The sequence below is a fragment of the Sciurus carolinensis genome, chromosome 17, assembly GCF_902686445.1.
Source record: "Sciurus carolinensis chromosome 17, mSciCar1.2, whole genome shotgun sequence".
Lineage (NCBI taxonomy): Eukaryota > Metazoa > Chordata > Mammalia > Rodentia > Sciuridae > Sciurus > Sciurus carolinensis.
Genome location: NC_062229.1, coordinates 22,144,932 through 22,421,087, shown reverse-complemented (window position 1 = coordinate 22,421,087; position 276,156 = coordinate 22,144,932). Strand labels below are relative to the sequence as shown.

At 55.8% G+C, this 276,156-nt stretch overlaps 12 protein-coding genes and 1 non-coding gene across 29 annotated transcripts in view; 6 read left to right on the top strand and 7 right to left on the bottom strand.

The window, feature by feature from the left end:
- Cers1 (ceramide synthase 1) overlaps positions 1-10,170 on the top strand; it is a 20,146-nt gene extending 9,976 nt beyond the window's left edge. The window contains exons 4-8 of one of the 2 annotated variants that reach the window (XM_047532677.1): positions 405-566; positions 961-1,108; positions 1,308-1,417; positions 8,836-9,004; positions 10,032-10,166. In XM_047532677.1, coding sequence (XP_047388633.1) covers positions 405-566; positions 961-1,108; positions 1,308-1,417; positions 8,836-8,971 — 556 coding nt within the window. In that variant the 3' untranslated portion in view covers positions 8,972-9,004; positions 10,032-10,166. Of the gene's footprint in view, positions 1-404; positions 567-960; positions 1,109-1,307; positions 1,418-8,835; positions 9,005-10,031 lie in introns of both variants that reach the window. The other variant, XM_047532678.1, reaches the window with a different exon arrangement.
- A 260-nt stretch (positions 10,171-10,430) lies between these two features.
- On the top strand, positions 10,431-12,712 carry Gdf1 (growth differentiation factor 1). Its single transcript, XM_047532679.1, has 2 exons — positions 10,431-10,764; positions 11,347-12,712. Exons 1-2 carry the CDS (start codon positions 10,443-10,445, stop codon positions 12,144-12,146), a joined length of 1,122 nt encoding a protein of 373 aa, XP_047388635.1. The 5' UTR covers positions 10,431-10,442; the 3' UTR covers positions 12,147-12,712.
- Upf1 (UPF1 RNA helicase and ATPase) lies at positions 12,507-46,973 on the bottom strand. Of its 2 annotated transcripts, none has more exons than XM_047532675.1 (24): positions 46,457-46,973; positions 35,838-35,977; positions 34,165-34,254; positions 31,862-32,029; positions 31,288-31,468; positions 29,622-29,783; positions 28,848-28,965; positions 28,597-28,695; positions 27,932-28,040; positions 27,609-27,768; positions 27,407-27,525; positions 26,685-26,849; positions 26,467-26,581; positions 25,738-25,881; positions 25,133-25,346; positions 21,837-21,954; positions 21,067-21,223; positions 19,799-19,941; positions 18,663-18,837; positions 17,927-18,008; positions 15,703-15,864; positions 15,320-15,537; positions 14,865-14,987; positions 12,507-14,313 (listed from the first exon to the last, which is right to left on the bottom strand). In XM_047532675.1, exons 1-23 carry the CDS (start codon positions 46,685-46,687, stop codon positions 14,868-14,870), a joined length of 3,390 nt encoding a protein of 1,129 aa, XP_047388631.1. In that variant the 5' UTR covers positions 46,688-46,973; the 3' UTR covers positions 12,507-14,313; positions 14,865-14,867. The 2 variants fall into 2 exon arrangements, with proteins under 2 accessions (XP_047388631.1, XP_047388632.1); XM_047532676.1 differs by having other exon boundaries at positions 28,881-28,965.
- A 41,128-nt stretch (positions 46,974-88,101) lies between these two features.
- On the top strand, positions 88,102-95,165 carry Comp (cartilage oligomeric matrix protein). The gene is made up of 19 exons (XM_047531438.1): positions 88,102-88,199; positions 88,440-88,525; positions 88,892-88,943; positions 89,325-89,494; positions 90,145-90,282; positions 90,534-90,608; positions 90,708-90,866; positions 90,946-91,050; positions 91,144-91,251; positions 91,438-91,597; positions 92,046-92,164; positions 92,404-92,456; positions 92,549-92,730; positions 92,844-93,022; positions 93,149-93,197; positions 93,468-93,664; positions 94,219-94,391; positions 94,791-94,930; positions 95,015-95,165. The coding sequence occupies exons 1-19, from the start codon at positions 88,121-88,123 to the stop codon at positions 95,059-95,061; spliced, it is 2,271 nt and encodes a 756-aa protein (XP_047387394.1). The 5' UTR covers positions 88,102-88,120; the 3' UTR covers positions 95,062-95,165.
- A 400-nt stretch (positions 95,166-95,565) lies between these two features.
- Positions 95,566-166,212, bottom strand: Crtc1 (CREB regulated transcription coactivator 1). Of its 8 annotated transcripts, XM_047531193.1 has the most exons (16): positions 166,070-166,212; positions 124,554-124,670; positions 123,362-123,409; positions 121,697-121,834; positions 120,681-120,742; positions 118,981-119,075; positions 116,897-116,982; positions 114,452-114,492; positions 113,786-114,006; positions 109,442-109,575; positions 107,551-107,703; positions 107,392-107,442; positions 105,209-105,313; positions 102,041-102,127; positions 101,310-101,490; positions 95,566-100,246 (listed from the first exon to the last, which is right to left on the bottom strand). In XM_047531193.1, exons 1-16 carry the CDS (start codon positions 166,193-166,195, stop codon positions 100,035-100,037), a joined length of 1,857 nt encoding a protein of 618 aa, XP_047387149.1. In that variant the 5' UTR covers positions 166,196-166,212; the 3' UTR covers positions 95,566-100,034. The 8 variants fall into 8 exon arrangements, with proteins under 8 accessions (XP_047387149.1, XP_047387146.1, XP_047387151.1 ...); XM_047531190.1 differs by having other exon boundaries at positions 107,392-107,703; XM_047531195.1 differs by lacking the exon at positions 123,362-123,409.
- A 7,231-nt stretch (positions 166,213-173,443) lies between these two features.
- On the bottom strand, positions 173,444-201,867 carry Klhl26 (kelch like family member 26). Its single transcript, XM_047532301.1, has 3 exons — positions 201,674-201,867; positions 179,502-179,684; positions 173,444-177,311 (listed from the first exon to the last, which is right to left on the bottom strand). Exons 1-3 carry the CDS (start codon positions 201,754-201,756, stop codon positions 175,730-175,732), a joined length of 1,848 nt encoding a protein of 615 aa, XP_047388257.1. The 5' UTR covers positions 201,757-201,867; the 3' UTR covers positions 173,444-175,729.
- A 14,582-nt stretch (positions 201,868-216,449) lies between these two features.
- On the top strand, positions 216,450-216,523 carry Trnaa-ugc (transfer RNA alanine (anticodon UGC)). Its single transcript has one exon. It is a non-coding gene; the product is annotated as a tRNA-Ala (tRNA).
- A 2,102-nt stretch (positions 216,524-218,625) lies between these two features.
- On the bottom strand, positions 218,626-228,543 carry Tmem59l (transmembrane protein 59 like). Its single transcript, XM_047531961.1, has 9 exons — positions 228,202-228,543; positions 223,068-223,341; positions 222,157-222,301; positions 221,966-222,069; positions 220,619-220,771; positions 219,943-220,045; positions 219,540-219,657; positions 219,330-219,447; positions 218,626-219,206 (listed from the first exon to the last, which is right to left on the bottom strand). The coding sequence occupies exons 2-9, from the start codon at positions 223,233-223,235 to the stop codon at positions 219,078-219,080; spliced, it is 1,038 nt and encodes a 345-aa protein (XP_047387917.1). The 5' UTR covers positions 223,236-223,341; positions 228,202-228,543; the 3' UTR covers positions 218,626-219,077.
- Positions 228,544-229,146: 603 nt separating this feature from the next.
- Positions 229,147-240,330, top strand: Crlf1 (cytokine receptor like factor 1). Of its 3 annotated transcripts, none has more exons than XM_047531959.1 (9): positions 229,147-229,395; positions 234,538-234,819; positions 235,208-235,337; positions 235,508-235,677; positions 237,018-237,175; positions 237,245-237,413; positions 239,234-239,421; positions 239,560-239,602; positions 240,009-240,330. In XM_047531959.1, exons 1-9 carry the CDS (start codon positions 229,281-229,283, stop codon positions 240,020-240,022), a joined length of 1,269 nt encoding a protein of 422 aa, XP_047387915.1. In that variant the 5' UTR covers positions 229,147-229,280; the 3' UTR covers positions 240,023-240,330. The 3 variants fall into 3 exon arrangements, with proteins under 3 accessions (XP_047387915.1, XP_047387914.1, XP_047387916.1); XM_047531958.1 differs by having other exon boundaries at positions 239,555-239,602; XM_047531960.1 differs by lacking the exon at positions 229,147-229,395 and adding an exon at positions 232,299-232,331 and having other exon boundaries at positions 234,519-234,819; positions 239,555-239,602.
- A 453-nt stretch (positions 240,331-240,783) lies between these two features.
- On the bottom strand, positions 240,784-244,024 carry Rex1bd (required for excision 1-B domain containing). Its single transcript, XM_047531580.1, has 5 exons — positions 243,891-244,024; positions 243,716-243,798; positions 243,133-243,337; positions 241,804-241,883; positions 240,784-241,017 (listed from the first exon to the last, which is right to left on the bottom strand). The coding sequence occupies exons 1-5, from the start codon at positions 243,990-243,992 to the stop codon at positions 240,945-240,947; spliced, it is 543 nt and encodes a 180-aa protein (XP_047387536.1). The 5' UTR covers positions 243,993-244,024; the 3' UTR covers positions 240,784-240,944.
- Positions 244,025-245,323: 1,299 nt separating this feature from the next.
- Uba52 (ubiquitin A-52 residue ribosomal protein fusion product 1) lies at positions 245,324-248,304 on the bottom strand. The gene is made up of 5 exons (XM_047530858.1): positions 248,202-248,304; positions 246,935-247,048; positions 246,619-246,705; positions 245,605-245,707; positions 245,324-245,521 (listed from the first exon to the last, which is right to left on the bottom strand). Exons 2-5 carry the CDS (start codon positions 247,035-247,037, stop codon positions 245,428-245,430), a joined length of 387 nt encoding a protein of 128 aa, XP_047386814.1. The 5' UTR covers positions 247,038-247,048; positions 248,202-248,304; the 3' UTR covers positions 245,324-245,427.
- Positions 248,305-249,393: 1,089 nt separating this feature from the next.
- On the bottom strand, positions 249,394-259,064 carry Kxd1 (KxDL motif containing 1). Of its 4 annotated transcripts, none has more exons than XM_047530853.1 (5): positions 258,932-259,064; positions 254,687-254,808; positions 253,197-253,349; positions 251,453-251,499; positions 249,394-250,570 (listed from the first exon to the last, which is right to left on the bottom strand). In XM_047530853.1, exons 2-5 carry the CDS (start codon positions 254,785-254,787, stop codon positions 250,341-250,343), a joined length of 531 nt encoding a protein of 176 aa, XP_047386809.1. In that variant the 5' UTR covers positions 254,788-254,808; positions 258,932-259,064; the 3' UTR covers positions 249,394-250,340. The 4 variants fall into 4 exon arrangements, with proteins under 4 accessions (XP_047386809.1, XP_047386810.1, XP_047386811.1 ...); XM_047530854.1 differs by having other exon boundaries at positions 258,897-259,022; XM_047530855.1 differs by lacking the exon at positions 258,932-259,064 and adding an exon at positions 258,138-258,158.
- A 6,602-nt stretch (positions 259,065-265,666) lies between these two features.
- On the top strand, positions 265,667-275,129 carry Fkbp8 (FKBP prolyl isomerase 8). Of its 3 annotated transcripts, none has more exons than XM_047532421.1 (9): positions 265,667-265,794; positions 267,684-267,994; positions 270,640-270,809; positions 270,897-270,985; positions 271,282-271,502; positions 271,856-272,028; positions 273,689-273,766; positions 274,225-274,356; positions 274,650-275,129. In XM_047532421.1, exons 2-9 carry the CDS (start codon positions 267,709-267,711, stop codon positions 274,734-274,736), a joined length of 1,236 nt encoding a protein of 411 aa, XP_047388377.1. In that variant the 5' UTR covers positions 265,667-265,794; positions 267,684-267,708; the 3' UTR covers positions 274,737-275,129. The 3 variants fall into 3 exon arrangements, with proteins under 3 accessions (XP_047388377.1, XP_047388378.1, XP_047388376.1); XM_047532422.1 differs by lacking the exon at positions 265,667-265,794 and adding an exon at positions 266,063-266,180 and having other exon boundaries at positions 271,285-271,502; XM_047532420.1 differs by lacking the exon at positions 265,667-265,794 and adding an exon at positions 266,063-266,180.
- The last annotated feature ends 1,027 nt before the right edge of the window (positions 275,130-276,156 follow it).

Here is a 276,156-nt window from a genome sequence, read left to right as displayed (position 1 = left end):
TCCAGTCCTCAGCACCACATATAAATAAATAAATGTCCACTGACGACTAGAACATTAAAAAAAAAAAAAAAAGGAATGTGAAAAATACCTGTCAGTCTTTTTGTTATCTTGGCTCACATACTGAGATGGCAGTATTATGGATGTACTGAGTTCATCTCTCTCCCCAAATATATGATACCTTATATTATACATATGGTTTATTTGTGTGTGTGTGTGTGTGTGTGTGTGTGCGCGCGCGCGCGTGGATCTGGGGATGGAACCCAGGGCCTCCCACAAGACACCACTGGGCTACACCCCCAGCCTTTGTCTAGTTATTAAAGTTGACTTTGCCTGATAAGCTCAGTCCGCGGGGCCCAGTGCGAGTTGCCCTGTTGCCCCCACCCGCCCCGTCTTGTCAACTCCAGGTACCACAACGTGGGCATCCTTGTGCTCTTCCTGCACGACATCAGCGATGTGCAGCTCGAGTTCACCAAGCTCAACATCTACTTCAAGGCCCGCGGTGGCTCCTACCGCCGACTCCACGCCGTGCTCGCAGACCTGGGCTGCCTCAGTTTCTGCTTCAGCTGGTGAGTGGGCGGGCTGAGGGGCGGAGCGTGGCGGGGAGGGGCGGGGCCTGGCGGGGTGGGCGGGCACTGCAGGAAGGGCCGGGTCAGGCTGCCAGAAACTGCTGGGCACGAGGAGGAAGAGCCGAACTGTGCAGGGCCTGGCGTGGGAGGGGACAGCAGGCCAGGAGGAAGGGCAAAGGAAGGGGAGAGGGCCAGCGAGAAAGGGGCGGGGCCTAGCGGCCTGAGGGCGGGGCTGAGCAGAGAAAGCGCGGGAATAGAGGTGGAAATGGGGACCTGGCAAGGGAGGAGCAGGAGAACTGGATGGGTAGGGCGATGAGGGGGCAGGACAGGGCCTGGGTGGGGCCACGGTCCCCTGCTCCCCAACAGCTGTTCTGACGCACCTCTCTGCTCGCAGGTTCTGGTTCCGCCTCTACTGGTTCCCACTCAAAGTCCTGTATGCCACGTGCCACTCCAGCCTGCTCTCTGTGCCCGACATCCCCTTCTATTTCTTCTTCAACGCGCTTCTGCTGTTGCTCACTGCCATGAACCTCTACTGGTTCCTGGTGAGTCCGCCCACCCACTCCTCTCCCACAGTCCCATTCTTGTCCCTGTCACCACGTAGCAGCCCAGTGGCAGACCTGTCTCAGGCGGGCTGGGGAGAGGCATGTTGGGCAATGGGAACAGCACATGCAAAGGTCCTGTGGCAGCAGTGCACAGCGGAGAAAGGGATTTCCATCTCACCAGCACCTTCCCCTCCCACAGTACATCGTGGCCTTCGCTGCCAAGGTGCTGACCGGCCAGATGCGTGAGTTGAGAGACCTGCGGGAGTATGACATGGCAGATGCCCAGAGCCCCAAGCCCAGCAAAGCTGAGTGAGTGTGGAGGGGTGGCCACCCCGAAATTCCTTCCTTTCGTGACATCCGTCTAAATGGGCTCTGTGGGCAGGCCTCGGAGCTGCGGTGGATGCAGCAATGCCAATGCTGTCCTCGGAGCCTACGTCCAAAACAGAGACTGCAATAAAGGCGTGGATGATGTAGCTACAGACTTAACTGCTGTGACGGACAGAACAGCAAAGAAGGGGAAAGAGAGGTCTTGGGGGTGCAGAGGAGAGGGGCAGGGTCTCCTCCCTGGGAGCAGAGGCTCAGGTCCAGCAACCGGCCAGAGTGGGTAAATCAAGGCCCCAGGGTCACGAGGACTCTGAGGAGCAGCTGTTGACCAGGCCAGACTGCAGCCTCCCGCCCAGGTCCTAACCAGAGCCAAGGGCGGCAGAGAGGGTCCAGCTTTGTCCTGGCCAAGGCTCCCGGGCCTCAGAGTCGGGCAGGCCAAGACTGGTCCTGGTGACCTGGACCCAGTCCTGCCCAGGAGGGAGTCCTAGGGAAGAAGAAATAATGGGGTCTCAGTGAACCCCTGACACACAGAGACCATGAGCGTCACCACCCTCAGAAAGTCGGCTGGCATCTGAAGGCCCCGTGTAGGGCGAGATCCGGGGTCTCAGGTGTGAACCAAGCAGGTTTGGATGTCGGGCGGGATGCATTCTGGGTGTGCAGCAGCCCTGAGGCTACATGAGGAGTGTATGAGCAAGGACAGGAGGCTGTGGAAGGTTCTAGAAGGTGCTGACCAGCCAGGTCCTCTGCTTTGGTCAGAGGGGGTCATGGTTGCAGGAAAGCAGTGGACTCAGACCTGATTCTGTCGATCTGATGGGAGGTAAAGAGTAAGCAGTGAAGAGATTTAAAAATCTCCTCAAAGGACCCGGAAAGGGCAGCCGAGACCTGGCCAGAGTGGAGCTGGGAGTCAGGGCCGGCTCCGAGACACTGAGGAAGCAGGAGCATTTCGGCACGCGCCCAGCCCAGGGCTACAGACGTGATGCGCCAAGGCCAAGAGTTAGCGCCGGGGTGGAGAGGGTTCCGGGAAGGCTGCTGGGGCAGGATCGCTCACAGTCAGGCTGGGCCACCCCTGAAATCAAGGGGGTGCTGCTTGGCCACTGGAGGCTGTCACCGTCGTCCAGGCACATGGGCAAGGGGGCTGTGGCCTGGAGGTGGATTGTGGTCAGGTGGTGACTCTGAGAGAACCAATCAGATGTGGACGCAGGTGAAATAGAAATAAAAGAATCAAAGATGAATTCAGACTTTCGCCTCTAGCTGCTGTTTACTGAGAAGGGACTTGTGGCAGGGTTGTGTGCATCTGCGGATGGGGGCTTTGAGGGTCTAGTTTGGGATGTGTCGTCTTCTAGCTATCCATTGAATATACATCAAGAGTTCTGCAGAGGGATCGGTGAGGTGTAACTGAGGAATCTTCCAGAAGATTCCAGAGGCTTCCAGTGGCTTCCAGGGGAAGTGGCAGCTAAAGAGAATAGGGTAGGGGGAAACTGCTTGGCCAAACCTAAAAACCAGAAAGGTTTTCTTGTTGTAGAACAGTGAACTCATGGTGGAGATGCCCTTGTAAATGAAGAACCCTAACCAAGCAGAAGCCAGACCCCCCAGTCCCACCAGGGCCCACTCTTTCTCCTGAGCACGTCAAGCCTGAATGTGGGGTGGTGGTCAGCACCCTCCAGCCTCACCAGAGAGCATTTCCGTTAGAATGACAAAACAAGAACTGTGCACAGAAGCAACAGGGTCCCAGGGAACACACTGTCATGGTAGACCCCATAGCACCACCCGCAGAATGGGACTCTCCAGCTGAGGCTAGAGTTAGCACAGCCGGGTATAAAACAGAATGGGATAAAGAGGGTTAAACCAAGGGATATCTTATAAAAAGCTGGTTAGGAGCCTCAAAATTGACTGTATTGGTGGCTGGTGGGCGAGACTCCGTGATAGAGGACTTGCCTGGCATGCACAAGGCCCTCCCTGGGTTCCACCCCAGCACAAAAATAAATAAGGCACCCTGTCAAGATCACCGGAAACACGGGTATGCGGAGATCCAGGAAACGTGATAACTAAATGCAACGTGGGCTTCTGGACCAGCGAAAGATATTATCAAAGAAATTGGTGAAATTCAAATAGTATGTAGGATCTGGTTAATAACAATGTAGCAATAATGGTGGCTTCTTAGTTGTAGATACCTGGTGCTTTGGAATTGTAAGGTGGAACAAGAGCGAAGCTGGAAGACAGGCGTATGGGAGCTCTCCGTGTTGCCTTTGGAACATTTCTGCAAATTTAAAATCATTCTAAATTTAAAAAGTTATTTTAAGAAGGCATGAGAGATCATCCAAAGTGGCATTGGGTGTTATATGACTTTCCCAGGGCTACTGTAACAAAGAGCCACAACTGGTTGGCTTAAAACAGCAATCAGCTGGGAGCGGTGGCCCACGCCTATAATCCTAGGGACTCAGGAGGTGGAATGAGAATCACGAGTTCAAGGCCAGCCTGAGGAATTTAGTGAGGGGTGAGACCCTGTCTCAAACTAAGAAACAAAAACAGAATCGGGGCCGTGGCTCAGTGGGTAAGCCCCCTCCTGCCTCTTGTAGCTTCTGGGGGCTCCGTGTGCTCCTTGGCTTGTGGCCATGTCCCTTCAGCCTCTTCCTCTGTCTCCGTATAGCCGTCTTCTGTGTTGTCCATCTTTTCTCTTTATGTGGACACTTGTCAGCCTAAACTCAGGATGCTGTCATCTGAAAGTCTTCACTTAACTGCTTCTGCAAAGACCCTTTTTCAAATAGGTCCATACATACGGATTCTAGAGATCAGGAGGCGGACATGTCTGTGGGGACCCCCGTTCACCTCATGGCCATGGCTCAATCTTGAACAATTAGATATGGCTGAAGAGACGATCGGTAAATGGGAAGCTGTGGGGAAGAAATACCCAGAACCCAGAATCCAGCATAAGTAGATGGATAACATGAAAACCAGAATTATAACACTTGTCCAGTCTAGCTGAGTCCTACTAAGAGACAGGGAGAGGAAAGACAATGAGAAGACGGAAGGCTGAGAATTATCCCAGAAGTGACAGGACATAAATCATAAGCAGAATAAATAAAAAGGATGAAAAGGCATGTCCCCAACCCCTCAAAGAGAGAATGGAAAGCAGCCATGAGAAAGCAGAGATGACCTGAAAACCAGCTCAGAGAGACTAGAGACGAGAAGGAAAGTCACTTCAAAGGTGGAAAGAAGTAACAACCAGCCCAGAACTTTGTACACGATTTAAAAGCACTCAGGAGAGAGGACACCCACAGGAAAAACAAAGACCAAACCAAGAAAGTACTGCCAGCACATCCAGTCCCAGCATGGGAAGTCTGAGGCAGGAGGACCCTTTGTGCCCACGAGTTCCAGACCGTATCTCAAAAACCAGAACCAGCCGGCCCGTGGCACAGGCCTGTCATCCCAGCAGCTCAGGAGGCTGAGGCAGGAGGATGGAGAGTTCAAGCCAGCCTCAGCAAAAGCGAGGCGCTAAGCAACTCGGTGAGAACCTGTCTCTAAATAAAATACAAAATAGGGCTGGGGATGTGGCGCAGTGGTCGAGTTCTCTGAGTTCAATCCCAGGTACAAAAGAACAAAAACAAAAAAATTTAAAGGCTTAATTTGAGAAATTTTAGTTTTAATTTTGGTTTAAGTTTCTTTTTTCAACATTTCTCTCTCTCTCTCTCTCTCTCTGTCGCTGTTACTGAGGATTTAACCCAGGGCACCTCAGTCACTGAGCCACGTCCTCATACTTTTTTACTCTTCAAGGCAGGGTCTCACCGTGTTGCCTGGGCTGGCCTCAAACTTGTTCTCTTCCTGCCTCCGCCTGCTGAGTCGCTGGAATTACAGTCGTGTGCCACCACGCCTGGCACAGCATGGAGGGATTGCTGCTGTTGTTGTTATTATTATTATTTTGGTACTGGAGATTGAACCCAGGGGTGCTTAACCATTGAGCCACATCCCCACTGCTTTTTTTTTTTTTTAATGGACTTTTGTTTTATTTGTTTGTTTATTTATTTATATGCGGTGTGAGAATCGAACCCAGGGCCTCACACATGCCAGGCAAGCACTCTACCACTGAGCCACAACCCTGCCCTTTTAATCTTTTATTTAGAGACAGGGTCTCACTGAGTTGCTTAGGGCCTCACTAAGCTGCTGAGGCTGGCTTTGAACTTGCGATCCTCCTCTCTCAGCCTCCAGAGCTGTGGGATTACAGGCACACATACAACTTTTAAAAATAGGTTTTATTGAGACATAAACCAAGTATCATACCCTTTATCCAGTTACAGCATAGAAGCCAGTGGCTTTTAGTGCATTCACAGGTTTGTCACACTCCAGAACATTCCCGTCACACCACAAATCCATACTCATCAGCAGACTCCGCCACTGCTCTTCCTCAGCTGGGGCAGCGGCCATCCTGTTTTCCGCACATACTTCTTGGGTCCCTTTCTTTCTGTGTTCCCTTTTCTCCCTATTTCCTGGTACATTCTTGCTCAGTCTCTCTGGCTGCCGCGCTGCCCGCCTGCCCTCCCAGGGCCCTTTCTGCTGGCATTTAAACTGCACTGACTTCCTCGTCTCTTCTCACGCTGCCCCTCCGAGCGCTGTTCTCTGTCTCCAGCTTGACGTGCCTAACTTTTAAAGAAATATCCCAAATCAATCCATTCCCACCTCAGACGCCCTCTCCAGAACATTTTTCCATTGCAGTCGATGGCAATCCATAAAAGTCTTGCAAAGCCCCAGGATGTCCCTGCAAGCCACCCAGGTTGTCCATCCTGCTTTCTCTTGTCACCACAGTGGTGGGCTGGAGCTGCCAGGCACTAATCTTATGTGGAAGAGAGGCCACCACCCTCACACTGGGGGCGTCCCACTCCCCAAAAGGGGAATGCTGGCAGCTGCGTCTGAATGTTGATGGGGGAGGGGCACTTTGACATTTGTGGAAAAAAAAAAAAAAAAAAACCAGCAAGAGTTAGCAGGACTCTGATAAAGTGGTGTGGGGCAGGGATGCCGGTCCTCGAAGGTTCCAAACCTACTGTAAAAGTATAGGCATCAAGAACCAGGCACAGTCTCAGCTCTTCAGGAGGCTGAGGCAAAGGATTCCTGGAGCCCAGGAAAAAAGAGAGAGAGAGGAAGAAAAGGGAAGGGAGGGAGGGAGGGAGGGAGCAGAAAGAAACTCTGCAGTTCAAGAACAGAGTTGAGTCCATGAAAACTTTCACAACTAGGGATCACCCAGAGGGAGGGAAGGCCTGTCACCATGGTGGTGGGTCACGTAGGGAACCAGCCAGAGAAATGAGTGAGGATGCATCTCTCTCTCTCTCCAGTTCCCAGTTTCAAACCCCGCCCCCCCCCCCATGTGTTAGTCAGCTTTTATGTTGCTGTGACCAAATGGTCTGACAAGGACAGTGTAGAGGAGGGAGAGTTGATTTTGGCTGGTGGTTGCACTGCCCCTCTATGCAAGCAGGGTGCCCCATGGTCTTCTCTCAAAGAAGTCTTTAATTTTACCCCCTTGAGCCTGAGATGGGTGTAGTTTTGCCAGTGGCTGAGAGGCCCTCAAGCCATCTGTCCCATTATCTCTGTGCAAAGTACTTAGCATCTCTTTAGTGATGATAATGTCTTTAACAACCACAACTTCCTTGGCCCCAATTTTATTTGCACTTTTCTTACTTTTCTGGCCAAACTGCAAGTTTTTCAGATCTCTGTTTTGCTTTCTGTTCCTGATCATCACAGTAAACTTGACTGAAAGCCACCAGCAATATTCATGCCACCACCTGAATTTTGTGCTGCCTTGAAATTTTCTCTTGTCATATAGTACCTTACCTTTAAATTCAACGTGCTAAAAAGTCTCAGGACTTGGTCAAAATGTAGACACCTTCTTTGCTAGAACATAACAGAATGGCCTCTAGTCCAGTTTCCAATAGCATTCTCCTCCTCTGAAACTTCACTCTCCCAGTCTACGCTCCACAGTCCTGTTGGCATCTGACCTTCTGAGTTCCCAACCAGAACTGCCCACTAAGCTCTGAAAACAACATTCTAAAGCTTTTCCAGTTTGCAGCTTTTTTAAAATATTATTTTGTAGTTGTAGGTGGACACAATAACAATACCTTTATTTTATTGATTTATACGTGGTGCTGAAGATCGAAGCCAGGGCCTCACGCACGTGAGGCGTGTGCTCTACCGCTGAGCCCCAGCCCCGGCCCCAGCCCAGTGTGCACCTCTTAACCTTTCCAAATCCCTTTGCACACCAGCTCCAAAGGTTTCTGAACCACGGGGTCAGGGTAGCCACGGCAACACCCCCACTTCAGGTGCTAATTTCCGTTTTAGTCAGCTTTTGCATTACTGTCCCAAAAGACCTGCAAGAACAACATAGAGGAGGAAAAGTTTATTTGGTTTACAGTTTCAGAGATTCAGTCCACGGTCGGCTGACTCCATAGCTGTGGGTCCAAGATGAGGCAGAGCATCATGGCAGAAGGGCGTGGCGGAGGAAAGCCACTCAGGACATGGCAACCAAGAAAGCAGACAGAGTCCATTCACCAAAGACAAAATAGAACCCCCAAAGGCACGCCTGCAGGACCTCATCCCTCCACCCATGTTCAGCGTGCCTAGTTAGTGTCCAGTTAATCCGTCAGTGGCTTAATCCATTGATTAGGTCCAGGGTCATGATTGAATCATTTTGCCTCTGAAAATTCTTACATTGTCTCACACATGAGCTTTTGGGGGACACCTCATGTCTAAAACATAACACCCCATGTATCAAAGAAGTCAACATAACATAAAAAACTTTGAAATCGGCCCTGAACCAAGGTGGGAGATTGTGTCATCAAGGAATGGAGCTTACTTACCTGTGGGACAAAGTGAGAAGCCAGAACAGGTGGTGAATGTGACCACACACACCCCAACCCTCCAGGCCCAAAGGGTCGCTGCAAAGTTAGACAGTCAACAGATGAGGTCCAAGTGTGGCTCATTTCCCCAAAGCAAGAGCAGAGCACAGGATGGTGAGCTGCAGGAGGGGACATTCTGTTGCCTCCGAAACACACAGAGGCTGAGTTTTAGTCCAAGGGGAGGAGTGAACTAAAGTGACCAAGCCAGGTGTGGTGGTGGACACCCGGAGTCCCTGCTACTCGGAGAGCTGAGGCAGGATTGCTTGAGCCCAGAAGTTTAGGACCAGCCTGGCAACAGAGTGAAACCTCGTCTCCAAAATAAATAAAGCAGGGACTGGGGTTGTGGCTCAGTGGTACAGCCCCCGCCAGGCACGTGGGAGGCCCTGGGTTCGATAGTCAGCACCACATAAAACTAAAGAAAGAAAGGTATTGTGTCCATCTACAACTAAAAAATATTAAATAAAACAAAGTGACCAAGACCTTTTCCCCCAGGACAGCCCTTTTTTTTTTTTTTTTTCATGGAAGGGTCTCTGAGATGGAATGCTCCACAAAGCTGAAAGTGCAGAGGGGACAGCCATGCACACGTGTGTTTGCATCTGTGACAATACCCAAATGCAAGACACCAGGGGTGACCTACAGGAGTGGCTCCAGAGAACTGTGACCTTTCTTCTCTTTCTGACCTCCGGCCCATGAGGTTGTTGGCCCCGCCCCCAACCTCAGTATATTTGTATGTGAACTTGACCGCACAAGTCAAGTCCATGAAGCAACCAAAAAAATCAAGTGCGAGGCCATAAGCGGTGCCCACAAATGAAAACCACAATGACTAATGACCTTGACCATCACTCCAAGAATTGGCAGTGAGAGGCCAAATCAATTCAACAAGGTGCCACTAGGAAGCAGGGGCAGAAACTTCGGGATTCCTTCCCTTTGAGAACCTCCGGGTCCTGCTACAAATGCTCACTGGGAAAAGGGGATTTCTGGAGAGTGGCCGCGGGAACCAGGAGGAATCTCCAAGCAGTACTGGGTTTGGGGACCGGATGCATGGTTTTGCATAGAGAAGACATCGCTTCTTTGCAAGAGAAAACGTTTTTTACAAGCCACGCCCATTGTTTAGCGGTTAGGTATCCTTCCCTGGGTCCGCAGGTGTCCCTCATATGGGGTAGTTTTACAGCTTAACTGGAGCTGGGCACGTGACTCAGTGGTAGAGACGTCGCACAGCATGTGCGAGGCCCTGGGTTCCAACCGCAGCACCGCAAAACAAACTTGTTCTAAGAACATAGAAAGTGCGGGGAGGGGCTGATGTGGGTGGAGGGCGCGGATGCAGAGATGCGAGGCCCAGAGTGGCGGGGGCTCTGGCCAGTTCCACCACCCCGGAGGGAATTACAATCAAGGGCCCGGTCTGTGAGGAGGAAGCGGTGGAGTCAGGCCCGGGCTTGGACGTGGCTTTTCTTCCCCGCGGGAGGAGGAGAGGGGTTGGACTGGGAATTGGGAAGGGGAGAGCGGGGACGAGGTACGGAGACGTGCCCCCCGGGCGGACCTGGAGGTCCCTATGGGCAGGAGGAGCGGACGGCCAAGTAGGCAGCAGGCAGGCGGGGCCTGGGCCAGGGCTGGTAAAGGGAAGTCGTGGGGAGACGGTGGGGTCATCAGAGATCGGGAGAGCGCGGGAGGAACTGGGGCGACGTTGGGGTTTCCAAGCTAACCTGCACTGGTCTGGCCTCCAGGAAGCCGCTGAGGAACGGACTGGTGAAGGACAAGCTCTTCTGAACCCCTCGAGCCCCGCTCCCCGCCTCCCAGATCTAGCCCCGCCCCCAGGACACCGACCACGCCCCTCGAGACCCGGGTCCGCCCCATGGCCAGCCGTCTCCCGAGACCCGGGTCCGCCCCCAGGACCCTCCACACCACACCTCCCGGGACCTTGGCCCCATCCAGACCCGCCCTTCCAGGGCCCGGGGCTCTCCCGACCACCCACCCAGGGACCCCCGCCCCGCCCCCTCAGATCCCGCCTTTGGGATCTGTCCCATGTGGACACGCCCCCAGGACCCGGGTCCCTCCGGGCACTCCAGCCCCGCCTCCAGCCCATAGGTCCAGGGCCACCTCGGACCCTGCCACTCTGGTCATCGCCTGGGAACAAGATGCAACCACCGCGCCGCCGTTGCGGCCACTACCACCTCCTCCTCTTCCTGGTCCTACTGCTGCCCTCGCCGTCCCTGGCCCACGCCCCGGCGCCCCCGGGCCCTGCTGCCGCCCTACTCCAAGCTCTTGGGCTGCGCGAAGAGCCCAGGGGCGCTCCCACGTTCCGGCCGGTGCCTCCGGTCATGTGGCGCCTGTTTCGCCACCGCGACCCTCAGATCAGGGCAGGCTGGCGACGGACGCCCTCGGGGGCTACCCTGCGACCGTGCCACGTGGAGGAGCTGGGGGTCGCCGGAAACATCGTGCGCCACATCCCGAATCGTGGTGAGTGGGGCCTGCGCGGGAAGCATGGGTCCGGGAGGCCGAGACTTCCCCGGGCGAGCCTTGAGAGCGGCAGGGCGAGGTCGGAGTGACCGCGAAGGCCCCCGCGCACCCGGTCCGGCCCTCTACAACTGGGCCTCCGCACCCCATCCCTCCTAGTCCTCTGCGCGCCGGAGACACCGGCTCTGGCTTTCGCAAGGCCAGGCCCCCTTGCATCGGGCAGCCCTGACTTGCAGCTGAAGCCCTGCCCCCACTCCACCATTTGATGCCGCCTGCAGACCCCCCGCCCGCGTCCCAGCATCACTTCCCCAGGGGCCCCGGGCGCTTGCTCATCTCTCTCTGCCAGTGTCCCCAAGTGTAGGCAGCCTGCCTGCACCCTGCAGGGCCTCTTCCTTGTAGTTAATGCCCTGCCCCCACTGTCACCCCCACCCCGCCGCGTCGCACCCTGTAAAGCCTTCCAACAGATGGTGCGCCCCCAGCCCTAGGTTCTCACCTCCCTGCCTGTCCCCAACTGAGATCCGATGTGCGGCAGGCCGGGCACCAGGCGGGGGTCGCCGTGTAAGCCGAGCTCTCTCGTCTCTCCAGGTGCGCCCACACGGATCCCAGAGCAGGTCTCGGCCTCAGGGATGTGCCCCGAGTGGACCGTTGTCTTCGACCTGTCGGCAGTGGAACCCGCCGAGCGCCCGACGCTCGCCCGCCTGGAGCTGCGCTTCGCGGAGGTGGGGACAGGGACGACAGGCCCCGCAGACCGCTGGGAGCTGAGCGTGGCGCTGGCGGGTGAGGAGGCTGGCGCAGGTCCCGGGCCGGTGCTGCTCCGCCAGGAGGTGCCCGCCCTAGAGCTGCCAGTGCGCGCCGAGCTGCTGGGCATCGCCTGGGCTCCTAATGCCTCGGCGCCGCACAGCCTCCGCCTGGCGCTGGCACTGCGTCCCCCGGCGCCAGCTACCTGCGTGCGCCTGGCAGAGGCCTCCCTGCTGCTGGTGACTCTTGACCCGCGCCTGTGCCACCCTCTAGCCCGGCCGCGGCGCGAGGCCGAACCCACGTCGGGCGATGGCCTTGGGGGCGTGTGCCGCGCGCGGCGGCTCTACGTGAGCTTCCGCGAGGTGGGCTGGCACCGCTGGGTCATCGCACCGCGTGGCTTCCTGGCCAACTACTGTCAGGGCCAGTGCACTCTCCCCGCCGCATTGCCGGGACCCGGCGGGCCGCCCGCCCTGAACCATGCGGTGCTGCGCGCGCTCATGCACGCGGCCGCCCCGGGTGCCGCCAGCCTGCCCTGCTGCGTGCCCGCACGCCTGTCGCCCATCTCTGTGCTCTTCTTCGACAACAGCGACAACGTGGTTCTACGGCACTACGAAGACATGGTGGTGGACGAGTGTGGCTGTCGCTGACCAGGGGCAGGCGGGCAGGGGGAGCTGTGGCGTGGGTCCAACAATAAACTCCTGGTGGTCTGCTCTGCTGGTCTTGTCACCTGACTGGGGAGGGATGCGACCTCTGCTGCCTACGTGCACTAGGCAAGAGTCCCATGGTGGCGCCATCAGCCCAGTCCTCCTCCGTCCCAACTGCCCCCAATCTCCAGGTGATCCACAGGCCGGATGCTATCCAGAGGAGGGGCAGAAGCAGGGCCTCCCCTGGGGAACCCTCTGCCCACAGCTGGGCCCTCAAACCCCTCCCATCCAGCCAGCTCCCCAGTCCAGCGGCGCCCTCCCACCACGGCCCTGCAGCTCACCAGGCCCCACGTGAAAGCAAGAGCGGTTTATTAATGTTTTATTGGTGACAAAAGAGCTTAAAACAAATTGACCAAAAATCAAGTTACATCGCCTTGGTACAGATGCTCTTCAGTTTGTGAAACTCAGAATGCTGCTAGAAGGTGGAGGACAAAGCAAAGGGCGCGCGGCAGAGGCAAGGCGTTCCAGCCGAGGCGGGACGCGAGGGTCATGGGGAACCTACCCAGATCTACGCCTCTACGCGGCCGACCAAAACAAGGGGCCCAAAAGCCCTAAGCAATGGGAATAAATAAGTCCTTGCCAGAAGGAAGGTGGCCTGTGCATTCCTGCCGGTCCCACTTCAGCCAGAATGTGGAGGCTTTGGGATCAGGGTCTTTGATGCCGCGTGGGGAGGGGATGGCTGGGTGGGGTCACCAGGGCCTGGGCAGGCAGGACATGGTCTTCAACTGGGCGGTCACCAGGCAGATAGCCACCCCAACCCACGTGCCAGGAGCTGGGTGGGGGCAGTCCTCCCAACGTCTTCTGGCATCATAAACCTGAACCCAGACAGAGGCCCCCTCTACCACCTGAGGTGACACGCTCCTTGAGCCCCTTTAGCACAGCCGACTTACTTCTAAGAAACTTCATTCTTCCACAAAAGCAGAAGTAGCCCATGTCAGTGAGCTGTGCCAGCAGGTAGAGGGGCTCCAAATTGGGTGGGTACTGGCATGTTAACCAGCACAGGGCCTGTGTGCCTCCCCAGTGACAGGGACAGACCTGCTTGGCTGTTGCCTTCCACCACAAGCTTGGGAAGGACCCTGGGGAAGCAGCTGCTGGACCAGGAACAGCCACCTTTCTGGCCCCTGGACTCACGGCCAGTCCTGGCTGAGGCCCCCTGGTGGGGCCACGCTCATCCCCCTCACGGGGCAGCTACAGCCCTGCGCCAAGTCCACCGCGCAGGAAGCAGCTGGGCTTCTCAGAGTCCAGTGGAGCAGGCGGGGCCTCCAGGCCAGGCGAGGCCACTGCTGCACCAACCTGCCACCTGCAGCGAGAAGCCTCTGGAAGCTAAAACTTAAAACAAAAATCCTCCTCGAGACCGTGGCACAGGTGTTGATCCCAGTCTCCAGTTGCGCTGGCTCGTATAAACTTCGTTTCTGGAAGCTTCTTGCATCTCCCAGGTCCACCACTAAGATCTTAGAGACAAACTTAGGAAAGTGTTTTTCAGTACTCCTTTGAAAGAATCTTTAAAAAACAAACAGAAAAACCCAAAACCATATTTTCTTTAAATGAAACCCCTCTTAGAACACAGGCCGCATGACCTGGGCGGTCTGGGAGCCAGTGTGGACAGAACCCACACTCCTCCGGCCCTGCCTGGCCGGCAGCCACCCACAGGAGTCTGCTCGGGCACAGAAACGTGAAGTTTTTTCCTGCTAAAACGTAGTCCCCTTTCAATAAAAGAGAAAAAAGAAAGAAAAAAAGAACAGAGGAAAGGGCTACTCTGTGATGAGGGTCTTCCTCCCTCCGCCCTGGTCGCAGACCCAGGTGTGGACGCAGCGAGCTGGGCCTCCTCGGCAGCGGGGCTGGACAGGGACTGGCCAGGCGGCTCCTGCGCGGCCGGCCCACCTCCCGCTCTCCCTTCTCCTTCTCCTCGCCGCCGCCGCGTGCCAGCAGGGGGCGCTCGCTCTGTCTCGGCTCCTCTCTCCCTCGGTTGCTCCTCTCCCTCTCCTGTTGCTCACACAGTGGTGCTTCAGTTTTAGCAGTGGAAAACAGGTATCCATTTATTTTTATTTTTTATTACCCAGAATAAGATGCTGATGGACTAAGCCACGTAGCTTAGCTCTTCCGCTGCCACCTGTGGGAGGGACAGGTGAGAGACCGTTAGGGGAAGCATGGGGAGCCAGGATCCCGTGCTGCTGCCCAGATTCCACAGATACCTGGGTGCTACACAGGTGCCCGGGGACAGTGGCTTATAAGGAGTGAGCAAAGCTGAGGACTAAGGCCAGCAAACCCTGAGCTTTGGCAGCACAGCCTGTGCCCAGCAGCACCCCACTTGCCCAGCTCACACTCACCCCTCTAGTCCTACGTTACAGATGAGGAAACTGAAGCCCTCTTGAGGCAGGGCTGCCGGCAGGGTGGTGCCCACTGTCTTCCCTTCCCAGGCAACTGTGGGCCCCATATCCCTTTCCCTCCTGGGTTCTAGGTTTCTTCTTTCAATGGTGGGTATATGTGGTGCCACCTTGACCCACAGTGGTGATCACAGGACAACTTGGTCCCTTGGGGACCAGCAAACATTTCCAGAATTTCCTCAAAGTCAGATCCCCAGTGAAGACCCTATTCAGTGGCTCCAGAAACTTTTTCAGGGGAGGGGATAGGACTAAAGTCTGCTCAGGGTGGCTTGCTTGCCTTCTAGTACTGGGACAGCCCCGTCACCCCGCCATGTTGGTACGCCCGTTCTCCCTGGTATGTGGAGTCTTGAGATAGCGCCACATCAATCTGTGATTTAAACTCATCACCAAGGTAACTGTCCTGAAAGACAAAATCAGGGAGTCAGGGAAGTGAGCAAAGCTGGGGAAGCCCAAGGGCATTCACATCCACCTAGCCCCACCAGCCCCAGAAAAGAGCCCCAAAACTCCATCCTCAAGCCTGAGAGGCAGAATGACCCATTCAATTATTACAGCACAGGGACAAGTAACTCAGATGGGGACTGCCAGTCCAGTTACTTGGGACTCTTCAGAAAAGCAGTGCCTGAATGGAATGTTCTAGACTTATGACCCCAGTGCTACGTGCCTCATGTCACGAAGGAGCCACCTCTGTTCTGCGACAGTGCTCAGTCCTAGGGACAGGTGTCACAAACTCACCTGGGACAGCTCGGGCTGGGAGAGGCCAGGTTGGCTCATCTGGGAGGGCTGGCTCATGGAGATGTAGCCCTGCGTCAGGGCGCCCTGTGAGAAGGGCTGTGACGCCACATCCTGGCTGGCCTGGCTGTTGGGAAGGTTGGTCTGGCTGGGCCCAGGAAGCCCAAAGCGGTTCTTCTGGCGTCCCCCACGACCAGTCTTGCTCTTGGGGGCACCCCGGCCTGAAAGACAACACTTCAGGTGACCTGAAGGAGGACTAGGCCTCAAGACAAGCATAACTCAGCCAAGGCCACAGCCTCCACAGGGACCACAGGGATTGAGGTTTGGCACTGTTCCAATCCTGATGCCAGCGTGCTCCCCCCAGCACACGGCTGCCGGGTGCTCACCTGCAGCCGGCCCGTTAGCTTGTCCAAAGTAGCCGGGCGGCGGCATGGGTGGCATAACCAGGTTGAAGGGAATGGGAATGTTCATGGCGGCCACGTGGCTGGGGCCAGCACTGATCATGCCGATCTGGTCATGGGTCTGGAAGTACATGTTCGAAGGCCGACCTGTGAGACAGAAAGTGGACAGCAGGTGTCTCTCCCTTGTCTATGTCCCCAGCAGGCCAGTATGCCTGTCAGTCAGGACCTTTGTCCTGTGGTTTCCTTGCCTGCCCTGGCCTTACTGAAGCAAAAAAATGCAGGTTCTTAATCCCTAATCCTGACTGCCCAACTGCTGAGCACTGGCACCTGGAGTGCGCCTGCTCTCCCAGAGGATTCTGGTAAGAGTCACCTAGTGAGGTTCTGAAAATGGGAAAACCACACTACAGGACTGGGGCGGGGCTCACAGGAAGAGTGCTTGCCCAGCATGTGCAAGGCCCTACGTTCCATCCCAGCACTGGAAGAAATAATCCCTTTAATAGCAAATCTCATATTCCTACTCCTTGCAAAAAGCAAGAAAACACCTGTGCGCCACTGTAGGAGAAACTCAGACCTGCTTGCTCTGGCTAGAGGCAAATAAAGGCCCTGGGGCACCTCAGGGACTAGGGAGGCCACAGGTAGGAGGTCTCGCCCTCCAGAGGAAGAGAGGAACTGCAGGGCTGATTCAAGGCTCAGCACTGATCCAGTGTGAGTCTGAGCTAGGTCCATGGTCCATGGAACTCTATGATGACTGAATCCCTGGATACCCTCAGCTACAATGGTGACTTTCCCATGAAGGGAAAAAAGGTTTTTGTTGTTAAAGAACACAGTCCATAGTTTGAGCCTCATGCTTCAGGCAAGGAAAGGGCTGGCTGCTTTCAAGGGCATCTGAGGTTGGTGAGGAGTCACCTCAGGGTCCAGTTCTACAAGGCAGATGAGGGCAAAGCCAGATATCTGAAGGCCCCAGCCTCAATCTATGGTGCCAACTAGCACAGGGGAGGAGCCTCAGGAGGCAGCCCCTAGGACAAGGCTTTGGGTGATGGGGTAGAACCTTTTGGGCAGTTAGGACTGTTCCCAGGCAGCAGAGGCAAGCCTGACCTTAACGTGTACAGAGACTCTGCTTAGGAAAGAACCCCAGAGCACACTCATACATTGCTGATGGAGTTACAAATTGGTGCAGCCACTCTGGAAAGCAGTATGGAGATTCCTCAGAAAACCTGGAAATGGACTCACCATCTGACCCAGCTATCCCACTCCTCAGTTTATACTCAAGGGACTTAAAATCAGCATACTACAGTGATGCAGCCACATCAATGTTCACAGCAGCTCAATTCACAATAGCTAGATTGTGGAACCAACCAAGATGCCCTTTCATTGACGAATGGATAAAGAAACTGTGGTATATATACACAATGGAATATTACTCGGCCATAAAGAAGAGTAAAATTATGGCATTTGCTGGTAAATGGATGAAGCTGAAAAAGATCATGCTAAGTGAAATAGGCCAAGCCCAAAAAACCAAAGGCCAAATGTTTTCTCTGTTAAGTGGATGACAATATATAATGAGGTGGGGTGGCAGGGGGAAGAGAAGAATGAGGGAACTTTGGATGGTGTAGAGGAAAATGGCATGGGAGGGGGTGGGGGACGGAAAGAGAGTAGAATAAAACAGACAGTATTACCCTATATACGTGTATGATTACATGAATGGTGTGAATCTATACTGTGTACAAACATAGACATGAAAAGTTGTACCCCATGTGTACAATGAATCAAAATGCAGTCTGTAAAAATAAAAAATATTTTAATTAAAAAAAAAAGAAAGAAAGGACCCCAGAGAGGCCACCAGCTTCCCCAACAATAGAGCACAGGGAGGTTCGGGAAGACAGCAAACCCCATTAACTGCAGGCCACTGAAGGGAGCCGTGGTATACCCACTGAGGCAGGAGGTGCAGGCCAGAGCACCGGCGCCTAGGGGAGCGAGGCTGAGGGACACTGAAAAAAGTAGAGCAGCATGTCTAAGACACGTTTTGCTTTTAGAAGCCCACAAAGAACAACTATTCAATTTCTGACCAGGGTCACTAAAAAGTGCCCCTCATTGTCAGGACTGAGGCTTGTGAAGACCACCCAAGGAGCAAGAGCCAATGCTGAGACTTGGGAATGTCAACATCCTGGCATGGGGACGTGGGTTAGACTGGTCTCTGCAGGAGACTCACCCTGGCTGCTCCGGTCATAGACGGATCCTGGGATGATGGCCTCACGGGCATCATACATGGCTGTTGTCATGAAGCGGGCCCCCTGCAAAGTTGTGGACAGATGAGGAATTTATCATGTCAACAGAATGAAGAACTCTCCACAGATGTGGTGGCCTCGGGTAACAGGTGCTTGAGCTCTGAGGGTTTGCTGACCTCGGTGCCCCAGCTCAGTTTCTTAACTGTAGTGCTTGCTTCTTTGCCCGCTGCAGGCCAAGTGTGACTCCCAAGACCACCCAGGACTGAACAGCCCACGAATCCCAGAGCCAGACATGCCACAGCAGGCTCAGGAGACCATGCGGGAGTTCAGCTGGAGTTCCGCGTTTCCCCGGGGAGGCGCTCTGGGCGGAGTCCCTCCTGTCAGCGGGGGCACAGCCCCAGCCTGTGCTTGCCTGATGCGCCATCTCCACCACCCACAGCTGCCTTCCCGGAACAGGATCCTGGGAGAAGGAATCCCCAGTCCAACCTCTGCCCTCACCCTGCCCTGAGACCCTCTAGGTCTGTGATGTGGCCCAGAGAGCTGGGCTCACACGCCCGGAGGTGGTGAAGCCAGGGGACCCTAACTCCCAAATCCTGGGTTTCGTGTCCCCTGCCCCTCTGCAGGGTTCTGGTGCCACTAAAACAAGAGACAGGCCAAGCAGACCCCTAAACAAGTGAGAAGCTGGCCCTCTCCCCAGCCCGCCCGCCTCTGGCTGCTCACCGGGTTGATGGTGTTGACAAGCTTCCGGGGCTTGCTGAACTGCATGAGGCTCTCACGCAGGTTGTTCAGCGGCCCCTCTACCAGCACCTTCTGCTCCTTGTAGTAGTTGAGCAGGTGGTTCCACAGTGGCTGCTTTGACAGAGCCTTCGGGTTGCCCACGATGATGACACCATACCTGCAACAAGAACCTGGTGCTGAGGACCTGAGTGCCAGGGAGCTGGTGCTCGTCTGCAAAGCACGCCAAGGGAGACCGAACACACTCAAAATCAAGACCCAAAGGGACACAGGGCAGCTCTCGTCACCTAATGTGCAGCTCCCTCCTTCACATGCGTGCAGCGAGCAGGAGCCCAGGGTGGAGGGCAGCAGGCTCAAGCCAGGTCAGGCAAGCCCTGGAGCCTGGCACCCACGCTGCCCACCCTGCACACAAGTTTATTCTGTGGCAAACTCCAAGCAGCCCAATGTCAAAAACCTGCCAGGCACAGGAGCTTGGAGATCAAGTGTCTGCAGTCAACAGTCATTTCCCAGGCACTGGGGCATGAGCCACCGAGGGACACCTTACATGGCCAGCTCCTCTAGCTCACCCAAATGAAGCTGTGTGTCAAGAACCCCACCTAATACTGGGCACGAAACAAGGCAGCACCCTAGAAAGTAAGGTGCCAAATTAAGACCAACAAGACCCAAGTAGGGAAGGAGCCAATGTAAATTGAACCAGGAGGTGCGAGCAACCAGCTCCTGTTATTGGCAAGCCATAGGCTAGATGCCTGCATTTCTGGTTGACAAGTGGGCAGTTGCTGCTTGATAGTTGCTGCAGGGACAGATACACTGGCCACCTTGGTCTCGGGTCCTTTTTACTATTAACTCAGAACAATTACATTCTAGAACCTTAAGAAGTACTCAGGATTAAAGGGCACAACAAAGTCACCCACAAACAAACCCAAGCCGTAGGGTTTGAACCTCAGACTTGAATCCCCAACACATAATTATGACTGGACTGAGACACATGGGCCCCAGACAACCAACTAGGACACAGAAACAAAGATAACCCATGATGAGACATGGAGCCCAATGACCTCTAGTACGGGCCAGGCCCTGTCAGGCCAACCTAAGCTGGGCCTATGCTGCAAGGGGGAGCATACCTAGCTCTGGTCAGGGCCACATTAAGACGTCTGGGGTCATTTAAAAAACCAATTCCTTGGTGTTCATTTGCGCGTACACAGGAGAGTATGATGAAGTCCTTCTCACGTCCCTGGAAGGCATCCACGCTAGCGATCTCCACCTCCTGAAAGGGTTGGCATTGTCCTGTCAGTCAGCAGGCTGCCCCAGGGATCCCCAAAACCACATGGAACATGTCAAGACACACCATCAAATGCCACTGGTAAGCTAAGACCTGGCATTGCTCACTGTGCCTACTCCCATCACTCTCCTGACTCTTATTTGGGGGGTGGGGTGGGGGGTGCTGGGAACTGAACTCAGGGGTGCTGAGCAACATTCCCAGTCTTATTTTTTTTTCCTGAGATAAGAGACAAGGCCTAAGCTGCGGAGTCAGCCTAGAACTTAGGAACCTTGTGCTTCAGCCTCCAAGTCCCTGGGATTACCGGGATGCACCACCACGCCCAGCTCTCCTGGCCTTTCCTACTTTTTGTTTTCTTTCTTCTTTTGTGTGGTGCTGGGGACTGAACCCAGGGCTAGGGAAGCACTCGACCACTGAGCTACACCCTCGTCCTTTTTATTTTGTTCCCCAATAATAAAAGCACACATGTGCTCCTGGAAGACCTAAGGAAGAGGACAGAAACCAGCTGCAACGTCATCTCCCAGATGTTGCATTTGGGATCACTTGCACATGGAGCTGTACTGGGATGTTAATAAAGGTGGGAATGCTGTCTCCACCACACGGGGGCACCCACTGTTCCCTACTGTTCCAATCTTAGAGTCGTTTCTCAGTTTACTCTGAAAAATGCCCCAAGAAACACATTTTCATGCACACACGGTTCTGATCCTTGAAATATATGGGTCTTCTGAGGTATGACAGTAAAACCTCTAGAAGGAAACAGAACATCTTTGAGATCCTGGTATAGGCACATGTCTTCAGTGAACTTCAAGGAAGCACTGACAACGAGGACATGCCCGATTAGTGCCAGCATGTTAGTGACATGCCTCAGCCTAGTGCCTGACACCAGGACGCTGGCAAGGACACTGGCAATGTGCTATCATATGCCCTTCCCGCGAGGCTAGAGAGACTCGTGCTTCTGGGCATGTTCTGAGCTCTGCATGTGACAGGCGCCCCTCATGTTGGCAAACTTAAAGGTCAAAAGTCAACATTTATAGTGTGACCCAGAGGCCAGGCCTGAAACAAACCTCTACCGAGCGTGTGGCACACGGAAGGGCATCCTGCAGTGTGACATACCTGATAGAGCTTCGTGTGCAGAGAGCCGCTGAACTGCATGTACTGCACCAGGTAGGAGCGCTGGCCCTCGTAGGGTGTGATAATGCCAATCTGGTCAGGCTTGGCACCCGCCTTCAGCAGCTTTGTGGTGATCTTCTCCACATTGGCAGCTTCCGTCCTACAGAAATCAGGCTCTCAGTGACAGGGCTCCCCTTCAAGATCCCCAGCCCCAGGTGGAGGCAGCTCCACCTCCAGTGTAACATGGACCTTCAGCAACTCGGAGCAATGGGTGACACGCTGACAGCTGAGAGTGTGACACTGAAAGCCAAGCTGGCATCACCTGCCCCAAACCCAGCATGACCATAGCTGGGCTCCCTCATCCTTTACTAGGAAGTCAAGAGAACTGGAAAAAACTCACACTGCAGGCTTAGAAAGTGCCCAACATAAAAATAAATACAGTCATGAGCAGTCGCGTGGCTGTGACCCCAGTGACTTGGAAGGCTCAAGCAGGAAGATCCTAAGTTCAAGGGCAGCCTGGGAAATTTAGTGAAATCTATGTCTCAAAAAGTAAAATGGGTTGGGGATAGAGCTCAGAAGAGGAGCACCAATGGGGGTTCAACCCTCAGTACTGCAACAAACAAACAAGCAAGCAAGCAAATACACTGGAAAACAAGGTGGAAATAAAATGCTATTGGTAGAGTCTGCAGAGATGGGGGAAAAGAAAGAAAGAAAAATACCACTCCATAGGTGGCCTCAAAGCCTATGGGTGCTGGGAGATATGTCCGGCTTACCTGTTCAGGTAGGATGTGCCTGAGCTGGCAATCTCCTCCTGGCCCTGGGTCACGTAGAAGAACATGGGCTTGTCAGGCTGGGGCCATTGGAAGTCAAACCCCTTTTTCACACGGTCCGCTGACATTAGAAGGAAAGAAAAGAGATATGTCATGTCAGAGAAGAAAAGTCACAGTTGTCTCAAGTGAGCCCAGGGGGCAATGGGCACTGGCTCCAGGGCAAGGTAACCAGGTTTGGGGTCTATGACACCTAGGACTGAGCAAGGCCATGCGGGGGCAGAGCTGGCACCAACCGGGCATGTCCTCGTTGTGCTTCCTCACATCCACTGAAGACATGTGCCTACACCAGGATCTCAAAAGTGTTCTGTTTCCTTCTAGAGGTTTTACTGTCATACTTCAGAGGACCCATAAATCCATGACCGACTTCTGTGACTGCTGAGCTTCATCTGTCACTGATTTGGGCCTGTGGACAGGCACCTCTGCCTCTGGATCCATTCCTGAGTCTGATATTGCCCTGGTGCCTACAGCAGCAGTGCTCCAATACCTCACAGTGGGAACTGCCACTGTCCTTGAATTCAAGATGCTATGACTGTCCCTAGCCCTGAGCATTTCCTTACTTTTAACATCAGTCAGTTAAAAGTCAGTCAGTCTCCCATGCACCCAACTTGCTTGTTCCCAACTCCCTTGGGAACCTTCATCAGCATGAGAAAAGCAACGTTGCTACCACAGCTACACTGACAGTGACTAAGGCCACCAAGGACATACCATAAAAGTACCTTTATGTTGAGGTGAAAAAAGCACAGTCCATCCACCTAGTCAAAGTGAGGGCAGGGGCCAGCTGGTGAGTCTAGGGGCCCAAGAACCCAGGGACTACTGGCAGATGCTCAGCCCACACAGCTACTGCCAGGAGCTTGCACATGAGACCACAGCCCTCAGCAGCTGGTAAGGACTCCCTCCAGTCCTGCCCCGAATGGTGGCCACTCAGGGATGCAGGCAGCTTCTAAGAGCCGGCAAGGTTCTGTTTCAGGTTTGGGTACTGGTTATGCAGGTGTGTTCACTTAATGAACCTCACTGAGCTGGGCTCTTACGTGGGCACATGCTTACAGTTCAATAAATTTAAGAAAAGCAGCTTTTCCCCCTTTTCTATTTTGTTGAATTGTTGGGATGGAACCCAGGGTCTTGCATATACTGGGCAACTGCTCTACTACTGAGGTCCACCCCAACCCCAAGAAAAAAGAATTTCTTAAAATGTAACTCACTGGGGCTGGGGTTGTGGCTCAGTGGTTAAAGCACTTGCCTACTCAGCACCACGTAAACATAAATAAATAAAATAAAGGTATTTGTCTACCTACAACTAAAAAAAAAAAAAGAAAAGAAAAAGAAAACAAAAAACATGACTCACTGGATAAGAACTAGTAGGGAACAACAACAAATAGTGTCTAACCAAGTTGCTAATGACCTGGAGGACAGTCATGGTGGTGAGAGCAGGACTGGCAAGGGGTCTGGGCCAGCTCTGAGCCATCAGTGCTCAGACACCTCAGAAGGCCACAGGTAGAAGGCCTCACATCTGCTAGCCTGGCCATGTGATGGGATGGCAGCATCCTAAGAGTCTCTGTGGTATGAACAGTGGCAACAACTGCCAGGACCCACGCCCTTTGAGAGCAGCCTGGCATAAGCTTGGGCTTGTGTCCCCGTGTCTAAGTGGCTAGACACACTGACACCGCAGGTGGCAAGGCTCTCGAATGCTGCTCTTAACAGGACCCCTTGGAGTTCTTAAAAGTTGAGAGGCTTTTGTTTATGTGGGTTACTGTGTTTTAAAACTTACAAATTTAAAACATGCATTAATTCCTTTTAAAATAAACCCAATATGTGCCACATGAAGTTTTTAATGAAAATCTACGTTTTAAAATGAGTTGAGTGAGGAGAATGGTCCTGCTCTCCATTTTCGTACGTCGCTGCTGCGCGGTGGCTTAACGGGAGGCCCCCGACCTGCTTTTGGACCAACTTTTGCACCAGACTCCTGTGATATGCTCAAGGACACAAAGAAAGCCAGGCTCACAGGCACAGAGGGAAGAAGGAGGGCAAAGTTTTTATAACCTAAAACTTTCTGGATAACCATGGCTGTCCAGCCCTGAAACCACACCACAGTTGGAAGAGGTGGTTCCTGCAGGCCAGTCATGCCCATCCCTGGTTGTCCTCACACTACAGGTCTCTGGCCTCTGCATGACTGTTTGGTATCTGGGAAATACCTCCTCAGTCCATGCTAATTATCTAGGAAATAACTACCCCTGAGTGGTTAAGAGTCCCGACGTTCACACATTTCATGACAAGGCAGGGGCATTCCATTTGTCACCACCACAGATTTCATCAGAAAAGTACTCTAGGCACTGGGACAACCACAAGCCCACGTGACAAGACTCCAAAATTCTCACTTTCACTTGAATCCTTGGATTTTATCACTGGTGACAAGCACTGCCAGTTTTTTTCCCTTGAAACCATAATGGATTTTCTTGGACCATTTTCAGGAAAATATCTGTCCAGTGCCCCAGTGTGAACAATCAGCACGTATCTACCTGCAAGTGCTTCCCCTTTACTGCCTCCCACACCGCCAGGCCTCACAAACACTTCCATTTTGTCACACCGAAGAGAAAAGGTTATGCGCTCAGGGGTTAGTAGGATGAATCCTCTCCTCTTCTTTCAAGGCATTCTTAACTAACAGTGTGTGGCAGTGACAACACCAAGGGTCTGGCATAATTGGTCAGTCACATCCCGGTCAATCACCAAGAGTGTGAGTGTCAGGACAAGTGCTGCCTCTGTGCTAATATCAGAGTAGTTCTGACCTCAGGGAAGCCTGCAGAAGGTCTCATGGACTCTACTGCCGGGGGCTCTTTGGGGTTCTGGCCTTTGAGAACCATTCACTCTGGCTCCAGTGATCTCCATAAAGCACTTAACGTGCCACCCAGCATAAAGCAAGGTTAGTACCCAAATTCCTGTCCCTGCTGCTGAGTATGAGGCTGTGTGAGCCTTGGTCTGAATTCCAAGAAGGTGACTTTGAATTTCACGGAGGACAGAGGCTCCCCTGCCCACACCCTGGGGAAGCCTCACCCTCTAGGGCAACTGCTCAGTCCCTCTGACCATCACACTGCCCACATGAGGAGCCCTGCCAAGACCTCATACAAAGTGCCCTGTTGTCACCAGTTGCTACGCAAAGCCCCTGAGGGAGAAGCTGACAGGCAGGATCCTTCTCCCCAGGTTACCACATTCCCTTATACCCACTTCTCTCCCAAAGCCCCTGCTACCTGCAGTGACGCCGTTTTGGAGAGAGCCCTCGTAAAAGATGTTGGATGGGAAGGCACTGAGGGCGGGGTGCATCCGGTACTGGACCTGCAGGCGGATGGGACGAATTCCCAGCACCACCAGGCGCTCAAAGAGTGACTGCGACAGTCCAGCCTTGGCCGCCTTCTTGCACATCACCACTGGGCCCAGCTGGCAGTGGTCACCCACGAGGATCAGCTGCAGTAAGAGAGACCACACAAGTTGAAACCTCAACCATGAAATGGCCTAAACACCATTAGCAGAGGACTAGGGGGCTCTGAGACCATTTAACACCACCTGGCCTTTCAAATTCAAAAGGAAGAACATGGGATAGGAAAACTGCTCAGCACATGGTATGCCACCAACAGCACAAGGTTACAATGCTAGACCTGCACTCAGGACCTGGCACATAGAGGCTCTGAGCACAGTTGCACAGGCTACTCTTCAAATATGCTCAAAGGGGCCTCTGTGTATTCTATGCTGCTCTGCCAGGGCACCACCCAGCACATTTTGTTTTTAAAAAACAAACCTTGGGCCTTAGAAAACATGCATTTCAGATAAGACTGGCAGTGGAGGGGAGGTATCCCACCTGCTTGGCTCCGAGGACCACGGGAACCATGCACTCTGGCTCAGTGGCTTGGGTACTCTCATCGATTAAGATGGAGCGGAACTGCATCTTGGCGAGCCTTGGGTCACCAGCGCCCACACAGGTGCAGCAGATGACATCTGCATTCTGAGAAAAGGGTACAGAGGCAACAGGAAAACGACATGGTCAACGCTAGAGACCTGGGAAAGAGAGCAGGCAGGATGCGGGGTGCCAAGGGTGTTGCTCCATGCCCTCTCTGACAATTATTTAAATAAGCTGCCCCTCCCACAATATCTCCTGTCCAGATTGCCATGACCAGCAACTTAATGACCCAAATGGTTGTGCCTTTTTAGAGGCAACCTTCCACAGCTCCAGGTCTCACGACAGCCTCTAAGGGGCAGTGCTGAGCTGCTGAAACCCCCACACTAGGGCTGAGATCATACTTTTGGTGGGTTCATTCGTTGTAAGAGTGTGTTAGAGTACTCCAGACCCACTCCCCCAAGCAGCGGACCAGATTCCCAAGGTCCCAACAACAGAGTCTGGCAGGGAGTGAAAACCACCAGGAAATCATGTGTTTTGGGCAAGAAGGCAGACAAAGGGGTATCTAAAATTCTCTTTTCAAAAGTAAAACAACAAACAGGTGCCATCACAGGCTTCACAGACTGGCCTTTTGGTCCAAAGGAACAAAACATAAGCCCACTGCTCACAGGCTGTGCCCAGCCAGAAGCTCACCATGAGTAGCTCTCTCTCAGCCGTGCGCTTCAGGGCCCGGTACCGCTTCTCATCCGCAGAAGAGAGCTCCCCTGTCTCATCCTTCAGCTGCTGCAGCTTCTGCAGCTCTGGCATGCTGCAATCACACATCAAGTCAGAGGGCACGCGGGTGGTCTGTATGCACCAGCAGTACATGCAAGGGTCCAGTGAGGCGCCCACAGGGCCAGCCTGACACCCACCTGTCCATGTTCCTGATTTGGTTGTGCAGAGCCAAGAAGGACACTGGGGAGTCAATGGCCTCGCGACTCTTGGCACAGAGGCGCACAACTTTCAGCCCTGTCTGGTGGATCTTCTCCGTCAGCTGATCCACAGCTATGTTACTCGGAGCACAGACAAGTACAGGCCTGGAACAAGATGTGAACATCTCAGTTTTTGCCCAGAGGAAATTCAGTGAATGTTAATGAGCCAAGACCATTGCTTTTAACAGGCAGTGCAGCCAGCTTTGGATCTAAGGCTCTGGGCTGGAACGACACATCGGGAAGGAGCTACAACCCCGCAGTCGGAGCTTCTTGCTTCCCACCCAGCCTTCAGAGTTCTGACTCACGAGAAGTAAAGCGCTCGTGCCTGAATGCAGAATCCTCACCTCCTGTCCATATATACATCTGGGACCTTCAGAGTGCTCAGAAGCACAAAGGCACAACAGAGTCCATGACACACTGACGAGCAGTGTATTTAAAACGGCAGCGGGTTTGGTTACTCAAAAGGAATTGTGAAGATCAGATCTAGCACGACTCACATAAAGGGCAGAATGCCAAGCTACGCAGGGTCACTGCCTGCTGCTCTTCTCATATTATCTGGGCCTGAGGACACAACTGCATCCAAAGTTCTCAGCAGACAAAACTCCCCATTTCCACCACCCAAACCCTCCATGTCTCACCCACAAGCTGTGCAGACAGCCTACCCATTGCCTTGCCGAGCCAGGTGGTAAACAATAGTGGCCGATGTCACTGTCTTCCCTGTGCCTGGAGGGCCCTGGATCAGACTCAGAGGTCTCTGAAGTACAGTCTTCACAGCATAAACCTTCAAGTAAGGCACCAGCAGTTAGGAACAGCAGTTACCCAGCAGCCCTCCCAACAGGCCATGCAGGGTGGACCTGCAAGAACCTGAGAGTGGTTGAGGTCAGGGAGTCCTTGTGCTGTGAAGCGCTTCGGCAGCTGGCACTTGATGATCACATCCTCTACCTCATGACCAAGCAACTTGTGGTAAATGTAGCCCGACACAGAGGTCTCATCCACAGCAAATGTTTTCAGTGCACTCTGCATCCTGTAGGGAAAGCATGCAGTCAACAAAATTCAGTTGTGAACCACATTCCTGGCCATGGTGACAATTTACAGAGATACTGGAGGTGGCAGACGGTGACCCTAACAACAGCGGGCGTCTGCAAATCAGACAACAGCAGCAGCAACCGGTAGGAGGGTGGACGTACCTATCAAATGAGGTTGACTTCCACACAAAATCCACCTGGAAATTATGAGTCACCTCCACGGGTGCCCCCACACTGCTACGGAGTTCAATGGCGATCTCATCGCCATAATCTGGGTGCTGAGTTAAGTTTGCTTTCTTGTCCAAAGTCGGGTTTCCCCCTCCTAGGCAATCTCAGCTGTTGGTCTTTAACACTTATTTGGTTATTTAGGAGAACCCCCCTCTGTACCACATGCTGAAAACATGCAGAGCCAACACACAATCAGAGAGATCAGAGTTCTCATTCACAACGTTTGCTGTGAACCCAAGATACTTCCCACTGAGAGCCCATGATCACTTGCTGGCGCAGGTTGTGCACATGCTGTGTGTGTTCTCTCGTTCTCTCTCTCTCTCTCTCACACACACACACACCCACGAACAGGTGGGGAGGGGCCAGCTTTAGGCCAAGGCACATGTGGTAACACCACTGTGGATGCCCTATTTGAGCAGAAGGGAAGCAGCTGCATCCGCCCTACCCAGCCAAGGTTAAGGGACTATGGCTTTCCTAAAGGCAACAGAGTTCTATCAACCAGTTCCTACCATTCTGCACAGCTGTGCCCATCAAACCCATGACCCCACAACCATCTTTTCCCAGCTGAAACGGCCCAGCCCTCAGTACATGAAGGATACTATCGGGGACCTTGATGACGTGGCCAATCCCTTTCCAAAGGGGCGCAAGGTCCCCTTTGTACCGCAGACATATCTCATCCCCCTGCATGAGTCGCATGTCTTGCGGTGAAAGAGACAGCAAGAGAGTTAGCGTTTTTAACATATGTCGTGGCTTCCACCATGAAGAGTTCAAATCAAGGGACACTTTACAAGGGTGAAACTAGGAATTTTATGCTACTTATGGTCACAAATATTTTAAAACTTAAAATCACCTCTTAACCAAATTATGACTAAATCCTCATTACCAGAGTCAGTCTTGGGTAAAGTGAAGTAGGCGATTCTCTTCTTGTTAAGGCCCAGGTCCCACCTGACCGTGATGTTATCTTGAGTCTGAACACATGGAAAATAAAAGCCCGGTTAGCCTGCACACAGACATGGGCCTGGACACCATGTGTCTGGCTTGCCCTGAGGCTGTGAACCTCCAGAAAGGTCGTGCCAGTGGCTGCACACTGTAACTTCTGGGTGCAAAGTGACACCCACAGCCTGAAACTCCATCAAAAGCACGTCTGGGAGAGAAGCAATCAGGAAGCCCCAGAACCCATATAATAAAGTGACCCATCGGCAGACTGCAGCGAGCAATAGGAGGGCCCCAACACAACGTTCACTCCAGAGGAGGCTTCTTCCTGGACCGTGGGCTGTGAGAATTGGCTGCAGGAGGGAGAGAAGAGAGGTTGACTGCCATGCAGTGGGGTTCCCATTTTGCGGGCACATTCTTTGTAGTGACCTGGCATAAGGTCTAACTCTTGTAGCTGTAAGCAAAGCTGTAAACCAGACTGCAAGGGATTTTTGCTGGATATTAAAACAAAACACAGGTTGGTGTTTACTCCGATGACTGGGGCACTAGTTCTTCATCACTTGCATGTGACCGGGATCTGCGTTTCTGTCCAGCTCTGCAGCCTAGAGAGGAAAGCACCCTCCCCACCTTAGGAGAGATGCTTTGTTAAAGGAGAACCAGAGACCTCGAGCCCTTGCACACACCACATCACCTGTGACTCTTTCAGTTTCTTATCATAGTCAGCCTCCAGCTTGACCAGGGGGCCAAAGATGTTCTGGTACTGGTAAGCATCTTCGTACCGCAGGAGGACATGCTGTGGCTCCTCGTCCACTCCTGGCTTCTCCAGGTCCTCCAAGGTGGCTGAAGGGTTTTCCTACAGGATGAGAAGAGCAAGTGCTTGCCCCATTTCCACCCACATGCAAATAAGCAAGAGTTCAGAAGGCACCCAAGGAACAGAGCACGAGTCCCACTCCTCGGAATGGGTCCAGGTAGAGAGGCGACCAAAGTTCACTTCAGGTAGTGAGTGGTGCCCACACCACAAGGAGCAAGGAGTCCTGGTAGCAAGAACTCCATGCTGCTATCCCCTGCCAGCTTGTAATGTGCCTGTGCCTCAGCTGCCACTCCTAACCCCCCTCGTGAATATGCTACAGAGCTCCAGGTGCACAGCCTGACACAGAACTACAATAAAGGGGTCTTTTGGATCTGGCTGCCTTCTCCAAGAATGGCCAGCATCAAAGGTCTCTTCCAGCCTGCGTGAAGCCCACTGGTTTCTCTCTGTGGTCCACAGCAGGAGAGGCCTGTCTCCCATATCTTGCTGCCTCTGAGCTGAACCAATGTGGTCCTGCAGCTCTTCCCCAAGAGCTCTTAGGGAGCTCTGCACTGGTAGACAGAATGGTATCTGAGAACAGTGAAGTACTTCAGCAATCTGAAAACTGAAAGGGAAAGGTGCTGTGCTAGACAATGATTGAAAAAAATAGGATCCTACTGCTGGGTGAACTAGAGAAGCCAAGGTATAAGAATCACCAGTCTTGGTAATTTAGCATGACTTCTCAAAATAAGAACTAACGAGGGCTGGGGATGTAGCTCAGAGGTAAAGCTCTTGCCTAGCCTGTGCGAGGCTCTGGGTTCTATCCCTAGAACCTTACGAAAATGTCCCTATTTAAGGTTTCTGGTTGAATGGGTGTTGAATTAAAATTTCTAACCCAGTTAGAAATAACTTTATCACAAAGTCCTAAACAGCCAGAACAAAAGAAGGGTTTCCTTGGAGAAACAAGGGGTGGTGTGTACCATGAGTCTGCAATCAGAGCAGGAACCCGATTATCTGGCTTCTCCCCTTTACATCCTCCTGTGCTAACCTTGGCTGACCTCCTCCCTACAGCTGCTCCCTTGGTTTTAAGTAGCATCCACAGTCTTCCTGACTGCTCAGGACTGGTAAGTCTGCCAAGGCTGGTTCCCAAACTTCTTCCCATCCCCCACCAAAAACTTGCCTAAACAGTACCTGGGCTGCACTCTGCTTCACACTAAGCCAGCCACACATGGGGACTCACTGGCCTCAACCACAGCCAGCAAGAAAACAAATTCCAACAGTCAGAGCTTCCCCTCCCAGAGCTAGGCTCTCCTGGGTCAGGCAAGTCAGGGAAACCTGCTGATGAAAAGTGGTCCTGAACATTGTGAGTTGCCCAACAGGAACGTACAGGGGTTAAAAGGAACCCCTGTGGCCTGCAGGTACCCCCCAGGCCACTGTAGCTCCATTCCTTCTAGAATCTCAGGTGGTCTCATTTGGTCAGGCTATTTGTGAAGACACTTCTTCCACCCTCCTGTCCAACCAGAAGCTGGTAGTGCAGGTCAGAGGGTTAGCTTTACATTCAGGCGCTCACCTTCCAAAGTTCTTCTAGCTTGTTGATCTGCTGGGCCGTGATCTGCCGGGCCCGCAGCTGTTCCTGTTCAGAGGGGATCTTGACCAGCCAGGAAAGGAAGCATCGGTCCTGGATCAGGGGTTGCCACTGTGAGCTGTCCCAGTTGATGTCCTTGAGGCTGCTCTGGCTTGCACAGGGTTGCCTGCAGAAGCCCCCAGGGGGTGGGGGGAGAGAGAAGAGCCCACCTTTCAGATCAACACCCCTCAGGGATGACCTTTCACCTAAAGAGGCACTTCCCTGCTGTCTACTACGTGATCACATTACCTTTAAATTGTTAGTAATAAATTGCATCTCCCTGTGCACTTGAGCTCTGAACTCTTAAAACTCAGAACAGACTTTGTTTCACAGAATTGTTTTTATGATTTAACCAGAACACACCCCAAAAGAGTTACTCAACATTCCCAATTCTCTAACCAGCCCCAGCCCCCCAAAGTTCTCATACCCTGCCAGTCAGGAAAAAAAATTTTTTTAAAGCACAGTACCATTGGGTCAGAGCCCTGGCTGTGGTGGAGGGCCAACCACAGTGGCCCCTCACCTGCACAGCAGCACGACAACTGAGTCAGCCTTGGCGGGAATGAAGCCGAGGAGGAAGACATTGCGACAGCCGCAGTTGTAACACTCCAGGACCGTCTCCCCCAGGGGCCCGTCCTTGTGCAGAGTCACCTCTTTGCATTTTGCCCTCACGAGGTGATTTACAATGTGGCTGAAACCAGGAAATGATAAACAGTTAACACCCAAAGTTTGACTTTTCACCACTTCCAATTTTCAGGCCCCTGCTAAAAGTTCCGGTACCGTTCACGGTCCATTAGCAGAGGCGGTCACACCTCATCCATCTGGCGTCCCCTGGGAGCAGCCCTCCCCTGATCTGGCTCCCACTGAGCACAAAAATCATCCCCGACTTCAACCACTTTTAAGGAAAACTTCCATAACACATTTCACATAGTTCCTGCATTCTTCAACCCAACTCCTCAGGCCTAACCGAACCAATGCTGGGGCAGAGGCTACTGTCAGGACAGAGGACGGGCCTCCAGGAGGTGCCACTGCTCCAGCCTCACTTCTGTCTTCTGCCAAAAGTCGCTTCTCGTAGTCCCTGTCACTACTTCCAGGAGCAACGGCCCCTAAATTTGTTGCAAGTCAGGAAATGTGATAAGTGAACATATTAGAAGCTAGAGTATAGTTTAAACAAAACACATACAAAAAACCCCAAAACCTGAGTGGGGCTCAGGATAGCCCTCCCAGTTCACCTAAACGGGGCCTGTGCTCCACTGGGCTCCAAGCCAAGTGAGCCACATACAGAGACACGCTGGCCTCATCTAACTGCAGGAGGCCCCCAGTGTGCCAGTGCACTGCTCTGCCTCAGGCTCTCCCAGGGTCTCCCCTGCTCTGAGCCTTCCTGCTGCCTGTCACAGGCAGGTTATACGGCCTGGGCATGTCAGCCAGCCTCCACGGCTTCCTTGCTATGTGCTCTCTCTGGAACCCTGCCCTACTTTCCCCACTCCATCACACGCTTTAACTCAAATGCCAACTTCTTACCCCTCTCTGGCTGCCACCAAGCCCTTGAGGTTATCCTACCAACTTCATGCACTCTTGGCATCCCAGAAGTCCCGACTCCTCCCTGGAGCAGCAACCACTGGACAATGAACCAGAAGCATGGATGTCCGGTGGCCTTTCCTATGCCTGCTTCACCTGATGGCATTCAAAGTTCCCTGAAAGCAAGTGGCTACCCCATTACTCCTGGCCAAGACTCGCACAGAACACGCAATGGTGGTTGGCTTGTTTTTTTCCTTAGAGGCCCTTTGCTTGCTTCCCTGTTCTTGGCTGTGCTGACTGGAAGCAGGGGTTGCCAGCTAAGAAAAAGTTTTATTTAATTGCTTTTCCTGCATGAGAGGAACTCATGCCAACAGAGCAACACTTGAATTATTCACAATACTCTGAAAATGGAACATGAATGTCTTGGTTAATCTGAAGACCCTCTCTCGCCATACTCAGAACACCACGTTGTGAGTCATTAACTCAGTGAGAACATGACATCTGTCCTTTCTGTCCACGTCCCTGCTGCTGACATGAGAAGTCTGAGGACTCTGCAAATGCGCTCACCTATGAGCTTTGACCACTTCCTCCACAATGGGATACTCAGAAAAAGACCCTGCCGCCTAGCTGGCTCCGGGAGCACTGCCTCCCCAGGTCTTTGCTCCATTTCTTGACAACAGTGGAGTGAGCCCTGGGCTGCCAACCCCACCAGCAAGGAGGCCCAAAGCATGGACAAGATCTTAAGACACTGCTGAAACTCGGCACCAGGAGGATGCTCATCTTATCCCAAACACAAAACAAGGGACCCAGTCACAGCTGCTGCTGATCAACAGCAGGAAGGGAAGCCCAGCACTGACGGTCAAATGAACTTGATTTAATCCGATGATTCAGGATCTGGCCCGAATTAGCCTCAGGACTGCTCAGATGAGCCAGGGCCAGAATGAGCCTTCTCAGGAACCGGCTCCTCTGGATGCCCAAGACCGCCCTGGGAACAGCCTCCCAATAAGGAAGACCAACAGACGTGCCAGCGGCTCATCTTGCAGAAAAAGAGAAATAAAAACTAGGAATGAGAATTAAGCCAACCCTACTTGCATAATAAAAAGAACCACAAAGAATAAATCAAGGGTAAATACATTAAGGCATTCACACACTACCATCTGTTTCAAGTTAAACCAGTCACAGAGGAGGGAAAAAAACCAGGTTTGTTAGTGTGATTTTATATTGCGCTTCGCTTCAACATTTCCATAATTTACACACAAATCTGAGCACATCACTGATTAAAGACACATGCACGGTTTGATTATCTACCTGCCAGAAGTATTTCCACGGCCGTTACAGAACCACTTCTTGCTGGTATTACAGTAAACCACGCAAGCAGGATCGTGTATTCCACAGTAACTAAAAAAGTCCAAACATCAACAGTTAAAGCTGGAAGGGTACTCTCTGGTTTTAATTTGGCAGGATGTAAAATTCCTTCCTCTTACAACATTTTTAAGTTTTTCATTAAGCACATATTCAAAGCCAGCCCAGTAAGAAAGTCACGCAGGTTAATTGTTGGCTTCCCAAAGTTGGTAACACAGGGAAGAACCAGGTGAGCCTTGGCCACTCTGGGGTGGGGGGAGGGGCCACCCAGACCAGTTGCAGAGCCCCTTCCAGGGGAGGAGAAAGTGACACCCAAGGCCATTCTAGACCCTCCCCTTTGTCCTGAAGTTTCAGGAATCCCAATTAGTGCAACACTGTGGGCAGTGAGCTCCAGGCCCCAGCAGAGGGCACTGTGCTCCCAGGGAACTGGGCACCAACCCTGAGGTGGAAGGCCTTCCTGTGCCTGGCCACAGATGGAAACTCAAGTGTGGGGCACTTGGAAGGATCCAGCCCTCTACTCTACCCCTGGCTTGGGTTTTCTGAAAATCAACACATCCAAAACACTGGCTCTTGCTGGATGTGGTGGCACACGACTGTAATCCTAGTGACTTGGCAGGCTGAGGCAGGAGGATCACAAGTTCAAGGCCAGCCTCAGCCACGTAACAAGAACCTGTTTCAAAATTTAAAAACGGGGGGGGGGGGTGGTGGCGGGGGGCCTGGGGATGTGGCTCAGTTATTAAGTGGGTGGAACCCCCAGATCCTCAATACCAAAAAAACAAAACACCAACCAAAAAAACCCAGAACACTGGCTCTCCACAGAGTTCTGCTTCTGTACAAAGTCAAGAGTCAATTTCAAAATAGAATGCATTCAGGCTAGGAAGCTTTCTTTCCCTTATCCTCACCTCTCCTGTTACTAAAAGAGCAGGAGAGGAACACCCCCCATCTCACACCATGGAAACAGCAGGAAGGGTGAGAGGACTGTGCAGCTTACTCCCCTGCTACTTGCAGGACAATTTTCCAGCATCACTGTACACAGCAATAACACTATGTTCATAAAAATTTTATGAATTATAACAGCCAAAATAAAGTGTAAGTCACTAAGTGGAGATAAGAGCCACCCTCTGTTCAAGAAAGCTGACCTGCGTGCAGCCAAAAAGGCTACAGCAGTGGGCACAGATCGCTTGCTGATGGGCAATGTGGCCCAGGGTCAGGCAGGTTGAACTTGGCCCAGGCCCACATGTGAACTGACTGGCCAGGTGTAGTACACAAAATTATTTTCTCTCTTATGGTCTCAATTCCCTCACGTTTGTGTGTGTGAAACAAAAAGCAAGATAAGTCCAAATATAAGGGATGGCCCTACCCAAGATAAGAATTCCAAATTTGGTCAGCATACAGGTCTATCCACTGAAAATTCACTTCCAATTTTCCTGGAATCATGAACTTCAGGGAAGCAGAACTTTTAAAGGAACTTATGAGTAACTTCCTTACTCCCAAGGACAACATTAACAGTGCTACAGGCCACAATCACAGTACAAGGGCTCCCATGCCTGGGAGGTGAACATCCCAGGCCCCAAATGGAGGCACCTGCCCGCCCACCAAGTCCCAGTGCCAGCGCCCACCTGCAGGCATGGATGGGGAGGTCCTTTGTGTAATAGGTATCTTCTTCATCTTCTTCAAAGTTCAACTCGGCCAAGAGCTGGCTGGTCTTAGCCACACTGTCGTCCACAGCCCCATTCTGCAGGATGCCCTCAGGTCCAACCTACAGCAGAATGGCAGTGTCACCTAAGGGAGGCCACAGATGCCAGGACTTGGCCCAGGCCATGCCCGCTCCCAAAATAAGTAGTCACAGTGACTCTTCAGGAGGTGGTTTGCTCTCTGCTGAGTATGGTTGTGCTGAACCAGTCGGTTTTCCACATGTTATTCTTCCCTGTCAAACCCACCCAATAAAAGATGGTTCTGGTGCATCCTCCCTACTCACTTCACTGCACACTCAGTCTGACCCCTGCCTGGCCACAGAGCCATGCCCATGGCACTACAACCAGGAGGCTGACACTTGGTTCCCATCACTGAAGGTCACAAGAAGCAAGATGACATTTACAAACTCAATCTGGCCCACCCTGGGAACAGGTGCACAATGTGAGACCAGAAGGCCCGGAGTCCCATCACAGTAAAGGCTCTTCTAGCAAGAGGAATGCGGGTTGTCATGCCAGGAGATGCAGAAAAACTTCAACTACACCCACTGCCACCTCCCTTTTCCCACAAAGAGGTTTTGATGTGGAGCAGAAAGGGAATGCTAATGGAATCCTTTTCATCCAGGATATAACTTTATACTTTTATTCATTATAGTAGCAAAGGACAACAGAGGATGATTTTAAGTAACTAACCCATGAACTGCACAGGACCTGGGCACTGAGGTCACACCATTTGACAACACACTGACTCCGCTGGCAGAGCGAAGCAAGAGCTCCTAATGTGGCCCCCAGGAACCACCACCTCAAACCACAGATCAACAATCCCTGCCATCAACCTCCCAGGTCACTTAACCCCACGCAAGGCTGGATGAGACAACAGGAGTCTCATTGTAGAGATGGAAAACAATGGTGGTACTAAATTCAGGACTAGGGAAGACTGACTGGAATCTTCAGGGCAGGTGCCAGGTTTCTGATCTCTAAGATGGGAGCAGACACCCCCTATCCCTGGATGCCTCCTCCAGCAGGGAACAAGACAGCTGAGTGAAGAAGGGGCCTCATTCAGTACCTCCCCAAGTTCCCTCCCTCCAGCCACACCCCCTTCCCCAGTATTTCCACCTCAGAAATGTATTAATCTGTCAAAACCCAAAGCCAAGGCTGTGGTGGCACAGACCATGCAGGACCCAAACAGGCTCTAGAAACTATCAATGAGTTAAAAGAGATGCATAGGCAAAAAGTGCCTGGAGCACAGGCAGGTGACACAATGGGTGAGAAAGAGGATCACTGCCCTGCCACTCTGTGAACTGAAAGCCTCTGACTTCATCAAGCCCTCCTACTACTAGGGAGACTCAGGACCTCCCTGCAGCCCGCCTCACTCCCCACCCTCCAGGCACCGTGTGACTGGCCAAGAAGTCCAGAAAGCAGTCCCCATTTTCATCTCTGCTCCAGATATAGTATCTAAAGGCATACTCTAGAAGTTCCAGCTACCTGGCCCCATACAAGAACCCCAGGACTAGGGCCCCTAAGTTCTTCAGTTCTGCTCCACATGTGAACCCAGTCACAACTAAGCCCACATTCAAAGTTTACCTAAGAGCTGTTATGCTATTGATGGCCTGCAGGAACTTTTCTACCCAGAGTCAGTTACTTTATAAAGATGCTACAGAACTCAGACAGTTCATGTAGTGGTGCATGCCTGTCAGGAGGCTGAGATAGGAGGATTGCAAGTTCCAGGCCAGTCTCATCAACTTAGTGGGATCCTGTCTCAAAATAAAAAATTAGGGTGAGAGGGAAGAGCCAGGGATATAGCTCAGCAGTAAAGTGCCCCTGGGTTTAATCTCCACTACCCACCCCCCAAAAAATAAACTCACACTGTTCACTGCAGCATCACAAAAATCATGTCATTCCCACAGAGAAAAAGCTCAGAAATCAATAAATTACACCATAATGTGCTAGTATAAACTCTCAAACCAGACTTCTACTCCACACCTCATGCTGCTCAGTCTCTGCACTTACCAGCACCCAGGCCCTTTGCACTTTCTGCCCCTCAACGTAGCACGGCTGGCTTGAAGTTCTTCAAGGTCTTGGTCTACAGGACTCCTCCCACGCACGTCTTCTGACACCACCTGGAGACTTGGTGGGGCCAGTTTCTGTCCCTGCTATTAGCACATCACCGAGTATGGAGACAAACTGTGGCCCTTCCTGTGAGCCGGGGGAATTTACTGTGCTTCTGACATTGTGGTCTTGATACACAGTTGCATTTCCCAATGTCCTAATCATGTCATTTTTTTTAAATCCAAGACTCAGTTAACAGTGGATATGATCCGTGATATGTCTTTAGCCTCCTTTAATTTATTAGTCTGAACCACACAAATACACTGGAATTTGGCCATTTCTGACCTATAAAGAAGGTGACTTCACATAGTCCTGCCCAACAAGTGGTGGTTCCTGAGTCCAGTTTTCCATGTTCCTTCTTGACAAAAAAAAGAAGCCCCTCCCTCCTCTCCCTTACCATTGGGCACCTATGAGGCACAAGGATCCTTGAACTACACAGGATTCTGGAGCCTACCCTGATTCACAGGGCCCTCCATATGGCCAGCAGTGACTAAAGTATCCCCAGATCACCTTGAGTTAACTCTGCCTGCCTAGAACTGGGATCAGCCACTCTCTGAGATGAATCCCACCTCACCTCTGGGGAGAAGCTAGGGTGTAATGAGGAGACCCAGTCTAGAAGGTGGACACGTCACAGGATGACTCAGACTGGACCCCAGTTCAGAAGCATGAAAAGAAGGCAGAGGGACTGCTTTGGAGAGTGGAACCTAGAACAGAGATCATCTCAAGACTGGACCTCCACAGAATCCAAGGGAAGAAGTGGATGGTGGAGAATGGGAAGCCCTACGTATTAGATGATCCTGGAAAACACACTGTTGATGCTGTTTGTCTGACAACAGCAGTGCAGCTATGAAGGCAGATGCCCTTTTCTACTTCCAGAAATGCATCTTAAACATTATAGGTCAAAAGAGTTGAGTATCGCCAATTCAGATGGCTTGACCTTAGAAGTAAGGGTGCAATGACACTTGGGACTTCAGTGAAAAAAAGAGGGAGAAGAAAATCTTCCCAACTGTTAGATGGAAAAGGTACATAAGCTGAACTTTCATCCTCTCCTATGTTAGAAAATGGGCCTTCAGTGTTTTTATATGGAGAATAAGGCAGCAGACTCTGTGAATCCAGTGCTCAAAAGCAGGCAACAACTGCTAGAAGGTTAAGTACAACTAAAACCCGATGCCCTGGCCTCTACCCAGGACCAGGAGCCACCTCCCTGTGTTGCTGTGGCCCATCTCCTGTGCCCCTAAGCTGCTGATGCTTGAGAGGAGTGCTACCCGGGGTCAGGGCAAGGGTTACCCAGAGCCTAGCAGTCAACCCAAAATCACCTGAATGATGACATGCTGGCCTGGCAACAGTCAAAGGGATCCTGAAAAGCTCAGCTCAGACATCCAGTTCCCAAGCTGCTATTTGACCAACACATACACAAAGACACAAGAACCTGTTGTTAGTCATGGGATCCTAGGACCCAGTAGTCCCCTACCTATGGAAGGAAGCCAAATGTTGCTCTCAAAAGAAAGCTCTCTGCTCAACAAGAGTTTAAGGCCGCCAGGAGCAGTGGCATACTTCTGTAATCCCAGGTACTCAGGAGGTTGAGGCAGAAGATTGCAAGTTCAAAGTCAGTCTCAGCAATTTACCAAAGCCCTAAGCAACTTAAAAGAAACCTGTCTCAAAATAAAAAATAAATAAATAAAAAGGGCTGCAGATAGGTGCTATGGCACACAACGGTAATCCTAACAACTCAGGAGGCTGAGGCAGGAGGATCAAGAGTTCAAAGCCAGCCTCAGTAAAAAGCAAGGCACTAAGCAACTCAGTGAGACCCTGTCTCTAAATAAAATACAAAACAGGGCTGGGGATGTGGCTCAATGGTGGAGTGCCCCTGGGTTCAATCCCCCAGTTTAAAAAAAAGGGGGGGGGGGCTGAAGAAGTAGCTCAGTGGTAAAGTAACCACCCCCCCAACCCCCCACCCACACAAAAAATTCAAGGCTGTGAACTATATGAGAGCAGAGCTGCAGACAGCACTGGGAACTGGCCCAGAGTCATCACCTGGCTTCCCTGGCCAGAACAGCCTCTTGGCTCCGGGCTCTACAGAGCACAATCACACATCATGGCCCTCTCTGCCAGTCTTGACAGTCCCAACAAAATGAGAGCATTCCACCACAGTAACAACCACAAACTTCCCCTGGCTTGAACCACTGATCTGAATATGGCCCCTGCTGCCTCCGTACTCTCTGCCCTGGGGAGCCCTCTCAGGGTCTCCTCTGCCAAAGGGGAGACAGCAGCCCAGATGTAACTGTGAACAGGAGCTCAGGTCTGCTCTATTCGGTAGCCTCTCACAGAGATGGCCCCAATGCTGAGCATATGCACCAAGAAGGGACACCTGGTGACCTGGTAAGCCCCCTCCCCCACACACGTTCACTCGTGTATACGTGTTCACACATGTATACATATAACTTGTATACACAGCCCTGACTGAGCAGCCTCTTCTGTCTCAGCTACACTTCCAGCTCCCCCATGTTTGTTAGGCTGGCCAAACTGCCTGACCTCTTTGCCACAGTCCTTTCCCAGGCCCCCAGAGTCTTAAGGGTCCTTCCTCTCAGTTTCGTTCGTGTCTCCCTCAGCAGCTTGAGGCTTAGGATACCACCTAACTCCCTCAACCCAGCACACCAGCCTTGTACCCCTGCTAGCTCCACACCCAACCGTCCTCCATGCCAAGCCCCATGCACACTCCATGCCCACCTCCCCACCTGGTGAGTTCACCTTCTGAACAACTCCAGGACCACTGCACACCTGCCTTCAGAGCAGACCACTCCTGTTCTAGGGCCTTCTCAGTTTCAAAGCTCACTCCCTGAGCAGGGCAGCACATGCAGTTTTCTAACAAAGAAATAGCAGTTGGCCAAGATCTTATTCTCTATCAGTTGGTGTCATTGCCCTTAGCCTTCCAAGCATAGCAGGGGGCTGGAGTCCAGGGTCAGAAGGGAGAGGTTGGCCTGGCAGCTGGATGGAGAGTATGAAAGTAAACATGAACAGATGTGCAAGGTCTCAGAGGCAGGTTCCCGCCCCTCAAGTGGGCACATCTCCCTCACATATGACCAATGACCAGCGAGCACAGATCTAATAAGGCAGTCAGACCATGAAACCATGCACAGACACTGGAGCTGTGGAAGTGCGGCTACAGAGACCAGCAGGACAAAACAGGGGAAGGAAGGAGAGGTGGAGTGAAATCAGTCGGTGAGCAACTTCGTGATGGTTGCACAACTCCGTAGATTATGGCATACCATTAACTTCTCCCCTAATCATCCTAAATGTGGAGGAAGATATTAATTGGAAGAAAAAAGGAGTTGTTTCACACATTCCCACTAACTGCACTGTTGGCTCCCTTTCTTGGGAAAGTCCTAAGTATTTGACCAAGCACCTGCCGAGCCTCTCCAGGTGAGCAGCACCTTGTCTCCCTTGCTTTCATGGCCCAGTGAATCAACTATAACTGAGACAACTATAACTGAGAGTTTGCAAAGCCCCAAGGGACAAAGTCACCTGTGCATTTAAATACACAACTCTTAAGAAACCTAGGACTATGGGGAATGATCATAAGCTACGGGATCAGCAGGCAGAAAAGGGTCTATTTACTGACCTTGGGGACAGATCCAGACAGCCATCCAGGAACTCTGAAGGTAGTTAGGACCACAGTTGTGAATATGAGGCAACTTTTATCCTAAGTTTTCTGCCATGTGAAGAGGAAAAGAAAACCCTATTTTATGCCCTCAAGACTAGAACTAGAAAGGAAGTGCATGTGAAGAGCTTAGCAGGTGGGAAGGAAAGCGAGTTCTACTGGACCACAAGCCAGCTGGGAGCTTTTGCTAGATGATATCCCTCATGCAACGAAGAAAGATGGTGTGTTTTTTAAATATAAGTGGTTCTTGCACTTAAAAGTAAAATCTGAGTGTGGGATGATGGTTGAAGCTGTGAGTAAAAAGGGAGCACCTGCCGCAGGCCTAATATGAGGATGAGGGAACAAGTTCCCCACATCTCAAGCAGTACCTTCAGGGTTACCTGGAGCACATGCTCCAAAACACTGTGGTCCTCTCTGAAAGGAATGCACCTTCCCACAAATCTTAATATTTCCAGGAGATTTTTTTTTTCTTTTTTTTTTTTTGTGGTGCTGGGGATTGAACCCAGGGACTTGTGCATGCGAGGCAAGTACTCTACCAACTGAGCTATCTCCCCAGCCCTCTAGGAGATTTAAGGTGAAGAAAAGTCAGCCAAGCCAACAGGCAGGCTTGTCCCCAGCTGACTGTACATACTTTATCTCTTCACCTGTTGATGGTCATTTGGGGCTTTTTCCACTTAGGACCTCTTCACAAAAAAAGCTGCTGCTATCAAATTCCAACCACCCTATGTGGACAGACACCTTCATTTCTCTGCTGGGTCACAGGGAGGTGAGTGGGGAACTGTCCCACCAGAAGTGCAGCCACTTGAACACTGGAAAAGGCACATACTGGTATCTCTATGGGATTTTTCTTTTAATGGTTCCACTAAAGTAAAACTGACACACAATAAATGGCATGTTGAAAGTGTATAATTTTAGAAACTGACATATACCAACATATGTAAACACAAAACTGTCACTACAATCAACGTAATGAACACAGCTATCACCCCAAGTCTCCTAGTGCCCTTTGCCATTCCCTGTCCCTACCCTACCCTCTTTCCATCCTCCCCACCACTGGTATGCTATCACTGTAGGTTAGATGGTACTTTCTAGAATTTCACATGAGTGAAATCACAAGCGTATACCCTTGTCTGACCGCTTCTTCCACTCAAGAGTGATTATTCCGAGATGCATCATGTTGTCAGGTGCATCAGTAGTAGTTTATTCCTCTTTATTACTGGGTAGTGTTTCCAACTCTTACATTTTTACTGTAATTCCACTGTTTGGAGGAAACCTGATATCACCCACAGTTGAGAGGAAATATTCCAACTGTGCAGACCAAAAAGTTTGTTACCCCAGCTATCATGCAAACAACTTCAGGAATTACCTTTCAGTGGGGGAAGGGCCCAGGAAAGGACCGGATACTCAAAGAAGAAAACTGTCCCTTTATCTTCTGGATGTTTGGCAGAATGTGTGAGCACTCTTCATCCCTGGATCTCAGGGGCTTTGACAACCATCAAAACGAAAGTTATTTGAACAAGCTCCCATTTCAACAGGAGCTACCCTGCTGCTGCTCTCCACCCCTGACTGGGAAGCATACTGCAACTTTATGGAGAATTTAAGGTAAAATCCACTGTGCAAAAATGGCACAAGCAGATCTGCCATCAAGAGTAGCAGCACAGAGGCAAGCAGTGTGACTCCTCAAAAGGTTAGATGCAGAAGTACCACAGGACCAGTGATCTCACCAAAAATGCATCCACACAGAAACTTGTAGTACTCCCACATTCACAGCAGAACTATCCACAATAGCCGAAGGTAAACAGTCTCAAGAGTCATCAACAGACAAACGGATAAACAAAATGTGGTCCATCCATACAATGGAATATTACCCAGTCATAATGTGGAATGAATAAATGAAGCATTAATTTATGCCATAATGTGAACGAACTTTGAAAACATTATACCAAGTCAAAGAAGCGAGATACAAGGCAGGGGCTGTAACACAGCAGTAAGGTACTTGCCTTAGTATGCTGGAGGCCCTGGGCTCTAGCCTCAACACCAAGCAAAAAGAAAAAACATGAAGCCAGATATAAAACACCACATATTTTATGATCACATTAATATGAAATGTCCAGAAAAGGCAAATCTACAGGGACAGAAAGTTAAAAATAAATGGTTGCCTGGGATTAGGGAAGGGAGGATTGTGGAACTAAGGGATGAGACACCAATTTCTTTTTGGGATGATAAAATGTTCTAAAATTGATTTGGGTGATGGTTGCACAGCTTTGAATATGCTAAAATTCACTGAACTGTAAATGTACAACAGGTGAATTGTAGGGTATATGAACTCTGTTCTAACACAGCTATGTCACAAAAGTGCCTGCCCTTGACAGTTGACAGTCACTCATCCAGTAAGAAAAAAAATCAGAATCTGAGTCTTCTGGTGGCCCCTGGTGAATGGGTGGTTACACAGTCACCTCATGAGGACAAATCAAGAATATCTTCTCAAATGTTTTAGGCAGCTGATGCTACCAAGCTGGCACAGGGACAATCAACTTTCTCTTGCTTTACAATTATATTTAGATTTTCCTGCCCCAGAATTAAGGTCCTCCAGTGATATAAACAGATGGAAGGTACTCCCCTTCATCAAATATGAATCCCAGGGTCGAGGATATAGCTCAGTTGGTATAGTGCCTCCTCGCATGCACAAGGCCCTGGGTTCAATCCCCAGCACCGCAAAAAAAAAAGTAAGGTTATAGGTAGGTGGGTCACCAAGTTTAATTAAAAGTAAGGAAAGACGTAATCTTTGATGTCTTCAGAACTCCAATGAGTTCAACTGCAATGTTTACCTCTGATGGAGCATTTTAATGGTCTGATTTTGTATAGTTCAGTATGCCAGTGCAGGAAAGTGAATCGATCACTTCAAATCAAAGAGGACACGCCCCATGACTGACTGCCAACAGAGGGCAGAACTCAAAGCTGTTGCAGGTTTGTTGTTTTATGTTAGCTACAGTTATAAGAATTCCTAATAAAATGACTACCCCCCCTGTGCACACCGACCCCAGCTGCCCCACCACTGTTTACTGCTGGACCAAGAGATCTTTATCCTCAGCCTTCTTGACACATGGACACAATTTACAGAGACAACTGTCTGGCCAATTTACACATGGATCCAGATGCCCTTATATGTAAAAGGAATAAAAATAAAACTGCCACCCCCTGATTTTACAGCTGAGAAAGCAGAGATCCACAAAGGAGGGAAACTACAAGGAGGTGGGGTTTACCCAGTTCAGCTCACTTCTCCATGCACACTCTCCCCTCTCCCTACCTCCCTTCACTAAATGTAAACAAAACTGAAAAAGAAAAAAAAAAAAAAAAAAAAAAAAACTCTATACATGCACACCTGCTCTTCCTGATGCCCCAAGCCAGCAAGCTTTCTATTTTAAGGAATCTGGGGTTAGAATGAGTCAAATGTTTTTGCCTCTTATTAGGGGACTAAAAGAACTCCCAAGTGGGTGGTCTACCCACAAGGGTGACTCAATCGTTAGCACATAGCCCCCCCACCCAACCCAAGAACAGTCTGAGCTCACTCCAGCTGATTGGGTGGTTCCCCAAACCTGGAGTACAAGGATGTGCCCAGGTACACCTGTGACAAGCTGAGCTCTGTAGCTCCTCCCTGGTGAAGAATTCAGGAAAATAAACCTGAGGGAAGTGCCAAGCACAAAGCAAGCAGTGGGTGAAGGCAATCTGAGATCCAGAGGGTGGTACCACATTTTCAGGACCCGGCCCAAGACACCAATCACCCCCCCCCCCCCCCCCGCAAATCCCAAGCAGGTCCCCAGGCCCAGGAAGTGCACACTTGTTATTTTCACATTCTAAACCCCAATTTAAAACACCTAAGAAGACTTCGTTCAACTTCCACTTCGTTAAAAATGAATTTCCGACGTGGCACACTCTTTATGTAAAAACCGCTCTCACTGCCCACTGGAGAAACAAAACTCAAACCCAACTTTTCCAAGGCAGGGCTGTGGAGTTATGTAACAGGTCAGTTTCAGCAACAAGCAATGCAAGGAGGAAAAACAAAACGCAACCGGCCTCTTGAATAATCTCAAGAGTCAGTGAGTGTGTGGTTCTTCCACGCGAGTCACAAAGTCTGTCTCTGTTCCGGGAGCCTCGACCCTCCGCTAGCCAGGGTCCCTGAACCCCGGGAAATTTAAACGTGGGCAGCTTAGTGTGCCTGAATGGCCGGGCGGGAAATGCGCGGGGGCGGTCTTCTGAGACCGCTGCGACCACAGATACCGGGACCTGGAGGCTGGTCCTGCCAGACGGAGGCCCGCGAAGAACCCTCCCAACCTGGCTTGCGCAGGCCACGGTCCCAGCGCAAGGAACTTGGGTTATGCCAGGGGCAGACCTAGGACAGGTCATCCTAGACGCACCCGGAAGGGGACTAAGGGCAGGTCACCTAAGATCTGATATGAGCAAGAACCAGACGCAGCCGTTCGGGGGGACCTGAGGCAGATCACGGAACAGGCGGGCGAGGGACCCACGGCAGGTCAGCCCTGGTCCGGCTGCAGTGGAAGAAACGGGGGCGCGTCAGCTGGGATCCAGCCGAAGCGGGGGACGCCGGGCAGGTTACTCCAGCCCTGGCCGGTGTGAGGGACACCAGGCACGTCAGGCCGGCCCGGCCAGAGCTGGGGACCCGGGGCGGGTCAGGTCGGGTCCGGCGGGAGTGGGGGAGCTGAGGCAGGTCCCGGACGCCGACGCCCGACCCGGGCTTCCGGCGCCGCCATGTGCCGCTCACCTGCGCGTCGAGCTGTCCGGCCGCAGCGCCCGCGCCCGCGCCGCCCGGGCCTCCCGCGCCGCCTCCTCCGGGGCCGCCGGGGCCACCGGGGGGCGTCTGCGTCTGGCTGGGGAGGGTGAAGTCGGTGAACTCGAACTCGGAGCCCTGCGTGTCGGCGCCAAGCAGCTCAGCCTCCTCTGTGTCCAGGAAGGTGAGCGTCTGCGAGCTGGGCCCGTACGCCTCCACGCTCATGGTGCCGCCGGGTAGGGCCCTCAGGCCGGCTGAGCGGCGTACTTGAGCCCGCTGCCGCGCTGAGGCCTAGGCCGCAGGCTTCGGGTTGCCGCCGCCGCCGCCGCCCCCGCGCGCCCGGTTCGGACCGAATCGCCCGCCTTGAAGCAAGCTGGGCAGAGAGCCACGAGCGCCAAGCCGCCGCCGCCGCCGCCGACTCCCTCAGAGCCGCAGCTCCCCTCAAAGCTGCCCGCCGCTCTGAGCCCCCGGCAGGAACCGCCGCCACCGCCGCCACCGCCGTGCGCGTGCGCGAGCTCGACGCCGGCGCAGGTGCGCGTGCGCGAGCCCGACGCCAGCGCAAGCGCGCGCGCTCCTCTCGGACGCTGCCAACCGCGCCCCGACGCCGGAGCCGAGCGGGACGACGGGACGCGCAACGCGCACGCGCAAAGGGGAGGAGCTCCCAACCGCCGCGGCGAGGGCTGCTCGAGGACTTGGCCCCGCCCCAACCGGTGCTTAGTGACGCTCCGGCGGCGGGCGGTGCGGATGCAGTGTTCTGAGCAAGTGCAGAGTCGGGCTGGTTGAGCGCCGAGTGCCCTCCACAGGTGGTCCTGCTGGGGAGGTTGCGGGGGCAGTGCGCACCCAATTCTTTTTAAAATTCTGTTTTTAAAATTTGTTCTTTTTAGGTATACACGACTGTAGAGTGCATTTTGACATATCGTACATACATGGAGTAGAACTTCCCATTCTTGTGGCGAAGTCACTGGTCGCGTATTCATCTGTGAACACGGGACAGTTACCTCCCATTCATTCCACTGTCTTTCCCATCCTCATCCCCCTTTCCCTTCGTCCCCCTTTGTCTGATCCAGTGAACCTCTATTCTTCCCTCCCCCTCCCCTTATTGTGAGTTAGCATCCGCACATCAGAGAGAACATTCGGCCTTTGGTTTTTTGGGATTGTCTTATTTCACTTAGCATGATAGTCTGGGAGAAGCTTCTTTTTTTTTTGGGCGGGGGGAGAAGCTTCTTGAGCCTCAGTTTCCGCACCTGAAATAGAGGTTACCTGGCACACAGTAGATGCTTGGTGTGCATTTGTTGAATAGATGAGCGGGGAGTGGGACAGTCTTAGCACTGAGTCCTTGAACACCAAGATGGTGGTTACCGCTACTCCTGGTGACCCTGAGACTTACTACCTTTTTTTTTTTATTATTGCTACGATGATTATTGAGAGGCAGTATAGAGTAAAGTGATTGGGCACATATGTCTGGGATGAAATCCAGACCTGACCAGCTACTGGTTCTGTGACCCTGTACAAGTGACTTCACCTCTTTGAGCCTCGGGTTTCCTTGACTGAGACTGGGAAATAATGACCTTTAAGGTGGGATAAGGAACAAATGAGCTAATATTCACTCCTATAATCATTACTTATTTGAAAAGGTTCATTAAGACCAGGAGTCTACCTTTTTCATTACAGGTCTTCTCCCTAGGGAGAACAATACTACACAAAATAGGTGCTCAATTAAAGGTTTTCAGATCATTTAAATCCAGGGTCAGCCTCTGGTCTGTGGGCCTTTATCTCCCAACTCCAGGACTCAGCTTCCTCTTTTGCAAAGTGACATGGAGAACTTATCCACTTCCCTTTCTGTCCCAAGATTCTGGAACTCTGTAAATACTTGGAGCCAGCCCATGGGGCTCCTGGCATACGCAGCTGAGTTAAAAGTTCCCAATCTCACCATGGTTCCTCATGTTCCCATTTTCCTATTTATCATGGCAGGAAAAGAGGCTTCATTTTCCTTCATATTTTTAAAAATATGAGTTGTAGATGAACACAATACCTTTATTTTATATTTATTTTTATGTGGTGCTGAGGATTGAACCCAGTGCCTCACATATGGTAGGCAAGATCAATCTGGTGACACCTATTGGGGTTCTCCCACTCTGACCCAGCAACTCCACTTGTCAGGATATTCATTTATTTTCTACAAATACTCTCATTTACAAAATGACATTTTTAGGGCACACTAGAATGTAAATATATATATATATATTTATATATATGTATATATATTTATATACACATATATATATGTGTATGTGGGTGGGTATACGTGTGTGTATGTATATTTAAAACAAAAGAAGTCAGTAATGGAATAATTGGACAAAAAACAATGTGCATGGAGAAATAGAAAAACAACATAAATAAATCCTCATCAGTAATTATATTAAATGAAAATGGATTAAACTCTCTACTTAAAATGCAGAGACCATCAGAATGGGTTTTAAAATAATCCACCTGTACGCTATTTAAAAGAGACCCATTTTAGCTTCAAAAACAATAGGTTAAAAGTAAATGGATGGAGGGGCTGGGGCTGTAACTCAGTGGTAGAGCACTTGCCCCGCACGTGCAAGGCACTGGGTTTGATCCTCAGCACCACATAAAAATAAATAAAGATACTATGTCCATATGCAACTAAAATATTTTTAATAAAGTAAATGGATAGAAAAGATATTCTATGCAAATACTAATACCAGAGAAAATAGATTTTAAAACTAAAATTGTTATTTGAGACAAAGAAGAGCATTATAGCCAGTTGCAGTGGCACATGCCTATAATCCCGGCAGCTCAGGATGCTGAAACAGGAGGATCAAGAGTTCAAAGCCAGCCTCAGTAAAAGTGAGACACTAAGCAACTCAGTAGGACCCTGTTTCTAAACAAAATACAAAATAGGGCCAGGGATGTGACTCAGTGATTGAGTACCCCTGAGTTCAATCTCTGGTACCAAGAAAAAAAGAGCATCATATAATGACAAGAGTTTCGATCCATCAGGTAGATACTATTACAAACATACATGCACCTAACAACAGAGCCCCAAGATATATGAAGGAAAAAGTGAAAATTCAAAGGAGACATAAACAACAATAATTGTAAGAGACTTCAGCCTTCACTTTCTTTTTCTTCTCCTCCCCCTCCATACCCCACCATTGTACTGGGTGTTGAACCCAGGGACACTCTACCACTGAGACACACCTCCCCACAACTCTTTTTAAGTTTTATTCTGAGAAAGGGTCTCACCAAGCTGCCCAGACTGGCCTCAAACTTGTGATCCTTCTGCCCTAACCTTCTAAATTGCTGTGGTTACAGGCATGTGCCACCACACCCAACTTCAGTAAAAAAATTTGGGGGGGGGTATTAGGGATTGAACTCAGGGGCATTGACCACTGAGCCACATCCCCAGCCCTATTTCGTATTTTATTTAGAGACAGGGTCTCACTGAGTTGCTTAGTGCTTCGCTTTTGCTGAGGCTGGCTTTGAACCTGCGATCCTCCTGCCTCAGCCTCCAGAACCACTGGGATTACAGGCATGCATACTGTGCTCGGCAGCTTCAGCAAATTTTAAAGCTTGAAATCCTAGTAAATATATTATCTGACCACAAAAGCATGAAATTAGAAATGAATAACAAACATATTTTAGAAAATCCATATATGTGTAGTAAACAATATATTCCTAAATGTCCAAAGGATTTAAGAAAAACTTTGCAAAGGAAATGAGAAAGTGCTTTGAAAATAAAAGCAAACCATACCAAAATTTATGGTATGCAGCATAAGAAGTATTTAGAGGAAACTTCATAGTTGTAAACACCTACCTTAAAACAGAAGAGCCAGATGCATTGCACATGCCTGTAATCCTAGAATCCAAGTTTGAGGCCAGCGTGGTCAACTTAGCAAGCCCTTGTCTCAAAATAAAATGCGGAAGTACATAAAAAGGGCTGGGGATATAGCTCAGTGGTAGAGCATCCCTGGGTTCAATCCCCAGAGTTGAAAAAGAAAACAGCCAGGGCAGTGGCACACACCTGCAATCTCAGCAGCTCGGGAGGCTGAGGTAGGAGGATCTAGAGTTCAAAGCCAGCCTCACCAAAGGTTGAGGCACCAAGCAACTCAGTGAGATCCTGTCTCTGAGTCAAATATGAAATAGGGCCAGGGATGTGGCTCAGTAGTTAAGCACCCCTGGTTTCAGTCTCTGATACCAAAAAAGAAAAGGAAAAAAGAAAACCTGAGTAGATCTATAACAAAATTCAGCAAAGGGAAGCCCGGGAACAAATGGCTTCACCCATTTGTTTTACCAACATTTAAAGAATTAACACCTATTCACAAACTCTCCAAACCAGCAAACGAAAAGTAGAAGAGGAAGGGTCACTTACTAACTCATCTTATGCGTACATTATCATCCAATACATCACAAGGAAAGAAAACTCTAGACTAATATTCTCTTTTTCTGCTTATATCATTTGTTTATACATACAGATATTTTTCAGTTTTCAAACACCCTATATCCAAAGCACTATTGTTTACATATGCTCAAAGATAGAAACAAGCTGTGATCTCGCTGTGATAGATAAACTTGGGTTGAGTACATCTGGTGTTAAGATTTGGCTTTAGGATTTCTTTCTAAGATGTTATAGAATCCTAAAAACCAATAAACAGTTAATCCCTTTATGAAGATCACCGTCATCTATGATTTTTGAGAAAACCTGCATTGCCTTCCACTTGACAACTATAGTTTTTTAAAATTTTTATTCTAATTAGTTATATTAGTTATATTAGTTTTATTTTGTTCTAATTAATTGTACATGATATTAGAATTCATTTGTACATTTTGATAGATCATACATAAATGGAGTGTAATCTCTCATTTTTCTGATTATACATATTATAGGATCACATCGGTCATGCACAGACTAATATTCTTGATAAATACAGATGAAAAAACTCCCATAAAATACTGTAAAATAAAATTCAGCATCATATAAAAATATAAAACTATGATCAATTGAGATTTATCCCAGGAATGTAAAGTTGGTTGAGAATATAAAATCAAACAAAATAACAAATCATGTTAATAAAATAAAGGGGAAAAATGATTGTCTCAATAAACCTAGAAAAAGAATTTGACAAAGTCCCAACATCCTATCATGATAAAAACAATAAATGAGGAATAAATAGAAAGGAACTTCTCAGCCTGATAAAAGCGTGTATGAAAATCCCACAACTGGGCTGGGGTGCGGCTGAGTGGCAGAGTACTCTCCTGGCACGTAGGAGGTCCTGGGTTCCACCCCAGCACCACAGAAAAACCAGCTAACCAACCTACCAACCCACGGCTAATGTCGCACTTAATGGTTGAAGACTGAAAACCTTTTTCTAAGATCAAGAACAAATCAAGGATATCACTCTTGCCATTTCTACTCCGCATTGTGTTCGTGGTTCTAGCCAGAACATTTGGATGGAAGGGAAGGAAGGGAGGGGAGGAGAAAAGGAAAGGGAAGAAAAAAGAAAAGAGAAAAAGAAAGGAAGGAAAGAAAGGGAAAGACAGAAGAGGGTCATTTACATTAGTTAAGAAGTGAAGCAACTCAATTCGCCGATGACATGATCTTATATATTAAAAAAAAAAAAAAAAAAAAAAAAAAAAGGCCTGGCGCAGTGGCACATACCTGTAATCCCAGCAGCTTGGGAGGCTGAGGCAGGAGGATTGGGAGTTCAGAGGCAGCCTCAGCAAAAGCGAGGCCCTAAGCAACTCAGTGAGACCCTGTCTCTAAATAAAATACAAAACAGGGCTGGGGATGTGGCTCAGTGGTTGAGTGCCCCTGGGTTCAACCTCTGGTACCCACCCCTCCCCCCCCAAAAAAAAAAAAAACTAAGGAGTACACACAGACAAAAAATTTGGAGCTAATAAAGAATTCTTCAAAGTTGTAGGATGTACGAGTAATGTACAAAAGTCTGGCATTTCTTTTTTTTTGCGGTGCTGGGGATTGAACCCAGGGCCTTGTGCTTGCAAGGCAAGCACTCTGCCAACTGAGCTATACCCGCAACCCAAAAGTCTGGTATTTCTATGCACTGTAATGAAAATCTTAAAATGAAATTAAAAAGTGATTCCATTTGCAATAATAGTAACAAGAGCACAGTGCTTAGGAATAAGTTTAAAAATATCTAAGATTAGTACATTGAAAATTATAAAACATTTTCGAAGCCAATTAAAGAAGACTTAAATAAATCGAAAGACCTCTATTATTCCTAGATTGAAGAACATAATTTTGCTAAGATGGCAATACTATTCCCAATTTGATCCACAGATTCAACTCAATCCCTACCAATAATTCCAACTGTTTTTTTGTGTGTCGGTAAAGGACAACTTGATCCTAAAATTCACACGGAAATGCAAAAGACCCTGAATACCCAAGTTACTTATTTATTTATTTATTTGGTACTGGGGATTGAACTCAGGGATACATTAATTCTCAAATCTCTTCTTTATCTATTTTTAATTTGAGACAAGTCCTCACTAAGATGTTGAGACTAACCTTGAATTTGCAATCCTCCTGCCTCGGCCTCCTGAATCTCTGGGATTACAGGCAGGAGCCATCACACCTGGTACTATACAAGAAATCTTTAAGAACAAATATCCACACTCCCTAACTTTATCACTTACTACAAAGCTACAGTAATCAAAGAAGTGTGGAACTGGCCTAAGGATAGACATGCTGACCAACAGAAAAGAACTAAGTGTCCATAATAAAAGCCTAACATTAATGGTCAATTGATTTTTGCCAAGAGCTTGTGATGGTTAATTTTATATGTCAATTTAGCTACACCTTAGTACCCAGAGATTTGGTCAAACATCATTCTAGATGTTTCTATGAAGTTATTTTTTTTATGAGACTCATATTGAAATCAGTAGACATTGAGAAAAGCAAATTACTCTCCATAATGTGAGTGGGCTTCATCCAATAAGTTGAAAGCTTTACAAAGACATTGACCTCCCCAAACAAGAAGGAATTCTGCCAGTAGACTGCCTTTGAACTTGAACTGCAACTCTTGCCTGGGTCTCTCTACCTGTTGGCCTACTACCCTGCAGGTTTGGGATGTGCCGATCTTCCATAGTCACGTGAGCCAACTCCTTCAAACCTCCCTCCACGCGGTCTCCATATGTGGAGTGTGTGTGTGTGTATGTGTGTACACATATCCTGGTTCAATCCTGGTTCTATCTGGTCCCTGGAGAACCCTCACTGATAGATCTGGGTACTGAAAATGGTTCTAGAGGAACAGAATCTTAAGTATGAGTCTTCTGAATTAGAATTTCTGGAATTGGTTTTCTCTTGCTCTCTTTCTTTCTTTCTTTCTTTTTCTTTTTTTTCTCTCTCTCTCTCTTTTTTTTTTTTTTTTTTTTTTGTTACCAGGGATTGAACTCAGGGGTACTCAACCACTGAACCACATCCCCAGCCCTATTTTGTATTTTATTTAGAGACAGGGTCTCATCAAGTTGCCTAGTACCTCAATTTTGCTGAGGCTGGCTTTGAACTCACCATCCTCCTGCCTCAACCTCCTCAGTTGCTAGGATTACAGGCATGTGCCATGCCACCATGCCAGGCTGGAATTGGTTCTCTAGTCTGATTACATTTAAAGATACTAGTCACTATACTTTCAGCAATAAAAAAAAAAAAAATCACTGATAATTTATGGCACGATGTGACAATAGAAGCAGGCAGATATCACCATTAGATACGCCTAAAGAAATTCCTGAAAGGAATAAGATTACAGGTCACCATGTATATGGTACTTTCAAGTATTTCTGTCCAACTAATGAGATAATGAGATTGTCTGTTGTTCCTAATGTTAAAGGACAAAGTAAGAAGTTATAAGAATGAGCTCAGGGATTCCAATTCCCAGCTCAATTACCACATAGATAACCTAAAAATTTATATGTCTGCCTTGAAAAATGCCCTTATTTCTTTTAGCTACAGAGCTGAGATTGCTGAAAATCAAACCCAGAGTCTCATTCTGCTAGCGACTGAATTACAATGCAAACTGAACTCCCAAGTTTATGAGCTGTCTTACTGTTAAAGTGAGGGCATTGATTGGGGAAGAAATGGGATCCTTAAAATAGGAATTGGGACATAGAGAAAGACTGATGAAGTGGGATAAAAGTCAAGGTATTGAGTCCCTAAATTCCGCCATCCCCCCACTTCTATTTATTTATTTATTTTTGGTACCAGGAATTGGACCCAGGGTCACTGAACAACTGAGTCACATCCCCAGCCCTTATTTTTATACTTTATTTTGAGACAGGGTCTCAGTAAATTGCTCGGGGCCTCACCAAGTTACCGAGTCTGGCTTTGAGCTTACAATCCTCCTGCCTCAACCTCCGGAGTCGCTAGAATTACAGGTGTGCACCACCACGCGGGCAAGAGACCCTAAATTCTGAGGAGTCCTCTTTGCCAGTAAAAGCAAACTCTCCACCACACCTGCGGGGTCAACCTTACATTGCCTAACAAAACTGTCATGGTCTCCTTAGAGACAGTGGTCTTTTAAGGTTCCTCAGAACCCAGCTCCTCCACCACTCTGCTTCTGCAATCTGGGGTATGTCAAGATATCCCTTCTGAGGTGAAGAAAGAGTTGCTGCATCTGCCCCCTCCTACAACCAAGATAAGAGGGGCAGTGCCCAGGGAACCTCTTTGGGTTTTGGAGACAACATAGTCCTTAACTGGGTGTGTTACTCTGACCTACTTACCAAACCACCAAAAAAGCTACCAGCTTTCTGTGAGTGGGACCCGGAACTAGAGAAGTCTCCAACCCAGGTCCAGCTGCTGTGTGAGCCACCCTGGCAGCCAGGCCATGAGGGTCCAGCAGACCCAACGGAGCTCGAAGGACACGGAGAGAGGAGCTGTTTGGGAATTCTCAGACCCGTTAAGTGAATCCCACTGCAGGCCCAAGGGAACCGGGACAAAGCCCCGCTGTGCCCCATGGTGACTACTCTCCTTTGAGGAAATGGCCGCATCCTGCTACTGGATTTTAATTGAGACTGCATGCTTAATCATGGGACACCACGTCAGCATGCAATCTGAACTGCCCATTGTGAACTGAGTGTCTCATGACTCACTAACCCGTAAAACCGGGCGTACACAACTGCACTCTGTCGACAACGAATGTGGCACAGACGCTTGGCTCTCCGTATCTACCGGTTCTGCATCTGCAGATTCAACCCACCAGGAATCAGAAATATTTTTTATTTATTTTATTTTATTTGTTCTAATTAGTTGTACATGACAGTAGAATGCATTGATACATTTTGATAGATCATACATAAATGGAGTGTAATCTCTCATTTTCTGATTATACATATTGCAGGGTCACATGGGTCATGCAGTCATACATGGACCTAAGGTAATGTCTGTTTCACTCCACTATCGTTCCTTCCCCCATACGCCTCCCCCTCCCTTCACTCCCCTCTACCTAATATAAAGTAACTCTATTCTTCCCTACATGTCCCCCACCCACCACCACCAATTGTGAATTAGCTCCGCACATCAGAGAAAACATTCAACCTTTGGTGTTTTGGGATTGGCTTATTTCACTTAACATAATATTCTCCAACTCCATCCATTTGCAGCAAATGCCATAATTTCATTCTTTAAGACTGAGTAATATTCCATTATATATATATACCAGAGCTCCTTTATCCATTCATCTGTTGAAGGACACCTACGTTGGTTCCACAGTTTAGCTATTGTGAATTGGGCTGCTATAAACATTGATGTGGCAGCATCACTGTAGTATGTGTAGGATATATAAAGAACTCAAAAAACTTAACACCAAAAAAAACAATAACCTGAACAATAAATGGGCTAAGGAGCTGAACAGACACTTCACAGAAGAAGATCTACAACTGATCAATAAATATATGAAAAAGTGCTCATCATCTCTAGCAATTAGAGATGCAAATCAAAACTACCCAAAGATTTCATCTCACATCAATCAGAATGGCAATTATCAAGAATACAAGGAACAATAAATGTTGGCAAGGATGTGGGAAAAAGGTACACTCATACATTGCTGGTGGACTTGCAAATTGGTGCAGCCACTCTGGAAAGCAGTGTGTAGATTCCTCAGAAAACTTGGAATGGACCCACCATTTGACCCAGCTACCCCACTCCTCGGCTTATACCCAAAGGACTTAAAATCAACATACTGCAGAATTTTTTTTTTATAAAAAATTGCTTCCGTACTGAATAGGTAGATTTTTCTTGATATTATTCCCTGAACAATAGAATATAACAACTATTAACATGGCATTTTACACCGTATTTGTATTGTGAATTATAAATTCCTCAGAAATGATTTAAAGTCTGGGGGAGGATGCCTATAGGTTCAAAGCGAATATTAATTCGCATTTATGTAAGAAACTTGATAGATATTGGTATCTCTGGGGAGTGCCCTGGAACCCTGGCTACTAACGGGGCGGATACCTGATGCGTCTAAGTAAACCTGAGGACACAAGGAGATTATGTGAAGTGACTCGACTACTCCTGGTCCCCATCCCAGCTACGCTGCCTTCCCTCTCCCAGCCAGCAACGCGGCCTGTGGGAGTTCCGTGTGATCCGTTCACAGAGGACTTGGCCTGGTTCGCAGATGGATCTGCCTGATGTGCAGGCACCACCCAAAAGCAGACAACCGCGGCGAGCGGCCCCTTTCTGGGAAACCCCTGAAGGACAGCGGTGAAGGGAGATCCTCCCAGTGGGACGGCCCGCGGCCGGTGCACCGGTTCCGCCTTTGTTTAGGTGCAGAAATGACCAGATACCTAACTAGATACTGATTCACGGACCATGGCCATGGGTTTGGCTGGAACATCAGGGATTTGGAAAGAACAGGACTAGAAAATTGGTAACCAGAAATCTGGGGCTGAGAAATGCAGACAGAGCTCTCTGAAGGGGGAAACGTGGAGATGTCAGTGTCCCACATGAATGCCCACCCAAGGTGACCTCTGCAGAGGAGGATCTTAATAATCAAGTCACTAAGCTCACCTGCTCTGTGGACAGCGCCAGCTCTTTCCCGGCCACCCCTGTCACTGCCGTAGGGGCGCATGATCAAAGTGGCCGTGGTGGAAGGGGTGGAGCTGATGCCTGGGCTCGCAACCTTGACTCCCCTTCATCAAGGCTGGGCCGGCTATGGCTGCCGCCAAGTGCCCGATCCGTCAGCAGGAAGACGCCCCAAGATGGACCGTTCATGGAAGCAGCAATGCTTTATCCGAACTGGAATAGATGCTTGTTCTAGGCGTGGATGCTTCTGCCAGCACTACCACAATCTTTTTTTTTTTTTTTTTTTTGGTGGTACTGGGGATCGAACTCAGGGCCTTGTGCTCAAGCACACTACCAGCTGAGCTATCTCCCCAGCCCTCGCCAGCACTACCATCCCCTGTCTTAGAGAGCGCCTTGTCCGCAGTATGGTACTGCACAGAGCATTGAGGTATTGAGTTACAGGGTCTGTGTTAGTCAGCTTTCTGTTACTGTAACAAAATGCACAAGATAGTCAACTTCTAAGGAGAAAGTCTTCTTTAGGCGCATAGCTTTGGTCAGTTGTCCTGTGAGGAGGCAGCACACCACAGTGGGCAGCATATGGCAAAAGGAACTCATTCACTTCATAACTGGGACATGAAAGAAAGAGAAGAGGACAAGATCAGGGTCCCCAAATTCCTTTCAAGGGTACACCCCCAAAGACTTAAAACCTCCCACTAGGCCCCACCTCTTAAAAGTTCCCCCAACTCTTAGTAGTGCCATGAGCCAGAGTCCAAATATTCAACATATGTGCCCTTTGGGGACTTTTATCCAAAGCCTGGCTGATACCAAGAAGACTAAACATCCCCTAAGAACTCCAGCTCCTCTTCTGGGGAACAGGTGGGGCCTTTTTGGTACTATTCAGGACAGCTGTGTCATTTTGGATGGAAGTATGATATTTTTGTTATTATCTTTATTTGGGGTATTCTTAAGAATGGCATAAGAACATATGTATGAGTGAGGATTGTTAATTTTATAAGTCAGCTTGGCTAGACCATGGTGTCCAGAGGTATGGAATTTGATCAAACATGCTAGATGTTTTTGTGAAGGGTTTTTATTTGTTTTGTCTTGTTTGGGTACAAAGAATAAAGAATTAAACCCAGTGGTACTTTACCACGATGCTACATCCCCAATCCTTTTTCTTTTGTATTTTGAGGCAGGGTCTCACTGAGTTACCAGGACTGGCCTTGAACTTGTGATTCTCCTACCCCAGCTTCCCAGGTCACTGGAGTTACAGGCTTGAGCCAGCATGCCCCATAACCACGCCCCCGCCCCCAGTGCTAGGGACTGAATGAAGGACCCTTGCATGCTAGGTGCATGCTCTCCTACTGAGCTAAGGCCCCAGCCCTGGGAGGTATTTGTCACATGAGAGGAACATTTAAATTACCCCACTTTAAGTCAGGCGGATGACCTCTATATCGTGGTGAGCCTCATCCAATCCATGGAAGGCCTGAGTAGCAGAACCCTAACTTCCCCTAGGAAGAAGTGATCTGCTACCAGACTGCCTTTGAACTTGAACTGTGACTCTTTTCTGTTTCCAGCCTCCCAACCTACTGTGAAAATTTTGGACTTGCCCAGCCTTCATGATCATGTGAGACAATTCTGTAAAATATATCTCTCTGTCGTGCTCTATCTTCACACACACACACACACACACACACACACAGTGCACACACAGAGAGTGGCTGGTTCTGCTTCTCTGTAGAATCCTAACAAACCCTTAATTTAAAAGAAAAAAAAAATTCCCTTGACAAATGGTCCAGGGCATCTGGATACAGACAAGCAAAAGAATGAGTCTGGAGACACCATAGTGCCCATGCACAGAAAGAGGCCATGGGTGAACGTGGAGAGGAGGTGGTCATCTAAGCCCAGGAGAGGGCCCTCAGAATGTAACCACACCCGTGGACACTGTGACCTGGGACGTCTGGCCCCTAGAACTGTGAGAACATAAATTAGCTCTTTAGGCCGCTCCACCTTAAAAAAAAATCTGGACCCCTTCCTCACACCATATACAAAAATTAGCTCAAAATGAATCAAGTATCTGACTATATGAATGAAAATCATAAAACCCTTAAAAGAAGACATGGAGGTTAATCTTCATGACCTTGGGTTAGGCAATAGTTTCATAGATATAAAACGAGTACAAGCAAAGAAAAAATAGATATAGATATATTATCTAAAATGCTTGATAAAAATTTAAAGCTTGTATGTCAAGGTGCACCATCAAAAAAATGAGAAGACAACTCACAGAGTGGGGGAAATGGTTGCAGACTACATATCTGAAAAGGGACTGATATCCGTAATATAAAAAGGACATTGAAACTTAAAAGGGCAAAGGATTTGAATACATACTTTTCCCCAAGAGTTATATGAATGGCCAACACATACATGAAAAGATGCTGAACATCACTTGCCATTAGGAAGAAGCAAATCAAAATCCCAATGAGGTGGAGAATAGTGGTCATGCCTGTAATCCCTGTGACTTGGGAGGCTGAGGCAGGAGGATCACAAGTTCGAGGCCAGCCTAGGCAATGTAGCAAGACCCCCACCTTAAAATAAAAATAAAAAAGGGTGATGGTTGTAACTCAGTGGTAGAGCACCCCTGGGTTCAATCCCGGCACCACAGAAACAGCAACAACAAAACCCACAGTGAGATGACACCTATCAGGATGGCTATAATAAATATTTTTAAAAGAAAAAGCAGAAAATAACAAATGTCAGTGAGGATGTGGAGAAAGTGGAAGACGGTGCGCTCCTGGTAGGACTGTAAGATGGTGCACCAGCTGGAGGAAAGAGTGCAGCAGTTCTTCAGAAAGCTAAGCATGGTGGTAGGGTTGGCATCTTGAATGCCCCCCAAAGGCCCGGTGTGGAAGGCTTGGCGCCGTCTGTAGTGCTTCTGGGAGTTGGTGGAATGGCTGAATCATACAGAGATTCTGTGCATTTGTCAGTTTTCCATCACTGTGACAAAATACCTGAGCATATGTTTTTCTATCTCCTTAATAAAGAAAAAAGGTTTTCTTTGACTCATGATTTTAGGTTTTGGCCTAAAACCATGCTGGGTCTGTGGCAACACAGTACAATTTAGCCGGAGCCTGTGGTGGAGGAGGCTGCTTACCTACGGCTGCCAGGAAGTGAGACAGAAAGGGGGAGAAAGGGCCAGCCTCCCAATATCCCCTTCAAGGGACACTTCCAATGACCTCACGTCCTCCCCTGGGCCCACTTCCGGAAGGTTCCAGCACCTCCCAATAGCACCCTGCCCAAGAGTCACTTGGAAGTGGATCCCTGAGCTTCAGCAGTGCCCCCTATGGCCAACCTCTTCCCACAACTTCACTAAGAGACCCTGGGCCAGACCCCCGGGGTCAAGTGGCTGCTGAATTCCTGACCCACAGACAGTGTGAGAAAGTAAGCCAGCATTTGTTATTTGAAACTACAGAATTCCTGACTTAGGATGGTTTGACTTACTAATTTTTGTCTTTATGATGTGCAAAAGCCATATGCGTTCAATAGAAACCATACTTGGAATCAGGGAATTGTGTCTTTCCTTGGCTGGGGAGGTATGGTCCCATACTCTGTGGTGAGGCCCGGAAGTGGCAGTGAGCACAGCTCCCAGTTAGCCCAGGGATCATGAGGGACACCAACGTTCTGGTGTGCGCATGGCAAAGTCACCATGCTGGGAAGGCGGATTCAATGCATTTTTTGACAAAATACTTTCAATTTGCAAAGAATTTACACTTTAGATCACCAACTTTGCCCCTGTGACATGGTGACATGGTAGCCAGGATTCCACACTGATTTCTTCTCTTATTTTTGGTACTGGGGATTGAACTCAGAGGCACTTGACCACTGAGCCACTTCCCCAGCCCTATTTTCTATTTTATTTAGAGACAGGGTCTCACTGAGTTGCTTAGCACCTCACTTTTGCTGAGGCTGGCTTGAACTCCCGATCCTCCTGCCTCAGCCTCCTGAGCCATTGGGATCACAGATGTGCGCCACCACGCTGGGCTCAGCACCGATTCTAACCCTCCCTCCCCAAGACCTTCACTTCCCATCCTCTGATGGAAGCACACCCCACTCTCCCACCTCTTCTTTTCTTCTTCTTCTTTTTTGAGGCAGCGTCTCACTGTGCTGCCCAGGCTGGTCTCTCTCTCTTTTTTTTTTTTTTTTTGCGGTGCTGGGGATCGAACCCAGGGACTTGTGCTTGTGAAGCGAGCACTCTACCAACTGAGCTATCTTCCCAGCCCACCCAGGCTGGTCTCGACCTCATGAGCTCAAGCGATCCTCCTGCTCAGCCCCAGGAGCTCGGGCTACCGACACACGCCACTCCATCTGACTCGGCCCCTTCCCTTAAAAGCTCACCACCACCTGTGAGCACCAAGCTGGGGCCAGACCTTCGGCACACGGGCCTTTGGGGGAGTTTCAAGATTCACGCCATGGCACGAGGGAGTGCAGACGTCAGGGTCTGAGTGTAGGGACGGTGTCCATCTTGTCTGCTGCTCTCTGTCCAAGGCTTGGTACCATGCTGGGCAAACAGTTGGCGCTCAGCAGGCTGGGGTTGTGGCTCAGTGGCAGAGCGCTCACCAGGCACCTATGAGGCACTGGGTTCGAGCCTCAGCACCACATGAAAATAAGTAAAGGTATCGTGTCCACCTACCACTTAAAATTACTTTAAAAAACAGTAGGTGCTCAATAAGTGTTTTGATGGATGACGCCATGTTACTGCTTGGGGAGAACAAGGAAGGGGTTCTCGTCCCCATGCTGCCAAGCCCTACAGGTTGAAGGGACGCCTAGAAGGACAGTGGTGTGTTGTCCGAGTCATCGCTGGACAACAGTCCAGTTTTCTTCCCGCAGAACTGAGATTCATCCACAGCTTCCCGCCTTGGGCCTGTGGGACTCCATGCGGGTCCCCGAGAGGAACGGAGACAGGCGCACGCAGGTAAAGAAGCGGGTCGGGGGCTGAGGTGTAGCTCGGTGACAGAGCAGTGTCTAGCACGTGGAGGCTGCGGAGTCCCACAGTTTGCAAGCTGGAGAACCAGGAGAGCCAGCAGCGCCTGGGAGTCCCCGTGTCTGCGCTCCACGTGTCTGTGGGTTCCACCGATCAGGACCACAGCTCTCTTTAAAAACGGGCGTCTGTACCGCACACGCAGAGCCTTCGCCGTGGGCACAGCCCCGGAACAGGCAGCGGACGCCGATCCGCTGGGTACCGCGTGTGACTTAGAGGAGAGCTGCAGTCTGCCGGAGAGCGGGGGCGGGAGGAGCCTGGGCATCCTGGAGGGGGTCCTGGACACAGCACCCTGCGCACGCCGAGGGACCAGTCTCTTGTGCTGGTCCCACTGTCTGGATTACTGAGGCTCGAGGGTGATTTGGGAACTGGAGAAACCTGATTCTCCAACTTTGTTCTTTCCAGTGCTGGGAACGGAATCCAGGGCCTCGTGGATACTAAGGCAGGCGCTCCACCCCTGCGCTGTACCCCCAGCTCAAACTGTGCTCTTTTAAAGTTTCTTTTCTGGGGGCAAAATGTCCGCGCAAGTCTTCTGCTTCTTCTGATGGGTTGTCTTTCTCGTCCTGAGTTGTGAGAGTTCAAAGGATCCAAGTCCTTTGTCAGAATGTGATTTGTTAATGTCTTCTCTCACGCGCTAGGGTTTCTTTTTCACTTTCTTGACGGAATAATGCTCAACACGAAAGCTTTGAGCACTGATGAAGTCTCGTCCATCTGTTCTTTCTTCGGATGCCTGTGCATTGGTTTCATATCCAAGTAACCACTGCCTAACCCAGGGTCATGGAGATTCCTTCCTGTACACAGTAGGGATCCATTTAATTGTTTCTCATGCGGACATTCAGTTGTCCCAGCACGTTTGTTGATAAGACATTTTTTCACACTGCATGATCTTGGTACCTTTGTCAAATGCTTTTTTACTTTTTTTTTTTTTTTTTAATTTTGGTGCTAGGAATTGAATGTAGGAGCTCACCCTGTGTTAGTTAGCTTTCCATTGCTGTGACAAAATACCTGGGAAAATCAACTTAAATGAGATGAAGGTTATTTTGGCTCACAGTTTTAGAGGTTTCAGTCTGTGACTGGTTGGCTCCATTGCTTTGGGCCTGTGACGAAGCAGCACGTCATAGCAGGAGCGTATGGTGGAGCAAAGCTTCTTATCTCGTGGGAGCTGGAAACAATGACAGGAAGGGGTCAGGGTCACAGTGCTCTCTTCAGGGCCACATCCCCAAGGACCTAAGTTCCTTCCACTAGGCCCCACCCCTTAAATGTTCCGCCTCCTCCCAATAACACCATAGACTGGCAACCGTGCCTTTAGCATACGGACCTTTGGAGGAGGACATCTGAGATCCAAACTGGAACACACACTCGACCACTGAGCTACACCGCCAACCCTCAGATGCCTTTTTAAATATAAGTAAAATTTGGGACATAGGGTTGGCTAAAAAAATATTATTTGTTGATCTGAAATTATCAAATTGACCTGGGCATCCCATACTGACATTTGCTGAATCCAGCAACTCTATACTGGCATCTAGTGGGTAGAGGCCAGGGATGCGCTGATCATCCTGCAGAGCAGGCAACGTCCTTACTCAAACACGCGCCCTCGACCGAAACGTAAATGTCAATGTGGCAGTTGAACAATGTCGAAAATACTCAAAAATCACAAATAACATTCAGGAAGAAATTTCCTCTGTTCAGAACATATACAGACGTTCTGCGGTTCCCTTGGTGATACAGGATAACAGCTTCACACCGCCTTTACTTTGTATTGGATGTTATACGTCGTCCAGAGATTAAAGCATATGGGCGGGTGTGCATGGTTCTGCGTGAATTCTGTGCAGTTTTATAGACGAGACTTGAGCCGCCGGGGAGGTTAGATGAGGTGTTTTTATTTGTTTGTTTGTGGCACTGAGGATGGAACCCAGGGCCTCACACCTGCTGGACAAGCGCTCCCCGCTGAGGTGGAGTTTGGGATGTGAGGGGTCCTGGAGCCCATTCCCCAAGGGATGGCTATATTTTTATGACCCTTCAGTGAAATACTAGGAGGATATGAGCTCATTTATTATTAAAAGGACCTTGTGCTATTTGTAGTCTTGGGGCTCTGACATGGTGTGGATGTGACTTCAGTGGGAATCCCCAGGGTTCGTGTATGAGAAACCTGGTCCCCAGTGTGGCAGTGTGGAGGTGGCGCCTGGTGGGAGGACGTTAGGCCAGGAGGGGTTCTTCCCTGGGAAGGATTGAGTACTTCTTGTGCAAACTTGGTTCGTTCTTGCCAGAGTGGATTGTTATACAAGAGCATGTCTGGACCCTCCCTCAGCCTCTGTCTTTCTGTCCGGCCATTTCATTCTTTTTCTCTTTCTCTACTTGTGTTCTTGCCCTGATGCCGTCTGCCAACCTCATCAGAGGCCAAACAGAGGAGGCCTGGTCTTGGGTTTTTCAACCTCCAAAATTTTGAGCTAAAGAAACCACTTTTCTTCATAAAGTACCTGGCCTCAGGCATTTTGTTGCAGCAAGGAAAAATGAATGGAGACAGATTCACTCTTTTTCATGTGGTAATTCATTTTCTTTTTTTAAAACATTTTTTAGTTGTTGATGGACCTTTATTTATTTACTTATTGTGGTGCTGAGAATCACACCCAGGGCCTCACACATGCTAGGTGAGTGCTCTGCCACTGAGCCACGACCTCAGCCCTGGTGATTCATGTTCTAAACTATGATCATATGACTGCTTATTCCTTCAGCACATATTTTACTGTTTCTCCAATTGCAGGAATTGAACCCAGGGGTGCTGTACCACTGAAGTCCATCCCAGCCCTTTTTAGTTTTTATTTTGAGGCAGTGTCTCACTAAGTTGTTAAGTCTGGCCTCAAACTTGTGATCCTCCTGCCTCAGCCTCCTGAGTAGCAGGGATTACAGGCATGGATCGCAGCACCCAGCCAGACAACCAGTGATTTATTCAATTGTGTCTGTGTAATGAAGACTCCATAAAAGTCAGAAGGACAGGCTTCAGAGAGCCTGGATAGCTGGACATGTGGAGCCTTCTGGAGGGTGAACAAGAACAGGTGGGTATGCTGGGAATTTGACACACTCCGACTCACAGGGACAGAAGCTCCTGTGCTTGAGACCCTTTCAGACCTCACTCTATTTATCTCTTTGCCATCTATTTGTATCCTTTTAAAATATCCTTTATACAAACCGAACGTGGAAGCAAGTGTTTCCCTGAGTTCCGAGAGCAGCTTTAGCAAAACTAACCGAAGACAGGGAAGGGGTCACAGGAACCCCATTTAGCCGTCAGTCAGAAGCACAGGGAAGGTGGCGATGGGCGTCCGAAGGGAAGGACGGTCTTGGGAAGTGAGCCCTCCAGGTAGAGAGTGTAGGACTGCTTGCTGGTGAGGAGGAGCCCCTGCCTCTTGAGGTCACAGACGTCTCTTAACTGCTGTGGCGCCTGAGTGGAGGAAGGAAACATTGTCTTGTTTTTGTTGTTTTGTTGTTATATTTTCCCATTTCAGAAAGTGACAGTTGCTCTCTACCAACAGGACAGATCAAACGTTGTCCCAGGAGGTGGAAGTAAGCAGGATAAAGGGACAAGGGGCAGATGGAACCATTTGGGGCTGCGGACGTGTGCATCCTCTTGATCGTACCGACGGTTTCATGGGTGCAGATGTGTCAAATGTGTCTGTTCACGTGTTTTGAATATCCAGTTCATAGTGCAGTTGTCCACCCTCATCCGTGGGGACACATCCCAAGACCCCCAGTGGACGACCGAAACCATGGATAGGACCACATCCTACACATACTGATTTTAAAAGTAAATCTATTTTGCTAGGCCTGGTGGTGCACGCTGGTAATCCCAGCAGCTCAGGAGGCTGAGGCAGGAGGATCGCAAGTTCAAGGCCAGTCTCAGCAACTTGGCAAGGCTCTAAGCAACTCAGGAAAACCCTGTCTCTAAATAAAATACAAAAAAGGCTGGGGATGTGACTCAGTGGTGAAGCACCCTGGGTTCAATCCCTGGTACCAAATAATTAATCACTATTTTTATTTGATACATAAACCCACCAAATTGCATCCAATAATCAGATACCAGGTGATGTTTCAATACAACTGTCTTTTCATATATGTATTATTTATATAATTCATAAATTGAACTTTATCACAGGAGTATATATACACACACATATGTATATATACCTGTATGTGTGTATATGTGCCCACGAGAAAGTTTAATTTGTAAATTAGGCAGAATGATACCATGAAACAGTTATACCATAACAAAAATTAAAAATTTTTAAAAGGGCCGGGGATGTGGCTCACTGGTTGAGAGTCCCGGGTTCAACCTGCAGTACCAAAAAATAATAATAGTGGTTTAAAGGAGGGACCCAGAGATGCTTGCACGAGTCCGTAGAAGTGTCATTCACAAGTTAAAAGGTGAAAGAACCCGAGAAACCGAGTTTTTGGGTCCCCCTCAAACTCCTAGTGGAAATCACAACCCTGAAGTTTCCAGTATTTGGCGGGTGAAGTCCTCACGTGGACAGCCAGTGCCCTAAGAAGAGACCACAGAGTCAGCTAGCCCCTTCTGTCACCTGAGGACACAGGAAGCGCCACCTGCAAGTGAGGAAGGGTGACCCCGACCCCAAGCCTGCCAGCGCCTTGATCCGAGAATCCCCGGCCTCAGAAGTGTGAGCAAGGAACTTCTGAGGTGTTCAGAGCCACCCAGTCTGTGCTGTTCTGTGACAGCACCCAAAGGGACCTAGTCACAACCCGAATGTCCACGTGCTGATGACCGGACACACAAAACGTGGTCCGTCCCCGCGGAGGAACATCAAGCAGCCATAAAACGGAAGGAAGCATGGACAGGAGGCCTCGTGGATGAACCTCGTGGATGAACCTCGTGGGCACCTTGCCGAGCCAGAGAAACCAAACAGCAAGAGGGACAGGCTGTATGATTCCAGCCGGCATCCGGTGTCCGGAGGAGGTGGGTCCTCAGAGGCAGAAAGCAGATGGAGGCCGCCAGGGGCTGGCAGGGGGCCACAGGCAGTTAGAACTTAAGGGACACAAGATTTCTGTTTGGGGCGATGAAAAGTTTTGGAAGGAGATCATAATGAGAGTTGCACAATATTTCGAAAGGACTGACTGTCACCAAACAGCGCGGTTAAAATGGTTAGCCGGGCACGGGAGTGCACACCTGCAGTCCCAGGGACTCAGGAGGCTGAGGCAGGAGGATTGTAAGTTCAAGGCCAGCCTCAGCAACTTAGCAAGATTCTGTCTCAAAATAAAAAATAAGGGGCTGGGGAGATAGCTCAGTCGGTAGAGTGCTTGCCTTGCAAGCCCAAAGCCCTGGGTTCGAACCCCAGCACCACAAAAATAAATAAATAAATAAATAAATAAATAAATAAATAAATAAATAAATAATAAAAAGGGCTGGGGATGTGGCTCAGTGGTAAAGCGCCCCTGGGTTCAGTCCTCAGTACCAAAAAAAAAAAAAAAAAAAAAAAAAAAAAAAAAAGGCCAAATGGAAATTCTTATGATATATATATTTTACCACAATAAAAATTTCTAAAATCTAGTTAAAAAGGAAAATATGACACACAGCTTTGTTCTAGTCACAGAAGGTCAATGGTTGCTTATCCCTGTTAACTAGAGCAGATCTGAATTCCAGAGTCCGCCCAGCCATCTGCTTGCTGTGTGACCTCTCTCAAATGTCTTGCTCTCTCTGTGCCCATTTGTTATATGTGATGGGTATAGGGCTACGACTGGTACTTGGCTGCCCCTGTGGAGTACCAGCTATTTATGAATGTTTGGGCATCTTTGCTTGGTCTCCATTTTAAAAGTTCATTATTAAGGAAGACTTTCAGACTAGGCTGAAGTTCCCTGGGCCTCCACTGCAGGCCTCTCTCTCTCTCCAAGTCCAGGCTGAATTCCAGGTAGGAGGCCAGCCCCAAGCCCGCCCCTCTCAATGACCTAATCCAACTGGACACATCCCAGAGCCTCGAGTCTTGAATTCACAGCCCTGTCCCACATCCTGGCTATTCTGGACATTTCCTGGCCCCTCCTGGAGCTGCATGCCAGCCTCCCTGGTCCAGGAAAACAGAATTTTTCTCTCGTACCAAGAGAGGTCCCTCGAGGGTAAGCAGCCGCCCTGGCTGCTGCAGGGAAATTCCACAGCTTCGAGAAAAAGACGTGCTGCCCCCAAGGCCGCCTCCCTCACCCGTCCGGGTTCTCTCTGAAATCCCCATGTCGGGCTCTGGCATCTGGATAGAGTCCCCCGCCCCCAGCAGGGCCCTTGCTGCCATGGGGCCAGCCTGGGTAGACCCTGGAGGCGCTGTTGGCTGTCCCCATCCCTGGGAACAGTGGACACTGTGGGTTCCTGGGCTCTGCCTCTTTAACTCCTGTTCTTGCTTCAAAGCAGCCCCTTGTGGGACGTGGGTGCCTGGCCAGGGCCCTGGGCACACCCAGGCAGCTGCAGGGGCAAAGACAACTAGGAGAACACGTGTGTGCGCGTTTCAAGCCCTCCCCTCCTCTCCTCTCTGTGAACGGCCTCTTTGAAGATGACCGTGGGTCTCAGGAAGCCTCAGTGGGGGAAAGCCAGCGCCCACCTCAACTCTCAAACCACAAGTTGCTTTTTTGGGGATGTTGTGGGGTGTCGGAAGGTGGGTTTAGGCTCGACCTCAAAGCCCCTGGTTCCTACAGAAGCTCAAGGCTGCTATTGAGGACGGCAGACGACGCCTGCCTCCCTGGCGAGGCCTGGGTCCCTGCCAGGCTCTGGCCTGGGATGTATTCTGGGTGGAATTTCACTGCGGCTGTTTTACAAGGTGCAAGTTAGAGCAGCGGAATCACACCTCCCCCTGGGGCCCAGGTCCCCGCTCTGCACCCGCCTGAGGTGGGCATCCCGTTTCCAGGTCACCGCTGGCATCCACGTGGGGAGATGGACAAGAAGCACAGTCATTAGAAATAACAAGTTGAAATAAGTCAGCGGCGCGCGTGGTAGAGGGTGACAAAGGGACCAAAGGGGAGCCGGACCAGGTCACACACACCACGAGGTGGCCTCACCCCAGAAGGAGCAGAAGGGTGTTGGCGGGGCGGGGACTGGGGCCTCGCGTGGCCGTGGCGGGTGTGGTGGACACAGGGGTGTGTGGGACCCCACAGCGCCGCCCCAGGCGTGGAGCCCGAATCCGACCACAGGGTCTCAGATCCTCGCGCGGCGCCCTCGGGGCAGCACCCTGCACGGCACGGGTGGGCGCCGTCGGCCAGGGGCCAGCAAGAGACAAGGGTCAGCAGAATCATCCCTGTAACAGTGTCCCAGCACCGTGTCTGAACCTCGAAGGCGACGCTGAGTGACAGAGCCACGGCGAAGGCCACATGGTGCAGGATCCCTTGACAGGAAAGGTCCAGAACAGGCGGATCCACAGAAGGCAGCGCGGGCTGCGAGGGCGGGGCAGGACAGGGGGCGGGGCGAGGTGGGGACGAGGGCGGGGCAGGGGCGGGGCGAGGTGGGAACGAGGGCGGGGCAGGGGCGGGGCGAGGTGGGAACGAGGGCGGGGCAGGGGTGGGGCGAGGTGGGGACGAGGGCGGGGCAGGGCAGGGGGCGGGGCAAGGTGGGAACGAGGGCGGGGCAGGGGTGGGGCGAGGTGGGGACGAGGGCGGGGCAGGGGTGGGGCGAGGTGGGGACGAGGGCGGGGCAGGGGTGGGGCGAGGTGGGGTCGAGGGCTGCTGGGATGGGGTGGGGCGGGGCGGGGCAGGGGTGGGGCTGGGATGGGCGGGGCGAGGGTGGGGCGGGGCTGGAGTGGATGGGGTGGGGGTGGGGGTGGGGGTGGGGGTGGGGGTGGGGGTGGGGGTGGGGGTGGGGGTGGGGTGGGGGGGGGGGGGGGGGGGGGCGGCAGGACAGAGCAGGGGTTGTGGTGTCCTCTGCGGGGCGGAATGTTCTGGAACTAGGTAGCAGTAATGGCCACACAGCACTGTGTGTGGAGGACACACTGAGCTGCTCGCTTCAAAATAGGTAATGATGAATTTTATGTGCTTTTTATAAAAAATTTTTATACAATTTTTGGTACTAGGGATTGAACTCAGGGGCTCTAACCACTGAGCCACATCCCCAGCTTTTTTATATTTGATTTAGAGACAGGGTCTCATTGAGTTGCTTAGGGCATTGCTAAGTGGCTGAAGCTGGCTTTGAACTGAGATCCTCCTGCCTCAGGTCTTCCTGCCTCCGCCTCACGAGCTGCTGGGATTATAGGCATGTGCCACCGCTCCTGGCTGTACCCCAGTTTTGTTTTTAACAAGTTGCTTTGAAACCAACCAAGAACCTCAGTGAGCTACCTCTTTGTACCCAGTGGGTTGGCACAAATTCCCGAGGGAGACCACACACACAGCACTGAGGAGTCTGACTAGGCTTGAGGTGGGCGTATTATGGGGGTCATGTCAGCACCAGCCTGGCTCCTCCCACCCAAGTGGAATAGTCACATACCGCAGGGGTTTGGATGTGGTTCAGTCCCCTAAAGATCTGTTTGCTGGAAGCTTGGTCCCCAAAGTCATAGAATTGAGAGGTGGGGGGACCTTTAAGATGAGGAACCGAGTGGGAGGCGGGTAGGTCAGGGTCACATGCAATTAGGCCTCTCTAGACTGGGTTAGTTGCCTTGAGAGGGGTCTGTTGCAAATCAAATTTATCCCTGTTGTTTTGTCCTCTTCCATGTATATCTGTTCTTCTCTCGACCACATTCCCTCCATGTGATGCCATCCGCTATAACCCAGCATGAGGACTGTACCAGATACTGCCACCCAATTTTGAACTTCCTAGCCTCCAGAACTGTGTGAACTAGAGAAACCTTTTCACTTTATAACCTACCAAACCTCAAGTGTTTTATTATAGCAACACAAAATGGACTAAGATACATGCCTTCAGACATGCCAAGAGACCCCTGCTAGAAATGTTCAGTGGCATCCATAGCAGGACAAAGTTGTAAAGTACCTGAATAATGAATGGAAATGGAAGAATAGTATACAGCCATTAAAAGCGTGGATGAGAAGGATGGGCAGCACATGACCACAACTTAGAAAGAGCATCAGCACGTGAAAAAGAGTAAGTCCTCCGGATCATACAAACAGCATGAGGCCTTTTTTTCAGTCAGTTAGTCTTTCATTTTTTGGCAATACTGGGCACTGAACCCAGGGGTCCTCTACCACTGAGCTACATGCACAGTCCCTTTTATTTTTTATTTCGGGACAGGGTCTTGCTAAGTTGCTGAGGCTGTCCTTGAACTTGTGATTCTCCGTCCTCTGCCTCCTGAGTTGTTGGGGTGATAGGCATGCACCACCATGCCTGGCCAGCATGCTAGCTTTTTAATACTAAATATGCACATGTTCTAGTAATGCCTAGAAGTACCACAAAAATATAGAGAAAGAAATAAAAAGGATGAGCAGGGACTGGAGCGAGGGGCTCCCTGGCGTGCCGGGTCTTGTGGCTGCTGTGAGTTACCACAACCTGGGGTCCTAACACCACAGCTATTTATTCTCTCACAGTTCTGGAGGCCAGAAATCCAAAATCGGGTGGTCAGCAGTGTGGTTCCTTCCAAGGGCCACGAGAATCTGTTGCAGACCTCTCTCCTTTGCTGGTCAGTGGCTGGCTTCTCCACGTGTGTCTGTGTGTGCAGTATAGGGTGGAACCCAGGGCCTCGTGCTCGCTAAGCCCTCACCCTCTTCTAAGGACGGTAGTTATGTTGAGTAGGGCCTGCCCTCGTCCAGGGTGGCTACACCTCAAGGTCCTTACCTTATACTGCAATCCCAGCTACGTGGGAGGCCAAGGATCACAAGTTCAAGGCCAGCCTGGGTCAGACTGACCCTGGTGATGTTTAATTTTAACTTGTGAACTTGACTGGTCTAAGGGATGCCCAGATAGCCAGTAAAGCATTATTCAGTGCCCCAAAGAAAGGGTGTGAAGTTGCCCCTAACACTGAATTTGGGAAAGTAGCCTGGAAGTAAAGATGTCCAAGCCGTTCAACTAGAGGTTCTTGCATTCAGCAATTTGCTTCAATAAACTCATGCAAGTATCTAAAAAGTGAGATACTAGGAGTTCTAGGGCCACTTGGAAAACCCTGGGAGCTACTTGTCTATGAGGTTAAGTCAGAGACAGGCTACTTACATGGAATATAAGGCAACTTTTTTTTTTTTTTTTTTTTTTTTTTTTGAGTTAAGTTCTCACTATGTTGTCCGGTTGGCCATGAACTTGTGGACTCAAGTGACCCTTCTGTCTCAGCCTCCCAAATAGCTGGGACTCTAGGTACACACCACTACACATAGCCATTTGCAATTTTAAAAGGTGAAACATGGAGATACCGTACTACCCAGGAATTGCACTCCTAGACCCAAAGACTTGCAAGCAGAAGTTTAAATGAATCTTTTTTTTTTTTCTTTTTCTTTTTGGTACTGGGGATTGAATTCAGGGGCACTCAACCCCTAAACCACATACTCAGCCCTTTTTTGTATTTTATTTAGAGACAAGGTCTCACTGAGTTGTTTAGGATCTCTCTAAGTTGCTGAGACTGACTTTGACTCGAGATCCTCCTGCCTCAGCCTTCAGAGCTGCTGGGATTATAGGTATGGGCTACTTAAATGAATCCTTATACAGGACTGTCCACAGCAAACCTGTTCGCCACAGGTGGAAACAATCCAAAAGCTCATCAGCTGATGAATGGATAAACAAATTGCAGTCCATCCATGTGGTGGAATATTACTCAGTCATGAAAACAACAGAGCACCAACATAGGCTATAACGTGGACAAACCTCAGAAGCCTGATGCGGAGTGGCGAAGCCACATGGCATGTGACTCCATTGACATAAAATGTCCAGAACGAGAACATCCATAGAGACAGGATCAGTGGTTGCCAGGAACTGGGGAGGGAAGTCAGGAGTGACTGCTGATGGGGACGGGGTCTCCTCTGGGATGGTGAACGTGTTCTAGAACGAGTCAGGGGACAGTGGCACGTTAGGCCCCTTTATTGTTCTTTGCCATGGTGAAGCGTGTGCCCTTTGACTCCTCCCCTGTCCTGGAGGACGAGGGCTGGCTCCTGCTCCCGGGTTGGCTCTCTGCTTTGCCCCGAGCCCCGTCCTCTTTGGCAACCTCCTGACTTGAGGGTAACTTTGAGCTTCCCCCTCCCCCTCCCACAGACGCCCCAAGGGCAAAGGTGGGTCCTGCTCCTTGTCCCGGGTCCAGCACCAACCTGGAGAGGCGCTCCCTACAGGAGCCGAGCAGATATGGGCCGGGGGAACAAAGGGCGGGAGAGACCCCGCTCAGGCTTCAGCTCGGACCCCTGCTTTTCCAGTGGATTGCTCCCCAGGCAGGGGAAGCGGGTGCTTAGCTGGAAAAACTCAGTAGAACCCAAGTCCCGGAGAAGGGCGCCTCCGGGGAGCCTCGCGTGACGCGGCCTTTCCACCCTGTGGTCTGAGTCCGGCCGACAGTCATGGAAGAGCCGGGCTGAGGCTGGAAACTACTCCCTTCATACGTTCCTGCAGCTGCTGGCAGAGCCCGGGAGGAAAATTCCAGGGTAACGAGGAGAGAGGTCTTTGGCGTCCGCCAAGGCCAGGAGCCCGTGGCCAGGCCGGGGCTTGGGGGACAGGCGGCCATGCTGAGGGCTCCCGGGGGCTCCGCAGGACAGGCAGCTGTCGCGCAGTCTGGTCGGGAGGCTCCTGCCCTGGCCGGGCCCCCAGGGAGGCTGCTGGGTGGTCTGGCCTTCCTGAGATGGCTGGCCACAGGAATTTGCATAAAACTGCTTTGAGATGTGCCCGCCTCACGTCAGGTCCACCAAGGGCCCAGGTCCGGGAAGGAGCCTCCTGCTGCCTGTCACGGGGTGCAGAGCTGGTGTCTCCCTGGGCTGCCACACCATCCCCGGCTCCCCACTGCCCTGGGATGGAATCCAGTGTCCGTCATCCCAGGCCCTGCAGTGTTCCCTCACGCCCTGTGACCCCGCCACACCCCACTGCAGGGACACTACCTTGTTCCCCATCTCCTCCAGGCCTTCCCCACACTGGGCCTCCCTCCTGACCAGCGTGTGGCCTCTTACCTGGCTGCTGCTTTTCTTTTTGTTTTTTTCAATCCCGGTACCAGGGATTGAACCCAGGGGTGCTTCACCACTGAGCCACATCCCAGCCCTTTTTAAATTTTATTTAGAGACAGGGTCTTAGGGCCTTGCTAAGTTGCTGAGGCTGACTTTGAACTTGCTATCCTCCTGCCTCAGCCTCCAGAGCGGCTGGGATGACAGGCATGCGCCACCACGGCCCAGCGCTTGGCTGATTCTTATCCCTCCTTCAATCACAGCTAGGAGGTCCCTCGTGACTCCCCACCAGCTGCTTGTGGACCCTCATCACGCCGCCAAGCTCCCTGGCATTTACTGAGCCCAAAGCTCTGGGTTCTAAATCCGGGGTGTGGCTGGGAGACTTGGAGGGTAGCCGTTTCTCAGCCGTTGCTGTCGGAGCAGGCACGTCCCTTCATCCTGGAGAAGACCCCAACCCTAGCTCCTGCGGGCCAGGCATGACGGTACCTCTCAGAGTGAACGACTGTCCCACGCTCATGAAGACACAGCAAAGAAGATACTTTCAAAGAGTGAAGAGCATGCGAAGAGATTCTTGGGTGAAGGTGCTTTCACTGGGTTCTTTCTTATTTACTTATGTACTGAATCAGAGTCTCACCGTGTTGTCAGGCTGGACTTAAACTCCTAGGTTCAAGCGATTCCCCTGCCTCAGCCTCTTGAGTAGCTGGGTTGACAGGTATGTGCCCATACCTGACAAGTGAAGGTATTTTTGCTCAGGGGTCAAGGGAAGCCTCCTGAAGTCATGACATTTAAGCCACAACCTGACCGCCGATGGAGGAAGAACCATACAAATAGGGCAGAAGAGCATTCCAGACAGAGAGGTCAGCTTGTGCAAAGGCCCTGGGGTAGGAAAGTGCTTGGTTACTGATGGAAAAATGAGGAGGCTGATGTGGCTGGAGCAGAGTGAGGAAGGAGAAAGGAGATGGGCTGGAGGTTTGAGCCAGTCAGATCACATGAATCCTTGCAGGTCACCATGAGGAGGTGGGTTTTATTCTAAAAGCAATAGGGAGCCATGGAATGTGTGTGAGCGGGGAGGGACACGGCCTGATTTATCATTCTGAGGCATCCCCATGGCTGACGGGCAGTGTCTGGTCAGGAGGTGGTGGAGCCAGGACCTGGGCCAGGCTGGGGGAGGGGAACGGCGGTTGGACTGGTGTGAGGCTGAGGAGACAAGATGGGCTGTTGGACTTGGAAGGAGGAGGGGCAGAGCCTCAGGAGTCGCTCAGGTCTCCGACCGGACTGCGAGGAGGAGGTGGTGGGGTTGCGGACTGAGACGGCCGGCTTGGAGAGGGGATGCTGGGTCCGCTCGTCGGGCTGGGCTGGCTGGGCTCCAGATGGAACTAGGGGCCTTGCGGGTGAAGAACGGCCTGCAGTGACCAGGCCTGGACAGCACCCACGGGGGGAGGAGGGCAGGGGGCTCCCGCCAAGCCTTGACCCCAACCTCTGTGCAACCGGCAGGGGCCTGTGTTTTCCCCACCCCGGATCCGCCCACGGCAGCTGGAAGCCAGAACCAAGCGGTGCGGCTGGATGGCTGGATGCAGCGGGCCTGCGGTTTGGGGGCGGCCCGGCCTCCACGTGGCCCCGCTGGCCCCGGGGCGGCTGGGTGTGGGGAGGACAGCTTTGGTTTTGAGTCTCTGGCTGAAAACGCAAAGGTTAAAAAAATACTCACCAGCAGGGCCAAGGCGTCATCTCCAGACACCAGCCCAGCGCCGGCCGGGACACAGGCTGGGACCCGCCAGCCGGGAGGCCAGGGGTCGGGAGGGCCAAGGCTGAGCCCCGGCTGTGAGAGGGGACACAGTGTCCCCCTGGAACCCGGGGCATCTGCTCTGGATGCATCCACGTGCCGGGCGGGGCCGGGAGCAGCCCTGTTCCCGCCGCAAGGTTGGCCGGCACCCCGTGGCCAGTGGGCTAGTGGGGTGGGAGGGCGTGGACAGGGGCTGTCGCGACCTCGTGCTCAGGGCTGCTTCTGTCAGTGGACAGCAGAATATCAGCACCCGCTGCAGGGGCCCCCACCTCTCCTCCTTCCTCCAGCGCCCGGGGAGCTCGGGCCTCACAGCCAGGCAGGCGCCCCACGGTTGGACTGCACCCCAGCCCCGCCGTCGTTGTTATTATCATTATTATTATTATTATTATTATTATTATTATTGGTACCGGGCATTGAACCCAGGGGCCCTTACCCACTGAGCCACACCCCCAGCCCTTTTTATATTTTATTGAGACAGGGTCTCGCTGAGTTACTCAGGGGGCTGGGGCGGTGGCTCAGTGGCAGAGCACTTGCCTGGCACGTGTGAGGCCTCAGGTTCGATCCTCAGCACCCCATAGAAATAAATAAACAAAGTAAAGGTATTGTGTCCCTCTAACTAAAAAAATACATTTCAAAACTTGCTCAGGGCCTTGATAAGTTGCTGAGGCTGACCTCGAACTTGGGATCCTCCTCCCTCAGCCTCCAGAGCCGCTGGGATCACAGGCGTGCCCCACCGCGCCCAGCTCTGGTCATTATTCTTATGACAATGTCCTTGTGCCCCACCACTGGGGACCCTGCTGGAAGCCCAGGCGAGACCGCGATGTTCCCAAGTCTGCTGATCCAGGTGATGCACTGGCTGCTTGAAGTTGGGGTGGATGACAGCTGGGGTGGGTCACACTCAGGTCCCCGGACACCAGGTGCGGGGAGGCTGTTCAGTCCGTGGTTTGGGAAGGCGCGTCCAGGGCAGGGACGCGGGTCACTCGTGCGTCCTTGCCCCGCCTGCCGGGCCCCTCGGTCCCCATCACCCCAAAACAAAAGAACAGAAAAGGAGAGGGTGGTTCCGAGGACTGGGGGGAACGGAGGTGGGAGTGGGTTTGTTTTGGGGTTTGGGTTTTTGTTTGTTTTGTTTTTTTGCCTTTAGAGTCAGGGTCTCGGGGTCTCACTCCGCGGCCCAGGCTGGCCCCAAACTCCCAGCTCGAGCCATCCTCCTGCCTCAGCTCCCAGGAGGTGGGGGCTGCGGGGCCTGGGGTGGACGCCTGCGATGGTGGCCCCAGGGGGACGTCCTGAATGCGCACAAAGTTCCCCAACAAATGGTTGGCACAGTGACTTCTTGTTTGTTTTTTTTTTTCTAAACTACAAAAAAAACCAAAAAACGTCATTTTTGAAGAAAGCAAAAAACAAGAAGGTGGAGACTGGAACCTCTGCCTGGCATGTACTCGTGGCCCTGGGCAAACGTGTCCCCTCTCGTGCTTCTGCTTGTCACCCGCCTTCCTTCCTCCCAGGCTCCGAGTCACGGGTGTCACCTGGATGGGGTGGTGGCCCCTGTGATCCCTCACGTGCCCACTCCAGCCCTGCAGGGCCCGGCCGAGGGAGGTGACCTCTCTTGAACGGCGTCTGAACTGGTGACGGATGAGCAGGCCACGGGTGCCAGCTGCTGGCACCGCTGCTGCCCACCAGCCACTTGGGAGGAACGGGCGGTGGTGGCCGTCGGAGCTGAGTGTTTCCGTGTGACGCTCCAGTTCTGGTTCCCGGGAGGTCAAGAGGCCAGCAGAGCAGGGAAGGCGCGGGGCAGCCTGGAGCCGCCCGCGGCCGCCGTGCCTCAGGCCGGACTGTGGCCCTTCCTGTGAGCCGGGGCCGCAAGGGGACCACAGGGCTGCTGGAGGTGGAGGCGGGCGAGGGGCTTGGCATCTGCGGGTCGCGCCCTCGAAGCTGGCCAGCCCGTGGCCCGCGAGGCAGGGTCTGGGTGGGGTGCCAGCCCCCCGGCTGCCCGCCCCGCGTCCGTCTGCACCGAGCCCCCCTTCACCACGCGGGGATGGGTTGGGATGGCCGGGGACCGAGCCGGGCCGCTGGAGCCTGAGGCCCGGCTGGGCCCTCGGCTGGGCCCGTGTCTGCCCCGCGCCCCAGGAGTTGGGGGGTGTCTGGGACCTAAGATGCGCCTGACGGCAGCCGAGCCACAGGCCAGGGAGGTGAGACGGAGCCACGCTGGAGCGTGGAGCGCGCAGGCTGCTGGAGGAGAGGGGAGAGCGGCCACCGCGGGAGGACAGGCGGTGTGGCATCCTTAGGAACATCACCACAGGGCTGCCCCGTGGGCGGGCAGTTGCCCTTCTGGGCCTGGACTCAGAAAATCGAAAACAAGTGTTCAGACAGGTCTGTGTGCGTGTGGGCGTGGCGGGGGTGCGGGGTTGAGCCCAGGGCGCCTCACCAACCCTTTTTTTAGGGGGGCAGGGTCTTGCTAAGTTGCCGAGTCTGGCCTCAGACTTGCCATCCTCCTGCCACAGCCTCCCGGGTCGCTGGGATTACAGGTGTGTGCCCCTGCCCCTGGCTCACACGAGTCTCTGTGCATGGATATTTGTGGCAGCATTACTGGTAACGGTTAAAAGGTGGAAATAACCCACGTGGCCGTCAGGAGATGAGTGGAGAAGCAAAATGGCGTCCATCCACATCATGGAATATCAGTCAGCCTAAAAGGGGCGAAGCCTGATGCAGGCTACGCGAAAGAGCCTCGAAGACAGGATGAGAGGAGCCACACAAACAGCCACATCGTGTCTGATTCCATGCACAGAAGGGTCCAGAACAGGCAGATGCAGAGACAGGAAACAGATCTGCCTGTGCCAGGGGCTGGGAGTGCGGATTGGGAGCGACTGCTCATGGACACTGGCTTTCTTTGGTGGAGATGAAAATGTTCAGAAATTAGATAGAGATGATGACTGCATGACATCAGAAATACACCAAAAAAATTGAATCATCCACAAAATTGTTGAAATGGTTATTTTTCATGCATATTCTATTCATCATAATCAAAATAAAAGGAAGAAGAGGACAGCCGAAAAGGAGTCATAGATCCTTCAGACAGCAGTTGGGGTCCTGGATCCAGCCGTGCCTGAAGGCAACGCTTGCTGCTGGTCTTTCAATACATTCCCTCACTGGGTCAAGCCAGTGCCCAGTAGGCTTTCTCCCTGCGACTGGTGTTTCAGAGTCAGCTGGGTCTGTCTTTGCCCACGTTCCTGTTATGCTGCAGATAGAAGCAGCCCTCGGGGCACCAGGGAAGTCCCAGAAGGACCAGGACCCCTGTCCCCAGCAGACTGCGTTCCCGTTGATAATGTGGGAGGAACACAGGTGAGGGCAAGGTCCCTTAACACTGGGGATGGCATTGCCTCTCAGCATAATCCGTGGATACTAAAACTGCAGATGCTGAAGTCCCCAGTGTAAAGTGGCATAGTATTTGCATAGAACCCGGGCACGTCTCTCCATAGGCTTCTCTGGTTTTTGTTTGTTGGCGATACTGGGGCTCAAACCCAGGGCCTCACGTGTGCGCGGCCAGCGCTCCACCACCGAGCTATTCCCCAGCCCCGCTTTTGAAATCTGGAGACGGAGTCTTACCTAGTGGACCAGGCTGGTCCCTCAGGCTCCGGAGTCACCAGGATCTCAGGCATGCCACCGCACCCGTCCTCATCTCCTGGTGACGTGGAACACCTAACCAGGACAACGGCGAGCACGCCGGGCTTAGGCTGTACTTTTAGGGAATAATCAGCAAGAAAATCTCTACGTGTTCCGTGCGGATAGTTTCCTTCTGCACATTTTCCCTTCATGGTCCGTTGGATCTGCAGCTGTGGAACCCACGGCGACCGAGCGCTGGCTGTCCCAGGTCCCCCCCACGTCCCCGTGGCAGCCCCTGAGAAGGACAGCCTGTGCTCAGCGAGCGGGGGAGCGGCTGCCGCCCACTCCCCTGGCTCCCACACTAGCACATCTGGAGGTGGACATCTGGGCCCAGCAACAGAGGGATCGGGTCCCAGAGGGGCCGCTGGCCGCGGGCAGGCGGGCCTGGGTGTCCTGGGCCGTCTCCGTCCCGGCCTGGGTTTGCACTCTGAAGGGGCCTGGTCACTGCAGGCGCGGGGTCCGAAGGGCCTCGGGAGCTGTCCCGGGGGAACTGTTCACAGGTGCACCTGGAGGGACGCCAGCCGGGCCTGCTGGAGCGGGGGACGCTGCCCGCCCGGCGCCCGCCCCCACGCTGCCGCTGGTGCTGGCCGGCGGGTGGCGAAGGAGCTCACTGGTGCTTTCCCGGCCGGGGCTGAGCACTCGGTCCTGGTGGCCTCGTTGGCACCTGGACAGCCGCACTGGGCCCTGGACTCGAGGCGTCCAGCCGGGCAGCAGCCCTGGCCTGGTCCTGCCCTCCCCACCTGCCCCCGAGGTCAGGGACCAGACCTCCCGGGACAGCACACCTATGCGTGGCCCTCAATGGGCCCACCTGGCCAACCTGAGCCCCTGACCAGGTGGCATCGCGTACCCCATGTTCTCATGCTGGTCACCTTCTCTCTCTATGCCCCGGGGTCCTGTGGCTTCCACGGCCCTGTGGCTCTGTGGGTCCCTAACGCTGCAGCCCGCTGAGGCCACCGCTGCTCGGCTCCTGCCGTCTGTGGCTCCATCGCCCGGGTCGCGTGTCCTCACTCGCGAGGCCCAGGCCACCTTGTCCCGTGGGCTTGGGGCTCCGATCCCCAGGACCTCCCGGCTACAGAGAAGGGCATTATTCAGCCCTGGCAAAAACAGCCAGGAAGCACGTGGGGCCGGGCTCCAGTGACTGCCTAGCCCTGTCCACAGCAGCAGCGCCGCCCCGGCCCCTGCCCGCGCCTCCACATGCCTGTCATTGCCGCGAGCTCCCTCCCTGGCTTCCCGTGGCTGCAGTTGGCCTCTTCCTGGAGGGATGGGATTTATCGTGTGTCCCTCTTAAGATGAGAGGACACATATGCGGACAGATAAGCCTGCTCCAGCCTCAGGAAGGAACTTCCAAGTCGGAGGGAGTAGGCGCCAGCCAGGCGGGGAGCGGGAGGAAGACTGCTCCAGGCAACTGACAGCCTGTGCAAAGGCCCTGAGGTGGAGAGGAGCCTCAGTGCAGGAGGGCCAGAGAGGAGGCCAGAGCAGTTGGCATGGGCCCTGCCTGTTCCTCTCAGCTCAGCAAAGAAGACAGAGAATGTCTGAAAAGCACCTACTATGTGCTTCACCTTCATTCTTTCATTGGCTCTTTAAAATTTTGTTTATTTATATGTGGTGCCGAGGATCAAACCCAGAGCCTCACACAGGCTAGGCAAGCGCTTGGCCACTGAGCCACAGCCGCAGCCCCTGACTCTAGTGACCTCTGAATGGGGTTGTCACACAGCGAACCTCCCAGGTGGGTCTGTCCTCCCGCCCACCCACGCATCCCCTTCCATTCATTCACTATTTGTTTATTCTACTCTGCGGGCATGTGGCCGGAGGCACCGGGGGGGGGGGACAGCTGGTGTGGGGTGGAGGTAGCCACATGACCCCATAGTGCGCCAACGCCGGGCAGGAGGGTCAGGCTCTGATGGCACCCACTCAGGTCCCCGTGGGGGCCAGAAGAGGGCAGCTGAGCGAGGAGCCACACTGGACGGAGCCGAGGGGCCATCGTGGGCCAGGCTGGAGCCAGGCTTGCGAGGGAGGTGGGCTGGCACGCGCTGCCCGGGGCCGGCTGTGCCCGGTGAGGCTGGGCGGCCTCCACCTCACCTCCCAGCTGAGCGGCCTCCTGCCGGCCCTCCCTTCCTGCAGCCTGCGCCCGTCCACCTTCAAGGCCACCCTGTGCACGGCCAGCGGCAGAGGGTCAGGGTCTGCCCAGTGGGCGAAGCTGTTCCATTTCATGCCGCCATCAGGAGAGAGTTGTTTGGCACCTTGCTGAGCACCGGGCTGGGGTGGGCTCCTCCCTGCCGGGCAGCGTCCCTCCCTCGCGGCCTGAGCTGCCCTGGGCCCCTGCCCGGCAGGCAAACACTCCTGTCCTGTTCCACCCACCACCCGCCTGAACAAGGGCCTCCTGTGAACAGCCGGCCGGGTGGGGACGGCCGAGGTGCGGAGAGGGCTGGCGGGAGGCGGGCGGGCAGACCACGCGCCCCACCCTCCTGGGGGCCCTTCCCGCGCTCCCCTCTGAGCACCCGGGTCCAGAGAGACAGCTCAGGCCAGGCCAGGCCCGCTGAGCCTCAGTGACCACCTGTGAAGCCGGGCCTAGCGGCCAACAGCGACTGCCCGGCACTTTCTCCACATCGCCCTGTGTATCCACGGGCGGTGGTTCCAGGACCCCGGGATGCCAGAGCCCCAGATGCCAGTCCCGTCCATGAAGCGCTGCGGTGCCTGTGGCTTTAAATGATCTCCAAGTGACTTAGAATCCCCACGCAGTGTAAATGCTAAAGAACGGTTGCTACGGTTGCTACGGCGTGTCGTTTAGGCCTCTGTGCCTGTCAATATGGCCACGATTTTGGGCGAGGGTACCGGGGGATTGAACCCAGGGGCACTCGACCACTGAGCCACATCCCAGCCCTATTTTTGTATTTTATTTACAGACAGGGTCTCACTGAGTCGCTTAGCCTCACTTTTGCCGAGGCTGGCTTTGAACTCCCGATCCTCCTCCCTCAGCCTCCCGAGCCACTGGGATTACAGGGTGTGCCACTGCACCCGTGGGACACAGTTATTTTTCTGCATATTTTCTACCAGTGTTTGGTCGCATCTGCAGATCCACAGCTCTCAGGTACAGAGAGCTGCTGTGTGAACTTGGTCAGTTTTCACGGTGACCCTAAGAGGTGAAGGTGCTTCTTGTACTCATTTTTACCTTGTCTGTCTGTCTGTCTATACTTTTTTTTTTTTTTTTTTTTCCCTCTCCTGTGCTGAGGATGGAACTCGGGCCTCACGCATGCTGGGCACTGGGTCCGAGGCCCAGCCCCTGCACCTTGGCTTTTACTGTGGCTGTAAGTAGCATAGAGCTTCAGGTGATTCCACTTTTACTTCACTGGACAGAGATCGACTCCAGCAGTTATCCCCCAAGGCCGTCTCCTCTCCCAGGGAGACAATTGCACGTTTGTGTCGGCCTCACGTACACAACCCTCACGCAATGTGGGGGGGGGGGGGCGGAGAGAAGGGCAGGATGCCCCTTTGTCCTACCACACTTATCCCTGGAAAACAAGGAAGGGAACCCAGCATGGGGGTGCGCGCCTGTCCTCCCAGAGACTCAGGAGGCCGAGGCAGGAGGATTGCAAATTTGAGGCCAGCTTCAGCAACTTATTGAGATTCTGTCTTAAAATAAAAAGTAAAAAAGGGCAGGGGATGTGGCTCAGTGGTCGAGTGCTTGCCTAGCACGTTGAGGCATGGGGTTTAGTCCTTAGCAGCACATAAAAATAAATAAATAAAATAAAGTATTGTGTCCATTTACAACTAAAGATTTTTTTTTTTTTTAAAGGAGTGAGCTGGGGATGTGGTTCAGTGGGTAAGTGGATCTGGGTTCAACCCCCAGGACCAAAACAAAACAAAAAACTCAGCATCCCCAAATACCACCTCCTCACATTCCAGTCAATTCCCAGTGAAGCTCCTTCTTCTTCAATCAACTCTTTAGAAGCATAAGCTTGAATAGTAAAATGTACAGTAGAAAAAACTTTGGAAGATGGCAAAAAAAAAAAAAAAAAAAGAAAAGAAAAGAAAAAAATGAAGAAACTGAGCACAGAGTGGTTAAGCAGCTTTCTTCAGGCCACACAGCAGAACCAGGGTGTGAAGCTCAAGCCCTGAATACCAGAGTTGGCATTGCTGCACCCGGATTGCCGCCCTGTGCCCTCTGGGCTCCCATAATGATGAATTCTTGACTTCTGGGGTTCTGGCGAGAACAGAGAAGGAAAACTCAGGGAGGCCTCATGACAGGGTTTCGGCACTTGGCACTTGCTCAATAAAATTGAGCCACCATATTTATTGTTATCTTCTGTCTTTATTATCACTCAGAGGGGAGCCAGAGATGGGAGGGCAGCAAGGTCAAAGCAGAAGGAGACCAGGAGGAGGCGGAGCCGGCTCCACAGAAGCCAGGGTGGGTCTGCCGGCTCCTGTTCTGGACCCCTCACCCTGCCCTGGCCTGCGGTCCTTCCCGAGAGCAAACTTCAGTGTGGCCAGCCAAGGCAGAGTGCGTCTGGGCTCTTGGGCTTGGACGCAGAGGTGGCCAGGGGCCCTTCGGTGCCGCCTTGATGGATTCCCCAGACCCGGGGCCTGTGGCCGGCCCGCCGAGCAGGGTGGCTGCCTCCCAACATACTTTCCTCTGGATTCACCGGGGCGGGCACTGGGCAGGAGAGCGAGCCGGGCGCCCACACGTCTCCTGCCCAGCAGGCGTCTGCCAGGAAGGGCCCCTGGGCCCCCTCAGGCAGGCACCAGCCCCTCTGCCCCAGCCTGGCCAGGCTCCCGGAATCCCTGCGTCTGGCGAGGTGGGAAGGGGGACTGGCCCCGGGCGCCAGCCAGAGGCCCAGTCAGGAGGTGCTGGCCGCAGAGCATCGCAGCTAACGAGGGGGTCGGGCCAGCATTTTTAGCCTGGATTCTGTGACTAAGGGCGGGGAGGGCGTGTGTGTGAAGGACTTGGGGTTCTTGTCTTCTCTGGTTTGAATTCTGGCTGTGTGATCTCAGGCCCTCTAGTCTCCTCTCTGAGTGAAATAAGAGAAATGATCTGAGAGGTGCCGCCATGTTCAGATTCCATATTATACATTACAAAGCTGGAGCTGGGCACTGGGCGCAAGGATGCCCGCAAGGCAGTTCAGTCCACCCCCGCAACATTGACTACACCCGTTTTACAGGTGAGGAAACCGAGGCACAGAGAGGGTAAGCGACTTGATCTTAGTCACACAGCAAGGCCGTTCGGACAACATTTGGAACCAGGCTATGCAGTCTGCAAATTGATCTTCACTACTGTGTCAAGTACTGTGGGATCAGGGGTTACTATTTTCTTCCATGTTTTTTTAATTGCTGCATTCTAGATGTCTATAGTAGTGGGATTTGTTGTTACGTATCTGTACATGCGTGCAACAGGGGTTGCTATTATTAATAGTAAAGTGTGACATTATTATAAGGAATACTAAGTACTTGCAGGGCTGCTCCCCTGGCTCACCAGAGCTTTTGGCCTGTCACCTCTGCACCCGCCCAGCCCCCTGGGAGCAGCGGGGTGGGAGGGGCAGAGCAAACCACAGACCTTCCCCCGCAGGGTCAGGACTGGGCTGCAGGGTCACCCGCCCCAATCTTTCCAGCCAGGACTATCTGCCTGGGGTCTGAGGGTGCTGCCAGGAAAGGGGGCTTCCCTGGGGGAGGGGCTGTCACAGCTGGGCTTGCAAGCAGGTGGCAGGCGGTGGCAGAAACAGCAGGTCCGAGGCCCACAAAGACACCCACGGTGAGCATCTCTGAGGCACGAGGCTGGTGCCCCGTGTGCCGGAGGAAGGGCCGCCGCCCGGAAGGGGGCCCGGGCTGACGGGAGGGATCCAGGAGCGTGGACTGGCCGCCCCTTGGGCTTCTGCCGTCTGCCCTGTGAACCGGCCCCTCCTGCAGACCTCCGGTTCTGCGGTTCCTTCTGCTTGAAGTGCCCTTCCCGGCATCTTCGCGTGGCCGAGCCATGGCTAAGGCCACGTGTGTCCAAGCCCCAGCCCCGTGCCTGGCTTGTGGCCAGGACCTGGCTTCCATGTGCGCCTGTCCCAGCGGCAGGAGGCACACGCAAGCCCACAGGCCCTGCCGGAGTCGTGGTTTTCCTGAGAATTCCAGGGCTGGCTGGGAGTGGCCCCCAGGTGTGCTGATGCCAAGGAAAACAGGAGGTGAGCTCATGGCCCGTGGCAGCAGCGGGCGGCCGGGAGGTCTGTGGGGCGTGGGCTTCACCGAGGATGCCTGGCTGGGCTGGCTGCCCCCAGCAACGGCCCCCCAGATGCCTTCCCTCATTCACCTTCTGTGGCTCCCTATTGCCTCCGGAACAAATCCCGAGTCCCATGCCACTGGCACCGCCCTCCTGAAGCCTCATCTCTGGCTCCTCCCTGAGCCCCGAGATCTGAGGACCCTGAGATCAGTATGTCCAACAGCCAGGCTCACTCCTGTCTCAGGGCCGCTGCCTCTGCCGTTCCCTCCTCCTGCAACGCCTTTCCACCATCTCTCTCTGGTGCTGTCGTCTTCATCTGTGTCCCAGCCCGGGTGTCCCCCGACCCCCCTCCCTTCTCCCCTGGGTCACCTCCTGGGTGTTTCCCGTCAAAGCCCTGGCCCCTGGGCTCCCTAGGAGGGAGGAGCTGCATCTGACCTGTCGGTCCTGCGTCCCCCGTGTCTAGCACAGGACGTGACCTATGATAACTGCTCCCTGCACATTTGTGCCATACATAGATGTGCCCAGAAATGTCCCCACCTCCCAGCTCCCCGAGCTTCTCCCGCTACAGCTGTCCTCCTCTCCCCTCTGCTGATCTGAGTCCTCTTTTTTTCCTTCTTGAGAGAGGGTCTCGCTAAGTTGCAGTCTGGCCTTGAACTTGTGATCCTCCAGCCTCAGCCTCCTGAGTAGGAAGGATTACAGAAGAGCACCACTGCCCGACCTCCTTTTCCTTTGTCTCCTCGCCTCCACCTCCAGGAAGCCCTCGGAGACTAAGCCTCCCATGAGAACAGATCTGGCTACGACCGCTTCACCTCTGCTCCCATGCGGTGGCCTTGGGCCAGGCACTTCTTCCTGGGCCTCGGTTTCCCTGTCTACAGACTACAGGCTGTGAGTGCTGGAAGGCAGGGAGGGACAGGGTTAACTGACTCCAGGAGGTCAAGGTGATTTATAGCTCAAGAGTGTAGCTGGACACCGAGGAGAGATTTTCCCCATTAGCAGGAACTTTTATTTTTATTATGGACTGTTCCCACAGCGACTAGAGGGAAACTTGGAAGGCATGGCACAGCCTCAACACACAGAGGCCCAGGCTCCCCCTCGGACCTCCTCTAGCAGGAGCCCTTGATCGCACCCCACCCATGAAGGGTAGTTCACACCCTGGCTGGGGATGGCCACACGCACCCCGCAAGGTACAGACTGACAAACCGAACCCTGTCCTGGGCTCTCAGGCTGCCCCCCACCAACAGCCAAGAACCGCAGGGAGAGGTACACCTTGCAACCCTCCGGGGTGGGCGCCAGCGGCTGCCCACCTCCCCTGCTCCTCCCGCGTTTCCCAGTGATGAGGGTCGCCATGAAAGATGGTGCACATTGCCTCCTTTGTACCAGGAAGGAATGCACAGAGACCTCATTTGTCTGCGGTTCTCTTTTTTTTTTCTTTCACTGCCGGGGATGGAACCCAGGGCCTCACTGGACTGAGCTCCACCCCGCGCCCTGTGCGAGTGGGGGACCAGTCGAATCCAAAGTGGGTTGTCCTAACCTTTTCAACCCCTCAGGGCAGCCTCGGAGACGGGTCCTAGCTGTGCCCCCGGCTTGTCCGCAGTAGGCACTCAATAAACAGTGAAAGGGATGCCGGGGCGGGGGGGGGGAGGCGCGGGTGGTCACACCTGACTCCGCCACGTCACCCCTCTCCACAGACCTCCGATTTCCCCCACCGTGTCCTGATTCGGCCGCCAGCAACTCTGCTGGGCGATTCGGGTGAGGCCTTGAACGCAGAGCCCAGCGCCGTCTGTTTACCTTGCGGCTGGAGCTGGGCAGGGCCGCAGTGGGCCGTCCCCGAGGCCGGTCGCGCCGCTGGGATAAATAGGCCCCACGGGCCTCGTGGGCGGCAGAGAGTGAACAGCCGTCCAGCATCCCGCCACGCCATGGCCCCTTCCACCGCCTGTGTTCTCCTACTCACTCTGTCGGCCCTCGGCGTGTCCGGCCAGGGCCAGATTCCACTAGGTAAGCCACGCTGGCCCCAGTGCCATCCCCCCCCATCGAAGGGGGACCTTTGAGAGGCTGGCGGTTCCTGCTCCCTGGGGCGCGGCGGCTGTTCGCAGGGCCGTGCACGACAGAGAAAGCAGGCTGTGGTGCCCAGGCTCGAGAAACCGAGCGGGATCGTGGATCCCCGCGGCTGCGGTGCGGGATGGGGTGGCGGGGTCCCCAGATCCCGACACCCACCAGCACCCCGCGTCAACACAGGCGGAGACCTGGCCCCGCAGATGCTGCGCGAGCTGCAGGAGACCAACGCAGCGCTGCAGGACGTGCGGGAGCTGTTGCGGCAGCAGGTGCGGGACCCCGGGCTGCGCGCGCGCGGAGAGAGCGGGCCGGGAAGCGGGTGGGAGGGGGGCTCGAGGGAAGGAGAGCGTGGGGGGAGGGGGGAGAGGCGAAGGGAGTCCTGAGGAAGTTTATGGAAAGGAAGAGGGAAAGGGGGGGTCATGAAGACTGGGGCTCCGAGGGAGGAGGAGGGCGCCTCGGGGAAGGAGGAGGGAGTTGGGGAGTGTAGGGGCCCTGGGGGTCGGGAGCCCCAGAAGACAGCATCTAGTCTAGGGGAGTGGGAAGGTCTGTGGACAGAGTCTGGGGGATGGAGAGCGGAGGCCCAAGAGACGGGATGCGGCCCCACTGACCGTCCCTCCCGGTCCCACGCCCCGCAGGTCAAGGAGATCACATTCCTGAAAAACACCGTGATGGAGTGCGACGCGTGCGGTGAGCGCGGCTGGGGCGGCAGGGACGCGGCGGGCGGGAGAGAGGAGAGACGGGGAGCCCGAGAATGAGAGAAAGCCGGAGAGGGAAAGATCCAGGGAGGGGACGCCGGGAGAACGGGGAGACTGGAAGAGACGCAGAGAGACCCAGGGGGAGGAGCGGCAGAGGGAGAGACAGGCGGTGCTGCAGAGCTGCAGGGAGCTGGAGGGACGCGAAGCCGAGAGGCCGAAAAGAGCACAGCGCAGAGCGGGACAGAGGAAAGATGCCGCCGGCCCCGCGCGGCCCAGGGCGGGATCCCGGGGCGTGCGGGACCTCGCCCCGCCTCCAGCGCCCGCCTCAGCCCCGGGGCGGGACCCTGACCCGCCCCACCCCCTCCCCCAGCAGGGATGCAGCCGGCGCGCACTCCCGGCTTGAGCGTGCGGCCTCTGTCCTACTGCGCGTCCGGCTCCTGCTTCCCAGGCGTGGCCTGCACCGAGACGGCGAGTGGCGCGCGCTGTGGCCCCTGCCCCGCGGGCTTCACAGGCAACGGCTCGCACTGTACCGACGTTAATGAGGTGCGCCGGCTCCCGACCCCCACCGCCCGGACGATCCCTCCACCACCCACCCAACACTCTCCCTCCGCCCAGCCACCCCCTCCTCCACGGGAGGTACTCTTCCAGACGATCCCCTCACAGCCGAGGGAGCCAGCCCCGACGACCTCCCCACGGTTCAGGGACCCCCAACCAGAGCACCCTCGTTATCACCCGAGACGCCCGCCTTGACCACCCCCTCCATCGCTAGTGACGCCCACCTGGACGACTCCTTCACCGCCGGGCGTGGTCCTCCCCAACAAGCCTCCTCACCACCTGGGGTCGACCGCCCCAACCACCTTTCTACGGCAGAGGGGCGCCGGCTTCAACGACCCCACCATCGTCGGGCACGCACGTCCCGGCGACCACTCCCTCCCTCTGCTGGGGATGCCCGTCCCCAAAACTCCTTTCCTCGTCCATGAGGGAACAGACCCCTTCCTTCCTGGTCGCGTTTCCCCATCAAGGCCAAGACGCGTGTGACTCCTGGAATGTTTGCCTTCGTCCCACGTGGCACCCTGCTCTAAGGGCTGGCTGTCGGTTCTTAAATTTTCCAAATCCGGGAAACCCTGAGGTGTGGTTCTCAGGGTCCAGCTCCACATTCATTTTCTGACCCCCGGTGGCTCCTTCTCCCTCAGTGCAACGCCCACCCCTGCTTTCCCCGCGTCCGCTGCATCAACACCAGCCCGGGGTTCCGCTGCGAGGCTTGTCCGCCCGGGTACAGCGGCCCCGCCCACGAGGGCGTGGGACTGGCCTTCGCCAAGGCCAACAAGCAGGTGAGGGGCGTAGGGGCTCCACTTTGGTAACAGAAAAGAAGTGGGGGAGCATTTTGTTCAGTGAACTCGTGCTCCGGCCTCGCTGTAGCTGGAGGATTGGTTAAGAAGGGTCTCTCTGCGTCAGAGCTGATTCGGATTGCAGGGTAGGAGCAATGGAAGGAGTGGTCAGCTGGGTGTGGAAGCGGCGAGGATCGGGTGGGAATGGTGGGGGGATCTGAGTGGGACGGTTACCTGAGTGCCCCCTTCCCTAGGTGTGCACGGATATTAATGAGTGTGAGACCGGGCAGCACAACTGCGTTCCCAACTCTGTGTGCATCAACACCAGGGTAAGGCCGGCGGGGGAAAGGCGTCGGGATTGCGCTAAGGGAAGCGGGGCGGGGGCGGAGGCCCACAGCCGGCGCGGATTGACCCGGGCCTGGGCGCAGGGCTCCTTCCAGTGTGGCCCGTGCCAGCCCGGCTTCGTAGGCGATCAGGCATCTGGCTGCCAGCGGCGCGCGCAACGCTTCTGCCCCGACGGATCGCCCAGCCCATGCCACGAGAAGGCTGACTGTGTCCTGGAGCGCGACGGCTCACGGTCCTGCGTGGTGAGTGCAGGCGCGCAGGGCCTGGAAGAGGGGTCGAGGGTACGGTTCCATCAGGGCACCCACCAACTCCCCTCTGCAGTGCGCGGTCGGCTGGGCTGGCAATGGACTCCTCTGTGGCCGGGACACTGACCTGGACGGCTTCCCTGACGAAAAACTGCGCTGCTCCGAGCGCCAATGCCGCAAGGTGGGCGGGGGCGGGGAGGGGCGTGGCTGAGCGGAGTGTGGGCTGGGCCGGGCGACGTGGTCAAGCCACTCATGCCGCCGTGAACACCCTCAGGACAACTGCGTGACCGTGCCCAACTCAGGGCAGGAGGACGTGGACCGCGATGGCATCGGAGACGCCTGCGACCCTGATGCCGATGGGGACGGGGTCCCCAACGAGGAGGTGAGGCCCTGGGCCGGACCCAGGCAAGGCTGGACGGGGCGTGGTTTTGTTCGGAGGTGTGGCCTTAGCGTTCCGCCGGGGGTGAGGGGTACCCTGAAGAGGAGGCGGGACCTCGAAGAAGAGCCAGAATGAGAAGGGATCTTCACCCCTCCCAGCCGACTCTCCTTAACTGACCCTGTCCCTCAGGACAACTGCCCGCTGGTGCGGAACGCAGACCAACGCAACGCGGACAGTGACAAGTGGGGCGATGCATGCGACAACTGCCGGTCCCAGAAGAATGACGACCAGAAGGACACAGACCGGGACGGTCGGGGCGACGCCTGCGACGACGACATCGACGGAGACCGTGAGCAGGCTGGGGAGAGGAGCGGCGGGACCTGAGGGCTGGACTCAGTCCGGGGCGGGGCTTGATGGGTCTTGGAAGCTGGACGGTGTGAGCTCACCTAGGTCGCCCTAGACCAATCCCCATGCTCCCGCGGGCAGCAAAATGCAAGCCAGACCGCGAGGCAGGACTGGAGGAACGTTCACAGGAGGGGGTGGCAGACTCAGTGTTAGATACTGCCAATGCGGGAGATGTCATTTTTACAGACAGGAACATAGAGGCTCAGGGTGGCATTCACAAGGTCCCCAGTTTGGCTGGGAGGGAGAACCAGGTTTCATGACAAGCCATCCATTATTTTAAGTCTCCATGAAGCTGGGGCTGTGTTCCAGGCTAGCGTCAGCCTTGGTCTCTGTCCTAATGAAGTCATCCTGACCCAGCCCCAATCATGGGACTTGCCCCTGGATTCTTGCAGGGATCCGAAACTCAGCAGACAACTGTCCCAGGGTGCCCAACTCAGACCAAAAGGACAGTGATGGTGACGGTGTAGGGGATGCCTGTGATAACTGCCCTCAGAAGGACAACCCAGACCAGGTGAGAGCAGGCCAGATCCCAGCTGGGTCAGTACCCTGGGGTGGAGCCCCAGCCTGGGTCACGAAGACCACAGTTTAGAGCATTCCACCCTCCAGATAAATGGCCTCTCCATGTGCAAGCAGCCTGGTGCGGGGGTTTCCTTGGGGTCAAGAGGAGTTTGGCTGTGGAGCGGGGTGCTGTGGGAGGCTTCTGCGTTCCTCTGCCCTGATTGTGGACCTTGATCCTTACCCTCTCCCCAGAGTGATGTGGATCACGATTTTGTAGGAGATGCTTGTGATAGCGACCAAGACCAGTAAGGAGGTTACCTGGGGGTGGATCTGTGGGATGCCCCAACAAATCCTCCTGAGTTTCCCATGGTCTCTTCGTTGCACCTGTCCACTTTAGGGATGGGGATGGACACCAAGACTCCCGGGACAACTGCCCCACAGTACCCAACAGTGCCCAGCAAGACTCAGACCACGACGGTCAGGGTGATGCCTGTGATGATGATGACGACAATGATAGAGTTCCTGATAGTAGGGACAACTGTCGCCTAGTACCTAACCCAGGCCAGGAGGACGCAGACAGTACGACAGGGGCGGGCGGGTAGTTGTTGTCTGGAATGGGCGTGTCCCTGACCTGAGGCGGAGCCTGAAGCTGAACCCACCGCGAGCGGTTGTCTTTTCCTATCTCTTCTCAGGGGACGGTGTGGGTGACGCGTGCCAGGGTGATTTTGACGCGGACAAGGTGGTAGACAAGATTGATGTGTGTCCGGAGAACGCCGAGGTCACCCTCACCGACTTCCGCGCCTTCCAGACTGTCGTGCTGGACCCCGAGGGAGATGCGCAAATTGACCCCAACTGGGTAGTGCTCAATCAGGTGAGGGAAGGCGCAGGTGGCGGTTTGGGGGAGCCCAGGACCCCCACAGCAGGGCCTAAGCGGGGGACGGGAAGCCTAGAGGCCCTGGTGGCCCACCTGAGGCCCTTTTTCCTTTAACCTCACCAGGGGATGGAGATCGTGCAGACAATGAACAGCGACCCAGGCCTGGCTGTGGGTGAGAGGCCGGGAGCCCAGGGGCTGTGCCGGGAGCCGGCTCAGAGGCGGGCCGGGGGCGGGGCCGGACCGGGTCTGAGCCGCGGTCGGGAAGGGCGGGGCCGTGAGCGGTCTGCGCGCTGGAGGGGCGTGACCAGTGGTAGCTTGGGGCGTGGTCCGGGCTCAGGGGGTGGGTTTGGACTTTGCAGGGGTAGGTTCCGTGGGGCGGCGTGGGCTCGGGTGGCACGGAGACTAGTGTTAGGAAACCCTTTTCCTCTCTTCCCTTGCGCAGGATACACGGCCTTCAACGGCGTGGACTTCGAGGGCACGTTCCACGTGAACACAGCCACCGATGACGATTACGCGGGTTTCATCTTCGGTTACCAGGACAGCTCGAGTTTCTACGTGGTCATGTGGAAACAGATGGAACAAACATACTGGCAGGCGAACCCCTTCCGTGCTGTGGCCGAGCCAGGCATCCAGCTCAAGGTCCTGCGCTCCCACAGACCCCACGAAAGCCTTTCCAGACCCTGACCCCGAGCACCACTCTACAGATGCAAAGCGCTCACCCACCGGCTTGCCAAAGGCTCCAGTCTTCTCGGTTGGGCCCGCAAGTCCTCAAACTCTGCCCCATAGTCTTTCATAGAACCCCAAATTTTCCAAATCTCCCAAATTTTCTGCAGACCTCTTAGACCCCAATATATAGCTGAAACCCTCCAGCAAATCCCCCAAATTCTGTAGATTCCAATTTATCCCATAAGCACCCCAAACCTACAGGTGGTCAGATCCTCCCCAAATCCTCCCAGATCTCCAATCTGTCCAAGATTCACAAATCCTCTCCCGAGACCCCAGACCACCACTGTTCCCCCATGATCTATCCATGAGCCCCCCCCCACTTGGCCCCAAGAAAACTTCCCTGTGAGTCTCCCATCCAACAAGGGCCCCCTACCATGACACAGCTCCCTACCTGTCCTTTCAGGCAGGGTTCTGGAGTTTCCCATTCCCTGTGAAGCCTCTGAACCCCTTTCTTTGGACAATGGCAGGCTGTGAAGTCTTCCACAGGCCCCGGGGAGCAGTTACGGAATGCATTGTGGCACACAGGGGACACTGAGTCACAGGTGCGGCTGCTGTGGAAGGACCCCCGTAACGTGGGCTGGAAGGACAAGACATCCTACCGCTGGTTCCTGCAGCACCGACCTCAAGTGGGCTACATCAGGTGGGGACCTCACCTCTACCAATGAGCTGGACCAGGGACGCTCAGGCCCAGCTGGGAGTCCCTCATTCATGTGAGCTCCAGGATGTCCCCCTGGCGGGCTCCTGGGCCTGTGTCCCCTTATCTGTAAAATGGGAATATGAGCCAGTTAGAAGTAGCCCACGGCAGGTCTCCAGTTAGAGGAGCTCTGTCTGCCCCTCATTCCATGCTGCCAGGACGCCCAGGTACTTTGCTTAGTACGGGCTGCGTGCAGGGCCCTTCCTGTCCGTCCTTACACAGGCACGTGGGTTCCCATCAGGGGCCTGACCAGTCCTGAGTGGAGCCGAAAGAGGGACAAAGAAGTGGGGGCCTCTCCCAGGGGCGGGCCCGGCACCAGACCTGCCTCACTGCCTCCACCCATAGGGTGAGGTTCTACGAGGGACCCGAGCTGGTGGCTGACAGCAACGTGGTCCTGGACACAACCATGAGGGGCGGTCGCCTGGGGGTCTTCTGCTTCTCCCAGGAGAACATCATCTGGGCCAACCTGCGCTACCGCTGCAACGGTGAGCGGAGCGCCGGCCGGGCAGGGTCGGGTGTGCTGGAGGCCTGCCTGCGGGAGCCTCTCACGGCTGGCCCTCTCTCCGCAGACACCATCCCCGAGGACTACGAGGCACAGCGGCTGCGGCGGGCCTAGGGAGCAGGAACCCGCCCTCGGACGATGGCTGCCCTCACCATGGCTGGACGGGGGTCCAGCACCCAGCCCCTAGGGGCGCCGGCCTGGTGGGGAAGGGAGAGGGGCCAGAGGTGAATAAAGTTTGTGTGCGGGGAGTGGCTGGATGTGGTCTCTGCTGCATGGGGACAGTGTGAATGGGCCTCAGAGGGGGACTGTCCAGTCCTGATCTGGGGAGGGTCCTAGGTCTGTCAATGAGTCACAGCCACCCACACTCACCGGCCTGGATCCAGCCATGGATGAAACTGGGACCCTTCCACTGGAGTGTCCGCGCTAGGATTCTAGGGGGCTGGCCTGTCACCTGCAAGCCTGAGGATCCCTCCCCAGGCCCGGACAGGGTTGTGGGGGGCACTCGGGCCTGTGTTTCTGTGTGTGCATGTGGCCTTCCATGGAGATGGTCAGGTGCCCCTGTCATCCCTGAGGGAGGGAGACAGGGTAGGAAAGTAGGGGAAGAGACAGAGACGAAAACATTGGATTTTTATTACATTTCATTACAAAGGATGCAAAGGTACAAAGACAAAAGCGTCCGCGCCAGAGGGGGGGCAGGGGCGGCCGCGTGTGCCCTGAGCCGCCCGCCCCCGCCTGCCTGCCACAGCGCCCACGCACACAGTCCACAGGACATCCGCAGTGGAGTGTACATGCTGGGGGGACAGAGCCAGCCTGGCAGAGGGACACGGGCGGGGCAGGGCTTGGGCCAGCAGGTTTGCATATATCAGTGGGGTTGCCCAGCCCCTGGGGGCAGTTCCTACTGGAGGGCAAAGCAAGGCCTGTGGACCTGGGCTGCCAAAGCCCAGCTCTGGGTCTGGTGCGAGGCCATGGCTATGTCCCCATGTTCCCAGTGGACAGGAGGCCAGAAACGCTTGGCCAGCAGGGCTGGGCAAGGCCGAACGTGGACTGCCCCCAAATTCCAGAACTCTGTGAGACAGGGGCAACCCCACCCCCAACACATGCCCTATGTCCCTGCTTCTGGGGAAGGGGTGTGGAGGCCAGGTGGAGAGTGGCTGGAGCCAGCTGGAGCCAGCACCATCCCAAGGCCCAGCCTCTGCCCCCGACCCTAGCCAGGGAGCCCGGGGCCCTGAGACCTTCAGGTTTAGAAAATGACAGGAGGGAAACTGAGGCTCAGGTCCCATGGGACTCCCTCCTGACCCTATGCCCTTGGGAGCAGCCTAGCACCCAGGCCAGAGTACAGATCACTCACGTCCCATCCCTGGGACACTCACACCACACTGAGGGATCTGAGTGGTGGCTGACCCCCGGCTGGCCAGGACTCCTTGGAAGGAACCCAAGGACATGGTTCGCTCAGGCCAAGCTGACTGGGCATGGCCTGAGGGGGGATGTCCCAGGGGCCTCAAGTCAGATGCCAGGAGACCCCTGTAGGAAATGGGGGCTCGGGGGCCAAGGAGAATGTGGCTTAAAGGGACCCTGCTGCCTCTGCATCCCAAGCAGCCTCAGGGTTATGAGAGAGACCAAGTCCCCCCAAGCTCTGCAGGTCGCATGGAAGGGCTCCAGCAGCCACGGTCCCCTCACCTGGAGTATCACCTGCAGGGACAATGCACCAGGCCCAGGTACCTTCTGTCATTGGCATTGGGGCCACTGGTGCTGAGGGCCCTGACCTCGACTGCCAGCTGCATCAGGAACCAGTGGGGGCAACGGGGGCTTCTGTTTCCCGGAAGGCCCAGTGCCCTGGGCCGCCCCACACCCAGCTCACATCCGGTGCTCAAGGTCTTCTTTGGAAATACAGAAAACTGGGAATCCAGGTTGGGGTGGGAGTTTGGAAGAATGTTTGGTTTGAACCAGCTGAAGGCCTGCCAAGATGAGGACGGTGGGCACCGGAGCCCCTCCAGGGACAGGCACTGACCAGGGTGACTGTCCCTGCTGTCTGACCCTGCCCAGCCTCCCGGGGCCTTTCACCTGAATGCTGTAGGGAGCTTCTGGCAGACAGCACCAGCTTCACACCCATGCCCCCCACCCCACATGCCGGGCCTTCTGGCTGCGCTCTCCAGGGAGCTGGGCCACCTGGAGAGATCAAGCTGAACACAGCGTCAGAACCTTCCTCCACATCGCTGGGAACCACAAGAAGGTGGCACCAGAGAGCAGGGTCCAAGGTGGGGCCCGTGGAGCACAAGCCCGGAACGGAGGGGCTGCTCCTGGCTCCAGCCTCTGCCTGTGGGGAGACAAACAGCACCCCATTGACTGGAGGGCACTGAGGCAGGGGCACAGAAATGCCCTGTCTTGCTCTGCCCTGGAGGAGGGTCTGCAAAGCCGAGGGTATTGGCCAAAGCCAGGAGCACAGGGGTGGGGTTGGGGGAACGGCCCTGCCTGGACCCACCTCGGACCTGGCAAAGGCTGAGCATCCAAGCCTGTCCCCAACAAGGACATGGTCTACATATTGTCCCCAACAAGGCAGGTCTATATACAAGCTGCAGGGGCCCCTGGCCCGCCCCTCCTGGTGCCGCTCACCCAAAATCACAGTATTTTCATGTCACAAAGCAAAGGGCTGATTCCCTTAAAATGTCTTATCTTAGAAAGTCTTGGCAATACAGGAAAACTCAGTAGAGAAGTGACGTCTAAAAAACAAACCCCCCACAAAATCCCGTTACAGACCCCAGGTGGCCTGCTCAGGCACAGAAGGGGTATGAATGTTTCTAGAACACAGGGACGCCTGGCCGCTGGCTCCCAGCTTGGCCTCGGGAATGCACAAGACCCCACACCTTCCAAGCTTGACCTTGATCCATCTCGCTCCAACTGGAAAAGAAACTTGGTGAAAAGCCAAGGTCACTGCATTAATATTAACACAATGTCGCCTGTGCTCCCGGCGGTGGGTGCCGGAGACAGCCGCAAGCCTGAGAGGGTGAAGGGCAAGGTCCCTCCTCTCCTGCCTGTCTGCACCAAGAGCCTGAAAGAGCAGTGGCCGTGGCACCAGCCAGTGGCTGGACGGACAGGAAGTAGGGCTCCCTCGTGGGGTCCCTGGTGCCTTATTTGAAAACTGCATCCAGGCAGGTTGCGTGATTTTATTAAGGCCATTTTTTAAAAGTTCTACATACAAGTCTAATGGCAATCAAAGTCTCCTATGTACATAGTTTAAAAAAAAAAAAAAAAAAAGGTCCCTACTTTTTGCTTCCAGTTGCCACCACAGCAACAGGACAGGCTGTAATCCAGACACGGTCTAATGCCATGTCCCCTAAGCCCAGAGTGACGGACAGCAGCAGGTGCACCAGGAGGACAGCCTCCTCATGCCAGCGGCCACCTGGCTGCCAGGACACGTGCTGTGTTGGGGAAGGGGAGGGAGGGGCAGCACTGGCCTCAGATCCGGCTCTGGAGGGCAGAGTGAGGGTTCCTGTGACCTGGTGGAGGTGGCAGCTGTGATACCACAAAGAAACACACCCAGCAGGAGGTGCCAGCCTGGCAGGCGGGGCACAGGCCTCACATCCCAGAGCGGGAGGCAGAAACAAAGCCGTGCCACCACCCGTCTCAGGGCCTGTGGTGGCAGTCTGAGGTCACCCTGGGTGCCCCCACGGCCATCCTGGCCTCCAGAGGCACTTCTCAAAGCACCTGGAAACCTGCCACTAAAACACACTCTGCCCTTTGCCTCCAAGGCCACTCGGCCCTGGCTGAGGTACCAAAGAGGGGTGGCGGGAGCCAGGGAGGGTCGGGTGGAGGAGACGAAACGTCAGCTCTGCCCGGGACTCGGGTCCACTCTTCTCCGCCGGCCCTGACGCCCTCAGCGCAGATGCCCCAGGTGCGGGGTCTTCACTCTGAGGCTTGGGGAGCAGCAGGTGGACCTGGGTCTTCCAGAGACCCTCCAAGAAAACTGGGGCTGTGTCCCAAGAGTCAGTTTCATGCACCACCAGAGGTCCCTGCAGCCCCCACAAGCTTCTGACAGGCCTGGCCTGGCCGGCCCGAGGCCGCCCTTCCGTTTGAGATAAGCTGGGGGCGAAACTAAGTAAGTCCGTGGCCCCGGAGTGCGCCTGCGGGTGGCCCGCTGCTCCCGGGCTCATCAGCCCACATTTCCAGTTAGCGTAAAAAACGGGTAACGGGGATTCTGGGATTATAAAACCATGCTCTCAGGCAAGTGTTGGCTGGAAAGATTCAGCAACTCGTCTACAACCAAAATGTAAATACAAATCAAAGGAGGAAAAGAACTCACGACACAGATCCCTGGCCACCTACCCACCCTCGCCCGCACGCCCTGATAACATGAGTATCTCTAGCGATAACCACAGGTCAGAGAAAGACAGACACCCGGCTCGCCCCTGCGCGCCACCAGCCGCCAGCCTCTTCAGCCTGCGGGGCATCTGGGACCGAGGCCCTGGCTGGGCTGAAGGGCGGGAGTGGGGTGAGGGGCGTCGCCGGGCGGCAGGCTGGGTCCACGCCTGCGTTCCGCCCCACAGCGTCCAGTGCTCAGAGCGTGCTCAGAAATATCGAAGACAGCCATGGAAACAGCATTTATTTCACTCGGCCCGCCCCTCTGGCACCCTCGCCCCCGCAGGGGGCCGCTGTCTGCCTGACCAGGGCGGGGCGGCGGAGGGCGGCCGGGATGAGGAGAGGCAGTGAGAGCTCGTCAACAGTCGAAAGCGCACCTCGCCACGGACGCCCCGCTCCGAGCCTGCCCGACACCCCACTTTCGGCATCTCGGAGGCCGAGGGCTCACGCCCGGCCTGGGGGGCAGAGCAGGAGCGAACAGGGGAGGATCTGCGGGAGTGAGTACTCACAGCCTCTGACCCCCGCCCGGCCCAGGCGGACGGACGGACGGAGGAACCAGCTCGGAGCCTCGCCGGGCTTCAGCGGGAGGCGGACAACCGGGGGCGGGCTGGTGGGGGGCGCTGGGCGGCATTGCAAGCTCAGAATCACAAGCTCGGCCGTTTGCGAGGGACGGAGTGTGGCCGCCCCCAGGCTTGGAGGGACGCCGACGGCGGCACTGTGCCGGGCATGGCCGCTCACAGACGGTCCATCCGGAAGGTGTCCTCAGTGGCGGGGTCAGCCAGGACCATGTCAGGGTCATTGAGCATGTGCAGTCCGTCGAGGGTCAGGGGGTCGATCTTGAGTTCATCCAGGGGGAACTGGTTGTCAGCGTCGAAGCTGACATCGCTGACCCCGGCCAGAGTGCTGGTCAGTTCTTTAGAGAGGCTAGGAGGAGACTCTCCTGTCACTAGGAAGGACAATTGGTACAGCTTAGCCTGGCTTCACCTGGCTACCCATCTTCCACCACTATGTCAGACCTGGGTGTTCAATCTTGCAATTCTGCCCTCCAGGGGGCACTGGCAAGGTCTGGGGACATTCTGGTTGTCACAATTGGGGAAGGGATGCTACTGGCATCTGGTGGGTGGAGGCACAGGACAGTGCCCGCCTTGGAGAATGACTGGACACTAGATGTCAGCAGTGCCAAAGAGCTGAAGCCCTGCGGTCCTGGAGAGGTAGGCTGCGCAGGGTGCCGGCACAGGGCGCCTCCCCCACGGGGCCCAGCCACGGCTCAGCTTGGAAGCCTGGCTCCCCACAGACACCCAGGTGGGGACCTGGCTCCTTCCTCTGCCATCTGGGGAGGCGCTTTGCCTGTGGAAGCTGGGAAAAGGGCTGAAGTGCCGACCTCCCTGGCTGCCTTGGCAACAGAGCAGCACCGTCCATCTCCACCTGCTGCCTGACCCACGGGTGGGAGGTGTGGATTCCCACAGGGGACACCAGGGGCTCTGAATGTGACCTCCTCTACCCTGGAGGTGCCAGAGGGGACTGCCAGGAGTGCCGGGAGCATCCCCAGCAGCCCTGCCTTACAAGGAAAACCCAGCATCTTTCAGGGGAAGACGGGCAGCGCCACTGGATGGTCTGGGTCCTGTGCTGGATGCAGCGCATCCCCTGTGCCACGCAGGATGGGGCTGGCCTGCTCCCTGGGCACCCGGGTAGTGCGAGCGTGACTGGCTTTGCTGTGGGCACTGAGTGCTGGATACCTGTCCCACGGTCTAGGTGTGTCTCCCTGGCCCGCCCTGCCTAGGAGTGAGTCGAGTGCACAGTGCGGGGAGGGAGATGGGTCTCCTGGGGCCCTCCTGAATGAGGGACTCTGCCTAAGCCTCGCACTGAGGGCAAGGAGCTCAGCCGAGCTGGTCCCCTGCTGGAGCTGAGCCCTCTCCTAGCTGCAGGGCTCCCACGGTGCCCAAGGCCCCACCCAGGATGCCTGTGCACCGGCAGCCCCGGGGGGTGGCACCGGCTGCAGGCTGCCTCACCTGTGAGAATGATGTTGGGGATGCCACTGTGGCTGGAGTAGCCGAGCGGCTGTGTGTCCTGCAGGCTCCCGTGGCTGCTGGTGAGGCCCATCATGGCTGCCTGCGAGTAGCTGAGGGTGGAGCCGGAGCTGTAGAGGGGGCCGGGGCTGACGGCGTTCTCCATCATGTTGAACTGCTCCAGCTGGGAAGAGGCACAGCTGTGAGGGCCACGGAGGGCTCCCGCGCGGCCCTACGATGCCCCTGCAGGGGCCTGGTGTCCAAAGCGGCTCAGCACGAGCACCCAGCCCCGGGCCTCCCCCAGCACTCAAGGCTTGATGGATGGGTGAACAATGAACGAGCGAGGGAGTGCTCAGGCCGCGCCAGACGGCCTATGCCCAGATGCCCGTCCCTGGCCTCCAGGCAAAGCCAGTGCAACCTCCCGGCAAACCCACGTGCACGGCCCACGCCAAGGCACTGCTCCAATAGCCGCTGACCTGTCCCTGCCTGCCCTTCCTCCCCCTCTGCTTTGGAACTCCATTCTGCCAGCCAGGCACAGAAGCCCAGGGAGGCCGGGCCGAGCCTCCCAGACTGCTGGGGCCTTGGTCACCGTAGCCCAAAGACAGGACAGGGACTGAGGAGCGAAGCCAAGGGGCGGCAGAGTCCCTTGAGTGCGTGCAGCCCTGCACCACAAGGTCTGGGTCCTGGCGAGCATTTGCTGTGGGCACCAGCCGGTGGCCTGGGTACCCACTCACCTGGTGGGACAGAGCATTGGCCTGCCTGGCTGCCATCTGCTGCTCATAGAATGCGTCCCCAAACACGCTGCCCAGGGTGGAAGAATGCTGCAGACAGAAGAGAGGCCTGCTGTGGTCACAGCCCCTGAGACTGGGCAGGGTGGGAGCAGGGCCGGTCAGGAAGCTGGGGCCTCCCACGGCCCAGCTGGACAAGGAGAGAGGCCCCTGGAACTCCGGGAGGATGCTGGGGACGTGGAAGGCTGATGACGGCGTTTATCTTGGGGTTCGTGGTGTGCCCCAATCCTGGGATGACTGCTTTCCACTTGGGGGGGTCTCTGCACCCTGATACTCTCCAAAGCAACATCCCCATCTCCCCTGAGCCAGGTGTGGGAGGCCCCACTTCCATCCTAGAGGAGGTGGGGCTGCCACAGGAGCCCAGAGGAGGGGCCGCGACGGAAGGTGCCTGGGCGTTACACTCAAGACAGAACGTGTGCGGGGGGACGCGACGGGCCCCTGGGAAGACAGGAGACAGGCCACACACACTTGGACAGGACGACGCACGGAGCTGGCCACAGGCCAAGCAAGCAGGGACAGGAGCAGAGAGAGGCCCGAGGCCCAGGCGGGGAGGCCGCCCTGCCGCTCCATTTTAGCCAGCTGCGCTGTCAGAGGCAAGGGGCGGGGACTGTCCCTGGGAGAGGACTCATGGGTGGAGGCGATGCTGGAAAGGGGCACTTGGAGCCCACACCAAGGACAGGAGACAGCCTGGCTGGGACGTAGAAGAAGGATGGCCATGCAAGTGGCCAAGTCACAGCCATGGCACCTGACTGACAGGCCTCAGGAAACAGCCCAGACTCACCCTGCGGCCACGGGAGGCCTGCAGCACACCAGGCTGGGAACTCCTGCCTGCGCCTAGCTCTGTACGACAGGGACCCAAGGAATGTGGACTGTGTCCCCAACACACGATGTCCCAGAGACCATCTCCACTGACCAGAGGCCTGAAGCCCTTGCCCTGGGGCTCCCAGTCTGAGCTCTGTCCGGGGGAGATTCCCCATGTGCTAGGACAACCCGTAGCTTGAATCTGGGGCCTTGGTCCCAGAGAGGGGTTGACTGCAAACCCCCAGCCCCCAGGTGTCAGTGGCCAAAAGCAGGAGACAGACGCCTCTCTGACAGGGCATGGTAGGTCACCATGATGGAAGAGTCACCCAAATGCCAGTCAAGAGTCAGAAAGGGGAATCAAAGCCAAGGAACAAAGTCCTAGAGTCCACGGCTGCGGCACTGGGGTGAACTCGAGGTGAGTGCTTGCCCGGCACACCGAAGGCCCTGGCTCCGAGCCCAGCATGGCCCCAAACCAAACCAGCCTGGGCTTCCAAGAGGATGCCCGATCCTGCCCCCGACCCTGGACTCAGGCCTGATGCACGCTGAAGGTCAAGGTTCCTCTTGTGAGGCTGCCCAGCAGGGTGTGCTGGACATCAGCTCAGAAGGCAGAGGCCAAGTCCCAGCTGCCTGGGGCCAGCGCCTGGCAGGGACAGACACGATGCCTGACTGAGGATGGAAGAGGCAGGTGTGGGCACAGCAGGTGTGGCAGGCTGGGGTGGCCCAGCTGCAGCCAGAAGCCAGGTGTGGTCTCTGCCTAGCCCCTTCCGCTCCTGGGGAGTCCCTGACTTGCTTGTCTTTGGCTAGTCCTGTCCTTACCCGCCAGACAGACACCTGTGTCCCAAATCAGTATATACCAGACACCAGACAGGCCTGACAAGCCACCCCCTGACACCCCCTGCCCAGTGGGACCAGCTTTGGTCATCAAAGATGAACTGACCACTGAGGCGACTCCCTCCAGGGAGAAACCTGTGGACCCCTGCGGCCTCTCCTGTCCTGCCCCGCACACAGGTAGGGGGCAGCCCACCTGCCTGGAATGGCATCTCTAGTCCCTTCCCACAGCAACGCCACATGACGAGACCAGACGTGTTTCCAGAGCTCAGAGCAGTGTGGGTGGAATGGAGGAGTGTGGTCACCAGGCTGACCCGATGGAATTCAAGGCCACCACTACCCTCCCACTGCCTGTGGAGCAGGACCCCTGGCTGAGGGGAGGATGACCCTACTCCTGATACATGGGGACAGAGCCAGAAGGGCCTGGCCTGCCACCTTACGGCATATTCCCGGGGGACAGGGAGTCTGACCTCCTTCCTGCAGGGTCCCCTCAGAAGTCAACTCTCCAAGCCTTAGCAGGAAGGAGGGCCTATCATCCCCTCTACCAGGGACGAGGGAATGATTTCAGGGCTGTGAGCACTGCAGTGGCTTCTAGGATATTTTAGGGACGAGGTGGTCTCCACCCAGGGAGGGTCCTCTGATGGAAGTTCTGAATGGAATATGGGATCTGCTGGAGCCAAGACCACACCTCGAACCAGAGCTAAGCATCACAGAACCACCTGAGCAGGCAGCCTGGGCGGGAGAGGCAGCTGGCCACCCCACAGGGACTCTAAGAATCCTAGACCTGGGGGGCACGGCACAGATCTCTACTGCCCGCGGCTGGCGGGAAAGCCTGCCTCTGAAGATGAAGCCACACCTATCCTGTCACCTGGAGCCTGGACTTGGCCTCAGTCTGCTCGTCCATGGGATGGGAACAGAGGTGCTCAGTGAACTGACCTGGGCTTGGGGGCCTAGCAGCCAAGGGACATGCCTTCCTGAAGGGTGTGGGGAGAGACAGGCTTGGAAGCCAGAGCTTCCACAGTGGGAGGGAGGTCAACTGGGCCCTATGAGGGGGTCCCTGCCACCTTCAGGAGCTTGAGCCTCGAGGACACCGAGTGGCTCTCAGCCGCACCCTGAGCGAGTCCTGAGGGCCTAAGGATGAGAGTCACCACTGAGTCCCTTGGTGGGGTGGCCACTGCAGCCCCTGCTAATGCGACAGATTTGAACAAAGAGCCCCCGTCACCCCAGCAGGCTTGCCAGAGATGTGGAGGTGCAAAGCGGCGGCTCTCAGGAAGGCCTGTGGCCTGGCAGCACATCCTCCCCACCTTGGCCCAGGGTGGCTGTCTGTCCCTGGGTCCCGCCTGGTGCAGCCTGGTGAGCGCACAGCTTGGGGCTCGTGGAGGGAGATGTGATGGCTGAGCAGTGACGCACAGACGATGGGGAGGCACGCGGGGACACGAAGCGAGGCTGGAGCGTGGGGCCAGGTGGGGAGGCGGCATCCCTTACTTGTGGGGAGCTCCCAGGGGAGAAGCCTTGATTGGAGACAGGCGAGGTGGGAGACTGGTTGGCCGGGGAGCCCGCGCTAGTGCGGTACTGCTGCAGAGCTGGCGCCTGCGATGACAGACGGGTCAGGACTGCGGCCCATCCCTGAGCACGGGTCCCATCCTGGCTTCCTGGGAGTGGCTTGTCCCATGAGCTGCCAGCAGGCCCCCACCCGGATGCCTGGATGACGGGTGCCAACACACAGGCAGCCAGAGGACCCTAGGCATCCGAGCTGCGCCGAGGTCTGTGGGGACCTATCTCCAAGCCCAGCTTCCCCGCGTGGAGAAGAGCAGGCTGCAAGGGCCCAGCGCGGTTGGCCCTCCCTCCTTCCCAGGGCCACGGGAGGGGCTGGAGGGGCGACCTTAGCACGGGGCACAAGGTGCACCCCCCACGTGCAATAGCCACGCATGCACACCCACACACCTACACAAATGTGTACACACGTGCTTATAGGGATATGCACGCATGACCACGTGCACACTCAGATACAAGTCTGCACTCACGCACGCACACACGCACGCGCGCATACCTACGCACGCTTGCGCCCATTGCTTGTACCCGGCCGTACACGAGTACGGGTCTCTCTATGTGCAGCACCCACCCATGCTCACACTCACGTGTGCGCCTTCTGAGCACACACCCCCCCACACGCACGGGGCGGGCAGAGCACCAACCTCTGCTCCTAACAGCCTTCTGCTGTGTCCCCCAAGTCGGCAGGGGTGAGTCTGGCCCCCCTCTTCACGGGGACTGACAGGAAGGCTGTCCCTGGGTGTGTCACAGGCTCCCAGCACCGTGTGGTCACCTCTGCAGACCCTCCGTGGATCAAGCCTGCCCGGGCTATGCCATTTGAGAGGCAGCCACTTCCTTCAGCAAAACTACTGCCATGGCCCAGACCCAGTGACGGTAGCGCAGGCCAGGCTAGGACCTAGGTTTGGACCCCGCTCTAGTCCTAATCCAACCTAGCCATGCTGTGTGCCTCCAGCCTAACTTCTCTGCGCCTGGGGTTCAATGAGGTCCAATTCAACTGGCCCACAACTGCTTCATCTGTTTTCTCAGTGCCCCTTTTTAAGCAGTCTCAGGTAGGAGGCTGCGTCCTGGTGGGACAGGTATGAGCAATGGAGAAGCCAGCATGGTCACTTGGGATGACCCACTTGGGCCTCCTCAGAGTTGGCCAGGAGAAAACAACCATGAAGAAGTGATTCTCACCACTGAGTCTGCTCAGAAACGCAGAGGTCACCTGAGCCTGTCCCCAGGGGAAACCCACAGACCCTGGAGTGGGGAACCCGTCTTTCTCTGGTGGGTCCTGGGTGGTCAAAGTCCTGACCCAAGAGCCCCAGGACACTCTGCACTTTCAGTGACTGCCCGGCTCCAGAGTAAGACCCCGGCACCTGCTGTGATTCCAGAGGAAAAGCCTGGGCTCTCTGGAGGTCCCGGCAGAGCAGCTTGGGAAGGCGGGGGTCCCTACAGCCGGGTTGCCTGCTTCATGCCCGCACTTTGCAGAGCACAAGGTTCTAGCGACATTCAGCCTGGGTACAGCAGCCAGGGCTTGAGTGGGGAGGGCTCACTGTGTCCCAAACACGTCCTTAATGGAGCTGGACCCACCGTTAGCAGGAAGGTCTGGGGTTACAGGGGTCAAAACAAGCCCCGTCCGAGCACTCGTTAGCTTCAGCCTGGCCTGGGCCGCTTCCTGCCCCGGTCTGTGCTGCCTGAGCCACCACCTCACAGGGCCAACTTCAACCTGCCTTCATCAGAGCGCAGCTTCCAGAACTCTGTTCCCAGGCCATGGGAAGCGCGTGCTCTGGCACCTCCCAGGAGGCCCAGTGTGGGGATTGGGACAAGCGGGAATACTGAGAGTCAAACCCAAGGTGGTCCAGCTGGAGAGGAGTCGGGACCAGTGACCCTGCTCAGCCTCGGTTTCCCCACAGTGCTCGTGGTGACCACCTCAGCCTGAAGAGCCTGTGCAGGAACCCCTGCGGCGTGCCCGGCGTGGGCCAGGCCCCGGGCAGTGTCCACCTCTATCCTGACCTCTGCAGGTACCGTCAGGTGGCCCCACCGTCCTGCCCAGCCCAGTAGCGTGGCCTGCTGCAGCCCCCAGGCTCTCCTCCCCGAGCCCCCAGCCAGGCCCCGCAGGGCCATCCCGGGCTTACCGAGGTGATGTCAATCCCCATCGATGGCTGGCCCGGGTTCTCTGGGGGGGACTGGGGGAGAGAGGACGGTACCGTGACCGCGAGTGGGGGCAGCTGTGGCCCCCGCGACAGACTGGAGCTTGGCATCAGGGGGCCGCCCGGGGGTAGGCCGACGGGCACCTGAGGCGGGGGCGGGGGCGGCTGCTGCTGGGACGCGGGCGGTGGAGGTGGTGGGGGCTGGGGCTGCGGCGGGGGCGGCTGCTGGGAGCCGGCCTGGGTGAAGAAGGCGTAGGGCAGCTGCTGCTCCAGAGACAGGGCGTCCATGGCCACGGCCTGGGGAGGAGAGGACGTCAGGTGGAGGCACAGGAACCTCGTGCCTGATGGCCCCCAGAAACGGGCATGCTCAACAAGAATGGGGGGACAAACCCTGGGGGTCTGGCCCCTGGACTGGGCGCTCCCAACAATGAGGAAGCTGGGGCCTGGGGGGGCAGGCCTCACCCAGGGCCTGTCCTACCCTAAAGCCCTGTCCACTCTGGGGACCCTGGAAAAGGTGGGAGTTTTGGAGACAATGGAGCCATCACTGGGGCCAAGGCTGGCTCAGGTCACTGTCAGAATTGGCAAGAGGAAAAGAGGTAGAGGGAAATGGTGGCATCTGGAAAGTCTGTGCAGAAACACACAGCCCTGGGGCCACTGCGGGGAAGGCCCAGGGTGAGGCAGGCCGGGTCCCCAATCCTCTGAGAGAGGCTGGCTGCCCAGGAGCTGCAGGACCCGAGCACTCGCTGCCCCGTCTCCAACAAGCAGTCAGGGCTCAAGAATCAAAACAACGTTCCAGAAAGGAAAGGGGCAGCAGGCCCGGGCCAAGACCAGCCAGTCCACGGACACAGCTGCAGGAGCTGGCCAGGGCCGTGCGGATCCTGACCGAGCGGGACCCCTGATAGGCAGGCAGGCAGGCAGTGGGAACCCGGCCCAGGCCAGGAGCAGGAGGGGATCCCTGGGAACTCTGTTAAAGGTGGACGATGCCACTGTGGTCACGTTAAAAACGAAACCCAGGGCTGGGGCTGGGGCTCAGCGCAGCACGCTCGCCTAGCTCGCGCGAGGCCCTGGGTTTGATCCTTAGCACCGCATAAAATAATAGAATAAAGGCATTGTGTCCACCTACAACTAAAAAATAATTTTAAAAAAGAAATGAATAAAATCAAAGTCCATTATCCACTAAAAAAATATTAAAAATAAAATAAGTTCTGTACAAGGGAATTTTTAAAAGATGGGGGTTGGGGGTATAGCTCCATGGAGGAGTGCTAGCCTAGCACTTGGGGTCCATCCCTGGGACTTCCAAACCAGAACAAACCCAAACAAAAAGATGAAATGGACAAATTCCTAGAAAGACAAACTACCAAAAACAAATTGAGATGAAACAGGCAATAGGAAAAACCTTGTAACAAGTAAGGAGACCCAACCAGTCATTAAAAACCTCCCACAGAAGACAAAGAGCCAAGTGGTTTCAGCAGCAAGATGCACTGGATTTTACCAGAGATTTTGAACAGAATTGAAATGCTTCTTAAACTCTTCCAAACAAAACCAAACAAAGGAGGAAATAATTCCTAACTCACTCTACGAGGGTGGATTTATCACGTCAGTGAGGTGACCAAAAATACTAAAATCAGAAGTGAAAATGGAACGTCCCTACTGACTCCACAGGAATAAAAAGGATCCTAAGAATGTCACGAAAATTGACCACAGCAAGTTGGACAACCGGGATGGACAGATGTGCACCAACCACGAGAAACTGAGTAGATGGAGCTGTGTGCAAACTGAAAACTAAAACCACACTGCTAACCAGTTTATTACGGGACGTTCAAGGAGACCTAAAAAAGCACAGGGCTTCATGAAGGCTCCTCGTCACACCTGGCGTGAGCTCCACTCAGCGGATCTGCCTGCGACAGGCACAGGGGACTCCTGACCACCGAGTTTGGCATTTTTCATGTTTGCAAAGGACAAGGCATCTCCTGACTCCGAATGCCCTGGGAGGGGGAGTCAGCCCTCACCTTCCCCACCCACCTCACCCTCGCACCTGAGTGATGGGTGACAGTGGGGACAAGGTAGGCGACACCTGCTGGGCCTGCTGCCTCCTCGCCTCTGTGCTGAGGGACAGGGGGCTGACACCAGCAGGTCGGTGCTGTGGAGAGGAGCCTGGTGTGCTCATCCCTAGAAAGGAAGAAGAGGCAGGGAGGACGGTGTGAGGGAGGCCAAGGCCACCCACACACCCCAGGTCACGCTGCAGAGGGACAGCCCAGGTGCTCAGACAGAAGCCAGTCGGCCCGTTCCAATGGCCAAACCTGGGGTGTCCCCCCTCAGTCCCATCTCTGATGACTCTGGGGTCCCTCGGCCCAGCATGGGTGATCTTGCCCTCCCAGTGAACCCCAGCATCCCTCCAGAAGTGGGGTGACCCAGAGGCCCAATCAGCATTTCCCCACTCCTGGAGCATGTGACTGGTCCCCAGATGGGCATGTGACCAGGCTGATCCAGAAAGAGCCTGCCTTGGGATTCTGGACGGAAATTCCTTTGTGGGGGGCACATCCCTACACCAAGCTGAAGAGCTGAGGGGCAGAAGCAGGACCTGGGTCCCTCTCCGGCCCCATGGAGTTCCTGGCCCCAACCATTCCCCTTTTCCACTGGCTGGGCTCAGGTTGGAGTTAGCTTTAACAAGCCCATGCTGCCCAGGGCTGCGCCAGTTCCTGCTCCCTAGCTGTCCCTCATGGCTCTGCCATGTCCCACTTCCACGCCATCCTGTACCTTGTACATTCCCCATGCCAGAGTGCTCCCCACGGGCTGCCCCCACTAAGACCCAACTCCTTCATATTCTCCCCGTCCCTGCAGGAGCCCCTGCCAGGAGCCTGCACGCTGCCCCTTCCTTCACCCCAGCCTCCATGGCCTTCACCCTGAGCAACGTGATCCCTGGATACCACTGTGGTGAAAGAACAGGTGAGACCGAGTACAAGGTGGCAGCCGTTTGGGCCTGCTGGGCTACCCTGGGCACCAGGCCAAGCACACAGCAGGCTCCGGATGAGAGGGGAACCCTGGGGCCCAGCATGACCCACATCCACCCCGACACGGGTTCCTTGTCAGTGAGATGAAGACGATAATAGCTGCACTCAGATTCACCGTGAAGCCCCAGCGAGGTCACCAGCAGGCTCTCAAGAGTCTGGCCTGCAGCCAAGGTCGGGTGAAACTGCCTGAGTCACCCTGGGAGATCCGGGCCCATCCTGCCCAGGGCACCAAATCAACCGTGTTCTGGCAGATGGGGCGGCGGGTTTACAGGTCTGTGGGGACACACCCAGCACATGCCAGGAGATGACAGGCAGTCTTCTCCATGCCCAGGGCAGCTGCTAGCTGGGGCAAGCTTGGTCAGGCCTGGACTTCCCCTTGGAGGCCTGGTGGCTCTGCTCAACCTAGCACAGGGAGGGGGCAGGGCTGATGTCTGCACATATCCTGGGCACCGGGGTCAATGATGTCAAGGGGACATCAATGAAAGCCCAGGCAGGAGTCTGGGATGCACCTGCTCAGAGCAAACCAGGAGTCGGGACCCTAGGTCCCCCTTTGTCTCTGAGCACCAACCATCTTGTACTTTGTAGGGGCCAAGAGACACTTGGTGCTCAGGTCAGGAGCAGATGTCAGGGCTCAGTAAGGGGCAGAAGCATATGCTAAGAGCTTGCAGGAGGTGACATGGGGACTGTGGCTCATCCTCAGTGCAGAACACTGACCTGATATCACTCGCCGTCTGACTTCAAGAGAAGCTGGAAATCAACATTTCCACACCAGCTGCCTGATTTTTAAACGTCAATTTGAAGTCACACACACACGCACACAAGTCACGTGCCACACAAAATACACCAGCAGCTGGTTTGGTCTTGGGCTGCCCACCTCCAACATCTGTCCTGAATGCGACTCTTTAATTCTCTGCTGAGCTGTCAGGAGAGAGCCTGGCCTCACACAGGGTGGCCCCTACCCCTGGAAAGGCCAGTCGGGCCAGCAGGGCAGATGGGGCATCTTGCTCTTGTATCCCTTTCAGAACCTGGCTCACCTCTGGGCACACAGCCAGCTGGAGGGGAACTCTGGGGCGGGCAGGCAGGGAGAGCCGCCAGAAGGGCGGGCTGTGTGGGCCAAGTGGCAGGGGCCCGCCCTGTGGCACGCAAGCCCTGCTGGCAGGGGTAGCCAGCCTCGGAGCTGTGCCAGGAAGGACCCCCAGGGCCTGCCCCTTCCCAAGACCTGGCAAGCAGCCAGCACACAGCTTCAGCAAATGTGAGATGCGGGGCTGCCCTGTCGCCCCCACGGGGCTGGCGATCAGGGCAAGGAGGGGGTCAACACACATGTGCGCCTATGGTTGACAGGCAGCTGGATTTAAAAGGCACCCAGAAAGCAAAGTCCCTGCTAGGGGAGCTGCTGGAGCGGCAGGTCTACAAACAGCCGCAGGCGTGCTGGCTGCTCCTGGCCCAGGCCGCAGGGCCGCGGTCTGGGGTCTCCCGTGTGCTGGGTCTTCCTGTGCTTGTGTAGACTGGGCGCAGGCTGGGGTGTGCGGCTCCCAGGCAGGCTCTGGTGGACTGCCAAGGACCTTCAGGCGGCGGAGGGGGCTCTGGTGTGGGGAGAACGGGTGTGGGAGGGTGGTGGCTTCTGCGGCTTCTGCGGGGTGCTGGCGGCCCCAGAGCTGACCTTTGGATCTTACTTTGCACAGGCCCATGCAGACAGATGCCACCGTCTGGCCAGGCCTCTCGGGTGGGGGTGGCGCGCTCAGGGGCAGGGAGCTTGCCTGGCACAGGAGGCCTTGGGTCAGGCCCAGCGACACCCGCACACACACACAGGAGCACTGGCATCGTCTTGCCCACCCCCTGCCCTGTTGGCGCCTGCCAGGAGCAAGCTGGGGCTTCCTGCTCGCCTCCCCTCCTCGCATCACCCTGGCTCCCAGGCTGGTCGGTGGCACCCTGACATCTCTGCAAAGCACCCAGTGAGATTCCAATCCTCTGGGCCCCGCAGCCCCTCCTGAGCCCCTTCTCCCAGGGAAGACAGAGGAACTCTGCCAAGGGTGCGTTTTAGCATGTGAGGCTTCCATGGCAGAGCCCGCTGAAGCTGCCTGCTGAGCCTGGGGCGGAGGCAGGACGGGTTTTTCGAGGAGAGTTGGGACAGAGCCTGTAGCACCCACACCCCAATGTGCCCCCCAGAAGCCCTCCTGCCTGTCCTACCACCTGGGGCATCTCCTCTCTAGAAGTCAGATGCCTGCCCCTTGGATGCAAACCCACACCCAGACAGCAAAGAGTACAGGTGTCATGGCAGGGACTTGGGAGATTGAGACCCAGGCCAAGGGACAGTTGAAGACCATGTGGCAATGCTGGGCAAGAACAAATAGAGAAGCAGTACAGCATGAGGTCAGGGGACAGGTGAGGAGGACAAGGTAGGTAAGGCAGGAGAAGCACAGATCAGGGCAGCACATGCAAGGGCCCTGAGGCGAGTTCATCCAGCTGTGGGGCAAGGCAGGGAGATGAGCAGGAGGGTGGACGGTGGCCCTCACTCCAAAGGTCTTGGGCTTTTATGGGGAGGGAGGTGGGGACTGTGCCAGGTTCCAAGCAGAGGTGGGTCATGGGCTGATGGTGTTCTGGGTTGGAGAAGAGACTGGCGGGGAGGCAAGCAAGCAGGAGAAAGGATCTGAGTTGGGTCAGGTCTTAATGGTAGGGCTGACAGGTCATGCATTCAACAAGGAGGGGTGTGTGTTGTGTGACAAAGAGAGGGACAGAAGAGTTAAGAGGGATAACTCCACGGTCCTCAGTGCAGCCCCTAGTGGACAATCCCCACAAGGAACAGGGACAGAGCAAAGCTGGAAGCTCCCGGGACAGGCAGGGACCCATGGACCATCCCATGGACCAGGCCAGGGAACAAATGGGTGTAAAGTTCAGGGAGGGCCCAGGATGAGATGTCACAAAGCAGGCAGTTCAATGTAGCAAGGAGGCGCAGTTCAGACCCATTTCTATGTGATGTGCTATATCGCCAGCACCAGACCCATTTCTGTCCCCAGTGAGGGGCTGGGACAGGAGGGATGGGGGCAGCATGGCACCCCAGGGCTCCGCTCCCAGGCTCCCCAGCCTCTCCCCAGCCTGAGCACCACTCGGCACCCCTGAAGCTACGTCCGACCCCTGCCCTGGAGGCAATGTGCACCCCCTCAGGCTTCGCCCAGGCAGTCTGGGGTTGTGCCCTGAGCCCCCTGAGCCCTGCAGCAGGCCTGTCACCCGTCTCCGCCCTCCAGGTGCCTGGCACTGTGGACGCAACCGTCAGCCCTCATCTGATGCACATGCCATCTTCAGTGGACAGTCCACCAGGGAGCGAAGCGCCCGGGGGGCCTCGCGCTTGGGGCCATGCCGCGGGCCCTTACCCTGGCCGGCGCCGCCGATGCCCAGGTGCGTCAGGTTGGCGGCGAGGTTGCCAGTGCTGCTGGAGCTGCTCAGCGCGGGGAAGGTGGGCTCCTCGGGGTCCAGAGGGGTCGGGAGGGGGGAGGGGAAGTGGATGTTGGTCAGGTCGGGTAGGGAGCCCCCTGTGTTGTGGGTGGCAGGGATCAGGGCTGTAGTGTTTTCCTGGTCGGCGGATGGGAAGATGCTGGGGGAAGGCCAGACAGGGGCAGGAGGTGAGGCCTGGGGACAGCGGCCAGCCGACCGGCTGGCTTGCCCCCAGAAACTGTGGCAGGGGCAGGAAGGGGCCGTGAGGAGAAAACTAGCAAGTGCCAAGTGAAAACTCCTCAGCCAGGGGCCGCCACGCGCGAGGCGACGATCAGGCACCTCCAGCGGGACCTGAGGGAGCACCTGCCACCAGGTCAGGGAAGGGGGACAACACTTTCTGTGGCCCCAGGGACTCCAGGGACAGGGTGTCTGAGCAGGCTCTGTCAACTTGGGCAGCAAGGGGCCGGAACTGGCCCAGGACAGGGCTTGCTGGGCGGCCACCGCGGTCCCTCACCAGGATGCGCAGGCTGATGGCGGGTGGGTGCCCTGGGGAGTCCACAGCCCCAGTGGCCGTGGGCGTGTGGGCAGGCGCTGTGGAGACTTACTTGATTCCGGGGACCTCACAGGACTTGGGCCTGGATCCCGTCTGAAAGAGAAGACAGCAGAGGCTGAGCCAGCACCCACTGCGCCTCCTCGGGGCACGGCTGACCTGCCCCCGGGTGTCGAAGCTGCTCCATGAGAACCAAGCTTATGCGGGACCAGGATGACGTCAGTGGCCCCAAGGGCAGAGTGCCACCCACGGGGGAAGCCAGGACCAGTCGAGGGTCGTGGGGACAGGGTCTTTCCGCAGGTCCCTACCCCAGTTCTTCCCTTGGCAGGGAGAGCGCACAGTTCCACTCTGGCTGCTTGGTTGGTGGGGACCCAAAGGGTGACATGGTGCCTTGTGAGCAGGCATTTGGGCAGAACGTGTGCCAGCTCCTCTGCCCCCTGGGGTTTCCATGGCAGCTGGTGGGTCAGCCCAGCCGAGGAGTCACTGGAGGCCGGAGTGCCTGAGGTCAGGTGCTCACAGAGCTCCCCACCCTCTACGCTGTCCCCAACCATGGCAGTTGGGGCACCTGTGGCAGGGGTACTTTTGCTTGGTGGCCATGGGGCGAATCTATGAGCAGCCACCAATCTCTGGGGACTAGGTTGGCCCGTGTCCAACGCAGAAGGGTATCAGGTCAGGACCAGATGCCTCAACACTGTCCAGCGGCCACCACCTCCTTCCACGAGGACCTGCCTTCCAGTGTGAGGTGAGGCCCAGCGGCGAGGCCCCCACCTCCCCAAAGCACCTCTTTGTCATGTGGGCAGGCATGCTCCCTCGGGCCAGCTCAGGACGCCGCCAGTGCAACAGCAGTTTCAGTGCTTGCTGGGGACACTTGCGGAACACACAGATCACTGCAGGGAAGGCCCTGCGAGGGGAACCCCTCCTTGGCTCAGGCCCTTCATGGGGCACGGCCACAGTGGCCTTTGAACTCAGGGCCACAGTGCTGCCTGCTGCCTGAGGTCTGGACGGTGAGTGACAGAAGAGCAAACCACCGTCACAGCACCAGGGCAGCCATGCGGCTCTGGCTCGCAACCTGGAGCCCCCCACAGCCACGGATGGAGCCCCTGCTCCCACCGGCTGGCCCCAGGGAAGGGTGCCCAGGGAGACGTGTGGCTTCTGAGTCGGGTACACGACTGTCAGCTGAGGGTCCTGCTGGGCCTGGGGAACCGAGGCTGCAGGGGGGCCCAGGACTCGGGCTTCTGATCTCGGTGGGCATGACTGGACAGAGCCCTGTCTCCTGACAGACGGCTCCAAGGCAGCCACGTTTCTAGCTCCCTGTCTGCTGCCAGGCCCTTGGACAGGTACTGCTGGTCAAGTTCTTCCGGGATCACCAGATGAGGACGGCCGGCCCGCTGGCAGAGATGGGGCTGCCTTGGTGCACACACCACTGGCAGCAGGCGTGGCGGGGCGCCTGCAGGGTGTCGCGAGACCAGCCGGCACTAAGCCTCTGCAGCAGACGCCTGCAGAACGGGTTCTGCTTGGCCAGGGGCTCCAGTGCGCAGAGTAAACGCTCACTCCATTACTGGAGCTCTGCAGAGCACGTGGCGCAGGCCTTCTGAAGACAACGTGGAAAAGCATTCCATGAACTTTATGAGATGTATTAATGGATTTCTGAACAGTTTTAAAAATGCACTCCTCATTCTCCACCCCCCAGGGTCCCTCCAAGGCAGTAGCCACTTTTGCTTTCTTTAATGGGCGGGTGACATCCAGCTGTGCAAATGGACCAAGACCTGCTTTTCCGCTACCAGACATTTAAGTGGTTTTGCAATTTTGTTTGGGTTAGATTTTCTTTACTTTCTTTTTAATTTTTGTGGTACTGAGGATGGAATCAGGGCAACTGCTGTATCGCTGAGCTACACCCCAGCGAGGTAACAGCATTACCAGGAGCGTCCCTTATTTCCTTAGAATCCCTTCAGATCCCAGCTGAGTGACTGAGGGTCATCTCCTTAACAAGCCCCCTAGGGCTGCACGTTCAGGTTGTTTCCAGTTTATTTCAAAAGCTCTGGATAAACTCCTCTGAATGTCCTGCTTGCTGCAGCTGAACTCCCAAGGTGGGGATCACTTGGGCAAACACTGCCAGAAGGTCTCCGGGGCCACTGGGTCCATTTCTTTCTTAGAGGGGAGAAGCAGTTTTTCTCCCTTTGGAGTCAGGGTCTGGCTTACGTTGCCCAAAATGGTCTTGAACTCAGTCCTCCTGTCCCACTCCCAGGTGGCCACGGCCTGGCTGGGGACAGTCAGTGCTCTGTACTCTACACTGAAACCTGACTAGCAGTGGATGTCAACTGAGTGTGTTTGCTGGGTGACAGTCCCGCTGTGCACGTTAGGTAGGCTTACGAGGGACTCTTGAGTTCCGGCCCAGACAAGCCTGAGGCAGTGAGGCCCTGGGGAGGGTGGACCCTCCTCAACCTGCCACCGTCACCTCGTCCAGATGAGGAACTGGCTTTCCGGAGGCTGGGGCTCTTACCTTCTTGGCGTCCCACGCTTGCTTGGGAAGGTTTTTGTCTGCTTCTGTCGTGGACTCCTCCATTCCTGGGACTGTTAATAGTAAGACTAGGACGGGGGAGAAGGACACTCAGAAAAGAGGACACCTTCCTGACAGCCAGGACTGGGATGAAGCTGGAACTGTCCTAATGGGGGACTGGGAACTGTACTAGAGTTACAAAAAAGGTTTCACTAAAAAAAAAAAAAAAAAAAAAAAAATCAGCCCGAGAATCTGTATCTTACACAGAAATGCAAAGGAAAGCCCGGGGCCCATGCCGCATCTGCCTCCTCACGCTGACAAGGGCCTTGGTGGCCCGGGGCAGCAGGCAGCACAGTCTGTGGGCACCCACCACCCATGGACATCTGGCCACCAGTACCAAGCAGAGGGGTGCAGACCCCGGGCCTGACGTCAGCAGCAGCCTCGTGAGCTGGCTGTGATACTTGTTCTAAGACAGAAAGGTCCAGAGGCCTGGGGACGGGTGGCTGGGCACCACTCAAGGGTCCTGAACGAGCCAGGCCTGCCGGCCTTCCTCAGACTTCAGTCAAGGCCACAGCACCCACTTCCCGTGCTCTCTGTGCTGCGAGGTTTCATTTTTTGATTTGCTGCTGGGCGCCATGAGGAACCAGCCAGACCTGTCACCAACGCCGTGAAACCGGGCTGGCGGGGGTGGGAGGCAGCAGGGCCACTCCAGCCCTGCCACGGTTTGGGCCCTTCTCAGCAGCAGGGATGAGTGATGTCTCCAATCCTGACTCCAGGGTCAGCTGGATTCTGAGTAGTCAAGGGTCCTGGGTCTTGCCTTCTTTCCATGGTCAGTGTGTCCCTGGGGACAGTGACATCCTATGCCTACCTCCAAAAGCCCTGTGCTTGTGGGGGACCCAGTAGGACAGACAGCAGTCCAAGAACGGTGTGCTGCTGGCAACAGGAGGGCAGGCCCAGGAGCCACGCCTGCCTGGGTGGGTGGCGCCACTGCTCTGGGACCTGCCCTCTGCCGCCCGCGCCCATGCCCGCGCCTGCAGACCGGGACTGGGGGGCTCACGCTCTGCTCACGGTCCCATGGGCGGAGTCTCCAGTACATTTACCCACCCACAGTGAAGCCACGAAGGCAGCGGGCATCTGGGCATTCAACTCTGCCACTCCCTGGCTTGGGGATCTTGGTCCAGATGATGCCCACACGGGTTTCCGGGCCTGGCCTCACAGCACCTACAATCCCTTCTCTGGATGACACTGCCCCAATTTCGTTTTTGCTTTTCTGGAGCTGGGGATTGAACACAGGCACGCCAAGCCACATCCCTAGACCTTTTTATTTTTCATTTTGAGACAAGAGTCTTACTAAGTTGCTTAGGGCCATACTAAGATGCTGAGGGTGGCTTTGAACTTGGACCCTCTTGCCTCAGCCTACTTAGTCACTGGGATTATAGGTATGAGCCATTGTGCCCAGCTACTGCCCGAGTTTTTGAAACATCTGCTCTCCTTGAGGGTCCCCAGGATGCTGCCTCCATGCCTGGCTCCAAAGTGGATCCAAGGGCCTGGACACAGAGGCCTGGAGAGGAGGCTCCTAGGGAGAGTGCGGGAAGAGTTGGGCTCTTTCTCACCCACTGTAGCAGGAAGAGCTCAGGGGCTGTGGGGAACAGTTCTGAGCAGCACAGTTAGAAAACAGTCCAATATGAAATCCTGGATCAAGCAGTACCTGAAGCTGAAGGTCTGCCCTACACTATAGTCCTGACCTGGTAAATGCCCCTTTAACCCAGGCTTGCCACCCCCTACATTGGAAAAAATCATCTGCACAGTCACCAGATTCCACAGTCATACCCTGAATCCATAAATCCTGGGGGCTAACGTGTCTTTGCAGGGGTGTTTTCTCTGCCTAGAGAACCCCTATGCATTCTTTAAAACCCAACTCAAGCAGCCCCACTTCTGGAAGTTTCCCTGAGCCCCTCTCCTTGTCCTGTGCAGTTTGGATCCTCCTTTGAAAGTCTGTCCACTCATGAACTGCCAACCTCCGGAGCACAAGGGCCACCTGTCGGGCTTGCCTGACCCCAGCCAAGACAAGAGTCCCCTGCCCATACCTCTTTTCTGGTGTGCATCCTGGGACCCACCCGAAAAGGATTCTGACTGGGCGGGCGTCATTGTGCTCTGGTGAAGGGCAGAGTCTGAATTGGTCCTGGGGGAGAGGAGAGAGACAGTGAGACCCTGGAAAGCAAGAGGGTCAGGAGCAGCCGCAGTAATAACCTCAGCATCACGTGCCCTGCCAGGACGCCCGTGCGACAGGGTGGCAGATGTAGCAGTCATTTTTCAAGTGGCTGCACCTGAGCAGAACCGTAAGGATGTCGTTCTCAGAAGAATCACTGGACTCTGGTGTCTGTCTACAGGCCCACTGAAGGACTGTCCCTCTGTTCCTGACCCAGCCCTGCCTGCCCCCTTCAGCAGGGCTTCTTGGCTTCAGGGACGGATGGTGCTTTACTGTTGAAATTCCCCAAGGGAGCCTGACGGTCCCATGGGGCCCAGCCTTGGTGGTCCGAGTGTGCAACCTGCCACTGAGTCCCTCCCAGTAACAAAACACAGTGGGTGACTATGTCCTCTAGATGCTCAGTTTCAAACACTGTGACAGGTGGAAAGGGAGGGTTTACAGAAGCCCCTCGGTGACCCCAGGTGAGAAACCGACAGGGGAGGGGCAGTCCTCCAAACGGTCACAACTCTGGGAGGAGCCTGGTGATCACTCTGCCTGGCGACTATCTTGGAACTGAGGACAAGAAAGGCCAGGGTGGGCCAATCAGCTCCCAGCTGGAAGTGCCTCTAGGGAGAGTCCCCGGAATGACACCTAGGTCCAGCTGCACAGCTGTCAACTCAAGGAGGGGACTAAGGGCTGATGTGCACCCCAGGGGATATCCCAGCCATTAGCGACGAGGATCAAATGTGGAACAGGGAGAAAGGTGACAATGGTCCAAAGGAGTCTTGAACCTGGCCCTGCCCCCAACCAGTTGTGTGTCCCTGAGCCAGTGTTCTGCCTTCTCTGTGCTCAATGTCTACATCTAAAATGGGAAAACAGCACCTAAGCCACAAAGCTGTTTGTTTCCTATCAGCTAATGTGTGACGGTGGGAACAGGGCCTGAGGTACAACATGTGCCCGGTGGGTATCAACTATGTGACCGCATCATATCATGAAACTGCACGTGCGTGCACGAGTGTGCATCTGGTGTGCACGCATGTGTATAGCTATTCTTCCATATCAGTTCCTTGGGAGGTTGGTTCCGGAATCCCCTGGGACACCGCTATCCAAAATGCTCAAGTCTTGCTGTGGAGTGGCACCTGTGCAGGCTCCCAGCACCGAGGCAGCGGGCACGCTGCAGAGGGTGGAGGGTGCTTTTGCCTCTGTGCGCCTTCATGCACGTCCTAGTCCTAGCACGAGTGCAGGAGCCTCTACAAGCACCTTCAACAACTGTTTGATGAGATGAAACACTGCTTGCCAAGCTTTAAATCAAAGAGCAACTTTGGTTAGAAAGAAAGATACAAACGGACAGACAGATGGATGGACAAAAAAGAAAAATCAAAAAAATGAGGGAGGGTTGAAGACCCCTACATGGGGTCTTCCTGATCTTGCAGGGTGAGAGCTGATTTCTAGGAACTTCAGGATGAGTGTAAGCTTTGCCATTTTGAGTGACTCTGGTTTGAGTGACCACTCACTGGTTTTCCATGCACAACTACAGTGAAAGTTTAGTTTTGTTCCCACAGAGTGGGTTGGGGCTGGGAGCCAGCGCTGGCCACTGACCTCCTCCAACTGGTGTCCGCGGGTGGCGAGAGGTACACAGAGCCGTATGGACAGCTGTCGGCGTGCATGTGAGTTAAGGGGACAGCGCTGTGGGCTTGGACCCTGCCTGCACCCAAGTGCTCTCGGCCGCCAAACAAGAAGACCCTCCAGTCCCAGTGGCCCGGCTGTGGGAGCTGATGGGAGGGGCGTGCGGGTTGCACACAGCTGGGGCCAGCAGGGCGGGCTGTCCGCTTCCTGCTGGCCTTTCCCGCCTGGCTGTGACAGGCTCCCGAGGGTGCGGCCCATCCCACCCTCCACTCAGTGCTGTCCTCTTGCAAGTGCACGTGCGGCCTGCGCCCCTTCCCAGAGGCGCCTGGACCGTGAAACCAGGCCACAGGCGCAGCAGGGAGTCCAGTTCAGCTGACCTGGGCTCGCCTCTTAATTCTGGGCTGGCGGGCGGCTCCCAGGGCCTGAGCGTTCGGTCTGGGACTCAGCTGGTCGGGCTTCCCCAGCCCACGGAAATGAGCAGCGGAGAACAGGCGTCTCCGCTCTGCAGAGCCAGGGTCCCAGGAGCAACCCGAGGCTGCTCGGATTCTGGGCTGGGGCCTGGCCAGTGGAGCACCAAGGGGAGGCCAACCGGGGGGCTCTGGCAGATCTCTGCTTGACCGAGCAACAGCTGCAAACTTTACATACGTCTGGTGGCGATGGAGCCGCCGCCGACCCTCTGGATCTCACTCAGCCCCCACGTAGCGCCCACAAGGGCGCCATCAACCCAGGTCCACCCACAGCCCTCCTGGCCCCACTGCCCCGCCAGGAGCCCTCTGTGGCCCACGTCACCTGCCTCAACTCCTGCCCTGGGAGGTGCTCCCTGTGCCACCTTGGCTCCGAAGGGCCAGATACCACCTGCTCAGCTGTGGCACCAGCCCCTGGGAGCCAGGCCCATCCCCAGAGCCAGCTGCAGGCAAACTCGGGGTCCTGTAGCCACTGACAGGGAGGGGCCCCATCCCTGCCCGCACATCCTCTGGGAAAAAGGATATCTGCCGTCCATGTTTGTCCACTGACAGGGGCCGGCGGTGTGGGGAGCCAAGGCGGCTACGTTCCCGATACACTCGGTCTACCAGCCCATGATGTCGGGTGGTCCGGCTGGTGTCCAGGCCCGAGGACTGGAAGGGTGTCTGGGATGAGGAGGGGGATGGGAGGAAATTGAAACAGAAAAACCCAAACAATGGTTATCAACCGTGACCTGGTATCTGGCCAGCCCTGAGTCTAATCTCAGGGACTCCCCACTCCAGAGACACCCTTGGACACCACTCTGCGTCCTGAGATGGGCGTCTTTGAGGCCCCAGCTCCCCAGCCCTCCGAGCACTGGGGATGGGGGTGCGAGAGCCGGCGGGGTGTCCGGGAGCCAGGGGTGGCAGGCGTGCAGTGCAGCTGGCATGCACGGGCCAGGCAGAGCGGCACAAGCTCGGGGCCCAGTGCTGGCCGGGGTGCCTGGGGTGCAGACGGCCTGAGCAACCTCCTCCCAGCCTCGCCAGGTGCAGACAGGCCTCTGCCCTCTCTCTCGGGGCCTGGCCGGCCTTCGATCCCCTGCTACGTCATCCCTGGAGAGGCTGCCAAGGGAGGGCCCAGGGGCTTCCGCCGAGAACTGCTGCAGGGTCCACGTGGCCAAGCACTGGCTCCCAGGAGGCTTCCTAGTCAAGCCCAAGGCTGCTCCTCACTGAGGCTGGGCCCCGCACCCTCCCTCACCGCCTCATCCAGGCGCCACCCAGAGCCAAGTGCAGGCACTTTCCGGAGCCCTGGCCCATGGCTTCCCCGGATGGGGCTTCCTTCCAGCACCTGGGTTTTGCACAAGGTTCCCAGCCAGGCCTTGCTCCCCGCCAGGCTCTGTGCCCCTGGGGCTGCTGGGAGCCTGCGCTCCGCCTGCCCTGGCCCTGCACTGCCCTCTCACCATCTGACCGGAGCTAGGTCGGCTGCCTCTGCCAGTTCTGGACACAGTGGGTCCTCCAACCTAGCCATCTGGTCCCTGGGCCTGTCTGTTTTTTCTGGGCAGTTGAGCAAAAGGCACTCCTGAGGCTAAGATGAGCCCCCCTTCCAGAAGAAAGCGACGGCTGCAACTGCCATGCTCTCCCACGGGCCCCAGGCGGGCGCCTGCTCCCCAGCGTCTGGGGGCTCCCGGATCTGTCTCTGACCCAGCAGAGACCCTGTTAGCTTGGCTCGCTGTCCAGGGGGCAGGGCCATTCATCTTTCTGAATGTCTTGAAACCCAGAGGGGAACCTGAGGTGGCTAAAGCCGAGCTAGAGGGGATGGAGCTGGGCCAGCCACACCCCAGCTCGCCAAGCCCTGCCTGCTGGCCCCACGAGACACGTGCACACGCCCACGTGCGTGTGTTGGGGGGATGGACCATGCAGCGCTGGGGGCACATGCTTGGATTCTGCTCAGGTGGACCCAACTGGGATATGCGGATGTGGCATCCACCCCAGGTGGACCCCAAGAGTCGGGGCGGGGCCTCTCGATGCAACCATACATATTTCCCGAGATGGGAGTGTGGAGCAGGTCCGTTTCCGTTTGGTGGACAGGACGTCTCCCTGGGAGCCACAGGGGCAGCCACGTGGGGAACTGGGGACACCCAGCAGCCTCACACAGGTCGGGGTCTTGCAGGCTGGCGCTGGGGATGCCAGGCCTCAGCCTGGGGGCTCAATTACCAGAGAGACAGGAGCCGCTGCCAGGGCCTCCCCCAGAAATCCGCTGGGCTGAAAAATGCAAAGAACCGAGACCTGAGATGCCCGGCGGGCAGGAAGCACGGCCCCGGCTGTGGGCCTCAGCAACAGGTGCCCAGTGAGACCGCGCCCAGGCCTGAGCGGGCTGGATCTGGACCCCACATGGGGCTGGGCAAAGGAGATGCCCAGAGAGATGTCCTTCTGGAAGGAAGAAGAGGCGCAGAAACGGAGGAAGGGGAGAGTTGGGAAGGAGGGGAGAGACCAGGCTCAGAAGGGCTCTGGCAGAGAGGACCCAGGGAACCAGGGACAGCCCCAGAGTCTGCTGCATGAGGCGCCCTGAGGAACTGAGCTCGGCACACCTCAAGCAAGCCTGCAGCGTTGCCCCGTCCGGTCACTGTGCAAGGGGAGGAGGGGAGGAGGGCAACGCTGAGCTCTGGGGGACAGCCCCATTCCACCAGGCCTACCGGCACCCAGGGACACAGCTTTTCTGGAACCGCTCCAAGCAACGGACATGGGTGTGATCACTGGGGGAGGGGGGGACCTGTCCATGCAGAGCTCAGACACTGTCCTAGAGGTGGCCTGGAATCACAGCCTAACCCCACCACCCTACTCCTACTTCCACCTGCAGACCAGGGATGAGAAGGAGGATCCTGGGACCTCATCTCCCGCTGCTGCTGATAAGGGTGGTGCAGCGGCCGAGCAGCCTGCGGGAGCGCCTGTGTGGGTCTCTGCCAAGAACCGTTTGCAGACAAGTGGGGTCAGGCGGCCGGGCCTCCTCCTGAGAAATGCTGGGCTTGTGGATTAGTGAGGCAGGACCGAGCCAAGCCCCAGAGGCCCTGAGCGCTTTCCGCAGCCGCACAGCCGGCGGGCAGGTGTAGTGGCTGCTGGACTGCTCATGGCCACCAGGCGGGGGCTCGCTGTGGGGTCTGCGGATGGGGGACAGGCCGGCAGACAGGCAGGTGAAGCAGGGCTGAAGCGCTCTGCTTCCTGAGGTCCCCAGCATAGAAAAAGAGTAGGCAGGGGAAGGCAGGGTTCAGCGATTGTATGGTGACCTTGGCTGCCCTCAGAGTCCACCGCACGTGCTCTGTGGCCAGGGAAGGGTCCAGAGTGGGACCAGCTCCAGGTGGGAGGCTACTGGGGCCCCCCGCAAGGGAGGTGGCACTGCAAGGGGGCTCACCTGGAAGGGCAGGTCCATGGTGCCACTCCCGATCTGGTTCACGTTGGGCAAGGAGCCTCCATAGTACTGGCCGCGGCTTGGGCCCAGCTGCAGGAACTGGGACTTCTGAAGCTGAAGCTGCAAAAGAGGAGTGGCCAGCTGCAGAGGGGGAGGGGACACCTCCCAAGGTCACCCACAGAGCACCGGCCCCAAGGGTGTCAACAGGACCCAGGTGATGGGCTTCACGACCATCGCAGAGACTGCAGGACCCTCAGGGAAGTTAGCCGTCTCATGACCAAAGGTGACAGGAGAAACCAGAGGCACTGGGACAGCCTCCCAGGGCAGGGTGCACCCAAGGAAGCCTGTGACCCTGAACTGGGCTGGCCAACAGGCAAGTGAAGGAGCGAGGAGGCCACGGAACCAGCGCGAGAGGAGCCACTCCTCGTCTTGATGCGAACGAACACTGGGCGGGAGAAACCATTTGTCCAATGGCCTGAATCGGAGAGCGCCGTCTCCGAAGGACGATGCCGCCCTTCAGGAGTGGCACTTCGCTCCCTGCGGCAGCCTACTCAAGACCAGGGAGGCTGAGCGAGTCCTTGGGGGTCTTGCCCAAGCTCCCCAGGCTCCTACTGTGCGCCCCACGGGCCTTGCTGGGGCAGGCCCAGCTGAGCGCCTTCACCTGGGCAGCGTCCACGCTGGCATTCAGGCGCCAGGGGCCTGCAGCTCCCTGACCGATCCTGCTGCCTCAGAATGGGGCACAGTGATGGTCTCCTCTCCCTCGAGAGGCTGATTCGAATCTGCAGGGAGCAAAGGCAGAGGTCCCTGACCCAGGCGGCACGATGACCTTCATGGGTGATGGCCCACAATCCCTACAGGCCACCAAGGGAGGCAGCCGCCACGGGTGCGAGGCAGGAGCGGGCGTCCGCTGCGGCCCGGCAGCAGGGGCGGTTGCTAGGGTCCACACTGTGTACACAACAAGGCCAGCTCACGTTCCCTCACAAACAGCTCCTGGCAGGCGCCGTGAGCTGGCCGCCTGGCTGCTCGGCTCTCCCACGCCAGCCCCAGCTTCCTGGGGGGCCTCGGACACCGGAGGGGGAAGTGAAGCTCAGGAACTGGCTGCGTGCCCAGCAGAGCACCTCGCCCAGGTAAACAGCTGTTTCCTGTGCGCTGCAGTGGAGCTGAGAGCAAGATTAACCTTGTGCGCTCCTGGGTGGCTCCGCGGCACCTGTGCAGCCTGGCCTGGGTCAGTGCACGGAGGCCCTGGCCCTCGGTGGCTGCCCGTCGGCACACCCATCCAGAACTCCCCACTGCGTCCCTCCTGGCAGACATGCGAGACTAAACAGGCTGCTCCGGGCCAGAGGGGGAGGCGAGGCAGGGTGGGGCCCGCGGCTCTCGTCCCCCATGCCTGCCTGGGCACAGATCCCTCCCGACCTCCCACGACCCAGCCACACCCTCCTGTGTCAGAGCTATAGGGAAGGAGCCTGTGCGGGGTCCACTTCTCATGGACCTTGTGGCCCCAGAGGCCGCGAGCCCTGCACCCTCCAGGCCTCAGCTTCCCCTTTCCTGGACTAGGTCACGAGGCGGGTCTGTGTGCAAAAGTTGGGCATAAGTGGAGGCGCTCACTGGCACCCGCTGTCCACACAGGAGACCTGACATCACCAAGCGCCCTGAGGCCAACATGCTGGGCCTCTCATAGGCTTGGGGCCTGACAGTACACTCCCAGCTCCCAGGTCCCACCCCTCTCCAAGGCTCTCTCCTGTGAAGCCCCAACCCACCCGCCTTGCAGTGCAGCCCCAGACCCAGGCTGAACGCCATGGAGGATGGTGCTGTCTCTCTGGAAGATTCCGTGCTCACCTTTGGTAGCATGTGGAGCTGCACAGTAAAGGACTAAAATGACCAAGGAGAGGTACAGCGTTCTCCTGAGCCACACGAGGTGACCTCAAAGTTCCCAGAATATCCTGCCTTCCAAGTGTCCCTGGGTGCTGCAAGCCTATAAAACCAGCTACTCGGGAAGCTGAGCAGGAGGATCCCAAGTTCCAGGCCAGTGTGGGCAACTTAGCAAGACCCTGTCTCAAAATAAACAGAAGGGTGGGGGTGTAGCCCAGGAGCAGAGCAACTGCCCAGCACGTGGGAGCCCTGAGTTCTACCCCTAGTACCGCAAGGGGAAAGAAAAAGTCATTGTATCCCTAGGGCCTCGGGCCACCCCAGATGGTCCATGTCCACACTGTGGTCTAGGGCGGAGGCCCTGGGCCACACAGGATCCGCGCTGCTTCTGGGGGAGCTACACACTGATGTCACCCCTCTGCTGATCATCCGTGCCAACAGGACGGATCCCCAACGACAACCCAGGCACCAAGGCCCAGGGAAGCTCCTGCTTGGCAGTACACCATGCATGTTGTCACACGCAGGCTGGGAAGAGCCAACCCTATCCACGTGACTCTACTGGGAGGGGACAACTGAAAGCCACTGCTTGGTCTGCTGCCCGTGCCAGCCCTGCACCGGCTCCTTTGCTGTGGTAAGCCACACCGTACAGATTCGAAGGAGCCACCAACCTTGAGAGTGGCTGTGGGGACCCACAGGTACTGACTGCCCGCCCAGACCAGGCCGGAAACCCCTGGGAGCAAGGCCCTTTCTCTAGGGTCCTGGGAGAGAGAAGCCATGCCTGGCTGGACGAACGGACCTCACGCCTCAGGCAGGGAGCTGGGGAGCTGCTGCACTGGGCGTGGCTCTGGCCTCCTCCTGCTGCCACGCCCCCGTGCGTCCTTCTCCCTGTCCCCCACCATGCTGTGCTCCCTGAAGCCAGAGACCCTGCAGACAGAAGTGCGTCGGCTCTGCTGGCAGAACACACAAGGGCACACGAGTGAGCGAATGGACAGCTGCAGGGATGACTGGACGCTGCTGCTCTCACCCCAAGCTCGTGGTCACAGGTGGGGGACAGGCCCGCCCGCAAGCCACGCAAGCACCAAAGTGGGAACCTGGAAGGCTCGGGCGATGGCTCGGCCACTCTCTTCCTAATGACTCCGGGTGATCGTCAGTCTTGACCTCGACCTATAACCCAAGTTCAGAGCAAACACCTGGCTCTGGAGGGACCTCCTGGGAGGTCACGGAAGATCCCAGATGACTTCCTGGACCCCAGCCTCGTGACGGTGGACGGAGGGGCTGCAGAGGAGCCGAGGCCTGCAGACACTGTCACAACCCAAGGCCACAGTGCCCCTCACCGTGGCCTATGGATCAGACAGACAGTCAAGAGTCCAGAGTCCCTGTCAAGGAGAACGGGCCTGGAAGGAGGGCAGGGGCAGCGGCCTGCTGCCCACCCTCACTCTGGCCCCCACAGGCCCCGAGCAGGGCCTCTTCTGTGACAGCCCAGCTCCACCTGCATCCTGAGGGAGCCCCTGCCCGACCCCACGGTTGTTGAGGCTCCGCCTTTGGTCCTGCTCCCGCCTGCTTTTATCATGACGGGTGTGGATTCACAGAAAATGGCAGAGGAGCCTTTGAGAGCCCAGGGCACCCCTGGCCCGCATGCCCTCTGCTCCCCCACTCCCGAGGCGTGGCAGTCAAGGTGACAGCTATGGCCTTGCGTGGCACTGCTGGCTGAGCACTGTGCCGAGGCATGGGTGCGCGCCCTCCTGGCTTGTCACCTCAGTGACCACGTCTGGAACGCTCCTCCTCCCGCCAGACATGTGCACTTGGGACTCGCGGTCAGCTGGTCACTGCCGCGTCTGTCCCAGAGCCACGCGGCCGCGGTAGACCCGCGGTAAGCACCGCGGGCCCCTGGCTTACTGCCTGCCAGCAGCAGCCCTGGATTTTTCCAGAACACCAGTCCCACTCCACCAATCTCAAACCCTCAGGTTGTGATCGACCATCTGACAATGCCTGGCCCTTGGTCCGAGGGGATGAAGGTTGAGGACAGATGTCCCCACCACTGCCCAGGCTGCAGAGGTGTCTCAGGATGTAGCCCCAGGCTGGCCCCAGGCTGGCCCCAGCTGTTGGGGGCCATGAGGAGCTCGCCACGGGGTCAAGTGTCTCCCAGCCCCCAGCCTTCTAGGGCGGCACCATGGGTGACCTCCAACTGTCCCCAGGATGCAGAGCAGCCTGATGGCCGTGTTAGCATCCTGGAGCTGCCAAAGGACCACGGGCTGGGTGGACCCACCACTGGACCATTCTCTCAGCCTAGGAGGCTGCAGTCCCAATCACAGCCTCCACAGGTTGCTTCCACCTGAGGGGAGGCGCCAGGCCTCCCTCGGCTTGCGGCCACGTCCCTCCAATCTGTCTCCCCGTGACATGGCTTCTGTGTGTCTGTCTTCCTGTCCCTGCTCTCACAATCACAGGGTCGGCCCTCCACACCCACAGGCCCCACATCCCCGAATCCAACTGACAGCAGATCAGAATTGGGTGGGAAACAGTTTCATTGGTGCTGACCACGAACAGATCCGACTGCACAGCTCCACGGCTCTGCGGACGGGCGCTGGGTCTTGCGCGGTGCCCCAGAGGACGCGAGGACCAGGGAGGACATGCCCAAGGGCTGTGCGCGCTCTGCGCTTTACAGAACGGGGTTTCTTGGTACTGAGCCAACTCCCTTGGACACTTAGGGGGTCAGAGCCTGGATTTGGGGCCCACCCCAATCTAGGAGGACCTCTTCTGGAGACCTTTAGCTACATCTGCAGAGACCACATTTCCAACTAAGGTCCCTTCCCCAGGTTCTAGGAGTGAGGACGCTGGCACATCTTTGGGGGTGACACAATCAAACCCACAGGCCCTCTGAGGACAGCACACTCCGAGGCCACCCAGCTGGGAAGAGGACTCCACACCTCAGCGCAAAGCCCACATGGGCCCTCCTGGGGTTGTGGGTGGATCCAGGCACTTCTGGTCAGAGCGTGGGCTCAACACTCCCCACACCAGAGCCCTCAAGGCAGGGGTGCCTCAAGGCAAAGAGCAGCCTCCGGCCCTGCCCGCGGCCCTCAGCCCCCGGCCCGAAGGAACCCCCGGCTCCTGCAGAGCAGTGGCCACGGGCCCCGGGAGGCCGGGTGTGACACAGCTACCAGCACTTCTCCAGAGCGGAGCGACGTTCAGGCAGCGCCGTCTCCAGGAGCCCTGTACAGGCCAGGGGGCAATTTCACTGCCACCACCCCCACCTCACTGCAGATGGCGTGGCCGTGGTTGGGCCAGGGCTGTCAGCAGTCACTATGGCAACAGTCTGGCCTTCTAAAGAGATTAAAGAGAACAGACTGGCTGAGCGCGGCCCTGCACAGACCTGCAGCGCGGGCAGGACCAGGGCAAGGGAGTGTGTGCACTGGGCAGGCCAGCCCCGTCTGCCCTGCGCTTGGACGCCCTGCACGGTCCCCAGTCACCACACTCGGCACCCAGGCTTCCTCATGACCCTTCCACCCTTGAAACCAGCCCCTGCTGCCTCAGGGCCTTTGCATAAGCACTATCTCCACCAGGAAGGTATTTCCCTCAGAACAAGCCACCACCTAGCACTGCACCTCAGCCCTGTAGCTGCCTTCCTCACGGCTCCCTGCCTATAGCCCTGACTGAGCTCTGTGGATCTGTCTCCTCCTGTCAGACTGCCAGCTCCCTAAGAGCCCCAAGAAGAGCCCGGCAGGGGCGGAGTCCCGCACGCATGGGGGGACTGTGAAGGACGACGTGCTGGAGTGATCCAGACAAGCTCCTGGACTCCAGCAGGGCCTGTGCCCTCCACCCCCTGTGGACAGGGTCGGAAACTGAGGTTCGAGGACAAAAGGGTGGCTGTCCAAAGGCAGAGGCCGTGCGCACTGTGGCGCCGTTCACGCCAGCTTGAGCCATGACGCTCGGGGTCCTGGGGAATTCGCCACCCTGGCCTTGCCAGGCGGAGTCCTGGGAAGACAGTCCAGGCAGAGGGGCTCCAAACAAAGGGGTGCCCCCTGAGAGGGTCCTGGGAGCCCTGGTGGCGGGACCCTTTACCCGCCACACAGACGGGGCTGCATTCGCCCAAGTCCACACTGCCGGGGGTCCCCCTACTGACCTCGGGTTGAGTCAGGTCAAAAATCAGAAACCACAGTTCAGAGCTGGCCCAGCTCTGCCACAGTGGCCAGTCTGCAACGGCTGGCAGAACAGTGTCCCAAGGAAAGCACCTGGCCAGTACTGGGCACGACTCTGCGTACAGGGTACTGGTAGCCAGCCAGAGACAAGGCACTGCCTGCAGAAGCCCATGGCCAGTGGCGGAACTCAGCACATATGTGGGGGAAAGCGGCGGGCAGTGGAGGGCGAATGTGCATGTTCAGACTGGGCTGAAAGCAAGAGCTGCCAAGGCCTCAGGGAAAGGGCAAAGGACAGGGAAGGAAGAACGTACGTGCAAAGGCCCTGGGGCTGGCTGCACAGGGTCTGTGGATCGCACTGGCAGCCAAGGACAGACAGTGGCCAAGGGGATGGAAACTTTCAGTGACACTCTGTGTCAACAGCCAGGCCAGGGATCTCAGTCCTACAGCTCCAGGATGTCCAGGCTGCCTTGCCTGCTCATGCTGCCCAGGCCCATGGCAAGGGAACTGCCTGCGGCGCTGCCACCACTCCCAGCCCCAGCAGTCCTGGGGGAGGCGCCACCTGCTCCCAGCAGCTGAGACCTCTGATTTAAACCCAGGCTCGCTCCCGATCACAGCGCCACACTCGGCGCTCTGGAGGCTGGCCTGCTAGGAAACAGCGCCCCCACTCAGAGAGGCCCGGTTCCAGGGTGGAGGAGACGACACCAGCCCAAGGCCTCTGCCCCGCCTGGGCACCCCCGTCTTTGAAGAGCTCCCCACAGCTTCTCCTGAGTGACAGCAAGGCTATGTCCCCAACTTGTGGAACCAGAACTTTGAACATCTGCTACTGAGCCTCTTCTGTGCTCCTCTAGGGGCGGAAGAAAATGACCCAGCGCAAGAGCACCAAATGCACTCTTCTCAGATCCTGACAAGCCCTGTTCCAGGCAGGGCTGAAGAGCTTGTGCCCAGGGCGAGTTCTGGGCACAAGTGGACTTCTGCGTGTCCCTCAGTGGGTCCTTCACCTCGGTGCCGTGGGGGACCCTGGGTCACTAGGGGGTCAGCGTGATGACAGCGGCAGGCTGGACAGAAGGGAGGGGCAGGGCCCGTGGTGCACACAGAATGGTATGCGAGGGCCTGTGCGGCTGACCCTGGGCGGATGCTGCCCACTGGAGGCCTTGGCAGGTCAGGCCCTGCAGCGAGAATGACCATGTCCTCCCGTGGCACACACTCCCCACTTTTGGATTAAAAGTATGCATTTTTTTAAAACGGTGGACACGCGCGTGCACACACACACACACACACACACACACACACAGGTTCCCCAGAGCTGTGCACAGTCGACGACCTGGGGCATTGCATGTGCTGTGCAGCCACCACTCGGCTCCAGCGCTTTCCACCCACCAAGAGTTGCTGTGTCCCCACCAGCGCCGTCCCCTCCCCTAGCACCAGCGGCCAGGGATCTGCCTCCCGCCGTAGCCCTCCTGGACGTCTCCCATCAAGGAGTTCGGCCATATGCGGCCGCCACGTCTGGCTTCACTCACGTACAGACCTCTGTGGTGCGCCTGCGCGGCAGCGCACCAAGCCTGCCCCCCACGGCCCAGCGCGCCCACAGGTGTGCGCCTCACTTGGCTTGTTTATTTATTCACCGACGGATGGACGCCGGGTTGTTTCCACCTTTTGGCTGTTGGGAACAATCTGCTGTGAACGTGGGCGAGCAAGCTGTCTGCGCCCGCTTCCCAACCTCCCCCGCAGCTGGGAAGGGCTACAGGGTCCCATGGCGCGGACCTCGGCAGCTGCACCACCTTACACTCTGCCAGTCGTGGAGGCAGCTCCCAGCCCTCCACATCCTCCCCAACGCCTGCTCCTTTTTTTGGTTTGGTTTGGTTTCTGCAGTGCTGGGATAGGGCCCAGGCCTTGTGCACACCAGGCAGGCAGAGCCACCAGGGCCACGCCCCCAACTGCTGGTGTTTGGACCACAGTAGTCAGGGGGTGTGCGCGGGCATCTCACTGTGCTTTTTTTTTGGTGGGATGGTTTTCTGGGTACTAGGGATTCACCCAGGGGTACTTAACCACTGAGCCACACCTCCAGCCTGTTTTATTTACTTAGAGACAGGGCCCTGCTGAGTTGATGAGGGCCTCACTACATTGCTGAGGCTGGCTTTGAACCTGCGATCCTCCTGCCTCAGCCTCCGGATTTGCTGGAATTACAGGCCTGCGCCATGGCACCTGGCTCTCACTGTGCTTCAGAACTTGCATTTCCCTTGCGGTTATTGATGCTGAGCGTTTTGTCCTTGCCTGTTGGCTTTCTGTAGGTCACCTTTGGGAAACAGTCTATTCAGGTCCTTTGTCCATTTTTTTAGATCAGATTGTCCTTTTCTTGCTGGGTTCTAAGAAGTTTCTTGCACACTCTGGAAATTAATCCCCCACTAAACACACTAATGACAAATACTTTCTGCCATTCTCTAGGGTGTCTTTTCACTCGCCTGAGATGGATTTTGGAGCACACGTCTCTGTCCCGTGGTGTGCACTGAACTCGGCTGCTCCGCCATGTTATGTCCCATACCGCTGCTATCCTGGGTCAGGAGGATTTGCCCGTGTTTCCTTCTAGTAGTTTCAAAGCTTCAACACTTACACTTAGCTCTTTGGCCCATTCAGTTCGTTTCTGTTGGGTTCCGCTGCTGCGTGGCCTGCTGGCCCCAGGCCAACCCAGGGCCCTGCAGCAGGGCCCAGCTGACTGTGCAGAGAGCTTCCCACGAAATGCTCAGGAGCGCGGGAGGAAGGACACGGAGCGGAGGGAATGAATGGAAGCCTAAGAGGCGCGTGGATTCCAGGCTGAGTCACCGCGGCCGGCCTTCCAGACGTTCCCCGCTGCCTCCTCTCTCGTTCCCAAAGTGTAAATACAGAACCAAATACACAAACACAGCGCCTGGAATGCCTTTAATCAGGCTTGGCAGCCGCTGCCAAATTTCCAGACCCGACTGGATCAGGGTCCACTGTGAGCACGCTCTGTCTCTCGCTGTGGCGGCTGTGAACACGGAGGCTCTGGCAGGGATGGATGGATGTCCCTTGGGGTCTGCAAGCAGCACAGCTGGTTCACAGGGGCTCCTTCCCCCCCAGGAGATGCCGGCCTGCCAGCTGGCGGAGTGCCCTCGGAATGGGGCCTCACGGCAGCCCTGCCAGACAGGAAACACCACTGCACCCACGTTTTGCAAGTGGGGAAATTGAGGCACAGGGAACTGCCTGTCACACAGTGCCAGGAGGGCCACTGGTTAAAATCCGGGGCCTGCGAGCATGTCTCCTGTCACAATTCTGAAAGGAGTGTCCCTGAGCTTGAGGGCTGCACTCCCTGGTCCTTGAACGACAAGCCCGACTTCCCACTCAGCTGCCAAGGCCTTCCTGCCTTCTGCCATGGGCCCCTGCACTTACCGCACCCTTGTCTGGAAGCTTCTATGGTGGCCCCTGCTCAACATTTGGGTTTCAGGCCAAATACCACATCCCCAACCCCAACCTTGCTTCCAGCCTCTGGAGGCTGGAAATCCGACACCAGGTGCCGGCTGGCTCCACTCCTGGTGAGGGCACTTTCCCGGCCAGCAGGGACCTGCTCCAAGTCTTCCGTGGCCCTGTCTGGGTGCAGGGGGTACAGATGCAATTTCTCCCTCTTCAGAACCAATCCTATAAATTAGGGCCCCACTCTTATGGCCTCATTAGCCTTAATGACCTCTTAAAAGTTCCATCTCCAAATATGGTGGTCACATTAGGGGTTAGGGTTTCCACATATGAATTTGGAGGACAAAATTCAAAAAATAGCACCCTCTCATGGAAGCATGCCTGCCTGGTCTGCCCAGGAGGTTGACATACCCTGACAGCCAGGGACCAGTGCTGCCCCTAGGAAGCGTCCACTGACAGCCATATCCACTAGAACTGGGGAGTCCAGAGTGGCCCTACACCCCAAGTCTTCAGGGACCGATCACAGCCACTCAAGGCCTGCTGAAGCCCATGAAACCCACTCTCTGAAGGAGCTCACAGGACACAGAGCAGGGAGCAGGCAGGAGTCACTGAGCTAGACTCTGGTGCACCCTAGCCCTGGAGCGTCTAGGAGGGAGCAATGACCAGCCGATGCCTGTCCCCTGGGGCTGCCGGGCACCTGACCCCGCCGATAGGCACTGTGGGTGTCTTTTGGATTCTGTCTCCAGAACAGAAGGTGAGGCGCCTGCTCAACAGGGGTCTCGGGTGGGAGCTGCCAAGGACCCACCACCCGCTGGGAGGGAGTTGCAGGCGTTCATTTGCTCGGTGCCGTGCTGGGCTGAAGCACGCGAGGCAAGAGCTCCACCCGGCACCGTCCAGCCTCTTTTTATCCTTTTTTTTTTTAGACAGGGTGCCCCTGCCTCAGACTCTGGGGTAGCTGGGATTACAGGCACCTGCCACCAAGACCAGCTCAGCATGGGGTCTGAAGCTGGGTAGCCCAGAGTTACCAGGTTTATATCCTGCACAAAACTGAATCCTCCCCCCACCAAAATGAATGCCCACGGAAACCTTGGAATGTGACCTTATTTGAAATTAAGGTTTTTGCAGATGTAATTAGTTAAGAATCTAAAAATGAGATCATCCCGGATTGAGGGAGGTCCCTAAATCCAATGACTGGTGTCCTCCTAAGAGGGGAGGACATAGACACAGAGACAAGAAGGCCATGTAAGGACAGAGACTGGACTCATGCGGCCATAAGCCAAGGAACGGCCAAGGACTGCTGGAAGCTCAGAGACACGCTCGGGGCAGAGTCCCTGTCGGCTTTGGAAGGAAGCAGCTCTACCTGCGCCACCACCCCGGGATTCTGGCCTCCAGAATTATGAGGCAGAGCATTTCTATTGGTTGAAGCCACTTAGTCCCTGGGACTCTGCTACAGCAGCTATGAAACTAGCCTCTGACCTGTGGAGGGACCCCAGACAACCCCCCATCCTGCCTCATCCGTGACATGGCTCGGCCACAGCCTGGGCACAGCAGGAAAGGCAGCCAGTTCTCCAGGGGCAGGAGGCCACAGGGGCTACAGGGTCTCTGAGTTGGTCCAGAATAGAGGACCCTCGCAGTGGGTTTTGGCAGGAACCAGCAGGGTAATGATGTGGCAGCAGGAGCCCAGGAAGAGGTCTCGAGGGAGGAAGCCACGGGGTGCAGAGGGTGTCCCGGGGGGCCAGGGGGCAGACCACCAGAGCCAAGCTTGGTGGGCGCTTAGACTCAATGGCTGGGAGGACCAAAAATGGAGAATAAGACAGGAAGGGGCTCAGGCAGGGGCAATGGCAGGGGTAGAAGTGGAGGCTGGGCAGCTGGGGACAGCCCAGGCAGTGAGGGGAGCAGGGACCAGTCCAGGCCAGCTCTCAGGGCAGTGGCTGCAGAGTGGTGGGGCGGTAGCACTGGAGCCCAGACCAAGGCACCAGGAGAGAGGGGTGAATGCCAGCGACCCCCCAGTGCGCTTGCCCGGTGGGGGGTCTTGGGACCCCTCAGAAGTGCCCCGTGTAGCCTTCTGACTACACTTCCAGGCCCCGAGGATGCACTGGGGCCTCAGGGGCACGGAGCCCTGGCTGCCCCTTCCTCCACCGCCAGGCTGGGGCAGGATCCAATGAGCAGGACTTCCCACCACTGACAGTGCGGGGCTCAAGGGGGCCACATGCAGCAGGCCAGGAGGGCCCAGTATGGTCCAGGCTGTCCCTGCCCTGGACGTGTCCTAGCAGGTCCAGGAGAGGCACAGGAGTCCTGCAGTGGAAAGCAGGGAGTGAGCCCTGAGGTCCACACAGAGCCCAAGGCAAAGGCCGGCATGACCCTGCAGGAGCTGCTGAGCCTGGGCGGGGATGCGACTGCCACGCAGGGGGAGCTGGAGATACAGGGCACCTGCCCAGGGCCATCCAGGGGAAGCCATGGCCAGCCTTGGAATGCTGAGGTGGCTTTTCACTTCTTACACTCAAGGTCCCGGTCATACGTGGACATCCTCAGTACAGGGTCAGCCGAGGAAAAGGAAAGAGGCCAGCCACCCCCACAGCCCAGGGCGCCCTCCAGTCTGTATAAGGAAGCAGGGTCCCTACCACACAGATGAGCTTGTGCCTCCGTCAGAACCACTGAACGCCAGGCTGGAGTGGTGGCATCTGGTTTCATCTATGACTGCAGAGAGCTGCCCTGGGCTCCAGCAGGGCCAGGCCAACAGCTACGGGAGGTCGTGGGGCTGAGGGCCAGAGAGGCTTCCGGGAACAAGGCACACAGGACGAGGCCAACTTCCAGAGGAGACAGGCAGGAAGAAGTTCCCTGCGGGTGTCTCCTGCAGCTGCTGTAGCAAAGACCACAAGCCAAGTGGCTTGAACAACAGAATGTATTCCCTCACCCTGGAGGCCACAAGTTCAAAGTCAAGGTGTGGGCAGGGTGGCTCCCCGGAGGGCTGCGAGGCAGGATCTGTCCTAGGCCTCTTTTCTGGTTCCTGGTGGCTCCAGCAATGCTCAGATCTTGGGCACATGGCCCTGATCGCTGCCTCTTCACATGTCCTCCTCCCTCCTGTCTCTGGGTCCCTGTTTTGTCTGCCAAGGATACCAGTCACTAGATTTGGAGGCCACCATAACTGTATCCTTACCTGATGAGATCTGCAAAGACCCTATTTCCAAATGCAGTCACATTCAGTCATGAATGGCTGTGAACCAACCATGTTCACTAGTTGAATGTGAATTTTTTTGGGGGGTCACTTTTCAACCCCCTCCAGTCTCAGAATCCCGTGTTACCGCAGCCCCATGCTAAGAACCCTCCCAGGGAGGCAGCAGCAGGAGGCTCCAGTCCCAAGGGCCCCGGGCAGCATCTTCCCCTCAAGCCTCAGTGTCCTCCGCTGTCACCCGGGGGGCCCAGAGGTGAAACAAGGCCAGTCACATCAGCAGGGGCGGAAATGATCAGGACTCCGAGAGGCAGGTGGCCGGTAGCATCGGCAGCGCCATTTGGCAGCATCTGTGGAGAGCCTGAGCCACGTTCCCAACCCCTGGCCCAGTAATCCCACTTCTGGGAAGCCGTCCTGAGGGAAATCATCCAAAACACAGATTCATGCGCAAAGATGTTCTCGCGTCAGGAGAGCAAACAGCCAGATCCCGTTCCAGGCACGGCCTCAAGGCTGGACGCGCTGAGGGTGTGGGCACAAGAATCGGGGCGTGGTGTCTGGGTGCCAGGGGCCAGGGCCAGAGCTGAGAGGTGCCACGCCTTCCAGAAATCTCCATGGGAAGCCCATGCAGGCAGAGGGACCGGGGGTAGGGCCAGGCTGCCCCCAACCCAGGCACGTTCCCAAGGGGGGCTGGGCAGAGCAGGGTGCGGGTGGCAGGGGTGGAGGCGAGCTGTTCAGAAAGGCCACAGACAGCAAGAAAGGAATTCTCCAGAACACAGGAGGAGCCCTGGTGGACCCCAGGCTGGGATGAGGGAAAGGAGAGGACAAGGTAGCACCAGGAGGGGAGTGGTGGCTTCTCAAGGAGGCGCAGGGCTGGCCAGTCAGGTACAGGAGTGACTGAGCTACGATCGCCAGCATCACGGCCATGCACGGCTCAGACCCGGCACTTAGCCGCCTTCAGTGTGGACCGAGGGCCCCGTGCCTGAGGCCAGGGGGCAGCCAGGACAACTTGTCCTTTGAGGAAGGTGACGTAGGCCTCCTGGGCACTGGGAGGGGACCAATGACCCAGGTTCCTCCTGTCCAGCACAGAGACAGGCCTAAACCCCCAGATGCCAGGGATGATCCAATGGTGAGTGTGCCGGGAGGCCGGGAGGCCAGGAGGCCGGGAGGCCAGGAGGCCGGCAAGGGCTCCTGAGGCTACAGGAGGAAAGCCCATGGAGAACCAAGCTGACCATGGGTGACCAGTCTCAGGTGGAGCTGAAAAGTGACAGGAACACAGAGCACAGAGGCCCCGCAGAGGTCAGAGATCCCCCAAATCAGAATGCTGCAGGGGCAGGAGGGTAGTCAGAGAACATGGTTTAGTCTAGAGGGTTGGGGACAAAGGACGCCGGCTGCCGTGGGGAGCACGCAGAGGTCTGCAGGTGTCCAGGGGCAAAGGACAGTTCTGGCAGACGTCCTCAGAGGGACACTGGGGAGATGCGCCCTGTGGGGCCCAGGTGCAGATGGACAGGGTCAGAGGCCTCAGGGAACAACAAACAGGTGATGCAGGGACCACATCTATGAGCCACAACACAGGCAGCGGCCAAACACCCAAAGTCCAGGTGTAGGGTACTAGCTCCGTGTCTCCAGAAAGTTATGTCCAAGTCCTGGAACCTGGGAGAGACCTTATTTGAAAAGAGGGTCTTTGCAGATGGAAATAGCAAAAGATCTGGAGTTGAAAAAATTATTCTGGAGTATCCAAGGAGAACCCCAAATCTAATGGCTGATGTACAAGACAGAAAATGGAGGGTAGATCAGAAGCTGAAGCAGGGCCTTCAAGACAAGGAACTCCTGCAGTCCCCAAAAGCTCAGGGCAACTCCCCTGAGTGGGGGAGGCACAGAGGCCCTGCTGACCCCTGGATTTGGCTTGGCACCTCCAGGACTGCGAGAGAAGTCACTCCTATGGTTCCAGCCACCTGGTCTATGTAGCTCGTTACAGCAGCCACGGGCCATTTACCCACGTGGCTCTCCCACCCAGGACACGTGGTACCCTCTCACCTTCCCTGGGGAAACCACGGGCCCAGGCAGGTGGGCAGGGATGAGCGCAGGAGGCCCCTGACCCCAACAGCACAGTCCCCGGATACCCGCCCGCTCATCACGGAGCCCCGTCCCCACACAACGCTGGTGCCCACCGTCTCACTCTCGAGGTGGGAACGAGGCTGAGCCCCAGCGGGTGCAGAGTGCACACACCCATGCCCACCGCGGACCAAGCAGCCACCCGCTGCCTCCCTGCATTCAAAGAGGAAGCGGGGAGCCCTGAGGGTGCTGCTGAGGCCCACGCCCACCCGCGGCCACTGCCAACCCGCAGGACGCTCCCCAAGGAGGCCCCCAGGCCCCTCTCTCGGCCTGCACGGCCCTCACGTGGACGGTCTCACTGGTGGCGTTCAGCCACGCTTTTCTCCAGGGGCTCTGGAAAGTCCCCAAAGGTACACATGCTACAGGCCTGGTCCCCAGCCCATGGGGCCTGGGGAGGTGGTGGGACCTTCGGAGGGGCCTGGGGGAGGACGCCAGCACTGGGGCGTGCCCAGGGAGACGCGAGCCGGGCCCTTTCTGTCTCTCTGCTTCCCAGCTGCTATGAGGTGACAGCCTCCTCTGCCACATGCTCCCTGCCACAATGGGCCTTGTCACAGGCCCAAAGCAGTAGGGCCAGGTGACCGCAGACCAAAACCTCTGAAACCGTGAACCAAAACACACCTTCCCCTTCAAGAGATCAACTCGGGCATCAAGTCACAGCGGCGCTGACCACACAGAAAGGAAGGCCACTGTCGCCACACACCGGCCCGCGCCTCCCTCCTGCGGCGCTGCGAGCACCACCCACACCAGGGCCTCAGCCGCTGTGCCACTGCTGGCGACGCTGCTATGGACCAGGCACCCAGAAAGGGGACGGTCCTAGCCATCTGGCCTGAGGCCCCCATCACTCGCCCCTGCGCACGGGCCCTGGGATCAGCCGCCCAGGGCACGTGGCTGCGAGGCTCCTGCTCCGACTGCAGACAAGCAGCCATCAGACAGGAAACGCCAAGCACACGCCTCACCTCCCAGAGCTTTGAGTCCTCCATCCAGTGTGACGCAAGCCAGCAAGGGACAAGGCCACTGCTGGGGACCGTCCCAGACCCCAGACCCCACTCTGAACTGGCCTCTGCCATGAGCCTCCAGCACGCTAAGCTGCAGTGTGGGGCTGACGGCGGGGCCAAGGCAGTGACTCGGGGACAGCCAGTCCTGCATCCAGACTCGGCTCTGTCCTCAGGGTCAGGGGTGCCCACCTCCATCTGCTTCTCGCTGACTGTACCTGCCAAGTGTCGCCAAAGGCAGGGACGAGGGGCAAGCAGGGATGGGGTGGAGAGTGTAGAGGGACGTAAACGAAGCTACGAACTGAGCAGGACTGTTCACGGGAAAGTGCCGAAGGGCAGCTCGCCAGGTCACCTGCCTGGATTCCACCCCCACACTACGGAGTGCTAACGGAAAATCAGCTGAAAACACGTGGCCCATCCACAGTGCACCATCAGTCAGACTGAAAAGGAACGAAACACCGACCAGCCACAACGCAGCCGGCCTGCAGCAATGCCACACTGCACGACAGAAGCCAGACACAAAAGGCCAAGAGGCACCCGATTCACCGATGTGCACTGTCCACAACGGGCAAATCCAGAGAGACGGAGAGCAGGTCAGGAGCTGGCGCGGGCTAGGGGTAGGGTGGGGAGTGAGGCTGATGGACGTCTCCTTCAGGGGGATTTAGAACGTTCCAGAACTGGACAATTGGCAAGCAATGGTTGCACAATGTCTCAATGTTCTAAACACCACAGAATCGTTCACTTTAAAATGGTTCATTTCGTAGGCTGTGTGTTTCGCCTCAATTACAAACCTGGAGACTCTCGGCGATCCTCGCTGGTCCTTGGCTTTGGCCACATCGCTCCAGTCTCCGCCTCCATCATCACACGACCAGCTCCCTGGGCACCTCTGCCTCGTCTCCTCTTTTTATGACACCAGTCACGGGGTTCAGGTCACCTTAAGCTCTTTAACTCAATCATATCCCCAATGACCGTCTTTCTAAAACAAGTGTTAACTCCCAGGTGCTGGGAGGTGGGACATGGTGGAGGCGTTGGGGTCACAACTTGGTGTGCCACACCACACTGCAGGGAGGCCAGATGGGGGCCCCTGGGGTGCCTACGCCTGCACTGGGTCCCAACTCTAACTCTCGCTGGCCAAAGGGCCCAGGACAAGTCCCAAGTCACTTGGTCTCAGTTTCCCATCCCCAGCCCTGGGCTGGGAGTCCCCACTGGCAGGACGGCGGGGAGGCTGGGATGACTCCTCTCCCGGAAGTGTGGGGCGTGGGGGGGGTCACAGGTGCGAGGGCCAGCACGTCCCCGGAACCCACAGCTTGAACCGAACAACACACACCCCACGCTCGGCTCTGCTGAGTTACAGAGAGCACGGGGACCCGGCCTCGCCGTGACCTGGGCCTTCCCAGGCGCCGGGGTGTGAAGTGGGGACACACTGCCAGCTTCAGGGACCCCATGGGCACGTGGCAGAGGCCTGTGGGGGTTCACGTCCACACCCAAATCCCAGGCCTGCGCACTTCCTAACCCCAGTCCCTGTGACGGGACCTTATTTGGAAAGAGGGTCTATGCAGATGTCATTAGTTACGAAGAGGTCATACTGGGCTGGGGTGGGCCCTAAACCCAGATACTAGTGCCCTGTAAGATGAGAAGAGACAGACGGACAGAGGACAGGAGGTCATGAGACGATGCAGGCAGAGACTGGAGAGTGTGGCCACAAGCCAAGGATCACCCAGAACCCTTGAAGTTGCAAGAGGCCAGGAAGGACCGTGCCCCAGAGCCTGTAGAGGGGACCGATCCTGAGGACCCCTTGATTGCAGACTCCTGGTCTCCTGAGCTGTGACAGAATAATGCTATTGCTTTAGCTACCACATTTGTGGTCACTTGTCACAGCAGCCACAGCAATCAGAGATGGAGGCCCTACACATGAACATGTGTGTGTGTGTGTGTGTGAGTGTGCGCGCACCGTGAGAGAAGAGGGAGAGAATTCCAAAACTCACTGCCTCTCACTATGCCTCCCAACACACCCTTGGTGTGCATGCGGTTTCTGGAATGTGCAAGCACACGTCTCTATTTGTAGCTGGGGGAACAGATCCTTTGCAGTTTAATTTTAAATCTCATCACCAACTGAATAACGCAAACCGCCAGCGGGGGACGCCGGCCACTTGAAACAGGGCCTGCCTCCCCAAGAGCGGCCCCTTGGTACTGGGCAGGGAGCCCATCGCCGCCCACACCGCCAAGCGGGCCTCCCCTCAGCAGCCCGTGCCCATCTTGAAACTGTCAGGCCCGGTTTTTGACAGGTGCCTGACCCAACCGCGGAAGTCAGATCCCAGATGCGGTGGAGGAGGAAGCCAGGGTCAGCTGCCTCTGGGGCTCTAAGCACTGCAGGGCGATCTGCCAGAAGACGCCTCCCGCCTGAGCCCAGCAAATGACTTTTTAAAGCAGCATCACCCCGACACCTGGCCTCAATGGGATCTGAGCTGAGCCCCTCCCGAGCAGCTTGTTCCACGCCCGCCGCCTCCCTCCAGGATGGCAGGGACCACGGGAAGATAAGACAAAAGTGAGATGCCCTCATTACCACGGGCCCAAAATAGCTATAATGCTCCATTTTTCAGACACAGCTCAATGTCGGGGTTACATAAGAACACTAGAAGTCACTCTGTGATCCAGGCGGCTGCTCCCGGGCCTGCCACAGCCCACCTACTACCCTTCGGGGAACTGCGTTCACAGAGCCCTGCAGAGGGCTCCCAAGACTCCCAAGCAGGCCTCCGGGGCCCAGTGGTAGGACGTCACCTGCCTCCCTGTCCTCGGAGCACATTCCAGGCTGGCAGCATCTGTGGCACACTCAGGCTGTCCTGGACACTCCTGACGCAGGGAAGGCTCAGAACCGCTCACCGGGGGGCAGAGGTCACCAGCCCGGGGCTGCAGCCACTGGGGCTAAAGAAGGCAGGGGCAGGGGCGAGGTCCCTCTGCACTCCCTGCCTGCCCTCGGGATCATGTCCCAGCAGCTCCTCCCCTGGTCCCAGCATGGGTCACTGTGCACCTTGTCCCAGGTGTCCCCTGGACAGAAAGCCTCCTGCACGTTGCTGGCACACATGCTCTTCTCGCCTTCTGTTATGAGTTCAGTTCAAATGCTGTCCCTTCTGTTATGAGTTCAGTTCAAATGCTGTCGCTCTCCTTGTTAGAACATACCCACAGGTTTCTATTCTATTTAAAACAAAACCCAACCCGCTTGTCAATTCAACAAGTTAAATACCAAGTTACCACATGACCTAGGAATTCCATTCCCAGGTTTAGGCCCCAGTGAAATGAAAACACATCGATGTAAACCCTTGTACATGCATGCTCAGAAGAGCACAACTGACGAGAGCTAAACACGGGAAACCCATGAACACATGAGCACCAAAATGACGACAGGTCCAGCCAAGCAGGGAGGCACACGCCGTAATCCCAATGACTCAGGAGGCTGAGACAGGAGGATCTCAAGTTTAAGGCCAGACTCAGCAAATCAGCAAGGTCCTGTCTCAAAATAAAAAGGGCTGGAGATGGCTCAGTGGCAAAGCACCCTTGGATTCAATCCCCAGCACCAAAAATAAATTCATACATACATAATGATACATCCACACGGTGGAATATTACTCATCCATGAAAAGGAACGAAGCACTGACACCTGCTGCTGTGCATAAACCTCAAAAACATGACAATCAGGGACAGAAGCCAGACAGAGGGACACACCCTACAGGATTCTGTTGACATAAAACGTCCAGAACAGGCAAATCCACAGAGACAGGACGCAGATCAGTGGTGTCCAAGGGCTGGGGGAGGGGGCGGGACGAGACTGCTGGAAGGAACAGGGTCTCCTTTGGGGGATGAAGATGTTCTGGAACTAGACAGAGTCACAGAGCCGGTGGCTGCACAACACTGGGACCAGGCTAACGCCTCCAACTGTTCACCTTAGAACGGTGACTGCTGCCAGGTACAGAGCAGCACACTTGGGATTCCAGAGGCTCGGGCCGGGGCAGGAGGGTCACAGGTTGAAGGCCGGCCTCTGCACCTTACTGAGACTCTGTCTCAAAATTAAAAATAAAAAACTGGGGATGGAGCTCAGCGGTAAAGTCCCCTGGGTTCAGAAACATCCCGCTCTCAAAAACGTGAATTTTATGTGATGTGAAATTCGCCTCAGTAAATAAAATGAGATCCAAACCCAACCCTGTCCCGGGGTGGCGGGGCCTGCCCTTCTGCCCCTCAGAACCGCTCCCAGGTCTCCTCCCAGCCCCCACAAAGTCCCTCAGCCCACACTCTGCCTGTGTCATCTGCTCCCACACCCACTCCCCTAGCTCCGGGGATAGCTGCAGCCTGGACCTGGGGACCCCGAGCAAGCCCCCTCCTCTGAGGGCCCTGCACTCGCCCCAGGGGGGACTTTCATCTCCCAGAGGAGCCAGGTGCCCGAGTCCCCCTCTCTGGACATGGTGCTTCCTGCCCCTGGCAGCACAGAGGTAAGGACGTAGGTGCCCCGCCCGTGGAGACGGGGTCTGGGAGCTCGGCTCGGAGGGAACATGTGGCCCTGCAGGGGCCGCGGAGCAGCTGCCCTGAATCAGTCCACAGTCCACTGCAGACTCCAGCTGGGCTGCCAGGCTGCCCTCGACCCCAAGAGCTACTGGCCCGGGACTGTCGACGCAGCTGAGCCAGAGGCCACAAGAAGACAGAGCCAGTCCTGGGCTCCTCATGCCCCAATGCCACACAGGGGACCCTGGGGGAAGTCTGGCTTCCTGCCCTCCATCCCTCACTCCCTGCCCAGCGCACCCCTCTCAGCCCACCTGCAAGTGTCACGGCTCACCAGACACTCCCTGCATCTGGCCCCCGGCTACAGGCCACCACTGGCGTGCACACACCGTGGGGTCTGCGCGTGCAGGAGCTCACACTCTCCAAACTCCCGTGCCCCCTCCCCATGCGTCTGACCCGCAGCACCTGCAGGGAGACCTTATTTAGAAAGGTGGCCTCTGCGGATGTCATCAGGTAAGAGGAAGTCATATGCTGGAGGACAGTGGCCCTAATCCAGTGGCGGGTGACCGTGTATGACGAGAACAGACGTTAAGAAGGCGCATGGCGACAGGGATCAGAGGGAGACAACCACAAGCTAAGGAGCCCCTGGAGCCACCGGAAGCTGAAGAGGAAGGAAGGACAGCCCCGCCCCCAGGAGCCTCTGGAAAGGTCAATTCGACCAACTCCGATTTTGGACTTTCAGCCTCCAGAACGGTGAGTAGAAATGGCTGTTTTTTTTAAGACAGCAGGTTTGTGGTCTTTTGTGTGGCATCCCTGGTACACACTCCCCAAAGCCCAGGCTGGGCGCTGCAGGCACCTGAATCCCGCAGGAGCAGGAGCAGCTCTTGAAAGGCACGGAGGGCGCTGGGCACAGTGGCGCACTCAGGAGCCTGAGGCAGGAGGAGCACAAGTTCAAGGGCAGCCTCAGCAACACAGCGAGACCCTGTCTCATAAAAACCAAAAAGGGCTGAGGCTGTCACTCAGTGGTAGAATGCTTCCCTAGCATGTGGGAGGCCCTGGGTTCCAACCCCAGCACAGAAAAAAATTAAAATGAAAAGACTCTGAGGGAGGGCACAGATCCAGATGTTCAGGAAACAGGAGTCCCAGCTAGTCAGGAGGCTGAGGCAGGAAGATTACTCGAGCAAACAAGTTCAAGATCAGTCTGGGCAGCTGGGCACAATGGCACACACCTTTAATCCCAACGGCCTGGGAGGCTGAGGCAGTAGGATCACAAGTTCAAAACCAGCCTCAGCAACTTAGTGAGGTCCTAAACAAGTTAACGAGACCCTATAAATAAAAAAATTTAAAAGGGCCTGGGGAAATGGCTCAGTGATTAAGTGCCCCTGGGTTCAGGGCTGGTACTCAAAAAAAAATCAGCCTGGGTGACATTTCTCATCTGAGAAAGAGGAAAAAAAAACCCAAAGAGACAAAACAAAAAGTTAAACAAAGTTACCACATGGCCCAGCAATTCCACTCCTTGGTACAGACCCAAGAAATCTGAAAGCCATTCACACAGATCCGCATACACACACGTCCACAGTCACTCACTCACACTGCCAAACAGTGCAAACAACTCAAATGCCCAGGTGAGCGGGAAGCACAAGGGCCCATCTACACGGGAATATTAGCCACGAAAAGGAAGGAAACCGTCAGGGAAGGTGGCACACATTTCTAACCCCGGCAACTGGGGAGGCTGAGGTAGGAGGATCACAAGTTCAAGGACAGCCTGGGCAACTTAATGAGACCCCACCTTCAAATAAAATGGAAAGGACTGGGGATGAAGCTCAGGGGTAAAGCGCTTGCCTAGAGCATGCAGAAGGCCCCGGGTGCCAAGCCCAGTACCACAGACACAAAAAGGAATGAAACTCTGGTGCTACAATGTGGATGAACCTCAAAAGCATGATCCTGAGCAACTGCAGTCAAGACACAAAAGGCCACATGGTGAGAGTCCATTTATGTAAAATATCCAGAACACCCAGAGCCAGCCGTGGTGACACACGCCTGTGATCCCAGTAACTCAGGAGGCTGAGGCAGGAGGATCCAAGTTCAAGGCCAGCCTCAGCAACTTAGCGAGGCCCTGAAAACTCAGCAGGACCCTGTCTCAAAAATAGAAAAGGCAAGTTGGGGATGGGGCTCAATGGTAAAGCACCCCTGGGTTCAACCCCTGGTAATTAATCAATTAATAAAAAATATCCAGGACAGGCAAATCCACAGAGATGGGCAGCAGACAGGTGGTTGCAGGGACTAGGCTTGCGGGCAGGGGATGGCTGCTGATGGGGACGGGTCTCCTTTAGGAGGATGCGAATGGTCTGGATCCAGGCAGAGGTGACGGCTGCACGGCACTGCTATGCCACTGAAAACGTGTACTGAAAACGGTGAGTTACTTCACATCTCACCTTGAGAAACAAATGTGAAAGAGAAATCAAAAGTATCCTCGAGGTCTGGCAGTGTGGGGTGACCAGAGGGGCCCGCCATCAGCCCAGCCGGGTGCTGTCAAACTGGGAAGCCAAGGCCCCACGTGAACATGGAAGAGAAACAACTGGGAAGCCTGGACACAGCCATGGCTGCTTCTCAGTCACCACAGGTCCCCTCAGCGTGTGGCAGGGCACAGGTAGAACTGCAGTGCTCCCACGGGGGCGGGGGACACAGCCACCCCAACCTCTGTAGCTCAGAGGCGCTCACCAGAGCCTGCAGCTTGGCAGGCAGGAGGGGGCCAGCCGCAGCTGTGGCCTTCCTGAGGTCTGAGGAGTGTGTCCAGAAAAATGCAAACCAGTGGCCAACTTTTGAATTTTTTGTTTTAAAGTTAACTTAAACATCAGAATCGCTGGCTTCTCCTTAAACACCAGACGTGCCGACAAACCAGTGCCTGGATTCCTGGCTGGGATTTATCAGCCCGCTCCCCCTCCCTGCCTCCCGTGGGAATGGAAGCTTCAGTCCCCTCGTGCCTGAGTCCAGCTGGCCCTGGACTATGAGGGGCCATCACAACTGGAGGTCACCCAGTGGGCTGTAGCCCCAGGGCCACCAAGCCCTGTTTGCTGCCCCGCTCCTTGCTCCAGCTCAGCAGCTGCTTGGCCCGATCCAAGGTCTGCAGGAAAGCCCCCCACCCCCCAGCAGTCCCCCAGCCCGCTCCCTGAGCAGCCAGCCATCTGGGACAGGAAGGTGCGGAGCTGCAATGCTGCATGCAGGCCAAGCGGGGCCTGGAATGCAGGCACCACCCGAGCCAAAACACCAAAGAAATTCACTGCTGCTCGCCTGATAATTAACCATGAGCGGCCTGGCCTGAGCAGACGCCCCAACTCCTGCAGGCCCGCGAAGCCCTGGGGAGGGGACACTGTGGGGTGGATCGGGGGCAAGGCAGAGGTCAGCAGCCAGGCTTGGGCACAGCTTCCTCAAGAGTCAGGGCGGGGCTGTGCTGGCCCGGCCCGTGAGGCGCAGGCTCCGACCCCCAGCACCGCACACACAAACTCTTTTTAAAAGGAATTCCTGGGGCTGTCACCCACACTTCACCGAGAGCCTGAGCCCCACATAAGGAAACAGTTTGACACTGTCACTCGCACAGGCACCATCTTCACCCTTCAGCACCCCCTTAAATCCTGCATGTCCGCCCCGGCTGGCAAGACTGGTGTCCGGGACCCAGGAGGGTCAGTGGCCAGGCGCTGTCCCCAGCCAGTAGGACAGGAGGCCTGGGAGGCTCAGGAAGCACAGGGAGCCCGCAGCAGGGAGGCTGGCACACCGGGCGCCCCATCAGCAGAGGGGTGCTGGCCAAGCAGCTGGGCAGGCGGGCAGAGGAAGGAGGTTGTGAACGTCTGAGAGAGACGGCTGTGCAGAGGACAAGCAGGAAATGGGTGGCCAAGGAGGTGACGCACGAGCTGGGAAGAAGAGTCCAGGTGGGAGACCCAGCGAGTGCAGACTGTGGGGTTAAGGGGCGAGCAGGCCAGCAGGGAACATGGCCAAGGTCAGACTGCCCCTGAGGGAGCTGAGCAGGGGAAGGGAGATGAGCACCTCCACGGGTCTGAGCCTCTAGGATCTCAGGCGTGCAGCAGCAGCTGGGAAGTGGGAGTGACCCAGGCCTCGGCCCTCAGAGCCCCAGGGACCTTGACCCTGGCTGCACTTCAGGTTGGAACCCAGGGACATCTCCACAGATGGGTGCATCCAAGCACAAGAACGATACCCAAGACAGATGGGACTGAGAGATCCACCCCAAGGACCCCTCTATTTTGGGTTGAGCCCAGGCACACTTTTGGCTTCCCAGAGGGTCCAAGAGGGGCCACCCCAACTCCTGCACATGGTTTCTGGTATGCACTGCTCCTGAGCTGTCCCCAGGACCCCCGCGCAGGTACTCCCTGTCCTTGCTCCCTCCCAACACGGTCCTCTCACCATCCAGGCCTTAAGGCCACAACCCAGAAAGGTCTGAAAGGCATGAGACCTGCCCCCAGATCAGGTGGCTCCACCTGCTGCGATTTGCTACCAGCGCCCAAGGATGATGTCCAGACACTGCCGAAGGGGGCAGGCAGAGAGAGGCCCTGAAAGGGCAATTCCCAGACCCTGTCCCCTCAGCCACCTTCTCTGCTACGCCACCCAAGTGCACCTCTGTCTGCTCCAAGGTCAAGGCTGGCCCAGGAGACCAGGGGCTCCCCAGGCTCTTCCCACCGGCTGCCCAGCCCCTGCTGTCCCACAAACAGCACAAGGACCCACACTTCCAAGCACCATGCGGACCTGACGGAAGCACAGCAGAGGTCTGTCCACTGAGGGACTGAGGTCCACCTGAGGCATCCTCAAGGGCAAGCAGGAAGCAGTCACTTCCTGGGGGACAAGTCAGCAGGAAGCAGGGGAGAAGCACTGGGAGCCACCAGCACAGCTCCCAGCACCAAGCTGCAGAAGTGACCTCCTGTGGCATGGGGACACTCAACAAGGGACAGTGGCCAAGCAGAGGTAGAGGAACATTTGCAGGGTAGGACGAGGAGGGAGGGAAGTCACAGCCCATCTGAGTGCTGCCCTGTTGGGGACAAGAGCAAGCACCATGGAAGGTTCTGCAGGGACCGGATGATGGCGAGAAGAGGAACGGCGCGGCCAAGGGAGCCCAGCCTTGGTCCACAGGTCCCGCCAGGGACACCCAGGCACTCAGGCGCATCCAGCCTCCCTCACTCCCAGCCTCTTCCAGCCCCACCTGCGGACCCTTCCTGGCTCCTCCCCAAGTTCTTCCCACCCAAACTCAGGTCTCCAAGGACTCAGGCCGCAGTGTTTCTCTTGCGTCACCTCTTCTGTCAGCCATCTCCCCAGAGCCTCTCCAGCCCTGCTTCCAGAACATTCCCTGTGATGCTCACAGGAACCTCCTCTCTCCCAGCGGCCCCTCACCAGGCTCATCATGTCCCCGGTTCCTCCTCCCCACACCCCCGCTCAAGGCCCTGGCAGAAGGCACTGTGATCTTCTGGTGCTGCAGCCAGAAACCCGGGGGTGGCCCCGTTCCTCCCTCAGGTCCTGTTTCGGCTGCCTGAGCCCCGCCTCCCTCACCCGGTCTCCTTACCAACCCACATGGCTGCTCAAGGTTTTCCTACGATTCAAAGCTGAGCCTGGGTCTCCCCTCCCCCACCCCACGGAGGCTTCAGGACTACATCCAAGCTCCCCACTTGGCTCTCAGGACCCTTCCGGATCTGGCTCCTCTCCCCTCTCTTCCCACCTGGCCCTTCTAGGCCTCTGGGCCTCTGAACATGCTGTTCCTCCACCACCCAAGACCCTTCCCCGCCCCCTCCCACATCAGCGACTGGGAGTCATCCCTCCTGTCCTACTGCAGAGCCCTCCTCTAAGCGGCTCGTGGTAGACAGCCAGCAGAGCAGGCTAGGGTCCTGCCGGTCAATCACACACTGACAAGGGTCTGCAGCACACCTACTCCGGAGGCCGAGACATAAGGATCACAATTTGAAGGCCAACCTTGGCAACTTAGGGAGACCCTGTCTCAAAATAAAGAATTAAAAGAAAGAGCTGGGGATGTAGCTCAGTGGTAGAGCATTTGCCTAACACGTGCAAGGCCCTGGGTTCCATCCCCAGTACTGCGTGCGCGCGCGCACACGCGCACACACACACACACACACACACACAGTGCAGAGAGCACAACCCAAAGCATTTACAGATTCAGTGCATTCCCAGTCTAGACCCCAAAAACATTTGAATAGAAATTAAAAAAAAAAACACACCCTAAAATTCACATGCAATCTCAAGAGACCTCAAATAGCTCAGACAATCTTGACAATCTTGAAAAAGAACACAGCTGGTGGGCTCACACTTCCCAACTTCTAAACTTACTATGAAACTACGATAATCAAAACAGTGTGGTACTGACATAAAGACAGACACGTCGACAACATGGGACAGGAGAGAGTATGAAAATAACCCCATATGGTCAGATCATTTTTGACAACAGTGCCAAAACCATTCAATGGGGAAAGGACAATCTTTTCAACAAATGGCTCTGGAAAAACTGGATTTCCATAGGCAAAAGAATGAAGCTGGACCCTTCCCTAACACCATATACAAAAATTAACTCCAAACAGATCAAAGACCAAAAGTTAAATCTATAAAACTGAAAAATGTTAAAACATAACTCTATAACCGGAACTAGAACTATAAAACTATAAATCTAAAACTACATATAACCAAAACTATAAAACTTTTAAAAGTAAATAGAGGAAAAACTTCATAACAATGGATTTGGCAATGATTTCTTGGATCTGACACCAAAAGCGCAGGCAACAAAAGACATACATAAATTGAACTTTGTCAAAATTAAAAACATTTGTGCATCAAAGACACAATCAACAGAATGAAAAGGCCCATTCCCACGGAATGAGAAAATATTTGCAAATCACATAGTTGATAAGGAATTAACATTCAGAATATATAAAAGGACAGCCCAACCTAAAAATGGTTTGCAGAGAACTTCGACAGACATCTCTCCAAAGAAGATATACCAAAGGTGCAAAACACAGGAAAAGAGGCTCAGCATCACTCATCGCTCAGGAAATGCGAATGAAAACCATGATGAGACGCCACCTCACACCCCAGGGACAGCTACTATCAAGAAGACCAAAGTGACCAGTGCTGAGGACATGAAGAAACTGGGCTTCTTGTGGTAGAAATGTAAAAGAGAACGAGCGCATAACCCATATAATTACTTTTCTGGTTTGTTTTTTTTTTTTTAAGTATGTTTTTAGTTGTGGATGGACACAATACCTTTATTTATTTGTTTGTTTTTACGTGGTGCTGAGGATGGAACCCAGGGCCTTGCATGTGCCAGGTAAGTGCTCTGCCACTGAACCACACCCCAGCCCCCCGAGCCCCTGTACAGAGGAGGATGGTAGCTCCTAAAAAAAACTAAACGCAGAATCAACACATGATACAGCCATCCTGCTTCTGGATGTGTGTGCAAAATTTTTCATAGCAGGGTCTCAAACTGATATTTACACACCTACACCTGGAGCAGCATCACTCACAACGGCCAAACCCGGGACAACTCCAATGTGTGTCCATCAATGGACGAGCAGATACACTACACGTGGCCACCCACACAGCAGAATAAGGTACAGTGGTAGAGAGGAAGGAAGCCTGATGCAGGCTACCTGGTGACCTTCAGTGAGCAAGCCAGTCACAAAGGGCCAACATGCAGGAGGGCCTTAGAGGGGTCACCTGCACAGAGATGGAGGGCAAGATGGGCGAGCTGGGCTGGGAGGGGGAGTGGGGCTGTGAGTGCCGGGGACAAGGTTTTCAGGAGGAAAGGATGAAGGTTCCGGAGAAAGAGGGTGGCGATGATTAGACAACCACATGAACGCCTTCATGCCACTGACCCACACACTTGGAAGGGTGAGGATGGTCACTTCCATGTTAGGTGTATTTTATGAAAATTAAAAGGGGGTCTAGGGGCGTAGCTTGGTGGTAAAGCAGTTGCCTCACCTCCTCGCGGCCCTGGCCATCTTCAGCATCTCAAAAACAAATACACAAACTTCATTTCTATGGGATTCCTACCAGAGACACCAACCTAGTCCTATTGCCAGAAAACATCAGCAAAACCACCAAGGAGGACGCTGTACGAAATGCCTGGCCAACGCAGGAGGGTGAGGGTCACAGATGAAAGAAGGGTCTACCGAGACACTGCCACCTCACGCAACCTGGGATCCTGGAGCAGAGAAAGGGCAGCGGAAGTGGCTAGCATGGTCTGGAGTCCATCCCGGTGACCACTGCACCCTGATCCAGGGAAGCCGGGGGAGGGGCAGCAGGGGCTCTGGACAGTGTCTGCGACTTTTCCCAAGTCTAAAACCATCCCAAAAGAAACAGTAAGGGCTGAGGGTGTGACCTGGCAGCAGAGCGCTTGCCTGGCATGCACAAGGCCTGGGTCCAGCCCCAGGATGGAACAGAAAGAAAAAGCAAAGGTGAAAGAAATGAATTCCCGGCACCACACAAACCTGAACATTGAGGATTCGTAAACCACGATGCCAGGCGCGAGGGTGAACAGGGTACAATCCTACCCTCATGGCCACACACATGGCACCCAAAGGTAGCCTCAGGCAGGAGGGTACCCTGCAGCCACCTCCTGTGCGCTGACTACGGGCAGGCCTGGGGCTGGGCACTCTGCAACTCTGCACAGGCAGCAGCGTCTGATCCCCGAGATAGCCCTCCCTCGTCATGCAGATGGGAAACTGAAGCACAGAGGGGAGGGGTCATGAGGCAGGGGGTGGCAGATGTGGGGTTTTAGCCGCAGTAACAAGCCCCTCAGCCAAGTGCAGGGGCCTGGGTGGGATCTTGGGCACAAGTGGTCTCTAGCACCTGCTGAGTCTGCTGTGAAGTTCACCTCTCCTGGCAGAGCTTGGCCCTGGGCACAGCTGACTGTAGGCAAGGACGGAGGCTGAAGGGGCACAAAACACCCCAGGGGGCACGGTGTATTCATTCTGTGATTTAATGAGATGAGCTACTCCTGTCCTAATTACAGCCACCAAACCCACCAGCCTGGGAGGACAGAAGGGATCCCACAGCGTAATGGAAGTGGGATGCTCCTGATGCAAAAGGACCCAGCAATGAAGGGCAGCGGAGCTTCCCCCTCTGGTCACCTGAGAATCACTGATCTTGATGGCAACTGAACAGGCTTCTCAGAAGACACACAGCCCCTCGGAGGCGCCAGCAGCCTGTCCACGAGGGTGGACAGCAGCTCAGTTTGCAGATGCTCTCCGCGTCGCCACCATGAGGGCCAGCCAGCCCTGCAGAGTCAGCCCCAGGTGCCCAGCCTGGCCGTGCTGACACTTCCTCCCAGAGATTTCCGGGCAAATGACCAGCTGGCACGCACGCTCCCTCCCTCTGCACCCAGGTGAGCAGTGCCAGATGCACAGAAGAAATGGAAAGCACTTTGGTTTTTCTGGTTTCAATTTTAATTGAAGTTTGGAAATACAAATGACTTAATTTTTTTTTTTTAAATCAAGGTGTGGGTCGGAAGTGCAGCTGGGTGGCATGATTCGTGCCTGGCACATAGGACCTTGGGTTCCATCCCCAGCACCACCAAGACAAAAAATCAACGTGTGGCAGAAAGTGTCCCCATAGCACACACCCCAGCAGGAAGGGCCAGCAACAGCCACAACCTGCAAAAGTCCTCAAGGACTTTGTCCCCCAGCAGGGAGCCCCTGGAGCTGGGCAGGGGGTCTTCAGGAACACACACAGCAGGGGCATGGGGTGTCCTGGGTCCAGTCCCCAGTGCTGGACACAGAGATGCAGCCCCTCTGGTCCAGCCCCCCACCCCTGCTTCAAGCTCAGCTCCCAGGATGGGCAGGTCACAGAGCAGGGGGAACTTCACATGTGGAACAGGACCCAGGTGCCTCTGCTGCAGGGGATGCTACTCGGCATGGGGGCCGCCAGAGAGCAAAGTCCGCCCTTGGACATGGGCCTCCCTTGCCTTCCCTCCTGGGGAACTGGACTCGAGTCAGGTGAGAGACCTGCAGAGCGCCTCAGGAACCTTACGCACATGTCACAGAGCCAGTCAGGCTTCGCCCAGCCACGCCGCCCAAGTCACACAGCCCCAGTGCCCACCACCCACCTGAGCCCACTCCCAGGTTTCCTGCACCCACCCTCACTACTCCCAGGTCTGTCCCCTCGTGGCAGCAGAGGGATCGACACTAAGCATCAATGTCGTGACACTGTCCTCAACTCTCCCCAAGCACCACACCACCCGTAACGGGATCCCAAGCCACAGGCAGCACCCGTCGAGCTCAGCCAGGACAGAGCCGCCCCTGCAGGAGGCCTCCTGCTGCTCACTGTCCTGCCCTCTTTGTTCCCCAGGGCTCAGCTCAAACATCACCTCCTTCGGATGTTCACTCTCACAGCAGTGACCTCAGGGGCCAGGGCCAGTTGACCACTGGTACAGTTTTCTTTTCTTTTTTTTTTTTTGGTGCTGGGGATCGAACCCAGGGCCTTGTGCTTGCAAGGCAAGCACTCTACCAACTGAGCTATCTCCCCAGCCCCTGGTACAGTTTTCTGAGCACTCCCTAGAACAAGGTCTCCGTCTGATTTGACGGGCAAGGCATCCCCAGGGCCTGGCACATAGCAGGTGCTCAAGCAATACAGACTGCTGGCTGAAGGGACCGACTTCCCAATCCGATTCCAGCTACTACAGGGCAACCTCACCGGCAGACCCTGGAGCACCTCACATTTGCCCCAGGGAGCCCAGAGGGTTGGGCAAGCACCACCACATTGCTCCAGGCCCATCCCGCCCGGAGTTCACAGGGGCGGGTTGGCCCGCCCCGGAACTGGGACACACTATGTGAGTCAGTACAGGCTCAGGGCTGGTTCAGGGAAACAGTTCCAGAAGGATGGCCATGCTACTCTCCTGGCTCAGGACACCTTAGTGCCTGGCACACAACCAACCTGCACTGAGGACACAACCCCAGGCCGCATGCCAGGGACTTTGCGGGGGGAGCTGAGTGGGTCAGGAAACCCCCCTAAAGTGCACTCACTAGGAGGCTCCAGAAGAACCTTGGGGAGGCCACAGTGCCCAGCTGCTGATGCCTGCTGAGCACCCATTATGCGTCCCACTGAGTGCACACCGCACCTGTGAGTGCCCACTGAGTGCACACTGTGTGCCTGCCGAGTGCCTGCTGAGTGCACACCATGAACCAAGTACGCACTGTGCACCTGCTAAGTGCCTGCTGACGACGTGCTGTCTGCTGTATACCTGCCAAGAACTTGCTGAATGCCCACCCAGTGCTCACTGAGGGCCCACTGTGGGTTTACGGTGCATGTGTCCCCAGAGCCTCAACAGCAGCAGGGGTGCCACCTATGCAAGAGGTCACCCTCAGATGCAGAGAGCTGCACAGAGACCCCCATTCACCAAGGACAAAGCACAGCCCAGGTGGGATATCCTGAGAGCAAGTGGGGAGGAGGCTGAGGCTGGGTACCTACAGGATGGCCCTCCATGGCGCCCAGTGCTGCAGAGTCCTCCTGTGCCACCTCTCCTCCATGCCCACCTGAGGAGCTGAGGACCACGCCCCAGTCAAGCTTCATTTCCTTTTGGCAAATAATAAATATTGACTCTCTGTGTCCTCGGCCCTGCAGGCACACGGTAGCTTCCCTGTTTGTGCACCTGGACCCCCATCCGGCCAGGGTGGAATGCCCCCTTCTGCCCTGAGCCACACGGGACATGGTGACAAGAGGAGAGGGAAAGGGAGATCAGAGAGCACCCCAGCCAGGTTGGTAGGCCGCTCCATCCCACACCCTATGGCCTCCTGAATGCTGAATGCCCCTCCTCCCTACTGCAGGGGCTCAGGGACACGCAGGGAGCCCTTCCCAGGCAGGGACCCTGCCTAGCCTCGCACACACATGCATGGGTAAGGACACACTCACGGAATGTGTGGTCAGGAAAAGGCCCGGACAACGTGTGCTTCAACAGACAAGCACGCACCAGGCTCAGCCCGAGGCAGGGAAAAGCGGAAAAGCAGAAAAGCCCGAGCCCAGGGCCAGACACAGGCTGCAACCTCTGCTCCTCACACTGCCCTCGCGGCCTCCGGGGCCTCAGGGTCGCCTGTGTGCAACAGGCTCCTTCTCGTTTTCCCACAGCAATCCACTGGGTTCACGCAACATGGACTCTAGCACACCCAGCTCCTGCCACTGCTCATATGGCCCTGGTGACTCGTGTGGCCATCCCACTGAAGCCCTCCGTGGCTCCCCAGAGCCACATGCTCAGGACCCTCACCACCTGCCCGACTTCCTCCCAGCTGCTGTCCCCAGGCAGTCCCTGCACAGTTCGGCAGCCTGGACCGCCTGCCCTGCCCCGCCGGCGACCTGAGCCGAGTAACCAGAGGAGACGCACTGGCTACTGGGCTGCTCCAGCGGGTCACACTGGAGCGTGCCCTAATGCTCTGCGCCCTGTCCCCCACGCCTCGTCCTCCCATCTGTGAACCCAGAGATACCATGTGCTGCCACAACTGTTGCTACCTGTGGCAGGCCGAGGGTGGACCTCAGGTGACTAGTGGCCTCTGCCCACCCTTCTCACCCAGCACTCCCAACAGAGCCAGAGGCTACACACCAGGTTCTGGGCTAGATCCCCTTGGGCTGGGGGCCATGCTGTAACTGCAGGGGCTCGAGAAGCACCTTTGTCTCCACCACTCGATGCCGGGAGCACCCCACACACCCATCATGACAACTGAAAACGTCCCTAGTGCTGCCAAATGTCCCCAAAGGCAGAAGCAGCTGCTCCACATGGGAGACGCAGTTTTTCTCAACTTTTCTTTTGTCTGGATTGGGACTGAGCCAGGCACTCCCCCCACCGAGCCATGCCAGACACTTTCCGAGCTACCCTGAGTCGGGGTCTCGCTAAACTGCCCAAGCTGCTGTGCACCTGCGGTCCCCTCACCCTCACCTGCTGGGTCACGGGTGTGCACGCCCCACCGGACCTGAGGTTTGGATGCTCCCCTGGCAACATTCAGGCCAGCCTCTTCCCTGCCAGCCCCACCCGATGCCCACATGACACTTCCTGAGGCATCTTATGGAATCCCGAGCTGAAAGCAGAAAGCCTGTGACACAGTACAGCTTACCCAGCCCCCGACAGAAGGACCAAAGGGCTGACTGTGTGGCAGGAACCCAAAGGAGAGAGCAGAGATGTGACTGGTCAAAGCAGGTGTAATTTGGTGCTGTGCTCTGAGGGGCTAAAGCTGGGGAGAGTGACAGGGGAAGACCTTCCCTGGCTGCAAGGACAATTGTCATGCCGTCGCCCCACGACTGGCTAGCTAGCCGACCCCAGGCCAAGGCTGAGCACCTCCCTCCGGCTAAGTGGCCAGAGGCCCAGAGACCCAGGCCCCCAGGGAACACCTGCGTGGCCTCAGACCTGCACTTGGAACTGCAACTGCAGCCCCAGCCCAGACTGCAGGGCAGAAGCCGGGGGCTCAGTCTTCACCTGCACCTCCAGACAGCTCAGACCCGCCACCTGCCACGCCCTCCCTCCAAACCCCCACCATCCTCTGCCAATCCTCCTCGCTCTCTAGGACAGTGAGTCTTGAACTTCACACAAGACACACTAGCCCAGGGGCCAGCAAACTCCTGGGCGGACCATGCGGTCTCTGCTACAAAACCTCCACTCTGCCACTGTCCCACAAAAGGAGCCATGGATGGGCGCGGCCCGCGTCCTAATAACACTTTATTAGGTGTAGTTAGCGAAGGCTGGATTCCCGGGTTGAGACAGCAGCTTGGCGCGCCCCAGCTGGCATTCTGTGTTAAACCATGGACTACGCCACGTGCCAGCATGCGGCAAAGGTGGAGCTCCTTGGACAACGCTGCCTGGATGGCATGCTTGCTGGTGGGCACGGGGAAGCCACGTAAATGTCTAACTGTGAGACTCGAAAGAAAGCGAGCCCTTGAGGGGGACGCTGCAGAGCCCAAACTATCGTCCCGGTCCCTCGGCGGGGATGCCTTCCCCTCACCCAACCGGGGCACCCGATTCTACACATGCTGCAGGTCCAGGAAGCTCTCCTGCAAGCCCCAGAGAAGGTGGCCTGGCCACTGCCACCCTGACTACGCCCTTGGAGCCCCAGTCACTTGGTTAGATCACGACGCACAGCAACCCCACTCCCAGGCACCTGCCCAAGAGAAGCGAAAACAGGGACGGAAGCAAATCCTCGCATGGAACTTCCAGAGCAGCACATTTGCAAGAGCTGAAGGTGGAAATGACCCAAATGTCCATCAAAGAACAAAGGCGTGAGCCAAAGGGGGTCTCCATACACTGGAATATTACTCAGCAGAGAAAGGTGCTGCAGCGTGCCAGAACCTTGAAAGCAGGATGCTGGCAACAGAAGCCACACGAAGGCCACACGATGTGCTTCCACTGTGTGAAACGTCCAGAACAGGTGAATCCATGGAGACAGCAGATCAGCGGCAGGGGAGGGACACGCGTGACTGCTAACGGGGAGGTGTCTTCTGGGGTGAAACGTTCTGGAGCTAAACGGAAGTGATGACTGCACGACACTGAGGGTACCGAAGCTACCGAGTCATAAACCAAAATGGGCGATCTACTGTGACTCCGTCTCAATCAAGAAAAAGACTGGTGGCTCTCAGGTCTGCCTCCAAGGCTGGCTGGGATGAGCTTCAAGACATGTTCTCTGCCTAACAACCCGCCCCTGGGGGCGCGAATGGAAGTGCCTGGAACTGGGCTGGGGCGCCTCCTCCCTGTGGCAACCCCTGGGATGAAGCAGGAAGCTCCTTCTGCAGACCTGTGAGAAGGCGGCACCAGACCGCTCCAGACCCAGCCACATGGCCGCCATGGGAAGAGCAGCTGCAGGCACAGACAAGCTTTACGCGACAGGGCTCCACGGCCACGCCCCAAGACCATGACAGTGAGTGGCAGAAGATGCTGACCCCCCAGGTCCAGGTCACCAGAGAAACAGGGGCTTGGCTCAGGAAATCAAGTCACACCACCCAAGCACTCGCTCAACGACACAAAGTTCTGGTCCGTTTGGTTGCTCTGAGCCGGGGTCTCACTCTGCTGCCAGGCTGGCCGCCAACTCCTGGCCTCACGGGATCCTCCTTCCTCAGCCTCCCAAGCAGCAGGGATGGCGGGTGCCCAGACTGTACCAGCTTCTGTTTGTTTCAAACTCCTGTTCCAGACACGAGGTTGCAGGCTAATCCACGGTGCACCCAGCTCGGTCTCTTGCCAGAAGGGTGATGCTGTGGGCCTCAGTTTCCCCAGCGCAGGATGAAGGAAAGGAGAGCTCCTGGCTCAGGCGCTGAGCACCTCGAATCTGGGAGTGAGGGAAGCCGCAGGGCGGAGGGCAGGCCCTCCCCGAGACACCGCAGCTCACCGCGCCCGGCCACCTCGGTGCGCAACCCAGACTCCTGGCTGGGCAGCCTGCGCCCGGTCAGCCCGGTGGTCAGCACCTAGCAGAGGCCACCGCCCAGAGTCTTACCATCACCCTGCGCTCGGCATGGAGCCAGGCCCAAGCTCCCACGGTGGGTGGACGAAGGGCCTGCTCCCATGTGACCTAACCTGTGGAGATAGCAGGGCAAGACCAGGTGCGTCCAGAGCAGCTGCCAGCCTGCCCGGAGAGGTGCCCACCAGGTCCGCCTCAGACGGACTGCAGCCACTGTCTCAAATAACCACAGACAAACGGGGAGGTGTGAAAGGATCCCAGCTGATTGTCCCCAGTTCTAGAGGCCGGAGGTCTGTGACAAGGCACTGGCACGGCCACCTGCCCTCGAGGCTCCCAGCAGGATCCTCCGGCCTCCCGGCCTCTGTTCCTCGGCTGTGGCCACACCACACCGACCTCGCCTGTTTTCACACGCCTTCCCCCGTGGCCGCGCGGCGGCTCCTCTTCTCACAAGGACACCAGACACTGGCTTGCGGGCCACCCCAAGTCCTGGACGGTCTCTTCTCCGGTCCTTTTATCCCATCTGCAGACCTTTTTTCTGACGAAGGTCCCATTCACAGGTTGCGGGGCGGTGGGAGACGTTTCCTCGAAGCCACCATCGACCCTGCCACAGGCCGTGCAGCTCACAACCTGAGGGGCTCTGGGAGGGCAGGCAGAGTGGCACGGGCGGCATCCTGTCCCCTCATCAGAGCGGCTCAGGGAGTCCTACGTGCGCGCGGGGGCCGAGGCCACAGATGGCACCAGGGAGTGGAACAGCAGGCCTGGAGGCTGGCAGTGCCAAGGCACGCCCGGGGCCAGGATGGGGGCCACCTCCACACTCTGCTAGCCCAAGCCCCCGCTGCACAAGGCCTACAGCCCAAGGACCCAGGTGGCTTCAACCTGGGCAGAGCCACCACCACCACAGAGCAGGACCGGTAGAATGCCATCCCTCAGTCACGCCCAGGTCACCCTGGGCTGCTTGGCCCCGGAACTTGGTCTGGCCACATGCTGTGGCCTGAGATGGTCAATAGTCAGTGAGCTGATGACATGCCAGCCCTTTCCCAACCCCTCCCATCTGGTCCACCAGCCAGAACGCCACCAGGTCCACTCGCTCTTGGCCATCGCCTGCTGGAGCCATCACCCCCGTACTAGATGCTTCCTGGCCAGGAGCGTCCTCGGGTGGGCACGCCGCACCAGCACAGGACCGAGACTCTGCCCCTCAGTACAAGGCCAAGGATGCAAATGTCCACAGCGGCAAGAGTCCCAGCAGCAAAAAGGCACCCAACAGGATAAACTGATAGAACAGATCCACCTAAAAAATCTACCATTCAGGGCCGGGCTTGTGGCTCAGTGGCAGAGCACGTGCCTGGCACATGTGAGGCACTGGGTTCCAGTCTCAGCACCACATACAAGTAAATGAATAAAATAAAGGTCCATCAACATCTAAAAAATATTTTTTAAAAAATTCCATTCAGGTACACAAAGGAATGAAGTGATGGATGGAGTGATAGTTGTACAACACTGTGACTATACTTAGAGTCACCTAATGGTACACTTTAAAAATGTTAAAGAAGTTAATTTTATGCTATGAATACTTTGCCACAAAAAGAATTTTTTGGCAGTACTGAGGAATGAAACCTGGGGGGCTCTACTACTGAGCTACATTCCCAGTCTTATATTTTTTATTTAAGGATCTCATTAAGTTGCTAAGGGCCTTGCTAAGTTGCTGAGGCTGACCTCAAACTTGCAATCCTCCTGCCTCAGCCTCCCAAGTAGCTGGGATTACAGGTACGTGCCCCTGAGCCTGACTGCCACAAATTTTTTTTTTAAAAGGAAATTTTTTTTTTGCTACATCAAAGGCATAATGCTGAGTGACAGAAGCCAGACACAAAAGGCCACATGGCATGTAAGTTCATTGATATGAAATGTCCCAAACTAGCAAATTCAGAGAGACATAAAGTGGATTAGTGGTGCCAGGGTTGGGGAAGAGGAGTGGGGAGTGACAGCTAATGGGCATGGGGTTTCCTCAGGGGCATGGAAACGTCCTCAAAGTCAATGACAGATGTGCCACTGTGACTATGATAAAACCGCTGAGAGGAGGATTTGCTATTATGGAGAATTATAGTCGTCCCTCGGAATCCCAGGGGATTGGTTCCAGCACTCCCCCAAAGGAAACCACAATTCACAGACCCCCAAGTCCCTGGGGTGAAATGGTGGAGCATCTGCACAGAATCAAGGCACTTCTTCCCACAGAACTGGGAATCACGTCGAGATGACTTACGACACCCCACACAACGTAAGGCTACAGAAATAGTCGCCGGAGCGTATTACCTAGGGACGTGGACAGGGAAAAGGTCTGCACACACTCGGTACAGATGTGATTTCCGTTTTCCGAACATTTTCGGTCCACCGTCGGTGGGATCTGATGATGCTGAGCCCCGAGACGCAGGGCCAACCGTTACAGAAATAAGCAATGCAGGCTCTGAACCCAGGCAGCCACCCCTGCCACCCTCGCAGGGGGACATCGGGCCCCACACCCCTCCTCCTCCACCCACACCAGCCCAGGCTTTGCCCCTCAACTGCGCCAGGTGCTTGGGGCCACTGGGAGCCTCTGCACCTGTCCGTCCCCACCTGGAGAGCTCTCCCCTGGCTCGGAGTGGGGGCTGGGTCCGCCTCTGGGGACTGCCCCGTTCACTTGAGCAATTCCTTCTTCTCCCCCACACACAGCCCAGTATACCTGTACACCACTGGGTCCCCAAGCCCATGTCCCCGGGACATGCCAGGCAGTGAGAACCGTCACCAAGTGAAATGAACGAGCTGCCCCAACTTTACAGGTCTGGATTCGAGGCTCAGAAAGGTTGGGAAACCAGCCCACAGTCACCCAGCAGGGCGCCACAGCTCTCCCTGCACCTGCTCTGCCTCAAGGCCAAGGACGGGGGGATGCAGCACACCCACCCCTCAGCCTGCTCCCAACAGCCGGGGCCTGACAGGGATGTGCTCATCGAGGTGAACCCTGCAGACCAGCCTCTGGCAGGAAAGCACCTCAGGCGTGCCCACTGCCACCACCGAGAACCAGCCGCAAACACAGGCGTGGCCGGCTGTCCTTGGACACTCATGAGAGGGGCAGGCACTGACCAAGCCACCCCCTGCCGTCCACAGGGGTGAGGGAAGCCCTGGCATCTACGGCAGCCACCGAGAGAGTGCAGGAGGGACCTGTGTCAGGTGAGTCCATTCCCTGGACAGTATAGATAGGCAACGGCCGTCAGGCGGATGCCCTGCTCATCCTGCTCCCAGCCTGCCCAAGGCGGCACGGCCACGGCCGCACTCAACCTACACAGAGCATCTCCGTGGCACTTTCCAGTGGCAGATTTCTCGGCCTTGGAAATCTGGGGGCAGACTGCTCTCTGGGGTGGGGCGAGCTGTCCACTTGAGGGTTCTGAAGAGCATCCCTGGCCTCTACTCCCCTTGCTAATAGCCTCCTCTAGTCAGGATGACCAAAATGTCTCCGATATGGCCAAATGTCCCCTGATTCTGCACCTTCCCTAGTAGAAAATGCTGCTTTGTCTCTAAAAGTTCGGTGTAAATGCACCTAGGCCCAGAGTCCACAGCTTCCCACTAGTGTAAAGAATGCAACAGAGAGAAAGAGGCAGGAGACGGGAAATGGGTGGAACCACCAACTACATATTCTGAAAATTTATTCTAAAGCCATTAACCAATGAATAGATAAACAAATCCCATGTGTCCATCATAGGAATATTACTCAGCCACAAAAAAGAAAGAAACATGACACAAGGTACAATATAAATGGACCTAGAAAGCATTATGCCTCATGAAAGCCAGACACAAAAAGTCACATGGCGCCTGATTCCATGGATATGAAATGTCCAGAACGGGCAAATCCAGAGACAGAAAGCAGATTAGTGCTGCCAAAGGCTGGGGGAGGGGAATGGGCTGCAACTGCTAATGGGGACGGGGCTTTCTTTTGGGGCAATGAAAATAATCTGGAATTAGACAGCGGTGACAGTTGCACAACTCTGTGAATTCACTAAAAACCACAACTGTCCCCTGTAAGCAAGTAAATTGTATGATATGGGGATTATATCTCAATAAAGCTGTTATTTTTGTCTTTTTTTTTTCTTTTTGTTGTCAAGGGGACTGAACCCAGGGGTGCTTTACCATTGAACTACATCTCCGGCCCTTCTTATTTTTTTATTTTGAGACAGGGTCCCACTAAGTTGCTGGCTGTGAACTTGCAATCCTCATGCCTCAGCCTCCAGAACCACTGGGATTACAGGCGCACCCAGCTGGAGCTGGTCTAGTAAAGAAATTTTTTCAACAATGATCCACTTCCAGCCCTGTGCAGAAACCAGATTTCCAATCATGATGACAGCCATAAACCTAGTGTGACCCCTTTCTTCCTGTCACACTACAAACATCTGACACCAATGGCATGTGGCCCACACTATGTGCTGGAGATAGGCAGCACACACTCCTGTTTCAGCTACCCGACCTGTGGATGCCACTCAAGTGGCACACTTTCTTTCCTCTTCCATTCATTGGTTTGCCGGCCATCTCCTTCTCTACATCCTGGAGGAGACACAGCCGTGGGCCGCCCTGAGCATGCTCCTGCCATGCCTGGCCGGCAGTGAGCACCAGTGCACACCGAGTGTATATACAGAAATGAAGACACGCATCCTAGTCTGTAAGGCCACCTTCTTGGGGAGAAACAAGCAACTAATTATAAAATAACAGGACCCCAAAGTTCCATGAGGAATCAGAGACCGAGGTAAGTCCACCTAGGTCAGTCAAACCAATGGCCGAATCCAGAAACCAGGTATGTAGGTGTCTGCGACTCCCAAGCACACCTTCCTGAGGGGCAGCATGGGGTCTCACCAATGAAGGAACGCAGCAGAGATTTGCTGCCGCCTATGCAAAGGAAGGTTCTGCTAGACACACCTGGTGTGGGAGAAAACCGAGGCCAGGATCATGGACCCAGGAGAAGAGACAGGCTTCAGACCACAACCCCAACATGGCCCCGCGCCAGGCGCATAGCAGCTTCCCGAGCGGACCTGGCAGAACCTGGCAGAACCTGGCCTGCTCCTGCCCACCAAATGCACCCAGCCACCTGAGGCAGATAGATCCCTCACCCTCATCCTGAGAGGGCCCCTGTCCCCTGGGAGAACATTGCCTGGTCCCCAAAAGTTCCAAGACTCAGCACAATTTGCCCTCTTAGGACCTGCCAGGACCCCATAAGGAAGGGCATCTGAGTTTTCCCTCAACTGTTCCGGAAAGAGAGATACCTGTCCCACCTCAGGTCTGCAAGGGGGACATCTGTCCCTCCCCCAACACCCAAGGAGGGCACAGGTGACTGTGATGTACAGGCACCCCCCCTCAGGTAGCAGTGATGTGGGAGCACTCGTCCTGCACAGGTAGGATGATGTGAGAGCACCTGTACTCCAACCCCAGGTAACAAGGATGCTGGCCAGCAGCACTCAGTCCCTACACCTCAGTGCCATCCCGTCCCCCCAGGTAGCAATGACACGGGGACATCTGTCCCCTCCAGGTAGTAACAATGGGCGGCATCTGTCCCCCTCAGGTAACAACGATGTAGTGGCACCTGTTCCCTCCTGGTAGTAACGATGTAGAGGCCCCTGTCCCCTCCAGGGAACAATGATGTAGTGTCACCTGTCCTCTTAAAGTAGCACTGATGTGTGGCCACCTGCACACCTCAGGTTTCCATGGTGTGGGGGTACCTGTCCCGCCCACGACGCCCGGGGCTTGGGGACACCTGTCCCCCTCGGGCCGTGCCAAGCCCCGCCTCCGCCACGCGCGCCCCGCCCCCGCCGCGCGCCCCCCGCCCCGTGCACGCGCCAGACACGCGCCCCCTCCTTTCTCCTCCGCCGGCCCCGAAGGGTCGGCGCGGGCACCCCCTTACCCGCGCGGCGCGCGTCAGGCTCAGGTCCTTCATGACCTCCTCGAAGGCCGCTGTCTCCTCCGCCTGCTTCTGATTGTGCAGTGCGATCTTCTCGCTGAATTTCCGCGGATTGTTCGAAGTCGCCATCTTCTCGCCGCCGCCTCCTCCTCCTCCTCCTCCTCCTCCACCTCCTCGCCCCCCCACTCGCTCGTGCCACAGCGCAAGCGCCGGCCGGGCCCACGGGCGGTGAGCAGTGCGCAGACGCGCAGGCGGTCGTGAGCGCGGCGCAGGCGCAGGGAAGAGACGCGCGGCGCGGGGGCGATGGCGCATGCGCGCGCCTCGGCGGCGCGCTTGGGACCCACTGGGAGGGGAGAGGGAAAGAGTGGGGAATTTCGGCGCAGGCGCGCTGATCCGCTGCCTGACCCGCTGGACAGCGGCCGCCTGGCTGTTGGGTAAGATCCAGAAATGGGTCGTAGTGCTGGAGACCCCAGGAGGGAGACAGCCAGACCCACGCACTCCCGTTTCACGAGGGTGGGACGAGCCCGTCTCAGGGACCGGTGGCTCCCAGAGGCAGAGCCTGAACCCGGACCCAGAGCTCCGAGACCGGTTCAGAGCGCTGGTCATTCATGCATTCATTCTTCCACCACGTTCATTCTCTTTTTCCCTGGTATCGGAGCGCCGGGGATCGAACCCAGAGGCTAAGCATGCTGGAAAGGACTCTGCCCCTGAACTACATCGCCACCCTTTCTCTTTTTAATTGGAGAGTCTAGCGCCTGACTCTGCCCTGGAACTTGGGATTCTCCGTCTCCGCCTCCTGAGTTGCTGGGATTACGGGCGGGCGCCACCGCACCCGTCATCGACATACATTTTTTATGAAGCACCTACTATGCGCCAGGCAAACTAGGGTTTGAGCATGGACAAAAAGATGTGAGCCCTGCCCCCTTTTGGAGTGCACAGTCGGGGAGGGAAGCAGACATAACTCACAAAGAAGTGAGCGAGAACATTTCTGATGGAAATAAATGTGATGTAGGAAAATAAGACCCGTGATGGGCCGGCTGGAAAGCGACAGTAGGGAGAGGTCCCTGCGGGCGGCCAGGGCCAGGGAATCAGGGCACACTTGAACTGAGACTCGAACCTCTCCAGCAGCCCCCAGTCTATAAACCTGGAGGTCTTTCTGAACACCTTTTCCTTTCCCCTCCCATTTAACTAATCGCCATTCAGGACGTAAGCCAAAAAATTGAAATTATAAAACTTCAGCCTCCTCTGTGTGTGTCTCCAGTTCAGTCCTGTTCAAGGACTTCTGCTTTGCCATGGGCATTAACAGAAGTGTCCAGAAATGCCACCTAGACTGGCACTGGGAGTTGGGGGCAGAGTCTTACCAATGGCAGGGACATGAGCCAGGGAAGCAGGAGTTGCTCTGACACCTAGCTATCCCTCCTGAATCAAAGGGACCTCAATCACCAGAACTGAGCATTACATTCAGGAAGATCAGGGACTTCAGAGAGGAAGCCAGGAGGAGCGGCCAGGGAGATTTGGGGAGCCTTTGGACAACGAGCACGTTTGTTTGTACTAGAGTGAGAGAAGACCGGAGGGGACACTGATGGAGATTATAGGGAGGCACCAACACTTTCCAAGCGTGCCTTTATTCACACTTTTTAAATGTCCAGGGCTGGGGCTGTAGCTCAGTGGTAGAGCGCTCACCTAGCATGTGTGAGACCCTGGGTTTGATCCTCAGCACCACATAAAAAAATAAATAAAATAAAGGTATAAAAAGTCCATATTAATTATTACATGGATTAATTAATTAATATTAATTACATACATGGATTTGCATCTAGAGTGACTTTGCCACTGCCCTGTTTTTCTTTTGTGTTCATATGATTTTGAGCATTTTATGGACTTCAGCCCATTTTGCCAAACAAGCCTCTCCCTTCTCCACCCTTTTTGGTGTCAACAGCCCTCCTTCAGGATTACCCATCCCAAATTTTGGCATCTGAGATGTGGACGGGGCTGTCCCCACTGCTCTTCCTCCCCACAGACACCCCTCCGTAAGGTGGACACTTTGGCCAATCAGCACAGCCCATTGCTCTGGCCATCATGGTTGACTCAGGACAGACAGATAACCAGGGTAGCGTAATTCTGGAATTTTTGTTTGAACCATGAAAAATGAAGACAACCCTCCCCCAAGAGTAGTACAGGTCTTCAGTGCCAGAGGTCACCATATGAAGAGGGTGGGCCCATGCAGAGAGGATAACAGAACCAAAAGGTAGCAACAGACATTTTCTGAGCTCCTGGATCCAGCTGTGCCTGAAGCTAGACATCCCTGCCTTTTCAGTTATATAAGCCAAACACGTTTTCCTTTTTTTGGTTAAAGTGATTTAAAGTCCATTTTTCTGACCCTGGCATGGACAGAGACTGCAGCTTCTATGAGTCAGGTGCAAGACAGCATGCTATAAATGTGGCTTCTAGTTCTTGTCATCATCACTCGAGGTCAGAGATGAAATGGAAACAGAGCAGGGACAGGGACAGCAGCTCCCCAGAGCAAGTTAAGCATGGGGATGAGGGCTAGAGCTCAGTTCTGACAGCAGAGCTCAGTGTCCTTCCTCACACTGGGTTTTGTAAGGTTTGAATGAAGTTAATCGTGTCACCTGTTGGCCCAGAAGTGCGTGCTTAGATATCGGTTACCCTGGTCACTTACATGCATCAGCAGGAAGTCGGTGTCTGAACCCAGAAAGATCCAGCAGCAGGAGAGATCTGGGAGGCAGCGAGGTTGCCGGGTCTCCTGCCCCCACGTGCAGGACTAGAGCCCACCCCACGCTGGGCATGTAATCTGACCCATCCCAAACCCTGGGATGAGTCAGAGGAAGCTCCAGCCTGCTATTGCACAATGGCCAGCCGGTGACCTAAACCTCCTCCCTGCTCCCTTGACCCCCCAGGCAGAACCCAGTCCTGAGGTTCTCACTTCTTCCTTCATCAGAGGAAGTTGCTGCCCTGCCGCTCGGCCTGCCTGCCCTGCTTGCCCATGCTCCCTGGAGCCGCCCGTGGTCTTTGTAAACCAGGGCCCATCCCATGTTTCCGTCCTCCTGAGCCCCTCCTGGCCGTGCCCGCCTCGACCCCCTCCAGCCACACTGGACTCTTCCCGTGAACTGCGGCCTCTGCCTGGACTGCTGTCCGCACCCCGGTATCCTGTGGCCGGCACGGTCTCACCTTCCACGCCTCTCTTCTGAGAGACCTCCTTAAAGGACTATGGGAAGTGGCCCCAGTGTCCTGACCCTTGATCCAGCTGCCTGAAGGCCGCGGTTTCGGGGTCCTGGGATCAGAGGGCGAAGGTGTGTTCGCCCGTAAGCACACCGACTCCAAGGACACCCACACTCGCAGTTCCTTCATTTTTTTTTTTTTGTACCGGGAATTGAACGCAGGGGTGCTTAACCACATCCCCAGCCCTTCTTATGTTTTATTTAGAGACCGGGTCTCACTGAGTTGCTTATGGCCTTGCTAAGTTGCCCTTGCTGACTTCAAACTTGCCATCCTCCTGCCTTAGCCTCCTAAGTCCCTGGGATTACAGGCATGCACCACCCGCCTGGCTCATAATTCCTTACCCTTAAGGCTCTGTCCCTATTCCCTGAGGGTCTGAGAACTCTGGGCCTCATTTTATACCTACCTGGGTTCATTCTGGTTCCCAGGCACAGTAATAGGCACAGTACAAGGACACAGAAGAGTTCGTTGAATGATTTTTCTCCCGGAGAATCTCCTACTCATCCATCAAAACCCATCAGAAGGCCCATCCTGATCCCCAAAGAGATCAGGGTCCCTCCCTGTAGGCTCACCCAACCCTGGTCACTCTCCAGCTAGTCCCAATCCCAAGGGGCCAGAGTATCTGGTGGCTAAAGAGCTTCACTTGAACTGTGAAGCGCGTTTCATGAACCACCTCCCACTGCCTCCCGGTCTAGCTTTCCCTCCTCCGCTTCCTGACTCTACCTGGTTCGGTCTGTTCCCTAACTTTCCCAGGTCCTCTCCACCCTTCCCTTTCTCACACCCTCTACTCCAGCCTCGCTACTTTGGCCTCAGGGCCTTTGCACAGGCTGTCTCCTTGGAACGCCCTCTCCTATCTACATCCGGGCCACAGCAGGCCTCTAAACACAGTTAAATAAAAACCTAAACTCCTGAGAGTTTGTATACTCCAGCTTTGTCGGTTGTCCAGCTGTGTGACCATGGGGAAGCATCTTTACCTCTCTGAGCCTCACTGTCCTCCCCCACTAAATGTGGACACTGGCGCTCCTCATACCAGGCTCTTGGGAAGATCAAACAGATAACACACGGAGCGCACTTAGCCGAGCGCCCGCTCCGCCACAGGCACTAACTGCCAGGGAACGAAGTGCTCTTGAAGCTGTTGGTTTATGCTTTCCTCTCCTGCTCTTCCTTATATGGGATCTTCGTCTATTTGGGGTGCCCACGTTGTGTCGGGGTGAATTGGGGCCTTGGAGCCAGGAGGCCGTCCTCAGAGAGGTTTGAAAGGCAACGGGTGGGTGCTTGGCTCAGGGAGCGTGTAGCCCGCGCAGGACCCTGGGCTCCATCCCCAATGAGGAAGTGGGCAGCGACAGTCCTGGCAGAAGCAGGACACTCAGACGTGGGCTGGAGGGGCTCAGGGTGCCCGGGTTCCACCCCCAGCTCCGCAAAGACAGAAAACAAACCGAGCAAAGGAACGAGCAGCCCCGAGCCCACTCGAGCAGAGCACAGGTGGGGGATGAGGACCCAGGCCCCTCGCGCTCCTGCCGGGCCAGTTGGGGGCAGAAGGTGGAACAAGGAGGGACCGCCAAGGGCGGCCAGGGGCTGCTGTGTGGGCGGAGTGGGGTCACCCCCAATGGGGCCCCACAGGACCCCCAGGAAGGGGCAGCCAGGACAGGCATCCACCAGCACCCACAAGACCTCTGCCTGAAACTTGCCTAAGCCGCTGCTGGTGGTCCCCATCCAGATCCTGCCCCATGTCCAAAAGCCCGGGACCCCCACCTACCTGACAGAAACAGAGCATCCCACCCCTGCCACCTCCAGGGGCCATGGCTGCACAGAGGCGGCGGGCAGGGCCAGCTTTCCTTCCTGGTCGTCCACATTTGGGTTCCTGGTCAAGCCTGGGCATGGGCCCTGTCTAACAGAGGCCCCCAGGTCCGTGGTGATTGATGGAACTATGGGCCCTAGTTGCCCCACTTGGTCCTGCGACCAGGCCCTGGGCGTGGGACTTGGCAGTTCTTGCTGGAGAGAGAATCCCTCCCACTCCTCATCCTCAGCTCAGCCACGTGATTTACTTGGCTAAAAACAGGGGAAGGTGTGACTGCTCACGAGTCCTGAGTCCAGACCTGCAAAGACCTCACAGGAGTCCACTGTCCGCGGGCAGCACTGCAGGAGGAGGCTGCTGCGGCTAGCTGCGGGTCCCAGGAGAGCGTGAGACGGGGAGACCAGAGCCTCTTCCCACCCATGGCTTTGCATCTGGACGCAAAGCCACGGCAGCCCAGCAGGAGCACCCTCAAGCTCACTCACAGACATGAAAAACACACGTGCTGTGTGCTGCTGAGATGGGACTGTTCACTACGCGGCAGTGGCTGACAGATACACTGACATGCTGTCTGTACTCCCCAGGGGCCTGGGATGTTGGCATGAGATACAGGCTGGGCCAGCAGGACGTTCCATTCAGGGACAAGGAGTACAAGGAAACAGTGTCAAGGCAGGGCCATCCGGTCCCTGGGGCCACTATGGCTGAGAGCCACAGGCAGACAGCACTGCCAAGGGAAGTATCTGAATTCTGCAGAGGCAGTAGGAGCGTCATCACCACCCGGCTCCTGACATTATTTCACCCCCATCTGAAATCACCCCTGCTGCCACTTCTGTGAGCTACAGTTTTCTTTTTCCTTTTTTTTTTTTTTTTTTTTTTGGCAGTGCTAGAGATTGAACCCAGGGTCTCACATGATCTGGGCAAGTGCTCTGTCATTGAGCTACAACCATGGCCCTACAAGTTTTCTAATATGTACTCCCATTCCTTAAATCGGCTCCCATTGGCTTCTGTTGCTTGCAAATAAAAACCCTGACAATTGCAAATAAAAACTCTGGCCTGTCACATATTATAAATCTGAAACTGTTTTGTTGTAAGTATTAGAACATCTGACTGACAGCATCTTAAATAGCACAGATATTATTTCTCATAACAAGGAATCTAGAGGTCAGAGGAACCATGATAGGACTAGTGACCTTGTGATTCCAGGGATCTGGAAGAAAGCATCTCTGTTCCGCTCTTAACTTGCTCCTCATGGCCACAAGATGGCTGCAGAAGCTCCTGGCATTGCATCCAAATATGAAACAGTAAGGGAGGGGAGGGGGCAACAAGGTCTCTCCCGTGTCCAGAAACACCCAACCCCTTAAAACTTTCTGGCCAGAACTGGGAAACATGCCCAGATTGAAAACAACCCCAGCAAAAAGCATTGCCAAGAATGGCTCAGTTGAATCTTAAATCAACCCCCGAGGCTGGGCACGTTGCTACTGGCACCCTATCAGGGTTTTGTTAGTGAGGAGGGAGTTACAGCTGCTGGGTTGGCCACCAGCAGGACAGGCCATGAGAATGACAGGCAGACAAGAAGAAGGCAGGGGCCCTCCTGTTCGTCTGGCCTGGGGAGGTCCACACGCAGACGGTGCCTACAAACGCTGGGCTGGTGTGAGGGAGGCTTTGCTCTCAGCCTCCTCCCCCCAGGGCCTCTAGTGTGCTGGGCTCTGGGCCGCCCCCTCTGTGCCTACGCCATGCTAGGTGCGGAGGCTCCACCATGCAAAGCCAATCTCCAGGGCCTTGTGAGAAACAAGGCGCTGGAGTTGATTTCTTGGAGACAGAGCCAGGGGCGGGTTTCCAAGCTGGCCAGGTCCAGGATGGATTCCCACCTCACAGGGCTCCCCGGGGGCCCCCTTGGCCCTCATTCCTTTCGAGGCCCCAGAAGTCACACTTGGCCTCCCTCTTGCGGGCCTGCCTCCCATCACCCCAGGAGACAGCCTTTTCCCACAGCCTAAACCCAGGTGTGGAGGGAGGGTCCTCAGCCACATCCAGGCCTCAGCCAGGAAGCAGCGGGCTGGAAGCCCTGGGCCAGGGGAGGTGTGGGCTCCAGGCCCCTTTGGGACACCAGGCAGGGAGGGTGAGGCTGGTCCCAGGGCGTGGGCTGTCTGCACACACGTGAGCGGGGACACGAGTGTGTCAGAGGGTGTGAGCCAGAGGACGCGTGCGTAGCAGGACCACGCGACCCTGCGAGCCACGGTGCAGGCACGCAGGTGTGTGGCGAGTGGCGAGGCTGCGGTGTGCGCAGGCGTGTTCGCTTTCTCCGAAGGACACAAACGTTCACAAAGTGAAGATTCGAGCCAGTTTCTGCTAAATTAAAAACAGCTTTTTCGTGTTTAAAGTTTACAATACAAAAAATAATTTTCCTTTCTTCCGGGGGTAGGATGGGGGCCGAGGGAGGGACAGGGGGCCCCGAGAACATTCCACGAACCGGCTCAGACAGTTATGCACAATCGACTGGGTTAGATACGGCAGCGCCCCCCGCCCGGGCCGGCACCCCTGCCAGCTCATTGGGGACAAGATGTTCTGAGGTGTGAGCTGATCTGGGGGACTTGCAGCTGGCAAGGCTTCTTTCTGCCCCCCTGAAGGGGCTGTGCCTCCGAGGGCGAAGTGTTCTCTGTGGGAACTCAGGCCGGGCGGGGCTGGAACGTTCTGAAGAGCCCCAGAACGGCGGCTTGCGTTTGATGCCCCTGGCAGCGTGGGCTCCTTCCAGGTCCCCAACCAAGTTCCCATGTTAGCACAGCTCCCCCTCCGGGCTCACCCTGGGGCCCAGGGCGGCTGGATGAGGGGACTTGCACAGATCTGTGTTTGCACGATGACCCCAGTGGCCATCCCTCCTTGGAGGTCTGTCCAGGACGTCAGGCCTTTGCCACAAGTGGCCTGCTCCCGGCAGCCCGGGTGCCTGGCAAGGCCTGGGTGGTGGGGGCTCTTGGAGGAGCGCGGGCCCATATGGCAACGTGATGATGTCATGCTTCCTGTAGGACCTGCCTTGTGTCTCCCCCAGCACAGCCCCCTGGGGAGAGGGGCTCCCTGGCTGCCTGATCTGCACTTGGTCCCTGAGACTGAGAGACGGGAAGAGGGGACCTGCGGGGGTGGGGCTGCTTGGTGGCAGGGGCCAGGAAGCCTGGAGAGACTCCCGGCACTTCCCTCCAAGGCCACTCCACCCTGGGCCCAAATCCACACTGTCTCCAAGGCACCCAGGTGGATGTCCTGACAGGACTTCCCGCTGTCCCTGTCCTCCTGAACCAAGACCCAGCCCCCCACCCCAGCTCCTTGGCAACGAGGGGGAAGGAGGGGCAGGGGAGAGGAGCCCCAAACACACGAGGACACGCGCAGAATCTGTGACCAATCAGGCCCAAGCTGCACAGGCTCAGCTGGGCCACTCCATCTTGTCACCGTAACACTTTTATTAAATAAAGGGAGGCATTAGGGAAGGACAGCCACTAAGGTGTGAGGTTAATCCTTTACACTGTGAGCGGGTCACAAAAACACGACATCCATCGTCTGTTAGCAGCAAAAGAGACACTTTAAGTTGCCCCTAGAGTACACACCTCACTTAGAAGACAGCAGCGCTGCCTTCTAAAAACGAAACAAAAAGAAGACATTTAGAGGTTCAGACATCAAAACAAATGTGGCCAGAGACACCGCGAAGCCCTTGGAGGAGAGGCCCAGCGCCCGCCCGACCACCCCAGGGTGGCCTCAGGCTTGGTGGCACGTTGACCAAAAACCAGGGCTGGGCTGAGCTGAGAGAGGGAGTCAGAGTCATTCACAGCCCCGTAGGGGCACTGCGAGAGCCTGGGCTGGCGTCCCCTCCACCGTGGGAAGGGGCAGCCTGGTGGCCCGGAGCCAACGCGGCAGATGGGGCATCTTGGCCGGCCCTCTGTGTTCAGGCCCCGGGCGACACTCAGTGCCAAATGGAGACCGAGCACCCTCAAGGCCGCCTCTGGGAGTCGGCTGTGGTCTCTCCTGCAAGCCGTTGAGCAGAGGCCCTTAGGGTGCAGGGGCCCAGGACAGGTGGGGACGTGGGCAGAGGCCTCCCGCAGCCCAGGCTGAGGGGCAAGAAGACAGGCCCTCCTCGTCCTTCAGTCCCCATCCGGGGCTCGGCAGCGACCTCTCCCGGCCAAGAGCCCTCCTGTTAGGCAGGCTGCAGGTGCGTGGGCCTCACAGACACACAGGAGACCGGGAGGGAGGTGAGGTGCACACCGGGGACTTGGAATTCGGCGTTCACGGGCTCACATCTGAGTGTCTGAAACCACGGGCAGGCAGAGCCAGGTGGGGACAGGGGAGGAGTGAAGCGGAGCCACACAGTGACCGCCACGAGGAGGCCCAGATGCCCCCACAGTGGAACTTGCAGGCTGGGCGAGGGAACCACCTGGGGCACGAGCTCTTGTGGCAACATGGCGGCCTCTTGGACTGGACCCCCGGGCTGGACTCAGAGCCAGGATCTGCCTCGGGAGGGGGCAGGCGGGCGGCTCCTTGGGCTCAGCAGTCCCCGGCGGCCAGCGTGGGAGGGCGCCTGAGGCTCTGCCCAGGTGTGCCGGCCAAGCCCGGCTGGGAGACAACATGCAGCTGGGCCAGGGTCCCAGGAGTCCAGGGAGCTACCTCCGGCCCCCCGCCCGGGGCAGCAAGACAGGGGCGCAAGCGATCCCCGCGAAGGACTCGGGGAAGTGCAGGTCTCGCTCCCACTCGTCCGTCTCCGTGTTGTACACCTGCACGATGCCTGTCACGTTGTTGAGGCGCCAGTTGTAGCCCCCCACGATGTAGATCTTCCTCTCCAGCAGGCAGCAGCCGGCCTCCGACTGGCCAGCCCGCATGGGGGTCACGCTGGTCCACTGGTCCGTCTCGGGCACGTAATACTCCACAGCCAGCACGTCGAAGCAGCGATCCACGTGGTCCATGCGGCCGCCCAGGGCATAGATGCGGCCGCCGGCGCCCACCATGGCGTGCAGCACGCGGGGCTCACTCATGGGCGCCTTGAACTCCCACTGGTCGGCCTCAGGATCGTAGCAGTGCAGCGCCTTCTTGTCCTCCACCGAGATGCCGTAGCCCCCTGAGATGTAGAGGCGGCCCCCCGAGGAGGCCCCGGCGTGGCCCCAGGTGCGGCGCTTCAGCGAGCAGGCGTAGCCCCACTCGTTGCGCCGGGGGCAGTACCTCTCCACCGAGGCCAGGCTTCCCGCACGGTTGCGGCCGCCCGTGGCATACACCATGCCGCACAGCACGTTGAGCTGGAACTGGATGCGGCTCTCCTGCATGGCCTGCAGGCGCAGCCAGCGGTTCAGGTGGGGGTCATAGCGGTAGCAGGCGTCCACCGCACCCTCGCCGCTGCGGTACTGCAGGTGCTGGCCCCCGGCCACGTACACGAAGTTGTCCAGCACGGCCACACACGTGTGGCTGCAGCCCACCTCCATCTCTGTGAGCTCGCGGAAGTGCCGGGCGCCCGGCTCGGGCAGCTGGTACACCTTGCTGCTGACCGAGCGGTCACTGTCGGTGTAGGGCGTGCCACCGAAGGTGACCAGCGAGGGCACATCGGAGCGCACAGCGGTGCGTGGCGACTGCATCTCGTGCTGCCGGAAGGGCAGCACCTGATAGTTGAAGGCCTCCAGCAGGTACTGGCGGCAGAGCACGTCCTCCACCATGATGTCCAGCGTCTGCACGCTGTCCACCAGCTCCGATGACTGCATGAGTGGGAAGCGGATGTGGCAGAGCACGTGGCTGGCGCGCGGCCGCCGGGCCGGGTCGTGCTGCAGCCAGCGGACAGCGGCCCGGAACAGGTCGATCTCGGAGCAGCTCTGCAGCCGGTTGCTCTGCAGGAAGAAGACCAGGCGCTCCAGCGGCAGGCGCAGGAAGTCTTCCTCCTCGGCGATCTGCAGGAAGTGGCGGAAGGTGAAGGCGTCCACCGACTCCCGGAGCGAGGCCAGGCTGAAGGTGGTGGCCATCTGGCCAATGTTGAGGCAGGTCTCCACGCTCATGGCAGCCTTGAGGAACTCCTCGCACAGCTCCACCACCGGCAGCATCTGCAGGAACACCGCCGCGCCCAGCACGTCCTGCACGCAGTCCAGGTCCAGGGTCACCTCGGAGCTGTAGGCGAAGTCGATGATGTGCCGCAGGCCACGGGCAGACACGCCTTTCAGCTCGATGACATCCTGGCTCGCCTCCCTCATGCCGCCCGTGAACATGGCCCTGAAGGTGGAAACAGGTGTGGAAGGGTGCGGCCCGCAGGACGTGGGCTGGACACTCACGAAGAACAAGCAAGAAAAGAAAGGCACCCTCCAGAAACAGGGACCCTGCCCGGCCCCTGCACGGGCGCCGCCTGAGCCCTTCATGGGGACCGTGGCCCTCGTCAGAGCTGCAGAAGCAGCGGGCACAGGTGGGCCTCGCCCAACATGCCACTTGCTGGAACCCAGCAGACTCAGAGGGGCAGAGGTTCCAGGGGTGGCTGCCAAGGAGAAAACCCACCTGACTCAGGAGACAAGCCAGGCACCGTGTCCTACCACGGTCTGCAGAACCCCGTCCCTGCCTGCTCACCATCTGCACAGGCAGCTCCAGCCCCAGCCTGGGCCTGGGTGACCACCACACAAGGGACCCCTGGAATGGGACCACTACTCGGGGCTGAGCAGGGTTTCACTGCTGTCTCCAGTCAGAGCCCAGGAGAACAGGGAAGCCCCCCCTGCTCCAAGGGTAGTCCAGAGTCCCCAGTCCAATGTGAGACCCCAAGCTAGGGACCCCGGCTCTGTCACCACGCTGCTTTGCTCTGAGAGGTGGAGCCAACGTGAGAGCTGGTAGAGGGACACAGGCCCAGGCAGGAGGGCAATGGGCGAGTCTGGGGCTCACAGCTGCCCCCACCCCAGCACAAAGGGAGAGTGGCCCACCCAAGGCCTGCTTGGGATGTGGCAGGTCCCCACAGGCAGGCTGGCATTTCACACGAGCGCACCTTCCCTGACGGGGCCCAGGGTCGGGGGGACTCTGCTTGTCTCTGTGCCCATGAGATGCCTGTGCCCTGGTGGCACCCCTGTGTGGGTCAGCGTGGGGCCATAGCAGGACAGCTGTGAGGGTGTCCCCAGTTAACTGCAGCCCAGTGAGCTGCCCAACACCCAAGGGTTCCAGGAGCTGTGTGCTGACAGCTCCCACCCCTGCCCTGCCTGTCGCCTGGAGTCTCCGCCAGCCCTGGGGCATCGTGATGAAGACTGAGGCTGTCACAGGCGACGGGAGGGAGTTTTGCCTTTTAAGGCCTTTCGGCTGCAGTGCCAGCGCGGGGGAGCCTTTAAAGGGCATTGCTGGCTGGGCTGGCCCACCCGTCCCCAAATCCAGAATAAAAATAGAAACGGCGCCCCAGTTGGCGTGGCTGCAATGGCTCCCCACAATGGCCTTGCTGAGCCCATGGGGCGGGCAGCAGGACCACCAGGAGCGTGGCCCAAGGCACACCTGGGCAAACAGGGCCCGGGACCTGCTCGCGGGGCAGCCCGGCTCTTCTGAAGGTGGGGTCACAGCCTGGCTGCTAGGAGGCTCACTGGCTTCTCCTCAAGGGAAGGAGGGAGGCCACCTCAGGACCCATGACAGTCCCCAGCTGAGAAGGGGAACTTCCCTGCCCTTGCACTCCAAGGGGCCCTCACTTCTGGCCAGCCACATGCCCACCAAGGCTTTGGCCACTGCCTAGAGGAAGTGCCCACCATGCAGGCACAGAGGAGCCTCACCAGGCTCAGACGGAGCCCACACATGATGTCAGGAAGACATGAGGGTTACTGGTGTCCCTCCAGTCTCCACTGTGCTGCATTAGGTGTCTGAGTGTGGGTGTCATGGAGGCAGGGACGTGGACCCGTTTCATGCCTGCTAGATCCCCAAGGCCTAGACCAGCACCTAGCATACAGCAGTTGTCGAGTAAAGACTTAGAGTGAAAGCTTGGCGAAGCCGGGCCTGGTGGAGCACGCAGGAGGCGGAGGCAGGAGGATCACGAGTTCAAAGCCAGCCTCGGCAACTTAGTGAACCCTGAAGCAACTTACAAGACCCTGCCTCTACATACATTTTTTTTTAAAGGGCTGGGGATGTGGCTCAGTGGTTAAGCACCTCGGTGTGTTCAATCCCCCAGACCAAAAAAAAAAAAGAAAAGAAAGCCTGGCCGAGTCCAGGCAGCCCCGGGTGGGCAGAGGCTATTAAGCAGGTGCCCACGGGCTACCTCTGCCCTCCCGAGTGTGTTCTGTGGCAAAAGAATGAGAGAGAGCAAAGGAAAAGCAGGCAGGGACTTCTCTTCAAGTCAGAGAGTGGCCAGCACTTTGCTCCCTCACAGCCATCCCTGGCCAGTACTGAGATGAGCCCCTTCTTAGAAGGTGGCTGCTGTCCCCCATCCGCCTCCCAGTTCCCAGGGCCCACACTGACCTGAAGTAGTCGCTGCAGGCAGCCAGGACCACCTTGTGCGCATGGAAGGCCTCTCTGTTGATGGTCAGGACCACATCCAGGAGCTGGCCCTGTGCACGGAGGGTGGCCAGGCCCTGCAGGAGGCTGGTGCTGTGGCTGGGTGCCGAGAAGGTGCACTTGAGGGCGCCATTCTTATCGGCCATGCTGGGGGGAGAGCAGAGGTGGGGTGACACGGCTCAGAGGCCCTGAAGTTCTGGTACACACTCTAGCATGGAAGACCCTCGAACACACAAAGCTGACGAGGAGCCAGACACGAGCGGCCACACAGTGTGGGAAGCCATGATTCCGCCGACAGGAAGCGTCCAGGACAGGCAAATTCACAGACGGAAAGCAGATCAGCAGTGGTCAGGGGTGGACATGGGAAACAAAAGCTCAGCGCGTACAGGGGTCTCCTCTTGGGTGATGGAACATGCTGGAATTAGATGGAGGTGTGGCCACACATGCTGTGAACGAGCTCAATGCCAGGGGACTGTCCACGTTAAGCTAGTCTGGGGCTGGGGTGGGGCTCAGTGGTAAAGTGCCCCAGGGTTCAATCCCCAGCACAGGGAAAAAAATCTAAGAAAAGAACCCCTCCCAGGACCCCAGAATCCCAGCCCATGCCCTCCCCATCCTCAGCACTCTGCTCTCTCCCCCAGGCCTCCAGGCCCTCTGGGATTTGCCCTCCCACTCCTTGGACTGCGCCTGCCCAGAGAGAGTCAGGAATGTGGGCACTGGTCTTCCCGAGAAAGCAGGAGAGGGAAGGCTCGCCAGCCCCAAACGAGACCCGGGAACGGTCGTGAGGCGCCCAGCTGGCACTCACGGTGGGTGATGCTGTGCTCTGAGCCCCCTGACCCCTCTGGTCTGCCCATGTCACAGCCCTTCAGAGACCCTCAGGAAAGGGTAGACAGGGCTGCAGGGCCGGGAACCGAGCCTGGCCAGGTGAGGTGCTACTGGCAGAGCAAGAGGCCTGTGTTCCAGCCGTGCCTGCAGGGGCTCAGGGTCCCAGAAGATAGGGCACCCGGAGCACGCTGCTGTAGTCATCTGGGTGGTAAGCGGTGCTGGGTGCTCGGGGAGAGGGATGAAAAGGGTCCAGGTGGCCATCAAGACTCCAGCTTGGCCCATAGCCGCCCCTCTGCCAGGAAGGGTGCCCCTCAGCTCCCCCTTCCCCTCCTCCCTCACATCCACTGACCCTGCCTGATGGACGTGGATGCTACTATGAGTCCTTGAAGCTTCGAGGGCCTGGAGAATGGGGACCAGAACAGTCAGAGCATCCGGGTCAGCTCCGTCACAGCCCCACCTGCCCCACCCGCCCACAGTGGCCACTCTCTGGCCCTCACAGCACACCCAGGGGCCTCCTGCCTGCTCCACCCAGCAACCCGCCCTGCACCTTCTCTGCAGCGCAGAGGCCGGGGTCAGGGTGGGAGCTGCGGACCCCGCAGTGCCAGGTTCAGAGGCCGGCACAGCACCGTGGAGGCTGGAGGGGACTGGGGAGAACGTGTTCTCAAACTCGACCTTGTGGATGAATCACCAGGAACTGGCTTAAAACGAAGGCAGGCTCAATGCGTCTGGTGGCGCCAGGGATGGTGACATTGCTGCTGCACAGACCCAGCTCTATCTGGTGGGGCTGGAGTTGCGTGCATACCCCCTTCAGCAGCAGCAGCCCCTAGGAAGTCACCCAAACCTGAAGCTGACCCTGTGCTGAGTGTCTGGGGCCCAAAGGCTGAGAGGCACCTGGTTGTGACCTGCTGCTCCAGGAAGCCTATCCTGGATGCACCATGGTCTTTGCCACCCCAGGTCTGGAGGCCTGGCCAGTGCCACCCCTCCCACTGCACTCCGGGCCTCCTGGGCAGGACCATGTCTCCGCGCCTCCCTAGGGCACCCAGGCCAGAGTCAGGGGACACTGGGCCAAAGAACCCAAGGGCCACACCTCGGGGCTCTCCACCCCAGGGTCCTCACGCCAGCCACGCGTTCATTAGCATTCATTCAACCAGCAATTCCTAATGGGGTGCTCAGGCCACTGGTGCTGCAGGCCCCGGGGGCAGGGGACAGACATGATGTAAAAACCCCCCAACTGCTCCAGGAGTTGCCGTGGGGAGAGCGCAGGAGGAGGGGAAGATCCCAGGCAGGGGGAGGAAGGGCCGGGCAAAGACCCGGAGGCGACAGGCGGGGAGACGCAGGGTTCCAGGTGCTTCCCACACGCCCACTGAAGGCCTGATGTGCCCGCAGGGTCAAGGCCATGAGCAGGCGTCCTTCCTGCAGCCCAGACCAGTGGGGAGCTGCATCTGTGAGACGCATGGAAGAAACCTGAACGGGATCCCAAAGCTCCTCAGGGTGTGAAGGGCTGGGGAACGGGTGCGCGCTCGGAGCAGGTGAGGCGTGCAGAGCGGATCCCGGCAAGCGGTGTCTCGGGCACACTCTCCGATTCTCTGGGTGTCTTCTCAGTTGTCAAACTGAGTACGGATGTCACAGGGTTGCTGTGAAGCTTGGCAGCCCCATTCCCTCCTGGGAAATGAGGGATCACAAACCCCCAGCTTCCCCAACTTCCCTTTGAGCTGGAGAGGTGGAGGGGCCCAGGATGGCCTGCATCCAGACGCTGTCCCTACAAACTGCCTGTGCGCCCTCTCCATCCTCAAAAAGGCCAAGTGCTTGAGAACCTGGAGCTTGGAACCACCCACAGGGTACTGGCATGTGTGGGGCACTGAATGGGCACCACAGACCTTTCCATGGGCACCTGGCCTCATAGATTCTGTGCACAGGCCTTGCCAGCCTTTGCCATTTTGCTTTCAGTTGGCAGGTTTCTCCTTAAAAGTTCAAGATATTAGGGTGGTGTGGGAGGATTTCTTGGACTTCCCCAAAGCCCTTGGGGGCAGCAGTGCGTATGCAATTTTCATCAGAAGAAAGATCTCATGCCAGGGTACTTTCATCATGGGGTCGCTCAGTCCTTAGGCACATAGTTACTGCACTCCTCCATATGTAAAGAGCATCAAGAAATCAACACAAAGTAGAAACCTCAATCAAAGATGCATAAAAAATGTTGAGGCTGGGGTCATGGCTCAGTGGTAGTGCTCTTGCCTAGCAAGTGAGGCACTGGGTTTGATCCTCAGCACCACATAAAAATAAATGAATAAAATAAAGTTCTACCAACATATAAAAATTATTTTTTAAAAAATGCACAAAAACATCAGCTGACAGCTTGTAGAAAAGGAAGAGCTGGTTAGACCTTGAAGAGCCAAGCACAGTGGGGCACGTCTGTAATCCCAGCAACTCTGAGACTGAGGCAAGAGGATAGCAAGTTTGAGGCCAGTCTCAGCAATTTAGCAAGGCCCTAAGGACTTAGTGAGACTCTGTCTCCAAATAAAACATGAAAAAAAAAGGGCTGGGGATGTGGTTCAGTGGTAGAGCACCCCTGGGTTCAATGCCAGTACAAAAAAAAAGAAATAAAGAAAATACAGAAAAGATCTAAGAGCAAGCCTCGCTCACGCCTCACCTGGCAGAGGCACAGGGTTATCTGGCAGCAAATGCTCAGTCCACTCTGGTGGACTATGAAGGAGTACAAACCCAGGAAGGCGATTTGGCAGACCTAGCAACACTCTAAAGACTCACGTCCTTGACCCAGCAATTCAACTTCCGAGACTTATCCCTGGATTCCTGTGAGAAATTTGTTCCAGGACCCTTGTGGGTGCCAAAATCCTAGGATGCTCAATCCCTTATACACAATGACATCGTATGTGCATAGAACTTACACTCATCCTTCTGTAGGCCTTAAGTCATCTCTAGACAACACCTAATGCAACATAATGCTATATCAATGGTTGTTACAAGGTATTTCATAGGGAATAATGACAAGAAAAAATATCCACACGTTTAGTACAGATGCCTTTTTTTATTCAGTTATTGTCAATCTGCAGTTGGTTGAATCTGAAGATGCAGAACCTGAAGATCCAGAGGGCAGGGTAGACTGCACCACATCTGGGGGCAGGAGACGAGAAACAAGCTAAACACTCCCGGCAGTATGAAGATTAAAATAACCTCTGGGGCAGGGTGGCCCCCAGCTGGAAAAGGAGGCTGCTTCTGGTGCATAACCAGGGACATCACCCATGGCAGAGGAGGGAGGTGCAAACAACACAGTAGTTGCACTTGTGCTCAAAGCTGTGTGTGCAAGGAACACATCTACAGGACTGAGACACTGGTCACAGTGCGGGCCCTGGGGTAGAGAGGGCACAGCGATGCCATTTCCCTGCCTCCTCCTCTTCTTTGTTTTTGGTACCAGGGATTGAACTCAGAACTCAGGGGCACTTAACCACTGAGCCACAGTTCCAGTCCTTTTTTATATCTTATTAGAGACAGAGTCTCACTGAGTTGCTCAGGGCCTGGCTAAGTTGCTGAGGCTGGCTTTGAACTCATGATCCTCCTGCCTCAGCCTCCCAAGTCCCTGGGATTACAGGTGTGTGCCAGTTCCTTCCCTGTCCCTTCTGCTGTTATCTTTATTGAAAAACAGGGAACTAGAGAGGTCGCCAAGAGCTCCTCTCGGCATAGGATATCTGGGTTCCCCAATAAGTAGAAGGGCTGCCTAGGACCCAGAAGGCAGGGACAGCACGGGTGGCCTGCAGGGTCTTCCAGAGAAGGTGTCAGGGGCCAGGCCAGGGTCTCTGCAGCCAGCAGCCTGAGCCACATCTGATTAACTGGGAACTCAGGGGTCACCCAACCAACAGGGATTCAGTTACAAAGTAAAAGCAAATGATAGACCTGCCCCTTGGGGCTATATGAGGATGAGATGCTCAAATTCAGAGACCAGTGGCTGTGTGGAGAGGCTTGCTGTGACCATGTTGTTACCAGTGCCTGATGGCTGTACATTAATGTCCTATCCAGGGTTAGGACAACCCTGGTCCAGGAGATGGGGTCAAGCTCATCTCACTGCTGGCTGTAGGGTGTGGAGCCCAAGGTGCACCAAAGAGGGGAGAAAGCAGCTTCATCCCCTCCTGTCCTCCTCAATGTCCCTGACAATGGGTATCCCACATGGTTGTTTTCTTCCTCCTGTCCTACAGACAAGACAACTGTCCCTGAAGTCCCCGTCATCCCTCCATACACCAGGCTGTGCTGCCACTGGGCTCAGGGAGGTGGGAGGATAGCAGGGCTGGAGCTCCCCTGCCAGGACAGAGGGGCAAGGCAAGGCCAGGCAGAGGTGGGCTGAAGGAAGAGGGCGGGCTGGGGCCCAGGTCGATGACTACGGTCCTCTCCAGCCGCCACAGGAGGAGGGGAAGGACCCATTACTCAGGCCAGCCCCAGACAGGGGGCGGCCAGCACAGCGGGGCCACAGGCCCCCAGGAAGGCGGCAGCAGCCCTGAACTGGGCCTAGTCTCCAGACGGCCACTCAAGTCACGGTCACCCACACGTGAGTCATCGGAGGCAATGCGTCAGCAGCCCGGTCAGAACGTCTCTGGAGGCTACTCACCACCCGCCCCAGTTGCACCCTCAGCCTGGATCTGGCTTATGAGTGGCCGCACGCCCCCGCCTCAGGCCTGGCCTGGGCCGGGGCCATTCTGACAAATCCCTATCACTGTGTCCCCTAGCACTGTCACTGGGCACCCCCATACAGGCCCAGGCCTGTGATGGACGTAGGAGCACACCAGGCCTGCCCTGGAGACACCACATGCAGCCTTCAGGGTCTCCCGGCACAGAGACCTGCTGTGCACTAGACAGGTCACTGCCAAAGATGGACCACCTGTCTTAGGTTCCAGAAACTTCCAAGGGTGTCGATGTGCCCTGCCCGGGTTCCTTCCCTCTGCCCATCAGTCCTTCCTTCATAGAGCCCTTGAATCCTCACCTTAGGGGCTGTTCTTAGGACACCAAGGAGACCAGGCAGCCTCTCAGGAAGTCATGAAAGCTCAGAGCCACACCAGCTCCGGGAGGGCGCCCTGGACACTGGAGCCTGATGGGGAGATCAGGAGCAGGGGGAGGTGGGGCTGCTGCTGCAAGCCAGCAGGGGAAGGGGCCGAGCACCTGCCAGGGTGGGCGCCCCTGCCACCCCTGCCCTGCGCTGGCCTGGTCCCTATGCTCGGCCTCCCAACCCCACAGGAGATCCAAAGACCCAGAACCATTCTTTTCATTGGAATGTCCTCCCCCCACCCCCCACCCCCCGCCAAAAAAAGGCAAGAACAAGAAAGAATTTCATGGAAACATTTCTTTGGGGTTTTGTAAAGTCCTTTCCCACCCCCACACAGAGCGGGAGGCTCGGGCCTTGCCCTCCACAGGCCGCTGACGCGTGGAGCCCCTCGCTTCCCCTCGGAGCCGAGAGCACTTCCACTTTCAAAGCCAATTTTGGTTTTATTGTCCATGTGGCTCGGTGGAGCACAGCGGCGCAGCGCAGCTGGTTGGCTCGCGCCCCAGCCCAGTGCGACGCCCCACCCCAGGGTGCATGAGGGGGGACGCAGAGCTTCAGAGGACAGCAGGGGATGTCAGTATGACTGAGGGGGACTCTGCCCACCCCAGCCTCTGCCCCAGGCAGGCTACTGGAGCAACTCCAAGGCCATCCTCAGAGAGCCAGGTCCAAGACCCAGAGAGAGACAGAGATGGTGAGAAACCCAGAGAGAGACAGCTAAAGAGAAACAGGCCCAGAGAGACATCCACAGAGAAGGGCAGAGGCCTGTGGAGAGGGAGAGACAGAAACCTGGGAGGCAGGAGACACAGGTCGGGGGACGAGGAGGAGCTTGAGCTCTCCAGTCTCAGGTAAGGCCCGGGCCCACTGCCCACCTCCTGGCCTCACTGTGCCTGCACATGCGCACGCACTGCAGCCACGTTGTAAGCTTCTCTCCCGGCCCCTGCCACCCACCTACACCCTGTGCCAGCCAGCAGGCTCCAATGGTGCAGTGTCGTGCTTCACACAGGACCCCATGACCCCACCAGTCCAGGAGGTTCGCTCAGCAAACACTCCCTTCAAGATGGGGGAACCGAGGCCCAGCAGGAACCCAAGGCCACCGCAGCTCCATCCTCCTCACACGCAACCTGCCGACTCCCCCAAGGTCCAGATGACTCCTGGCACCAGCCTCTGAGGGTGAAAGTGCGGAAAGACGGGGTCCAACCCATCCCACAAAGGCGACCACCCCGTCACTGTTGCCACGGTTACCACAATATTTCACAGCTCTGGGTACTGTGCTCCCAGCCCACGGCATAAGTCACTGTGTTCTGGCACCTCACTCCGGCCCTCAAGTGCTCGGGCCGGCCAGCAGCCCCACGCGCACGTCAGCGAGCCTTCTCCTGGGACTGCTCGGTGCTCCCCGCCCGCCCCCTCCCCCAGGCAGCAGTGGGCCCCTGTCCGGGGTTGGCCCTTCTGACTGGGCGGCTCCTTCCAAGACACTGCAGGCCTCTGGTTTCCTGAGCTCCCAGGGGAGCAGAGAAAAGAGCAGGGCCTCTGGATGGACAAACATGGAGCCCGGGAGCTGAAGAGGTCCCTGCAGCAGCATGTCCCTGCAGGCCAGGACCCCAGACTGCTGACAGAGATGTGAGGGATGGGGACAAAGAGAGAAAAAGGGCAAGAAGGAAACCCTAGGCAGAGAGCCGGGGTGTAGCTCAGGGGTAGGGCACTGGCCCAGCAGGCATGAGACCCTGGGTTCCATCTCCAGTTCTGCAAAAAAATAAACATTCTAGCCAGGGACCCACCAGGGACCCACCAGGGAAGCCTGGGGCTGTCTGCACATGGCGCTGGAGCTGTTTATTTCTCCCTCCTGGTTGCTCCGACATGTTCACCAATCATTTAGGCCCGTCTGTAGCCCATGGTGGATCCAGTGTGTCCCAGGAGGCAGGTGTGCTGAGCAGGCCAAGTCCCCTCACTTCCTAGCCCTCAGCCAGCCTCCCTTCCTCCAAGAGCCCAAGGCTGGAGGCAGATGGGCCCACTGTGACTGGCCCTGGGAGCAAAGATGCCCCCTGGCCCACAGGGAGAGTCGGTTTCCTCTTCGTCAGGAAAGGCGATCCAGAGCCGATGCCCGCACGGGTTCTCAGCTCCAGCCTGACTCTACCCACGGCAGAGACAGGATGAAAGGAACAAAGAATCGGGGAGCGCCCAGCAGGAGGTAATCAAGCAACATGCGCGCGCCCAGGGCTGGCACATCCGGACAGCCCCCAAGTGATGCTGTAGAGGGCAAGGGGTGGCCCTAAGCACGCTGGGCATGGGGGAGAGTAGGTCCTGGAACCTATGTTCACCTTAACAGCACCATCACCAGTGCCGGCAAGGAACCCATGGGGAGAGAAGGTTCAGGTGTGCAGAAGACTGAGGCCTGCCTCACTAAGGCCAGGGTGAGCCCCCAGGTCTCCCCATCCTGCTTAAGAAAAGAGAGGGTGGGGGAGCCTGGAGGACAGGGGTTCACAAGCTGTGGTCCCAGGAGTGGGTGGGGGGCTCCAGAAGGAAAGAGGCAGAGGGTGGGTACCTACTCCTCAGGGGTCATCATGAACCTGGGGATCCCTAGGCTGGCCCATGATCTCCTGCCCCCACCCCAGCTTCCAATCAACGGCCCTAGGAGTCCAGGACCCCAGAGGCTCTGGCTGCTGCCAACCGATGGGAGGACCTATGGGCAGTGCCCCACCCCTGCTCCTGACCTGCCAGCTGTGGCCACTTCTCAAGGCAGCACGGGGATTCTGCCATCCAGAAAGAAGTCCCAGAGGGAAGGGGTGCTCAGACCCCGCCTCCCTGGCCAGCGGAAAGCTCTATGCATTCACAGTACCCTCTCACCCTGGCTCAAGGCCAGACTACAATGTTGGGGTGTCCATATCAGAATACCCCCACCGAGTATCCACTCCATGCAGGGCAGTGCAGACCTGGTTCCCAGCTCACCTTGCGGCCAGTAGCCTTAAAAGGATGCACTGCTTCCTCCCCACTTCACAGATGGGGAAGCTGAGACACAGAGAGGCATTTACCTAACACCACGGGCAGGACACCAGGCCCAGCCCTGGCACACAGGACTGACCTGCCTCTCCACAGTCCACATGGCTGGGTCCCAAGATTCGTCACTGAAATGCAGATGGGGAGCCTGAGGTTTGGAGAGCTGAGACTACCCCCTGGAAGGATGGATGTGGAACTGAGTAGCAGGAAGGATAGGATGGCGGCTCTTTAGTGCTGGCCCAGGGCAGGATGCAGATGTCCCTAAGTCTCTCGCCACCCCACAGGAAAGAAGTCCCACTCTGCAGGTCACAGAGGAAGAGACCCGGGCCACTGGTTGTTGGCTGCCCCACCTTCTGGATTTCTTTTTTTTTTTTTTTTTTGCGGTGCTGGGGATTGAACCCAGGGCCTTGTGCTTACAAGGCAAGCATTTTACCAACTGAGCTATCTCCCCAGCCCTTCTGGATTTCTTGATCAGCTCATTGCTCCATCTGGCTCATCATCCATCTGTTCCCAACCTCCATCCCCATGGGTGACATGGGAGGTCTCAAGGATCAGGCAGGGAGGGTTCTGTCTCCTGCCATGTCCTGGTACCTACACCAGGTCCAGCATGTGGTGGGAGCTCAGCCATGCTTATCAATTGGATGGGTGTGTGGAAGGGGACAGGAGCACTGGGTGGCAGGAGGGTGAGTAGGTGGGTGGATAGGTGGGTGGCTAGAAGAACAAATGAAGAGATGGGTTGGTGAGCTAGTAGATGGTTGGACAGGTAGGTAGAGGGATGTGCAGGAGGATGGACGAGTGGGTGGGTAGCTGAATGGGGGAATGGGGGGACATTAGCATAGACGGATGAATGGATGGATAGATAGGTGGATATATACAGATGGATGATGAGTAGATTGGTGGGTGGATGGGTGGATAGGTGGTTGGGTGGGTGGCTCCTAGGTGGTAACACTGGGCTGGAGGCCAACTCCTACCTATGCTCACTGCTCATCCCTCTCCAAGAATCCTCCTGTCCCAAGTCCTGCCACTGGGTATGTCATCCTCTTCCGGAACCATTCAGCAGGACTCCCTCCGGTTGTCTGGCGGGACCTTTGCTCATGCTGTTCTGGGTGCCAGTGGAGCCCCTCCTCCCCACAGGGCACTCCCTAGTCCACCAGCTCCTCCGTGCTTAGGGCCTGCACCCCACCTCTGAGCCTTCTCTGAAAGTACAGAGCCTGGTCAGGGTCAGCCACGACTTTCGCCCTCACAGTCCACTTGGGTCCCCTCCCAGGTGCAAACCAGCAGGCAGGTCTCAGGCGGAGGCTTCCCGTCTGGTCCCCCACTGATGTGACACCGATCCCAGCAACCACCCATCCCCCACCGCATCCCGCTGTGCTGGGCTGGGAAATGGGCCACCTAAACGAGTACACCCCTTGGCTCCAGAGATGAGGCAAGGAGGTGAGTGACCGAACTGCTCCAAAGAAACCCCACCCCTGCCGAATCCCAGCAACGGGGCACAAAGCTGCCTCACTGGGGGCCAGCCTGCCGCCTCCCCTGGCAGCACAGGCACTGAGGCCCCAGAAGGGACGGGGCTGCCAAAAGGCACATGCTCATCCCCAGTGGAGCTGGGCCACAAGCAGGATTCCCCTGTGGCTCAGCCTGCTGATGACAACACAAACTTCAGCATCAGAAGGAGCCTGTTTCAAGTCGCTCCATTTCAGGGGTGCCCAAATCCCTCCTCTCTTCTCATAAGGACCCTGGGCTTTCCTCAGGGGCCCTCCTACTCTCCACCCTCAGGCATCAGAGGGGCCGTCAGACCCTAGACCTGGGCTGAAAAAGGAGGCATGAGGCCCAGCCTGGTCCACCAGCACCTCCCAGACCCCTGGCCATGGGGACGGGCCCAGGATGGTGTGTGTGATCCACCTGAGGCCTTCCTGGAACTTCTGCTATAGCTTCCAGATGGAGATCTGTCATCCCTCGGAATCATCAGGTTGCTAAGTTGCAAAGTGAGGTCACCTGGGGCTGGGGTCGTGGCTCAGTGGCAGAGGCTTGCCTAGCACATGTGAGGCACTGGGTTCGATCCTCAGCACCACATAAAAATTAATAAAGTTAAAAAAAAAAGTGAGGTCACCTTCCTACCAGGTAGGTAGTGGCCAGGAAAAGGGAAGGCAAGAGCTGAAAGATGGAGGCACAGATTCTGGGGGAATCCTTCCAGCTTTGAACCCCAGTGGATCTAAAACTGGAGCTCTCCCTGAATGTTCTGTTAGGTACTGAGGAGTGAACCCACGGGCACTAAACCACTGGGACACATGCTCAGCCCTTTTTATTTTTTATTTTGAGACAGGATCTTGCTAAGTTTTTGAGGCTGGCCTCGAACTTGCGAGTCTCCCGAGTCACTGGGTGACAGGTGTGCGCCACCATGCCAGGCTGACCTTTGAGTTTTTAACTGAAGACAGTGAGTCAATTTTCTGGCTCTTGTGACCAAAGGGAGCCTTCAATGGCAGAAGTTTAGATCCGTCCACGGCATTCCAGACAAGCTTCTGGAAAAACTGCCATGGACTTAACGCCTCTCCAGCTGCCGCCTCTCTCCCCACACTGCGCACAAGCTTCCTATGAGGCCAAGGAGTGAGGAAGCCACGCCGAGGGTGAGTCTGAGGGCAAGTGGGCAGCAGCTGTCCCCAGCCTGAGCCCCGCCTGTGACAAGACAGATGGCTCCACTCTGCTCTCCATGACTCCCCCAGAAAGGTCAGCGAGCTGCCCGCACTCCCGACCATAGCAGAAGTTCAGCAACTCTAAATGCTAACGTGCTACAGGCGTGACTGAGGTCAGAAGAGCAGCGGGGTCCGATGCCATGAGCCTCAGCTGGGAAAACACTGCCCATCATTTGTACAAGTGACGCATGTGGAGCATTAACGTTTGTGCACCCCTGGTTGCCCTGTCTCACACGAACAAACCTGGAAAGAAGAGCAGACCCGGAGAGCAAGACCATCCCTCCAGGGACTGGGCAGAGTCCTCCAGCCAGAACACATGGTACAACTTGAAATATGGTCCTGGAGATCTTCCATGTGAAAGGTGACTGGCTGATGTGGACAAAAGCCTGCCTGGGGAGCCTCAGTGGGGTTCCCCTACATGCCGGTTGCCTCGCAGCCCCTTCTCCACCCCTTGTATCCCAACACAGGAAAACTCCCCACTCTGCGCTCCAGAAAGGTACCGGAAGATTCCGGGTGATCACATGTCTCTCTGCTCCGCTGCCTTCGGCAGACTGCCTCGAATTCTAACATCCCGTGGAGAACAGAACTCTCCGGATATCCAGCCCAGACTGCTCCCGCCCGATCCCTTCTTTGACCCCTGTGGAATTTCACGGTTGTGGCGTCAGAAAACATCTTCAGCCTCGATCCTCGGGTGACCCCCCTCAAGGCCTTTAAAAAGCCCGAAGGTCCAGCCCTCCAGGCTGAGCGTGTTCAATTCCGGAAGCCCTTGCCCTCGCAGGAAAGGTCTGAGATTCCCCCGAGGTGCCGGTTACTTCCTCCCGGATCACAATATTTGCAGTGTGCGCCGTGGTGGTGCGCACAGAGCGCTCAGGCGCTCTGCTGCTCGGCGAGGGGTCTGAAAACACGCTGGATGCGCACCAAAATCCGCTCCGCGGAGCAGAAAAGCTCGCGAAATGCTGGCTCGGCCGTCGGAGCCGAGTCCTGTGAATTCTGCGCGGCCCTCTCCGGAGGCGCGGGCGGGCGGGGAGCAGGAAGGGGCTGGAGGCGCGGGGTTAACAAGTGTTAAGAGAGCTCGTCTGCACAGCTGCGGCGCGGCTACCAGAGGAGGAGGGCGGGGCTGCGGCAGCGAGGACCCAGCGGGCCGGCCCCCACTTCCCACCTCAGGCAGCTGGACGGGAGGGCGGCTGGGGCTGGCCGCCCTTAACTTTCACACAGCGCTGAGGGTTCTGCTCATTAGCTGAAGGAAGCCCATGCAAAATGGCGCGCCGCGCTGGCGGCTCTACAGTGGGGTGGATCTGCGGACATGGGCTAAAAGTCCCTGTTGCTTTCCCAGACCCTGCCCCGTCGAGAAAGGGAGCAGTAGGAGGGTGACTCTATTGGGCAGAGGCATGGCGGGCTGTTCCAGAAGCCTCTGGTCGGGCTAGTTGCCCCGGAAAATCCATTACAGACTGTGTAGAAGCCGGGCGAGATCCATGCTCAGATCATCCACCCACGGGGATACTGTGAACGGATGAAGTCCTACCCTCGAGGAGCACACAACCAAGGGGCACTCAGATCAGACCCTGACATAGAGCAGGGCAGGGGATGCAGGGGGCGGGAAGTGGTGCCAGGGTGGACAGAATGGCCAAGCCCCAAGGCAACACTTGAGGCGTGCAAATCGCTGGGACAGGACATTCCAGCGAGCGTGCTTTGGAGACCAGCAGGGCTGCCGGGGCTGCAAATGCTCAGGGGGCCGGGCGGGTCACAGGGAGAAGCAGATTCTGTTCTGCGAGACAGGGAGCCCCTGGCAGGTGTCAGGCAGGAGAGTGACGTGCAGCGATATCTTAGGAGAGTCCTGCCGGCTGGAATGGGAAATCCAGATGAGGAGGAGGAAGAGGGGCTGAGCCCAGGCTGTGACCTGAGGTGAGATCAACAAGATGTACAAGATGGGGCTCTGCCTGGGGTGGCTGCAGCCTTCTCTCAGGAGGAGGGACGTCCTAGGGACTAGGACTTGCTGGCTGGAGGACCTGAAGCCCTTAAGGAGTACAGGACCCTGAGCTGGTTTGAGCCTGGAAGAAGAAGAGATACAAGGACTGTTCTGGAACAGAGGTGAACTGTAGGCCCTCCAGGCCGGGTGCTCACCACAGGATGCTCGCAAGCAGCTGCGGCTCAAAGGCCAACATGGGCCTTGACCTCCCACTTGCCTGATGGGTCACCCGCCACCGACCCTCAACACAGCAGAAACTGGACAGCCCTCCCCGAGGCCCCTGCTGGTCGCACAAGTTCAACCTCTAATGGTCCCAAAGCCTGTGCTCGCCTCTCATCACCCCAGCCTTACCTTGGCCCAGGCTCCCTTGTCTGTCACCAGAGCAATCTTTCCAAAACAGGAATCTGACTGCAGTGTCCCTCGCCAGAACCCTGCACTCATTCCCCGACCTCGTCAGTCCCATGACCTCCCCCTACGTATACTTGGCTCAACCTCACTTGTGAAAAGACTCTGGAACTTTCCAGAGGAGCTGGGAACCTCCAACTCAGCCTCAGGATCGCTCAAGAAACTGCCTGGCTTAACTCTTGTGGCCCGTGGGAGCCTGGTGAGGCAAGGCCCCTCTGTCCTGTGGACCCCACACAACTAGCACCAGCACAACAGCAGGACACGGGAGGCCTCGACACCCATCAGAAGGCAAAAAAGGCTGTCTCAGCCCATCCCCCAGAGCAGCGAGCCGGGTGCAGAGGTGCGTGTCCCCTGACATCACATAACACCCTCAGCAAATCCCAACCTTCCTTCCAGACCCCAAGGCCCCCAAGTCGCAGAACTATTTCCATCTGTTTATACCTCCGCCTCTCTCCCTCCTCCTACAGGGCCTTCAACGCCAGGTCTAAAGCAGTCCTTAAAATCAAGAGCCTGGCCGGGTGTGATGGGCATGCCTGGCATCCAGAATCCCAATGGCTTGGGAGGCTGAGGCAGGAGGATCACAAGTTCAAAGCCAGTCTCAGCAACTTAATGAGGCCATGAGCAACTCAGCAAGACCCTGTTTCTAAAAAAATATATAAAAAGGCTGGGAATGTGGCTCAGTTCAATCTCCAGTACAAAAAAAAAAAAATCAAGAGCCTGAGCTGGGGGTGAGTAGTGGTGAGGCACCTACCTCACAGGCAGGAGGTCACAGGAATCTACCTCACAGATTCCAATTCAGCACCAGGAGAAAAAGGGAGGGAGTGGGAGGGGAGCTAAGAGAAAAGCCAAGGGGCAGGTCACAATTTAAAACTCTGAAACCAGCAAAAACCAAGGAGCAAGAGTGACGAAAGGCCTCAGTGTTCAAGTGCCTGGGGGAGATCCGGGGCAACAAAATAGTCACCGTGAGGAAAGTGGGAGGACATGCCTCCCAGCTCCCTGGCAATGGCATGATTATGCTGCAGACTAATAAAAACCTCTCCTCCCCAGTAAGTATGGCCGACGACAAGAAGATTGTCCCTGGCGGGGGGGTCGCAGCTACTGGGTGGAAGCAGTCCAACTGTGTGAGAATCGTGTGCACAGTTCAGGGAGAGTTGCACAGCGATGTCCCGTCAGCAGCCCTGGGAACCCTGCTGGCAAGCAGGTGAGGAAAGGGTGGTCTCACTCCCTGGGGCTGGCCTGGCTGGGCTGAGCACTCCCAGCTCTCCCAGCCTCAGCTGCAACGCCCAGGCCCCATCAAGACTCACTGGGGGAGCTCAGCTCCTGGGCACCGGCCTCACGACACTAGGTTCGCCCTCTTGGCGTTGCTGAGATGGCTCAGACTCCACATGTTCTGCTCTCCTGCTGGCTTTGTCCCTGCCCCTCACAGCCACAGAGGAAGGGCACCCCCCATCCTCCCACAGCTCAGGCCAGCTTTCCCTTTGCTCCACCTGACACACAGAGTCAGTCGACAAGCCTGCCAGTACCCCATGCTTCCCATGCAGGGACAGCGGGCAGGACCTTGGCAGTGTCACCAATGCAGCACAAACACACAACTCCCCCAGCAATCTCCGCCTGATCATTTCCTCTCTGTCACCCCACCCAGGGGGCTGGACCCACTTCCCAGGTGAGAAATTTGACGCAGCTTCGTGCTGAAAGGAGGAACACACAGCCATCGCCTGACATGTCACCTGTGCTGGCAGATCTGCCTAAATTTCCCAAGAGGAACTGAGTCCTGGCTCCAGAGGGGCAAGATTCTGCCTTTTCCTCCCTCAGAAAGGAGGACCAGGCCAAGGGAATGGGACCTTGGAAAGTCAAATGGGCCTGCACATCTTTGCAGGGGTTGAGGGGCGGGGCTCCGTGGAGGCCTTACTGGAGGGCTCACTGACCATAATCCAGAGAAGACCTGTTGAGAAAGTGTGGCCAGGTAAAGGCCACCAAGCCAGGCTGAACTAATTGTGACAGACCCACGACCTTGATTTCCCACAGAAACACCTGCGGTCAGAGCATCCTCACCCCAGTGTCCCCTCCTCACCCCCCAGAAGCAGTTATAAGCTAGTAACACTGGACCCCATCCAGGCACCTTTAGGGAGGACAGGTCGAGGGACAAGGATGCCAAAGGCCCAGCCACCGACAGCCTGCAGGGCCAGGCAGAAGGTTCCTGAAGGCCTCTGTTGGCAGGTAGCTCCCAACCTAGGGAAGCTGACTCCTGGAGGGCTCCTCCTCCCCACCTGCAGTACCCCAGGTGGACCAAACCTCCTCTCCCTCCGAGGAACTGGATCCCATTGAGGGCCCATGGCCTGGGCCTGGGCCTGGAGGAGGCCGGCTGCAGAACAAGTGCCTTTTGTTCCAGTGAGCGGCGGCCAGGCCCCCACCGCCCCTCCGCCAGCCGGGGCTGCCGCACTCCGTCCATCCCCGAGGTTCGGCTCAGTCATTAACGACCATCTCTACTAGGCAACGAGGTTTTGTTGATCCCTCGAGATGGGAAGGAAGGAGAATATGCTTTGCTCTTTCTCTCTCCCCGCCTCGGTTGCAGACGGGAGAAGTTAGAACAAACAAGTTATATAACGCTGGGGGTGGGGGTGGGGGTGGGGAGCGCAGTCCCTCCTGAGCCGCCTCCTGAGTTGTGGTACCGCTGGAAGGCCAGGGGAAAGCAGCAGCCGCCCCCATCTCTGGCCAAATGACAGATCCTTCCATGGGACAAAAAGACTGATGCAGGCACACTGCCTGGCAGACTAGAAAATCGGCATCACAGATGAGGCCAGCCTCCCCTGCCCTTCACACCCCCAAAAGTCTCCCCCAAAAGACCTGATCCCATAGAGGAGGTTTCTACCTGCCGGACTGTCAAGCCCGGGAGCCGGAAATGTTTCCACGCCCCCATGGCCAGCCCTCCCTCCCTGCCAGTCAGGCTTCTTGGACACTTAGGATCTCTGTGCCAGCTCCTTTCCAGACACCCAAGACAGCAATGACACCCGCTCCCCCCACAAAGCCCTTACACAAATGAACTCACCAAATAATCTTAGGTGGTGACTAGTAAGATCAAGGATATAAATCGTCCATTGGTCCAGCAATTCTTTTTTAAATTTTGTGTTTGTTTCTTGGTGCTAACGATGGAAGCCAAGAGCTCTCGACCACTAATCGACATCCCCAGTCCATTTTATTTTGAGATGGGATCTCCCTGAGTTGCCCAGGCCGGTCTTAAATGAGTGATCCTCCTGCCTCATTCTCTCCAGTTGCCAGGGTGACAGGCACCTGCCACCATGCCCACTGGCCCAGCAGTTTTGCTCCTAGATATGTATGGTGAAGAACTGGACACAGGCGTTCACACAAACGGACACATGTCACCGCAGCGTGATTCATAACCGCCAAGAGGTGGAACCAGCCGAAAGGCCCACGGCCATGGCTGGGATATGGTTTGTCCCCACCAAAGCTAATGCTGAGATTTGGTTACCAGTGTGCAGTGTGGGAGGTAGGGCCTTAGGAAAGATAAATGTCTTTCCCAAAATTGGATTAGTTCTCCTGAGCATGGTTGCTTTTGAGCACCTGGCTCCCTTGGTCCCCTCCTCTTCCACACATGCCACTTGGCCCACCTGAGTCAAAGCCAAACGAGGCAGAGAAGATGGGGTAGGATGCTCCTCAACTTCCAGAACTGTGAGTTCAACAGATCTCTTTCTTTATACATAGTGCTGAGTGTCCCTTTTGTTCTGTGTGTGTGTGTGTGTGTGTGATGCTGGGTATTGTGCATTCCCAACCCTTTTTACTTTTTGAAACAGGATCTCACTAAGCTGCATCCTGAGTCACTATCCTCAGGCTTTTTTTTTTTTTTTGGGGGGGGGGGGTATCAGGGATTGAACCTAGGGCTGCTTAACCACTAGCTACATTCCCAGCCCTTTTTCTATTTTTTTATTTAGAGACAGAGTCCCGATAAGGACCTAAGGGTCCTTACTAAATTGCTGAGGCTGGCTTTGAACTCATGATCCTCCTGCCTCAGCCTCCCGAGCCGCTGGGATTACAGGTGTGAGCCACTGGGCCTGGTCAGGTATTCTTTAGCAACAGAAAACCAGTTCAGACATTCATCAGGTGGTGAATGGATGAATAACATACGGTTCACACATGCTATGGAATATTCTTAGCTATGAAAATGAAGCTTCAACACATGCTAAAACAAGAACATGATGCTGACTGAGAGAAGCCTGAGACAAGAGATCACATGTTGTGTGATTCCATTGATATGAAGTGTCCAGAACAGGAAAATTCAGAGAGCCAGAAAGTAAATCAGTGATCACAGAGTTGAGGGAAGGGGATGGGGACTGACTGGCAATAGGTATGGGGTTTCATTTAGAGCGATGAGAACATTTTGGAACTAGGTAGAGGTCAAGGTTGCTTAATTCTGTGAATGTACTAAATGCCACTGAATTGTTCACTCAAAATAGGTGTATTTTATGTTATGTAAATTTTGCCCCACAAGGTGATGAGAAAAAAAATGTTCTGTGGCTATTTGAGCTCAGGTGATCAGACAGGTGAGGTGGAGGGACCATAACTTCGGAGTGAAAGGATGAAGAGGGACGAGGAGGCAGGTTGAGGTGGGGGAGGGGTGCATATACCAGGCCCGCCTGGGCCCTTTGGAAAAAATTAAGGAACACGATGCTACAAAGGTCTCAACATCTCATTTGGAGCTTTATGAGAAGATCTTGTACAAAATTCCCTCAAAACCTGCCACCAGTTGCAGTGGTGTACGCCTATAATTCCAATGACTCGGGGGGCTGAGGCAGGAGGATCACAAGTTCAAGGCCAGCCTTAGCAATTTAGCAAGACCCTAGCAACTTAGTGAGACCCTGTCTCAAAATTGAAAAATAAGAAATTAAAAAAACCCTGATCCTCCTTCTGTGGGCACTATCTGTATGCCACCTCAGGGTTTTGTCCTTCTGCCCTTTGAGAACCCAAGGAATAAGACACATCTATCATTTGCTCCAAGACAATAGTGATTTTGGGTAAGATGGTGGAAAGGGAACAGACTGGCATTTTCGGGGTGATGGAGACATCTTTTAAGAAAGTGCCTCCAAAAAAAAAAAAAAAAGGAAGTGCCTCCATTTAGGCAAAGATATCTTAAATATAACACCAGAAGTATGATTCATAAAAGAAAAATATTGCCAAATGGAATCTTGTCAAAATGATAAGCTTTTACCCTATGAAAGATATATTTAAGAAAACAAAAAAACAAAGCACAGACTTGGAAAAAATTATTCACAAATCATCTATCCAATGAAGGACTGGTATTCAGAATAGACTAAAAACTCTCAAGCCGGGCATGGTAGTACACAACCATAATCCCAGATAGTTGGGAGGCTGAAGCAGGAGGATCACAAGTTCAGTCAGCCTCAGCAACTTGGTAAAACTCTATCTCAAAATAAAATTTTAAGAAGCACTAGGGATGTAGCTCAATAGTAGAGGTCTTGCCTAGCCCTGGGATGCACAATGCCCTGGGATCAGGGGGGGAAAAAAAAGAATAACTAATAGTAAGAACAGGCCACATCCAGTTCTGGTGAGAATGGGAAGCAACTGGAACTCTAGTGCATTGCTGGTTAGGGATGCAAAATGGTGCAGCCAGTTTGGAAAAAAAGTTGGCTGTTTCTTAAGAAGTTAAAAATATACCTACCTTGTGACCTAGTCAGTCCACTCTTAGGTATCCACCTAAGAGGATAACTGTTATGTCCACACAAAGACACATACCCAGACATTCACAACAACTTGATTACAATTGTTCAAAATGGAAACAACACAACAGTCCATCCAAAATTTGATACACCGTCCACCCACACACCATATGGATGGACAATTCATTCAACAGTGGTCAAGAATAACTTCTTACCTAACTTCTGACAGGACAACATTGATGAGTTTCAAACACAGGTTAAGGAAAGAAGGCCACATGTACACTTCTGGAGCCGAGGGTGTCGCTCAGTGGTAGATCACTTGCCTAGCATGTGTGAGGTGCTGAGTTAGATCTCTAGCACCACAAGATGGCCCGGAGGCAGGAGGATGGACGAATATTCCATTCATGTGAAATTTGTAAAACAGGTCAAACTATAGAGGGCAAAAGAAGGTCCAGATGTCCCTGGGGTTGGGAGTGGGAGCAGGGTGGACTGCAAACAGCCTTGGAGGAACTCTTTGGGGTGATGGAACTATTCTAAAACACTGAGTTGGGCTGGGGATGTGGCTCCGTGGTAGAGTGCTTGTCTAGCCTGTGTGGTGCCCTGGGTTCCATCCCCAGCACCACAAAAAACAATAATAACAAATAACTGGATCATGGTGACAGATGCATAGTTCAACAAACATTAAAGTTCAGTTAAAATGAGTGAATTGTATGATATGCAATTAATTATACCTCAATAAAGTTGTTTAGAAACAGCAGAGCGGGGCACGGTGGCACACCCCTAGAATTCCAGCTACAGGGGAGGCTGAGATAAGAGGATTACAATTTTGAGGTCAGCCTTGACAATTTAACAAGATCGTGTTCCCAAAAAAAGAATAAAAAGGGCTGGGATGTAGCTCAGAGTTCAATTCCCAGGATTTCACACGCACACGCACACGCACAAATAAATAAATAAAAGGCCCTGTTCCAGGTTATCCCACCTCATGGCCCAAGGGAGGAACCTGAGGTTTGCTGTCCCCTTTAGTCTCTTCCTTATTTGCTACCTCATGCCTGGTCATCAAGCCCTGCCCACTCTATTCTCCAAATCTCTCCCCCAATCCTCTAATGTCTCCTTGATCCCTGCTGCAGGTCTCCAGTTTTGCCTCAGCCCCTTTCCCACAACGGAAGGCTGGTTACTCCTCGGGTCACAGATGTCCCTGACTTCTAGCTACTGACAGACCAGACTCAGTCCCTTGCCTTCCTCTGTCCACTCACTAAAGCCTTAAGGTGCCACTCAGCATCTGTGGGAACAGTCAGAGACTCTGCCTCCTCTGTGCCCTAGATGGACCATTCCATGCCAGCCTCCAGTCATGCCCCCAGGCCATCAGGTCATCTGCTGGCACCAGCCCAGAGCCCTGCAAGGAGGACCGACTTCACAGCACCCAAGGTGGGACCAGCTTCATCGTTCATCACATTGACTGAAATTTTTGGCTTCTATAAGCTCCCCAGCAAAGAAGAACCTGAATTTCCTCCTGGGCCAGCCAATGGTGATGTGCTGTCCTTGAGTCATGCTGGCCTTGCCCAATGGGATGAGAGGGAGGTGAAGTTCCCTAAGGCAGGTGTTCCCCTCAGACAACACACATCAACACATAGAAGCATATAAACACCTATAATTTTTGTGCAAATTCTGGGGTTCAAGCAACCCATCTCAAGACTTGGCGACGGAGAAAGGGAGCCTCCTTCTGACCAAAGGGGTGAAATCTGCCCCCTCTAGGGGTGAAATCTGCCCCTTGTCTGAGGGTGAGAACCAGCATCTTTAGCCTGCGGGGAGGAGAGATTTGAAACCTATGGAGATGGGAGGAAGGAAGAATTGCTCTCTTTTTCCTACAGACCCTCCAGGATCTATAACGATCCTCAAAGCTCCCCAACACCTACCCCAGGATCCCTCAGGATCCCTTGAACCGCTATGTCCCCACAGACCCTTTCCTACCTATCAGGATCTACTGGGAACCCCAGGTTCCCTATGACTTTCCTCTTCAGGTTTTCCCAGGGCCCTGAGACCTGGGTCAGGCCCTCAGTTTTCACTTGAATCCTCCATTCACAGTCTCCCACAGCCGCATCCTTCCGGGACCCTCAGCAGACACCAGGACACCCTTTAGCTACCTGGGGTCTTTCAGCACCACCCAGGAAGCTTTGGGCCTCAACCTCCTCCTCGGATCCCCCAAGGCACCCTCAACACCCTCTAGATTGCCTATGGCCCCTGCTTCGACCCCCTCTGTTTCCCAGACCCCTTGGCATCCCCAGTTCCCCTACAACCCCATTACAGTTGGGGTCAACCCAGGACCCTAGGACCCTGGAGAGCCCAGCCCGCCTTTGGCTGCCCCATCAGAGGCCCTCGGTCCTCACAGTACCCGAGGACCTCATAAACCCTGCAGTCCCCGCGAAAGACCCTCGGGCCGGGTCAGGCCTCCCTCCAGTCACTCAGGACCCCCAGGACTCTCTACAGGTCCCGGGCCCCGGGACAGACGCGGGCCCACCCTGCAGGCCGGAACTCACCTGTTCGGGCGCTCCGGGCCCGGGCCTGCGCCGAAGCCGCCACCGCTGCCAGCACCACCGCCACTGCCACCGGACTCCGCCATCTTCCCGCCGCGCGCGTTCGAGTGACGGGAGCCGTGCGCGCCGACCGGGAGACCGAGAAGCGGAGAGCGAAGAGCGGCTGACCGGGGGAGGGGCGGCGCCTAGACGACGGATTGGGGCGGGGCCAAACGAGGGGGCGTGGTCGGAGAGACTGATCGAAGCGCCTTGCGCTGAGGGGGCGGGGCCTGTAATGGGAGGGGCCTCCTTTCGGAGAGGCGGGGCCAGAACGGGCCGGAGTAAGAGGTGAGGGACTGGGGCAGGGCCAAGCCTGAAGAGGGGGGCGGGTTTGAGCTGGAGGGGCGGGGCGAAGGGTTAGGGCGGGGCTGTGAGGGGCGGAGCCAGGCCCGGTGAGGGGCGGGGCCCAGGACGAAAGGCGGGACAAGGTCTGTAGAGGGTCGGAGTGGAGGTTACCAGCACCGACAGGGACTTATCAGAGGGCCAGAGGCAAAGCTGGGGCGGGTCGAACCAGAGAAGGGCGTGGTCTGATACTAAGTGGGGCTGGACCTGGGAGAGTCCGCGTCTCAGGGGAGAGGCGGGGCCGAAGAGGGGGGTCAGGATCGAGTTTGAGGAGGGGCGGGCCAAGGCACAGTGACTCCAGGAGAGGATGGGGGTTGGCCCGGCCAGAAGTCCAGGTCTGCGGAAAGGACCCGGCCAGGGCAAGGTGTGAGTGGGCGGAGCCTGGGAGGAGGGTGGGGGTGGCTGGGGTGGAGCGGGGTGCGGTGAGATTTTTGAGGAGCAGAAAGCATGGAGGGGCCGGGAAGGAGGCTGAGAGTAGGGGCGCGGGAGAGCATGAGCTAAGGCGTGCAGAAACTGGTCCCTAAACTGACAACTCACCTCTCCCCACCACACACACCCCACTCCCAGTCTTACCCCTTCCGCGGGCCTCCCTCAGATACGTGGAAACTCATTCTCTGCCAGGCCTCAGACTTTCAACACTATTGGGTCCCAACTATTCTCTGAAATACCCAGAATCTCCCAGAACTTCCACCCTCAGATCCACCACACCTTTTTTCACTAGTTCTGGTTTCTTCTACCCCAGACTCCCCAGATTAGCTCCCATCCTCTACTCCAATCCCCCTTCCCGCTCCCCGAAATCCCTGCCTATAGAGTCTTCTCTATACAGGTACGGTACCTGACTTCATTCCATCAAGTCCAGCACCCTGGGAAAGCCCCAGCCCACAAGACGCCCCAATCTTCAATCTTCAGCCAGGGCTCAAAGTCATCTGTGTCTTTCCTTTTTTTTTTTTTTTTTTAAGATGTTGATAGACCTTTATTTTATTCATTTATTTTTATGTGGTGCTGAGGATCAAACCCAGTGCCTCACACATGCTAGGCAAGCTCTCTGTCATTGAGCCACATCCCCAGTCCCTGTGCCTTTCCTTTTTATCTTTGTTCCTGTTTTCCTTTCATCCCTCCCTGCTCTGGGCCCTGTGGAGCCTAGATCCAGCACCCCACTCTGTAAAGCATCCAGAGTTTTCAAGGACACCCTCCACCCTTAAACTCAGTGAAAACCTAGAATGACTGCCTTGGAAGGGTCCAAGTTCCCAGGATCCTTTATCTGGCCTTGAGAGCATCTATTCTTCACCCTTTGAGTCAAAGCTTCCTTATGCAGCCTCGGACAGGGACCAGGACTCCAGATGGGGTTCAAAACTCTCCCCAAGTCAGTGCTGGGAGAAGAGGGTATACATGGGGTTGGAGACTCTAGAGGAGGGCATAAGGGGCTTGCTTTAGTGGGCTCCTGCAAGGAGGACCAGACCCAAATACTGATCATCTCCTGCAGAAGTTCGGGCACACAGGATGTGCTCAAACATCGTGCAAAACGCCCAGGAGATTATACTGGGCAAGTTGATAGAAACTAGGTAAGGAAGGGCTGCTGACCTCTCCAGCACAGTCATCACTGAATAATGCTGAACGCATGCATGCATGCGCCGCTCACATTCCAGCAAGCTCTCCGACACGCCCTCGTCCGCCCCAGGTCGGTCCACCGTACAGCCTTTGTTCCACATGAACTATATGCAGGCAGCAAACCCCACTCAGCGGAGAACTCCAGCCCACACCCCCGCCACACTAGAGTTCAAGTCCATGGCGTCCATATGCACGCACACTTCATAACATCCAGATTTGACCCACATGTCAGGAACACAGCCACAGCCACAGAGAAGCCAGAAGAGGTTTGCTGGGCTCCTGGCTGTGTGCACACCTGGAGTGTGCTGCAGACCCACAGCACTCTGAACACCTGGGTGCTCCAAGACGTGTGCCATGGGACAGCCGGTGCAAAGGTCTTGAGGCATCAGTATTCCTGGAGAGTTGCCTACTGAGGAAAAACAAGGAAGAGGGAAGAGATAGGAGAAGGGGTGGAAGTCAATCTGTGTGTCACCAATTGGAGACATCCCTCTATGTGAAATGAGAAGGGGCATCTCAGTAGAGGGGACTTAATCAACACTGGCTTTAACAAATTCCTCTGACATTTGGGGACATTAGTTAGGAGGCAAACAATCTAGGCCAAAATTGATGGTGTTCATCCCAGGGTGGTGGCCAGGTAGTGATGGCTGGGGTGCCTTTTGCAGGTGTAGCTAATAGAACCAATGAGATTTGGGGGTGAGGCAGAGCAAAGCCAAGGACCTCCCCTGGGTTCCTGGCCCAAACCATAGCAGTTGCCTTCGCTGGATGAAGCAGGATCCAGTGAGGACCTCAAGGGTCCACGTGCTTACTACACATGCCTCATCCAATAACGGTGACCTGTGGTCTGGCGGAGTCTGCAGGCAGGGACGCAGCAGGTAATATCCACAGGTCTGGGCCACCATCTGGCCTGCAGCTGGCACAGCTACCCCAGAGGCAGGGGCCTCCCCTGCTCCCCTGCTTCTGACCAGCTGTGGGGCTTGTGGCCCAGGTGGCACCCCTGGGTGTTACAGGAGGGAACTGAAGCCTCAGGGGAGCCCTTGATTCCTACAGCCTCACGCAGGGGCCAGTGTCCCCGTTAGGCTGTCACCACCAGATGGTTCCGCAGTGAGCCACTGAAACACTCAGTGGCCCCTTCTGCATCTCCCTGAAATACACAGGTCAACATCAAATGAAAACTCATTGTTCATCACCCTTCAGTCTGCATTCGGTGGTCATGTGCTGCACGGCTGGGCAGGGCGCTCCACCGACCTGTGTCCTGACATGAGCTCAGTGTCCATGACACTGAGCTGGTCCTCAGTGTCATGACAGCTCAGGAGAGGATGGAGTCCCCACCCGCCGGCAGCATGACTGTTTTCCAGCCCCTGTGCCCATTCTGTGTCCCCAGCATAGCTTGTTTTTTCTCCCAATCTAATAAACCCTGTATTTTACTTTTCTTTTTTAAATTGAGATAAATCCCCCTATCAGAAAATTCACCAGTTTAAAAACTGTATAATTCTGTGTATGGGGGGTGGGGGTATATAATTATTATTTTATTCATTGATTTCTTTACTTTCACAGCACTAGGGATTAAACCCGGGGCATGCGGTGCTGGGCACACACTCTACCACTAAGCTACATCTCCAGCCCCACAAGGGTTTGTTTATTTATTTTTTTTGGGGGGGGCGGTGCTGGGGATTGAACCCAGGGGCACTTAACCACTGAGCCACATCCCCAGCCCTTTTTTCTATTTTATTTAGAGACAGGGTCTCACTGAGTTGCTCAGGGGCTCATTAAATTGCTGAGGCTGGCTTTGAACTTGTGATCCTCCGGCTTCAGCCTCCTGAGCCACTGGCCCACAGGGGTTTGGTACATTCAGAATGCCATGCAGCCATCACCTCTGTCTAGTTGCACATCATTTTCATCACCCCCAAAGGGAAACCTGGTTCTCATTAAATCACCCCCTAGCCCCTGGAAACTACTAATCCACTTTCTGCCTTCTATGGATTCACCTGTTCTGAACACTTCATATCAGTGGGCTCCCACACCCCGTGGCCTCTGTCCTGGCTTCTTTCACTCAGCATCATGTTTCCAATGTTCATCCACGTGACAGCCTGTGGCAGCACTTTGCTCCTTTTGATGACTGAGTAATGTTCCACTGTACAGATGGACCTATTTTGTTCATTCATTCATCCCTTTATGAGCACTTGGGTTGTTTCCACTTTTCAGCTATTGAGAAGAGTGCTGCTGTGAATTTTTGGGTATGAGGAGTTGTTGAGTCCTGTTTTCAGTTCTCTTGGGCGGATACCTAGAAGCGGAATTTCTGGCTCATTGGTGGTTCTATGTTCAACTTTTTGGGGAATTGTCAGACATTTTCCCTTTTTTTTTGCTTATCATCCACCCCACTGAAATGTCAGCTCCCCAAGGACATGGATGCTGTTTTCTTCCTGGCTGCTTTGCTGCTGGACAGCACCAGGCACGTGAGGTATGCACGTGATGCACGGGTGAATCACTGTGACTCTTAGGCAATGACTCTCGGTTTCTCTGGGTGGTCTCAGTTTCCAGGCATGTGAAATGGGAACCAGTGAACTCAGTTCTTCCCTTTGCAAGAACTTGTTACCCTGGGCCTGCGGGAGTAGCTCAGTAGTACAGTGCTTGCCTAGCACATGCGAGGCCCTGGGATCAATCCCCAGCACCAGAAACCAGGAATGGTGGCACATGCCTGTAATCCCAGCTGCTCAGGAGGCTGAGGCCAGAGAACTGCAAATTCAAGTCCAGCAGGGACAATCTAACAAGACCCAGTCTCAAAAAAAAAAAAAAAAAAAAAAAAAAAAAAATTACAAAAAAAAAAAAAATCCCCAACACACACACACACACACACACACACACACACACACACACACAATTAGTCACCCTTTCTACCAAAACACTCTGAGCCAGATCCTCAGATGTCCACCATGTATATAAAAGAATGTGGTTCTGCATTTCTTCTTCCCTCATTTGGAGCCTCTCGAGCGAGGGCTGGGATCAAGCACAGAGAGGGTAAGGGACTTCTACAGTCACAGCACCAGCTGTGAGCTCTGGACTCTCAGGGAAGCTGAGTCAGAGTCAGTTCTCCAGGACCCCTGCCTCATTTAGGGTGCTAGGGGCAGGGGCAGGACAACATCCAGGAAAGGCCAGGACAGCTGCTTCAAGTTGAGCCAACCTTTCTCCATCCAGTTTTTGTTACTATAATGAAATACCTGAGGCAGCCTAACTACTAAGAAAAGAGGTCTGATACTCACAGTTCTGGAGGTGCAGGGGCATGATCACAGTCATCTGGTTGGCTCTGGTGAGGACCTCCCGGCATCATGGTGGGAGCATATGCCAGGGGGAGAGATCACATGGCCAAACAGGAAAGCAGAGTAAGGGGGAGGAGCCAATCTGCAACCTCCCACTGGGCTCCACCTCCTAAGGATCTCCCACCTAGGATCAAGTTCTCAATACATGAATTTTTAAATTATTTTCATTATATTTGTACTGGGGATTGAACCGAGGGGCTTTTTAACCACTAAGCCGTATCCCCAACCCTTTTTATTTTTTTGAGACAGGTTCTACCTAAGTTGCTGAGGCTGATCTAGAACTTGCAATCCTCCTGCCTCAGCCTCCTGGGTTTCTGTGATTACAGGCGTGTATCACCACACCCAGCTCAATACATGAATTCTTTTTTTGCTGGGTGAGCAAAAAAACTTAGAATTGAACTTAGGTTCTTGACCACTGAGCCACATCCCCAACCCTGTTTTGTATTTTATTTAGAGACAGGTTCTCACTGAGTTTCTTAGTGCCTTTCTTTTACTGAGACTGGCTTTGACCCCACGATCCTCCTGCCTCAGTCTCCTGAGCTGCTGAGTCAATACGTGAATTCTTGAGGGACACACTTAACCTAGCCCCAAACCATAGCATGACTCAAGTTGTCATTCAGCAGGCAAAACAGACCCCCGTGATTGATTCCCAGTGGTAATGGCCTTTGGTGGAGGGGAGCAATCTCAGATTCCCTTTCGTTTTGTGGTGATGGGTGTCAAACCCAGGGACTTGTGCTGTCAAGTGCTCGACCACTGCGCCACAACTCCAGCCTTCCTTTGGTATTATTAATAATGCAATGGCTGATACATTCTAGGTGCTCACAACGGGTACCGGTTCCATGACTTCCCCCAAAAGTCACTCCCCGCTTGTTATGGTTTGGATGTGAGGTGTCCCCCTAAAGCTCACATGTGAGACAATGCAGGAAGGTTCAGAGGAGAAATGATTGGGTTGTGAGAGTCTTGACCCAATCAGTGGATTGATCCCTGATGGATTAACTGAGTGGTAACTGGAGGCAGGTGGGATGTGGCTGGAGGAAGTGGTTCACTGGGGCTGCAGCTATGGGGGATGTATTTTGTATCTGGAGAGTGGAGTCTCTCTTTGTTTCCCGATCATGACATGAGCCATTTCCCTTTGCCGCTTCCCTCTGCCATGATGTTCTGCCTCATCTTGAACCCCAAGGAATGGAGCCTGCTGTCTATGGACTGAGACCTCTGAAACTGTGAGCCCTCACATAAACTTTTCCTCCTCTATAATTGTACTGGTTGGATCCTTTCAGTCACAGCAGTGAAAAAGCTAACTAAAACACCCCTGGAACCTCAAAATATAGTCTTACATATAAAAACTTCTTTGCAACTGGTCTGTGTACACTTCTGTAATCCCAGTGACTCGGGAGGCTGAGGCAGGAGGATTGCTAGATCTAGGCTAGCCTCAGCAGTTTATTGAGACCCTGTCTCAAAAAATAAAAAGGACTAAGGATGTGGTTCAGTAGGAGAGACCCCTGGGTTCAATCCCTAGCACCACCACCAAAAAAAAAAAAAAAAAAAAAAAAAAAGAGAGGGAGAGACTTGGGCCCAGGGAGAGGCCATTAGGTCAAGGGGGCTGTGTGCTGGGCAGAGACCCCAGTCTCCCTCTGACTTCCTGTTTGGAGATGGGAGTGCTTACTTCCACACCCACTCCTCCCACTGCCATCCCCCATGAGGTGATGCGGCCAGAGGAGGCCCTCACCAGAGTCTGCCCATGGTCTTTGGACTTCCAGCCTCTGAAACTGTGACTTAGGCTTGGAGTGCAGCTCAGCGGTAGAGCGCCTGGGTGAAGTCCTTGATTCCACCCCAAGCATAAAACAACACAGAAGAACCCCTGTGGTTAAATAAACCCCTTTTCTTTACAAAGTCGGCCTGACTCAGGGATGGCAGTTTAAGAACACAAAATGGACTAACACAGGGAGTGTTTCCAATGCCCAGAATCATGCATCTGGCATCTTCTCAACCACACCCCTGATGTGGGGACCGTCCTTACTGTCCCCACTGTTTGGGGATGCTGGGGATGGAGCCCAGGGCCTCACGCATGGTCCGTTCACTCTCTACCACCAAGCGACAGTCCCAGCCCGTCTTTCTCCGATGTACAGATGAGGCGGCTCTGACTCCAGGCCCGGCCTCGCACTCAGCTGGTGGGAGTGTCCATCGGTGCAACCACTTGGGAATGCCATTTGGTGTTTGGCAACACAGCCAGTCCTGTCTCCAAGGATTCCGAATCCACGGATTCAAACAAAGTGCAGATGGAAAATATTCAAAAAATAAGTCGCGTCTGCACCCAACATGTACAGACTGTTTTGTCCCTGTCATTACTTCCTAAACAAGAGAGTGTAACAACCATTTACACAGCGCTGACATTGTGTTAGGTATCAGAACTCATTTAGGGATGATTTAAAGTCTCTTGGAGGAGGGCTGGGTGGAGCTCAGTGGCAGAGCTCTTGCCAAGCAGCGCCGGGCCCTGGGTTCCACCCAGCACCTCCAACACATAGGAATAAAATAAGCTCTAAGGAAGAATGTGCCCTGGTGGGTTATAGGCACCCATTCTGCCATTTTATAGAGGGAACTCGAGCACCTGAGGACCTCGTATCCCCAGGGGGCTCCTGGGGCCAGTCCCCCAAGTCATCCTTGTAGGGACGTATCCACTCACTCTGGAGCCCAGTAGCCCTACTCTCAGGCTTTGGATGAGGAACTGTGTCTGCTGTAACAAATGACCACAAACTGGGTGGCAAAGAAAACCAGAAATGTTTTCTCCCACAGTGTTGGAGGCCAGAAGCCCACAATGCAGGTGTCAACCAGGTTGGTTCTTAGCCCCATTCAGACCTGAAGGGAATCTGCCCCACACCTGTCTCCTGGCTTCTGGAAGCTGAAGCCATCCTTGGAGTTCCTTAGCTGTGGCCATCACACTCCAGTCCCTGTCCCCATGGTCATATGGCCATCTCCTTGTTTCTCATGTTTCTGTCTCTTCTCAAGACAGGCATAAGCTCTAGGGCCAACCCGCATCCACTTTCACCTCATCTGGATCTTTACCTTAACTATGTCTACAAAGATCTGTTTCCAAGTAAGGCGACATTCTGAGGTAACGAGGTAACAGACATAAAATTGGGGGATGGGGTAGGGCACCTCTCAACCCATTACATATATATATATTTTTAAAATATTTTTAGATGTTTATAGACCTTTATTTTATTCATTTATTTATATGTGGTGCTGAGAACCGAACCCAGTGCCTCACACATGCTAGGCAAGTGCTCAATCACCAAGCCACAACCCCAACCCCTATTACATATATTTTTACAAAGAAAAGTTGACATGTTTTCACCAAAAGGTATAAATACTAACTGCCCCAAACTGGAAACACCCCAAAGAACCATCAACATGTGAATAATATACTCACACCATGGAATACTACGTAGCAAGGAAAAAGAAGAAATCACAGCTCTTGCCTCCCATGGTTGGATCTCACCAACAGTGAGTGAAGCAGGTTGACATATGAGGACATGCTGTGTGATCCTGTTTATGTGACATTCATAAGCAGACCCTTGTGGTGATAGAGGTTGTGGCAGGGGCTACCCAAAGCAGATCAGCAGAGTGGAGGCATTGACTTCAAAGGTTCCCAGGAACTTGGGAATGATGGAAATGCTCTATGTCTTGATTACAGGGGCAACACGGGAGGGTTACATTTGCCAAAACTCCTTGAACTGGACAATTGCAATGGTGGCATTAGTGGATATACATTGCATCTCATGAAAATTGATTTATTTCATTTATTTATTTATTTACTTATTATTCTTTATTTTTTGCTGTGTCGGGGATCATACCCAGGATTTCACTCCTGCTAGGCAAGTGTTCTACCTCTGCACATCCCCAGCTCATTTTACTTTATTTCAGGACAGGGTCTCACTAAGTTACCCTGGCTGGAACTTGTGATCCTCCTGCCTCAGCCTCCCAAATAGCTTGGATTACAGGCATGTGCCACTGTGCCCAGCTAAGCTGATTTATTTTAAAACAAATAAAAACAGGTTCAACGGACTCAACATGATCACAATCAGGGCTGGGGTGACCTCTAGGGGGTGACCAACAGGGAGCAGGTGTGAGAGAACACCCAGAGAATCAGGTACTGAACAGCTGCTGGGATTTGACTATAATTGCACCCGACAAGAACCCTGCCTTCATGTTCCAGAATATTCTAGAGTGCATAGCCTAATGTGGAAAGAAGAATCTGAGACATGCACATCAATGACCAGGGCTCTTCCAGATGTGATAACTGCAGCGAAGGCCATAGGTGGAGAGATTGAGGGAGGAGGGGCTGGTTCTGCCAGGAGGTCACTGTGAGGCTCTTTAAACAGGTGATGTTCCCCCTTTAGTAAGAGCAAGAGACAAGGAGTTTTAGAATGTTCCAGAATGTTCCAGAACGTTGTGGAGAAATCCAGAATGCCCCCCCAAACATTCCAGGTAGACATGATGTGGGATGCTGACCCCAGCCCCAGAAAGGCCCTAAGGGACAGAGATGAGGCCACATTGAACTGGCTTGGGAGGAGACAGGCCGGGCCGAGTGTCGACAAGACGTATGGAGAGCGGCTTCCTCGGTGTGTGCGACACAGCTGTGGCCGACGCTTGTCGCATCTGGCAGGGGGACCATTTATTAAACCAATCATCACACAAGCAAGCTAGCAACCACTGAATTGTCAACATGATAAAAGCAGGAGTTGGGGCATTGTGACGGGGGCGGCTGGACTGAGCTGGGAGGTCCCACGAGGATGTTCACGCTGAAGCGTTGGCCGGAGCAGTGAAGAGGGAACGGGCTTCAGGCACAGGGGCTGGGCCTTGTGGGGACATGAGGAGGGGAAGGACGCCTATAGGTGACCTGGCGGCCTTGGCAGGGCCTCGGCCTGAATTCCCCAAATCCTCAGAGAAGACAGATGTGCGTCCCCATCCTTCCCCAGCGTTTGGAGTGTCAGTTAAGTGCCTGCTGGAGGCCGGGGACATTCCCACTCCCTCCCTCTCCCAGTGGATCACCACCCCCGGGCCAGATCTCTGTCCCTGTTGCCAAGGAACAGAATGGTCTGTTGCTTGGCAACCCTTGCTACCCGGACACATGGGTGCTCCTACCAGTTGCCATGACACCACCCACCCACCCATCACCACCAGGTCTGTGTGCAACGTGGGAGGAAAATGGAGAGAGGGCCCCAGCCCTGGGGACAGATAGTAAACTGAGGCTCAGAGATTGATCAAGGCAGGTCCAGGGCCACACGTTCCAAGGGCACTCTCTCCAGCAGGACTCCAGCATGGGCTCCAAACCGGAGCCTGGGCAAAGCAGCCCCGGGGTCTTCCTGCAGTGGGGCCCTTCCTCAGCCGTCCCAGATGCAATGCCCCTGTGGTCTCCATTTGTGGGCGCTGGGACCCCGGCAGACCCAGCCCTGCAGGGCATGCGGCTGGGGTCAGAGAGTAAGGGTCGGGAAAGTTTCCCACGGCCAGGAGAGAGGGATGGGACACAGGCCTGGGGGGCGGCAACCTGAGGTGGCAAATACATCAAGGAGCCCGGCCAGGCTCCTAAGGAGGGTGTGTTCCAGGCAGAGACCCCGCAAGGCCCTGGAGTGCCTGGGGTGTGGCCAGGGAAGGGCAAGTGGAGGGGCAGGGGCAGCTCACAGGGGCTTGAAGGGCCTGAGCAGAACCCACAGAGGGCGGGAGACGTGAGGGAACACACGCACACACAGGTGGACCCGCAGCTCCAGGACACAGCACAGGCACGCCCGGGACCCCCACGCCAGGCAGCCGCACCTGCACAGGAACACAGCCTCGGTCTCCATCACCGGGGCGCCCCTTCCTTCCTCCAGATCCTAGCCCCCCTCAGAACCCACCTCCCGCCCCCTCCTCAGGCAGCCCGCTCGCCTTCTGGTCGGGAGCTTCCACGACTGCGGGCCACAGAGTGCACAGGTCCTACCAACCCGCCCGCCACCGCTCCTTCTCCAGTCACGAGGCGCCTGTCTGGGTCAAGGCCTGAGCGGGTCCCTGGATCCTGGACAACCACCGCCCTCGGCTGGGGATGTGACCTGGTGGTAGAGCACCCACCCAGCACGGCATGGCTGAGTTCAAACCCCAGTGCCGCAAAACAGCCAAATAAAAGAACCGATGGGCCAGACGCAGAATACAAAACGAATTCTGAAATATCCGTAGGCCAGGCGTGGTGGTGCAAGCCTGTAATTCCAGCAACTCAGGAGGGTAAGGCAGGGGAGGACCACAGATGTGAAACCAGCCTGGGCAACTGAGCAAGACCCTGTCTCCAAATCAAAACCAAAAAGGACTGGGGAGCTAGCTCAGCAACGCACCCCTAGGCTCAATCCCCGGTGTCAGTGGATACATGCATACACACAGAAAATTCAATTAAATGAATTAAATACTCTTGGAAGGAGAGCTCAGTCTTGAGGAAGAGGAGAGACAAGAGAGAAAGGGGTTGAATGTTTCAGTCTCAAGAAGGCTAACACAAACTGATATCAGTCAAAAATTGAGGAACAAGGTGGACTTCAAGCACAGCTAGATCTAGGACTTCCTGTCATGACCTGAAGGCACCGTCTCCATTCCTCAGACAGGCACTGTCGTTGTGGTGACAAGGGGCCCTCAGTAGCTCCGGATTTGCGCACTTCCAGTTCAGCAACATTAGTTCACGGGACATATCCGTCTCCCCATAAATGCCACGCATGCCTGAGTAGACTTAAGCCTTGCCATTTGACGTCCCTGAGACACATAGACCAACCATCAGACCAGACCAGACATCTGTTAGGAAAGAGGAGGAGGGAAGAAGGTGCCATGGCCTTCCCTCCCGGTTCATGACAGCATCCATTCCACGCAGAAGGAAAGCTATGGCAGAGGCGCAAAGGCTTGAACCATGGCTCTTGCCATCAGGAATAGGGACAAGGAGCCCATTCTTGTCTCCAAGACCAAAAGCTGGGAGGGATGCAACAGGAGATGTGGTGACCAGGTCATCGAGGACTGAAAGCCCTTCTGCAGGTAAGAAATTAGGTAGTGTCTGAGGCAACAGGGACTCAAGCAGGGGGGTCGCAGAGGAGGGACGGGATCTGAGTCCATGGAGGGAATGGGCTGGACAGGGTGGGCTGCTTCTGGGGTCTGAGAGGGAAATGGAAAAACAAGCAAAAATATAATTACCCAGCCTCTCACTTCCAGGTTCAAGACCTTCCAGAGCTGCCTTCCTGGGGTTTATCAAATTGTGTCAAAGGAAGCCGAGATTGAAACAAATAATTATCAATCAATTATAAATGTGGTCATTGGGTATGGTGGCCCATGCCTGTCATCCCAGAGGCTCGGGAGGCTGAGGCAGGAGGATCACAAGTCCAAAGCCAGCCTCAGCAACGGTGAGGCGCTGAGCAACTCAGTGAGACTCTGTCTCTAAATAAAATACAAAACAGAGCTGGGGATGTGGCTCCGTGGGTCATGAAAACAAAATTATAAATGTGGTAAGAGCAGAGGGTATGGACAGGGAGCTCCTTACAGCCGAGGGAACCCCAGAGGGTGACCTCTAGGGGGGGATTTGGTTGACAGCAGATGGACCTGGAGGCCAGCTGGAGGCGAGGCAGGGGGCCTGGAGAGGAGGCAGGTGCAATTGTTGGGCGAGAAGCAAGGACAGCTTGGGCCTCCGTGGTTGCCATGGAAACAGGAAGCGCGTGGGCCGGAGGTATGCTTTGGAGGCCAGGTGGGGGGCGGTCCTCGGTGATGGAATGAGAAGAGGTGAGGGCCAGAAGGAACCGATGCTGCTCACGTGCAGAACCGGCTGGCGAGAGTTTGGAGGCAGGACCCGGAAACCGGGTAAGGACAAGGAGGGTCCCCTTAGAGCGCAACTGACCACTTCCGGTAGCCATTCCAACAGAGAGATGGTTGCCAGACGTCGTGGATGCACGTCTGTGATTTTTATTTTATTTTATTTTGCGGTGCTGGGTGTTGAACCCAGTACTTGCTGAGCAGCTCTGCCACTGAGCTACATCCCCAGCCCCTGCGGATGCACTTCAGGCCACTGAGCTGTAAACGGAAAACTCCCACGTCTGGGGTGGGGCTCAGTGGCAGGGCACTTGCCTAGCCCGTGTGAGGCCCTGGGTTCCATCCCCAGCACTGCAAAATGAATAAATGTATTATTAAAATAGCACATTTTCATGTTATATAGTCATTCCTTAATATCCGTCGGGCGCTGATCTGTGGACCACCCCCCCATGGATACCAAAGTTCATGTATGCTCAAATCCCTTACATAAAATGCTACAGCGTTTGCAAAGAACCTCTGCACATCCTTTTCTGGACTTTATTATTTTTATGTGATACTAGGAATTGAACCAGGGGCATTCTACCACTGAGCTATATCCCCAGCCCTTAATTTATTTATTTAAAAAGTATTTTTAGTTGTTGATGGACCTTTATTTTATTCATTTATTTATATGCAGTGCTGAGAATCAAACCCACTGCCTCACACATGCTAGGCAAGTGCTCAACCACTGAGCCATAACCTCAGCCCCTATTTTTTTATTTTGAGACAGGATCTCACTAAGTTGCTGGGGCTGGCCTCAAACTTGCAATCCTCCTGCCTCAGCTCTTGAGTTGCTGGAATTACAGGCCTGTGCCACTGCACCTGGCTTCTCCAGTAGACTTTAAATCATCTCTGGAAGAATTAGAATACTACTATAATGTAAATGTTGTGTACATGGATGTCAGACTATCGTTTAGGGAATAAGGATGAGTGGAAAGTCTGTATATGTTCAGTAGAGATGAATATTTTTAAATAATATTTTTAGTTATAGGTGGACACACAATACCTTTTTTAAATTTATATTTTATTTTTATGTGATGCAAAGGATCAAACCCAATGCCTCACCTGGGTTAGGCAAGTGCTCTGCCACTGAGCTACAACCCCAGCAGATGCAAATTTTTTCCAAATAGTTTGAATCCACAGTTGGTTGAATCCATGGATTTGGAATGTATAGAGCCAGAGAAACAACTATGTGTTTTGCCACAATTTTAAAAAATAGAAGAGCCAGGCACAGTGGTGTGCACCTGTCATGTCAGCAACTCGGGAGGCTGAGGCAGGAGGATCCCAAGTTTGAGGTCAGCCTGAGCAACTTAGTAAGACCTTGTCTCAAAACGAATAATAAAAAGGACTGGGGATGTGACTCAGTGGTAGAACACCCCTGGGTTCAATCCTCTGTACCAAGAAAGAAAAAAAAAAAAAAAAAAAAAGGTACAAAGTGTTAAGAAAGCATAGCAATGGCAACATCTGTCAGTAAACCAGGTCTGGCTGTCCACACACCAATCAGGAATAAATAGAACTGGCGCCCGCCTGGAATCCCAGGAGCTCGGGAGGCTGAGGCAGGAGGATGGAGAGTTCAAAGCCAGCCTCAGCAACTTAGTGAGGCTATAAGCATCCTAGTAAGACCCTGTCTCGGGGCTGGGGAGATAGCTCAGTTGGTAGAGTGCTTGCCTTGCAAGCACAAGGCCCTGGGTTCGATCCCCAGCACCCCCCAAAAACAACAACAACAACAAAAAAAAGACCCTGTCTCTAAATAAAAACTAAAAAAGGGCTGCGGCTGGGGCTCAGTGGTCGAGTGGCCCTGGGTTCAATACAGTAATGTACATGCACGCGCGCACACACACACACACACACACACACAAATTTCATTCGTACCAATCACAGTGGGCAGTTGTAGGTGATACGCGCAAAACATTTTCATCATCAAAGAAAGTGGTGCTGGCCTGCTTCCTTCTCTGCTCTGTGCAGGTGTTATTTCCTGGGTGACTTGCTATGGACGACCCTGAAATCTCACATGGAGCCCGGAATGACAGCTGGGGCCCATGGCGCAGCTGGGTTGCTTCATGATGTCCAGCTGCCAGGCAGGGCTCCGCAGCAAGCAGCGCTCAGAACCCAGAATGGACAATTCAGGAGAGTTGTAAGAAAGGCACTATTTCAAGGCCGTGGGCACAGCCTGGGTAACTCCTGGGAAAGTGTGGCAGGAACAGGAGCTGTCCCCACACCCAGGATGAAGCCCCAGACACAGACTAGCAAGAGGTTGCCCAGCCGAGCTGTGATATTTTTCTAATTTATTAATTTACTTTTGAGACAGTCTTGCTAAGTTGCCCAAGCTGGCCTCCAATTTTCGATCCTCCTGCCTCAGCCTCCTGAGGAGCTGGGATTACAGGTGTGCACCAACCACCACACCCAGCCAGAGCTGTGGTCTTGTAGCTGGGGATGCCAGGAGGTACACCAGGAAAAACTCTACCTGTTCTCTCCTGGTCCCCCACCCGCAGGGGAAGGCAGAGGACCCTGGGAATTGACCTTCCAGGACACAGGGCAGAATGAAGGGCGGAAGGGCTGACATCCAGCTCTGGGTGCCTTTTAACTTGCTTCCTGCTGCCCCTGCCCACTCACCCACCCCCCACCCGTCACTCATTCAGCCGGAGCCCTGGAAACCTCCCTGTCCCTGCCTGAGAGCGTCCTTCATGGGCCCGCACCAGCAGGAATCTCAACAGAGACAACTCCACCCACTGAACAGGGCCCCGTTCTAGTGGACGGAGCTGGGAAGTCTGCAGATGTTTTTGGTGGATCGTATTGTAGATGCACACGATATCTTTATTTTATTTTTTTATGTGGTGCCGAGACTCAAACCACATGCGAGGCCTCACACGTGCTCCGCAAGCGCTCTACCATTGAGTCACAACATCGGCTGTGGATTTTTTTTCTTTTTTTGTGTGTGGTGCTGGGGGTTGAACCCAGGGCCTTGTGCAGGCCAGGCAAGCATGCTGCCAACTGAGCTGTACCTCCAGCCCTGTCTTTTTGTTTTTCAAAGGTATATTTTTAGTTGTCAATGGACCTTTATTTTATTTATTTCTTTATATGCGGTGTGGAGAATCAAACCCAGGGCCTCACACCTGCCAGGTAAGTGCTCCACCACTGAGTCACACCCCAGCCCTGCTTTTTTTTTTTTCTTTTTTTTTGCGGTGCTGGGGATTGAACCCAGGGCTTTGTGCTTGCGAGGCAGGCACTCTACCAATGGAGCTACATCCCCAGCCCTTATTTTTGGTTTTTAAGCAGGGCATGCCCGTATCAGGGCACGGATGCCCCTATCCTGCATGAGTTCTCCCAGACACAAAGTGCGGAGGGGAAAGGCCACATTTGAGTGTCCTCAGACAGGGGAGGGAAGATTCCATGATAGTGCCCTGAGACTCACCAGTGGGCCAGAACTCTGTCCCCAAAGGAAAGGGGAATGGAAGCCGGATGGCCACATCACCAGACTTCCTCTTTAAGGTGTAAACTGCGGTGGCACACGCCTGTAATCCCAGTGGCTTGGGAGGCTGAGGCAGGAGGATTGGGAGTTCAAAGCCAGCCTCGGCAATGGGTGAGGCCCTAAGCAACTCAGTGAGACCCTGTCTCTCAATAAAATATAAAAAAACAGGGCTGGGGATGTGGCGCAGTAGCCGAGGGCCCCTGGGTTCGATCCCTGGCACTCCACCAAAACACTCCCGAGGGCTTTCCCCACATCTGAAAGGGCACGGCGGGCAGGAGTCGTGGCCACGCGAGCTCACCTCTCCCAGAGAAGACAGACCGACGGAAGCAGGCTCAGGCCAAGGCGTCTTTATATACATGGTTTATTCTTCTCCAGCCCCAGTTGCACCCCCTCCCGGCATGGGAGCCTCCCTCCCTCTCTTGGGGGGCTGGGTCTCCAAGAATAGGGAGGGAAGAAGGGAGAAGCCCTAACAGGAAGTGGCTCCCTGTAGCCCTCAGCCCCCCAGAGGGGAGAGAGAAAGAAGAAAGGTGACACACACGGGGGTTCAAACACTCAGAAAGCCACACGATGAGGACGGGAAGAGCACGCTCCAAAGAAGCAGGATGGGGACAAGGCCAGACGCCCACCCCAGCCAGGCTCCTGTCCTGGGACCTGGCGGAGTGAGGGACCGGCTGAGGGCGAGAGGGATTTGAGGTGGGGAAGCCCAGGGAAGGTCCCACGCTGACCTCGGACTCCGGGACACAGCAGGCGAGGCCGGGAGGGCCTCTGAACGCGGCAATGTTCTGCCCAGTGAGGCCTACAGCTTGGTCAGGTCCAGCTTCAGCTTGTAGGGTGGGGGGCTGTCCTCACAGGTGTGCGATGGGGGAGGGTAGAGGGGCCAGTCTGGCTCCACCATGAAGCCCTTGTGCTGCTCCAGGGTCAGGGGCTACAGGAAGAAAGGCCACTGGTGCCCCAGGCAGCTGGGGCCTCGCCTCCAGCAGAGGAAGGCCCAGCATGGAACCAGGCAACAGCCCCTCACCTCCCTCCTGCCCACCTCCACCCCACCCACCTGGAACTTGAGGTGCTGGCCGGGTGCGGTCACCAGGGTAGAGCAACTCAGCCACAGCATCACCAGCACAGACAGGAAGAGGCAGCAGGCCAGGATCCAGCGAGGCAGCCCTGAGCGCCTGTCGCACCCGCAGGCACCTCAGAGGTCAGGGAGAACCTCTCCTCCTGTCCCACCTCCAACCCACGCACCCCGCGGGGTCCTACCACCCACCGGGACATGCAGCTCAGGAAATCATTGTCCTGGGGCTCTTCAGAGTCCACCTTGGCCTTGCTGCTGGTCTTGACACGTATCTTGGCCTTTCTCACCTTGTCCAAGGGGCCCACAGGGTCTGAGAGAGAAGTTCAGTCTCAGGGGCCTCCAGGCCTCCACTAAGAGGCCACAGAGCCATGAATGAAGAAAGGCCAGGACCCAGGGCAAGAGGGCATGGAGTTCTGGAATGGAGACCGGAACCCTGGAGATGGATCCTGGGGGATGGGCCAAGGAACCCTGGGAGATGGACCATGGAACCCAGGAACTGAGGATAGAGGTCCCAATCCTATAGGGGCCCCTTGCCAGGAGGACTCCAAGACAGTGGGGCACTGGAGAGAGACCACCCATGCAAGTGGAGCCTTACCCACGTGCACCTCCAAGGCCTCAGGGTGAGACCCCCTCCAGGTCACCTCCACTCGCTGCAGACGGCCCCCCTGGAACCCAAGGCTCTCGACTACAGGTTGGGTCTGGGTTTGCGACAAGAGCACAGAGAGGCTGTTACAAGGGCATCGTGTGACCTGCAGGCCCCTCTCTGGATCCCAGTTGGCTACAATGTCTCCTGCCAGGCTGATACCTAGATCCACTAGGAGGAAGGTAGGGAGGACCCATCCATGGGCAGCGGGCTGATGTCAAGGATGCTATTTCCAGCTTTCTCAGGTCCCTCCATTTGCCTAAGCACTGACCTTCAGTCATGAAATAGGAAGATGACTCAGGACAAGACACTGAATAACAGATTGGCTGAGGCATGATCAAATGACCCATCCAGGACCAATCATAATAAATCCCAGTTCAGTAAAACCCTAGAGGAGTTGTAGTTTAGTCCCTCTGGCATCCACCCTGTTGGCAGGAGGGAAGGACATGCCTGGAAATGAAGCCACTATCGAGGAAAGCACAGTCAAGGGGTGGACTGAAACGCTGAGCTCCTGGATCCAGCTATGCCTGAAGCTTGCCCCACCTTAGACTTTGCATTCCATGAGACAAGGGTCAATGCATCCCACCTTTTCACCCTGACCACTTGTGGTCCCTGCTAGAGCTCTCACCTGGAACACCACCACCTTCCCATTGTCAGTCTGCAGGTAGTATGTCCAAGTGGAGGAGACGAAACCCTGAGCTGAATTGACGAGGTCATTGCAGAGGGTGGAAAATAAGTCCAGGAGGGACAGGGCCCCACTAGGAGTTTCCAGGACCTTTCTCTGGTGAAGGGAGACCCAAGCACAGAAATGTCAAAAAAGAAGGGTGTTAACCAATGGGAAGAGGGTTGGGGGAATTCACTATGTTCGGATTTGGCTAAGTGGTTTGAACAACAGATTTTGTATAACAAATGCAGACCTCTGCACAGCATTTGGCTTGCTGTGTGCCCCTGGGGGAATGGATTGCCTTCTCTGAGACTTAAAACAGGGCGATTCTCTTCCTTCACGCGGCAGCCACAAGAGTTCCACTAGATGTCTGCCAAGCACCTGGCACAACACAAGCTTCTAAGGACTAGTGGCCACTATTACTAAAAATTTCACCACAGTTACGATTATCATTACTATTATTTGGGTGCTGGGGATGGAACCCAGGGCCTCGTGAGTGCTAGGCAAGTGCTCTGCCATTGAGTCACTCAGGGGCTCCCACCATTATTCATATGCGATGGTGTCAAGAAGGAGTCCTGAATGCGCAGGGTGACATTGCAGTGTGCTTTTCTGAACAGTAAAGGTCTGAGGGGGTGGACAATGTGGATGAAGGGGGAGGCTTTCTGGGGAATTCTAGGCTGAGTCTCTGGCTGTGCACATGACTCCCCATGCCTCGATTTCCCTGAATGGGGTGTTACTTGGAATCACGGATAGACCAGGCAGGGAGCATTATTTTTCCGCCCCAGGGCTATGTGTGCGCAGGCCTCCCTGAACCTCAGCTCTAAGGCCCTCCAGATGATCATGGCTACCTTTTTGTCACAGAAAAACTGCTTAGACCAGTGCCAGATAGATCTGGTAGCCTTGTGGCAGCCACAAGCCCTGGCGGCTTCAAATCTTGACCCTTGCACAAAGGACCTTGCACAAGGGTCCTTGTGACCTGGGCAGTGGCTCCTTGGGTCCCCAAATGGGGGTGTCAGGCCTGGTGTTTCTGAGTTGCTTGAGGAATTTGGGACAGGCTACAGTAGGACCTGGAGCAGGATAAATGTTTGGTAAACTGTGACTATTTTCTGCCACTTACTCCTAGAAAGGTAGTGGGGGCGTGAGGGGGAGGGGTGGTGGTTCCGTGTTGCAGGGTTTACAATTGAGGCTGGAGACGTGACATGGCCCAGATGAGGTCACCTCTAGGCCCCGAATGGAACCCGGATGTGGGTTCAGAAGACTGGGGGTGGAGAGAGGCAGTGGGCCCAGGAGCTGGAATGGGAGGGCGCCCACCTTCTGCTCCAGCCGAGGATCCTGCTCGGGCTCGGGGGACTGGCTCCAGCAGCCTTCGCGGCAGGCCTGCTGCTCCGTCTCCTTCACGTAGGCTTCCACGCAGGCTGCAGGGGCGGGAGGCGTGACCCGGGCCGCTCTCCCAGGCCACCTCTCCCCACCCCCGCCCACCCGGCCAGCCCGCCGACCCTCACCTGCTTCACATTCAATCTGGGTGGCATTGGGCTTGGAGCTCCTGGCCACGAATCGGCAGATGGAGAAGAGACGGCAGCCACGCTCGCAAGCGCTGATCAGGACGGCCTTGTCATACGGGGACTCTGAGGGGCTCAGGAGCCCCGCCTAGGGGAGGGGTGACACCGGCTCAGGCTCGCGGGGAGGGGCGGGAGGAGGCAGGGGACTGGAAGCGTGGGGGCTGGGGGGGAGGTTTGCCCCTCCCCCAGTCTAGGGAGCTTGAGGTGAGGTCGGAGGAGGCTAAGAATTTGGAGGGGACGGTCTCTCGGGTCTGAGGGAAGGAAGCGGGAGAGAGAGGGGCACAATGGAAGATCTGGTGGAGATGAATGAACCCCTCTGGGGATCCCAGGGAAGAGGATCGAGGATTCTCAGGAAGGGCATTCAAAGATGGAAATTTTGTCACCCTTTGTGTCAGGTTTGGGGGGCGATGATCGGAGTCCGGGCTGGTAACTCCCGGGGGGTGGTAGGGATAAGGATGTAGAGGAGTACTGTGGGGAGGGCAATCAGGCCCGAGGGTGGGGACTGGACTGTCGACAGTCCTTGCGCAGCAGAGTGCGGTGGGATCCGGAAGGTGGCCTCAGTCCCATCCCCACCACCACGCCCTCCCCACGCTTGGAAGGGCCCCCACCACACACCGCACTCATCCGAGGGGGTCTGCATCCCCAAATCCCCCGCTGGAGGGACTCCCGTAGCCCTTCCTCGCGTAGAAAACACCCCTGTCCCCGTCGGAGGGACCCCCCGCCTCTCCCCCACCGGAGGGACCCTTCCATTCCCGACCCCTCCCCTCAAGCTCTGGACCCAGGGAACCGCTTCCCCAGCCCCTCCCCCATCGGAGAGATACAGGGTCCCCCAGCTGGCGCCGCAAGCGATTCACCTGCGAGGGCCGTGGGCCAGGGTCGCGCTCGCGACACCGCTGCTGGCAGTTCTGTGTGTCCCCGAGCTGTGGGGCGAAGGGATCGCGAGCGGGCGGCGCGGAGGCGGCGGGCGGCGACGCCAGCAGGAGTAGCACCAGCAGCGCCGGCATCAGCGCCACCGCAGCCATGGCCAGCCGATGCGCTGGGGGCGCGGGAGACTCGGGCTCCGGGGCGGGAGCCGAGGATGCGGCGGCGGCGGGGACCGGGGCGCTGACGTCACCCGAGCGAGGCAGCCTGGGAAGGGGGGGTGGGGGATGCGGAGAACCCGTGTGGAGAACGGCGCTGCGGCACCGTCGCGGGCGGGCGGGGCGGGGCAGGTGGATCTCGGCCCCCTACGTTTGTGCCATCTCGGGGGTCCCATGAGCGGGGGCGTCTGCCAGCGCTAGGGAAAACAAATAGCGCGGTGCGATGAGCCGGGGTTCTATTCTCCAGGGATGTCAAGGACAGCCTTGCCCAGAGGGGAGATTTGAGCCGGTCCCTGGGAATGGAGGAGAAGGGTAATCCGGGCACCCGTTGGGTGTCAAAGGGAAGAGCCAGCACCCTGGGACGAGGGAGAGCTTATAGAAGGAAGAGAAGCCCAGTCAGAGAGTGGAATCGAAAGAAGATGAGCGCTGCAGGACCTGGTCGGCGAAGGCCTGGCATCTTCTCCTTTGACAGCCGGTTCAGAGGAGCGGTGCCTTGTGGGCAGCGCGCCTCCTCCAGGAAGCCCTCTTAGCCCCTCCACTAGCCCCTCACCGCCAGCTTCGCTTCCTCTGGCCCAGTCCAGATACACAGACATGGGGAAACCGGTCCCTCTCCTCCAGACTGGGAGCCCCTCGCCCTAGGGCTCAGTCGGAAGGGACAGAGGTGTACGCAGGACTGCTGAAATGTCTAATTCCCGTGGGAAAACTTGGGGGCAAACAGGGACACTTCTGGCTTCAAAAACTGTCACACCCCAGAGTGACAGATTGGATCTCCAAGAGCAGAATGTCGGGTTAAGCGGTCCACCCAGCTTCCTCTCCTTCAGGCATCAAAGGAGGCGCCGCCTCTAAACCTTGGTCCTTTGCGAAGATGTCCCAGTTGCTGGCGTGCCTGGCGCAGGTGCCTGCAGAGGCTGCGCTGAGCCGAGGCCCGCAAGTCCCTATCGACGCTCCGCCCCCGCAGACGGGGCGGCTGCCTTGCAGGGTCGGCGGGTCAGAGGGCGCCGCAGGTTCCGGCTGGGAAGGAGGAGACTGGGGGGCGGGCTGGCGCGCCCCCTTCCCCGGCCGGCCGTCTCTCTTTCATCTCCGCGGCCCCAGCCGGCCCCCAAGTGGCTTAATCAGGCGCGGCTGTGCCTGGCGGACCCCGAACATCTGGATCCCGGCGCGGCCCCTCCCCCGCCCCGCCCCGCCCCTCCCAGGCTAGGCCGCCGCGACCCGGCGGTGAGGGCCTCCTGCCCTGCGTTTGCTCGAGAATCGAGCCCGGGAACCCGGTATCCAACCCACCGTTGCGCCAGGCCCACGCCTCGGGAAACTTCCCAGTGTACTATGACCAATATTGCCCCCATGTCACAGGTGGGAGAATTAGACTCCCGGACTCTTGGGCAGTGCCAGGATTCAAGTCCACACACGCCAGATGAGAGTCTCCAGCGTTTAACCCTTTCACGATGCTTGTCCTGCATTCATTTCAAAGAAAACACTTCTTGCAACAGCCCCATAAGATAGGTACTGGTGGCGCTGTCCTACTTCCAAATTAGGAAACTGGAACCCAGAATGGCAAAGCCGATGGCCCAGGTGACAAGTCGGAGAACAGAGGCCGGCAGAGCCCTACGAAGCCTCATAGGCTGGGTGGTGGGGACTTCAGACATAAGCAGCGTTGTTTAAAGCGCAAAAGTAAGGAGGGACACCTCGCACGCCTTTGCATAAGGGGAAACTGAGGCTGGAGGGGCTAGACCGCTGGCCCGGGTTGCCCGCGGGCAGAGGAAGAGAGTTCGCCGCCCACTCCCCCGCCTTTCCGCTCCAGGAGGCCGCTGGAGGGGAGAGGAAGAGGACTTGACCCCGGCCCCCCAGGTGAGCCCCCGCGCCCCTCCTGCCGTTCCCGAGGGAGCCGGTCCAGGTGAGGGGCGGGCGGGCCGGCGGGCGGCCGGGGTCGGGTTTCAGGAAATCCGCCGACATTCCTTCGGGGCTTAAGAGGGAAAGTTGACTCGGCGCCGCCCCCCGCCCCCCCCTCACTTCCTACCCCCCGGGGCGGCCCGGCGGGGGCGGCGGGCGGGGGGCACTGCGGCCGGCCCGGGCGTGAATCAGCGGCCCGCCAGGCCTCCGGGAAGCGGCAGCCGAGGTCAGGGCGGGCGGAGGACAAGCGCCCTTTGTCCCTTTCCGCCCTCACCACGACCCTGCTGACCCCCACCCCCAAGCCGGGTCCAGGCTGGGGAGGAGGCAAGGCACCGTGGCGCCGCGGTTTGCTGACGGCTGGAAGGGAAAGAGGGGTGCAGCTGCCCCCTGCCCAGCAGCTGCCCCTCCTGGGACCCCAGTCTTTGGAGTTTCTTCAGGGTGCAGAGGGGCAGAGCACCTAGGCCTCCCTTGCTCGGGAGACCCCAGCCCAGACCAGGAGCCAGCGCAGCTCTGGATTCCCCAAGCCTCACCTCTAAAGTCTGAAGTTCAGAGCACCTAAACTTGAGGCCCAGGAATAGGGGCTCCCCAAGCCCAGCCTCCAGGGTGGCAGTTACACAGCCTGGGGCACATACAGGCCTGAAATCCACAAGCAGACCTTCTTCATCCTTTGACGGGAAGGCTGACCAGCCTCCAATACAATGTAGCCTGGGGATGGGGTGTTAGCAGACTGGAGTAGGCAACTCTGCTATCTGCTCTCCTACTGGCTCTGGGGTCCCACAGGACCCTGAAGGTGCTGTTACCACTGCCCCACCCTGATGCCTCCTCAGTGCCTGGCATCACCGGGTATTGGGACTGGAATCACCCCCATCCTGCCCTTTCACCCAGAAGTGACTTTTGGTTGAAGGACTAAGGAAGAGCCCTTCCCCCAGCCCATGGAGGGACCCTCCCTTCATCTTCCCCTCAGTACATTCCCAGCCACCTTCAAGGACTTGGGTCAATATTTACCAGAAGTTTCTTCAACCCTGGTTCCTCTTCCTGACAAAAAGGTGGCCGGACTAAGGAAGACGGGGTTAAGTTGGTGGGGCACCAAGGACAGGGAAGGGTGCACCTTGGGTTCATCTCCCTTTCATAAAGCCAAAGGTATGGGATAAAGTTCACCCAGAGGGCAAAGGTCACATTCTAGGGTGGGGCTGGGCAGAAGAGGGCAATTGTTCGTACCTTTCTATAGATAAGGACCAGAGAGGGATGTCTAACAATTTGGATCACACAACCTGTCAGGGGCTGTTCTGAGACCCCAGACAGCATGATTTGCTGGGATGGAGTTTTCTTGCTAGTTGGAATTCTCCTTGGTTCCTTCATATTGCAAATATTTATTGAGCTCTTCATTGGCCCTCTCTGGGCTCAGCGTGGGGTCCTAAGGGTGTGCCACAGTCTTAAGAAAATATGTGGGAGAAAGAAATAAGTTGTTTGAAGAATTGTGTTACATAGACAATAAAAGATAGTGACAGGAATGGACAGTACCAGGAAAGGATGGGGGGCCTCTCTGAGAACCCGGGACCTCACAGAAGAGAAGGTGCTAATATAGGAGAAGATTTGGGGAACAGCATCCCAGTGCAAGGAACAGCCCATGTGCAAAGGCCCTTCAATACTAATGAGCCTGGCATGTTTGGGGAAAGGGGGCCACAGTGACTGGTGCGAGTGAAGAAGGGAAGGGACAAGAGGGGAGAGGGTGGCAGAGCAGAGAAGTTGTTTTGCTTCTTTTAAAATCTCTGTATTCAGACAAATGCAGGAGGATTATGGGGAGAAGCCCCAGAGGAGGCTGGGCCCATCCCTAAGGGGACCTGGACCAGGATGAGGTGGGGAGAGGGATCAGGATCTCAGAATGGGGATGTTTTGGAATCAGGGCCAAGAGGATTTGCTGATGGATTGGCCGTGTGGGAAGAGCGAAGGAGAGAGTTGTCACGGCTTCCAGGTCTCTGGCCTGAGCACCTGGGTGGAAGGGAGAGCTAGCTCTTTCCCCGTGACTGGGGGAGGAGCCGAGATGGAGGAAAATAAAGATGTTGCTCCAGAAGTCCCAAGTCCTCCCAGGAAGGGGTCAGACATCGCTACCCCTACTGGGAACATGTGCAAGGGAGGGGCAACGGGGAAAAAACAACGGGGGAGGGGCGGTGGGTATCTTGGAAACACAGTCAAGAATTGCCACTTCCACTGAACTCTCTGGCAGGTGGGACTATGGCCCCATTTTCCAGAGGGAATAAATAAGCCTGGGGGCCACCTCTGCTCCAGGGAATACACCCTGCTGCGCTACGGGCTTAAGTTTTGGGGACTTCAGCTCCATTGCATTTTCCCATGGCAGCCTTTAGATTGTTCCCAGTTGTTCACTTCGTAAGAAGAAACTGAGGCAAAAAGGCCTGATTCGTCCCAGGAAGCAACAGTATCCATCCTTGGCATTACCCCCACCACCACCACATTCTGAGTCCGGATGAGGGGGATGCCCTGCATCCCCAAGTCCTCGTCCATTAATCTTTTTTGACACTCTGAAGTCTGAGCTGGGGATCCAAGAAGAGGGTGAGGGGCAGCCGGGAGCAGACAAGGTGGGGAAGCCCGAACCCTCCTCAGACCCTCCTCCACTCCCCCACCTTCCGCTGTTTGGGGACGTGGAGAGAGGGTCCAGACCTCTTCAAGAAACCCCTGAAAGGGAGAGTTAGACTCTCACCCTCTCCAAGTACTGCGGCTGGGGGCGGGGCGGGGCTGGGACCACCCCGTAACTCTCATTTCAGGAACCCACTTCGCGGTGGCCTTGGAGGCCAGTAACCCTTTTTTCGTGGGCGCCCGGATCGGGTGGGGATGAAGAGGAGGGGGATAAGACGCCGGAGCCCGGAGGGGTCCCGAAACCCGAGCAGTGGCCAAAAATAATAACACGGAGAAGGATCTTAGCGCAAAAAGGAAGATAAACTATGCGTCGCTCCAGGCAGCCGGCGATACCTGGAGTTGGCGGGCGGAGGCCGCCGGAGCGATTACTCACCGCGTGGCGCACCCCACCCGCGGGCCGCTGAGTGGATTTTTCCGTGGGGGGGATGTGAATGAGTCCCAGGAGAAGTCCCCTCACCGCTCTGCTCCTGGGAATCCCGCCTGCCCCGAGTGCGGGACCCGGTTTCCCGCTCCCACGGGGCCCATGTCTCCTCGTCTGCCGAAGTAGGAGCCCCCTCCTGCGGCTCCGGGACGCCTCCCGAGCAACCCCAAAACCATTCCGCGCAAGTGGGACAGCTCAGCCAGCGCGAGGGCCGGGGACTGCCTTCCTGCTTTCTCTCCTTTTCTCCAGCCCAAACCCAGGGCCGGCCGAGGAGGCTGCGCACCGAGGACCGAGAGAGGCGGGATGAAGTGGGAGGGCCCAGACCGGTGGGACCCGCGCGCCGAAGGCGTGGGGCTGGGGACGACTTTCAAGCCCCTAGGGAGGAAGAGGGGCTGGAAGTTGGGGTAGGCGGGGCTCAGGGACCGCTCAGTGGGGGGGGCGGGGCCAGAGCTGGGGTGGGGGCCCCGAGGGAGGATTGGGGAGGGGGTTAGGGAGGAACAGGGCATGGTTGGGGGCGGCAGGGGGCATTGAAAGGGCACTGGGCTAAATGCAGGGTGCGGGAAAGTGGCAGAGGTATGGAAAGAGAATTTGGGGCGCTGGGTCCCAGATTGGGGGTGGGGAGCCTGGCGCTGGCGGGGTTGGAGAGGGAGGTCCCTGGCGGGTAGGGAATGAGTGGGGGGCTCTGGGCCGCGGGACCCGGCGCGCACGGTTCGCGGCGGGGCGGAGGCCGGACGGGCGGGGCGCGCGGTGCCCGCGGGCTGGCGGGCGGGTGGCGGGGAGGCCGGTGCGGGGCCCGTAGCCCCCCCGGGGCCGGGCCGGGCCGGGGGCGGGGCCGGGCGGGGCCAGCGGCGCATTAGCGCCTTGTCAATTCGGCTGCTCAGACTTGCTCCGGCCTCCGCGTCCGCGCCCAGCGACGTGCGGGCTGCCCGGCCCGCGCCCTCCCGCGCCCGGTCCGCGCCCCGCGCCCCGCGCCCCGCGCCGCCGCCGCCCGCAGCCACCTCCCGCCGTGCTCCCCAGGCAGCGCCGGCCCCATGCCCGCCGGCCGCCCGGGCCCCGCCGCCCAATCCGCGCGGCGGCCGCCGCCGCCGCTGCTACCCCTGCTGCTGCTCTGCGTCCTCGGGGCGCCGCGAGCTGGATCAGGAGCCCGTGAGTACCCGGCGTCCTGCTCCCCACCTCGCGCCGGAGCCGAGAGCGGGCGCCCAGGGGGCAGCCGCGGGGGGAGGGGGCGCGGGCGCCACCTGGACGGCCCCGGGAACAAAGGAAGGCGCCCCCGGCGCCGCCCTCGGGGCTCCCTCACCTGCGGGGCGCACCGCTTCAAGGTCCTCCGGCCCAAGGGTCCGGTCTGTGCGCCCGAGGCCTTCTTACCTGGGCCGCTAGGCCGAGGGCGCTTAGCCAGGCCCCCAGGGGCCGGGGAACCGCGGCCTGGGACCCTTTGCACATTGGAACGCAGCGAGCGCACGAGTTTGCGTCCGCGGTCTCGGAGCCACGGGGACCGCGGGGCACCGCTCCCGGGCGGGGGCGCACGCGGTTGGCGCACTGGGTGCGGGTTGGGAGTGTCCCCCCCCCCCCGCGGGCGGAGGGATAAGCCCCGCGGGGAGGGAGGAGCTGGAGGGGGGCCGCTCTGACCGCCTGGCGCGCGGCCCGGGGTCCCCAGGGATGTGCCTCTCTGCGGGCCGGCGCCGCCGCCCTCCCCCTACGGGACCCCCGTGCACTGGGGTCCTCGAAGTCTCTGCCACCGGTGGCTCTCAGAACCCTTCTCACTCGGGCTGCTCCGGGCTGAGAGCTTCCAGCGAGAGAAATCTTTGTGAGCGAGTGGGTGAGAGCGAGAGGGAGCGGGAGCCAGTGAGTCCGGGCACCGCCGGCCCATACTTTCAGGGGGGCCCGCTGGGAACCCGCAGCTCGAGAAACACCCTCCCTATAGAGCGCTCCTGGCCTCAGACATTCTCCGGCCCCCCCACCCAATGCACACCCCCGCCAGGATACGGTCTCCACATCCAGACCCGCTCTGGGACACACCCAGAGACACACAAAGACTCACACTGGCTTGTGTCCCGTCACCCTCGCCCTCAGACGCGCGCACACTGCATCCCAGATGCACATTCGCACACCATCGTGGCGCGCACACACATTCCATCCCTGACACACACACATTCGTGGTCATACATTCATTCCACAGGGGAGGCAACACAGGGGCACACGCGGAAAGAGTCTTCCCCAGACGTTCACAATCATCCATGCGCCCCATCCAGGGGCACAGGCCAACGACAGGGCACATACTGCTCCCAGGCTCCCATACTCTTTCCGCGGTGTTCCTCCAAAAAGGGCAGGGTCCTGGCAGCCCCTGGGGACACTTGCTGAAAGCCCAGTTTGCTCAAGGCACCTGGGCAGGTGAGGGGCTACCCAGGGCCTTCTTGGGGTCCTAATGGCTCTGCCAGGCAGGGGATAGAGCCTGTGAGTGCCACCAATAGCTCCAAGCTTTGTTTCCCAGTCCCTAGAGCAACAGGCGAAGGTGGGGGTGGGGGTGTTGTGCGTGTGTTTTTTCCTTTAAGAGGGAAGAAATTAAATAAAAGATTCTCACACCTCGGCAATATGTTTCTACTTACCGTGTGTCTTAGCACCTGATCAGCAGGCGGGTGGGTCATAAAGTGTCTGCAGGTACCAGCAGGACGGGAGATGGGGACCCCCGTGGGGACCCTGGGACGGAGGCCACCCTCCCGCTCGGCTTTCAGAGAATCTCACACTTTTCCCTTTTAAAACACATGGTGTTCCTTTTTAATAACGGCAGTGGCTCCAGATTGGGAAAGGGAAAAAGAAAAAAAAAAAAAAAAATCTTGTGAAGGCCCTAGCTCTGCGGGAAGGGGGGGGGGCTGTCCGAAAGCCCAGCCTGGGGTCTGCGTAGGGGGTTCCGCAAGGAGCTCCCCACAGAGGCCCAGCCCCTCTCCCAGGCTCCTCTGCCTGGCCTGGAGTGTGTGTGTCCCAGCCCCAGATCGCCCTGGCCCATTGTTTGCTGAGGCCTGGAGAGAGTGCCAGTCCCGCCTGGATCCAGAGCTGGAAGGGGCTGTGCTCCTCATCGCCCTGAGGTGCTCAGGGTGCCAGGTCCTCTTGACTTCCAGGGCCCACGCCTGCAGGTAGAAGGCCTTCCTCTCCAAGACGTGGAGGAGAACGCTGAGAACGGGAGAGGGGAAGCCAGGCGCCCAGGTACTCAGGTGCCCGGAGGGGACGCATCCCCTGACCTTTCCTGCTGGGGTGAGGGGGTGGGGACCTGGCCTGCCCAGGCCAGCCAGCCTTGCTCCTCCCCTCCAGCCCTCCCTCAGCCCTGGGAGGGCAGCTGCAGCTGCTGGCAAATGGGCCACGCCAGACCAGGCCGGGCGGGTGTGGCAGAGGGGCAGTGCCCCCCAGCCAAGACCCCCCAGAGAGCCCCTTTCTGGCCAGACCAGGACTGTGGGTGGGGGAGCAGGAGGGGCGGAACCCACGGGGAGGGCCGAGAGTGGGCCTGGGGTCTGGGCAGGCCTGGCCGTGCCTCCCACCCTGCTGGGGGGGCCCAGGCAGGAAGCGGTGGGTGGGCCGGGGCAGAGACGCTGGCACGCCCGAGTTCATGCCGAAGGAATTCCGAATTAGCGGGCGGCTGGCTGCCTGGGACCTCCGGGGCGGCCCCCTGGCCCCCGCCCCCTGGCCGCCCCCGCCTCCTCGGCTCTGGCCTGCTCTGCCGGCTCCTTCGCACGGACGCTGAGACCTCCGGCGAGCCCTGGGCCAAGCCCCAAACGCAACTGCGATCCCAGGCTCCAGCAAGACAGGGCCCTCGAGCCAAGTTTGCCCCGGAAAATTGTCAGGGCCAGGCCAGAGAACCGCGTTCATCCCACCTCGCCCATCTGGGACCGAGGGAGAGGGCCGGCATCTACTGGCATTCAGGGGGCCTCCCAAGGGGCCTGGATCACCCTGCCCTTAGCGGCCATCTCTGGGAAGCTGGACTGTCCCTGTGCCCCTTCAATCCCTCCTCACAGCCCCCTGGGGAATCCATTTAAAATATACATGGAACCACACAGTCCCCCGCTTCAAACCCTGGAATGATTTCCTTCCCTCAGGTCAGTATGCCTGTTCACCTGCCAAACCTCATTTCCTGCACCCCTGCCCCAGGGCCTTTGCACTCACCACGACTCCTGCTGCAAGACACTGTCTCCTCGATATTTTCACACCTACTTCCCTGTGTTTATTCTGGTCTCAGCTCAAATGTCTCCTCCCCAAACAAGACTCATGGCCTATCCAAACTGCCACCACTGACCTGTCTCCCTATGGGCCCTGCTTAACTTGTCCCTTTTTCTTTCTCTTAAAGATTTCTTCCTCCTCATCCTCCTTTTCCTCTTCCTCTTTCTCCTCCTCCTCCTTCTCCCTTATTTATTTATTTGTTTATTTATTTCTGGCTGCTTCTTTTGAATTTAAGGCCCACAGGGGCAGGAATTTGGTGTTTTAGTAACCCTGGGATCCCCGCCCAGCTCCTGGGTCACTGTAGGTCCTCTGTACATGAATGAACGGATGAGTGGGTGAGAGGGATGGGTCCTCAGAATTGCTGTGGATGAAGAAAGACGCGCTTTCGCAGAGGCTCGGAGAAGTACAGCCACGGAGCCGGGCTTGCTCAGGAGCTGGGAGCCTTGGCACCCAGCTCAGCCTGACTTAAGTGCTGCCCAGGGCTGTCCTCTCAGACAGTAGTGTCATCCCCTCGAATGGTCCCCTGGGGCTGATACCAGGATGTACTTCCACAGGGAGAAACGGAGACGCGAGTGCTTGGGCTGCCTGTCCCCTCTCCCTTCTCTGAGCCTTGGTTTCCCATTGGCTAAAATAGGTTCCTCTTAGGTTCTGGTCACCAGAGAGGGAAACCTGGGCTGCCCTAGCGCTGACAGAAGAGCAGCCCTGCCCAGCCCCAGCTCACACACTGCCCCGCTGAGGGAGCCCTTTCCCAGTTGACCTTCACCATGGCCCTTTGCAGATTACGAAAACTGAGTCAAGGGAAAGGGCAATGACATCCAGTCCCTCTGGAGGGGAGTTGGGAGCCTCGGGCTTGCCTTGGCCACCTCCATCTCCAATGGCTGTGCAGAGCGGGGCTTTTTAATTATTCAGTCATTTATCTGTGGTGCTGAGGATGGAGCCCAGGGCCTCACCCATGCCAGGCAGGCGCCCTACCACGAGCCACAACCCCAGTCCCAAGAGCAGAACTTTGAAGACTGACAAATCTGGGCTTAAGTTGTGTACCCTTCCATCATCTGCTGACCAAGGGCAAGAGAACTTGAACGTCAGAGCCTCAGCTTTTTTCTTCATAACCTGAGGAGAATTTGATGAGAAAACACAGGGAAAGCCTTCACCCAGGATGGCGGTGTGCGCGCGTGTATTTTGCAGAAGTGGAGGGCACCCCGCTATTGAGCGGCACCCCCAGTCCTTTTTATTTTGAGTAGGGTTTTGCTAAGTTGCTGAGGGTAGCCTTGAACTGGAGATCCTCCTGCCTCAGTCTCCCGAGTCGCTGGGATGACAGACCCACCCAATATTTTAAAACTCAGCGCTGCTCAATAAATGTGCCCTTAGCGGTTCATCTCGTAGGATCAGGGTCTCCTTTTTCTCAGTGCCTTCCCTCCGCAGAAACACCTACTGTGCGTGAGGACTGGGAGGTCAAAGAAAGAACTCACCACATTTCGTTTCTAGTTGTGAAAAAGAGGGGCGGGGAAAGAAGAGCAGAAGGAGGAGGAGGGAAGAAAACAGAGAAAAAAAAAATAGTTTGTCAGAACCATGTGTAAAGCAAGAATCATTTGGATCTCAGCAGGCATTTATGTCCGACTTTTTTTTTTTTTTTTTTTTTTTTGGACTGGGGATTGAACCCAGAGTTGCTTTTCCACTGAACCACATCCCCGGCCCATTTTACTTTTTATTTTGAGTAAGAGTCTCACTAAGTTACTCAGGGCCTCACTAATTTGTTGAGACTGGCCTCAAATTTGCGATCCTCCTGCCTCAGCCTCCGGAGTCGCTGCCACCATGCCCAGCTCTGTCTGACTTTTTCACTGCTCAGAGAGTCTTGAGCAAGTCAGGGATGACGGCACTTGGAAGGACTTGAGTCATGGAGTCAGACAGACTGGGGCTGGTCTTGGCTTTGCCACCGACCTTGGATTGGGCTTAACCTAACTGTTCCTCAGTTTCCTTATCTGTAAACTGTGGGGGGGTGAACTCCTCAGGATTGCCACAAGCCCTGGGACGGAGGGCGCATGCTGGCTTCTCCCCTGGCTGACCAGCACTCCTCTTTGATCCCAGACACCGCAGTGATCAGCCCCCAGGACCCCACGCTCCTCATCGGCTCCTCTCTGCAAGCCACATGCTCAGTGCACGGGGACCCTCCTGGGACCACGGCTGAGGGCCTCTACTGGACCCTCAATGGGCGGCGGCTGCCCCCTGAGCTCTCGCGTGTACTTAATGCTTCCACCCTGGCCCTTGCCCTGGCCAACCTCAACGGGTCCAGACAGCAGTCCGGGGACAACCTCGTGTGTCACGCCCATGACGGCAGCATCCTCGCTGGCTCTTGCCTCTATGTTGGCTGTAAGTGGCCCCCAGGATCAGCACCACCCTCTGGAGAAGGGGACAGAACCCTGGGTCCTCTGGCTTGGGGCTGGAAGTGGGTGGCCCGGCAGTGCAGGCTCTGGGGTGGGAGGAGGGCTTGGGGACCCCTCCCCTCCTCCTCTCGGTGGGGCTGGGGTGCAGCTCAGCAGTAGAGCAAGTGCTTAGCACATGCGAAGCCCTGGGTTCCATCTCTGGAAGGGTGGGCACACGCGTGGTCACGCCAGCCTCCTCCTGTCTCCGGCGGCTGGGCTGAGACCGCCTTCCTTGTCCTTCTGTTTCAAGGTGGGGGCCCAGCAAGCCATCAGGACCCTGCCACCTGTGTGGCTAGTTCCGCCCCTCAGGCTCATGCACCCTTCCTTTTCCCCAGTGCCCCCAGAGAAACCCTTCAACATCAGCTGCTGGTCCAAGAACATGAAGGACCTCACGTGCCGCTGGACGCCAGGGGCCCACGGGGAGACTTTCCTCCACACCAACTACTCCCTCAAGTACAAGCTGAGGTTGGTGATGGCCCACGGGGACCTGTTCCCCAGCCTGGCTGTGTGACTCTGGAACAGTGCTTGCCTTCTCTGAGCCCCTATGTCCCTGTCTGCACCCTGGGACTGCCCTGGTGAGGCCTGGGGACCAGAAGGGACCCTCATGTGTCCTGGCTCCCCTCCTGCCCCTGCAGGTGGTACGGGCAGGACAACACGTGTGAGGAGTACCACACAGTGGGGCCTCACTCCTGCCACATCCCCAAGGACCTGGCTCTCTTTACGCCCTATGAGATCTGGGTGGAGGCCACCAACCGCCTGGGCTCAGCCCGCTCTGACGTGCTCACGCTGGACATCCTGGACGTGGGTGAGCCCCCAGTCTGCCAGGCCTCCTCGCTCAGGGCCAGTGTGGCCCACCAGGCCTGCCATGGCCCCGTCCCTGCTCCTGGGGTCCTGTCTGAACCGCCCCCCCCCAACGCCCAGCCTTGGTTCCAGCTCCAGATTCCTCCCTGCTGGTTGGGGGGCGTAGCTGGGCGTCCACTCCTTATTTCAAAGTCTGCTCACACAGCCAGGGTATCCCCGCTCTGCAGAGAACACCTGGCTTGGTCGCCTCCCCCTCGGCAGCCCAGGTGTGCAGGAGGGGGCCCTGGGGAGCGGGGAGGGGGCGCCCAGGTCGGGAGGCGCCCCAGGAAGCCGAGGCCTGGAGCTGGGGGGCGAGGGTGGGAGGCAGGAAGTGGATGATCTGTGAGCACAATTGGGCCTAATCTAATTAGGGTGTTTTTCAGCCCCAAGCAGGCCTGGGCTTTAACCCTTTGCATCCCTCACCACGGCCTCTGGGGGAGACACCAGCCTGCCCCATTGCCCAGGGGGCCTCCAGAAGAGGGCCCGGGCACCCCCTGGCCTGTTGCCCTGCCCCGGCCTATATCCCTCTTTCTCGCACCCTAAACTCCAGTGGGCATGTTGTAGGCCTCAGTTTTCCCTGTGCACCCAGCAATCTTCACATTGAAGATTTTGGTAAAGTGGGAAGGAACTGGAGGTGGGGGAGGAGGGTCCCAGGGTTCTGTCGGGGCACCAGCCCCCTGACTCTGAAAACAATATCATTAGCCAGGCAGTGTCTAATTCCCCCCCTGGGGTGCTGGGAATGGAACTGAGGGCTTTGCACGTGCTAAGCAAGCGCTGTAGCACTGAGCTACTCGCCCAGCCCCAAAGCGACTGCTGTTATCTAGCCCCTTGAAGGCAGGGTTAGTTTTTTTTCCCATCAGATAATAATGGTGATAACAAGCTGGGTGTCCTGGTGCATGCCTGTAATCCCAGCAACTTGGGAGACTGAGGCAGGAGGATTGCAAGTTTGAGGCCAGCCTCAGCAACTTAGTGAGGCCCTAAGCAACTTAGTGAGACCCCTGTCTTATAAAAACAAAGAGGGCTGGGGATGTGGCTCAGTGGTAAAGTATTTCTGGGTTCAATTCCCAGTACAAAAAGAAAAAAAAAAAGTGATAACAGTTGACATTAATTGAGCCTTGCTAGGCGCTGAGTGTTTCTGGAATATTATATCATGTAATCTATCAGACCTGGCAGTGGGGGGGGGGGGGCTGAAGCAGGTGCCACCTCAGCCACGTGTCCTGGACTACACTGCTGGGGGATTGGAACCGACATTCCCAGGCTGTCATGGGGCCAACCAGGAAGACCAGGCCCTGCTCCTTCCCGCAGTGACCACGGACCCCCCACCCGATGTGCATGTGAGCCGAGTCGGGGGCCTAGAGGACCAGCTGAGTGTGCGCTGGGTCTCACCGCCAGCTCTCAAGGATTTTCTCTTCCAAGCCAAGTACCAGATCCGCTACCGTGTGGAGGACAGCGTGGACTGGAAGGTGCCCGTCCCTTCCCCAGCCCTGCCCCTGGGCCCCACTGCCACCTCTGACCCGACCCTCCCTGTCCAGGTGGTGGACGATGTGAGCAACCAGACCTCCTGCCGCCTGGCGGGGCTGAAGCCAGGCACCGTGTACTTCGTGCAAGTGCGCTGTAACCCCTTCGGCATCTATGGCTCCAAGAAGGCGGGGATATGGAGCGAGTGGAGCCACCCCACAGCCGCCTCCACCCCCCGCAGCGGTGAGCACCTCAGGGGCGGGGTGCTCCGGGGCAGCCCCAAATCAGTTTGCACCCAGGTTTCCTTGTCCCTGAAACAGCAGACGTCTCAAACTGGTGGCCCTCAGGGCCCAAAGTGCCCCCCCCCTCTATTTGGTCTGTCATTCTGGGGGGGGGGGGAGTTTGACCTACTTGCAGAGATTCCCAAACAGGAAGTTTTTACGCAAATACTCTAGATTCCCTAGAAAAATAACTTCTGTAGAAAATGGAACCAGACAGCCCATTTTGCTAAATGGCCCCCACAGCAGTGGTCACCCCTTCACGGGGCCCTCAGCATTTGCCCCGTCTTCAACCCTGAGACTGAGAGCAAGTGAGTTTGAGACCCCTGCTTCTGAGGCTGGTGGCCTCAGTGTCCCCTTATAAAGGAGTGGGGAAGGCGTGGGAAAGATTAGGGGTCTGGGTCTGACTTCCAGTGTCTTTGGGAGTTTCTCTGAACCAGTGGACCCTATTCTCTTCTTTTGAAATGGATAAAATCAGTTACTTGGAATGTCTGGCCTCAGTGTTCCCATCTGCAAAGTGGGGTTGAGAGTCACACCTGCCTCTGGCTGTTGCAAAAGTTAGAGACATAACTCATGACAAGTGCCCACCGGGTGGTTGCCACCTTAGTATTTGCTGGCAGTAGGTAAGGAAGCTCACATTCTCCACACTCCCTCATGATTTCATCCCAAGGGAAGCCCTCTTTACTCAGGTGAGGACATTGAGGCCCTAGAAGATCACATAGAGATCTGGACTGAGTTGCATGAAAGTCCAGGCCTTCATTTGGGGGATGATGGGGAAACTGAGGTCCAGAGAGAGAGCCCCCTACTCAGGGAGGGGCAGAACCACGCTCCAGCCAGTTCCCCAGCCCCCATCCCGGGGCCCCTCCAGGTTCTGGGATGGGAGGGAGCAAGCGCAGCTGGGAGGGGCTGAGCCTTGGCCCCTGCTCGTGCCCAGCACCTGCGATTCTTGCACGGGAGCCAGCAGGCGGCTGAGTCCGCCGGGGAGGCTGGGGAGGCCGGGGGGAGGCCAGCAGGGGCGGCCTGGGCCGGGGCCGTGCCAGGGCCTGTCAGCGGGTCCCCGGCTTTATTTATGACGTGAGGCCGATGTCCTTATCCGCCGGCCTGCTTGGGGCTGGCTGCGGCCGGCGGCTGGACCCACAGGAGGGCCTCCCACCTGGCCTTCTCAGCCCACTCCCTGCCGCGCTGGCTCATGCTCCAAGGCTCATCCTGGGGACTGTCCCCTTGGGGTCCTCTTGCATTCTGTCTCCCTCCATCTTTTTGTCGCTCTTGTGTCTCTTCTTTTTCTCCTCTTTTTTCCCCTTTAATTTTTGCCGTGCTGGGGATAGAAGGGCCCAGAGCTTTAGAATTCTTTCCTGGTCTGAGTCCCTAGAGTGTCTGTCCGCATCTTGTCCTTTCTTCCATCTCCGCCCTCCCTGGATCTCTGCATCTGTCGCGGTCCCCCACTCTTTGCCTCTCCACCTCCGTCCCGTCGTTATTTCTTTCCCGCCGCTTGCTCTGCGTCTCCTTGGCGCGCTCTCCTTCCCCCTCCTTCCCTTCACACCTGGCTCAGGCCACGGGGATCGGGTTCCTGGAGGAGACGTGGAGGAGGATCCCCTTCCTTCCCTTGCCCCCGCCTCCCCAGGGGCGCAGCTGGGCTGCAGCGCAGGGCGGCGGGGAGGACGCGGTCTAGGGAAGTAAGAAGGGAGGCTGCGAGGCGCACGCGGTCCCGCCGCGCCTTCCCTCCCGCTCCTGTCCGCGCGCGCCCCCTGCCGGCCGCGCCGCCCACTGACGCTCTGCTCCTGTTAGAGCGCCCGGGCCCCGGCGGCGGTGCGTGCGAGCCGCGGGGTGGCGAGCCGAGCTCGGGGCCGGTGCGGCGCGAGCTCAAGCAGTTCCTGGGCTGGCTCAAGAAGCACGCGTACTGCTCGAACCTCAGCTTCCGCCTCTACGACCAGTGGCGAGCCTGGATGCAGAAGTCGCACAAGACTCGCAACCAGGTAGGAAGGAGGGACCGGCGGGCGGGGAGGGAGTAGGGTGGGGACCCGGAGCCGCGAGGACCCGTAGTCGAGGAAAGCGGGCTGGCAGCCAGGTCTGCGGCACCCTCCGCGACACTGCTGTCTTCTTTCCAAGCACAGGACGAGGGGATCCTGCCCTCGGGCAGACGGGGCGCGGCGAGAGGTAAGGGGGGCCCGGGGGGCGGGAGTGTTTGTGGTGGCCGTAAGCCTTGCCCAGCACCCTCAACCTCAGAGTCGCTCCCATGGAACCCTTTCCTCCTCTTACTCATCGGCATTGACTTAGCACTTACTGTGTGCCTGGAATGTAATGTTGCAGGTGGACGCTCATCCTCAGGAACTACATGCCCTAGTTAACACGTATGGGCTTCTGCGTGCCGGGCCCTGCCAAGGATTTTACTGGCAGGATATCCCAGGGGATGATCAGACAGTCTCGTTTCTCCGATGGGGAAACTGGAACAGAGAGGTCCAATATCCTGCCCAAGGGCACACAGCTTAAAGTGGGAGGGGCAGATCTGAAGGTTAACTCCTCCCAGGCTGCCTGCTTCACCCAGCTTCCCTTTTACCTGCAGGTCCTTCCAGATAAGCTCTAGGGACTGGGGCTACCTTCCTGGCCAAGTGGAGACCCAGAGGCTGAACTCAAACCGGGGCCACCTTTGTACTCTCACTTTAGGGCACCTGACCACCATCAGCAAGAGCTGGGGCAGGTGTTCTGAGTTCTGACAGCCACAACTCTGGCCTCTGTCTAGTGCCACCCTTGGATGCACCCCCAGTGTGTGTTGGGGGACCAGCTACTGGGAACCCATGCAGAGCTGGGGGTAGAGGAGCCACCCCCCACCCACCCAGTAACCCTTCAAAAGTCTTAAAATAAATGAGCTATTTAGATGCTCTGATTGTGCAGATGGTTTGAAGCCTAGAATGGGGGCTGCACACTTTGGGGGACACGTGGGGCATCCTAATGGTCCTATGGAATTAGAAGCTCTGACTCCCAGAATCTCAGACACTTTCTCCAGGATCACCAACATCTGGTTCTGAACTCCTTGAAGGGTGTGATTCAAAACACCAGTTTCAAGCTGGGTCTGGTGGCGTCACTATAGTCCCAGTTACTCAGGAGGCTGAGGCAGGAGGATTGTTTGAACTGAGAAGTTGAAAACCAGCCAGGCAACATAGCAAGACAGTATCTCAAAAAAGAAAAACAAAACAAAACCACACACACACACACACACACACGCACACACACACCAGTTTTGGGGCAGGGTGGGAGTTTTCCACCAACCCTCTCTGGCCTGGGGGACCCCTTCCCCAGACACCAGGGCCCCAGCACTGCAGGACACAGGGACAATAGAATGGTGGCAGAGGAATGGTTCTTTATTGTAGAGGCACGCTGAACTGGTGGAGGGTCCCAAGCCCCCTCGGGGCATGACCTCAGCCAGCTGGTGGTCAGGGCTAGGCTGGACGCCATTGGTCTCATTTCCCATCTCCCCTGGCACGTCCCCGGGGAGCCACCATCACTCTGCAGACTCCGCGTCAAACCTGAGGTCCTGGAGAACCTCGCTGATGGCCTCCATGGTTTTAATTACCCTACAAGAGCGGATGGGAACTATAAATAAAACCCAGATGGGGCGAATTAGCCGCCCTGCGCAACTAGCTTGGAGGGGGCTGTGGCGAGCCCTGGGCCCTGCTGCCCGCCGCCAGACTTCCAGGCAGCACTAGCCTGGGAAAGGGGTGGCTCCTTGGGTCAGAGTAGGCCATTGTGGGGGAGAGGCGAGCGTGCCATCAAGAGGTTATAGAGTGACAGCGTGGCAAATGTCGAGCATGAGTGCCTGTCTGGAGGCTGAGGACACTGAGCAGACATGCAGGACACGGTGGCACAAGCCCTCATTCTCAACAAGTGGGGAGGCTAAGGCAGGAAGATCGAAAGTTCAAGTTCAGCCTTGGCAAGTTCAGCCTTGGCAATTTAGGAGATCCTATCTCAAAACATAAGGCAATAAAAAGGGCTGGGATGTAGTGCAGTGATAAAGCTCCCGGGGCTGTTCCCTGGTCTCCCCCCCCCCCAATTGTCACCAGGCAGGTGACAGGGGGAGTGTGACTGTATCCAAGCTCTGAGTACAGGACCCGCATGTGCCCAGGCGTGTGGCTGTGTCCTGGCACTGCACAGCGTGCTTCTGATGTGAAGTCACACAGGGTTCCTCGGAATGTGTACATCTGGGGCCACCAGGTGAGGACACTGCTATAAATACCAAAGGTTGTGTGCAGGTCCAGAGGGACCAGATCTGACTGGGCCAGGCCGAGGAAACCAGGCTGGGGCGGGTGCCTGAGGGTGCAACCGAAAATGGCATGGCCAGCCCAGGGGGCAGCAGCGCTCACTTCATCTTCAGCTGCTGCATCTGTACAGGGTCCTCCTGCCCCGTCACTTCTGGTGTCCCCATCAGCTGCAGCAGAGCCACCTGGTGAGGAATGGGCAATGGTGAGGGTGTCACAGAAGGCAAAAACCACTCTGTCCTCCCCTACTACTTGAAAAAAAAGATTAAGCTATCAAGAAAGACAGTGCAGGGCTAGGGAGATAGCTCAGTCGGTAGAGTGCTTGCCTTGCAAGCACAAGGCCCTGGGTTCGATCCCCAGCACCGCAAAAAAAAAAAAAAAAAAAAAAAAAAAAAAAAAAAAGGAAAGAAAAAGAAAGACAGTGCAGCCGGGTGCGGTGATGCACACCTGTAATCCCGGTGGCTCCGGAGACTGAGCCAGGAGGATCGTGAGTTCAAAAGTTCAAAGCCAGCCTCGCAACTCGATGAGGCCCTCAGTAAAATACAAAAAAAAAAAAAAAAAAAAAAAAAAAAAAAAAAAAAAAAAAGAAAAGAAAAGGCCGTGGATGTGGCTCAGTGGTTAAGCACCCCTGGGTGCAATTCCCCAGTTAAAAAAAAAAAAAAAAAAAAAAAGTGTAGGGTGGAGTCACGAGGGGCGGCGCTCTGTGTGGGAAATCTCTCCTGAGTCAAAGCAGAGCTTGAAATGGACATGGTCGCGTGTGGGCGTGGCTTGAGAGAAACCTTTAGGTTTCAACCAGATTGGTCATAGGGGTGCGGTGGGGTGGGGGGCACCATAGTCCCAGGAGCATAACAGAGATTATAATCCTTGAGTGGAAGTAGGTCGAAAATTCCGGCTGAATTGGGGCCTTGGAGGGGGACTTCTTGTGCAAAATGCAATGTGGGCGTGGCTACACGTGGATGTAGCCCCCTCTTGGCCAGGATTGGCTGCAAACGTGTAGGTGGGGCCCTAGAAGGAGCTGGTAGAGGTAGGGACCCAGCGAGTGACCCGATCTAGGGATACTGGGGTGGGTGTGGCCTGGGAATCCCTTGTCAGAAGGCAGGTGGTTGAGAGTGGAGCCTGAGGCAATGGAACAGCCAGAGGGGGTGGGGCGTTGTCAGGGCTGTGTTCAAACTTCCAGGAATAGCGTTTAGGCGGGGCTGGAATAAAGTGGCCACGTCCTGAACTACGACCAAAACTTGGAATAAAATTGGAGTTGGACATGGGGCAAAGCCTGAGAACCCTCAAGCGAAGACTTAAGGAGTATCGAAGTGTGGTAGGAAGGGGTAAGGCCTGGGGCTCCCAGAAATGAGTGGGGCAGTGGGACCCTAAGGGGTGGTAACGAGCGGATCAGGCCCGCGACTGACACACCGCGTGGGAAAGGGGTCGTGGTCTCACCGTGGCTAGACGCGTCTGCTCCAGCTGCTGCAGGCTGCGCACGTGGCCCGCGAGCAGTGGCTGCCCACGAGGTCCGGCCAGCTCTGCTTCCACCGCCAGCACCTCCCGCGAGGCGGCAGCGAAGGCCTGGGTTACTTCGTGCACTGTGTTCCGGTAGCTAGAGAAGTCGTAGTGCGGGCCGCTACGCAGGTACTGGCGGTGGCCTCTGCGGCAGGTGAGGATCCTGAGTCCGCGCTCCCAGGCTCTTAGGTCACGCACTAGCACCAACCACCCGAAGGGCCCGCAGGGGGCGTACCCGAACCCCAGAGACTGGACGACCGACTGTTAAGACGCTTCCTGACTCTAGCAAGGAGAGCCCGAAACAGGCCCGCCTCTGCGCTTAGAAAACCGGTACTGTTCTCCCGGTCCCTAAGAGTGAAAGCTAGGAACTGACCCCTCTGCAAACTACGTCCCACTTCTAATAGGGCAGCCTCGCGGGGACCCAGCTCCGCCTTCGGGCACTCCCGCCACTGACATACCCTCACCCGAATTGGGATGGTGACTGAACCCTGCGCCCACAGCGCGGCCCCACGCCCGCACTCACTCCTCCAGTTTGCGGAAGCCCTGCGCGCGTTCATCCTGCAGCTGGTGGATGCGCTGCACCAGCGTCCGAATCGGGGCGTCTCTCTGAGGGGCGAGGGGCAAGTCTGGGGCATGAAGCAGGCGCCCTGGACCAGCACCACCGCCCCACGCCTGTCTCCGTTCGAGCCCCGACTCACCCAGGGCCACACCGGCTCCTCGAGTGCCGGAGCTCCGGTAGCAACCGCAACATCAATCACCGCGGGAACGGCGTTCTCCGCTGCCGCCCCAGTAGTGATCATGACTGCGCAGTCGGAGCCACGCCGAGACAGGCCGCTCCACTGCGCCTGGCGCCCCCTGCAGGTCCGGAGGTCAGTGGACTCCGAACATGGGACCGGGCGGGGCCGGAGACACCCAAGCTTGTTCCATCCTTTCCCTTGTTCCTGCCCAGCGCCCGCCTTGTTTGTCCTTACTGGAACACCATACTCTAAATACGGCAATGATGTTAGCTCAGGTTTTTTCGGGTATTCTTGTCCTGTAACATCCCGGCCCCTCTGAGATAAGATTTACTGGCAGATACTGTGGGAAGTGTCCACAAAGTGAGCTGAGTAGGTGTCCTGTGCAAAGGCCCCGAGGTGGGAGCCTTGGGCAAAAACAGGGGTGGCGGGACATTTTAAATGCTGAGGTCGTTTTGGAACTTTGCAGAGGGACAAATGGTCCAGGTGTGGCAGTCCACACCTGTGATCCCACTACTCTAGAGGCTGAAGCAGCAGGATCACAAATTTGAGGCTAGCCTCAGCAACTTAGTGAGGCTGATACTCCAAATAATAAAATAGGTCTGGGGATCTGGTGGCTGTGATTGTGCTTCTTCCTCCAGAGCCATACCAGATGGTGATGACCTATGTCAGGGAGGGGCAGCTGACAAGCTGGCAACTGGGCTAGTTGAGGCATGGGGTGACTAAGACCATAGTCTTTAGATGACCATTTCATGAGATGGAGTCATTGGTATGTCTGACTTATAACCTACATAGAATCCCAACCAAAATTTACAGTAGGCTGGGGATGTAGCTCAGTGGCAAAGAACTTGCCTGGCGTGGATGAGGCCCTGAATTCCATCCCCAGCAAAACAAAATAAACTTTGAAGATGGATGTCACTAGTCTCACATGGTCTAAAAATTTTCACTCAAAACTGAGAAGCATTGGTGTTGAGGTTGTGTTCAGTGGTAGAGCACTTGCCTAGCATGTGTGAAGCACAAGGTTCAATTCTCAGCACCACATAAAAATAAATAAAAGTCTATCAACAGAAAAAATATTAAAAAAAAGAAAAAAATCTGAGAAGCATTTACTATCAGTTGGGGTAAACCCACCCATCTTTCTACCCTCCACACCTGGACACCTCTAAATGTCGAACTAGATCCCAATGACACAGCAGACCCTGGTCCCCACCATGTCCTAATTTCCACATTAGAAGCACAGGTCTAGCAGAGCCAGAACTGAAACCTGCTTGTGCTTCGGCCATGACAAGCCTGCCACACGTGCAGGACAGGAACTGCCACGTCTCTTACAGAATCCAGAAGGGAGATGGACCACTCTTCAGCCACCTCCCTAGACAAAACAGTCACATGGACACCAATTACTGCTCCAGTCAATGTAAGGGAAACTTTATTGAGGTCCCAAGGCCATACATGGGGCTTGGGCAGGAGGCCACCCTTTGGGGAAAGGAGCCAGTGAGGGGCTTTATTTGACCTTCTTCTTAGGGCGGAGGTTGTTGGTGTGGCCACACTTCTTCTTGCGGCAATTGACAGCACGGGGGTGCAGGCGGGCATAACACCTGTGTAAGGGACAGGAGTGACTGATGAGGGGCCACCACAACCCCTATTCCCACCACCCCACCAAGCATCTGAGTACACGTACTTGCGACAGATCATCTTGTCACAGTTGTACTTCTGGGCAAGCTGGCGCAGGGAAGGCTCAATGATGCCACCTCGCAGGCGAAGCACCAAGTGCAGGGTGGACTCTGCAGGAGACAGAGGACAGCAACTGAGCCCAGTTCTAGCACCTCAGTCACTGGGCAAGGCTTTCCAGTACTGTGCAGACTGGTGCTTCTCATGTACGCAATGAGAACTCCAAGCAGGACCCCAAGTGTCCTCCCTATGTGCAGACAGACACAAGGGGCTGGGCCCAACCTGCCCCACAGAAACTCCATCTGAGCATTTACTACCAGTTCTCAGTAAATCAGCCACCAGTCACCATGTTTAAAAGTTGTAACTACCATAGTGACAACCCACTGATTTTCTTTAGAAAAAAATTTCCTGGGCTGGGGAGATAGCTCAGTTGGTAGAGTGCTTGCCTCACAAGCACTAAGGCCCTGAGTTCAATCCCCAGCACCGCAAAAAAAAAAAAAAAAAAAAGTCACTTTTTTTTTTGGGGGGGGGGATGCTGGGGAGATTCTAGGGGCCTCCCGCATGCCAACCATGTGCTCTAAAACTGAGCAACACCCCCAGTCCCAGTCCCTCCTTCTTCTGCATAGGAATCCAAGGCCTCCTGCCTCCTGCATGCTAGACAAGTGCTCTACCATGGAACGACTAAACACAATCCCCACGATCCCAGTCCTGAGTCATTTTCTTTCATTTTCAGTGATGGAATCCAGGGACACTCAACCACTGAGCTACCCCAGCCCTCCCGCCCTTTTTAATGTAGTTTTTATTTTGAGCTATGGCTTTAAGTTGCCCAGGCTAGCCTAGAGCTTCAACACGCCTGCCTCAACCTCTGGATCTGGAGTAGCTGAGATTAGAAGTGTGCACTTCTATACCGGACCCTGATCCTCATCTAAGAACTGCCTCCCCCTGTAGTGCCAGTGAGTCCACCAATGCTGTGTCCAGGGACCTAGGGCTCATGGTGCCTGGTCTAGCAACCCCACTCCAGTACCTTTCTGGATGTTGTAATCTGAGAGAGTGCGGCCATCCTCCAGCTGTTTGCCGGCAAAAATCAGACGCTGCTGGTCAGGTGGGATGCCTGGAAGAAGGAAGCAAGCTCAATTACTGAAATGATCAAACACTTCCCTAGCAGGCACTCCTTGCAGGGGTGCTCTATTACCAATCCCAATCTCCCAAAAGGACAACCGAGTTAAAGACAAAGCTTTCTTTTCAAGGGATCACAGGGGAAACGCTGGCAAACTTTCAGTCTGTCCAAATCCAGCACCTATCCCACAGGACACAGCCCCTACTGACCCAGTCCAACTCACCCTCCTTGTCTTGAATTTTGGCTTTGACATTCTCGATGGTGTCACTGGGCTCGACCTCGAGGGTGATGGTCTTGCCCGTCAGGGTCTTCACAAAGATCTGCATCTCTGCGTCTGCTGGAGAGTAGGACAGACTGGTGAGCAAAGCAAGCCTGACAGGCCACCTGTGCCTGCACTGACCACAATTTCAGGCCTATGCCTTGCCCCTGCCTTCCATCTACCCTGGCCTTTCTGGGCTCGTCTTCTCACTCTGGTCTGCAGCCTAAACATGCCCTGTACCAAGGGACCACGTCTTTCACTCTACCCCTGGATGCCGTGCCCTCCCCCAGGTAAAGGGGCTATTACCCAAGCCTTGAACATGCTAGGGGAAGTGCTCTCTACCACTTATCTACACTCCCAGGCCTGCAGGAGTGCACTTCAAGTTGGGCACAGGAAGTATCCCCTTCAAGGTTTGTTGATGGAATAACAAGTACCACAGGGGACTACCTTGCCAGGCCTATCTTCCCTGAAGATGGTGTCATCCTTCCCTGCTTCAGCAAGTTCCTGGTCTGTCCTACAGTTTTCCCGTGCTACGTACATGAGAATTCCATCTCAGTAGCCAACCCTCCAACAGGACACACACCCCTTCTTTCTTAACTCCAAGTTGGAAACAACAACACTCCTGGTCTCCTTCTTAGGCCCAAACTCCTCAGATCCCACGTCCCTGCCTCTGCTCCAACCCATAAGCAATAATGACTAGGACTAGGGGTGCAGTTCAGTAGCAGACGACTTGTCTAACAAGCGGGAGGCCCCGGGTTCCATCCCCAGCACCGCCAAAAACAAGCGCTACCACTTATTATCTGCCAACCACGTGCCAGGTATTTAAGTAACAATTCACTTAAGAAGCTGAAGAAACAGTCTAGAAAGCTAAGTCTACAGACGTAGAAAACGAGGCAGGTACAAGCACCGAACTTGAGAAAGGTAACACTTTCCAAAGGCCTGGCGCAGAACCTGGCAGCGCGGAGGCCCAACGCTGACTACCGCCTCCCTGCCAACTCGGAGCCGTCCAGGAGGCCCCATTCCCGCCTCGAGGGATCGCTCGGGCCCTTCCTCAAAGCCGCGTTCGCCATCGGGAGCCCAGTCCCCGCTCGGAACCTCGGCTCACGCGCCCGCTCGCCACCCGGAGACTGGCTCGCCCGGACGGGCTCTGGACCTCCCTCACCGCCTCCTGGAACCTCGCCCACTGCCCGCAAGCCGCCCCGCGCCAACCCGCACGACCTCCGCCACCAACCCGCTCGGGAGCCTCGTTGAAGAGAAAGAGGGCGGCGGAACCGGAAACCGCCGATTCGCCGCCGAGAGCGCCTGCGCACCGAACACGCCGCGCGTCTGCGTCACAATCCGCGTTTCGCATCGGGCGCCGCCCCAGGCCCCGCCCCAACGCCATGTTGGGTACTGGCGAACGAAGCCGCGGCGCTTGTGGGCGAGCATCACCCACCCTCTTCCGGGTGCGGCCCCGCCCTCCGAGTCACGTGACGAGGCCGCGCCTCTCCAGGTGTTTCGACTGTCTCCGGGTCCCTGACGTTCGCTGGCACTTATCCGACCTCGGAAATACTTGTTGAACCCAGCAGAAACTTTTCTGCTAAAGCAAAGGCATCCCGCAGAGAGCCTGCGGGTTCAGGGTGCAGGGGTCGAAACGGTGAAGGTAGTAGGCTCAGGAGCCGGATGCAGGAGACCCCTGGGAGCCACCGTGGACACTGAACACCCGGAACCGGTTGCTGGAAACCTCTCTCTGGCCGCTGTGCACGGATGGAGGGCAGAGTCTACGGGAGCAGGGAAAGCACAGGTGCGACTAATGCCTTCGCCAGGAAAAGGTAGTAGGGTCTGGCGAAAAGTGCCCGGTGAATCCCAGGGTATTTTGGACGTGGGACCAAAATTTACGGATGGTTGAAACACCGGACCAGGAAAAAGAAGGGAAGACTGAGAAGTTACCCGTGAGTTTGGCAACGTGCTTCGTTCCTCCTTGGACTTTTCTAGTGCCTACTATGTATCACGCAGAGGCAGAGAAGTCTTCATGCCTGGGAATATGCCTCATTTGGGGGACGGGGTGTTGCTGTTTGATGCCCAGGCAAATCTCACAACTGCTGGGCTCAAGCTAGCCTCCTGCCTCAGCCTCTACCACACCTGGCAGATTCCTTTAACGTAAATTCTAAGAGCTCCGAATGTGAGCCGACTGGGAAAGTCTACCGGGGAATGGGATCCAGTCTGGCTGCCCCAGTTCCCTCTGACACTGAGAATCTAGAGGTGTTATTCAAGGAGGAAGGGGAAGTGTTGCCAGCAGTACCCACAGAACGTGAGAACCGGGTGGTTGCGAACCTGGGTTGTTATGACTGCCACCACAGGGAGACTTCCAACAAGAATAACCCCATGTTTCTTTTTTTGTGGTACTAAGGGTTTAACTGGGGATAGCCCTAGCATGAGCTACATTCCCAGCTTTTTTTTTTTTTTTTTTTTTAAAGACAAGTCTCACAAAGTTGCTGAGGCTGGCCTGGAACTTGCAATCCTCCTGCCTCAATCTCCCAAACTGCCGGGATTGCAGGCGTGCACCGCCAAGCCTGGTGGTCAGTCCCATCCTTTCTAACTTGTCAGCAGGCCCTGACAGAAGGCCCATGCCCTACATCCAGCACTTGTCCACTTTCTCAGCTGCTACACCCAAGGATAGAAGGAAGCCAGTGTAGATGTGCTTTTCCCTTTTTAGCAACGGAGTCTTTTTATTGATAACTTCCCAACAGCATCTGTAAACATCGGGTACAAAAATATTCCATTAAACTCTGTTTTCCAAGGTGGCCTGGCTTGCTCCAGGAAACGCCAGATGCCTACTGGGCCTGAGGGCCACATCTCTGTTCAAACCCAGGCCTCATCAGGCCCAGAGCTGAGTGACCATTCAGCCTCCATCTCAAATTTCCTATCTGTCTCAGAAACCTCCTGGAGATACCGACCGGACAAAGTACTCAATACCTTAGTCTGAGGAAGGGGCAGGGAAACCAGGATTAGTGGGGGCAGGGCTGGAAGGATGACGTGATGATGCTTGTCCACTTCCAGGAGGTCCTGGCCAGGGGATGGGTGACATCTGGGTCTGGTCACCTTTTAAATATTGTTCAGAGCAGACCTGAGGCCCAGCTCTGGAAAACGTCCCTCGTGCCCAGCCCTACCACTCCAGCTGGGATGGGTGTGCCCTGGCCTGAAGTTAGGTTCTGAGCGGGGAAGGAGCAGGAAATCAGAGACCCCAGGAATTCCACAGCCCTCAGGAGGGAGCCCCGGATGACAGCACAGGGTGGCAAAGGTGAAGATGGTGAGGCGGGGTTACCCACTGCCACCTCAGACACCTGGGGAGGGCCACCACTGCCCGAGACCTCTGGGTGCCTGAGCAGGACTACTCTCCTGGCCTCCCCTCGTCGTCGGTCTGGCTGTGGCCGTTGACAGTGGGAGAGCCAGGCCGCGTGTGGGACAGGTCCTCGAAGCCAGGGCTGAGGGAGGGCGAGACGGTGTCAGGGCTGGTGTCACATGAGCCTGTGCTCTGCTCCGAGGTGGCAATGGTGGTTGTGACGCTGAGCGGGATGGGGTCCTCATCTTCATCCTCCAGGAGGGAGGCCTCTGGGATGTCTGGGGAAGGAGGTCCAGGAGTTGGGTCTGTTGCCTTGTCAGGCCCTCAGGTGGGGGACTTACTGTGTGTGACACCTGACAGGTCCCCACCCCATGGGGCATAACTTAGCCCATTTCACTGAGGAGGAGACCAGGGCCCAGGCAAGCGAGGGGTATCCATTCAACATGAAGGGACGTAAGGACACAGCCTGAGCCTCCTGGGTTGGGCTGGGGTGAGCCTGGCTCTGTCCTTCCCCACCCGCACTATGTGACCTGGGCCAGGCACCTCTCCACCTGCCCTCACTGCACGGCAAACTAGGAGTTCATGCCTGTACTGGTCAGCAGCTTTGGGACGGAGAGTTATTGGCCCATTAAGCAGATGGGGTAAACCAAGGCTCAGGAAGGGGAAGCCCTCTGAGGTGCAGGCGACACAGAACGGTGGCCCAGAGTCACTTGAGCTGTGTTGTTAGACAGATGTGAACTTGATTCTCTCCACTGCCCTCTTCAGTGGCACTTCCTCCAACAAGCAATCATGCTGCTTCTCTGGGCATCAGTTTCCCCGTCTGTAATCAGGACACTCATCGTCCCCACCTCACAGGTGGTTTGGGGCACAGCTTGGCTCATGGGACTATGTGGATACACACCCGGACAAGAAGATTGTCACTGTCCTTTTCCATATTCTCTTGTGTAAGCTCCCCCACGGAAGGGACCCAGGTCCCTGCACCTGTTCTGCAGGCTGCTGAATGCACCCTGCCAGGCCCTGCCTCTGCCCCCTCTCCAGGTCTCTGGACCCTTCACCCACCAGGGCCTGGGCTCAAGGTCAGCCCTGAGTGACCTTCAGGAAGCCACCCCCAGACAGAGGGTACTGGCATGCTGGGGCACACTAGCCTGGGTGACACTTACGGCTGAAGGCCTCCGGGTGCTGCCTGGCCAGTTTCCCCTTCAGGGTCCTGCAGGGAAGGGAAGGCACAGGGGCTGAACCTGCTGATCAGACGCTGGGCCTGGCTGGCCCTGGCTCACCACGCCTCCCTCCCGCTGCCCCATGCTCAGCCCAGCAAGGCTGGGAACATCTGGGCAGAGGTCCACACTGGGGCTTGGTCCCTGAGACAGAGGGGCCTCTCCCTGCAGCATCCCCTTCCATTAGCCTCCTCTACCTTTGGACAACCCATGAGAGTGTGTCCCTGCCTGTCCTCAGCAAGTGCTCCTCAGGATACCTCTTCCCAGCCTTGTCCCTCCTTTGTGGGCCGAGGCTCATGTCAGGGGAGGTGAGAAGTGGGGGTGAGGACTGCAGCATCTGCAGTCCGAACGCTGGTTCTGGCACTCGCTGAACTGAGCGAGGCTTAGGGACTTTCCTTCTTTCTCCTCCAGTGCTGCGGCTGATTTGCAGAGAACGGGGCTGGGGGAGCTGCTGCCCAGAGCAGTTATGGCTCACTGCAGCCAGCCAGCTGTCCTCTAAGTACCACCCCTGTCGCTGGTGCCAACCCAGGTGGCAGCCCCTCTCTCCTCCTTGTGTGACGGACACACAGCCTTGGTTATCAACTCTCAAGATTCCCGCTCCCCCCACTCCAAATCATGTGGCCAGTAAGCCTGGTAGGAAGCCCCAGAAACTGTTCTGTTATAAAGCATAAGGAGTCAGGTGTCCGTTACACACCTGTAGCCCCAGCTACTAAGGAAGTTGAAGCAGACGGATCATCCAGGAGTTCAAGGTCAGCCTGGGTAACATAGTGAGACCCCCAACTCAAAAAAAAGGTGAGATTTAGCCAGCCCAGCTCATGGTTTTGGCCTAGAGTTTGCTCAATAAAACATGTTTTCCTCAATCTTTGGCACCTGCTCCCCGTGCTGCCAGCAGGTGCAGCTGTCCCTTGGGACATAGGAAGCCACAGAGTCTTATGTAAATACGACTGTGTTACTGGCTGGCTCTGGGCCCAGGTGCACTGGCTGAGGCTGTGAAAGGCGGTCTTGATGGCATGAGTGGCTCAGGTGCCCCCTGGAGAGGTGATCTGCCCCGGGACTTGGGCATCATCTTCTCTTGTCCTTTCAGAAACCAGGTTGGGAAGGATCTACAAAAACAAGCAATTCTATCTGCCTCTTTTTCTTTATCTGCGGTGTGAGGGATGGAACCAGGGCCGCATGCAAGCTAGGCAAGGGCTCTACCACTGAACCAGGTCCCAGCCTCGAGAACGTCAAGGCTCTGTCGCAGAGCTCAGATCTTCTTGGGACACTTAAGCACACAACAAAGTCTCTTAAAGGGAACTAGCACAATGGCACATGCCGGTAACCCCATCTACTTGGGAAGTTGGGGTCAGAGGGTGGCAAATTGGGGGCCAGCTGGGGCAGCTTAGCAAGACACAATCTCAATATGAGATTAAAAAGGGCTGGGGCTGGGCAGTGGCTCATGCCGTAACCCCAGTGACTCAGGAGGCTGAGGCAGGAGGATTCCAAGTTTGACATCAACCTCAGCAATTCAGTGAGGCCCTATCTCAAAATTAAAAAGGGCTGGCTGGGTGTATAGCTCAGTAGTAAAGCACCCTAGGTTCAGACTCCAGGACCAAACAGCAACACAATAAAAAACAGACACAAACAACAACAACAACAACAACAAAAAACCCAGAACTTCCTGGTTCCTGTGTTAAGTGGAGCCACACACCTGATCCTGCGGAAGATGCTGTCCAAGTCCCGCTTCATCTCCACCAGTGTCCTTGTGTGGTGCAGGAAGCGCTCACTCATCTGCTGCAGGCGGGCGCTGGACAGGTTGTTGAAATTCAGCAGCATCTCATTGGTCTTCTCAAAGCGGTCCAGCCTGACGCAGAGAAAGGGCACAAGCTCTTCTGCCCGCCTCCAGGGCCCTCGTCGCCTGACCATGCTAAGTCCTTACTGGCTTCACGACCTTTGCATGTGCTGGTTCCTTGGCCTGCACAGTTAAAACTACTGTTCAAGCCACCAGAAACTCCTATTCAGCCTCCAGAGTTCTACTCGTGTGTCTTCAGTATGGTATGGATCCTAAAGGTCCCCTGAAGGGCATGTGCTAAAAGCCTGGCCACCAGACTGGAGCTGCTGGGAAGTGGTGAATGCTTAGAAGGCAGGCCTAATGAAGGAAGTGAGGTCACTGGGGGAATGCCCTCCAAGGGGACACTGGGACCCTCGCACCTTCCTGTCTTTTTGCTACTTGGCCACCATGAAGGCAACAGGCCTACTCTCCTGTGCTCTGCCACCACGATACACTGTGCTGCCATAGGCCAAAGCAACATGGCAAGGGAACCGTGGGCTGAAACATCTAAGCCAAAATAAACCTTTCCTCCTTTACGTTGTTTATCTCAGGTATTTTGTCACAGTGATGGAAAGCTAACGCTTTCTCATTCTCTCCCTTAAGCAGACTCGCTGTTCCCCCTTAGACTCCACCAACCCCAGGTTGTTCCTCTGGCCCTGACTCCATGGGGCCAGAAGTGCCAGTCTCTGCTTCTGTCCACCCTCAGTCTGGGAGTTCCCAAAGGCCAGGTGTGAATATGCCCTGAAGAACTAGAAGTGAGATGGGTATTGCTGAGACCCTTCACCCGGCACCCCAGGCACAGAGGGAACAACGGAGGGAAATGAGGTCTGTGCTGGGTCATAAATGCAGCGTGGGAAAAGCCTTGGGTTAAGGGCTCAAAAAGAAGCCACAGCTGGTGCGGTGGCGCATGCCTGTAATAGCAGGCCTAGGCAGGAGGGTCACAAGTTCAAGGTCAGCCTCAGCAACTTAGCAAGGCTCTAACCAATTTAGTGAGACCCTACCTTTAAAAAAAAAAAGGGGGGGGGGATGGGGATGTGGCTCAGCGGTGGAGTGCCCCTGGGTTCAATCCCCAGTTACCAAAAGGAAAAAAAAAGTACAAAACCAAAACTCCTATGGTCCCTCCAACTCCCCCCACACAGGCCTCAGTACGGGAGTCCCTACAGTCCCTGCCAAGCCATTCACAGCTGCGAGACCTTCTGCAGTCCTGCTTCCTGTGCCAAGGTCTCGCCTCCAGGCCACAGAAGAATTCACTTAGGAGCCAGCAGGCAGATTTGCTCACTTCCTTCATTTTATCACCAGTGTGGCCTGGGGTAGGGACTGGCCAGCAAGTGAATTCCTTCCCACGCCTGGGCCCCGCAGCCACCACTCACATGTTCTTCTGGGCCAGGATGATGGCATTGACATCATCCGTGTTCACCATGCTCAGGATTCTGCTGCAGAAGACCCTTGAGGCCGAGTCTGGGGGGTCCATCTCTTCCTCCTCCTCCACGGCCTGCAATAGGTAGGAAAACACAATCTATGGCCTGGGCCGGCACCAGGGGCGGAACTCATGGGTAGGGTACTGACTCAACCACTGCCCCCCAGTGGGGATATGAGTCTGTGACTCAGTCATGTCACTGGAGCCTCAGGGTGGTCATCCCAGAATTTGGGGTTGTTGGGAACCAAAAGGGGTCATATTTGTAAGTGGCACACAAGCACATTAGAACCCTACCACTCCCCCACCTTCAGGGCACCTGCTGTTCATTTGTTCAGCCTTCTTCCTCCTCCTTCCTGTCCCCACTAGCAGAATATCCATGTCTGCCTCCCCAAATCACCACCTCCAAGTGTCTCTTCAGCGGTCTCTGATGACAACCCAACTTAGGTCACTCTGTTCTTTCTTGCAGTACTGAAGATGGACCCCAGGGCCTCGCACATGCTAGGCAAGAGCTCTACCACTGAGCTACATCCCAAATGCTTTTGATTTTGAAACTTACTAAGTTGCCCAAGTTGGCCTCAAATTTGCGATCCTCCAGCCTCAGCCTCCCATATCACTGGGATCACATGTGTGTCCCCACACCTGCCTTGGGTCACTCTTACATTTCACTGCTTCAGTAGTTCACCCTTCGTGAAATTATCTTAGTTCCACGCTGACCCGTTTGCCTGTGCCCCCCCACCCCCGCCGCAATACCAACATCAGCTCCAAGAGAGGGTTGTCTGTCTCAACCAGGCCCAGAACCTGGCAAGGGATTGTCAGAACTTTGTTTTGGACAGGCAAACAAAATTTTTGAAACTCAGCTCTGATGCTAGACTTTTACGAGCAAATTAAAGCCAAGAATTTCAGGCACTCACAGCCAGGTTGTGGGCCACAGAAACCCAGATGGCGTTGCAGTTCCCAGCTTGCCTGGAGCGCAGATGACCATCCCCACCCCAGAAGGTGTGGGCTTTCCAGACCATGTAGGAATGGGGCACAGAACTGACCTTTCTGAGGGATTTAGGAAAAATCTAGAACTTTGAAATAGCTTGGCTCTTTGGACCACACATTCACAGACCAACAGAGCCAGGTGTGGTGGTGCACGCCTGTAATATCAGCTACTAGGGAGGCTGGGGCAGGAGGATCCCAAGTTGGAGGCCAGCTTTGGGAATTTGGTGAAACCCTTTCTAAAAACACTTTTTTTTTTTTTTTTTAAATGTTCTATGAATGTAGCTCAGTGGTAGAGTGCCCCTGGGTTCAATCCTCATTCCCATAATAAAGAAAGAAAGAAAGAAAACTACACCCCAGCACCCAAAAAAAAAAAAAAGAAAAAAGAAAACAACAACAGAAAGGTCTACTCCTTTTTTTTTTTTAGTTGTCGATGGACACAGTGCCTTTATTTTATTTATTTATGTGTGGTGCTGAGAATTGAACCCAGTGCCTCACATGTGCTAGGCAAGTGCTCTACCTCTGAGCCACAGCCCCAGTCTAACTTCTGATTGGCTGAGTCACACAGAGGGGCTACGGGTATGACTCAATGGTAGAGTGCTGGCCTAGCACACAGAAGGCTTCAGACCCTATCCCCACAACCTCAAAAAAAAAGATTCATGCACAGGATCAGCAAAGTGTCTGAGTAGCTTTACCTTTCCTCCCATTTATGACGAATGTGTGGTGCTAGAGATGGAATACAGGGCCTTACACATGCTAGGGAAATCCTCTACCACTACAAACCATCCCTTTTTATTTTGAGACAGGATCTCACTAAATTGCCAGGTTGATCTCAAACCTGCAATCCTCAGGTCTCTGCCTCCTGGGCCTCTGGGATCACAGGCTGAGCTACCACGTCTGGCTACCTTTCAATTTACTGAGCATTTAGTATAGCCTGACTAAGACACCAAGCTCAAGTGCTGGGAAGCGTTATGATCCTTACATATACATGAGAAAACTGAGGCTCAGAGAGACTGAGGAACTGGGCCATGGTCACACAACCAGTGAACCTGAGTCCTAACTCAAATGCCCAGTCTGCAGGTTCCACAAGGGTGTGAATCTGAACAGGAATTCAGTATCCACCTGCTACAAGAAGGCTGCCTCTTTAAAAAAAAAAAAAAAAAAAAATTATTTTATTTCTTTGTGGTGCTGAGGATGGAACCCAGTGCCTCACACATGCTAGGCAAGTGCTCTACCACTGAGCTACAGCCCCAGCCCAGAAGGCTGCCTCTTAAAGCAGCTGATTTTGGCCTGACTTTGGATATTTTTATGGGAAAAAATGTTAATAGGGTCTTTTTTCCTCTGTGAAATTTCCTCACTTCCAAATGTTAGCGACAAATACTTTTTTCCCCCCCAAAAAACATCATGCAATCCAAGAACATTTATCTGTTCCTTGAATCTGGCTAGCAATGTGCAGCCCCTGCTTACCTTCTAGAGGGCTGGGGATATAGCTCAGGGTAGGGTGCCTGCCTAGCATGACCAAGGCCCTGGGTTCCATTCCCAGTACCACTAAATAAATAAATTAATTTTAAAAAATATGCTCTGGCTGGGGTTGTGGCTCAGTGGTAGAGCGCTTGCCTCGTATGTGTGAGGCACTGGGTTCAATTCTCAGCACCACACATAAATAAATGAATAAAACAAAGGTCTATCAACATAAAAATAAATAAATAAATAAGCTGCCACACCAGATGCAAGCTCCCTCCCCCAACTGTTTTTGGGCTTTTACTATGTGTCAGGCAAGGTCACCACAGCTGCCACACTTCCAGAAGCATGATCACGTATAAAGAGCAAACTTGGGCTTAAAGAGCACTCGTTTGGGGACAGGACCACAACTAGCACCTGTCAGGCACAGGATTTCCACGTCCAAAGATATGGTTCTGCTTCAAAACAGGTGGTGGTGCTTCAAAAAGCATGGGCGCGGTGGCACATGCTTGTGATCCCACATACCTGGGAGGCTGAGGCAGGAGGATAGCAAATTCCAGGCCAGCCTGAGCAACTGAGCAAGATCCTTTCTCAAAATAAAAAATAAAAAGGGCTGGGTATGTAGCTCAGGGGTTGTGTGGCCCTGGGTTTAGTCCCCAGTTCAGCTTTTTCCTGTCTCTCTGGCTCCCAGATGGGAGAAAGGGGTTTATGGCAACCTCCTCACACCCAGCTGCTTCTTCCAGGAAGCCTTCCTGGACTAACTGCTACTACGAAGCAGAACGGATCCAGCAAGGACTCGGCTCTACTCCAAATACATTATGGGAGAAACACGCACATAGGGAGGCTGTGTTATTTCACCTGAGTCTCCGAAAATACGACTCAAGACCTGAGCCCTATCTTAGGCCTAAAACCAAAAGTGATAAAAAAAAAAAAAAGCTCCAGCATGTCGCCAGTACACACACCAGTAGTCGCTTCTGCTCCAGAGGCTGAGACAGGAGGATTGCTTGAGCCCAGGAATTCGAGGCCAGCTTGGGAAACACAAGGAGAACCCATTTCTTTAATTAAAAAAAAAAACAAAACAAAAAAAAAAACAAAAAAAAACAGAGCTCTGAGCAGGCTGTTTCTCCAACGGGAATGCAGAGTCCCGAGATAGGGACCGGGAATCATCTTTTTTAACAAGTCTCCCAGGTGTTTCCGACAATATGAACGATCACTTGGATTTAGTTCTTCATTTGATTAAACATTTCAATGAATTCTAAATCACCACTACGAGGCGGATACTATCATCTCCGAGGGAAGCTAAGGCTCAGTGGTCCAAGGTCACACGCAAGGCAGAGAGACACCACGGTTCCAACCCAGGTCATTTCGATTTAACTCGGCTTCCCAAGCTCACAAAAATACCCCAAGTGGGGCGGGGCTCCACTATGCACTCAAGCCCCGCCCCCAACAAAGAGGGGAAACCGAGGCACCAGCAGGGCAACGCGCGGCTTCGTATGACACCGCACGATTTGGACGCGGGCCCCAACTCCCACGCCCGGGATCCGAATCCAGCTCCGGCCCGTGGCACTAACCGCGCATCCACTGCGCAGCTGGGGAAACTGAGGCCTGTGCGCAGCAGGAGTGCCCAGATGTGGCCAGCGGCGCGCCCCACCCCACGGCAGCCCGGGTGCCGCGCCCGACCCGGCCCGGCTCCCCCGCGGCCCCGGGGTCCCCAGCCCCACCCCAAACTCAGCCCCGGCGTCGGTGGCGGCGGCACCTGCACATCTGGCAGCCTTGCTCGCGCTTCCGGGATGGTGCTTTCGCCGCCTCAACGTCACCACGCACCGTGCGTGCGAGCGCGCGTGGCGGCGTCGTATTCTGGGACCGACTTGCGCGCGTGGAGGCGCGGCCGGAAGTGGTGAGACTGATACGTATTTTGTGGTCGCTGGTGCGTCACAGTGAATAGCCAATCAAACAGTCCCTTTTGCGCATGCTCAGTTGTTCAAAGCCCGAGCTCCAAAGCAGTCCGGAAAAAGGAAAACCGAAAGACGTTCCATTATGTAGATGGTAAGACTGAGGCCCAAGAGTTGCAGACAGTGCCTCTAAGGTCTTAAATGCTTCAGTGACCTGAAACCGAATCAGACCCAGGTGTTCTGCTTCCCAGGCTGGAAATCAGACTCTTCGGGTTCATAAATCCCTCTTCCTGGGGCTGGGGTTGTGGCTCAGTAGCAGAGCACTTGCCTAGCTTGTGTGAGGCACTGGGTTTGGTTCTCAGCACCACACATAAGTAAATGAATAAAAAATAAAGATCTGTCAACATTTAAGATTTAAAAAATAAATAAATCTCTGCTCCGCTTTTGGCGACTGGCCAGAGTTCCATCCAGGCTTCTGCGTTGAATCGAGTCTTGTGTTCTTAGTCTCCCCTAATGTGTGGGAGTTCTCAGTCCTTCCTTGTCTTTCTTCTGAGGAATACTAGTTTTGCAGAATGTCCATCTACGTGTTTGTCCGACATTTCCTTGTGATTAGGCAGATTGTGTATTTTGGAGGCACACGGTGTTGATGTGTTTCATTATTGGTGATGTTGAACTTGCTTATTTGCTTAAGACAGTGTCTGCCAGTTTCTCTTCTCTAAAGTTTCTATATTCCCCATTGCAATCGTTTTCCTAAGAGAACATCCCCACCCCACCCCCAAAAAAAAGAAGGGGGAGGGGAAAATGAAAGGGAAGGAAAATGAGGGGAAAAAAAGAGACCATGCAAATGCCTTGTGGGTCTTACTTTTGTTGTTTTGGAGGGTGTTTTTTTGTTTTGTTTTGTTTTGTTTCCTTTTGGTACCAGGGATTGAACCCAGGGGCTGTTAACCACAGAGCCACATCCCTAGCCCTATTTATTTATTTATTTATTTGATTTGTAGTTATTTTTCTTTATTTTTAAAAAAAATTAAAAATTTGTTCTCATTAGTTATCCAGCCTTTTTTATATTTTACTAGAGATAGGAACTTGCTGAGTTGCTGAGGTTGGGCTTGAACTCACAATCCTCCTGCCTCAGCCTCCCAAGCGCTGGGATGACAGGCATGCATCACCACACCTGGCTTGTCAGTTTTTTTCTATCCACTAATTTTTGCATCCATCAGTGGTTCTTACTGGCAATAATAACTATGGTAGTGTTTACCTCATAGTGGTTTTCTATTTATTAACTTCATTACTAATCAGAATTCTGTAATCAATACTGTCCAGTCTTCTCTGATTATATATTTATTCAAGTATTAATATCACTGTGCACTTGCAGGTACTTTACTATATGAATTAGCATTAATCAAGTGTTATTTCTTTTGCTGCCCCTTTAAATTCACTCCTGTGTTCTTTTGATACATCCCCATGATTTTGTGAGCACTTCTTTATTATGGGTACCACAAAGTGTTCCATGCAGTGAAACCACCCTGGAATCAGTCCTTTGTCCAAGGAGCTTGGCTTCTTTGCTCGAAGAAGCAAAGATCTAGGTGCTTGGTGTGCTCATTGCTACTGGGATATCATTTCTTCTAGACCCTGTTAGCAGTTACAGCTAGAAAATGTACATGAGCATCTACTACTTTAGTCAACTTTTTCGTTGCTGTGAATAAATGATCTGACCAGCACAATTATAGAGGAGGAAAGGTTTATTTGAGGGCTCACGGTTTCAGAGGTTTTAGTCCATAGAAGTTCGACTCCATTCCTTGGGACTCAGGGTGAGGCAGAACATCATGGCGGAAGAGCGTGGCAGAGGGAAGCAACTTGCATCATCAGGAAGCAGAGAGAGAGAAAGAGAGACTCCACTCCTGGAGGATTGGTTTTGGGACCAGTGAATACTAAAATCCTAGGGTACTGTAGTCTTTTATATAAAATGGCCTGGTCTTTACACAGAACCTATGCACATCCTTCTGTAGAGTTTATATCGTACCTAGATGATTTAGAATACCTAATACGATATAAATGCTGTGTACATAGTTGTACTGTATTGTTTAGGGAATATTGACAACCAAAAAGTTTACGTGTTCAGTGCAGATGCTGTTTTTCCTAGAATATTTTTGTTCTATCTGGGCACAGTAGTGCATACTTGTAATCCCAGTGACTCAGGAGGCTGAACCAGCCTAAGCAATTTAGCAAGACCCTGCCTCAAAAGTAAATTAATAAATAAATAGGACTGGGAATGGAGCTCAGTGGTAGAGTGCACCTGAGCTAGATCCCCAGAAGGAGCCCTACCCTCTGCCCTGCCAAAAAAAGAATATATTTCTTTCACGGTTGGTTGAATCCTTGGGTGCAGAGCCAACAGATGTGGAGGGCCAAGAATAAAAACCACTAACCAGTAACTCCAGATGTTCAGAAGGCTGAGGCAGGAAGATCCCAGTTTCAAGGACAGCCTGGGCGATTTAGGGAGAGCCTATCTCAAAAATAAACAGGCCTGGAGATGTAGCTCAGCTCAGGGGTACCGCAGCCCGGAGGTGAATTCCCAGTACTGCAGAGTACTGGGGAGAAAAAAAAAAAGTTCTCAGGCACCTGTTTAAAAGCCCTGGAATTGGACTTATCTGCGTTCTAATTGCAGGTTTGTCACATCCTAGCCGCACGGCCTGGAGCAAGTGGCTTAACCTTATGAATCATGCAGTGAAATCCTTACAACAAGGCTTGGCCTGTGATGAGCCCTAAGTAAACTGTAGGTAATATTGTCCCCACATTCTGCTGCCTTCAGTCATTGATGGTCCAGTATGGTGGCAGCGCCCGGTGACTCAGGAGGCTGAAACAGGAGGATCACAAGGTCCAGACCAGCCTAGGCCACTCAGGGAGACTCTGCCACAAAAATAAAGATGGGGGCGGGGGGGGGGGTAGAGTGCCCCCTGGGTACAATCCCCAGTACCGAAAGATGAAGAAGAAGAGGAAGAGGAGAGAGAAGAAAAACAAACTCAATGCCAGCCAGGATTCTGATATGTTCCACAATTAAAAATTGTTTTTACTCCATTGAGGAACAGTGACTGATGTGCCTGAAATCCCAGCAGCTGGGAATGCTGAGGCAGGGGGATTGGAAGTTTGAGGCCAGCCTCGGGAACTTAGAACCTGCTTCAAAAAAAAAAACAAAACAAAAAAACAAGGGGCTGGGGATGTGGCTCAGTGGTAAGGCACCCCTGGCTTCAATCCCCCCAAAAATGTTTTTCCCCTCCATTCTGGGTGTTGGTCATCTTGCGGGGATCCAGAGTACTCACCCCTGGCTGGCCTTGGAGGAGAAGGAGGAGAGGTGGAGTCAGAAACACACTCCTGTGGGCATCGATGCTTGGAAAGGGAGGAAGATGTCAAGCCTGGGGGAACCTGAGGAGTGGGGTCAGAGGGCTCGCTCTGGAGGTAAAGAACGTTGCCTGGAAGTAGTACATCTGGGTGGGGTTTTGAGGGAAGATTAGGAGTTTGCTAGGTGCAGCTAGTCATTCAGAACAGAGGATCCAGGAGTAAGTGCACAGTGTGGGCTGACCCTCATCAGAATCCAGGACCTCAGTGAGCTGGGCAGCAGCCAGGGCCAAGAGAGGGACGCTGGAGTGGCGGGGGTGGGGGTGGGGTGCAGAATGACAATCTGAGCAGACTGGAGAAACCAAGCTTTTCAGGGGGTCCCTGGGGCTCTGCTGAAAGCTAGGAAACATTTCTGAGGGTCCTGAAAGGAGTGGGGGCTGTATATCAAGGCCAAAAGAGAGTTGGCTAGCCCCAAATATGTTTTACATAGTGGACTGGTGACCAGAAAATGTTTTTCTTTTTGTGTTCAAGGGAAAGGATAGGAAGTGATGGGAACGCCCAGCCAACCCAGTGATAGGGGCATTGGGGCCGGAGGCAGCCCACATTTCGGGATTAGAAGTCCTTTGCAATTTTTTCCAGTTTCATTTCCTACATAGAATTCATCACAGCTGCAATCAAATGCTTATCTGCATCATTGTTGGTGCAATATCCAGCTCCCCTGCAGGAATCGAAACCCAGTGGGGGAAGGGACCTGCTCCATCTTGTCCTTTATCACTGTGACCTTGAACAAAGTAATCAACCTCTCTGTGCTTCAGTGTCCTTATTGAACTTTGGATGGTATAGAGGAAAACGGGGCAGGAGGGGATGGGGAAGGAAAGATAGAAGAATGAGACAAACATCATTACCCTATGTACATGTATGATTACATGAATGGTGTGAATCTACATCGTGCACAACCATAGAAATAAAAAGTTGAACCCCATTTGTGTACAATGACTCAAAATGCAGTCTGTAAAAATTAAAAAAAAAAATTAAAAAAAAGAAAGTGTCTTTATCTATAAGGTGATGTGGCACATGCCTGTTCAAGAAGCTGAGATGGGTAGAACTCACTTAAGCCTGCGAGCTTGAGACCAGCCAGGGCAACATACTGCAACCCTGTCTCAAAAAAAAAAAAGAATTAGGAAGAGTCTTACCAAATAAAAAGGGAGGAAAACGGGAACATAAAGCAGGTGGGACAGAGAAAAAAAACATATAACAAGGCAGATTTATGTTCCAAAATGTTAATAATTACATTAAATATAAACAGGCCAAATAACCCAGCTGAAAGACAAAGATGGGCAGAATAGATCAAAAAGCAGAACTCAGCTGGATACTTATGATCATGGCTGTTTGGGAGGATAAGGCAGAAGAGTCCCAAGTTTGAGGCCATCTGGGCAACATGGAGAGACTCTGTCTCAAAATTTAAAAAATAAAAGGACTGGGGATGTAACTCAGTGGTGAAGTACCTCTAGGTTCAATCCCCAGTACCAAAGCAAACAAACAAACAAAAACAAAGAAACAAACAAAAGCAAAACCCAATTCTCTGCTGCTTCCAAGAGATGTGTGTTTGATATAAGGATACAAAAAGATGGAAGGCAAAATGGTGGAACATTTAAAACACGATCCAAAGGAGCATGAGCGCTATCCTAATAAAGTCCGCTCTAAGGCAAGAAACAGATAAAGAAGGACACATCATAGTAATGAAAGAGTTAGTTCATTGGGAGAACATGACCATTACAATCTGTATGCAGTTAGTCCTGTGGCTTCCAAATATCAGAATATTTATCTTATAAGAAAGGATTAGCCAGGTGCAATGGTTCACGCCTGTAGTCCCAGTGGCTCTGGAGGCTGAGACTGGACAATAGAGAGTTCAAAGCCAGCCTTAGCAACTTAGAAAGGCTCTAAACAACTTAGTGAGACCCTGTCTCTGAATAAAATATGAGTGCTGGGGAGATAGCTCAGTCAGTAGAGTGCTTGCCTTGTAAGCACAAGGCCCTGGGTTCGATCCCCAGCACTGCAAAATAAATAAATAAATAAAATATGCAAGAACTGGGGATGTGACTCAGTGGTAAAGCATCTCTGGGTTCAATCCCTAGTACCAAAAAAAAAAAAAAAAAATTAAATATGCATGAAGTGTTTGTCCATGCCTATGATTCTTGCTTAATGAATATCAGTCATTATTATTATGGTTGGGTGGTGCTTTTATATTTATTTTAGCCATTTACTGTGTACTTTTTTAGCACCGTTTACTGCAGTTCCTCCAGCCACCTTTTAACAGAGGTGCAGATGGATGGATGGACAAGTGGCCCCACTCTACACTGAGGTTTGTAGTTCCTCAGAACTAAGACTGACCCCTTCCTGGGTGACTTCCCATATCCCAGCTGCCCCACCAACTCTCCTGGCTGGCCAGCCTGCCTTCCTTGGACTGTGATTTCTGATCCCCAGGTCCCCCATCTGGCTTTTCTGCCAGACAACTGAGCAGGTGTCAGAATTACAACTGTTAGAAAGGACAGAGCCTCCCCAGGCTGCTGCTGGTGGTATCTTCCAGTGTCAGGGGCAAGGCAGAGGAGACTCAAACTTTTAACACAAGTGAGCCAGTTGTGAAGAAGGGCTTTGTAAAGCCAGGAGGACAGCTTAGTGGGGTACAGGCTTTGCCCTGAGAGCAGGGAGGACTTCCTGTGGGAGGCAATCTCAGAACTCTGATCTGAGAAGCCAGTTACCTTCAAAAATCGTGACTGCCTCCAGTGACAGCTACCTCCAAAGGTCAACCTCTGACTCATTCATTTATTCATTAATTTATTGAACTCCATAGGTGCCAGGCATTGTTCAAGGAGGTACTGGGCACCAAACAGGAGAAAAATCCCTGTCGGGATATGGGAGAGTGAGGTGGGTGGGGTTGGGAGCAAAGCAAAAGAAGGAGGTCATTCTAGAAGGGTAACCTGCTGGGAACAAACAAAACAAGAGCTGGTGAGGTGTGTGTGCCCCGTTTTCAAAACGAAATTCATAAAAATCTTTCTAATCGAGGGTGCCACCTTCTCCCGGGGCACTTTATCACCCTCTGGCAGAGGGTGCATGGAGGAGGAACTTCTAGGGGTCTTGCTCGCTCTCTTGTCCACCTGGCTGTTATTGAGCGCCTCGTGTATGCACCAGGCAATCTTCCGGGCGCTGGGGGGGCGGGGGGGGGGGGAAGGCGGGGGTTCTGTGTGCCCTTGGGCACGTGGTTCCCCTTCCGGGCCTCGGGTCCACTTCTGTAAGTAGGCTTCGGGGTGGCTGTCCAGCAGTCCCATAGATGCCCTAACCCTCAAGCCTTCTACTTAAGGAAACACCATTTGGTACTGTTCTCCCAACAGCCGCAAAGGTGAGAGTGCAAGGAGATGGGTGTTTTTCTCCATTTCGCAGATAAGCAGGGTAAAATTCTGATGGGAGCCAGGAGCAGCACCACGCTGCGCGGTGATCACTAGCGTTACCGAGTCTAACTTAGGGCCCACTCGCCCCCGCCCCAAATGGCCCAGAAGCTTCTGCCCCTTTAAGAACGTCCCGCGGAGCCAAGCAGGAAGGGGGCGGAGCCAGCGCCCGGGAAGGACGTGTAGGCGAGCCAATGGACGCCGCAGTCGCGATGGCGGCGGCCAATGGGCGCGGCGGAGGCGGGGCCGGGCGCCCGAACCTGGTTCCCGAGGCGCGGCGGCCGCGGCTGGGGGCGGGGAGGGGGGCGCAGGACCCCAGGCGGGGGTCCCGGAGCCGGAGGCACGTGTCCTGGGGCGCCGGCGGGGTTGCGCCGGCCCTGGGCGCTGCCCTAGCCTGGGCTGGACCCGAGGCCGGCGCGGCGGGGGCCGTAGCCGATGGGCGGGGCGAGGGGCCGTGGGGGAGGCGAGCTGGGGGCGCGGGGGTCGGTAGTGTCCTAGGGGGCGCAGCCAGACGCTGGCGGCAGGGGGTAGGGGCCACAGGGGGCGGAGGCGAGCCGCTCTGGGGGCTGTTGACACGGACGTGCTGGGCTGGGGGCGCCCAAGGGGTGCGGGGGTCGGGGCCCCAGATTAGTGGCGTCAGACCGGCCTGGGGCGTTGGGGGCTTGGGTGGGTGGTTGACCGAGGGCCAGACCCAGGTAGGGGGCGTCTGGAGAGCGTAGGGTGTTATGCGATCGGGAGCGAGACGTCTGGGGACACCGGGTGTTTACGGGGCGACAGAGCGGCGGTGGGGGGGCCGGCCCTGGCTGGGGGTGGTGGTTGGGGTGGGAGGCCCATTTGTGTGGGCGCGGGGGATTGTGGGGGTGGGCGCTGGGAGGGTCCCAGAGAAGGGGCCTGATCCCGGAAGGAGCCGGGCAGGTGAGGATTGTAGAGGAGGGGATGCTGTGGTGAGTGATGGCTTGGTCTCTTCTGAGCTTGGAGAATGGGGGAAGGGGCCTGGCCTCGATTGGTGATAGTACAGCCAGGACTGGGGGCTCCCAACAGGCCTTGGACTGGGGAGACAGGCCCGGGGCCAGGAAGAAGCTGTGGAATGCCGTGGGGGGGTCTCTACTACTCAGAAAGCTGCTTTGAGTGGTTGGAAAGGAGGCTGGATGGCTGGAGAAAGGTCTTCCTTGGTGGGGGAATTGGGGTTGGGGTCCCTGTTGTTTCAGGGTGGCATTAGCTTCAGGGCGTGGAAGGAAAAAGGCTTGGGGATTCTAGGTGATTGAGGCTGGTGCGGGTGGTTGTGGGGAGGGGTCTCTGGGAGCTGGGACAGCTGGCAGTGGAAAGCCCTGGTAATGATTCAACTGCACAAGTGGCTCAGAGGCTATAAAAATGGCTTCCCCAAGGCCTCAGGGGCTGTCCCCATCCCAAAAACAAACAAATGAAAAACTCAGTGACTCTTTATTGGTATTTAATCAGATAAGGCCCCAGGGTCTGGAACCCCAGGTTTCAGTTCTGCCTCTGCTGTTGGCTTGCTCTGGGACCTTGGGCACATGACTTTGTCCCACTGGGCCTCAGTTTCTTTTTCTGCAACTGTGGAAGGGGGAGTTCCCTACTTCCTGGGCTGTTTATAAATATTAAATAATAATTAGCTCTAATAATAGCTAACACTGATGCTCAGGGCTTGATGCGTGGGTTGTTAATTTCAACAAGCCTGGGTTGTTGCTGTACCTACTGTATAGATGAGGAAACTGAGGGCCACAGTTCCTGAGTCACAGAGCGGGCAATCAGCATGCAGGGAATGGGTGGTGCAGAGAATTCGAGAGGCTCGCTGGGTTTCTTACCCCATATGTAACCCTGCCAGGGCCAGTTCCCGTCCCCCCTGCAGTATGGCATCCTGTGCTGAGCCCTCGGAGTCCACTGCCCCACCGCCTTCTGGTGTCCCACCACTTGAAGACTTTGAGGTACTGGATGGGGTTGAGGATGCAGAGGGTGAGGAAGAAGAGGAGGAAGAGGAGGATGATGACCTGAGTGAGCTGCCACCTCTCGAGGACATGGGACAGTCCCCTCTGGAGGAGGCTGAGCAACCTGGGGCGCTGGCCCGAGAATTCCTGGCTGCCATGGAGCCTGAACCTGCCCCAGCCCCGGCTCCAGAAGAGTGGCTGGACGTCCTGGGTAAGGAGCGAGGGTGCTTTGGGTTGATCTGCAGGGCCCAGACAGCTCAGGTGCAGAGTGACCTTGGGCCAGGCCTTCTCATCCCCTGAGCCGCGTTTCCCCTTCTCTGCTGTGAGGGTTGAAAGTAACCTGGTAACTATGGTGATTGCCATCCAATGGCAACTGCTTAAGATGCTTCATGTTCATGAACTCCATTCATTTTCGTACACACACACACACACACCCCACGTGCTGTGTCTCTTTTTCCCAGAGCTGTTAACAGCGGCCCAGAGAGGCTGAGTCACCTGCCCAGAGCCACACAGCCAGCATACTGGTTGCCAGCAGCTTCCAACCCCCACTGCACCTTTTTTGGGCAATTGTCTGACATATGCCCGTCCCTGAGAAATGCATCCTGAGGTCAAATAGATCTGGAGAATGTCCTATTCGTCTCTCTGACTGGTTCACAGTACTCATTATTATTTTCCCCTTATGCTGGGGATTGAACCCAAGGCCTCTTACCTGCTAGGCAAGCACTGTACAACTGAACTACACTTTTAGCCCTTTTTTAATTTTGTTTTGAGACAGGGCTCACTATATTGTCTAAGGCTGACTTTGGCATAAACTACCCTGGCTGACTTCATTATTGTTCTTAAAATGCTTTATAACTGTGAAGTGCCATTAGCAATTATTGTTATTATATTTGGGGGAGGATTTTCTTTTTCCCTTTTATTGCAGTACTGGGGATGGAACCCAAGGCCTCGAGTGTGCTAGGCAAGTGCTCTACCACTGAGCTATATGCCCAGCCCCTCATGATCATTCTCGATGTCAAAGAAGTCCTGCAAAGAAAGTAACTTAAGTTACCCCTCCCCTCAGAATTCTAAAAACGAGAAATGTTAATATTCTGTGGAAAACATGTTGCCGCTAGGCCTGGCATCCAGTACACTAAGTAGTTATTGTCTTTATGATAAATGGTAAGTCAACACCACTATTGATAATACCTGTGGACTGGGGATGGGGCCAAGTGGCAAAGCACCCCAGGTTCATCCCCAACACCCTCTAAAAACCCTGGCTCACACCAGTCCCGTGCAGCTGGATCCTTCCAGCAACCCTGGACCAATTCCTTCCCTATATAACAGATGGGAAAATGGCCCAGTGAGGCAAAGACACTTACCCAAGGTCACACAGCCTCCCTGGGTGCAGTAGAGTTTGGCAAGTTGTTCTTCCTTCGTGTGAGAGCTGCTCGCTTCCCTCAGAGCACTAGTGTGACGCTGTCTGCGTGTGGCCGCTTTCTGAGGTCAGAATTGGGACCTCTGGGCAGGGAGTGTTAGCACCCACTGTGGTAGAGCCCTTGCCTAGTGTGTGGGAAGCCCTGGGTTCCCCTCCCAGCACCTCAGAAAACAAAAAAAAAAAAAAAAAAAAAGGAAAAAGAATTGGGGTTTTCATTTCCAGTCAGAGAAACAGCCCTTGAGGGGATGTGGCTTGCCCAGGGTCCCCCCTAGGAGAGGAGGCAGGGCCTGGCTGTGACTTCTGGCACATTCATCATCAGAGCCCACAAACCTTAAGATCCAGGGATCCCTTGGGTCACTGGTTCTCAGATTGAATGCTAGGTGTGTACAAGTAGGGGTGTAGCACAGAAATTTGGAATTTTCTAGAATACTCCAGAATAAGGATGGCTCCATCAGTATCTCTAATCTTTAGGCTACGATCCACTCAGACTTGCAAAATATTGTAGAGCGTGCAGGCCACCGTGGGAACGTGAGTGACTGGCGCAGACCTGGCGGTCGACCTCCCCGAGGTTTCAGCCCTCACTTCACTAGGGCTGCTTTGTGGATGCCTTGGGAGAGCCCCAGGGAGACCCGAGCAGGGCTGCGTGTCCCCACTTAGGTCATCTGCCCTCTGCTTCTGTTCCCTGCTATCTAACGTGGGTGCTGGAAGCCATCATCCCAGCAGCTGCCGTGGGGTGACAGTGGGCGGCAGGGTGCTGAACCTTGTGCCTGGTTCTCAGGTTTCCTTGGCATTGGCTGTTTGGTGGGTCCTGTGGTGGCCTGGGGCGTGGGAGAGACATCAGCTGAGGCGACTGAGAGGGTGGCTGTGGTCTCATTTGTGGGATTATGGGGGCATCGGGCTGCTTTTGCTTGTAAGCCCTTTGACTCCACTTAACTGTTTAGCTCAGTGCACAGGGTGCCTTGGTGGAGACATAGCATGCAGGTTCTGCAAGCCACGCAAGGCCTACTGGGCACCGCTGGGAGGCCCTGTGGTCGGCCCATTTCATGGCTGGGTAAACGGAGGCCCAGACATCCCGGGGCTGGGATTTGGAGCTGGGGAGGGCCTACTCCAGCGTCTGTCCTCTGGACCTCTCAGTCCAGACCAGCTCTTGTTCATGGGCCAGTTTCCAGCACAGTGTTGTCGCTCCTGAATCTGTCCTGTTGGGGCTGGGGGAGGCGCCTCAGCGGTGGAGCGCTTGCCTAGCACGTGCGAGGCCCTGGGTTCCATCCCCAGCACCCCCAAAACAGAGGTCTGCCCTGTCACGCCCAGTGTGCAACCTCCTGGGTCACCTGGCCTGTCGGTGGTGGCCTGTGTTTGGCTCGCGCCTTCTGCAGCAAGTAGAGCTGGGCGGGCCCGAGGGGCTCCCATCTGAGTCCATTCACATCCCCTCCTCCTGGCAGGGAATGGGCTGTTGAGAAAGAAGACACTGGTCCCAGGCCCGCCTGGCTCAAGCCGACCATCCAAGGGGCAGGTGGTCACCGTGCAGTTGCAGATGTCGCTGGAGAACGGCACGCGGGTACAGGAGGAGCCGGAGCTGGTGTTCACCTTGGGCGACTGCGACGTCATCCAGGTTGGGGGAGGGAGGAGCCAGGTGCGGGCAGGGTGGGTACCTTGCTGGGCTGGGCCGTACCTGAGCCCCCTGACCCTGTCCACCCAGGCCCTGGACCTCAGTGTCCCGCTCATGGACGTGGGTGAGACAGCCATGGTCACTGCTGACTCCAAGTACTGCTACGGCCCCCAGGGCAGGTGAGCGCTACTGTGGGTCCCAGCTGGGTGACGGATGCTGTGGGCGTCCCCCAGGTTCCCCATCTACCTGCTCGCTTTGTAGAAGAGGGGTTTGAGGCTGAGGGAGGGAAACCTGCTAGCCCAGCCACGCTGCAGGGTGGCAAGGTGACCTCCCTGTGGTTCACTGGGGAGGGGTGGCCATGGGGCACAGGCGGGACTTGAGGCCCTTCCCTCCCGCCCCAGAGTCAACCGGCGAGTCTGGGGTGAGGGCCAGTGCCGCCGGGTCTGAGTGCGCCCCGCCTGCCCCACCTCCCCAGCAGGAGCCCCTACATCCCCCCGCACGCGGCCCTGTGCCTGGAGGTCACCCTGAAGACGGCCGTGGACGGGCCTGACCTGGAGATGCTGACGGGGCAGGAGCGTGTGGCCCTGGCCAACCGGAAGCGGGAGTGTGGTAACGCCCACTACCAGCGAGCGGACTTCGTGCTGGCCGCCAACTCCTACGACCTTGCCATCAAGGCCATCACGTCCAGCGCCAAAGGTGACCAAGTACCTTTAGGTCAGATCCCCACCACTGCCCCCACAGAGGCGTGTCTCCACGCTCAGCGCCAGGAACCCCAGCCTGCCTTCAGACCAGGGTCCCTCCAGACTGGCGAGCCTGGGGCCAGTGGGGATGTTACGGAGCGTGGGTACCTGACGGGCGATGGCAGGTGACACCTGTCCACGTAGCCCCTCCAGCACTCCCTCCTTAAGGTGCCATGAGTCGGACACGAGCCCTGGGGAAGGTGTGACCATGGTCCCCTGTCAGATGGGTGGATGGAGCTCTGCACCGGGGATGGCAGCCGTCCCTTGGAGGAGCGGGTCCCGGGGTGCAGTGACCGCTGTCCTCCACAGTGGACATGACTTTCGAGGAGGAGGAGCAGCTCCTGCAGCTGAAGGTGAAGTGTCTGAACAACCTGGCGGCCTCGCAGCTGAAGTTGGACCATTACCGCGCCGCCCTGCGCTCCTGCAGCCTGGTGCTCGAGCACCAGCCCGACAACATCAAGGCGCTCTTCCGGAAGGGCAAGGTGGGCGCGCGCTGGCGCTCGGGCGGGGGCGGGTCCAGCCCGGGTCCATCAGTTCCTTGGCCGAGGCTAGAGCCCAGCTCCTGGGTGCTTCACCCCTGGCCCAGGGCAGCTCTTCCTGCGTATCTCCGTGACTCCTGTCGCCTTCAGAGTAAGAGCTGAGTCCTGTCGTGGCCCTTGGGACCCTGAGTCATCTGTTTGTCCCCTTCCTGCCAATACCTCTGCTGTCACCTTCTGCCTTTCTCCATCCCACGCAGCCTCCTGCCTGCTTGCTTCTAGGCCCACACCTGCCCCAGGACCTTGGCCCAGGCTCGCCCTAGGTACCTGCCTGGGTCTCTCTGGTCCTGTTCAGGTTTTGTTTTTGTTTTTCCATGTGTGTGTATGTGGGGGGGTTGCTGGGGACAGAAGCGAGGGCCTCACACGTGAGGCGAGGCTCCACCAGGGAGCTGCACCCCCAGCTCCTATTCAGGTGTTTGCTCTGAGTCACCGCTTCAGGAGGCGCTCCTGCCCGCCTCATCCGCCTGCCCTGCCACGTCTTCACTTTTCCCATGTCACCATCTGATAAGTGGCACACGGAGGTGTCTTACCTTTGTCTGTTTCCACTTGTAGGAAGTGGAGGTTGGGTCTCTTGCGCACTGCTGAACTTTTAACCTTGCATACCAGGCCAGGTACACAGTGGGTGCTCAGTAAATGTACTGGTTCAACATCTGGCCTGCCCTGGCTGTGAGAGACCTGGCCAGTTCCCTCCAGCTGGCATTCATTGAGCACCTACTGGATGCAGAGTCCCACAAATAAATAAGGGGAGGAAGAAAATGCTGTTGCTGGGTTGTTTTTGTTTTGTTTTTAGTACCAGGAATCGAACCCAGGGGTTCACCACTGAGTCACATCCCTAACCCTTCTTTTGTTTTGAGACAGGGCCTCACTATGTTGCTGAGGCTGGCTTTGAACTTGCAGTCTTCCTGCCTCAGCCTCGCGAGTCACAGGCATGTGCCACCATGCCGGGCTGCTGTGAACTGTTTTCTAAGAGCTTATAATCTGGGGGCGCTGTAGGGCATCTACTGGTTGAAAGTGAAAGAAGCGCACTCAGGTTCGAGCTAAGGAGAGGGATTGTTGGTTCATGAAACTGCCACGTCCAGGGTAGCTGGCTTCAGGCATGGCTAGATCCAGGCGGGCACTCAAGACCCAGGCATGCACGGTGGTGTGGGGATGCTGTGTCTCTGGGCCATGACCTTACCTCGGGGTCCTTGCCCCTCCCGCACCCCACCTCCGGCCCCCAAGCGCCAGGCTTTTGTTCTTTCCTTACCACGGCCTCCCCGCGGTACCGCTTCGTTCAGGCTGGCTCTCATCAGGGCCTTGGGTCACGTGCCTGGCCTGAACCCTAGAAGTGTCCCGTGGGCCTTGCAGGCCTGCCGAGGCAGTGGGGGAAGGAGGAGGCGCGGTGGGCACCCAGGCGTCCAGCTCAGGCTGAGCCAGACACACGGGAGGGGGCGGGCTTGGGGGCGGGCGATGCCAGCCGTAGCGTCAAGGCAGCTGAGGGCTTGGGAGCTGGGCTGCTGCTGGAGATGAACAGGGCTGCTCAGGTGTCCAGGAGCTGGGCAGGCTGGGTCTCCAAAGAGAGCAAGGCCTGCGGGGTCCCCAGGGACGCTCCCCCTTTCCCCCACAGGTGCTGGCTCAGCAAGGCGAATATAGTGAGGCCATTCCCATCCTGAGGGCAGCCCTGAAGCTGGAACCTTCCAACAAGGTGAGCAGGACAGGGATGTCCCAAGGACTTGCTCTGTGGGGCTACCTGGGAAGTCTTGCCTGCAATCTGCCCTAAGTTTTCCTTGCTGTGGTTCTCTGGTGTTCCCATGTGGGCAGGGGGATGGGCAACTAAAGGCCCCTGGCCAGCTTGCTAACGCCTCATGGCCCCACGTGGGCAGTCTGGACTCATGCTGCCAGGACTCCCAAGGGCTGAGGGCTCCACCGCCCTGGTCAGCCTGTGTCTTGGCCTTCCTCCCGGAACCTTCCCCTCTCCCGGCTGTCTTGTGCTCTGCACCATCTACCCCATTCCTTTGGGCAGTGGGGACAGCAGCTCCCACGTTGGTGAAGCCCAGAGTGGGTGGGCAGAGCTCTCATGTCCCAGGAGGGCAGAGCGACCGCAGTGACATCTGGGTGGCTGCCGCTGCCCACGCCTGCCCTGCCCACGCCCCCCTCCCACAGACGATCCACGCGGAGCTGTCCAAGCTGGTGAAGAAGCACGCGGCTCAGCGCAGCACAGAGACGGCCCTCTACCGGAAAATGCTGGGCAACCCCAGCCGACTGCCAGCCAAGTGTCCCGGCAAGGGCGCCTGGGTGAGCAGAGCCTGCGGGCACGGGGCCCTGAGGTGGGGCTGTGGCGACAGACAGGGCGTCAGGCAGAGGGGGGACGCTTCAGAGTCCTCTGCCACTGGGCTGTGGTGGGAGAAGCTGGGACCCCGGCTCAGCCCTGCCCTGACCGGGACAGGCAGAGGGCGGAACCGACTCTGGAGGGCCCTGGGCGGGCGTGCGGCTCCCAGGGGGCCTGTGTGGACCGTGGTGGGAGCCGAGGCTGGGAAGCCGGTTCCGAAGCCCTCGCCGTCGTGATCCCCTCTCCCCTTTGTTCACAGTCCATCCCTTGGAAGTGGCTGTTCGGGGCGACTGCTGTTGCTCTGGGGGGCGTGGCACTCTCTGTGGTCATCGCTGCCAGGAACTGAGGGACCCGGTGGCCGCCACTCCTCTGCACACCGTGGACCCCACCCTGCACTCCTGACTCCCCAGCTCCCTGTCCAGTCCTCTGTGGCCTGGCCCCCTCTGGGTTGGGGGCAGCCAGGATTGGGGATCACAAAGCCCAGAGAGCAGGAGGGACTGAGGCCCCCTAGGAGGAAAATGGGGTGCAGCCCAGAGGAGGGGCCCTCGTTCCTCCACCCAGCTCTCACCCTTCCCCCACCGCCCCGCGGGTCAGGGCTCACGCCCGGCCTCAGTCTCTCCTCCTCAGTAGGCCTGGGGCAGCCCGCCCCCGCCCAGCCCCCTGACCGCCAGCCCTTCCGACCCCGCCTGCCGCCCTCTGTCCAGGCTCCCCACCGTGAAATAAAGCCTCCCACCCCGCATGCGCCGCCTGCAGAGCCTCTTTCCACTGCGGCCTGAGGCCGAGCCCAAGGTGACCTGCGATTCATGCGGGTCACACGCACTGTGGACTGGGGGGCCGGGCTGGAGCCAGGGGTCTCCTCCGGGGGCCCAAAGACCTGCTTTACAGAGGGATAAACAGCCTGGAGAAGTGGGGTGGTGTGGCGGGTGGAGCCGTGTCCTGAGCCCCAGACCAGCTGGACTCACGGCGCACACCCAGCTCCGCCGGTCACCCAGCCTTCGTTAGTCATCAGAAGTCAGGGATCCAGCAGGCCCTGGCTGGAGGCTGCAGTGTGGATTCCAGGATCAGCCCTTGGTCTGGTGCATGTGCTGCAGATGCAGGGTTCCTGGCCTCAGAAGAGGCGAACGGGGAGCCGGGGTGTTAGAGTACTTGCCTCGTGTGTGTGAGGCCCTGGGTTTCATCCCCAGCACTGCCAAAAGAAGTGAGATGGGATTTAGGAGAAGGGTATGAACCCAAGTGGGGCCCAAGGAGGTGTGGCTGGGGGACCAGGGAGGCCTCCCAGCTAGTGCTGTGCACTGAGAGCTCAGGGCCATAGGGGTATACCTGTGCAGCCAACTGACAGCCCTAAGTCGTGATCAGTGCAAAGGTCCTGGGGCAGGATCAGGCCGATGTGTTGGAGGTTGGTGAGGGTGGTAGTCAGCAGTGCTGGGTCCTGCAGGGCTCCCGGGCCGGAGCTCCCCAACCACACCACCTGGGAGGACACCTGTGAGTGTCACCCACGTCACAGCCTGGGTGGGTAGAGCTGGCACTGGGCCTCTAGCTCAGCACTGCAACTCTCCTTCCTGTCCTCCACCCTGCCTCCAGGAACGAGAGCATCCCCAGAAGGAGACCCACAGGTACTCTTGTCCCCTGACAGCCCAGCCTGCCACGCCACCCAGAAGGTGGCATTTGGGCGTTGGACCTGAGTCAGTGCCCAGCCTCTTTCCAGGCCACTTTTCTGCCACCAGAATGGCTCTGGGGACCACACAGCCACGGGCAGCCTGAGCCTG

Excerpts from the sequence above, each read along its gene's own strand:
- Gdf1 (XM_047532679.1), top strand. The coding sequence starts at position 10,443 with ATGCAACCACCGCGCCGCCGTTGCGGCCACTACCACCTCCTCCTCTTC. Across the intron at positions 10,765-11,346 it reads GCGCCACATCCCGAATCGTG|GTGCGCCCACACGGATCCCA; the intron begins GTGAGTGGGGCC and ends TCGTCTCTCCAG.
- Upf1 (XM_047532675.1), bottom strand. The coding sequence starts at position 46,687 with ATGAGCGTGGAGGCGTACGGGCCCAGCTCGCAGACGCTCACCTTCCTG. Across the intron at positions 28,966-29,621 it reads AGAAACTGAAAGAGTCACAG|ACTCAAGATAACATCACGGT; the intron begins GTGATGTGGTGT and ends CCATGTGTTCAG. Across the intron at positions 21,955-25,132 it reads CCAAAACGGCGTCACTGCAG|CGGACCGTGTGAAAAAGGGG; the intron begins GTAGCAGGGGCT and ends TTCTAATGTCAG.
- Comp (XM_047531438.1), top strand. The coding sequence starts at position 88,121 with ATGGCCCCTTCCACCGCCTGTGTTCTCCTACTCACTCTGTCGGCCCTC. Across the intron at positions 88,200-88,439 it reads CCAGGGCCAGATTCCACTAG|GCGGAGACCTGGCCCCGCAG; the intron begins GTAAGCCACGCT and ends GCGTCAACACAG. Across the intron at positions 88,944-89,324 it reads GATGGAGTGCGACGCGTGCG|GGATGCAGCCGGCGCGCACT; the intron begins GTGAGCGCGGCT and ends CTCCCCCAGCAG.
- Crtc1 (XM_047531190.1), bottom strand. The coding sequence starts at position 166,195 with ATGGCGACTTCGAACAATCCGCGGAAATTCAGCGAGAAGATCGCACTG. Across the intron at positions 120,743-121,696 it reads TGGACAAACATGGACGGCAG|GCCGACAGCTGTCCATACGG; the intron begins ATATCCTTTTTC and ends ACTCACATGCAC. Across the intron at positions 105,314-107,391 it reads TGGGGATTGACATCACCTCG|GCGCCAGCTCTGCAGCAGTA; the intron begins GTAAGCCCGGGA and ends CTGTCATCGCAG.
- Klhl26 (XM_047532301.1), bottom strand. The coding sequence starts at position 201,756 with ATGGCGGAGTCCGGTGGCAGTGGCGGTGGTGCTGGCAGCGGTGGCGGC. Across the intron at positions 179,685-201,673 it reads GGCCCGGAGCGCCCGAACAG|CATGGCCGATAAGAATGGCG; the intron begins GTGAGTTCCGGC and ends CTCTCCCCCCAG. Across the intron at positions 177,312-179,501 it reads GCCTGCAGCGACTACTTCAG|GGCCATGTTCACGGGCGGCA; the intron begins GTCAGTGTGGGC and ends TTCCACCTTCAG.
- Tmem59l (XM_047531961.1), bottom strand. The coding sequence starts at position 223,235 with ATGGCTGCGGTGGCGCTGATGCCGGCGCTGCTGGTGCTACTCCTGCTG. Across the intron at positions 222,302-223,067 it reads CTGGCCCACGGCCCTCGCAG|GCGGGGCTCCTGAGCCCCTC; the intron begins GTGAATCGCTTG and ends CCCCTCCCCTAG. Across the intron at positions 219,448-219,539 it reads TTCCTGAGCTGCATGTCCCG|GCGCTCAGGGCTGCCTCGCT; the intron begins GTGGGTGGTAGG and ends CGGGTGCGACAG.
- Crlf1 (XM_047531958.1), top strand. The coding sequence starts at position 229,281 with ATGCCCGCCGGCCGCCCGGGCCCCGCCGCCCAATCCGCGCGGCGGCCG. Across the intron at positions 237,414-239,233 it reads CGCCTCCACCCCCCGCAGCG|AGCGCCCGGGCCCCGGCGGC; the intron begins GTGAGCACCTCA and ends TGCTCCTGTTAG. Across the intron at positions 239,422-239,554 it reads CGCACAAGACTCGCAACCAG|CACAGGACGAGGGGATCCTG; the intron begins GTAGGAAGGAGG and ends CTTCTTTCCAAG.
- Rex1bd (XM_047531580.1), bottom strand. The coding sequence starts at position 243,992 with ATGATCACTACTGGGGCGGCAGCGGAGAACGCCGTTCCCGCGGTGATT. Across the intron at positions 243,799-243,890 it reads AGGAGCCGGTGTGGCCCTGG|AGAGACGCCCCGATTCGGAC; the intron begins GTGAGTCGGGGC and ends CTCGCCCCTCAG. Across the intron at positions 243,338-243,715 it reads GGCTTCCGCAAACTGGAGGA|AGGCCACCGCCAGTACCTGC; the intron begins GTGAGTGCGGGC and ends CACCTGCCGCAG.
- Uba52 (XM_047530858.1), bottom strand. The coding sequence starts at position 247,037 with ATGCAGATCTTTGTGAAGACCCTGACGGGCAAGACCATCACCCTCGAG. Across the intron at positions 246,706-246,934 it reads CAAAATTCAAGACAAGGAGG|GCATCCCACCTGACCAGCAG; the intron begins GTGAGTTGGACT and ends TCCTTCTTCCAG. Across the intron at positions 245,708-246,618 it reads AGATTACAACATCCAGAAAG|AGTCCACCCTGCACTTGGTG; the intron begins GTACTGGAGTGG and ends TGTCTCCTGCAG.
- Kxd1 (XM_047530853.1), bottom strand. The coding sequence starts at position 254,787 with ATGGACCCCCCAGACTCGGCCTCAAGGGTCTTCTGCAGCAGAATCCTG. Across the intron at positions 253,350-254,686 it reads ATCCTGGCCCAGAAGAACAT|GCTGGACCGCTTTGAGAAGA; the intron begins GTGAGTGGTGGC and ends TCTCTGCGTCAG. Across the intron at positions 251,500-253,196 it reads AGCATCTTCCGCAGGATCAG|GACCCTGAAGGGGAAACTGG; the intron begins GTGTGTGGCTCC and ends CCTTCCCTGCAG.
- Fkbp8 (XM_047532421.1), top strand. The coding sequence starts at position 267,709 with ATGGCATCCTGTGCTGAGCCCTCGGAGTCCACTGCCCCACCGCCTTCT. Across the intron at positions 271,503-271,855 it reads CATCACGTCCAGCGCCAAAG|TGGACATGACTTTCGAGGAG; the intron begins GTGACCAAGTAC and ends TGTCCTCCACAG. Across the intron at positions 273,767-274,224 it reads AGCTGGAACCTTCCAACAAG|ACGATCCACGCGGAGCTGTC; the intron begins GTGAGCAGGACA and ends CCCCTCCCACAG.